The 288,358-nt window shown below is 41.6% G+C and overlaps 11 protein-coding genes and 1 non-coding gene across 24 annotated transcripts in view; 5 read left to right on the top strand and 7 right to left on the bottom strand.

The window, feature by feature from the left end:
* The window catches only part of mdfi (MyoD family inhibitor), a 30,451-nt gene extending 20,179 nt beyond the window's left edge, over positions 1–10,272 (top strand). The window contains exons 4-5 of the mRNA XM_034218265.1: positions 5,180–5,545; positions 6,515–10,272. Coding sequence (XP_034074156.1) covers positions 5,180–5,545; positions 6,515–6,768 — 620 coding nt within the window. The 3' untranslated portion in view covers positions 6,769–10,272. The remainder of the gene's footprint in view (positions 1–5,179; positions 5,546–6,514) is intronic.
* A 75,390-nt stretch (positions 10,273–85,662) lies between these two features.
* tfeb (transcription factor EB) lies at positions 85,663–119,764 on the bottom strand. Of its 4 annotated transcripts, none has more exons than XM_034218326.1 (12): positions 119,306–119,764; positions 104,977–105,070; positions 98,978–99,082; positions 98,407–98,607; positions 95,580–95,678; positions 95,098–95,286; positions 94,284–94,373; positions 90,197–90,323; positions 90,023–90,073; positions 89,310–89,385; positions 89,045–89,201; positions 85,663–88,956 (listed from the first exon to the last, which is right to left on the bottom strand). In XM_034218326.1, exons 3-12 carry the CDS (start codon positions 99,005–99,007, stop codon positions 88,357–88,359), a joined length of 1,620 nt encoding a protein of 539 aa, XP_034074217.1. In that variant the 5' UTR covers positions 99,008–99,082; positions 104,977–105,070; positions 119,306–119,764; the 3' UTR covers positions 85,663–88,356. The 4 variants fall into 4 exon arrangements, with proteins under 4 accessions (XP_034074217.1, XP_034074220.1, XP_034074219.1 ...); XM_034218329.1 differs by having other exon boundaries at positions 89,045–89,192; positions 90,206–90,323; positions 119,306–119,762; XM_034218328.1 differs by having other exon boundaries at positions 90,206–90,323; positions 119,306–119,757.
* Positions 119,765–120,400: 636 nt separating this feature from the next.
* On the bottom strand, positions 120,401–133,553 carry tmem183a (transmembrane protein 183A). Its single transcript, XM_034218364.1, has 8 exons — positions 133,342–133,553; positions 132,886–132,975; positions 124,212–124,382; positions 123,969–124,128; positions 123,553–123,733; positions 122,541–122,621; positions 122,262–122,417; positions 120,401–121,912 (listed from the first exon to the last, which is right to left on the bottom strand). The coding sequence occupies exons 1-8, from the start codon at positions 133,403–133,405 to the stop codon at positions 121,727–121,729; spliced, it is 1,089 nt and encodes a 362-aa protein (XP_034074255.1). The 5' UTR covers positions 133,406–133,553; the 3' UTR covers positions 120,401–121,726.
* A 6,447-nt stretch (positions 133,554–140,000) lies between these two features.
* ppfia4 (PTPRF interacting protein alpha 4) lies at positions 140,001–200,472 on the top strand. Of its 9 annotated transcripts, none has more exons than XM_034218358.1 (31): positions 140,001–140,373; positions 140,562–140,862; positions 179,407–179,508; positions 179,688–179,852; positions 180,568–180,642; positions 181,246–181,317; positions 182,710–182,931; positions 183,617–183,751; positions 184,319–184,453; positions 187,795–187,878; positions 188,626–188,757; positions 188,906–188,968; positions 189,717–189,808; positions 189,921–190,050; positions 190,479–190,654; positions 191,469–191,697; positions 191,784–191,819; positions 191,904–192,025; positions 192,182–192,300; positions 192,405–192,486; positions 192,574–192,655; positions 192,866–193,066; positions 193,668–193,730; positions 194,054–194,080; positions 195,270–195,445; positions 195,742–195,839; positions 196,532–196,707; positions 197,653–197,721; positions 197,806–197,992; positions 198,123–198,220; positions 198,913–200,472. In XM_034218358.1, exons 2-30 carry the CDS (start codon positions 140,605–140,607, stop codon positions 198,179–198,181), a joined length of 3,567 nt encoding a protein of 1,188 aa, XP_034074249.1. In that variant the 5' UTR covers positions 140,001–140,373; positions 140,562–140,604; the 3' UTR covers positions 198,182–198,220; positions 198,913–200,472. The 9 variants fall into 9 exon arrangements, with proteins under 9 accessions (XP_034074249.1, XP_034074242.1, XP_034074240.1 ...); XM_034218351.1 differs by having other exon boundaries at positions 194,054–194,092; XM_034218349.1 differs by having other exon boundaries at positions 190,458–190,654; positions 194,054–194,092.
* A 535-nt stretch (positions 200,473–201,007) lies between these two features.
* Positions 201,008–203,350, bottom strand: myog (myogenin). The gene is given in 4 exon segments (XM_034218267.1): positions 201,008–201,844; positions 201,937–202,033; positions 202,623–203,000; positions 203,003–203,350. Coding segments are annotated over 4 exon segments (750 nt in total). The 5' UTR covers positions 203,159–203,350; the 3' UTR covers positions 201,008–201,725.
* Positions 203,351–216,786: 13,436 nt separating this feature from the next.
* mdm4 (MDM4 regulator of p53) lies at positions 216,787–223,641 on the bottom strand. 2 transcript variants are annotated; one of them, XM_034218338.1, is made up of 12 exons: positions 223,446–223,641; positions 222,430–222,508; positions 222,246–222,320; positions 221,950–222,083; positions 221,797–221,846; positions 221,272–221,336; positions 220,101–220,197; positions 219,852–220,012; positions 219,525–219,722; positions 219,331–219,399; positions 218,101–219,240; positions 216,787–218,019 (listed from the first exon to the last, which is right to left on the bottom strand). In XM_034218338.1, the coding sequence occupies exons 2-11, from the start codon at positions 222,490–222,492 to the stop codon at positions 218,665–218,667; spliced, it is 1,488 nt and encodes a 495-aa protein (XP_034074229.1). In that variant the 5' UTR covers positions 222,493–222,508; positions 223,446–223,641; the 3' UTR covers positions 216,787–218,019; positions 218,101–218,664. The 2 variants fall into 2 exon arrangements, with proteins under 2 accessions (XP_034074229.1, XP_034074230.1); XM_034218339.1 differs by having other exon boundaries at positions 219,525–219,707.
* A 5,531-nt stretch (positions 223,642–229,172) lies between these two features.
* On the bottom strand, positions 229,173–245,210 carry LOC117547530 (sortilin-like). The gene is given in 22 exon segments (XM_034218359.1): positions 229,173–231,446; positions 231,534–231,660; positions 231,745–231,857; positions 232,166–232,274; positions 232,860–232,976; positions 233,079–233,268; positions 233,347–233,531; positions 234,018–234,186; positions 234,262–234,364; positions 234,580–234,692; positions 235,419–235,574; positions 236,015–236,159; positions 236,877–237,004; positions 237,082–237,131; positions 238,283–238,356; positions 238,510–238,671; positions 238,811–238,913; positions 239,006–239,079; positions 239,162–239,224; positions 244,860–245,119; positions 245,122–245,182; positions 245,184–245,210. Coding segments are annotated over 22 exon segments (2,529 nt in total). The 5' UTR covers positions 245,196–245,210; the 3' UTR covers positions 229,173–231,431.
* A 925-nt stretch (positions 245,211–246,135) lies between these two features.
* On the bottom strand, positions 246,136–250,574 carry psma5 (proteasome 20S subunit alpha 5). Its single transcript, XM_034218293.1, has 10 exons — positions 250,473–250,574; positions 250,123–250,173; positions 249,533–249,599; positions 249,281–249,407; positions 247,754–247,821; positions 247,564–247,671; positions 247,240–247,298; positions 247,013–247,115; positions 246,716–246,802; positions 246,136–246,486 (listed from the first exon to the last, which is right to left on the bottom strand). Exons 2-10 carry the CDS (start codon positions 250,149–250,151, stop codon positions 246,409–246,411), a joined length of 726 nt encoding a protein of 241 aa, XP_034074184.1. The 5' UTR covers positions 250,152–250,173; positions 250,473–250,574; the 3' UTR covers positions 246,136–246,408.
* Positions 250,575–250,626: 52 nt separating this feature from the next.
* Positions 250,627–262,313, top strand: LOC117547503 (matrix remodeling-associated protein 8-like). The gene is made up of 13 exons (XM_034218292.1): positions 250,627–251,040; positions 252,119–252,178; positions 252,815–252,841; positions 252,936–253,241; positions 254,486–254,587; positions 254,666–254,799; positions 254,917–255,096; positions 256,169–256,310; positions 260,402–260,560; positions 260,645–260,669; positions 260,757–260,851; positions 260,928–260,999; positions 261,089–262,313. Exons 2-13 carry the CDS (start codon positions 252,127–252,129, stop codon positions 261,109–261,111), a joined length of 1,317 nt encoding a protein of 438 aa, XP_034074183.1. The 5' UTR covers positions 250,627–251,040; positions 252,119–252,126; the 3' UTR covers positions 261,112–262,313.
* On the top strand, positions 250,956–251,027 carry trnae-uuc. The gene has a single exon. It is a non-coding gene; the product is annotated as a tRNA-Glu (tRNA).
* A 273-nt stretch (positions 262,314–262,586) lies between the features above and the next one.
* Positions 262,587–269,988, bottom strand: vamp3 (vesicle-associated membrane protein 3 (cellubrevin)). The gene is made up of 5 exons (XM_034218294.1): positions 269,871–269,988; positions 266,555–266,633; positions 265,408–265,566; positions 265,132–265,183; positions 262,587–264,860 (listed from the first exon to the last, which is right to left on the bottom strand). Coding segments are annotated over exons 1-5 (309 nt in total). The 5' UTR covers positions 269,873–269,988; the 3' UTR covers positions 262,587–264,843.
* A 5,267-nt stretch (positions 269,989–275,255) lies between these two features.
* Positions 275,256–284,229, top strand: ccdc3b (coiled-coil domain containing 3b). Its single transcript, XM_034218279.1, has 3 exons — positions 275,256–275,850; positions 279,350–279,524; positions 282,805–284,229. Exons 1-3 carry the CDS (start codon positions 275,495–275,497, stop codon positions 283,090–283,092), a joined length of 819 nt encoding a protein of 272 aa, XP_034074170.1. The 5' UTR covers positions 275,256–275,494; the 3' UTR covers positions 283,093–284,229.
* The last annotated feature ends 4,129 nt before the right edge of the window (positions 284,230–288,358 follow it).

Below are 288,358 nucleotides of genomic sequence, written 5' to 3'. Positions count from 1 at the left end.
GAGAGGAGCTGTTTGTTATTATCTTGTCATCAAAGGGGAGGGGTGTGCAGTGTGTTGTTGGTGGGAAATCTAACAGAGCTGTGTCATTGGCTTTAATTAGAGACCAGTCACTGTGCTCAAACAGTTTTCCATCACTGTTCCTCTGCTTTAATTCTCTCTTTTCTTTTTGTTCAATCTCTCTTGTCTTCTTCTGAATATATGATCTATATATATGTTTAGTCACAAATAAACCGATACACTATATTTGACATGTACTATCAGGTAGAGGTAATGGTGACACTGTCAGTCATGTGTGAAGGAGGTGGCTGGAGGAAGTCTCAGGTCAGGGATTAGTGTTGCAGTTTGTCATGTTGTTATTGCAAATCTGCTGCTTGGTCCTCTTTAAAGGCCTAAAGCCCTTCATGAAATATTTGCACTGTTTTTACATGACTTTGTCAGGTGAAAGTCACAAACAAAGTCAAACTTTGTAAAAACAAATATGTAATTGAGTGTTTTCAGACATTTGCAGGGATTACATTTTGTATCTGAATGTCAAAAAACCACAAGAAAATATCAATTATTTTGTTTTCCAGAACTTTTGTGTATTGGGCAAGTTGTTGTTTTGCATTGTGGGTCATATTTTATGTTTTCTTCCAGCAAAAAGAGAATGAAATGTTCTTGGCAAATTTCAAAACAATATACAAAAGACTAATTCCAAGTGCACAGCTTTGTTATTCCTGGTATAGAAAAGGCTTTTCCGCAAACTTGTGCAGGCACGAAGACATCTGTCAAATTGCAATCACTCGTCCCTTTTGAGCGTTGAGATCTTATTTAGGCTTATTATGTAGACCTTTTATAACAACAAGTAGTGGTGCTGAGTCTGCTGTTTAAATACCAATTCTGCCTTTTCTCTTTGCAATCATGAGGTTTGATTGGGTTCTAAATGTCATGACTTAACACTTAACTGAGACTTTGTCTCTCCACTTTGCTAGAAGTGCAGCTCCACCCTCAGGAGCCAAAACAAGCTCCAACATCTCTAACTAAAAAGAAATGTTAACATGTCATTTACACGATAACACTGAAATCAGAGCTGCCTATTGTACCTCTGTCTGTGTAAAGCTTGGCTATTGTGTCGCTGTATGCACATCATATTTTAATGTTCTGTAAGTATGATTTAGCTACTCGGAGAACATTTAAAATGAGGCTTTTGTAGGTGTGTGCTTTTTTGTATGCATTGGTATCTTTAACCTGTCAGCACAAATAAAACCAAGACACACAGACCATTGCCTTCAGTGATCAAGTTTTCACTTTGTTAAGTACTTTTATATCTGAAATGTTCTGTGGCTCAGATTCTAACATACATGTTAACCTCGTTAGCCTTTAATTGTATGATGGAATTTAATGTGTGTTAACATTGCTATGACCAAACCAAGTGATAATTTCTTTATTGAAAGTAACATGAAGTAGCTTTTTATTAATCTAGAGGTAATTCACAATTTCAAATGTAATTGATGCATCAGTCTATGTGCTACTTTTTCAATGCAGTAGAAGGCCGCAACTAAACAAACCACTATTTACCGCTATAATGTTGGTTTGGGGGCTTTATAGGAGCCAAACATGTGGCAAAAACTCATGGAAAACTTCACCAGCAACATATCATTTTCCCATTCTCACATTTTTAGTAGTTGACACTTTTGGCCCACAATTAAAAACAGCACAACTATGCAAGAAAAACTGCAAGGAGTTAGTGATTTCTTTATTGTCATCATAAATGGCACATGTCCTCCTTGATAAAAACAAGTTCACTGCAAACCGCAATAATGCGCATCATTGTTGAGCGTGAGTCAAACATATTTGATTGGATACTGAGCCTCTGTTGTGCTTAATAATGCAAAAAGCATTTATATTTGCTTGTGTTTTGTTAGTTTGTTAGTTGTTGTTGGGCACATTTCTGGGTACATGCACCATTCACAATTGCATTTGGGAGCGCAGATTTTGTCTGATGAAAAAATATATTTACATTTCATCACTTTGTCCTAAATAGACAGACAAACTGCACCAGAGTAGACGGGAGACAGAGACAGAGTTCATACTCATGCTGGTGACTCATTCTAGCAGAGCAGAGCAGAGAGAGAGAGAGAGAGATGAACAGCAGATCTTTGGTCTGGGAGAGAGGTGTGTAAGTACAGGGTGGCTGAGAGACGCCAGAAGAGAAGGAAGAGGTGGAGGGTGTGTGAATGGGGGTGTGTGTGCTGCTGCATTCAACTGATGGTGACTCACTGGTGCTCGCTCACTGGCCCAAGACATCTGCACGGACACATGCACACACACACATTGTAAGGGTTGCAGGACCCCCAGTGGCCAACGCTGCTGTGTTAGCACCATACACACACGCTCTGTGGTTTCCCAGTCTCATCATGTTAATCTCACAGTCATTTGGCTCTTTATTTGCTGTTATTTTTAACTAGCTCCCACTGCTGAATCATTGTATTTATGAGTCACACCCATGCTTCCTCCTGCTCCAAATAGGCAGCAACCCATTTCTCCAACTTTGTTTTCTCTCTTTCTCAGTCCATATTTCTCCCTTACGTTCTTGATCTCAGACAAAGGGACCTTGTGTTTTTTCTGTGTGTGTGCATGTGCATATGAGTGTGTGTCCGCACGTGTCCTTGCATGCATATATTTGTGTGAGAGTGGGCCTAACCTCAAGCTCTGTTTGGAGACAGGCCTGACTCCCCGTCTCTGTCTGTCTGTTTGCTTGCCAGATCCGCCTATGTACTGTGTTCATACCCTCACACACATGCACACCACAAACTCACAAAAAGGATGAATTTCTCTACAACTCACAATCCCCTGGACAATACACACCCAGTGGGAATGCTTCCCTCCCGTCTCTCTAATCCCTTCTTCTCTTACCGACCTACATCCTGGCCAGCTCAGAGTGAAAATACAGCATTGTGCAAAAGGTTAAAAGGGAGCAATAAGAAAGACAGATAGAAAGGGAGGAAATGAAGTGAAGTAAGAAAAGAGGGAGAGACATAACACAGGAGAGAAGCAAGTATTGACTTTTTACATACTTTAGATTAGTATGGCTCCTTTTCACTAGCCCTGCACATGCATACAGTACACGCCCACACACTAATGCACACACACACACACACATACACACACACACACACACACACACACACACACACACCACACACACACACACACACACACACACACACACACACACACACACACACACACACACACACACACACACACACACACACAACACACACACACACATACTGGCCCTGCAGCCTGCCAAACATCTGGAGCAAAGTTAGAAAAACGCTGAATGAAAGAATCTTTAATAACACTGGATTGGTTGTGTGACTACGGCCTTTAGCCAATCAAAACAGGCCTGGATGGGTTATCTGTCTCTGCGCGGTTATCGAACGGACGCTTTTATTGCCAGTCGTGTTTCATAGCCAGAGCTCAGGACCACACTGTGTGTGTGCATCTGAGAGGTACTGCTTTCCTGCTTTGATTTTTTCTCGCTCTGTTGTCTAACCTGCCCTGTTAATCTTCACCACGTCTCTCGACACCAGATGCTTTCAGGTCAAGAAAAATATTTAGGGTCTCAATAGGATGGTATTAAATACTACCATAATATATAAAAACCAGGGTTCCATTGTATTCTTCTTTTCAGGGTGTGTGTTTTGTTTGGCAGCGAAGGTGTGCTTTTCTGCCTCCATCACTCTGGCTAAGTAGTTGGAGGTAAAACATAACATACCAAGTGGAATATTGAGCCAAGATTAACAAAATGTGCACACTGTTTGTAGGTACTTTATTCTTCCAAAAGATGCATTGATAGGATGAGCTTATCCACAGAAAAACACTCTGGTCTTCTTCTCTTACACTCTTTTCATGTGTCTTTTTCCCCCCGTCATGTCTTTATTGTTGTATAAGAGTCTAGACTAGTAGGCTCAGGGGTCAGTTCAGCAAATACAGAGCTCCTCCCTTGAGCTTTTGCCTTTAGGGTAGGCTTTGTAATTGAACTCAGTTTCCCAGAGCCTCCCTCTGCACAACGCCTCATCAGCACAAGCCTGCACGCACGCCTAGAGGGTCCTCGGCCCTGCCCCAGAGCTGTACAGTGATCACCTGCATTAGCCACACATGTTGGCAAGCCTGCTCGCACACTATACATATTTTATCCCTAAATGCTTTAAGGGATGCTTCAATCTGAGAACATAAATAATTGTTGAAATTCTTTATCAAGCACACATGTCAAAATATACCCTGGTTCAAACTCCTCAAATGGAAGGATTTGCTGTATGTGTCTCTATTTTGTAATGCTAAAAGTATGGCCTTTAGATTGCTAGTCTGAAAAAAAGGGTTAGTCACATAAAATAATGTATAGATTAATTGACAATGTGAATTTTCAGTAAAAATCTCAATGTTAGTATACTTACGGTGTTAGGCTGCATCTACACGGAGACGAAAACCAAAACCAAATTCGATATCAAAAAGGTCTTCCATCCACACGGTATCGGCTCAAGAAACATGTCCGTCCACACGAGGCCGCTCGACCCGCTGGAGACGCTGTAGTAGATATGCCGGGCCTGTAAGTGGCGCTGTACTTCCGCCACAAAATACACCAAAAGCAGCGAAGAAGACCCCCTGAGCATGGTTGCCATGGTTGCCTGGTTGCCATGGTTGCCTGGTTGCCCTTCTGTTTATTCTCCGTAGCAGTAGCTACTGACCGCTACAGCAGTGAGCAGCAGAGATGGGGAGAGGCGGGGCTATGCTTCATCGTTATCAGGAAATTATTGTATAGGACGTACACACGGAGCCGTTTGGCCCCCCAGAGCGTTTCGTCCGCAGATCTACCCACCTTGGGACCCGTTACCGTTTGAGGGCTCCGTTTCCGCGGTTCTGTTACGGCCTCGCCGATACAACCCGTTTCGTGTCCGTGTGGATGGGGCCTTAGTCTATCATATACATGTGGGCCTTCATAATATATTCTCATCAGAAAGCAACAGCAGTGCTATATCACAATTCGACACAACTAAAAAGTACCTTAAAAGCGCAAGTGCAAGCTTGCAAAAGCAACACTGAGTTAACCTGAAGAGTTTTTAATTTGTATTCACTTTGAAATGCATACAACTCACAGCCTATTGTAAATTAATTCACCTGTGTCCTTTCGCAGCTCAACCAGCAGCCAGATCTACGCCCGCCCGCCACACCCAGCCATGTCGGACACAGCCTAGCGGCCAACAACGCAACGGAGCCAAGCACCACGCACACAGACACTCCCCTCACACGCACTGTCCGCATCACACGCCTCGCACACACACACTCCAGTCCAACGGGGTCAGGAACGGGGGCCTTCATCAGCATCCTAAGCTGGGCTCCCTCCCAAGAGGGGAATCCTCCACCTCCTCGTCCTCTTCGGCGGGACATAAACACACCAAGAAATTGCGGTCCAACCCTTCCATCACATCCCAGAGCAGCAAGAGGAGCAAGAGCAGCTCCAAGAGCAACAGCTCTCAGATTCCCGCAGAGTCACAGGGCGGTGAGATACAGACACTAACGGGGGGGGGGGGGGGGCAAGCAAGGTTCAACATCAAGTTGTTCATATGCCTGGTCAGAGTGAAGGATCATAATGCTATTTTCACATCTTCATTGACCCAGAAGTAGAAATCATTTACATTTCGTTTTGCAATTTGTAAGATTATTGCATGTATTACCATTGGTGGGTTGTATTAAAAGAGCAAGAGCAGCAACCCAGAGTTCAGCTAAGTTTAACAGTATATTTCATACCCACTCAATGTAAAATCGTACTTAATCTTTACCAACTTAAAAAGCCAAATTAAATATATTAATCAAAAACCAAAGGAGTAATTTAACAAACTTTAAAATATGAAAATATATTAACCTCTGCATTCCTGTAATAAATCCACTTTTGTGTCTTTGAAACGTGAGTGGGTTAGATCCATGGCAAAGTTTGAAAAGTATGGCATTTAACATTTTCAACTGGTAACTGTTATACTGTATGTGGAAAAGGCCACCTTCTCATGACATTCGCTAATTAAAAAGTAGCAACTGTCATGTCTTTTACATGAGTAATACTGATACTGGGAGCTCAAAAAAGAAGAGAGGAGTTATGTGGTTGAGCAGCGAGGGCGAGGTAACTTATTACCAAGAAAGATTTTGTAAGACCAGAAATTCGTTTTTTTGAACTCCTGAATGTGGTAAGTCAGTGTGCTAATGCCATCAGGACATTGGCCATCCTTAGCCTTTAGCCTGGCACTGAAGGAAAATGTGTTCTTGTGAAGTAATTACTCAATCATGTTTAATAATTTCTGACCTATCACAGTGAACGTACTGCCAAGCTACTTCTGACAACACTTTTTATATTTCTTTGCTTCATTAGCATGACATGTGACAGAAAAAATACTGACGGATTAGTATACAAACTATTGACATAAGAAAAGTAATTATGAGTGGGCAATGATAAAACTCTGTCTCTCTTTCTCTGCAGACTGCTGTGTTCACTGTATTCTGGCCTGCCTCTTTTGTGAATTCCTAACTCTGTGTAACATCGTGCTGGACTGTGCCACATGCGGCTCCTGTGCGGGGGACGACTCGTGTTTCTGCTGCTGCTGTGCGTCAGAGGAGTGTGGCGACTGTGAACTGCCATGTGACATGGACTGTGGCATCATCGACGCCTGCTGCGAGTCTGCAGACTGCCTGGAGATCTGCATGGAGTGCTGCAGCCTTTGCTTTTCCTCTTGAGGGCCCCAGCTGCCACCACAGGGGGCAAAGTAGATGTCTGCTACAAACTGCCACAGCCCAGGAGCAACTTCAACCAGTGTCTCACCAGAGCTGGGAAGCGCTAAACATCCTTGTTGACTGTGCTCTGTGGTTAACACTCTATTGAAGGGCCTAGTTGGCTCTTGAATTAGGTTTTGTACAAGGTTTGTCAAGCAATAACCTGCTGAGAGCAGTCAGTGGTGATTTCTCCATTCTTTTATTGATCAAACCATGGGACAGTAGCTTCCCGCCTTTGATGCGGCCCCTTGCTACACAACTGGATGTATGATGTAGAGGGAGTTCCAGCTCTGGTCTGGGACTGTCTGCCTGGCTGTGCAGACCGGGCCTCCGGACCCTCACAGAACAAGCTATTATCACAATGGAGCCCCTTGTGCCGTCTGAATCAGTGGAGTTCTCCAAGCATGAAAAATGACCTCCAAAGGCAAATGAGAAAATGGCTCCATTTAACCGGATTTTAGTGTTTCTGTAGATAAGAGCAGCAGCATAATGGGAAAATGGATGCTCAGATCTCAATAGAAACATAGTCTGTCCTCCTGTCCTTGGCAAGGTCAAAGTCTTCCACTTTGATTGCGTACAGTGGCCTTTGTGACACACACTCACAGACACACACACACACACACACACTTAGTGGTGGATCCACCGCTGTCTTTGTTCTTATTGCAATGTACAAAAATATAAAAACGTTAATGGTGGCTTGTGGCAATACTACAGACAAATTTCTTTTGTTAATATTCATCTCACTGTGTTATTCAGAGAAGAATCATGAGTGTCGTGCATCAGTTGGAAGATCGGTCCAATTAAATGAGTACTCTAAGTGACTTTTGAGTGAACGGCTGATTGCATTCGTTAATGGACACATTCTCTACTCTAACATGTGAAGGGAGAGAGTTCTTAATCAAAGGTCTCTCCTCATTTAATGTTTCACATCTTGTTTACTTTTACATTGTTTATTTTGAGGGGCTTCGGCTGGATTCAGTGGATTCCTCATCATCTAAAAAAAGTCAAGGCTGGAAGAGGATTGGATCGCATCATCTCTTTTTCAACATGTTTCATTTTTCTTTGTCATTGTGTTATGTGAACAAATGGCCTTGGCTTAGCTTAGCTTAAGGCCTGAATTTTCTAGTAGATTCCTCGCCTTTACCAAATATCTATTAATCCTTGTTTTGTAGATTTTAGTTAAGATATTTGCATTTCTCCTCTAATGTGAAAATCACATTTCTGTGTTATCGGGTTTTGCCGGGCTCTCTATAAAGCAGACATTGCTCAACATCAAATGTAATTCCTTGAGTGAAAATCTCACGACATTATGCTAAATTAGATCCATATGCTCACAGTGTGAATGGTACGCTTTTGATAACAGGCCTGCACTCTCGTATGCTGAGATGCATACCTTCTCCGACTCAATACCTCTTGAGATGTCGCCCATATCTGTTGTGCATTTTAAAATGACTTGATACAAATCTCTCCCCTCTCTTATCAAATACTGTTTGTGCAATCCTTTTTTCTTGGAAATACCAAAGAGTTTTCCTCTGACTGGACAAGTTTTTAGACACAAGGGCTGAAATATAACACTGTTGATTAAGAGTATACACTAAAGCTGCCAATCAACCTGATAACACAGAAGCAGAAAGTCAAGTTTTTGGAAATCAACAAATGCAACTTGAAAATATATTAAGCCCTTTAATTTTTGTTTATAAAGGAAAGGATGTGTTTTAAATGTTGACACGTTTCAAAATCCTGGAGTGCCCTGGAAAACAATGCAATTTAAATAACAGCACAAAGAGATTTATGAAGGGAGGACTGGATTATATAATGTTGTGTATAGAAGTTATTACAATTTTATTTGTTTGGATTAACAACATATTCCCAGTGCAGATTGTGAATATGTTGCTTCATCCAACGACCTGTTCTCTGTCACCAGTCCAACCATGTCACAAAAAGAAATATGGATGGACTTTAATAGAGATCTATGGGGATGCAAAGCTAATCCATGAGTTTAAAAGCTAAATAAAAACACTGGTTTGTTAATAGCAGAAGTCAATCATTAAAAATGATGCAGATAAATCTACAAATGTAAATCAGATTAAACTAGTTAATGATAGCATTACTGGCCTCCACTGAAGACAATGGCCTGGCTACCCTGCCTTTTAGCCGGCAGTGTTAAACTAAACTAAAAAGTATTGCTAACTGGAATATTAATAAATATTAACATATGTTTGCTACCCACTGATTCTACAGCACAAACAATAGGTCTGCTTTAGGCTTGATGATTTTTAGACAGATTATGAGTTCCTTTACAAATAATCATGATCATTATTACCAGAGATGTGACTAATCCATTGGGAGGGGGCAGCCTTGAAGCCAATCCAGTTGGCATGTTGTTTCCTATTGCCTGTTTATGACTGTGCATAAAAACAACCTCACGCACTCTAGCTCAAGTTTCAAGATTCTTACACAGCTCCAGCTGTAAAACCAAGGTAAATCTAGATTGCATAAATGGGAAGCTCCAAGACATGCTTTTCGGTAATCTGTTTCATTTTATTATGTTAAATTGATTTGATTTGCTTGAATTCCTGTTTGCAGCAGAGATGGAATTGGATAAAGGTCAACAGAAACCTACATGTGACAGAAAGAACCGCTTTGCAACTCTCATTTTGGCTGTAGATCTTATAAACAAGTCGAACCCTCCTGTGAAGTTCCTGCTTTCCAAAATTAGCTTAGCCTGGGTTTTTAAAGAGCTCCTCTTGGAGTATGTCAACTCTTTGTTGTGCAGTGCATCATAAATCGTGTGAAACAATATTTTACTAAACGTCTGGGTTGAAAAACAGTGAACACATCATTTAAGTTTTATTTAATGATGTTTGAATACGATTTTATGACTTGATCATTAAATACTTTTTAAGTCCATCCTGAAAAGTGCCTCAGTAATTGGTTGTGAATGGTGGCAGTCTGATGGATTGAAAACACTGGTTGGTCTGGAGATGGAGAATATGTCTGGATGTAGAGAGATGAACAAATGTCTTACATTTCGGTCACACTCTGGATTGTAAAAATTGCTTGGGGATATGGATTTAATTTTTTAACTATACTAGAGAGATTCAAATATTTCCCCGCTCAGTCATTACAGTAATACTTGAAGAAAACAAGTTGACTTTCAATGGTGTCCATAATCAGTATTATCAGTATTTGTGTTGGAATTACCTAATTACAAAAATGTTGAATTGTTGACTTTCCAAGATTCATTATCTTTTTATAAGATGTGATTTGGATATTGGTTTGAAAAGCCTGGCCTCCTCTGGCAGTCCTCTGAAAGTTATATTAGCCTAGATTAGTTGTTACTCGACCATAGTCCACTATAATGTCATTTTGTTTACACTACACCCATTTTATGTCAATTTGAATTGCTGTCCTGGAAGTCACGTTAAAATCTCTTAGTTGAAGACTGAATAAACAATGTGAACTCCAGGCTACGTGTCATTCTTTCTTCCTTTTCACATAGGCTCCAAGCTTATGGCCTTATTGCATTACGGTTACACAAATACTTGGGTTGTACTGTAGTCTGGTATTTTAAAAAGTGTTTTTGTAGCAGAAACTAATCTAATAGAAACAAAAAATTGCTTAGTCATCACCTGGAGAGTGTTGAATTACTGAAATTCCAGATGGAGCTTAAACTGTTTTTATACATTTGACCTTCTCTTCTGCACTGCTTGGCCCACTTACAAAAATATCAGGAAAGCAAAATATGTATACATTAAAAACAGTGAAAGAATACACTGTTGCTAAGAAATCTTTTGAATTCATCTCCAGGTTTTACATTCACTCAAGTAAAAGAACAAAGGTTTGAACTTAACTCAACGTATCAAAAGCAATGGTTATATCACACATGATAACATACCCTAAAGGTAGGATAGGTAGGATAGGTAATTTTGGAGAAAACAGCTCGAGTGCGCTAGAATTTGAAAGTATGCAGCCGAAACAAATCTGCCCCTTCCTTCAGACTTCCTTACAGAGCCCCAATGACATGACCAATGAGGGCACGAGATAAGTTTGTGCACAGATGGAAGGCTGACAGGCAGGTAGGCCATCCAGTTATTTTAGCCGGGACGGTGAAAATAATTGGTCATGCTTTTTACAGCGCCACGGCTTCCACAGATGACATTTTTGTATGTATTTATTTTCAAAGCATTTAATATATTCATTGCTATCTGGATGTTAAGAGCATTCCATGGAATATAACAAAAAGTGTTTCTGAAGTGAATTACCTACCCCACCTTTAAGTCTTGAGTAGAAATACTTAGTTGCATTGCAAAATTGATTAACACCACATGTTCAAAATTGAGTATGCTTTAGTATAGTTAGGAATCAAGCATTTAGCTAAAAGTAATGCATATCATGTAAAATATTTAGCTGAAATGTTCAATTGTATGATACAAATATTCAAACAATATACGTCAATAATACTATCGAAAGAACACATTCGGATTTGAAGGGTGGTGTTGATAACATTTTTTTGAACCCATCCTTTAGTGCTGTGGGGAGACGTCAAACAAATTGACTTGGGAACCACAGATAAAAACAAACCAAACAACATAAAATTCAATATAGAAGTAGGTTAAAAATCCGACCATGTGTTACATAAAGTGTCGACCACGTGTTACATAAAGTGATCATACGGTAAAAGCAGTATAGCTTTATTTCTCTCGTTTTAAACAGTGTTGTTGCTCATTTTCCTGCTGTGTTTTATTATTTCTCATAAAAATATTTTAGCCTCTGCAAATTTCCCAAAAACCCCACCAGATTAGCTGATCTCTGAGTTGAGCAGAGCGAGAGAAACAGGGGGAAAAGGGAGAAAACAGCAACAACTGTGCTCATGCAGAACAGAGCCCTTTAATGTGTTTTTTTAAAGGCTTGCCAAAGTCGTTCAGTAGGAATGTGTGTTCAGGCCAACACATCAGTGTGTGGAGAAATGCAGGGGACTCTTACTGTTTGAGATTTTCTTCTTCCCCTGCCTTTAATCTTTTCTCCCTTTTCATTCTCTTTCCGTCTTGAGAGTGGCCAGCAGTAAGATCTGATGAAAACAATTCCTATCTTCTGTGTTTGTGCGCATGCATACTTGTGTGCACACGTGTGTGATGACCACTGGGTGCGATGTTGGCCAGCCACTGCTTCTTGTAGACTGAGTGTAGTGTTCACTAATAGGAGGGTCAGAATCTGGCTCCCAGGCGAAGTCCAGTAAAGGATTCATCCACTGTGTGTTTGTGTGTGCCATCCTTCATGAAGATACAAATTGTGTATTGCGGAGGGGGTTCAAATGACTCAGGTTAGACAGAGAGGCAACTCAAGCCCTTAGAGACACTGAGGACATATCTGGACATCTGCAACTGTTTTGCAGGAAGCCATGCTGGAGTCGACCCTCGTTTCTTTTTCCATACGCACACATTTACAAAAACACAAACTCAAATCAAAAATGATGTACACCCCCTCCAGAAATTTCACATGCACAAAGCGGGCACAGGGGACAAGTGGCTATTGAATATTAACCATGAAATTACAAAGGCTGCATTCTAATGGAGGTGAAGAGGTCAGAAGCTGGGATGGAAATCATAAATTAATACCCCTGACATGACAAGTCGCTCGCCCTTGGCTCCCACCAAACACAGCTCTACCCTCCTCCACTGAAGTCACAAAGACACCTATGGAAATACTCCATTTAATATTAATGTTGGGTCAAAGGAATGCAGACACAAGAACTCATACAATATGCCTGTTACTTTTTGATGTGACCATTGTATGAGGCGACAAGTATGTAACCTTCATGTGTGGCTATATCTATAGGGATTATTTATTTAAGTGTCCTCAGGGATAATTTCAACTATTTTGCATCTTTTGCAATCCATTTAAATCAGTGCCTTTCATATCAACGCTTTGGCATTGTAATTTGTGATGATTATGAATAACAATTATGGTAATTATGGAGACACTAAATTACACTGCATACCTGTATCTATCAATTGTTTCAAAAACCTTGTTCTTTCACCCATCAGGTCTCAAACAATGAGTCTTCAAATAGAATAATTAGTGCTTAAGCACACTCGTAATTTATTTGATTAATTATTTTAGTGTCATGCGCATTAAAATGCCACTCCAAGATGCTAAGATGAAACAACATGTTTTACAGAAAATAAATATTTCACAAAACTCATGACTCACAAGTCTGACTTTGTGTACCAAACGCTTTATCTCCTTTCAAGCTCTACAAATGAATTCTGTCAAAAAAAGTTCTCTTTCTAAAATACAGTTTAAGTCTTTCACAATCAACCAACCAGAAATAATCTGCAGAGAGGGAGGACATTTTTCTGAAGTGTACAGTTCGTAAATCTTCATAAGGAGCAATGAAGCATAAAATGGACTGTTTCAATCTAACCTAAATCACGTAGCAACATCTTTTTTCTCTGAGGGAGACCATTATCTGTTTCTGCATGTGCTTGCACAAAGTCAGGCACGTAGAGTCCTTTAAAAGTTGGTTAACTATTGAATAATATAAAAGATTCAAAGTTAATTTTTGTCAAGTCTGAACCATACTGTATATAAACAGATCATCTTCAAGCACTAAACACAATATGGATTCAAATACACGGTCAGATACAATAGTTTCACATAGAGACGCAACATATTTCAGCTTTTATTCCGAAAAACGTGTGTTCATATAGACCTCGACACCTTCACATTCCCCATCAACATTTAGGCTCACTTGCTCATGAACAGTTATTTAAAGACGTTGGGCCATAACTTAATTGACCAATAAAAAATACAAATGTAGTCTGAGCTGTGTAGCAGAATTCCAAGTGGTATTGAATATCCACCCTTGAAGTTTTTTTTTTGTATTCAACATTGCAGTGAAACCAACTTAACACTGGGGTTTTTAAACTATTATTTTCTTTCAACCAGTGTTTGTTGAACAACGTTATCACCAACAGTTGATAATAGCTAAATATCTTGTCACATCAGGTTTTGTTTTACTAAATGTCAATGGTAGAACAGTACAAACATCTCTGCACAAACTGCAGAAACACAGACAGATGGATTGAAAGAGCCAGTAAATAACTTTGGAAAACAACTAGAAACCTATAATACCACCACTGGCTGTAAATCAGAGGGAGGAGAGCTCTATTGGTGCAGCTGTGTGAGTCAGTGGAACTAGTGCCAGTGGCTCCTTATTACAAAGAAACATCTTTTATTCCTACCTTAGAGGCAAAGAAATTGGTGGGGGGCAGAGACACAGAAAAAAGAAAGAAAGAAAGAACTATTATTGCAAGAGTTACATTGGCATCAAAATGTATTTACTGTAATTGTTGTAATAGTATAGTATCAATAATAGTTGAGAAGACAAGCTGGAGTTCAGATAATATTTTCAGTACTGCTTTTCTGAAACCCTGAGAACAAATATTGCATTGAAATATGACTTGGAGCCATACAAATGCTAAATCAAAGTCTGCAGCAACAAATCCACTTCATTAAAGTGCATATAACCATCTTTCATAACAGGGCACACTGTGTTCATTAGATGCTGATTACATGTTCTCCTATTTAACAGTGCACGGCAGTGTTTTACAACAAGTTCAACTGAACCAAAAATCGTGGCAAGCAGAGAAGCTTGGATCAGCAACAAAAATGTGTGTGTACTGTATTGAGTTACTGCCGCTGCAGGACTACTGAGGGAACCACAGCCCAGTGTGCTCCCATGGAATACACACTCACACGCGCACACACTAACACATACACAAGTACCACACAAGAGTTGGCAGGCCTGAGACATTTGTTTCTGCTTCGGTCTCACGGAAGCAGCAGAAGCGGCAGAGCGGTAGGCCTGAGTAGGGAGAGTGGGTGGAGGAGGATAGATGACCATTTACATGTGTGAGCCTCAAAAAGTATCCCAGACCAACTGATATGCGCTTTGACGTCAGTTAGTGTGAGAGAAACGAGACCAGGAAAATCATTCTGCAGCAGCTGGAGCTTTGCTATACTGTAGTAGGGGTGCTTTGAAAAGCGAGGAAGTTTGCAAAAATATCTCATTATAGAACAGAAAAAACAGCAGCCCCTAACTCCCAATATGATCCTGGAGTTATGTTCTTATAACAAATGTCCATGTCCAGTGCTAATACAAATCCGTTCCCTTACTTCATCCCTGCTCTGTTGAACAATGCCCATATATCTTCCTTATACCACGATGACAGATAGATTAATCTAGCAAACTAGATCCCTCTGCTGTGAGAGCATCCGTTGGATAATGAATCACTGATGAATCGCCTGAAAGATCTCACTCTAATGCAGTGTAAAATCATTTGATTTAATGGCTCTGCATAGCTGCAGTGCAGCAGGCATTACCTGATCAATCTGAGGTGCTGATCTCGGGTGAGTTTGGGTCACTTCCTGCAGAAGTTGACGCAAAGACCGCCTGAGGTTTAGTTGCTTCAGTTTCAGAGCCTCAAACAAACTGAGAAATGAACAAAAGGAGAGATTTCTGTACTTAGCAAGTGACAGTTATTGCCTTTATATTTTGGTTTACAAATGTTAAAAAGCAGGCCTTGACCATTGAATGAAAGACACACCAGAGGACCTGGAGGGCAGAGACAGTGCAGGTACATTCCAACCACACTTTATCCTTACCTCAACTTAAAGGCAGGCAAGTTGAAAAGCAAAAGCAAAAATCAGTTGCATTCAAATGCTTTATCTATCCCAGCTGCTTGTGAATTCAGAATAAAGTGAGAGAAAGGCAAACAATTAAAAAAGAAGGATGGAAAATGGGAATATATAACTCCTGACAATGCTAAATTAATCCCATGTTAGCAAACACACACCAATCAGCACCATCACAGTGTAAAGCTCCTGTGTCAGACAGGGGGGGTGCATATAGAGCAGACACTGCCACTTAAGAGTTGACTTTCATCTGTGTGGGTGGGACATGCCAGATCCCCAATGCTGGCAGTACGGCAATAAAGCACTGCCCAAACGTTGGCTCCAGCAGGGAGCATTGCTCCGGTTTGGCTGCCTCTTTATGCCTGTATTTTGGCCTGATGACTCAACTGAGGCCCTGTAAAAACAGTTAAACTCATAAAATTGACATTTTAATTCATTTTGATAATGGCTAATTAATCAGTACTAATTTGCTCAGCTTGTTTTCACATTGAACCAAGAACCTTGTTGATTACCACAGCCAAATTACGTGACTAAGGCCTACCAAAGCAATAGGAAGCCATTGAGGGCTATAAGCCATTACCCTTGAGGTTGTACATGTGGATACTAAAACCGGGGCGAAAAGAAAGAGTACTAAAATATTACATCGTGCAAAAATAACTGACTATAAAGAAAAACTTTGCTAAAAGAAATAATAAAATAATATTATATCTCTTTTTTTTATTGAATTAAAAGTCAATTTAATCAGGAAATCATATGTCCAAACCAACAATAAATGATTACATTTTCTACAGAGGGCACTTTGCAGCCTGTGAATACAAGCAATTATCAATGACAAATATGATACTGCCTTCCAGGGACTAACTCATATTTAACAAAAAAAGACAGATGATAACAAAAAACATCTAAAAGACACCAAAGTGCAATCACTATTATTATCATTATTATTATTATTATCACTATTATTATTAATCACTATTAATCACTAAATGAATCTGACATTTCTTATTGAATCAACAGCAGAATTATACTGGTACAAATCCCACTGTAGAAAAGGCCCCAACGTTATAGTTATTGATATATATATATATATATATTATTTTTATTAAACAGAGTTGATACCTGTTAAATTGGGACTTCATAGTGGGGAGGGGCTAACCCACGTGTTTTGGGTGACGTCACACATCAGAGAGGGTAATGTGCGTCAGTAGTTGCAGGAACGTTATGCCGTCTTAAGTTTCGTATTGTGTGCGTAAATGAACGTGAGTGTTTGTCCACAGTACTGCCTGTTATGTTGTTCTACACGTTATTATTATTGTGATAACTTCTGTGCCTATGTGGCTTAATGCAGAGTCTCCGTGCTCATGTGATCGGTTCATGCTGCGTGCATGTTTATTATTGCTGCTCATTAAGTCACTCGTCAAGTGAGTCGGCAGTGGCACTCCTGTCTCAAAGTTAGGTGTATACACCGTGTTGAGTGGCACAGATCTATTATTAATATAATAGGATGTAGTTTATGTGGATAAATGTTTATGTGGCGTTAAAGGTGACATATTATGTGTTTACAGTTCATTTATTGCTCCGCTACTCGGCTACCGGAAGTAGCATGTCTGTAGCATTTCACAATAAGGGCATCGGCTGCCGCTTTCCGCCAACCGGAAGTGTAACGTTATTCATTAGCGGTAGCTTAACTTTGAATCTCTGTGTGCCTGCAAGAGTGTTTGCCATATGTTAATGTGTTTATGATTATAAGAGAAGGGAGACATGTTGTATTATAGCTTTTCTAGATTATTATTTCTATAGGGTTTGGCATTATTATGTATATTATTTATGTATGCATAAGTTATCTTATATTGATTGTATTTTGTATATTTCCCTTGTAGGAAAAACCACACACAGACAAATATCTGTATGTCTGCCTAATTAAGTAAATAAGTCAAGCCTCATCTTAGCTCCTCATTTCCTCTTTTCTGGACCTTTGGCCTTAAGTGGTGTTCTAGCCGACACACCTGGCTGAACCTAGTGATAGACACAAAACTAGTGCCAACACTGAGTTATGTCTAATTCTCCACTACACCCACTATAAAAATGTAAACTCTCTGTACAGTGACTGAGTTACAATATAGGAGTCTGTTATTTTACTCACCTGTCTGAGCGTCAGTCTGAGAGTCTTGAGCACCGCGAAGTCCTCCACAATCTGATCCAGGACCAACACCTCTGCTTCTGCATTCAGACCATGATTCAGACCAGTCCCATCAACCTGAATACTCAACTTGTCACTGGGTTTGCACGCAAGAACAGCAGAGAGGCCTCACACAATCTAAATAAGTTCACCAGTGAAAACAGAAGGATCCACTGGCATTTTAGCATGTAGCATGTTCGCTAGACACCTAATCAGCTGATGTTTTGGGTGCGTTTGATTTGGGTTAACTGGCGTCCTGGACGGGTGGTGAGTTAAATCAGTTATATATCACACAGGCTCCGCCCTCTACTGGACTCTATGGGTACTACTCTCTATCATGCTATGCGTGAATTCACCTACTGAGTTGCATAAACGTAGCCGGCCAATCGGGGTGAGCCTACCTGAATGCACGCGCAGGCCCACAGTATATAAGGTGGCTACGCCTCCCGACTGTCATCCTTTTTCTCTTCCGCGAGCAGCAACAACTGAGGCTAAACGTAAGAAGATAGATAGAAGAAAGTGAAAGCATATGGACTCGCCACTCCTTGAACATCGGCCTTGCCCTACTTGCCCTGGCTTAATTGTGGGCGCTGATCCCCACTGTCTGTGCTTCGAGTGTTTGGGGCCTGACCATGCGGTGGAGGGCAGCAAACATTCTCCGTCCTGCAGTGCCTGTCGTGCGCTCCCGTGGCTCAGACGCCAACATCGCCTGGAACATTTCCAGGCGCATTATGTCTCGCCGGACGAAGCGCAGGACCAGGAGGAGCTCGAGGTGGTCGAAATGGAGGACCAGGAGGTGGCCGAGGAGTTGGCGTTCGTGTTAGCCATTCCGACGGGCCGGGCGGCCCCGTTTGTCAAGGAGGAAGAAGATGAGCGTCGGGAGTTGTCGGGCGCTTCTGGGTCCGGCGTCCACGAGGGTCCACCGCGCAGGTCTGCCCGTCAGGATTTCCCGCTGGTGATGGCCATGGCGGCGGAGCGTGTGGGTCTACCGCTTCCCCCTCCACTACCACTCAAACCGGTGAGCCGCCTCCGTCAGGGGTTTTATGGCCCGGATCAGCCAGCCCAGCCGACCTTTGTTTCGCCCTCGTTGCCAGATATCTGGCAGTGTGTGGAAGCGACGTGGCGGCACCCTCTGAAGACGAGGGCTCTGGTGGCTGGTATGGCAGGTTTGCTCAGGGTGCAGGGCCGCACGGACACAGCATGTCCCGGTGTGCCCCCCCTCGATGAGAGCCTGGCGGCCCATCTGCTCCCACAGGCAGCAGGTTGGGCGGAGGGGAGAAGACCCCTGCCCCCGCTGCCTTGTGACCGTGAAACACTGGAATTTCTGGATAAGATATTCCGGCTCGGGGCACAGCTGGCCGCAGCGGCCAATAATCTGGGCGTTTTAGGGATTTCGCTGATTACACCTCAGCAGGAAGCCCCCGCCTCCCCGTCTCAGGAAGACCGGAGCGATTATGTGGACCGCTGCATCGGACAGATGAATAATCTGGTCCATGGTGTAGCCGCCGCAGCTGGCCGTGTGATGTCTTTGGCCACAGTGGGATCACGCCACGTGTGGTTAGGACTCACGGCTCTCTCCAAGAAGATCTCCTTGGAGCCCCCGTATCCACGGAAGGGCTCTTCGGATCGATCACCTCGGTCACGCAGCGCTCCAGCTGCTTAGAGGAGGAAAGAGCGCAGCTCAGCCGTATGCCGCTGGCCAGAGATGGGGACTCGAGTCTGTGACTCGGACTCGAGTCGCACTTAAGTCGCACACACAGAGACTTCAGACTTGACTTGGACTCCTGCTCAAAAGACTTCGGACTCGACTTGGACTCGTGTTTTGGGACTCGTGAACAATCATTGTGTTTTCTATTTTTGGCGTATTAAAGGTGGGGTAGGTAAGTTTGAGAAACCGGCTCGAGATCGCTAGAATTTGAAAATACACAACCGGAGAAAATCTGCCACTTCCTCACAGAGCCCCTCCTCCAACACACACGAACGCGCACATGACCAATGAGGGCACGAGATCAGTTTGTGCCCCGATGGAAGGCTGACAGGCAGGTAGGCCATCCAGTTATTTTAGCCGGGCCGGCTATCGGGATGTTAAGAGCATTCCATGGAATATAACAAAAAGTGTATCTCGAGCCGGTTTCTCAAACTTACCTACCCCACCTTTAACATTAACATTAACATCATGGTAACACCATGGCGACCACCGGCACACCTGCAGCTGTACCGCTTGTAATTAGGTTCAACTATAAAAACTTCGAACAAAACGCCGGCGGCACCAACAAAAGGAGCGCACACTGCAAAGTCTGCAATATTAAAATCAAGGATGCTGGTGCAACAACGTCAAATTTCATCAGGCACTTAAACTCACCCGGAGAGGTCAGTCACATTAACGCATATGGACGGTTAGCAAACATGTTTAGCTCAGCATTAGCTATGTAATGTTAACTTAGCTTGCTACTGGCTTTGTAACTGAATATTTGAAAAGATGAGTGCTTGTCACACTTGTTTGCGTTGAGTGGCGTTGACATCCAACTCTTGACATGACATAAAAAAGGTCGGTAACGTTAATCATTACCTTCCGCTGCCACCATCTACTGGCTAACGTTAAACGTAGAAAAATACATAGTTACATACATAAATACATCTGTCGGTTTATAGGCAGGTTACAGGTTTATTGTTGACCACGTAACGTTAATGTTACAGGTTTATCAGGTTACCATTACACTGGGTTTGAGTGAGAGGATAGAGGAATATGTTTATTTATAGTAGACTTAAAATATGTAATTAGAGACCCAGTGTAATTAAACAATACGGTTGCAGAGGTGAAATTTTAACATTTTTGTCCACTGGCCAAATGGCTAGCCTAGTGAAAATTTTACCAGCCTCTCAATAGATTGCCATTGTTATTTTTGGCTGGTACGTGCAACATACAGTACCAGCCACTTGCATGATTTACCAGCATTTGGCTGGTAAATGGTGTTGGTGTATGGTAGATATCTCTTTTGGAACAGGTCATGTTTTAATATCACCAGTTTAGTATATTTCAGATAATATTGCAGCAATAGTTTTTTAGTTGCAAATGGCACAGAACAAATGTTTACTTTTAAGTACTTTTAACACAGTTTCCCTGCGGGGGATTAATAAAGTATTTGTGATACTGATTTTTGATTCTGAAGTGTTTTGCTTATAAGTTGTTTGCATTTAGCTAAAGTGTGATGTTTTTCCTCATATTGCATTGCAATAGCCTGTTTAAAGTGATCATATAACAAACAACTAATCAGTACTGATACTGTATGCTAATAGATATAGGAGTGATAATAATACAGTAAATGCTTTGAATTTCTTAGATATAGCTGTGCAGTATTCTTAACAGACTGGATAGCAGCAGACAATAGAAGGCTTATTACAACCAGAAGAGACATGAGACTTTTATTTTTTAGAGACTTGAGACTTGACTTGGACTCGTGACCAAAGACTTGAGACTTGATCAAGTCTCACCCCACAAAGACTTGAGACTTGACTTGGACTCGTGACCAAAGACTTGAGACTTGACTTGGACTTGCAAAAAAAGACTTGTGAACATCTCTGCCGCTGGCTCTCCCTCAGCGGGGTGAGCGTGAAGTCACGGTAAGGAGGAGAGAGGCGCAGGTACAGAGCGCCCACAGCTCCCGCTGCCTCTCCTGCTCCCTCGGCTGGTTCTACGGGGAAGGTTCAATTCCAGCACCCACGGGGCCAGACCGGGCGATCCCGACGGGCCTCTGTCCCGGCTCCGCGTCAGCAGAGGGCTTCGGGATAGGGTGCACCGCCCTCCCGGAGACGGGCGGTCGGAGGAAGTGTCCCGGCGGAGATGGCTTTCTCCACCCAGGACTTGAGGACGAATCCCGCCTCCTCCCTCTATGATGTGTCAATACTGAAGAAATGCTTTTAATAAAAATTATTGCATTTATCCCAGTCTAAGAGTCATTCCTCTCCATTACATTACATTGCATTTAGCTGACGCTTTTATCCAAAGCGACTTACAATAAGTACATTCGACCAGGAAGACACAACCTTGAAGAAAACAGAATCATATAAGTACATCAGGTTTCATAGAGCCAAACATTTCAAGTGCTACTCAACTGGCTTTAGGTAAGCCAGTCCTTTATTAGTATAAAAGTGCTTCGTTAACAGTTCTAACGCTCGAAGTGGAGTCGAAAGAGATGAGTTTTCAGTTTGCGCCGGAAGATGTGCAAGCTATCTGCCGTCCTGATGTCAATGGGGAGCTCATTCCACCATCTTGGAGCCAGGACAGCAAACCCACGTGTTTTCGCCGATGGGAACTTGGGTCCCCCTCGCAGCGAGGGCGCAACGAGTCGTTTGGCTGATGCAGAGCGTAGTGCACGCGCTGGGGTGTACGGTTGAACCATGTCCTGGATGTAGGAAGGGCCAGATCCATTCGCAGCATGGTAAGCAAGTACCAGTGTCTTGAAGTGGATTCTAGCAGTTACCGGAAGCCAGTGAAGGGATTACACACTTCACCATAATGTTGTCTGTACAGATTCCCCACTCGCCGCCCCAGTTGTAACTCCAGTAGAGAAGGGAACCAGCGGGCGCACGCATGTGAGTGTGATAAACCGCAGGAAGTGCTATCAAAGCGCTATGCGAGTGCAGGGGCATTATAAACCGATGTGTTGTTGTTAGGAGACACACCACACCTAGCATAAAAACTCAGATTCATGCTTTTTTCCCTCTGAATGGAAACTACATTATGGCGGAGCGCGCGCTCCCACAAGAGCGTGCTGCGGAGCGTTCAATGACCTCAGTGGAAAATCGGCCTTTTCTGTGTCAGCCCCCCATGGGCCAAACTTCCTTTTATGGAGGGTTTGGCGGCGGAGTGGGCCACCAGAGAGTACCACAGGGAGAGTGGAAGCTCAGCTGTGTACTGACAGAGTGGGTGGGCAGGACACTGAGACTGGGTTATTCACTCCAGTTTTGCAGCATCCCTCCTCCATTCAGAGGCATAACGGCCCGTCCACACAGCGGCGTGCGTTGAAGCTTCCAACGCTTCTGCCCATTCACTTTGAATGGGGTGACGTCACTTTTAGCCGAACTGCATTTTGGGAAGCGACGTGGAGCGTTGCTGGCGTCAAAAGTTGAGCAATGTTCAACTTTTGACGCCGGCGTCAGCCAATGAAATCCCGTTTATGCAAATCTGCCAGTACAATCGCTAGCCAATCAAACCGCGTGTATGCTGGGAGAGACTACGCAGGTCATTTCCTCATATTCCAAAAAATGGAGGGAAAATTCATTATAGCGGTAGTGAATCACCCGGTGCTGTATGATCAGTCTCTGTTGATCTACCGGGATACAAACCGGAGGAGCGAAGCATGGAGGGAGGTGGCAGAGACAGTGGGTGAAACTGGTAGGTTTTCGCCTGTTTGGGGATTTTATATCCAGTTTACTTCGTTTTAACATTGCTATTGCTTTGTATGTCGGGGGCGGGGAGATTCATGTGATTGGTTGTTGGTCGCGTTGCTCGCAAAAAATCCCCAAGCTTCAGATACGCCCACCTCCAGGCGTCAACGCACGCTGCTGTGTGGATGCTCCGTAAGAGAGGCAAATCTATCATCCCAAGAGGAAATAGGTTTCCTCTCGGCAGAGACTCCTGTCAGTCCTGATGCAAAAACAGGCGGTGTCTGTTGTGCACTCTCAGGACAGGGAGAAGGGGCACTATTCCATGTACTTCCTGGTTCCCAAGAAGGCAGGAGAATTTAGGCTCATTCTGGATCTTCGCAGCCTGAATCGGCACATTGCCTGCAAAAAATTCCATATGTTAACTATAAAACAGTTACTGGGGCTGGTGCAGCCAGGCGTTTGGTTCACAACCATCGACCTGAAGGACTGTGAAGCTGACCGTTGAGCGGCCCGACCAAGCAAGGAGGCAGAGGCAGAGAATTCAAATATAACCCGGTGTGGGCATTTATTCATCGCTGTGGTACAGGATACACAGCCTCAATATTGCTGCCCAGGTGAACATAGTCACCAGCCACAAGGATCTCACCCACACTACCAGCCTCCACAGACAGGGAAAACAGAGCCTAAATACCTACACACTAATCAGCACAACAAGACACAGGTGAGGGGGGGGGAGGAGACAACACAGGGCACCAGGTGAACACAATCAGGAGTAACAGACATGGGGAAAGGGAACACTTTTCAAAATAAAACATGTGCAATATACAAAGCCCGAAGCCGTCAGTCCACAGTGACGAAGCCATCTTCGTCACATTTCCTCCTTCCTCTCCCGAAAGAGAACAGTACCTTATTCCTGCGACACTTATTGATCTTGGCCATGTTGCTCTCCTCCATGTGTCTCCACTCCGCCCGGTATTTCTGCTTTCCCTTGTGCCACATGGTTTCCTCAGTGGGGGGCGTGAAGTCGGAAGGAAGCGTCCCTTTCATCCTCAACTCTTTCTCCCGCTCCTTCGCGATGGCCTCCGTCAGGTTCTCCACGTACGCCGCCTTCTCTGCCTGCAGCGTCTTCATCACCTGCTTCTCCACCTGAGTCTGAGCGGCTGACAGGGCCTCTGCATGAGCAAAAAATGCCATATGTTAACTATAAAACAGTTACTGGGGCTGGTGCAGCCAGGCGTTTGGTTCACAACCATCGACCTGAAGGACGCTTACTTTCATGTTGAAATTGCTCCAAAGCACAGAAAGTATTTGTGTTTCGCCTTCCAGGGGGTAGCCTACGAGTACAAGAGACTACCGTTCGGCTACTCCCTATCCCCACGCACGTTCGGCAAATGTGTGGCCTAAACGCGGCAGCCGCTGCGCGACCATGGCATCAGGGTGTTCTTTTTTCTAGACGACCTCCTAGTCATGGCCAGGTCCAGGGAACGGGCAATGTTTCACACAGCCCAATTGATCCTACACCTAACCAAGTTGGGTTTGCAGTCAATTGGAAGAAGAGCTGCCCCATACCTCACCAGCAGGTAGAATATCTGGGGGTTTTGCTCGATGCAGGCAGACTACGTGCCACCCTGACAGGGGTGTTGTTTGATGTTTGTCAATTTAAAAGATACATTTGCAAGTCACATTTTTTTAAATGTGTCGTAAAACTGTGAAGTAACACATTTTTTTGTGTGAAACGCTTAATGAACTACATCTCTGGTCTCGCAGACTTACACAACAACACACGTCACCAAGATGGCCGTCACTACTGTCTTGTCAAAAAAGTGATTGCCTACCCTCACCATCAACACAATGAAACACGTCCAGAAGAATATCATGCAAAGCTGCCTGCCTTCCTTTTGATTCTCTCTGAACTGCCTGATCTTTTTAATGTTTAATGTCAACCATTTGTGCAGATAGCATGAAGTAGAACAAATCGCCGATGCTAATGTAGCGTTAGCATTTCTCCCCCGGGCTTAAATGGTGTATTATAGAATGATCACACCGGTGTGACAGACAGTACTCTTCAAAGGGTTCACGAAATAGGACTACTACTCTTATTGTTTAACATTTTGGGTTACTTGATGTTACTTCATGTTAAGGCTAATAAAAATGACAAGGCTACGACTGTAATGCTAACTAACGTGCTTGCTAGCTAGGTAGCTAACTTGATCCAGCCAGGCACTCCTGGTCCTTTCATCAGACGGGAAGCGAAAGAACGAGCAAGACCCATTGCTGGTATGATAACAACCTGGTACTAAGCACACAGGCCTCTTGTTAAAGTTATCTTATCTTAGCTATCTCTTATATTTAGCGGAGGAAAACAATTGTGACATCAGTTATGACATCACTTACGCGACTCTGGGATTTGTAGTCTTTCTAGTTGCGTATTTTTCATAGTCTTATATTTCAACAGTTTTACGACAAACTGACTTTTTGACATGGAAATTATTTTTTAAGATTGACAAACATATGTGTAATTCGTGGCACAATTCAAACGGGATCGAAAGATACGTTTTCTCTCTCCATTGACTTCAATGCATAATTTTTCCGAAATAAGGTCCCATGGACCGGAAGTAGATGGGCGTGACTTCGCCACTCTATTGCAAACGCCCGGAGGGACGTTTATTCACAAATAACCCTCTCTGGAAAATCCTAAATTGTGGAATAGTTTGGCCATTAAAATGCTTTTTGATTCGATTTCTGGCGAGAAGTGTATATTGTATTCTTAGAATCGACGTCAAATCGATATGTAGGATCTATGCCGAAACCCGCAAAATAAAGCAAAAGTCGAGACAACTTGAAAGGATATGGCGTTCTACTAAACTTGAAGAATCTCGTTTAATTTGGCATATTACTCTCAATGAATATAAGAAAGCATTGCGTAAAGCGAGAGCAGCTTACTACTCTTCATTAATAGATGAGAATAAGAATAATGCAAGATTTCTTTTCAGCACTGTAGCCAGGCTGACAGAAAGCCACAGCTCGATTGAGCCTTCTATTCCCATAGCACTCAGTAGTAATGATTTTATGTGCTTTTTTAACGATAAAATTGTTACTCTTAGAAACAAAATTAATGACCTCTTGCCTTTGACCAGTATAGTGTTATCAACAGCTCCCGGAAACGTAAGTTCTAATATTACACTAGATAGTAAACTAGAATGCTTTTCAGCCATAAACCTTGAACAATTAAATTCAATGATTCTCTCTTCTAAACCATCAACGTGCATGTTAGACCCAATTCCAACTAAGCTGTTGAAGGAAGTTTTTCCATTAATTAGCACTTATTTATTAAATATTATGAATATGTCTTTATTATCAGGCTATGTTCCACAATCATTCAAAGTAGCAGTGATAAAACCGCTTCTTAAAAAGCACAACCTCGATCCAGAGGTTTTAGCCAACTATAGACCTATTTCTAATCTTCCGTTCCTCTCAAAAATTCTTGAGAAAGCGGTCGCAAAACAGTTGTGTGATTACTTAAAAAACAATGATTTATTTGAAGCTTTTCAGTCTGGCTTTAGAACACATCATAGCACAGAGACAGCTCTGGTTAAAGTCACAAATGACATTCTAATAGCCTCTGACAAGGGACGTGTCTCTATTCTTGTTTTGCTCGATCTCAGTGCTGCATTTGATACTATCGACCATGATATCTTATTGCAAAGACTAGAGCACTTAGTTGGCATACAGGGAACTGCTTTAGACTGGTTTAGGTCCTATCTATCTGAACGCTCTCAGTTTGTACGTGTCAATGATGAATCTTCCACGCAAACCAAAGTTAGCCATGGAGTGCCACAGGGCTCAGTGCTCGGACCTATTTTGTTCACATTATATATGCTTCCGTTAGGCAATATTATAAGGAATCATTCTGTAAACTTTCATTGTTATGCGGATGATACTCAACTATATTTATCAATCAAGCCTGATGAAATTAATCATCTAAATAAAATTCAAGACTGCCTTAAGGACTTAAAAACGTGGATGACCTTAAACTTTTTGATGTTAAACACGACAAAAACTGAAGTTATTGTACTTGGCCCGAAGAATCTACGAAACAAATTATCTAAGGATATACTAACTATGGATGGCATTAATTTGGCCTCCAGTGAGACTGTAAGGAATCTTGGTGGTATATTTGATCAGGATTTATCCTTTAACGCCCACATAAAATCAATTTCAAGGACCGCCTACTTCCATCTACGTAACATTGCAAAAATCAGGCATATCTTGCCTCAAAACGATGCAGAGAAACTAGTCCATGCATTTGTTACTTCAAGGCTGGATTATTGTAACTCTTTATTATCAGGGTGTACCAAGAAGTCAGTCAAGTCGCTTCAGCTGATTCAAAATGCTGCGGCTCGTGTACTAACCAGAGTTAGGAAAAGGGACCACATTACTCCTGTTCTGGCTGCCTTACACTGGCTCCCTATAGAACACAGGATAGAATTTAAAATTCTTCTTCTCGCCTACAAAGCCCTTAATGGGCAGGCGCCATCTTACCTTAAAGAACTCATTATACCCTACTGTCCTACTAGGGCATTGCGTTCCAAGAATGCAGGGTTGTTGGTTGTTCCTAGAGTCTCTAAAAGTACAATGGGAGCCAGAGCCTTTTCTTATCAAGCTCCACATTTGTGGAATCAGCTTCCAGTTTGTGTTCGGGCGGCAGACACCCTATCCGTTTTTAAGAGTGCGCTTAAGACCTTCCTTTTTGATAAAGCTTATAGTTAGGGCTGATTAGATCCAGCCCCTAGTTTTGCTGATATAGGCTTAGTTTGTCGGGGGACATCTTACTTCTTCCTTCTCTCTGTCTATACCTGTGTACTCTCATGTTCCGATTAACCCAGCTTCCCCAAATGTCTTTCTTTTTGGTGTCTATATACGCCGGGATCCGGAGTCATGGATGATCCTGCGCTCCTCTGTCCTGGATCGCGAGCCCTGGATCTTGAGTCGTGGCTGTGGTCCTGGATCATAGGTCCTGGATGGATATCCTCGTGGATTCATCTTCCTATTATACACACATGCATTTCCAAACATTTGGACTACCTATGTTGCAAATGTATTATCTTTTCAATTTACACACGGCATCTATTGCACGTCTGTCCGTCCTGGGAGAGGGATCCCTCCTCTGTTGCTCTCCCTGAGGTTTCTCCCATTTTTCCCTTTAAACTGTGGGTTTTCTCCGGAAGTTTTTCCTTGTACGATGTGAGGGTCTAAGGACAGAGGGTGTCGTATTGTCATACTGATATTTTGTACAAACTGTAAAGTCCACTGAGACAAATGTAACATTTGTGATATTGGGCTATATAAATAAACATTGATTGATTGATTGATTGATATAGTTTGATAGATATTACGAAGATGATTTGAGGTCTCGCCAGGATAACATGTATGCAGCTTCCATGTAAAGTTAGCATGGGTGAAAACAGTTGTTCCGGTCTAGAAGTTTTCATAATAAAACCGGATATATTCCCCTCACTGTCAAATGATTACACAGTGATATCTGCATTACTCATCCACTAAAAAACATCAGTGTATCCTTGTTAATTACACAATATTGATTTGTTTAAATTGTGTACAATGCTTTTGTGTTTTTAACCTTCGATTCAGAAAAACAAACTGTAGGAGTTTAGACCATAGACACTACAGTTTCCGAAGACACTACACTACCCAGAATCAGGGTGCGAACTGGAGGGGAGCAGGGGGAGCTATAGCTCCCCTAGTGGTGACATGAGCTCCCCTGGGTTCATGGTTTGTGAAATTTGGGGGGAGCTCTCTAAAATACTGATATGATGACCAAATAAATTCCATTTTGGGCATGGTTTTTTTTTCAAAGGTGTAAAATAAGTGAAATCAAATTATATTTAGAGTTTATGATTCATGAAAAAAGTGACGCTGCCCGCAGCTCCACCCACTACCACTCACTCACAAGCTCGTTTAGTTAGCACTGCATGTTTACCAGGCATTGTTGCTGCTGCTGACATGTCAAAAAGAAAAAAACAACTTACCTTGAGCAATTTCTTTAAAAAGAGTAAAAGACCTGATCAAGAAGACCAACCGAATGTAGCTGGTGGTAGCACATCGTACGTTGTGACTGCTGCTACAACAGAACCGAGAGAGGAGGGAGCTAACGTCAGTGCTAGTGCTAACTTGACAGCTAACGTTAATTTAGGTCTCCCTTGAAAAAGAGATCATTGATCTCAATGGGATTTTACCTGGATACATAAAGGTTTTGAATTGAATTGGGGGCTGAAGAGACACAAGAAGACGAGCCGTTGTGTTGTGTGTGTGTGTGTGTGTGTGTGTGTGTGTGTGTGTGTGTGTGTGTGTGTGTGTGTGTGTGTGTGTGTGTGTGTGTGTGTGTGTGTGTGTGTGTGTGTGTGTGTGTGTGTGTGTGTGTGTGTGTGTGTGTGTGTGTGTGTGTGTGTGTGGCGTCGCGTCTATCCAGGCAGTGAGAGGGTTGTGTTGTGCTATACAGGGCCGCCCCTCCCTACAGGCCAATCACGCAGGCTGCATGGGGCCCCGCCTTGCGCAGGGGGCCCCGCCCAGAGGGCCTCAGCTGCTGTGCGCAGTTCTCCGCTCAGTTCTCCGCGCACCCCCCGCGAGAGTGAGAGTGAGAGGTGACAAGAGGAGCACGTCTGTAACCCGACACCATTGCAATGAATCGACATCTGACCAATCACGGCTTTGATACGGCCACTAGTGCAGGTGAAGAGATGTCGGTGAAAAGACAGTTTCAGTCCGGCGCAAAAAACAAAACATGAAGAAACTAGCGCATCACTCGAAGGTGGGTTATTGTATGAGTCAAATGTACAACTTACGAATGTTGTATAAGTCAAATAGCCAATTGCCATCTTAAAACATCAGCTGCAATTCACGACATGAAGAAGGCAGTCTCTGCAGAGCATATAGGCTAATGGAGATGCAGTTATTTCCAGTATTCTTTATTTACCATTCATTCATTATGTTATGCCTTTTATCTGCTAATATACAGGAGGAAGAGTGATACTGTCTGTCTACTTGGCTTACATAACAGTTAAAGTTTACAGCCTAAAAAACATGGAGCATTTGTTCCCCTTTTATTCATTTTTATGTCAATTTGCACATTTCATGGTGATGCTCAGCCTCTCCCCTTAACTCCTAACAGTCATCATCATGTCAACCACAACACAGAGAAACACTGATAGAAATGTGTGTGTAGTTGTTGATACATTGCTGACAGAGGGAACTAGAATACAGATTTAAGAAATATCAGTTTTTGAGCATGTCATAAGCATGTTTTGTCTTGACTATATTACAACTATATTATAATAAAACAATATAGTATTTTTATTATTGAATTGATTATGATTATTATTATTAGTAGAAGTGGTTTATTTGCATTAATTATGTTTTTATCTTTTTGAGGCTAGTATTTGGCAGGAAATGCAAAATTCACCTGTAAACGCATACATTTACCATTTACCTCACTGTATAAAAAAGTAACCGTTGATAATAATAATAAACAGGAATTATATTTGCAAAGTAGCCTACTTTGTTTCCAAAAAAAAAAAGTTCACTCCTGTCGGTTGGGGGGGGGGGCCTCATCTCACAATGTCGCTTGGGGCCCCAAGTTGGCCAGGGGCGGCCCTGGTGCTATAGCTGTATTATTAATATTAATATTGTTCATGGTTGGTGCCGCTGGCTGCTCTTATCGTTATCGCGTGTGTTCGGCTCTGTGTAGGCTACAGCCATAATAGGCTATAGCCCATATGAAACAATGTAGCCTGTTTTTGAGTCATTTTAAGTTGATTTAATTAAACAGTCAAACGTTACATTGATGGTCCGTGGATTATTTATTATCAAGTTGATTGAAGTTTGCGTAGCCCATACATGCTCGGGAAATCTGTTGACATGAACATGATCCATCGGGACGTTTCATGTAAATGTACACCTGTGGCACCACCCCGTGTGTAACCGATGTTCTCTTTATAATAGGCCTTAAGGGAAATGTTTACATAATGTCCTCAGTTATTGTATGTATAAAGAGATTGTGTCTATTCTGTACTATAGGGATGTAATACTGTTATTGTACCAGTGTGAGGCACTGTAGTATTACGTGCTACCATAGACTGTATATATAAATGGATGTAGTGTCCGTGACGTCACCCATAGGATTCTGCAGAGTTGCCGTGAAGCCCTCAGTAGGCGGAGTCGGCCACTAACGGCTTGACAGCAACGTCAGAGTCTAATCCCGCCTGCTCCAAATAAGGGCAAAGAGGCGGAGCCGAGGCGGGACATGCTGCCTCCGAACTGGAAGTAAACAGAGCTAGCTCAGGCTAAGAAGCTAAGCTAACATGAAATACATGCATACCAAGTTACTGCTAACAGTGTAGTTCCCCTATATAAACGTTACATTCATAATCAAATGAGACAATCTGCAAGAGAATTAGCTATATTTTATTATTATTAATGCTTGTCATTAACACGTTGAGAAAAGACGGACTCCATCGCCCGGACCTAACGGAGCCGCAGTGGGCTAGCTCCGGGACGCCGGCTGGAGCTAGCCCCCTGCGGCTCCGTTAGCTCCGGCGGCCACCACTGGGATAATTGGGTCGCCTATTAACATTTGCTCCCGTTTAGCATTATGGGCGTCATAGCCATGCATAGACTATAAAAGTCTTACCCAAGGCTGAATCATAAACTAAAATGTATATGTATGCATAAAGGGTTACGTCCTTAGCTGGCTAATAAGTAACAAGCTAAGCTATACCAAGCACACAAACACCTGCGAACGGGGTTAACACAGGGTTGCCAACTCTCACGCATCTGGCGTGTGACACACGCTTTCACTCTCAATCTCACGCTCTCACGCTGCCCAAACTATTCTCACGCCAAAAAACAAGAATACCGAAGACTAGAAACGGTTTTGAAAACTGTTGTGACGTAGTGATCGTCTTCTTAATAGAACATCTTTGATAATGTCTTCTGGCCAATCAGAATCAAGATAACTGCGTGGTGTTGTTGCAGGAAGTCCCGACGGAGAATACTTTTGCTGTAGTACATCTCTATACGTCGATACAACATTACCTGTTGATAGAAATCAACACGTAATGAAATAAGATCCCACGGTTTGATGATTGATAGGTGTGTGGGCTGTCTTTCATTTTGACACACAGAACAATGGGGGCTATCCACCCTTATCCACAATGTAAAGTAATTCACAGCCTCTTCCCTCTTCTCTCTGTGAGGAGCAGCAGGTTCAGATTTCAGAACAAAGTAACAAAAAACTAAAATGGCATTCATTTTTTTAAATATGTCGTGTAGTAATAGATGTATTTATTTTTCTTCTCAAGAGAGTACCAGAATGTGTATTTTATGTTAGTATTTCAAAAAATCTCCTGGGGGAAAATCCCCCCAGACCCCCCTGCAGGGGTTGGGCTTTCAGCATCTCAACTCTTTCACCTGTGGATAAATTGCAGGATTGGCTCCAGGTCGCCCTTTTTATTTACTACAAGACAAATGTGCCTTTTTATTTCATACAGTTCAATTTGGATTGAGACAGGGAAATAATCTAAACCTCACGTGTGGCGTTTCACAAGGGGAGCGTGTATGTAATTACATTGCAAATACTGACTTGAGCCCCACCACTGTATGGGTTAGCCCTACCATAGATCACCCAACAAAAATACTCTCTCGCAACTGCCGACCCATATTGCGCAAGCGCAGATCTAAGATCCAGTAGAAATTATAATGTATAGGCCTCTCACGATAATTAATTTTGTTGGATACATTTTCCCGGAAATTATTGCGATAAACGATAATATTGTCGGCACCGTTGTATGACCATTTTAGACCACTGACAATGATAATATATAATAATAATTCAAGTACATCCTTTCCAACTGCTAGTCACATCCTCATGTAAATGGCAATTTATCGAGTTCATTTTTATTTATCGTACGATAAGTCAATTAATCGCTTATCAGGCACACAATAAAACAGTGGAAACAAACATGTGTTTGACTTTCATTAGTGAATGAAACTTTGTGCCCTTTATCTGTGTCCAATATTGTGTATTTGTATATATTGTATATCCTATATATATGCTAAGGTCCCGCTGCTGACACGATAGCAGTCATTTCGTGCGCATATGTGTAATTAAACCCATGATATCAAAATCTCACTCCAGCCAGGTACCCAAAGTTGGCAACCCTGGGTTAACATGTATAATATTATCATTTTAGACTTCTTGGAAGTTCTGTTAGTACATTCAAGCGCACAGCACGACATTTTAATTGTCTGGTATTTGTAACAATATTCTCTAAAAGGCACAATCACCACGAACACGGCTAAAGCTAAAGGGTCAAGTACAGTACTATGACTAACTAACGTTGTCGCCTCTATGGTTGTAGCCTAGCAGAGTGGACAAGTTGCTGTTAGCTGACAGTGAGGCATGTACGTGTCCATCAACGTGACCACGCCCTAATTTATGCAAAAACTTTAAGACCTAATATAAATAAAAGGGTTGTGTTAGAAAACAATTCACTCACAGATTCATAATCATGAAGGTGGAATCTAACTATATCGATAATAATATTTATTGCATCCATGGGTAGAAACATGTTTTTTTCTGCTGTAAAGTTGGGCATTTTAACATGGGGGTCTATGGAAATTGCTCCTTTCTGCAGCCAGTCCCTAGCGGCCCATGTATGAACTGCAGTGTGTGGCACTCCGTATTGGCTTCCCGGCTGTTCCCCAGAGTTTGCCGCTTGCGTGCTACGTAATGACCAGTCTTGCGTCATGTAAATGAGGGTGTGTTCACCTGATGCACGTGTACACTGTCTATAGAGGCTTCTCAATACTCAAATTGCCCATCCTCGACTGCTCGACTCCTCGGTCCTCCGGTAGTGACCCGGAAATGAATTTCAGCGCGCCATTTTGAAGGACGTCTCATTTCTCTAAATGCACACCGAGGACCGAGCGTCGAGGAGGCTCTCTGGAGGAGCTATAACCGAGGATACACTGATGGTTCCTCCACGGCTCCTCCACGGATGCATTTCCGGGAACGGTGGAGGCGTGACGCACGGCCGGACTTATCTCAGCCAATGACAGCTATGCATGCATCCCCTGGATATATTTTAGAAACTGCTTTCATCGCGTCGAGATGTTTCCAGAGAGATCAGCTGTAAGGTCCATGCAGAAAGCAGAGCAGTGTGTATAATATATATCACTCAGTATAACAGGCCTACTCTCTTTATTTGCTTTAGTTTAGTAGATATCTACAAACAAAGAGTCGATATTTTTCTAAGACCATTGCTTCACATAATAAAATACACAACGGCTTATGCTTTAGGAGCTGTAGGTGTGTGTGGTACAGTGTGTAGGTGTGTGTTGTACAGTGCGTAAATGCGGCGGACAGACGGGTCTCAGTTGGTTTGGTGTCCTCTGCTTACTGGTAGGTAAGGTAGGTAGGTAGGTACTGCTATTTAGCTAGTTGGTAGCAAAATGCCTCCGTTCTCTACAGATGACTTCCAGAAACTTATACAGAAGATGGCTGTGTTGGAAATGAAAATGCAACGGTTGGAAGTTAACGTGGAAGTGAATGGACTATGTCGTGGGAATGACACCACTTTACCAGTGTTGCAAAATAATGGAGAAGGGTATGCTAACTCACAGCTAGTTAGCAGCTACAAGGATTCCAAGGAACAGGAGGGCTGTGTACCGGGTAATAAATCTACAAGTGGTAGTCCTCCCTGGAACTCTCTGGGTGCAAAGCCTAAGAGTAAATCATTTCCATGGGATTTGGGAGGACGGATAACAGGCAGAGCCCAGAGCTCCGAAATCTGTGATGCGACCGGCTGGCCTGCATTGTTATCACCCAGGAAGAGCGCCTCTTCAACCCCTATTCATACTAGGAAACAGCAGTGGACAGCTGCTAAAGGGAGAATTACAAACAATCCTCCTAAACCACCAAGTGTGCCAATCCAGAACAGATACGCTCCGCTGACCGAGAACCGGAGATCTGATGACCTGGATAACCTGTCCTCTTCACACAGCAGGGTAAGGACCAATAGCTACTCTAAAAGTAAAAGGCTAGAGGGAAAGCTAACGACTGGGCCTGAAACTCTGATTGTGGGTGACTCTGCTGTAAGAGATGTAAAAGGTCTGTGTAATAAGAACAACACCAAAGTACTCTGTTTTCCCAAGGATGTGGTCTCTGACTTGGCTGAGAAGATCCTGCATATTGGGGCTGAACATCCGACTGTGAAGAATGTGGTACTACACATTGGAACAAATTATGTTGTGAAACAACAGTCAGAAGTGCTGAAAGAAGACTTTAAATGTTTGTTGGAAACTGCCAGCTCTCTAAATGCAGAGGTGTTCATCAGTGGCCCTCTACCGCCAGTCAGAAGAGGAGTGGAGAGATTCAGCAGATTGTTTGCACTGAACACCTGGCTTTCAACGGCCTGTACTGACCATTCTGTTCATTTTATTGACAATTTTAACTTTTTCTGGGATCGCAGACATCTTTTCAAGGCAAATGGAGTTTGCCTGAACAAGTCAGGAGTGAAATTGTTTATCTCTAACATATTCAACTGCCTGCGTCATCAATCTGTTCCCAAGGACAAGCGGCAAGAGGAATCAAAACACGAGAAAGACACAACACATCACGCAGAAAACCCTGAAGAATTATCACTGCACCCGCCTGAGGAATGTTCTGATTATGGGAGACCTATGAGAGAAATGGAGGAGTCTCCACTGCCCGTCACCCCTCCCCCCCCCTGTCAACGCCTTTGAGGATACTCCGTTCACCCTTTCACCCTCGCCCACCCTCCTGGAGATCGTTGAACACACAAAGGAGATACAGAGGGTTGGCACCGATTCCTTCCTGGAGTTCAAAGACCAAACGAAGGCGATACGCAGGGCTGGCACCATGTCCTTTACCCCCGCTCCTCAACGACGCCCACCAAAATCACCGAGGAGGCGCGCACCATCTCCCCCGTCCTCATTACCACGCCTACGTCAACCACCTGCCCCCCCTGGCAGCATGTCCTCTACCCCCGCACCATCTCGCCCGTCTCCATCACCGTGCCTACGTCGACCACCTCCCCTCCCTTCGAGGGGGCATCTGCAGTCTCCGAAGCCTGATAAGGATGTGTGTGTACAAAACACAACAAACTCTTACTGATATATGATGGGTCCAGGCTCAAGGGCGTATGGCACTCTCAACTCTTTCCAGGACATGTCGGGGCCCTGCCTGCCAGTAGCTTTGCCGATATCTGTGTTGATAGGTAATAGATTAAGAGCGGTGAATCATAGAAACAGGAAGCGCTCAAACGTTTGTGTGAGTGTATCTAATTTAGCAGTGATTCCATGTCAGCCACAGCTTGTTACAAAAAACATGACTGATAGTGTGTTTAACAAACTTAAACTAGCTTTATTAAATGTCAGGTCTTTGGCAGGAAAAACATTTTTAATCAATGATTTTATCACTGAGCACAATCTCGATTTTATGTTTTTAACAGAAACTTGGATTGAACAAAATAACAGTGCAGCTGTTCTTATCGAATCAACCCCTCCCAACTTTAGTTTTATGAGTCAGGAAAGAATGCATAAGAAAGGGGGTGGAGTTGCTATTCTGTTCAATGATTCCCTTCAATGCAGGAAGACATCTTATGGGAACTTTGCTTCTTTTGAATATGTGGCCCTTCAGCTGAAATGCTCCTCTCGAGCTCTGTTCCTAAATATCTATAGACCACCCAAATACTGTGCAAGCTTTTTTGATGACTTTACTGAACTGCTGTCTATAGTGTGTATTGACTTTGACCGTCTAGTCATTGTTGGTGATTTTAACATCCATGTTGACAACCCCCAGGACAGAGGGGCTAAAGAACTATTTTGTGTTCTTGATAGCTATGGACTGACTCAGCATGTGACGGAGCCCACGCACAATAAGGGGCACACTCTGGACTTAATTATCTCAAAGGGTCTGAATATCTCTAAGGTTGTGGTGACTGATATTGCACTCTCTGACCATTCCTGTGTTTTCTTTGAGAGCTCTATTTCTGTTCACAAAAATGTTCAAAAAGAGGTAACCACAAAGCGATATTTAACTGAAAATACTAGGGAAATGTTTACTCAGAATTTCTCTTCCACACTTGCCCCTGCCAACATCTCAGTAAATGAGCTAGTAGATCATTTTAATTCAAAAATTAAAAATGTTATAGATGCCATTGCTCCAACTAGGTTAAAGGAAGTGTCTGGCAAGAAAATATCTCCATGGAGAAAGGCCATGACCGTGAAAACAGAAAAAAGAGAATGTCGAAAAGCTGAACGCAGGTGGCGAAAAACAAATCTCCAGGTTCACTTTGAAATCTATAAAGAGAGACTTGGCCTTTATAATTTGGAATTGAAAAACGCACGACAATCGTTCTTCTCTGACATCATTACCAAAACCAACGCACGTGCCTTGTTTGCTACCGTCGACAGACTAACTAACCCCCCAGTGTCAGTAGCCTCTGAATTTCTATCCACCAGGGCGTGCAATGATTTTGCCTCCTTTTTCACTGACAAAATTCAGAAAATCAGACAAGCAGTCAGTGCCTCTGCATCAGGAACAGCAAATGTGTTGTCCCTATCTCCACTTAACATCAATTCAGACATCATGACACAATTCCATCAGATTAATGATAAAAACCTAGAGGACATTATTCAACTTCTGAAATCCTCCTCTTGCTGCCTTGATATTATTCCAACAGGATTTTTCAAAGATGTTTTGCCTTGCATGGCCTCAGATCTACTTCATATAGTAAACAAATCTCTTCACTCTGGTATTTTTCCACAGGCCCTGAAAACTGCAGTCATTAAACCGCTCTTAAAAAAAGAATAATCTAGATGCTTCAGTATTGAACAATTACAGGCCCATATCAAACCTGCAATTTCTAGGTAAAATCATTGAAAAAGTTGTTTTTCAACAGTTGAGTAATTTCTTGCATTTAAATAACTGTTTTGATGTGTTCCAGTCAGGCTTTCGTCCAAACCACAGCACTGAGACTGCTCTTGTAAAGGTCTTTAATGACATCCACTTAAACACAGACAGTGGCAGAACTTCAGTGTTAGTATTATTAGATCTCAGTGCTGCGTTTGACACTGTTGACCACAGCATATTACTAGACCGACTGGAAAACTGGGTGGGACTTTCGAAAACAGTTCTGAATTGGTTTGAATCCTACTTAAAGGACAGAAAAAACTTTGTTTCTATAGGTAAATACACATCTGAGTTGACAAATATGACATGTGGGGTTCCTCAAGGCTCCATCTTGGGGCCTCTTCTCTTTAACATCTACATGCTACCACTGGCTCAGATAATGAAGAACAACAAAATAAGTTACCATAGCTATGCAGATGACACACAAATTTACGTAACAATTTCACCAGGAGACTATGCTCCAATTCAAACACTGAGTAAGTGCATTGAACAAATCAATGACTGGATGTGTCAGAACTTTCTCCAATTAAACAAAGATAAAACTGAGGTAATGGTTTTTGGAGCCAAGTCAGAACGTATAAAAGTTAGCGCTGAGCTTCAGTGTGCAATGTTCAAAACAACAGATAAAGCCAGAAATCTAGGTATAGTCATGGACTCTGACCTGAGTTTCAACAGTCACATTAAAACTGTTACTAAATCAGCCTACTATCACCTAAAGAATATATCTAGGATTAAAAGACTAATGTCACAGCAGGATTTGGAAAAACTTGTCCATGCTTTTATCTTCAGTAGACTCGACTACTGCAATGGTGTCTTCACAGGTCTCACTAAAAAATCTATTAGGAAGCTGCAGCTGATTCAGAACGCCGCTGCTCGAGTCCTCACTAACACTAAGAAAGTGGATCACATCACTCCTGTTCTGAAGTCTTTACACTGGCTTCCTGTGTGTCAAAGAATAGATTTCAAAATACTGCTGCTGGTTTATAAAGCACTGAATGGTTTAGGCCCAAAATACATTTCTGACCTCCTGCTAAATTATGAACCATCCAGATCTCTCAGGTCTTCAGGGACTGGTCAGCTTCTGTCCCAGAGTCAGAACTAAACATGGTAAAGCAGCATTCAGTTATTATGCTCCAAATATCTGGAACAAACTCCCAGAAACCTGCAGGTCCGCTACAACTCTGACTACTTTTAATCCAGGCTGAAGACTTTTCTTTTGTCGCTGCTTTAAGTGAAACTATTCATATCTTAGACTGCACTGTAAGTAACTTTATCCATGTACTTTTTTCTTGTTAATGTTTAATTGACTGCCATGTATTTTTTTCCTTTTAATGTGTATTTTATTAGCTTTTCTTTTTAATGACTGATTGTAAATGCCATTTTCTTAATTCTCTGTTCATTGTTTTGTAAGCACTTTGAATTGCCCTTGTGTTGAAAAGTGCTATAATAAATAAACTTGCCTTGCCTTGCTTGCCTTGGCTTGCCTTGCCTTGCCTTGCCTTCCTTGCCTTGCCTTGCCTTGCCTTGCCTTGCCTTGCCTGCCTTGCCTTGCCTTGCCTTGCCTTGCCTTGCCTTGCCTTGCCTTGCCTTGCCTTGCCTTGGCCTTGCCTTGCCTTGCCTTGCCTTGCCTTGCCTTGCCTTGCCTTGCCTTGCCTTGCCTTGCCTTGCCTTGCCTTGCCTTGCCTTGCCTTGCCTTGCCTTGCCTTGCCTTGCCTTGCCTTGCCTTGCCTTGCCTTGCCTTGCCTTGCCTTGCCTTGCCTTGCCTTGCCTTGCCTTGCTTGCCTTGCCTTGCCTTGCCTTGCCTTGCCTTGCCTTGCCTTGCCTTGCCTTGCCTTGCCTTGCCTTGCCTTGCCTTGCCTTGCCTTGCCTTGCCTTGCCTTGCCTTGCCTTGCCTTGCCTTGCCTTGCCTTGCCTTGCCTTGCCTTGCCTTGCCTTGCCTTGCCTTGCCTTGCCTTGCCTTGCCTTGCCTTGCCTTGCCTTGCCTTGCCTTGCCTTGCCTTGCCTTGCCTTGCCTTGCCTTGCCTTGCCTTGCCTTGCCTTGCCTTGCCTTGCCTTGCCTTCCTTGCCTTGCCTTGCCTTGCCTTGCCTTCTTGCCTTGCCTTGCCTTGCCTTGGCCTTGCCTTGCCTTGCCTTGCCCTTGCCTTGCCTTGCCCTTGCCTGCCTTGCCTTGCCTTGCCTTGCCTTGCCTGCCTGCCTTGCCTTGCCTTGCCTTGCCTTGCTTGCCTTGCCTTGCCTTGCCTTGCCTTGCCTTGCCTTGCCTTGCCCTTGCCTTGCCTTGCCTTGCTTGCTTGCCTTGCCTTGCCTTGCCTTGCCCTTGCCTTGCTTGCCTTGCCTTGCCTTGCTTGCCTTGCCTTGCCTTGCCTTGCCTTGCCTTGCCTTGCCTTGCTTGCCTTGCCTTGCCTTGCCTTGCCTGCCTTGCCTTGCCTTGCCTGCCTTGCCTTGCCTTGCCTTGCCTTGCCTTGCCTTGCCTGCCTTGCCTTGCCTTGCCTTGCCTTGCCTTTGCCTTGCCTTGCCTGGCCTTGCCTTGCCTTGCCTTGCCTTGCCTTGCTTGCCTTGCCTTGCCTTGCCTTGCCTGCCTTGCCTTGCCTTGCCTTGCCTTGCCTTGCCTTGCCTGTGCCTTGCCTTGCCTTGCCTTGCCTTGCCTTGCCTTGCCTTGCCTTGCCTTGCCTTGCCTTGCCTTGCCTTGCCTTGCCTTGCCTTGCCTGCCTTGCCTTGCCTTGCTGCCTTTGCCTTGCCTTGCCTTGCCTTGCCTTGCCTTGCCTTGCCTTGCCTTGCCTTGCCTTGCCTTGCCTTGCCTTGCCTTGCCTTGCCTTGCCTTGCCTTGCCTTGCCTTGCCTTGCCTTGCCTTGCCTTGCCCTTGCCTTGCCTTGCCTTGCCTTGCCTTGCCTTGCCTTGCCTTGCCTTGCCGTTGCCTTGCCTTGCCTTGCCTTGCTTGCCTTGCCTTGCCTTGCCTTGCCTTGCTTGCCTTGACTTGCCTTGCCTTTGCCTTGCCTTGCCTTGCCTTGCTGCCTTGCCTTGCCTTGCCTTGCCTTGCCTTGCCTTGCCTTGCCTTGCCTTGCCTTGCCTTGCCTTGCTTGCCTGCCTTGCCTTGCCTTGCCTTGCCTTGCCTTGCCTTGCCTTGCCTTGCCTTGCCTTGCCTTGCCTTGCCTGCCTTGCCTTGCCTTGCCTTGCCTTGCCTGCCTTGCCTTGCCTTGCCTTGCCTTGCCTTGCCTTGCCTTGCCTTGCCTTGCCTTGCCTTGCCTTGCCTTGCCTGCCTTGCCTTGCCTTGCCTTGCCTTGCCTTGCCTTGCCTGCCTTGCCTTGCCTTGCCTTGCCTTGCCTTGCCTTGCCTTGCCTTGCCTTGCCTTGCCTTGCCTTGCCTTGCCTTGCCTTGCCTTGCCTTGCCTTGCCTTGCCTTGCCTTGCCTTGCCTTGCCTTGCCTTGCCTTGCCTTGCCTTGCCTTGCCTTGCCTTGCCTTGCCTTGCCTTGCCTTGCCTTGCCTTGCCTTGCCTTGCCTTGCCTTGCCTTGCCTTGCCTTGCCTTGCCTTGCCTTGCCTTGCCTTGCCTTGCCTTGCCTTGCCTTGCCTTGCCTTGCCTTGCCTTGCCTTGCCTTGCCTTGCCTTGCCTTGCCTTGCCTTGCCTTGCCTTGCCTTGCCTTGCCTTGCCTTGCCTTGCCTTGCCTTGCCTTGCCTTGCCTTGCCTTGCCTTGCCTTGCCTTGCCTTGCCTTGCCTTGCCTTGCCTTGCCTTGCCTTGCCTTGCTTGCCTTGCCTTGCCTTGCCTTGCCTTGCCTTGCCTTGCCTTGCCTTGCCTTGCCTTGCCTTGCCTGCTTGCCTTGCCTTGCCTTGCCTTGCCTGCTTGCCTTGCCTTGCCTTGCCTTGCCTTGCCTTGCCTTGCCTTGCCTTGCCTTGCTGCCTTGCCTTGCCTTGCCTTGCCTTGCCTTGCCTTGCCTTGCCTTCCTTGCCTTGCCTTGCTTGCCTTGCCTTGCCTTGCCTTTGCCTTTCCTTGCCTTGCCTTGCCTGCCTTGCCTTGCCTGCCTTGCCTTGCCTTGCCTTGCCTTGCCTTGCCTTGCTTGCCTTGCCTTGCCTGCTTGCCTTGCCTTGCCTTGCCTTGCCTTGCCTTGCCTTGCCTTGCCTTGCCTTGCATTGCCTTGCCTTGCCTTGCCTTGCCTTGCCTTGCCTTGCCTTGCCTTGCCTTGCCTTGCCTTGCCTTGCCTTGCCTTGCCTTGCCTTGCCTTGCCTTGCCTTGCCTTGCCTTGCCTTGCCTTGCCTTGCCTTGCCTTGCCTTGCCTTGCCTTGCCTGCCTTGCCTTGCTTGCCTTGCCTTGCCTTGCCTTGCCTTGCCTTGCCTTGCCTTGCCTTGCCTTGCCTTGCCTTGCCTTGCCTTGCCTTGCCTTGCCTTGCCTTGCCTTGCCTTGCCTTGGCCTTGCCTTGCTTGCCTTGCCTTGCCTTGCCTTGCCTTGCCTTGCCTTGCCTTGCCTTGCCTTGCCTTGCCTTGCCTTGCCTTGCCTTGCCTTGCCTTGCCTTGCCTTGCCTTGGCCTTGCCTTGCCTTGCCTTGGCCTTGCCTTGCCTTGCCTTGCCTTGCCTTGCCTTGCCTTGCCTTGCCTTGCCTTGCCTTGCCTTGCCTTGCCTTGCCTTGCCTTGCCTTGCCTTGCCTTGCCGCTTCCTTGCCTTGCCTTGCCTTGCCTGCCTTGCCTTGCCTTGCCTTGCCTTGCCTTGCCTTGCCTTCCTTGCCTTGCCTTGCCTTGCCTTGCCTTGCCTTGCCTTGCCTTGCCTTGCCTGCCTTGCCTTGCCTTGCCTGCCTTGCCTTGCCTTGCCTTGCATTGCTTGCCTTGCCTTGCCTTTGCCTTGCCTTGCCTTGCCTTGCCTTGCCTGCCTTGCCTGCTGCCTTGCCTTGCCTTGCCTTGCCTTGCTGCCTTGCCTTGCCTTGCCTTGCCTTGCCTTGCCTGCCTTGCCTTGCCTTGCCTTGCCTTGCCTTGCCTTGCCTTGCCTTGCCTTGCCTTGCCTTGCCTTGCTTGCCTTGCCTTGCCTTGCCTGCCCTTGCTTGCCTGCCTTGCCTTGCCTTGCCTTGCCTTGCCTTGCCTTGCCTTGCCTTGCCTTGCCTTGCCTTGCCTTGCCTTGCCTTGCCTTGCCTTGCCTTGCCTTGCTTGCCTTGCCTTGCCTTGCCTTGCCTTGCCTTGGCCTTGCCTTGCCTTGCCTTGCCTTGCCTTGCCTTGCCTTGCCTTGCCTTGCCTTGCCTTGCCTTGCCTTGCCTTGCCTTGCCTTGCCTGCCTTGCCTTGCCTTGCCTTGCCTTGCCTTGCCTTGCCTTGCCTTGCCTTGCCTTGCCTGCCTTGCTGCCTTGCCTTGCCTTGCCTTGCCTGCCTTGCCTTGCCATTGCCTTGCCTTGCCTTGCCTTGCCTTGCCTGCCTTGCCTTGCCTTGCCTTGCCTTGCCTTGCCTTGCCTTGCCTTGCCTTGCCTTGCCTTGCCTTGCCTTGCCTTGCCTTGCCTTGCCTTGCCTTGCCTTGCCTTGCCTTGCCTTGCCTTGCCTTGCCTTGCCTTGCCTTGCCTTTGCCTTGCCTTGCTTGCCTTGCCTTGCCTTGCCTTGCCTTGCCTTGCCTTGCCTTGCCTTGCCTTGCCTTGCCTTGCCTTGCCTTGCCTTTTGCCTTGCCTTGCCTTGCCTTGCCTTGCCTTTGCCTTGCCTTGCTTTGCTTTGCCTTGCCTTGCCTTGCCTTGCCTTGCCTTGGCCTTGCCTTGCCTTGCCTTGCCTTGCCTTGCCTTGCCTTGCCTTGCCTTGCCTTGCCTTGCCTTGCCTTGCCTTGCCTTGCCTTGCCTTGCCTTGCCTTGCCTTGCCTTGCCTTGCCTTGCCTTGCCTTGCCTGCCTTGCCTTGCCCTGCCTTGCCTTGCCTTGCCTTGCCTTGCCTTGCCTTGCTTGCCTGCCTTGCCTTGCCTTGCCTTGCCTTGCCTTGCCTTGCCTGCCTTGCCTTGCCTTGCCTTGCCTGCCTTGCCTTGCCTTGCCTTGCCTTGCCTTGCCTTGCCTTGCCTTGCCTTGCCTTGCCTTGCCTTGCCTTGCCTTGCCTTGCCTTGCCTTGCCTTGCCTTGCCTTGCCTTGCCTTGCCTTGCCTTGCCTTGCCTTGCCTTGCCTTGCCTTGCCTTGCCTTGCCTTGCCTTGCCTTGCCTTGCCTTGCCTTGCCTTGCCTTGCCTTGCCTTGCCTTGCCTTTGCCTGCCTTGCCTTGCCTTTGCCTTGCCTTGCCTTGCCTTGCCTTGCCTTGCCTTGCCTTGCCTTGCCTTGCCTTGCCTTGCCTTGCCTTGCCTTGCTTGCCTTGCCTTGCCTTGCTTGCCTTGCCTTGCCTTGCCTTGCCTTGCCTTGCCTTGCCTTGCCTTGCCTTGCCTTGCCTTGCCTTGCCTTGCCTGCCTTGCCTTGCCTTGCCTTGCCTTGCCTTGCCTGCCTTTGCCTTGCCTTGCCTTGCCTTGCCTTGCCTTGCCTTGCCTTGCCTTGCCTTGCCTTGCCTTGCCTGCCTTGCCTTGCCTTGCCTTGCCTTGCCTTGCCTTGCCTTGCCTTGCCTTGCCTTGCCTTGCCTTGCCTTGCCTTGCCTTGCCTTGCCTGCCTGCCTGCCTGCCTGCCTGCCTTGCCTTGCCTTGCCTTGCTTGCCTTGCCCTTGCTGCCTTGCCTTGCCTTGCCTTGCCTTGCCTGCCTGCCTTGCCTTGCCCTTGCCTTGCCTTGCCTTGCCTGCCTTGCCTTGGCCTTGCCTTGCCTGCCTTGCCTTGCCTTGCCTTGCCTTGCCTTGCCTTGCCTTGCCTTGCCTTTGCCTTGCCTTGCCTTGCCTTGCCTTGCCTTGCCTTGCCTTGCCTTGCCTTGCCTTGCCTTGCCTTGCCCTTGCCTTGCCTTGCTTGCCTTGCCTGCCTTGCCTTGCCTTGCCTTGCCTTGCCTTGCCTTGCCTTGCCTTGCCTTGCCTTGCCTTGCCTTGCGGCCTTGCCTTGCCTGCTTGCCTTGCCTTGCCTTGCCTTGCCTGCCTTGGCCTGCCTTGCCTTGCCTGCCTTGCCTTGCCTGCCTTGCCTTGCCTGCCCTTGCCTTGCCTTGCCTTGCCTTGCCTTGCCTTGCCTTGCCTTGCCTTGCCTTGCCTTGCCTTGCCTTGCCTTGCCTTGCCTGCCTTGCCTTGCCTTGCCTTGCCTTGCCTTGCCTTGCCTTGCCTTGCCTTGCCTTGCCTTGCCTTGCCTCTTGCCTTGCCTTGCCTTGCCTTGCCTTGCCTTGCCTTGCCTTGCCTTGCCTTGCCTTGCCTTGCCTTGCCTTGCCTTGCCTTGCCTTGCCTGCCTTGCCTTGCCTTGCCTTGCCTTGCCTTGCCTTGCCTTGCCTGCCTTGCCTTGCCTTGCCTTGCTTGCCTTGCCTTGCCTTGCCTTGCTGCCTTGCCTTGCCTTGCCTTGCCTTGCCTTGCCTTGCCTTGCCTTGCCTTGCCTTGCCTTGCCTTGCCTTGCCTTGCCTTGCCTTGCCTTGCTTGCCTTGCCTTGCCTTGCCTTGCCTTGCCTTGCCTTGCCTTGCCTTGCCTTGCCTTGCCTTGCCTTGCCTTGCCTTGCCTTGCCTTGCCTTGCCTTGCCTTGCCTTGCCTTGCCTTGCCTTGCCTTGCCTTGCCTTGCCTTGCCTTGCCTTGCCTTGCCTGCCCTTGCCTTGCCTTGCCTGCCTATGGGATAAACACAAAAGCATTGTACACAATTTAAACCAATACATGTCGTATAATTAACAAGGATAAACTGATGTTTTTTAGTTATTGAGTACTGCAGATATCACTGTTAAATCATTTGATCATTGGTTTTATTATGAAAACGTCGAGACCGGAAATACTGTTTTCAACTCGTAACTTTACATGGAGGCTGCCGCATACCTCAAATCATCTTCGTAATATCTATCAAACTATAGATCCTACATATCGACTGTACGTGGATTATAAAAGTACAATATACACTTCTCGCTAGAAATCTAATCACAAAGCGTTTTAATGGCCAAACTATCCTACAATTTAGGATTTTACAGAGAGGGTTATTTGTGAATAAACGACCATCTGTAACGTTAGCATTCAACGGGAGCACTAGAGGACGAAAACTTTAAAACGTAATTTTAGGACGTATTAAGCGCTTGAACAAACGACATATTTGGTCGTAACAAGGGCCTGAACAATCGACCCATTTGGTCGTATAAGTTGGAGGACTTGTTGGTTTTTTGTCATTTTTTGTCTCTTTGTTTTAGCTCTACTTGTAGTTTCTGTATGTTTGAGTATATATCTGTGAAATGTTGAAGGTTAAGGCCAGTGGGGGTCCTGAAATATTTGGCCTGTGGCAGGTAGGACTCAAAAATCCATTCATGGAGACTTTGGATACAATGATACTTTATCACAGCAGTTCCATTTACGTAAATTTGATTTGGGATTCAATTCCTTATTTAATTTGAAGCTTGACTGCTATGGTGATCTAGCCAGTTTAAAAGAGAGCCTCCTTTGTAATACTGAGAACTCTAGCTTCAGGCTCAACATACCTCGCTAACGCACTGATCTGACTTCATAGTAAAATGATTTTTTTATGAAGCTGTAAACCATTAGAATAATAACAGCACATTGATGCTCGCTCCACCTAATTTTGCCAATAGGGTGTGTTTAGGGTTATCATGGACAAAGCGAAAGGATAAATAGGAATGTCTTGTGTAAAAAATTACCCAACAGGAAGAGATTTAAGACTAAGATAAAAAAAAAACCTAAAGGGAAGAGAGAGACAGAAAGGGAAGGAGAGGCATGGCACCCCACTGGTTTAAGGGCACCGTTATGCAACTTCTGGCCTATTGCCAAACCCCTCTGGCTGCTCATAACAGCAGCAAACGTGGCTTGGAGGGGCACGGTGGAGGAGGAGACTATGAGACCCTCCCCCTAACACATCTTTATTCTCCTATCCCTGATCCCAGACCCCCGTATCAGCCTAAACCCTCAGCTCTTTCCCAGTCTGCATAAGAAACCAAATGTGCCTTCCAACCACCAAACAAGTTTAACCATCACAACTTTTCCCCCTTTCCCACCTTTATTGATATCCCAAACCTTTGGTAAGTCCCATCCTGACTCTTAACTTTAGTACTTGAAAATCCTGGTTTGAAGTGAAACATGTGAACCCAAACAAAATATATTTACTCGTTATTACTTTTGATGGAAACACGAGTTAAAAAAATAAGCATTGAGGCGATGGAGAGCCAAAGGGCAGTTTTGCCCTGCAGAGTGATGTTGACGTGTGTGTGTGTGTGTGTGTGTGTGTGTGTGTGTGTGTGTGTGTGTGTGTGTGTGTGTGTGTGTGTGTGTGTGTGTGTGTGTGTGTGTGTGTGTGTGTGTGTGTGTGTGTGTGTGAGAAATCTAGCTAAATGTCAGACAGGCAGTTGGCAGGTCACACAAAAACAGGCTCCTGTTTTTGAGTCAAGCTGACTCATGCCACCTTAAGCAAACAGGGAGCACAGACCAGAGCCTTGTCCTTACACACACACACACATACACACACACACACACACACAAAACACACACATACACACATACACAAAATGCAATGGTAACAAGTCAACATCTCACAGGTCTAAACAGCCTCTCCAGTTTTTGCTGCATCTCTGCCTGGCCTTGATACACACAGTTCTGTCTGCTTCACCAGTGAACTGCTGATGGCCTGTGCTGCCAGTTGAAAGCTCTAAAGCGAACACATTTATTGGGTCATCTGGAGTCAAAATGAATGTGAAAGTGCCAGTAAAGGTACAATTCCCCAACAAAACTCCATTGTTTTGCACAGCCAGTAAAAACAGAAAGACGAGGGGGGACAGTGAGGGATAATAGAGAGACAGATTGAAAAAATGAAGTGTGAGAGAAATAAGAAGTGAAGAGAAAGAGATTTTTCAGAAAGAATGATATCCTGGGTTAGTGTTTTTGAGGGAAGGTGAAATCCAGAGGCGCACATTGAGCCTGGATTTGGGGGGTGCCCTCTGGGAACACACAGGAAGGGGCGCCTTGTCCACATAAACACTTATTTCCTGTCCTGTGTCAGACAGAGCGCCTTGGACCATTGTCTGTGTGTGTCTGCATGTGTGCCTGACTTAAAAGAAAAAACACTTCATCATGGTGGGTGGGTGCTCTGGTAGAAAAAATAAAAGATCTGGTCCAGTTGACCTCAATGCAGGCACACACACCTCAGCGAGTGTGAAGGGAGGTGGAAGGGGGGTCAGGGGACGGGCAGCAGCAGCGTGGGTTGGGGTAATAGCCCGGAGACTGTTTGGGTCATAACGCTCTGATTACCATGACAACCTCAAAGTCCATTTCCTTTTAGCGCCTGTTGCTTTTGTGTAGTTGCCCACCTGCTGTCACATGTCCACCTCGGAGCAAAAGACAGCTTTCAAATACAGCCGAACTGCAGCACATCACAGCGCTCCATCAAAAGCCCCGCCATGACAATCTGTTTTCCCAGGCAAGATGGCAAACCTCTCTTATGTGTTTTCATTCGTTTGTGAGAAAACAAACTTGAAATCCAACACTTGCTGTATTTTACTGCTGCAGTTTCCTACATACTGTATATGGTTTATATAATGGCATCCGTGACTTACAGTTCACTAATGTTTACAGAGCACTGCCCCTTAAATAGTCAGTTCCCAAGATCATAATTGTATTAACATGTATCACATTGAGTGGTCTATAGCTTGAACGACTCTAGAAAAAGTGCGTCGACTGAAAGGATTGCCATGAAATTTGGGACAGATGTTGATCGTACCAAACTGACATACTGACATTTCCTGTAGCGCACCCAGCATGTCAACTTTTGTCTTACCCTGGGAATTTTCTCACCATGTACTACTTGCATATTCATTCATGGTTTATATTGAGTATTGCCATCAAATGTGGTACACATTCTTCTTTAGAATTAACTCGTACCATTAGCTTTCTCCGTCAATGTTGTGTTGTGTTGCAAATTACACCCAACTTATGACACTCTAATCAGCCTGACCTGTACTTTGCTTTCCGTGCTAATTAGCAAAAAATAGCAGACTCTTATGGGCTCTAAATATATGTTATATGTTAGGCTGAAACTATCTGCAAGGCTACACATTGCAAGGACTAAGGGAGAGAGTATGTTTTGGAAAATTGGTACATTTCGGAAAAATGTATCAATTGTAAATGCACTTTTACATTCAGGGGCTTCATACTGGTCTGATCCACCCAGGGCCGCCCCTCCCTACAGGCCAATCACGCAGGCTGCATGGGGCCCCGCCTTGCGCAGGGGGCCCCGCCCAGAGGGCCTCAGCTGCTGTGCGCAGTTCTCCGCGAGAGTGAGAGTGAGAGGTGACAAGAGGAGCACGTCTGTAACCCGACACCGTTGCAATGAATCGACATCTGACCAATCACGGCTTTGATACGGCCACTAGTGCAGGTGAAGAGATGTCGGTGAAAAGACAGTTTCAGTCCGGCGCAAAAAACAAAACATGAAGAAACTAGAGCATCACTCGAAGGTGGGTTATTGTATGAGTCAAATGTACAACTTGCGAATGTTGTATAAGTCAAATTGCCAATTGCCATCTTAAAACATCAGCTGCAATTCACGACATGAAGAATGTCTCTGCAGCATATAGGCTAATGGAGATGCAGTTATTTCCAGCATTCTTTATTTACCATTCATTCATTATGTTATGCCTTTTATCTGCTAAAGTACAGGAGGAAGAGTGATAAACTGTCTGTCTACTTGGTTTACATAACAGTTAAAGTTTACAGCCTAAAAAACATGGAGCATTTTTTCCCCTTTTATTCATTTTTATGTCAATTTGCACATTTCATGGTGATGCTCAGCCTCTCCCCTTAACTCCTAACAGTCATCATCATGTCAACCACAACACAGAGAAACACTGATAGAAATGTGTGTGTAGTTGTTGATACATTGCTGACAGAGGGAACTACATTTGAATACAGATTTAAGAAATATCAGTTTTTGAGCATGTAATAAGCATGTTTTGTCTTGACTATATTACAACTATATTATAATAAAACAATATAGTATTTTTATTATTGAATTGATTATGATTATTAGTAGAAGTAGTTTATTTGCATTAATTATATTTTTATCTTTTTGGGGCTAGTATTTGGCAGGAAATGCAAAATTCACCTGTAAACCCATACTGAACGACATACATGCACATTTACCATTTACCTCACTGTATAAAAAAGTAAACGTTGATAATAATAATAAACAGGAATTATATTTGCAAAGTAGCCTACTTTGTTTCCAAAAAAAAAGTTCACTCCTGTCGGTTGGGGGGGGGGCCTCATCTCACAATGTCGCTTGGGGCCCCAAGTTGGCCAGGGGCGGCCCTGGATCCACCTGACAAATATCAAAGTGGTTTTGCTCCAACACTGCTGTGATTAAATATATTTCAGTAAGTCTTGCAACTGAGATGGGGATTGAGCATCTGTGCTTTTGATGAGTCATGAGCCTCATTCCATTATCACCCCAACAGAGACTACAGAGCCACCAGCAGGCTGCAGCTATCTTGGTGTCCTATCTGTTTTTGTGGCAGGTGGGAATGAGGCTGTTCTCAGTTGCCGGCCCTGCTCTGGTTCTCCTCGGGCCGGCCGTTAGATAGGATGGTGTCAGCAGAGATAGGGGCAGGAGGCCGCTCTGCAGACAGCTGGTAATGATGTCCTCTCACACACTGCACCCTGTGGATAATGGCTGTGGCGAGGCCCGGCGCATAGAGCAAGATGAAGCGGAATAGTCGGCGTTACTGAGTTCAGGGTGCAATCGTGTGAACGGCCTTGTCTAGTCATCTTGCTCTGATTCTAGGCTACCACGGGCAAGTCAGCGTAGCATGCTGCTCATTTCACACTGTGATTCTCTTTCTCCTATCGAGATCTGCTAGCTTCCAGATTGAGTTTAGGGGAACACAATTAAGTATTTTTTCCAGATGTGATGAGAAGTTATGGAACTAGATTTTCAGTGGCAGGAGTTTAGCCTGCCATCTTATCCAGCTCTGAAACAATAGCATTCTAACAGAGCCTAATGCCTACATGAAATATATATATTTCAAAATTGGATACATTTCCAACTTTTGTAAAAGCTTTTTTTGAAAGGAAACTTGGCTTTGTACCTTTCACTGCTGATAAAAAAAATGGACTGTGCTATGCATGATAATGGCTCCACACCTGTCACAGTTCTCCTTATGAATTTCCTGTGTGCCCTGTCTGTGTGACTGTGAGGAGCAGAGCTGCGGTGTCAGCTGCTTCATGGATGAGGACATCATGGAGGCCCGAGAGCCAGATAGCTCAATTACACAGCGCTGCTACTCCTGTACTGCTAACGACAGATTGACTGGTCGGACAGAGATAAAGGTGCACGCACACGCACACAATGCATCAAGTCCTCAGTTCAGCCTGACTGCTTCTGTGTCGTTTTGTGTGTGCATATGTGTGTGTGTATGTGTGTGTGTGTGTGTGTGTGTGTGTGTGTGTGTGTGTGTGTGTGTGTGTGTGTGTGTGTGTGTGTGTGTGTGTGTGTGTGTGTGTGTGTGTGTTTCCTCTGTCGGGCCCTGCAGTGGACGATGCTGACCTGCTAGGGAAAAGAGAGGAGGAGAAGGGGAGTGAAAAAGCCAATTAAAGGAAAGATCACTTGTGTGTCTGCTCGAGTGTCTCTGAGAGCCTCTCGCAGCTAACCTTTCCAGCTGGAGAGTGAGGAAACGAGAGAAGAACGAGGGAGAGGCTGGAGAGGAAAAACCGGCCAGGGAGATCAGGCATTTCGACTTTAATGGTCCCTCAGTGTTGGAGTGAAGCTGGTTAATTTGCCTTTCCTTCTGTGGGTGCTGCAGGGTTTAGCTTCTGTCAGGCCAGCAATCTGCGAGGAACTTATGCAGGAATAATAGAGGCCACATGTGTGTGTGTGTGTTGTTAAGCAAGGGTAGATCTTTGGCTGTGTTGCTAGTTGATTTGATTATACATCTTACCTAGTGCCAACATCAAAAGTAAATGACATCTACTCTTTATAAGCCGCTGTTGCTTTAGTGAGTGTGTGTGAGAAAGCATTCAGTGTGTGCCTTGCTGCTATATGAATGTGTGATTGTGCGACCAAGAGTGTATGCCATGCATCACAGCAGCTGAAGACAACACAAATTGGGGGCTAAATTAATGGGTGTGTGTGAGTGGGTACAAGTGTGTGTGTATGATTGGGGGGCAGGGTTGCAACTGACAGTGTGTGGCAGCATAAATTGGGGTTAGATTAATGTGATGCAGATCTGCCTCTGTGCTTTGACCCTCATCAGGGCAGAGATGAGCTGTGTGTCTCAATTAACCTCGGCAGCACACGGAAAGCATGTATACAAACACACACACAAATCAAGATGCTGCTGCCAACAAAACGTTGATACACCACATACACAAATGTCTAGAGCCTAGTCCTGTCTGATAGAGTCCTATCAAACATTGTACATTTAAGAAACAGCCATACATATTGTTGATTTGGACATCTTAGAAGTCCATCTTTAGCTTTGTATGTGTTTAGGGTTGTGCATACACTCATGGTATGAATAAAAGAAAGTAAGATTGGTAGCATGCTGCCTCCTTTCCTCTCCTCCCCTCTTTAATTTTCCTTAGTCCTCTTTTCTTATCGTTTTTCCTCTTTTCTCCTCCTCTTTTCCTTCATCTCCTCCCTTCTCCTCTCCTCTTTTATCCTCTCCTCCACTATCCTTTCCTCCCCTGTCCTCTTCTCTCTCCTACCCTCTCCTAATTGTATGCATGGCATGTAGATCCCTGCAGTGCTGCCAGAATGATTGCAATTAAAGGGAATCCCTCCTTCTACCCTCCTCCACATCTACACATGCACACACACACACACACACACACACACACACACACACACACACACACACACACACACACACACACACACACACCACACACACACACACACACACACACACACACACACACACACCACACACACACACACACACACACACACACACACACTCCTCACCAGTCCTCCTTCTTCCACTGAAGGCCACTGCTGCTTGTGTGAAGTAGCACCACCCTGACTGGAGTGGTCTTAATCAGGCTAGAGTCACACATATCTTTTTCCTCCTCTATCTCTCCTTCACTGTCTGCAGTCTTTTTCTCTGGATCATGTATTTCTGTCTCCCTGCCTTTATCTTCCTACACACACCTTAAAAAATGTAAAAGAAGAGATACAGCAATATAGGAACATTTGTGACCTTTGGGTTTACTTTACATGTTAATTAATATGATGGAAATCCATCCAATGTCTAAATACATTATAATATGTGTCGGTTTGAAATTGTATTATTGCCCACAATCACAAAAAAGGATTTCACTTAGATGTTGCTGTTGTTATCTCAATATGCACACTACCTGTATGCAGTATCAGCAGTCATATTGTGGACAGCCGTGTGGCAACTCTGTTAAGAAGTGAAATCAAGGAGTGTGTCTTAGGAGGTTGAAAGAAAAGACATTGCTCCTCCCGATGGCGAGAGGCAGCATTGCATGAGGGTGAGGCAAGTGAAGGTGAGAAAAATGAATGTTGATAGGGAGCAGGTTAGCCAACATTTACTTTGGCATCTGAGACATTAATGTCAAATGGATTTAAGTTAAAACGTAATATTAGGACTTGTTTTTATAATAATGGCTGTTTTTCTCAAAATCCCAGACCAAAGGTCACATTTTTCTCAAGAAAAACATTGCTGACAGAAGCTACAGATGAAAGGATGTAGGATGTGACATCAAGACAGCATAAGAGACGGAGTAGGTGTTGCTATTCTGCTCTGTGTTTCTGTGTGGCTGGCCCGCTGACTGGCCCAGATGTTAGCTAATTAACATCAGTGTTAAAGACGTCCTTCATCTGGGTGATTAAATAATCAAATAATGAATGAATTAAGCAGGGGCTTGCACTGCCTCTTATGATCTCTGGCACACAGCCTGCCAGGGTGAGAAGAAGAGGTGTACTAGAGACAAGTAGGGGCCAGAATAACAAGAGGGGAACTCAGCATGTGTGCCAATAAGGTGTATTTTAGGCTGAAAATGGCATCCGCCATAGATACCGATGCATTTAGCAAATTTAAACAAAACAGTGTGTGGTGACTGAGAGAAGGGCTGCTAGTCCCCATTGTGCTATAGCTAAAAGCCTTCATCAAACAGATTAGACCGCAGTGACGGTGCCAGGGAGCTCTGGCACCATAAAATTGTCATAACTTCAAAACCCCAAACGCACACGTGGGCCTCTGTATTTATATGTTTCATTATCTTCCAAGGAAAATGAAATTAAACAGAAGCCAAATGCAGTGGAAGAAATACTTCTTCATCTGTGTGTACGTGTGGGAGTGTGTTAGAGACAGAAAGAGAAAGATCATCTCTCATTACTCGGAGAGAACATTGCCCCGCGTTAGCAGAGTCAGACCAGACAGATAGATGGAGCAGAGATATGAGCTGATGGGGGGCCGGCAGGGAGGAGAGACACAGAAGGATGAAGAGCGAGACAAAGATGTTTCATCATGCTTATTTCCACCGGTGTAAGGTGGTAGCATCAGCTGGGCAGGACAGGGGGAGGGTTGGTGGTGGTAGGGTGGAGGGGGTGGCATGCACCACCTTCAAACAAAGCCCTCATGCACACACGCACTCGCACACACACGTACAGGTTTCCGCAGCCCTCATTTTAAACACTCCTTTAGCCATAATCATTTTCATATAATTCACTTTCATACAATTCCTTCTCCTAATCATTATCAGGCCCACTAACGTCTTAATGACTTCATAAATTTAAGCTATAAAAAGTAATGGAGAAAGACAAATGAGATAATTAGGAATAAATCTTAGTGGAAAGCCATTTATCAAAACATGGAGAGGCCCTGAATATTCCCCACCATTAGGCTCTGCTGTAATTAACACGGGCTCTCAGTTATGAAGGAAACCTGGTAGCAGAGATATTAAGATCCAAAAGCCTCACTGTTATTAAATTGACCGATGAATCTGCGACGTATAATATGATGTGGATTATTAGGATCCTTTTTAATTAAAAAGAGCGTTAAGATTTTTTTTTTATATATTTAAATTTTTAACGCTTTAATGGTGGCTTGAACTCATCTCTCTGTGGTTATGGGGCAATGAGACGAAGAGAGAGAGAGAGAGAGTTAAAGAGAGAGAAGAATGAAACAGAGAGAGAATAGAAAGTGAGTAAAGTGTGTGTGTGTGTGTGTGCTTATGTGCATGTGTGTGGAAGAGAGAGAGCAGCAGCAGCGCAGAGAAGAGCAATCTCTCACACTCATACTTTTATACTCTCCTTTGGTGGGGACGATGTAAGAACATGAGAGAAAATGGTGTTCTAATTTAACAAACTCCTAACTAATGCATATATGGACTTAATGCATATACAGACAAGACACTCTTAATTCTTATTATCTTTTAAAGTGTAAAATGTAATGTAATGGTTTGCTCTGATTAGTGAGAGTAAGAATCACATTCAGCGTTTTTTTAATTAAAAACTATATTTCTACACTTTTTCTCTCTCTCTCTCTCTAAGACACACGCGAACACATGCACACACACACACGCACACACACACCATACACTATCTACTATCTTTTCCTTTGTCCTCTGAGAATATTCAGCCTCCACACTTTCCAAAGGATGTCATCGAAAAAGTCGGGGATTTCCTTTTTTTCCCTTGACCTTCAATTTAGTTCTGGTTCTTAAACAATGGGCCCCGTTTATAATTCATCACATCTCCATTGATTTTTAATTTATTCTTCCTGGGACCTTATTTAAAAATGAGAATATAAATGTATTGTATTAGACGGGATAGCCATGCATATTCAAAATCTTTTTGTCCATATCAACATGTAAGAAATTGTGAAGCCTCCTGAAATTGCAGGTGTTTTCATTTGGATGAAATCATTTTTAACAATGATCCGTTATATTGGATCGCTGGTATAAGGCCTTGAAGTATTGGATTCAGATGAAATGACTGGATTTACTACATAGACTGTAGATACAAAATGAATGCACATTCTTATACAATGCTCTGTCTTATGCATGGTGTTCACTCAGATAGTCTCACCGGGAGGAAAAGAAGAAGCCCCTTGTAAGAAAGAGTGGGCTTTAACATATAGGATCTGTGAAATGATTTGGATGGGAAGGTACTTTGCTGCCTTATGCAAATTATCTTCATAAAAATGACATGCCAACCTCCAATCACTGACCAATTAATGACCTTCGGGGGCATCTTGTGACACATCAACGGCACTAATTTATACTTGACAGGTCCCCTGGTGCGTGCCGGCAAAGTCTGCATGTCTGTGTGTGAGCTGCCATTCTGCACCAGTTGAGCTCATTACCATGGAAACCCAGTTTGCAGATATGTGCGTTTGTGTCACCAAAGAGACTATCCTCATCACAACATACAGCATGTGTGTTTTTAATTCCATTTATAACAATATCCCACTTGTGTCTGATGAGTGTGTGTTGGTCCACCTCAAGTCCAGTTTTGGTCAAGCTGATCTCTTACACTGTATCAACTCAATCAGCCCCTGTTATGTCCCATCAATCACTGTAGTGTGTGTGTGTGTGTGTGTGTGTGTGTGTGTGTGTGTGTGTGTGTGTGTGTGTGTGTGTGTGTGTGTGTGTGTGTGTGTGTGTGTGTGTCTCATTCACTCCCTAACTGCCTTATCAGACTTCTGCACCAGCAGCTCTCATTAGAACATTAATTGAAAAACTGTAATTAATCCTGAGAGGTGGTTAGACTGGACTTTGGCCAGAGAGAGAAAGAGGGAGGGGAGGGAAAGGGGGATAGAAAGGGGGAGAGAGGGAGGTGGACAGAGAGCTGGGTGTTTAGTGTGACCCAACACTGCCCCCTGTTGTTCTTGCACAGTGAATGTGTGTCTCCATGCAGCCAGGACGATGCCACTGCTGAAATGTCAGATTTAAATCATTTTTATTTTTTGAATAATTAGAAGGGAAGTACAATTTTATTGAAAGGATAGCAAACATTTTAAAAAAAAATCAGCTTTTAGCTGTTTTATTTATTCTTTTACAAGGAAACCACACATCATTTGCCATTTATGTGTATTTCTTAACTCTGTGTGGATATATCTTTATTGCTTCATGTATCTTTTTGGTACATGTTTATTTTATACCGTGTGAGCCACGTCCAATAATGTCCATTGCCTTGTGATGGAGAATAAAGTATTTGATTTTATTTGTATTTCTGATGATGGCGAGTGGAGCGAGAAAATCTAATCTGCATGGCCAGAGCTCATCTATGTTGTGTAATGGGCTATACTATTTAAATGGTATGGCAGATTGAAATTAATCCAACATTTAACAAAAGTTAACAAAAAATTATTTAGCTGCTAAAAAAATAATCTCATTTTTGGGGAATAAAGACAATTACTGATACCTTTTAAATTGTACCATGGTCATGTTTTATTCAAAAAGAATATATATACACTCGGGATAGATTATAAAACAAGATATTCTAATTATGACCTGCTGTGTTTCATAATCCTTCAATTCTTAGATATTATAATGAGTTACGCACAGACAGGTGCTCACTTTGACTATATAGAGAGATAAGGAAACAGAATAAACCTTAAATAAATGAAGAGAGGTGTCTTGTTCTTCCGTGCCCCCTGTGGAGAGTGAAAGGGTGGCGAAGGGAAGAAGAAGGAGGAGTGGGAGGCCTGCTCTATTATTCTAATCCTTGGTTGTGTCTGGCTGACCTTTGGAGGGATGATTGTTTCTCATTTAGAAGTGTGTGATCTTCCCACCTGTTTGATCCCACTCACCTGACCTTTGTAAATTGGCTGTTAAGCATATCGCAACTCGACCCTCATGCCTCCACATGGCCTGTCAATACACACACAAACCCCGCAGCCCACCCTCGTAAGTATTTAGGGACTCATATACAGTACACACATATACAGTAGTACACATACATATACACACAGGTTTCAGAATAGATGCCCATGGATCCTGTTTTGTTCATTGCTGCATTTGATTGTCATAAAACAAAATCAATGCCAAGCTAATTCAGAAAAATGTCACATGATATTGCGCATATGTGACATTTTTCTTGTCACACATACTGTGTGCATACATTTTTAGGTTACCGAATGACTTATTTGCATATGTATGCAATAAGAAGAAAAGAAAAAAGAGGTGAAAAAACATAATAAAATTGTCCATTGTGATCGGGCACCTTTTCGTGGCTTGGTTAATGAGTGGCAGCGCTGAATGGCAGTGAGGTGATTTTTTCATCAGACTGATGAGAGGAGAATTAAAGCCCACAGCTTGGGGTCTGCAGCACCATTACAGAAGGAAGAAGATCTGAATTCATTTGGCCTGGCCACGATTCTAATTAACAACTCAACCCTGCACAGCAGAGAGAGAGAGAAAGAGAGACAGACAGAAAGGCAGACAGGCAGAAGAGAGAGAGGTGGGAGAAGGGGGCTCATGCATTGTGTGGAAGCATCTCTCTGTTCTGGAGAAATGTCAAAAAGATTGGTTCATCTTTAATCACACACCGTAGCTACTCTATAATTTTGCAACCTCTACCCTTTTCACATAATCTGTTTGTCTCAGAATTTTTAAATTATCCAAACATCTTCTACTTTTAAAGAGCTCCGTGTCCCTCACTTCAATCCTCCGCCCGAACTCATCCAGCACGGTGTTGTCCGCTGCACCGAGCGTCCTGTGGTTCTCTAAAGCTGTGGGCTTATGGGGGACATTTCCCTGGATTAAAAGGATGATTTCATTAGCCTCCACGGGTGTCAGGTTTCAATCTAGGGATTAAATCCTACAGATTAGAGGCCAAGGCTATTCTCCAGCATCTCATTAATATCTAATGGCACAGGAAATGTAATTTAGGAAGCCTGTCTTTCTGATTACTAAGCAAATGTATGCTTTCCTCTTTAAGACCATAACTTGGGCTTTGAACACTGTCTCTGTCCAGGGTTTAGCCCTCATCCCCAGGCAGGGTCACACAGTCAGTCTCACCAATACCTCAGGAAGGTCAAACTATGTGCAGCAAACTGTTATCTCCCTGCAAGCAATGTTGATCAATATTCGCTAAATTACCAACTCAACTCTGTAATCACAAAGCATTACTGGAGCCGAGCTAGGTCTCTCATCTCAGTCTCTCCTGGTCTCGAGGGAGAACTTGACTAAGGAATGCCTTCTTCTTCTTCCCTCGCAGAACATTAGAGCGCTGTCCCGTCAGCATGTGCTGGCCCGTCCCCACAGAGGCCTGCTCCGAGGGCTGTGTGCCTCCTGTCAGTCAGAAAGCCCCTCAGCAGCCTCCCTCACTGATGAAGTATGGACAATGGAGAACAAGGTGGGCGCAAGGGGAGCCAGCCGACTTAATGAGCCAATTTCTCAGATAATAAGATTGGTGGATATGCTAATATTTCTACCTTAAGGAGATAATTATGATGTGGAAGATAGAATATTTTATCTTAAAGCGACAGTGCAGCAGTCCCAAACCTATCTGTGTTTTCTTTTCTCTTAAGGAGGGTATGGGGAGGAGAGGAGGGGTGTTGGTGGTAGTGGTGATGGGGAGGGGGGGGGGTGATGTGCAGTTTTCTGTGTGTGAGCTGTGGGACAGTAGAAAAACAATGCCAAACAGAGCCTTGATGCTTTTAGTGTGTCGTGTGTTTTTGGGCTGAGCCTTTGATCATGCTGAGCATTTGACACAAGGAGGAGAGGCAGGGGACTTTCAGCCTTCATAAATATTTATCTCATTACTGCGGGCTAAAAATCACAGAAGAAAGGATAAGGAGATATCAATTGATCTTTATTGTTAATTGACCCAAAAGTATACTCTCAAAAACTGAACAACAAAAACATTGTTCATCGCCTTGTTCTCTCGCGCTGTCCCCTCCCTCTTGTGTCTTAGTTTCTGATACAAACTTAGCCAACTTTTTTTCTGTCCTCGGGCTCTTGTAATAACTCGCTGGTAATTTTGTTTTTGTGTTTAACTTTCTTATCGACACAAATGTCCCCCCTCTCAATTCCCCAAATGGAACACGCTCTGCCACCTTGATGTGTATAACTAGAGGTTAAATGATAAAATGTGTTATTGAAATGTAGGCCCGCTGATTATGGCTGTAGATCGTGGCCCATTCCAAATAGCCGGGGGCAGACAAGGGGGTGAGGTAAGGGACCTTGTGGATTAACAGTTTAATAAAGGGGGGAGGGGGATGGAGAGAGAGGGATTGAGGTCTGCTAGTCTTACTCTCTCTCCCTCTCCCAGCTCTTTCACTCACTCCCTCTCTCTGCCCTGTGTTTTACCATTTTAATTAGGCCATAACAAGCTCAATCATGTAATTAAGAGCTCAGCTGGACCAGAAAACAAGTCAGCCATTAGCCCCCGACCAGCCCAGATTACCCACAGCAGCTGCTAAGATGAAGTAGATATAACACACAGATGCCCACATATGGAAGTGTCACAGATTGTGGAAATCACTCCTGTTCTACTTCTTCGGAAAACTTCCGCTGTTTGAATAATGAACACTCCACTGGCGCTGCACAAATATTTTGACAAAAAAGTTTTTCTATCAGCCAACCAGCCCTAGGTTAAACACACACACACACAGATGTTGTACTGAGAGGAGTCTCTGCAGTGACAGGTATCCCCCAGGTGTTTTGTTTCACAGAAACACTTTATTATCTTTGTTCCTAAAACAGTGCAAAGTGAGAGTGGCAGCATGATGGCCTTTTACCCCACAAAATACACACACACCAACACACACACATACTAGACTGACAAATACAAATCTCTTTATCAGACTGATGGATGTGAGCAGCTCCCTCACCTCCTCTCAGTGAGCGCCGCTGCCTTTTGTGCCTCCCTCCAGTGCCAGCGATGCCTAATAGAATTCATGTATATGTAAAGATTCTTGCATCCTATTATGTACAATAAACTGCTTTATCCGCCGCAGCACCTGGTGAGTGGCACAATCTGCCAAACACACCCTTTCCAATTCAAATTTATTTAGTTAGACCCCCATTCAAACCCACTCATGTAAGCTATCATGTTACACTCTGATCTGAATAACTACAGGCGGGAATGTAATTCATTTCATATTCACAGCACTGATGCACCTAGCCCTCTAACAGGCCTGTATCAGTAAATTGTCAATTGTAGATGCTCCGCCACGCAACATTACAATGCAAACAAGGTTCGTTTTCAAACACCTGATTTGAATAAGCTCAACAAGGAAACATATCAGCCGGCGCTGCTTCAATGGTCTTTGTGTTGCTTCCAGGAGAGGTGAGGGAGGGAGGAACGGTGGGAGCCGACAGAGGCGGTGCAGGGACACTTTTTTGCAGGCTGGGTGATGCCGGGCCGATAGCACCGCAGGAATGGCAGTTAATTTGAATATGGCACCTCAAGCCACAATGATCATTATCATCACCAATTCAAGGAAATAAATGAGAAGAGGGGCTCCAAAAATAGCGTTCAGAGACTTTTGTCATAGCAGGTAGGCCCAGTGGGGGGGAAGGGAGAGTGTTCGCTAGCTCATTATCCAGGGCTGGGCCGAGGGAACGGAGGGATCCAGAGAGAAATTGCATTAATGTGACCACGGACACTCTTTTCATAAGCACCCCCACCCCACCCCACACACACACACAGAAACTGTCTCTCTCTCTCTGTCCCTTCCTTTCTCACTGTCTCTCACTCTCACTATATGCCCTGTTTAATTTGAGTGCCAGCAGGAGGTAATTTAGCCATGCTGCTGTCACCTGCAATGAGGCCAGAGATAGCGGTGTGAACGGTGAGAACAGATTGAAACTAGTGATGCTTGAGACCTTTCCTTTCACTCTCCTCAACTCCCCCCTCTCCCTCCCTTCCTTGGCCATCATCTTGTCACCTCTATCTCTCCTTATTTCTTCATAAACGCTAATAGTGCTCTTTCCATACCTTTCTTCTCTGGACAGCACATATCCTGCACCCGTTTAATTCTCCACTTGTCTTGTACCACGGCAGGCCCTGTCCCCCGTCACCTGGGCCACAACCCCTCCTGCCCCCTCACCGTCTCTCCCTTCAGCCAACTGTCCACTGTCCACTCTCTCCGACCGTCCTCCGACTGTCCATCGCTACTCTCTGTCTGAGAGTGTTGGAGATGGTATTGGTGAGTCATCCTGGCAGTCGTTTGATTCATGCCGCTCCAGGCTCTCATCTCCCCGGAGAAATTACCAGTCATTTTAATCGGACCCACGTCTCTAATTCATTACACAACCCCATCCTGACACATGCACACACAGACACACACCGGACTGAAAAACCTCTCAGTTAGATAGCTACCTTCACATAGTCACCTCCGTCTTTGGTGTCAAACGGCACTTAACATCCCTGTCAGTCACACATATTCAGAGGAGAGCTGAAGGAGAGAACGAGAGAGGGGAAATGGGGCGGGGGGGTATTTAGCCTGCAACTCATTTCTCATCACTTTCCCACACCGTCTATTAGTTCTCCACTTAGTCCTCTCTTCTATACCATCTGTTCTTATCTGTCTACCTTCTTAAATGGGTTTCCTACTTCTCTCCTTAAAACCCATCATCCCATTCCCTTTTTTCCTCAGCTTTCAAGGTTCACCTGATGCACTTTAAAGTTGAAGGTGAAAGGTTTGAGGTTCAAAAATCAATAGCTCAATAATTTAGGGACAGAAGGTTGTGATTTTGCTCTTTATTCTCAATAACACTTGAACTTATACTACTTAACTAAACTGCTTTTAACATGATGGACACTTGGACAGTTAGTGGCCCCTGCTATTATGGAAGTTGACTCACTAGTTCACTTTGATGGAGCAGGGCTTAAAGTTATTAGTTTCGTCTTGAATATTGCTGCTGTGACAAGTCAGAGCGTCTGCAGTGGAAAGGTTCCTTCTTATCTCTTTTTATCTTGCGAGTTACAAAAGAAGGTAGATATTTGAATCCTAAAGCATTTTTTTGCTTTGAGTTTCTCTATCGACTTTTCCCTGGTATATTGAATAGAAAATGTTGTGGAAAAGTTACATTATAGTAGTATATGTTGAAGTTACATTATTGCTAAAACATCTTCAATTAAATACAATTGATCATTTAGAAAACAAAATGTCAGAAAATAGTCAAATATGATAAATATCCACACTATGAAATGGACCACCGTAATTTCACTCAATTTAAAGTTGCTTTCTATTGAGTTGTATGTAAGACAAAAAAAAGATGGAGAAAAGTAGCAAATTCAGAAATAGGAAACAACAAATATTTAGTATTTGTTTTTCATAAAGGACTTTCAAAACAAAAAAGCTTCAAAACAAAAAAGCTTCAAAATCGTAGTTTAGCTTAACACAAGGAATGCAATAGTTTTAAACAGCCAAACAAAATAAACTTTAAGAAAAACATTTACAAAAATAAGCTTTTTTACCTTTTCATAATAAGTGAGTCTTTACAGAAGTTGTGGAATGCGGATACTGTGATTTTATTATTTTATTTGCTGTTTTCTTTTTTAAAGGTGCATTTTGAGGCTGAAAACTTCAAAGTGTTTGTATTATGGTCGTTTCTGACAAATAGGTATATCTTCCCTTTTTGTTGTGTATAAGTTGGTTGCATCTTCATTTTGTCCGGCAAACAAAGTGTGCATGTTAAGTCGTCGAGTGACTAAAACTCAACATAAATATATGATATCAAATGGAAGGTAAATCCTTTATATAAAATCATACAGCCTAGTCAAATATCATCATAGCAGAATTAGTAATTCCCTTAGATTGCATTTATTGCTCTGTTTCTCAATACATTATAGGGAGCACTAAACCTTTTAAATGATTGCATGTATTTCAATAACATGTTATTGGCCTTAATTCCATGAAAATAATTCAACACATTGAGACATTACACTTTACTGTAATGAAAACAAGGAAATGCCCTTTAAATGGATATACAGTACAGTGAAACATTCACTTGTGTTATTCACTTACTTATAAAATATATCAAAAATAAATCAGACAAATGAATCACCGTGGAGAAAAAAGACAGCCTCAGTTTCATGAGCAAGGGAGGCCTAGGAGGGCAGAAAGATCCGCATGAAGAGACAATAACAAGATCACCCTGCAGATTAATTGACAACATAAACCACTTAAAAGACACACATGCACACACACGCACGTGCACACACACACACACACACACAACAGCAGGGTTAAATCCAGGGTGGAGACACTCAGTTCTGTGGTTGATGCTGTTTCTCTAATTACAGGGTGTTGTGAATAAAAAGTAAATGTTAGTGGCCACTTGCAGGTCATCATCATAACTAACACACACACACACATCCATTTTGTGAGTTATGTAATGCTTGTTTACTGGGGGCCAGAGGTAAGCAGCCGTGACAGCATAAAAGCCAGACGGGCCGTGTGCTGATGGGAGGCGAGTGAAGGGGGGGTTAGAGGAGCTGGAGGCCACCGTGTTGGAGCCGACAGGGACAACAGCAGAGGGTTCTCCTGGCTCTAATTGGCTCTTTACATGGAGGAGAGGTTCATGGGGTGTCAGTCGTCCTTCCCCATCACCTCCTTTACTCTCCTCTCCCTTCCTTTTCCTCTTTCTCTCTTTGTCAGGACGGAGCAGTGATGGGTCACTGATCAGGATTAATGGCTGTCGTTTTGATTATTTTTCTCGTCTTATTATAACATCTCCCTTCCGTCTCATTCTCACTACGGAAGATCATTAGTTACTGTGTGGCTTATTTGCCATTTTAATCATTTCATTTGAACACATACTTATAATGGGGGAAACAATGAAACAAATACCTTGTTTAAGTTCCCTCTAATCCAAAAATCCCCCCTCCGTTCCTCCTTCTGCACTGTTAACTCCTCTGCCCCCTTTCAAACTCCCTTTTTAAAGATTCCTGAAAGCAAGCCAAGGTGTACAGTTGACAGCAGGCTCTAGTGATTAAGTCTTTTCATTGGCTAATTAGCCCCTACAGCAGTCGCACACAGGCGCGGCAAACAAGGACCGACTCACCAAACGATCAAAGACACAGCCTGTCAGGAGGCTCAAACACTCGCTGCACCTGTGGGACAGTCACACAGAGACACACACACGCAGTTGTACCTGTGGGACGGTCTCCTTCACTCTGTCTCACGCACACATAGGCACATAGTAACACACACACACACTCACTCATCATGTATCGTACCTGTAGGAGATTCCCCTGTGTCTTACTGAGCTGAAATGATGCGCACACACACACACACACACACACAGGGACACATTTTAAGAAAACACTCTCTTACTCTGCATGTAGGTGCACATACACACTGACACACAAAGGCACTCTCTCTAAACACTTAATCAGCATTGAAAAGAGGGAAAGCGATACAGAACAAAAAGGAAAACCTATTTGTTATCCCACAGGAGAATATAGATTTTGTTTTATTATAACTGCTTGGAGTGATTTAACTCAGATGTCAGACATTATTTATATGAGTACATGAAATAGGTTAAAACTTATATTATAGTGATTTATTTAAATAAAATGTATGTACTGTCGAACCTCAGATTGAGGAGAAACAATGCGGATTCCGTCCTGGTCGTGGAATGACGGATCAGCTGTTTACTCTAGCAAGGATCCTGGAGGGGCCTGGGAGTACGCTTATCCGGTCTACATGTGTTTTGTAGACTTGGAGAAGGCGTATGACCGAGTTCCCAGGGAGTTACTGTGGGAGGTGCTGCAGGAGTATGGGGTGAGGGGGTCTCTACTCAGGGTCATCCAATCTCTGTACTCCCAAAGCGAGAGCTGTGTCCGGGTCCTCGGCAGTAAGTCGGACCCATTTCCGGTGAGGGTGGTTGGCCTCCGCGAGGGCTGCGCTTTGTCACCAATCCTGTTTGTAATATTCATGGTAGGATTTTTAGGCGTAGTCGTGGGGGAGGGGGTCTGCAGTTTGGTGGAATAAGGATTGCACCACTGCTTTTTGCAGATGATGTGGTTCTAATGGCTTCATCGGTCTGTGACCTTCAGCACTCACTGGATCGGTTCGCAACTGAGTGTGAAGCGGCTGGGATGAGGATCAGCACCTCCAAATATGAGGCCATGGTTCTCAGCAGGAAACCAATGGACTATCCACTCCAAGTAGGGAATGAGTCCTTACCCCAAGTGAAGGAGTTCAAGTATCTCGGGGTCTTGTTCTCGAGTGAGGGAACAATGGAGCGTGAGATGGGCCGGAGAATTGGAGCAGCGGGAGCGGTACTGCAGTCGCTTTACTGCACCGTTGTGACGAAAAGAGAGCTGAGCCAGAAGGCAAAGCTCTCTGTCTTCCGGGCCATTTTCGTTCCTACCCTCACCTATGGTCATGAAGGATGGGTCATGACCGAAAGAACGAGATCGCGGATACAAGCGGCCGAGATGGGTTTTCTCCGCAGGGTGGCGGGCGTCTCCCTTAGGGATAAGGTGAGAAGTTCAGTCATCCGGGAGGGACTCAGAGTTGAACCGCTTCTCCTTCGCGTCGAAAGGAGCCAGTTGAGGTGGTTCGGGCACCTAGTAAGGATGCCACCTGGGCGCCTCGAGGTGTTCCAGACTCGTCCAGCTGGGAAGAGACCGAAGGGTAGACCTAGGACCAGGTGGAGGGATTATATCTCTTCGCTGGCCTGGGAGCGCCTTGGAATCCCCCAGTAATACCTCATTCACACCAACGGTGTTTCAGGGCCGGTTCGGAGCTGGAGCTTGAAAAGCACGGGGTTTTCCTCTTCACACCGCAGCGGAGCAGCCTCTTAGCTCCGGAATCCGGTTCGTTTCAAGCACCAAAAAATTGTCCGGCCAGAGCAAAAGCACCACATACGTCACGCTTACGTCGAGGCGGGGGCAGAGACAGATCAACTCCTGAACAACAACAAAAAGCCCGCGTTTTATCCAGTTTGTACACAACGATGGAGAAACTTAAAGGTATGCTCCACTCATTAGATAATTAATCAAAACTTCAGTATTTAGTGAAACATTATGTTTAAACCATACCCTGAAGAAATCAGCGATATTCCCCGGTAAATAATGATTTTATAGCTCTTTTTTATCAAAACCTGTATATTCCGTCAGGCCGCTGCCATTTTGCCCATTTTCAGTAGTCACGTGATGGTCGTGACGTCATCCATGCGTTCACTTTGTAAACACACGAAAACATGGCGAAGTTTTGAGCAATATAAAGAGATTGGAAGGGGGAATTCAGCCATACAGGTTCGAGCCTACTTAGTACTACTTAGTAGATACAATGATTTTGATTACTAGATATGTATGCATGTAGTACCACCCTTGCTAGCGATTCCCTCTCTAGTTTAGCATATTCAGCCTCGTTGTCCCTGGCCCTAGAACCACGATTTTATGGGGCCGGAAAAACTGGGGGGAAATACCCACTAGCCGGTACTACGCTATATGGAAAGGCCACCAAAAACTGGCCTGGCCTGGACGATAAAGGACGTTTAAACGGGGCTACCCGCTGCAATGGAAATGCGCCATAACATACCTTATTCTTACTCCGAGCACTACTTCTGGTCCTCCGTCGCTTCACACTTGCAGAGGGCGATTTCTCAACTGGCCGAACTGGTGTCCTGGTCGGTGATGACACCAGAAAGACCGATGGTACTGCATCTCCATTAAGTAATGGTTGTTCAATAAATCCCATGTTATGTTTTATCATACTCATAGTAGTCGTCCGGAAACTTGAAATGTTCGCTGCATACATGCGCCTGTGGATCTTTCGGTTCGGGCCGGTGTTGCAGTATAACGTGAGTCATGACAACTGGCGACATTCTATTATTTTCGTCATAGGAATCCGGGGCGTGTACATTGAGGACCATTGTTGACTTACCATGTCGATCGCCTCGTTTGTCATTTACGTTCATCTTTTGCTATATCTGCCTTCCTACGATCACTTTGATGCACATTCAGTACTCGTATGTGAGGTTGTGGGTGAGAGGTGGATATCGTGACGCTTACAGGGAGGTATCGAACATTACAAAGTAGGTGACTGTGTGGATGCCTGTTCAAAATATTGCAAACTTGAATAAATCATTTAAATTATATATTTGTGTCCGACTTTCATTTGTACATCGTTATTAATGTGATCTATAGTAGCTTTGATAGCTGTCCATACCTTCAGACAGCTTTCTACTTTTGGGGAAATTAAGGGGAACGTCATTTAGACTAAATAGACCTAAATAGACCTAGAACACATTTCTGACAAGTAACCCCCCCTAGTGTCAAATATCTGAAATGTGACATATGTGTCACATTGGGCTTTAATGGTAAAGTAACTCTTATTTATAACTTCATGAATGAGGATGATTTTTTGGTTTCCATTTGTTTGAACATACTTTAAATTGAATAATAAAGAATATGTTAACTAAATATAATTGAATCAGCTAAATTAACTGAGCAGATCATAATCATATTTGTAATTGTGCATATATGTCACTCCGGGTTTACTGTGAATGTTTAGGGTTAATGTCCCGATGTGACATCAGTGTCACAGCAATATTTATGGCATTTGTTTCATATCAATTTCATCAATAAATGTTTCTACAACAGGTTATATGTAATCAGAATCAGAAAAGAGCCTAAGACAGCTTAATGTTTAACAAATTACATGTCATGTAAGCATTTTTATTCTTAAATGGCTTGAATGTTAACTTTAGCAACAAAAAACCTTTCCAAATGTAGCTAGTTCTGTCACATGTGTTAGCCTGGCACATGGACATCTTGGACATGTTGTTATGGGAACACAAAAGCAAATGACAAGGACCATAACCCACCAGACTGTTCAGTGTGTGTCACTTAGGGACTTCATGAGATAAAAAAAGGCTAAAGCTGTATAAGGAACTTTCCAGAACATTTAAAGTTCATGTGACACCTGTGTCTAAGCAATTCTGTCTGCCTTCCGTGTTGCACCATGAGGACCCACTGATATAAAATGTTTAACTGTCTAAGTTGCAACCATGCACTTTTTGGAGGGCTAAGTGCCACCTTGACATATTTTTCGCTTCATTTATAGAAGGAAAGACAACAGTGATAGTTATGTTTCACAATAACATTTATTGGAAATTGTTAGAACAATCTCACTGGTCACCGGCTTGAGCTTCAATCTCAGGATCCATGTATTTGTGATCAAAAGTAGGCTAATATAAAATTAGTGTAAGTCATTACATTTCAGAGACAGTAATATTGTAATGTAACGTAGCCTATTACTTAAAAAAGACAGTAATAAGTAATGTACTGTATTACATTTTGGAAGTAATTTGCCCAACACTGCAGATGATCTAGTCATCTCGATGCTGCTTTCGGGCTGTGAATAAACAACTTGTGTTTTACTTTTAGGCTGTCTGAAGGTATGGACAGCTATCAAAGCTACTATACATCACATTAAGAACGATGTACAAATGTTTTATATGTATTCAACTTGTGCCCCGCTGGACTTACTTTTCTGTAGTTTACCGTTACTGTGACATATCAGTATAGCCACGGAAGATAGTTTGTGTGATTCATTCCCATGCATCAAGGTTATTTTCATGTATGTAATTGTTTTTCCTGCACAGTGTAGAGTCTTGTTGTGATGAGAGGGATACAGGTATTTCATTAAAAAAAACGGGCTCCCTGGAGAATAGCTACAGCATTTATATCACAATTTAATCGGAGCTGATCACAACTTGTCATGAGTGATCGAGTCATGTCGATGAGGGTTCGGGCTGTGAATAAACGACTTGTGTTTTACTTTTAGGCTGTCTGAAGGTATGGGAAGCTATCAAAGCTACTATAGATCACATTAATAACGATGTACAAATGAAAGTCGGACACAAATATATAATTTAAATGATTTATTCAAGTTTGCAATATTTTGAACAGGCATCCACACAGTCACCTACTTTGTAATGTTCGATACCTCCCTGTAAGCGTCACGATATCCACCTCTCACCCACAACCTCACATACGAGTACTGAATGTGCATCAAAGTGATCTTAGGAAGGCAGATATAGCAAAAGATGAACGTAAACGACCAACGAGGCGATCGACATGGTAAGTCAACAATGGGTCCTCAATGTACACGCCCCGGATTCCTATGACGAAAATAATAGAATGTCGCCAGTTGTCATGACTCACGTTATACTGCAACACCAACCACATTTCGCTAGCCACTGCCTCCGAACGTACTTCCTACGCTTACCTTTTGGCAACAGATGGAACCGAGCATTCCGTGGATTGTTCCTATCAGAATTGTGGCAATGTTTCGCGATACAATGAGGCATATTTGAAGAGAGTAACTACAGTAAATAACATGAACATCAACGTGTCCTCGAAACCAAACGCATGGTTTACGTCACGTCCGGTAAAATGGCGCAGCCCACAGTGTTGATGTTATTTCGGTAATTAATCAGTTTAAAATCACTTATAATGTCATCGGATTAACACAAAAAAAAGAGAGACTGGCAGAGACTGGTCTGTTTTATCGGATGATAATTATTTAAAAATGAGTGTCATGAGCATACCATTCCTATAACAAGAGTTTCAGAGTTTTCAGTGTTTCTGCCATAGACTGTATAAAGGTTTCTGCTCATGGTGAAGCAACGTGTCTGCGTGTTAAGGTGGAACCTGAGCATTCACGTTGATCACCTCTCATTATAAAACTATAAATATTAAACTTTACTTCACGTGTTCATTTGAGAACATCTGTTACATACCTGGGTGAAGGTTACAGTTCATTTAAATGAAAGATACAACGTTACTCCACACTCATGGTTCAGTCCACCTTAAGAAATAAGACCGACCTCGGAAGCAGTTGTGTTTTAAAAAAACCTTTATTGACACGAGTACACTTTTTTATAAGAATATAACTAAACCACAGAAATGACTCGGGAAAAGCTGCAGATAGAGCCATAAGAAATGAATGCAACTGATTTCATCTGCGCGGTTTGGCTTTATGAAGCAGGCACGCAAACGGTTACGTCATGACGCGAACGATGACGCAACGACGCATTACCAGTCGGACTCTGGGCGGTGTGAAAAGAGCCAGAGCTAAACCGAAGAACTGGTTCTGAACCTGAAAAGCTCTAGCACGGAGCTTGAACCGGAGTTGCGTTGGTGTGAATGAGGTATCAGAGCTGGTTGATGTGGCCAGGGAAAGGAAAGTTTGGGGCTCTCTGCTGGAACTGCTACCCCCGCGACCCGACCACGGATAAGAGGGAGAAGATGGATGGATGGTGTGTACTTTTAACATTTAAATCTCTCACGACAATCAGCCATCCATTCTTGCCAAGTGGTCGAAATTGCCCTTTCAGACCATTCGACAAAGTATTTGCTGCTGCTCTGAAACCTATCATTTCCAATAGCTAACCCCACGCCATGGCCGGTGTTGCTGCATCAAGGGATTGTTATTACTTGTTCTAAAACCCAGCAACAAGCAGAGCTTAAACCATGTTGGGTTTCTCTACATCTGGGAAGCCTTCATACATTGTAAAATGTTTGGAAATGGACAGGCGCTTTAAAGACATATTCCCCAGTTGTGATTAAGCATCTTCGCGAACCTCCACCATTGTTATTTTGAGTGAACAGTTGCTTCTCTGTGACATGCCACACATACATTTACATGTTTCTCTCAACGTTGAAACTGGACGATGAATTGAGCAGTTTTATTAAAGGACAAAAAACAAAAAACATGAGTGATGCAGAAAGAACGAGTTGGCTACTTGTATACAAATAATTAACTAACAACTTAAAATGTATATACTAATACAATGCCCGACTGCTACTTAATGGATTGTTTGACATATTTGAATATCTATCTCCGATGCATGTGCATTGGGACATTTTACTTGAGACTTGCGAAAAAAATACACATTTCTCTTTCTCAGCATCACAATTTGAATGTATTAATCATACTAATGTTTCAGTCCCTCTGGACCTTTTTCAAAAGTTGTGTTACCTGTGGACAGAGCCAAGCTGGCTGTTTCCAGTCTTTGCGTGAAGGTAAGCTACTGCTGGCTTTAGCTTCATAATGAATAGTGTGGTGACCACCTATTTAACCACTGGGACATAATTCAAACTTGGAACTACAGTTGCGGTTATTGTTCCCACACGGACATGTTATGGGTTACCTATAAATAGTGTGTACCCTCTTGGCTCTCTCTTCTTGTCGACCCGGGCTGTGACCCGACAACATGTCCTTTGCAGCTTGTGAATAAATCACTATTCTTGCACCTTCCTTGCACCGCCTCTGACTCCATATCTCTCGGCACTACACTGGTGACCCTGATACGTCTTGAGAAGTTTCCGGGACGGAGCCGAACACGGCAAAAGGAACTCGAGTTCCTTTCTCGAAATGCCGGGGTTTGATTGGAGACGTCCGTGGCTGCCACCGGCACGCGGACTGAGGCTCGGTGCGCGCTCCGCAGAAGGCTGGAGACGTTGCTCGCCGTTCCCGCATTGGCTTTCTATCCAACGGGGGGGACGATGCACGACCTGCTGGGTCGACCAGCAACCCCATTGCTACCTCGTGGGTTTGTTCTTCGGGGCGTGCGGCTGCACGTCCCGGCTGCTAACCACGTGGGGCTAACGACGGCTGGCAGCTACCCATGGCTGGCAGCTAGCGGCTAACCACGTGGGGCTAACGACGGCTAGTGCTAACGGCTATCAGCCCTTTTGAGTTTGTTTTTTTCTGGTGCCGGAGAGGAGGTTCGACCAGCCGGTTGACCTCATGTGGACACTCTCACCTTTTTCACCACCTCCACGGCGGTTCCAGACGCCACTCACGTTTCCATCGACGCCTGGGTGGTGCACTCCTGGACCCCCTCTCGCCTCGATAGTTCCGGACGTCGCCCATGCTCCATCGGCCCATGGGTGGCGCGCTCTGGGACCCTGTCTGGCCTCTCCTGCTTCCCGGGGATGCCTCAGCGCCTGCTGAGGACTTCATGCCCGCCGCCGCGGCACGTCTGCCTGCGGCCGGGTTGCTCTCCTGCTTCCCGGGGATACCTCGACATCTGCTGAGGACTTCATGCCCGCCGCCGCGGCACGTCTGCCTGCGGCTGGGTTGCTCTCCTGCTTCCCGGGGATACCTCGACGCCTGCCGAGGACTTCGTGCCCGCCGCCGTTGCACGTCTGCCTGCGGCCGGGTTGCGCTCCTTCCTCCCGGGGGGACTGCTCCTCTCTTCCGGGGATACCTCTACGCCTGCCGAGGACTTCGTGCCCGCCGCCGTTGTGCGTCTGCCTGCGGCCGGGTTGCGCTCTTTCCTGCTGGGTACTCCGCGACACCTACTGCGGCCCCCTTACGACGGCCCGTTCCGGCCCGCCCCCGGTAGGGGTGCCCTCATCCTCGTTAGGGCCCCTGCCCTCTCCTGCGGCCCCCTTTCGTGGCCCGTTCCATGGCCCGGTCCTCACCTGCGGCCCCACCCTCCTCGGCCCTTGTGGTGCTTCCTCCACGGACGTGGGGATATTTTTTTTTTTGCCATGTTTGAATTCTGGGGGGCTTGTGTGGTGACCACCTATTTAACCACTGGGACATAATTCAAACTTGGAACTACAATTGCGGTTATTGTTCCCACACGGACATGTTATGGGTTACCTATAAATAGTGTGTACCCTCTTGGCTCTCTCTTCTTGTCGACCCGGGCTGCGACCCGACAACATGTCCTTTGCAGCTTGTGAATAAATCACTATTCTTGCACCTTCCTTGCACCGCCTCTGACTCCATATCTCTCGGCACTACAATAGTATCAATCTTTTCAATGCAACTCTTGGCAAGAAAGCAAATGAGCATATTTCCCAAAAATCTTTGAACTATTCTTTGACACTAGCCTGGTACTTGGAGAAAACCAAAGCTTTTGTCTGGGTAAAATAAGCTATTTTGCTATTTGGTTTACAACATGTATGACGTTTTGTACATGAACATTTAGCAATTGTAATGCCTGGTAAACAATGGTGTCTTGCATTCTTATTTGGGATGAGACACACAAAAAAAAAACCTTAGTATTGTTTAACAGATGGCATACGTTTGCCTCTCTTACAAATGGACTCATGTAAAAAAACATGTGCGTTTGTTCTGTTTTTTGCCAACAATGAAGAAACTGACAAATCACAAAATCACAAAACCCTCTTTTATAAGGCCCTCATTATATAATAGTGTTGAACCGTTGATAAGCAGTTGGCATTTCACAGTAGGCCACCATGGCATTAGTTCCTTAAGTGCATTCTGCCTTTGAAATAATTTAGGGCCTTTAACCCACTTTGTATAAGACTGCATAAGATGCCGGTCAATTGCCTAAACGACATTTGTGACAAACTAATGGTTTAACATTTTTTGATTTTGAATGCTGTTGATGGACACCACAAAGGAAGGAGCACATAAGCATAGCAGCCTCTGTGCTGGTAGCTGGTCCACACCACTAAAGAACAGTAATGGTTATAATTCCAATAAAGAGAAAATCCAAGGTCACACTGTGAACTTCCTCCCCATCAGAAGACTACAGAGACTGGCTGAGAGAGTGCATAATATCCTCACAGCTATTTTTACCCTCAAATTAAAATCTATGACATGTTGAAATGACTGCAGTGTGCAAGAGGGGTATTCAAAGCAGACACTAATGACGCTTATTAATGGCGTGAATGAAGTCTTGACAGGTCGTGTGTCATTCTGCAGGCAATGCTCCACTGGCATAATGGCTAATGTAAGTGGGGATAATTATATATATTATACCCTGTCTTATGGTATTTTGGCAGGAGTATGAGGAGCCAAGCAGTTAGAGAGGAGAGTGAAAGCGCTTGCTCTTTTTGAGACAGAGATGTGTATGTGTGTGTTGATGTGTGTGGCACACACATGTATGTGTTCACCCTCATCTTCAGCAATGGTCCAGGTGATGAACAATAGTAAGACAACAGCACCAAACAGTGGTTGAACAAGATGCCTGCATAAATAGACAGGCATCAGACAAGCAACATTCACAACATGTGTTTTCTGTGCTTCGTTCCAGGCAACTACGCAATGCTCAGACACAATGATCAAATAAATAAATAAAACAGAACAGTTGACAGTACCCATGTGGAAAGTGAATGCGTGTGATGTATTGTGGTTTGCTTGCTTTGTCTGAGGGAGAGACAAGCAATGACCATTAAATCCATGTTGGAGGCCCTGAGCTGTCAGGAAGAGCCTCGTAGATCAGAAGAGAGAAAAGGGGGAGAAGAGGAAAAAAGACAGCATTTGGTTAAAATGGAAAGTAAATCAAATAGAAAATAATAATAACAGTTATTATTGTCATTGTCCTAATTGGATAATCATGAGTATAATCCCTTACTTCAAAAAGAAGAGGTAGAAGGTTTTTATCTTGTATATAAAAAAATAATGTTAAAAAAAAGTCTATAGTAATTGCACTGTTATTTTCCCAATTCTAAAAGTTAAATATACGGATAAGGAGAGACTTTAAAATGAGAAGTTATTGGGTAATTTTGTGTAAACTAATACAAATCTTAAAATTAAAAGAATTCTTCGCACTCTAGCTTTTTATATAAATAAAATGATTGTCTTAGTGCTATTTACAACACGTTGTAACACCTTATGTATTCATTTTAGGATGAATATAACGATGATTATGGTTGTTTTTTCCAAGTATATCCATATGAATTCCACTACATTAGAGCACACACTATCACATTGTATTCTGCTTAATTCAGTTCAATTAAGTTAACTACAACTCTATTCATCCATAAGAGCCAATGTATACAGCAACTCGCCAACCAGGTCAACACATACAGCTGAGTGCAGGGAGAGCAGGCACAGCTGCGAGGGGCCAGTGGGAGGTGGTAGTGAGAGGTGGTAGTGGAAGGGGGGTGGGGGGCTGGCTGACTGGATCTTGGTGGATCTCTCCTCTCTGTGATGTTGGCGGGAGAGAGTTGGCTAATTGGAAGCCCGGCGGTAAAAGCTGTTCATTAATGCCTGTGCCTCTTGGACTCCCTGCTCAAACACCTTGCCCCCTTTATCTCTGTATTTACCCACCCCCCCCCCCCCAATCCCAACACAGGACCTCAGAACACATCGAGGGTTCAACATGGAACGAGAGGGGGAAAAGAAGGGAGAGAAAGAGAAGAGGGGAGGGAAGGGGGAGAGAAAGCAGGGAGAGAGGGAGAGAAAGGGTAACTTATGCTCAGTGGGAATTAACAAAGCACTTAGTAATTAAATCTAAATTGACATTCTGGTAATTAGCCTCTTGATTAGGAGCAATAACACAATTAGCCAACCAGTCTTTGCTAATTGTTAATTAGTATAAGCAAAGTTATTGTGTGTGTGGCAGTGTGTGTGGCAGAGGGAGGCATGTAAAAGAACAAATGTTAATCTGTCTCTCTTTCAACAGACGCGTCCCCTTTCTTTTTTCTTGCTGCCTCTCTATTGAGCTAGCAGGCAGGTTCATTGGCTTTCTCTCCACTGAAGCCGCATTCATAGGCAGCAGTCAGTAATTAGCTAAAAGTCTTATCGAGGATATCATCAGAGAGCAAGCTGAGCCGTGCTGGCACATCTCCATGTCTCTCTACCTTCGCCGAAACATTCCTCTTCCCCGCCTGCGCTCAGCGAGGTGTCATACAGGGGGTATTTGTTCTGAATAAAGATGTGATGTGGATTAAATACAATCATAAAAGGGGAAAAGAAGCCACGGTGCTGGAGATGAATCTTAAGAGATGTAATTCATCTAAAAGGTTTTAGTTTATGATGCAGACGAACAGAACACCTCATTAAAGCCGGGAGAGGAGAGAGGACACAGGGAAATAGATGAAGGGACAATAAAGATGTGCCAGGAAGTGGAATTTACATTGGCCACAGGTGAAACATGGGTTATTTTCAATTAAAATGGATTTAGCAGAACAATAAATTTCATTTGCACAAACTCCCAAAGTAAGAGAGGGCCAACTCATCCAGTTTTTCACAGATAGAAGGGAACTGTCAATCTCTTCTTTCCACTAAGTTCGTCCTTTCATCTCCTCACTCATCCGTTCATCTGCACACACAGCAGTTGCACTTCAGCAGTAAACACGGCTGTACCGTTAATCTCCTGTTACTTGGCCAAATGGTCGATACGCTGGTCAAGAAGGGTGGAAGACACACACTGGTATCAGCCGCTCGGCAAGCATTCACATACACAAATACACACACCAGCACACACAAGCCAACTTGAGCACCGATAACCCTGCTTGTTTCAGAGTGTGTGTGTGTGTGCACATGGGGATAGGAGCATGTAACCAGCTCCAGATTAGCTGGTCTCTCAACACAAATATTTGGCAGCAGGATGAGCTGTCTCAGGACGCACCAGAACATGAAATTAACCAGGAAAGGTGGAGGTGCCAGCATGAGCTACAGCAGCCCTGCTGAGAGGTGAGGTGTGCTGGGAGAAGGAGGCGGAGAGGTAAAACTCTGCTGCAGAGCAAGAAAAAAAGGAAGGCAAAAGGACAGAGATGCTACAAAAGTTAGCTCTGCTTGCAGTAAATTCAAGCAATTATACTCAATTTTCCTTTAATGAAATTTGGAGATGAAAAATGCAAAAAGTGAGTGTGTGTGTGTGTGTGTGTGTGTGAGAGTGTGTCTTGTGCCGAGGCTCCTGCTGTGTCCCACCCACTGTGGCTCTAATTGGATCCTTATTACCAGGCCAGCCTCCATCCTAGGAATGATGGATTCATACCACGCAGAATTCCATTAATCATTCCTTATTCACAGTCCACTCCGAGGAGAGGGCAAATTCATTTCTTGTCGCGCCGAGCGGCCACCATAATGAATATTCATGAAAGGAAATTTGGGGTCAGGCCTAATAAGGGAGGTAATTTGTAATTTGCGCTGTTCCCGCTCGAGTCTTGTTCGGCAGGTTAACCTATAGAACAGGCAGGAACAGACACCGGCACAGACACACTGATACCCACACTTAAACATACTGTATTTTTACTTCAAAACTTGCTGGGTGCCAGCAGGAGTCATGTACATATTCAGTCTCGGATTTTGAGCAGAAACCTAATATTATAGCAATATTATGAGGGATTTATGATGAATGTAACCCCAAAAAGGTGCGCCTCTTTTAAGCTTTAAAACCAGAACTATATTGGTTCTTCCAAAAACCTCAGATAATGAGCTAAAATTGCTGATGTATTTAAATTGTTTTATCATTTGTACCTGTGAGCCCCCAACAATGTAAGCCACACTATTCATTTAAGTCAATTGCAGAAAAAACTGAATCAGTGAATACTACTACTACTACTACTACTACTACTGGAGCCCTACAGCTGGAATAAAACAAAGAATGAAAAATGACCTTAATTTTTGCAAAATGGCAGATCCTCTTTGCCTGACCAAATAAGCCTGTTGACTGTTAAACACTTTGTAAGAAATCTCTTTTAAATAAAACAGCTGCTTTAAGAGAAAAATAACAAGCTCCTCCGCTCTGCTTTCACATCACAGCACTTCACCCCCAAAAGCATTTTACTATTCCTGAAATTATGCCCACCTGGCATCACTTAAAGTCACTTAATTAATAATTTATCAATACATTTGAAGTGATTAAAATTCATGACCAGAAAGTGTTTTTAAAATAGTGCCCCTTGTACCCTCAGGGTGTCCAATCAGTGCAATGCGTTCGTTAGATCAGGAAGGAATAATTAATTGTACCTGAATGTTTAGTGGGGTCAGGCAGTGGGGGCGGGAAGCCTACGGTCGTGTGTGTGTGTATTTGTGTGTGTGTGTGTGTGTGTGTACTAGGGAGGGAGGGTGTTAGTTACAAGCACTCGTTGGTTTTGCACTACAAAACCTTTGTGTGGAGGTGGATCCATTCAAACAGCTACAGTCACTCCATTCCACATCTATTTATAATTATACCACACACACACACAAACACACACACACATACCCACACATACACACGATTTTTTCACTCCGACCTGTCATCACCTTCTTGTCGTCCCTGCCCTTCCTCTTTGTCTCCACCATCAACCTCTGTTAGAAAGGAGAACAGCCATTAAGTATCCATGATTTAGATGTGATGTCAAAGACCTGTCACACACACACACACACATACATACACACACACACACACACATGCTTGACATGATTGACAGCTAAGAGGCTTCTCACTGGGTCAGTATAGGGGTTAGCACATGCTGCGGGAGACACACACCCTACATGAATACACGTGCACAGAGATGGATGGTAACTAAGTAGATTAACTCCAGTTTGATCTTTGTTAAAATCTTTACATTCTTGTTATATGTTTGATTTCAATGAGGAAGTATTGTGATGTTTTGTTCCAGTAAATTATCCATTCAACTACAGGAAAGTTCTTATTATTCAATAAGAAATATTATAATGCATTATAATAACATACATTTAAATTACTGTAATAATATGGCAGAATTAAAAACATGTCAACATTTATTTATTGTTGTCAAAGTGGAGTTAATAATAACAATTGTGTTGTACTGTTGGAATGAAAAAGGACAGAAGTGCATATGTATTACATGTTTTACTTTTTAGTTTAAAATCTTGACCTTCAAAGTAAACATAGCTGTGAAATATGCAGGTGTACTGTATAGTAATAGATGCAGTGCAGTAGAAACTTTTAACATCTTTAATAAAGTACAATTATATTAAAATTGTACACAAGGGCCTTTCTTCAGTAAGTGTAATATTCTGAATAAGATTATTAAGAGTTATAAAAAATGGACCACTGATGCACAATAAAAAATAGATCTATTAAAAACATATATATTCAGCACTATGTATTCAATCTTAGCAATAACTGCATGACCTGCAACATTAAAAGTGAATGCATTAAAAATGTATTTTATGCTGTTATTTCATTGTTTTCAATTATTATTAATAATGCGATATTTTTACATTGAGGTGTCCCTATGTTTTTCCAATTGTGGCACAGATGCAAAGGTGCAGACGAGGTACGGGCAGTACTAACCTGTTCCTTTGAAGACAGTTCAACTTGAGCTCCACTGAGCAGAACACTGCAGGGAGTGACCTGAGGAGGGCGGAGGGGCGAGAGCGAAGCGCCTCTGCAAAGAAAGACAAGTGCCATTGAAGATCTAAATATACGTAACACGGTGTCTCTTGCCATCGAGGTGAGCAGACCGGTCTGTGTTTCTCCGTCCTCTCATGTATAATACATCTCTCTCTGTTTCACCCCAAGGTTCAGAAGCCCAGGGCCCCAGAGACCAACACAGTCTTTTAAAGATATGTGCTCACTTAATCACTGAAGAAAAGGGCCCCTAGAGCTAGCCTAATATTATAATTAATTAATTCAACCAAAGAGGGGTATTAAATTTCCACCCTCTTAGGATATCAGCTGAATACATTGACCTATGTGGAAATCGCCCTCTAATTCGTATCAGGTTTTCGAGCCGTTTACAGACTAAACTTGTTTCTTTTTCTCTACCCCCGTCCCCCTTTTGGTTTGGGCAAAAGAGTCAGAAAGGGCCGTATGCGAGGTTGAAGCTTGTGTGTGAGGGTGCAAGTTTGTCGCCAATATTGTACCTCCATTTTGTACATTGTGTATAACGTGCTTTTCTGCATGCATTTCCAACATCATGCCTGTGAGTGTTTTCAAGCCTACACATATAGGTGTGTGTGCACAAAAGTGTGAGCGAGTGCGAGTGATCCCTGGTTTTATCTCCCTGCTGTAACACAGAAAAGAACAGAAACTTTTCTTATTACCGGAGAGAGTGGTAGAATAGCAGGCAGCTAAGTCTCTGTCTATCTCTCTCTCAGTGGTGTAGCTGACTCCCCAGTGTACTCCGGGTCTTCAGTAACTCTGACTGAAGTTCAGAGGGGTTAGGTAGTATACTCAGGAGGAAGGGGGAGACAAGAGGGGGAGAAGAAGGGAGGGTTAAGTAGGATTGGAACAGTGACAGTTTTAAAACAGAACTTTAAATCTCCACCTACGAGAGAGAGAGAGAGAGAGAGAGAGAGAGAGAGAGAAAGAGTGAGGACAATGGCGTCATGCGGCATGCCGTTATCTTCAGGTCTCTGAAAGGCGGGAGAAGAGAGGATGAGAATGAAAAGAAGCTTGAAGAAGTGTATAAATGTGATAACAGCTGTAGGCTGTATAATCTATGCTGCTTTTCAGGGAGGTATGGAAGAAGAAAAAGAAACTCAAATATTTGTGACCTTCATATTTTAAGTTCAGCGAAACAGCTTCTCACTCACAACAACTCCAAACAAAATGGAAGAGGATTTGCAAGATGGATGGATGAATGGATGAGCGGATGGCTGGGTGGATGGATTGGCTGATAGAGAAACAAACACAGCAAAAGAACAAATAGATATCAGGAGCTTAGGTTTGAATACATCCTGTGTGCCAGACCATTAGTTAGTCAGTAATCTTCATGGGTGTTTTGGTTGTCAAGGACGATGATATTGTCCATCATTTAATGTCCCTCTCAAGATAAATTCCTAGGCTGAATAAAAAAAACCCTGCTATGAAGATGCAGGATTCATCACTCTCATAGCCACTCCATCAGCTGCCACAGGAAAGGATGGAGTGGTTAACCTTCAAAATGTGACAAATGCTTTGTCAGACGCATTATTTATCTTACAAGTGATACGCTTAATTTAGCAGCACTCCAACCAACCCACAAAACTAAAAATGTTCCAGTATTTTTGTTCCGTCTTTGATCATTTAAACAGCCGACAACAGTTTGCCTATTATGTTCCCGGGCAGCCTGCCGGTGGAATTTAGAGATGACACCATGTCTTAATTTTACAGAGGTTGCACCAGATGCTCTTTCTGTCAGTGGATGACATTCATTGCAATTCTAAACAACATATTCATTTTCATTGCTGAGAAATGTCAGTCAGGCCTTGTTGGTTTTCAGCTTTGACTGTGTTGTGGACCACTAACTCCCCCTACTGGACATACTGTATAGAAGGAAAGACACATTTTAAAGCATAGTTAGAAATTACTGTAATAATGAACCCAAAATATATAGACTTCATTTTGGTGTAAAATTACATTTCATCAAAAAAGAAGCGACCCTGAAATTATTTCTTATAATTGTTCATGATGTTGGGGGGAAATCTAAATTATAGCTTTCATGAAAAATACTTTTTACACCTCGTACAAAAGAAGTCAAAGACAAAGCTGTTTTTATCATAGCTTCGTTTTTAGATTGAAAGCTGAACTCGTATATTATCCATCTTACTCTGTGCAGGATACATATAGCAAATCTACAGATATGTCACTCCATTCTTCTGGTTCTTTCTCAGTCCAATCAAAAGTCAGAAATAATGATAAAAGACCCACACCACAGCCCAGCACCGCCACACAGTCCTCACCTTTCCTGCAAGCCATCTCTTCACCTCCACACACATGAAAAGACTGATCCTTCCACGCCACTGTTAATGGCGGGGACATTATTCATCTCTCCAGCCAATTTGAGCTCCTTTTCTTTCAGGAATAGAGGCATGAAGGGTTGAAGGGAGTCAGCGAAGAGTATTAAATATGTAGAGGAAGACGGACAAAGGTGCGGCAGAATAAAGAGGGGCAGGAGAGGTGGGAATGAAGAAGGAATGGTTTGCTAAAAAAAAAGGTGGAGAAAAGAAGGAGAAGTCGACGAGTGTTTGGGAGCTCTAAGTTTCAACCTTTCAAAAGGACAAAGCCACAGTGTTTGACTGCCTTTATAACCCCTTTTAACACTCAACTGAGATCCAAAATAGATCGAATGGTTCTAAACTGGAAACATGTGTGAACACACTGGGTGTACAGTCAAATAATTGCAAGGAAAGAATAATAACTTTGGAAATATTTTTGATGAATAGACTTTCAGAGGTGCCCCTAAAACTTTAGAGCAAACTTGAATCTGCAGTGCTGTTGAGTTATGGAGCTAAAATCAATGTTGTGTCACCGTGCCATCTTCATTAGAGGCTTTTTGATGGGGGGCCATCAGGTCCTAGAGCAGTATGTATGCCTCCAAGAGCTATAAAGTGTCTCCAATCTCCATCCATGTGGTAAAAGTAAGTATTTTTGGTGTGACTTCCAGTCTGCCTGTCAGGGAGTGGCCTGAGCAGCAGAGATCATAAAGATGGCCGTGATTGACGGGATCTTAATGGAGGAGGACGGATCAATAAGTAATATCAGCAGGTTTTAATTCAAGGCAACACACATAAACCTTTACCAACTTCACAATGTCACTCAGTGTTCATAAAAGTTTTCTGCACATCCCCTCGGACAAAAATATATAAATCCATCAAAAAGTAGTCTCAGTTTTATAGTCCTCCCTCCCTCGTCTCTTCTTTCCTTCCTTACACCCCCCTCATCTCCATTTTGATGTCTGTCTATTAGCAGAGGGTGAGGCCTTTCCTGCTCTCACATCCAGGGGCTAAATTAGCTCAATCAGCCCCCTTTCACCTCTCTTCCGTGGGCTTCAAGCTGAGTGACACACTGCTCCCCTGGGAAGGAAGGAGGGAGGGAGGACACACACACACACACACACACACACACACACACACACACACACACACACACACACACACACACACCAAGCCCAGCGGCCAGCAGAGGACCATGGAGGGAGGAGAGATAGGGGGCAGGTAGGGAGATGTTGGGGTGAGCAAGGAGGAATGAGGAGGAGAGAATGAAGCGTCATTTCTCCCCGCTCTGACAGAGGATCCACCCTCAGCTCTGAATGGAGCTTCTTGTTGAAGATTAAAAAGAAACCTCAGTAATTATTTGACTTTTCCCTCTTATTCGCCCCTCTGTGGGGCACAGTGGTGCTCAAGGTACCGTGCCAACCCACATCAAGGTGGTCCAACCATCAGAAAAAGGGGTGATGAGTGTTTCTGTGTGTCTCCCCTAAACCAGCACACTATGACAGGGCCCAAACTCTCCGTCCGCGTGCCAACATCTCTTCAATTGCACCTTCATGTTTGATTTGTCTCAACCCTTCCCCTCTCTCGCTCTTACTAAACAGCCACCCAAGTATCTGTGGAAGTGCAAGGCAGGCACTTCTGCTGCGGTAATAGCAGTGCGTGTATGTGTGTTGGAGGGGGAGATGGGCGGAAAGGTGGCGATCGGAGTGAGCCATAAGATCTACTCTTTGCAGCTCTACAGGGATTTATTAGACTGGGGAGTACATTAGCATCATAAAGACCCGAGAGAATGGGCCTGTGGATGGGCTGCAGACACCAGCACTACACTTTAACATGCTCTGCGGCATCAGTGTGTGTGTGTGTGTGTGTGTGTGTGTGTGTGTGTGTGTGTGTGTGTGTGTGTGTGTGTGTGTGTGTGTGTGTGTGTGTGTGTGTGTGTGTGTGTGTGTGTGTGTGTGTGTGTGTGTGTGTGTGTGTGTGGATGAGGAATACGATTACCCCGATTTAATTTAAGAAAGGCTGTTAAATGGTTTTATGGATCATCCTGAAGCAGCCCTGGACTAATACATCAGAAGATATGATGGAAAAAAGCCGCAAAAGAGAATAAAATAAGACAAAATAAAGGCGGCAGGTGAAATGGGAGGGCCGCCATCTCTGAGAAAGTAGGTTTATTTGACCAAATTGGCGCCAATACATTTTATTTGTCAAAATCTTTATAGGCTACCTCCACTTGTTTAGGGTTTTTTCTGGGAATTGTTTCCTGCTATGCTGGGATTTTAGGAAAGTGGATTTAATTCACCAGGGAAAAACATTTGCATTAAAAATATGTCGAACAGTTGCTGCTGTTTTCTGCACAAACACATAGGCCTACAGTCCATCGCATATTGCTCGCCATTTATGAACATGCTAAAATTAGATTGTATTCTACTTGTTCCTAAGTAGTAGTAGTAGTAGTAGTAGTAGTAGTAGTAAGTAGCAGTCCTTTCTCTCCTCTGCTGTGACAATGATCTCACAAAAGAGACTTGAAGGAGACACTTCAATAATATAGATCTCTAGTGCTCTCTGGTGGAACTATAACGCAACAACCTTAATTAATCTGCATATGACAAAAATTAACAAAGACGAGGGGCACAAACACTAATCACTTATATTCACTTTCTGAAATTGGACTAATTGACAGCTCATAATTAATCTTTAACTACAAATGCTGAAGGGGCAGATGCAATTTATTTAAATGCATTTGCAATTCTTCACCAAATTTCGTTGGATAATCGCAGTCCTTCCCCCATTACTTTAGGAGGACATATTGGTTTGCATTCATTCAAAAGAGACTTTCACTTTCTTTAACAAGTTGTAAACCTAGAATTACAAAATGTTCAGGCTAAAATATTCTGAATGGAATAATTTGTTGTGCCTGAGATGGTTCACCCCCCAAAAAATAGAAAAACATCCATAAACTAAAATAAATGATTCTAAAAATAAAATCCAGATGTCTACGTTGAAAAATGTAGAAATTAATAAATATGAAGATATTCTTAATTTTAAAGATTAATGGCTGGAAATAGATGTCTTCATCCCAAAAGTCCCCTTCACCAGTGTTTGTGCACTGAAGCCTCTAAATTCCCACATCACACTTGTGTAACTCTCATACAATGATTGCAAAAAACTCGTTTCAAACTGTACGTTCATCGTCCTGCACAGTGAATGTCAAGCATCATATCCTAATAAGACCAAATGCACATGATTTTGATTGGAAGGAGATATTGTTTTGCACTCCCATTTAATATAAGGCCACACCCACACACCCACGCAAACAAACACATACGCACAATTCTCAAGTCACATCAATAAAAAAAACGCCAAAAGCCAGTGAATGGATTCTGGTAAAACATTTTATATTCTCAGTCAAATCAGAACCACTTTTCCCTGTGTATTTTGCTCTGCAGCGCCCTCTAGTGGAAGAGTAGAGGAGGCCTGAGCAGCTCTTTGGAGTGTTGTCTGGGTGACAGTACAACAACAGTCAAACTGTGGCTGATGGGGAAAAGGCACGACTCTGGCAGACAGGCAGAGACCAATGCAGGGTCGGTGATGCCACGCCATGGCAACCACGACTCATCGGCTCAGAGTTTATATGAAGTCAGTAGTCATCCAGTCTCCATGGAAACCAAAGCCAGGCAAGAAGAAGGCATGGCGAAACCGCCGACCTGCTTCGGTCTGACCAGAACCACTGGTGAATCTTACATTCAAAAAATGAGCAAATTTGAATTCAATCAAACCAAATAATCAAGTTGGCTCCAAAATTCAAAGTTAAAATAGAGAGAAAAATAAAAACCAAATTATATAAAAATGACATCGTAAATGTACATAATCTCTTAATCTCTCTAAAGTCAGTTGAAATATGGAAGTTTACAAACCACTCCTGTGTGTGCCTTTACAGTGAGCTTACTGAAAATGGCTCTGAGAAGAAAGGGTAGTTTGGAATAAAATTGAAATAAAACTAAAACAACAAATACAAGTAAATACATTTAAGTGGCTTAGTGGCATACATCTGAAATAAATCTTATTCCACAATTCTTCCATGTACAAAGTCAAAACAGTAATATAGTTTCCAGTGCTTTCGTAGATAAAATAAACAACAAACTATAATAAAGAAAACAAACACTATTAACTTTTTTTTCTTTCTCTACCGTTTCTACCTTATCAGTACTGATCATAAGCTATATCAAATCAAAGCCAAGCCCCAGGTCCACCAACACAGAGATACAACTCAGGTCCACCTCAGCCTCCCCACCATCACTGTGATAGCTAGCCAGTGGGATTATACTTCCCTTTAGGTGGCAGTTTGAGCAGCAGACCTGAGTTTGACCTCTGCAGCTGGCAGCGTAACTCCTCTCGTCGGGGAGAGACTGAAGCACAGGAGACTTGTTCACATGCTGATTTGAAACAGCCTCAAGGCTGCACTGTGTGTATTGTATGTGAGCATGATAACGCATGTTTGTGTACTAGGTGAGCACCTGCACGTTTGTGAACCGTGTGAGAACGTGGATGCATGCAAGTGTGTGCTGATGCTGTGTTTTAACAGTGAAGATAACACTACTTCTGCAGTCAGCCGAGACAAACTATCTCTTTCTCTTTTCAGTATTAAACCATGTCACTTTATATTTCATTCACCCGGGCTTCTCATGCAAGCTGGGCCCTTCAGAGTCAATTAGTGAGAAAAAAGAGGAAATGTTTATCTCCGGCACCGACCGAGGTATGGATGATACAGTAGCAAACTCTAAAGCATTTACAGGCAACATTAAAGTTAATATTAAATCTAAACCCTGGCCGTGATCCCCAACTTATAAAAACATCTCCTTGAAGAGCAGCAGCTGCAAAAATGAAAAGGCACATTGATAGGGGTTATGAGCTGGACACCGTTCAGGTTATCATCTGCTTAAATCTGATCCGGTTTGTGTATTGTGTTACAGTACCTGAGTACTTCGACACCTGACTGTTTTGGACGACATGCTGCATGAGCATCCACTTTTTTTTCCTACTCTCTGCACAGTAAAGGTCATGACAGTGTCAAGGCTAAAGGTGTATAACTGGGAGACAGCAGTGTGTGTTAGTGAGAAGACAACAACTACAGCTGGAGGCGGGGTAGGTGCAATAAATTAAAGGGGCTTTGCTAAAAAAAAAGCTGGATTATATACCTTCTTCTTTGAGTTTTATAATGCTTCCAAATGTGGTCATTGGAGGAATACAATTTAGCTTAGCAGGCTAACACAGATCTTTGTCAAACAGCTGGTGCTACAGGCTGAAGCCAACACTGGAATAACAGATTGAGGAAGGGAACATAATAACTTGACTACATCCCCTTCAGATAAATTATGCATGCAGGACCTTAAAGCTATTTCCATTGTATTCACTATCGCTCATTCAATCATTTATGGTTCCTAAAAGAGGTTGATGTAAGGAGAAAATAACTTGTCCTCAGTTGTCCTTGTATCTGATAACTTCAATCTAATTAACTTCTGGTTGTGTCCCCTGTTTAATTATGATTCAGAGCCATCTTTACAGAAACAAGGTCAAGTGTGCAATTTAACTCCTGACCTGGCAGTGTTGTAAACGCTCTGTTGGGCAACGATTCAAGCTCACAAGCACTGGTGTGTGTGCGCAAACGTTTACAGGATACAGATTTTTTTCTTCAAATGAGCGAGGGCTGTGTACCTTCTTTTGCTCGTGCCGTTAAGGGGAAATAATTGTACCACATCCATGTGTCATGGATCATGTTAAAATTGTGTGAAGTGTATAGTTTGTGCCGGGTGAATAATGTCTTGAATGGTGGCTGATTCCTTTCTGTCATACGTGCTGTAAATGTGTCACTTTTGATGCCGATTTACATTTTTCTAAAACTTTAGCATGTTTGTGTGAGTTTGTGTGTGTAAGTATGTGTCTACAGTATGTCTCCATCCTCTATGCTGAAGCTGGATCTGCGGCTGGAGTCGACCGACTCTTCCGGGGACATTGCGGAGAGCAGTGGGTCTCCTCCCATAGGGGACAAGGGCTCGTCCATCATCAGGAAGCCCAGCTCGCCTCTCCTGCCCTGGACGTCCAACCCGCCCAGGTCGCCCAGCCCCGACATGCCGTCTGAGAAGCCGGGTATCCCATCACACAAGTCCAGCGACTGGGTAAAGTCAAAGGGCTGGGAGCTGCCTACGGCCGGGTACTGGATGGGTGGCTGAGGCTGCTGCAGGTGATGGGGAAGCGGGGGCTGCTGCTGCTGCTGCTGCTGCTGCTGCTGCTGCTGCTGAAGCTGAACCTGGCCCTGGGGGTGAAGGTGGTTCTGTGGGAGGAAGTGGTGCTGCTGGGCCTGGGGGTGACCCTGGTTCTGGGGCATGTGCTGGGGCTGGTGGTGGGCTTGTGCCATTGTGTGAGCGAGGTTCTCCACGGGGCTGGTCTCTTGTTTTATATAAGAAGACATCAGGTCGGTGGGGTTCAGGGCTGATGGAGAGTTGTTGGGCAGGCCATGTAAACGAGCCTGCATCTCCAACTCCTGCAGACAGCGGGCGGAAGGCAATATCATCAGTATCAACGTAGGTGCTGTGATTGTGTTTCTTTGCATGTGTTTGTGGTTGTGTTACCTGAATGCGTAGCATCATTTGTTTGTTGGCCATCTCCATCCTTTTGAAGTTGTTCTCCACCTCTCTGGACCTGTGTGCGTCCTTCTGCATGCGTTTGATGTACTCGACAGACGCCCGCAGTATCGTGCCTTTATTCCAGCGCACGTCACTATGCACACAGTAGAGTATACACAGGCCATTTCCATAGATAAGTATCAGGCAGTAACAGATTTCATTCAAGACATTTTATCCATACTGAAAATACAGCATTATAAAAGCAACTCACAGGTCATTGGTTTTGGGGATCATTGTGCCCAGCTCTTTGATACGATCATTGATGTTGAATCTCCTCCTCCTTTCAACTATCAAGGAAAAAGAAAGAGAGAAATGTAAATACATGATGTAGATAATAGTACAGAGAAATCAAAAGCATGACAAAAGTAGAACTTGTTCAAAGCTCTTTTAACCTATGACACTACAAGATTTGATACTTAAGCGTGTCTCAAATCAACAAATACATGAATTAGGGTTGGTATTGTAGTGTTTATGAGAAAATAATAGATCAATGCATTATGGGTATATAAGATAAAAGGTCTAAAAAGGGACAATTGTTTAGGCACACAAACACGGTCACAGGTAATTACACTTAGGTGCCAGGACAGCAGAAATTATCAGGTTAACCATCCACCCGCTATGTCAGCTAAATCAGTGAGAGGCTTTATAAAACTGTTTTTGCAAGAGAGAAAATGATGGTGTGTGTGTGTGTGTGTGTGTGTGTGTGTGTGTGTGTGTGTGTGTGTGTGTGTGTGTGTGTGTGTGTGTGTGTGTGTGTGTGTGTGTGTGTGTGTGTGTGTGTGTGTGTGTGTGTGTGTGTGTGTGTGTGTGTGTGTGTGTGTGTGTGTGTGTGTGTGTCTTAGGGCATATGCAGTTTTGTCAATGAGAAAAAAGCAGGTATATCATTTTAGATTTGGGTAGAGAGCATGCTAGGGAAAGACTTACTCAGATTGTGGTTGTCTTTCTTCTGTCTCTCCTTGGCCATCGCACGGGATTCTGTCTTTGCAAAAACAAAAAGCAATTAACTAGGGGCTAATATTCAACAATTTATCAGTGATCAGTCTTCTATATAATCTTCTACTAACATTATTAGTTTAGAAAGTGTATGTATAACTTTGCCTTTCGCACCTGTCAGTTCTCGTTTGACGGCGAGGTTGGCAGGACAGGAGTTGCTGGTCATAGCAATGGCTGGACCCTTCATTCCCGGCCCTGTATACACATCCAGGTGGCTGCTAGACAGGGGGAGCTGGGGAGGACACACATAATACACAGTTACACATTAACAACAATTATACACATTGAGAAAACCAACAGTCTACATAGTATCTTTTTAAAATCCCTTCATTATGAGAGCTGTGCAGAATGAATTAGCCAGTAGAGTGGAAATAAATGCTTTGGTGTCCAAGAACAGAGTAGTTGTGAATGAAAATTCCTCAAAAGCACTCAGTTGATAAATTACTTATGTTTTAGTTCTGCTCGACTCAAAAGGAAAACCGTAAAAACACTTTAATCCATAAAAGGTTTTTATGATGATCACTTTAAGACATCTTTGCCTGTTCCAAAGTCCACAATTTAACACAATGTCAGATTCCATAAAACTAGAAGGGCACACGGAGGGCACTGGATGTTTTGCAGCGTTGACAAAAGTGAAAAATAATTGATGTATATGCTCCAAAGTTAAATGGCTTCCTCTATGGTCCATGCTTTACCGTTGACCAAGTTTCATGAAAATAGGGCAATAGGGTATCCTGGAAACAAACAAAGCAATAAACCAAACCGAAAAACCTCCATGGGGAATGAATGTTGAACCTAATCAAAGTCAAACAGTAATTGAAATAGAAAGTTCAGTACTAACTCAAAATGTGGCTCTAAAAGGACCACCTATTTACAGCTCCTCACACCTAGTAAGTATCCTTATAAAGTTAGTGTTAACGTTTAGGGCGATGTAAAGAACAGATAGCAGGAGATGATGCAATAATATCACACCTCAGAGCAGCCTGCCAAACACACAGCAATGATTGACCATCATCCCATCTACCGTATCTCTCTTTATGGCTTGATTCTCTCCTTTGCCTCAAGCGGCTCCTGAACTCACACTTGTCGTGGTCTCCTAACTCTTGAACTTTAGACATTGCATAAAAGCTGAGATTTTGTTTTGCATGGTCTCCTAAAAAGACGTGATTTCCTTTTAATTGTTCCATATAGTTTGAGTGCGAAGGACTTTTTATACCTCGTTACAAATCGTGTACTACTCCCTGAAGTGAGGGCAAATGTGAACACTGCTAATGAGGGCTGGGAGATAAAGAACTTGAAGGAGAAGATACGTTATCTGCTGGCTACCGTGTGAGATGTGAGATTAAACACATTTACGTATAAACACACACACCTCCACAGGCTCACTTCTGTATGTAAATTATATGCTTCATTAACAAAATCTAATCAAGTATAAATCAAGGAAATGGGTTTCTTACACATTTGCTAAGTGTAATTGTATGTTAAGCTGTTTAGATATGAAAACGACATCTTAATTTGTCTTGTTGATTTTCATCATTTTAAATGATATAATACAGTTGGGAAAACCCTGACATATTAACTGCTTCCTACTTAACCTAAACTGTGCATCAAGTCAATAGTCAGATTTGAACACCCCAATGTCTTGTGCTTTATAGAGAAAACATTCCCAGCATCCTCCATGCTTCTGCACTGACCTCCCATGTTCCTGGCAGCCTCACTCTCACAATAAGAGACCATCTAACTCAATTGAACAAGCAAGCGTGACTGAGACTCAGTATGGCTCAGTTTAACCACCCATACACACTCACACACACTTAGGAGTTGAACTGCTCACTTGTGCCTGGTATTCAGTGGTGTTCCCGGCTTTTACTAAACTTTGAGATTCCAAGAATTCCATGGATTTTGCCGCTTTAATCCCCATCAGGATTAGCAGGTGAGTTTTGCTCACTGGTCTGTCAATTGGGAACAAGGCTCTGAGCTTTGTCTACAGTATTTTAACACAAAAACACTTTACACAAGAGCAGTGATTATGCTGTGAAAAGGCAGCACTACCAACATATTGATCTGAGTTTCGAGTTGCTCTCTGACTCTGACTTTACACACTGATCCTCCTCAGGGTTGATCAATTGCCTAATCTAATCAATCAGTGTGATGTTACAAAAACAAAAACACATACATAAGCATGCAGACCCAATTAAAATAATTACTAATAATAACTCATCAAACACAGAGAACATATTATAAGATAAAACTACAGGAGGCTGTTCGGGTTTCCCTCTCTCTCACACATTCACACACACATAGTTGTGAAGCAGGGAGTTAGATAGACGACCACACAGTGAGCTGAGCCTGCATTAGTTGAACCTGCTAATATGTAGACCCTAATTACACGGTTAACCTCAACATGGCGCTTAATATTAAATTGAACGTGCAAGAGTTCTGATTTCAGTCTTGCAGAAACACCCATCACGAGCACCAAAAATAAATCGGAAACCTCACCCACCCTACTCCCTTGCTGTGTCTCATTTTATAATCAGGGACCCGAGGCTGAGAGTTAAAGCCCTCACTGCATCCTGTGGTTCTCTCAATGGGAAAGATAAACTCGAAACGCACCCAATTCATGTTAAACAGACTGACATACAACTGCGCTTCTGTGTCTTACCAGCTGAATCTGTTCTTCAAAAACTTCCACAATGGCATACGTTTTATTCATCTCCTTCATCCTCTACACCTTCCCTCACTAGGCGTTTCTTCTTCTTCTTCTTCTCTCTCAGGCAGCAGTAGCGCTCACAGCTCTCTCTGGCTCTGCCGCCCCTGTCCTGGCAGACTGACCTCAGCAGCACCGATCCTGTCTTTCTTCTAGCTCCGCTCCCCACCAAACAAGAGTGAACTTTCCCCTAACTGGACTTTCAGCCTGTTTTCCCCTTGCACAAATTGCCCTCATCCCCCTCTCCCTCCTCCCTTCTTTTCCTCCCCCTCTCCTTCTCCACCTCCCTCTCTCTCTCTCTCTTTCTCCAAATATCTTGTAAACAAGTTGAACTCTAACTGCTGGCAGTTTAATTGTTAATTTTCTGAGTTTGTTCCCTCAGACACAAAGCACTGTACATGTCCTCTCTTTGGTTTCTAACCATGTTCAGCAAAGTCTAAAGATGGAATGTTTAGTGCTTAAGTCAATTATACACTTCAAATGTGTATAATGTGTATGTATGTTTGTGTGGTGCATGAAGATATATGAGGAAATACAGAAACAACTGACAACTCAAAAAAGCAGGTTCAAAGCAGATTCATTAAGACTTGTTGAGATTTAACACAAGTTGCAACACCATCCCAATAACAGCAAAAAAGACAAATAACCACAAAAGGAAAGCAGTGACAGAGACAGAGAAAGATGGTACAGATGCAGGAACAGCAATACAGATGACTGCATTTCCAACCCCATAACTCTCTCAGAGCAGACTGGGCCCGAAGTATAGTGCGCCAGGGTTTCAGAGGACTTCCTACCCCGTGAATACTGTACAACCTTAGAGGATTCTAGTTCTGAATTTTTTAAGGGTGAAACATTAAAGGTGTATGACCCATTTGGCCAGCACAAATAGGCTTACAGTATGCTGCACTGCAAATGTATTCCTTATTCCTTCCTAAATGTCATTATCCTACAAAAAATTGCAAAAGGAAAAGGTCTAATTTAGATCATTTGTATGTAACTAAATCTTTTTTTTTTTTTTAATGTTAGGGTTGATTATATATATATATATATATTATATGTTGATTATACCTAAATATTTTTTATATTTAATTAATGACCCAGAATACGGTCAGGGGCTCCAATCCAGAGTTCAGTGAAAAAGCTTTTTTGTATATGGACAATAAAACTGCTATTGGAACACGATTCTAGAAATATTTGACTTAATAATAACAACAATAAATAATAATAACTTTATAAAGTTGCCATTAGGGTACCCATGTCAAGTCAAATCACTCATCTTTACGTAATATAACTCACAATTACCTTTGCCTTTAAAGATTTTTTTATCTGTACGGCAAATGATATCCTCTATTCTTAGATCTCCGGTTCAAATAAGTTAAAACTGCCAACAACATGGGGTCAGTTAGTTTGCGAAAACACACAAGTCGTATAAAAATAGAGGATTACTGTAAACACACACGTTGTTGGTTGGTTGGTTGTACTCACTGTGTTTGGCATCTGGATTGGGTCAATGTAGGCCTGAATATCATCGTAATTGGACTGCATGCTGATGATGTCATCAATGACCTCATCCATCTGGAAAAATCAAACTGGGTGTCACTGTTGTGATTTTGATAAGCTTAATGACCTGTCTTGCTTAACTTTAAGACAAACACTGCAACTATGTCTATATCTCATCTTCGTGTTTAGCAAATACCGTGCATGCTCGTTTGGTTATCAGAGCACCTGAAACCTGCTCGATGTAGACCTGCAGGAGAACTCACCAGCAGGTGCATGCCTCCCTCAAGAGAAGACTTTAAAGAGAACTTCTTTGTCATGAAGGCTAACTAGTAAGAGTCTATTTTTTCCCAGAGACACTCAAAGAAGCAAGAGGGTCAAGAGTTTGAGGAGGAGGAGGAGGGTGGGTCAAAGTCTGCCAGGTTCAAAGGGCCCTACATTCTGCTGTCACTTGTTAAGCTGTAATTACTGTTGCTGGGCCATAATGGAGCATTTAAATTCCAATGATAGCCAGTCTCAGTTATTGCCAGTTAACCAACTCATTCACCCACACACCAACTGTACGCATGACACATTAACACCAATGCATTTGCTAACGCTGCTCCTGCCTACCAAAGAGCAAAGAAATCATTACGATGCTTTCATAAAAGGTGGAGATAATGTCACTTTGGGGGCAATATTCAATCCTCATAAGGTATACAAGACTGTAATTAAGTCATATTTCAAGGATATTTCAATCTGGACTGCTGTAAACCCTACTTTAGAACTTGTTTAATGTTCATTGCCACTTGAGGACGCCTACCTCTGTCTCGTGGCTGGAGCCGATGTTGAGCATGGCCATGGGGCTGTTTGGGGCGCTGTTCCCTGACATGAGCTGCTCTGTGCGCATGTGTGGGGAGCATAGGGGTGGGGGGGCGGACGCTGAGCCACCTGTAGGACCCATGTTTGTGGGAGGAGAGGGCTGCACTGGCCCCACTACTGCGTGGACCATCTAGATAGAGAGAGAGAGAGAGAGAGAGAGAGAGAGAGAGAGAGAGAGAGAGAGAGAGAGAGAGAGAGATAGAGAGAGAGAGAGAGAGAGAGAGAGAGAGAGAGAGAGAGAGAGAGAAGAGAGAGAGAGAGAAAAGGAGAGGGTGAGAAGGAGAGGGTGATGCTGTTAATGACTCAGATTGGCTTATTGCAACACTGAGTGGATTGTTGGACAAACAAAACTCAGGAACAGGCGAAACATACAGTGGATCAAATGAGATAAACAGTGCACAGGAAAGGCATCCAGAAACGTACCTGTTTGGTGGCATAGGTGGTGGAGAGGTATTCTTTCACCTGTTGCCTCCGAGACTGACGGATGTGGTAATCCGTAGGGTTCTCCAGATGGGTCTGTACCTGTATTAAGAGTAGGCAGTTAAAGAATGTGATCAAATCTCAACCCATTATTCATTTTGCACATTGGTCCAATTCTTTGTTGATCCTGTTAAGGTTTCTTTTTTGACTAAATTATAGGCAAAAACATTGTCTATGCATGATATAAAGTCGTCATTTAGCAATGTTTAGAGGCATGATCTCTAAACCAAATATAAACACAAGGGTTGAAAACTACTGAAAACCCTTTATATACAAATATGAATCCTACAGAATAGCTAAATCTGCATATATTACAAAGTGCACTTAAATAAAAATACCTCCTATTTTGGACTATTTTGTAACATACCAGGGCCAAACAACAACAAAGCAGACATTGATGGCACTTGCGTAATACCCATCACCAGAATTAGATTTGAATTAAAACACAAAAGTTTTGTGAGTGATATAAGCTCAGCATGGTTTAACAATCACATTTAAAAAGGTAAAACATTGAGTATGTGCTTCAGATGTACACCTCATTATCCCTGTCCCATATAATGTGATGGCACATAGGAGCATTAAGTCAGTAGTAAAGCCTGCAGGAGTAAAGCCACTAAATCCTCTGGTGTGGCTACATAAAGCAAAGGGCTGGCCTCATTCCTTCACATCAAAGAGTAAAGCTCAGTAGAAAGCAGGCCTGCTCCCCATTACTACAGAAAAAGACTCAGCTCTCCAAACCCCCTCTGCTTTATAACCAACATCAGGATTATATCAAATGACCCAGAAACATTGCCGTAAATTCATGTTTTTTTCACATTCGAGCTAATTTGTGTATGTTTTTTTTTTTTACAGCAAATCTTGACATACTTGATGAACACACGTGATTGGTTGTCAACTTTAAGCGGCTCTTGGTCTCGTGAGACAGAGGAACAGCTATTCAGCCGTAGCTATTCAACCTTTTTTGGCTGAATGCTGTCAGCACAGAGGAAATCCAAACAAACACAGCAGCTCTGACGGCTCTGTGAGACTGATAGACAGACAGAAAGAACTCCTTATCAGCAACATGAAAGGAAAGTCACTGACAACTCTAAACACTGAGATTTCATAAACACCATTCGACACGCGCATGCACAGAGTAAACTGTCGATACAGCAAATTGCCCCATACAGTTACTGGTTTACAGCTCAAAATACCATAAAGTCACACAAACACACACGCACATAATGGAGTATTGTGCAATCCAATATACACACAAACACACGTCGTCAAAGATAAGGAACCACACAAGCATCTTTGGAATCGGGCAAAATGTCACTTCAGCTTTATCAGTCTCTGTCAGACTATCTACATCCTCCTGTCTGTCCTATCACTAAACATGTCAAACGTCTCTTATCGGCCCGTCCTTCTCCCCCCTCTGTCTCCCTACCTGCTTGCTGCTCCACCGCATTTTTCTTTCTCTGCCTTTTTTTTCAAATCTGTCCCTGTTTTCCCCTGCTGCTGCTGCTGCTGCTGCTGCTGCTGCTGCTGCTGCTGCTGCTGCTGCTGCTGCTGCTGCTGCTGCTGCTGCTGCTGCTGCTGCTGTGTGGAGGCCACAATGCCCAGTGAAGTCCTGAGCACCTTGGCTGCACACTGCTGCCCTGTCTGCTGCTCAGCAACATGTGAGTGGATTAATGGAAGTGCCACAGCCCCCTGGCCATTTGTAACCCCCCTTAACCAACATCTTTACTCTCTTCCGCCAATCCTCTCAATGAGATCTGTTTAGGGCTTTGTCTTTGTAGTTTGCTGGCATTTTGACCGGAGGTCTTACTACACTAATTATGTTATGATCACACGGTGGTCTAATACTAGTCGTAAAAGACGGTGGAGAGAAAGCATTCTGCGTTCAATAAACACTTTATCAAAAAGTGTTATTTAAGTTTATTTTCCTCTCAAATACTAAATTCCTTCTCATAAATAATTTTCAACTTTCAGATTATAATTGAGTCATGATCAAAAGCATAGACTTCATTCACAAACTAAAACAGTCATTCAATTAAGTGATTAGTATATGTAAAAATGAAAACCTATTTTTTTACCATCCATGTCTGTCGAAAATAACTTCATTTGATCCTATTCATTGTTGTGAATTGTCATAATAATGATATATAGACTTTTTGCACTACTTTTTATTTTGTATTTTATTATACATGTTGCATTGTTGGAGGAGCTCAGGTCAGAAGAATTCATTGCCATTTCTACACTGTAGCTTTGTGCATATGACAATAAAACCTTTGACTCTTTGAATTTGAATAACATATTAATTTTGGACCTGTGGACTAAAACTTGTTTTATGATGTCACAGTGACCCTGACGTTTAATCTCTGACCACTTGAATCTAATCAGTTCATCACTGACACCAAGTGGACGTTTGTGCCAAATTAAAATAAATCCTCCAGGCTAAGATATCAAGTTTACAAGAATGAAACGGACGCATACAATTCATAAAATAACCAACATTTACTTGTTCCATTTTCTCAAATAGTAAGGAATTGTTTTTGTATCTGTTTTCATATCAATGTAAATTAAATACCTTTTTCTTTTTGACAAACAAAGTTAAACAAGCAACTTAGAGTCTTCACCATGAACTCTGAGAACCAGAAATGGTGATGTGTCTGTTACAAATGTTTCCTACATGTTACTGGCTTATTAAGCAGTTGATTTGATAATAAATCAGTACAAGTAAAATCAATAAACACATTCATGTTGATGAATGTTTTTCAGCCCTACTGACCTTAAGAACCTCCACAGGGACCTGCATGCTTTGGTGATGCTGCGGGGCGTTGATGGCCGGTGTGGGTGCAGGAGGCACAGCCATGCACTGCTGCATGTATTGCATTGCTGCATTCTGCTGCTGCTGCTGATGCTGCTGCTGTATCTGCTGTATCTGCTGCCTCTCCCGCTGCTCCTCTTGCTGCAGCTGGTCTCGCATCAGCTGGACACACAAACAACACACACACATAAACACAGAAATAATCATTAAAGCATTGTGACACATGAGTGGACACAAAGAGCTGATAGGATGCAACAACTGGTGACTCCCATTCTATTCTATCTATTTAACTGGCCTTAATGGAAAGTATGTATGATACATGTGCTAATATATGCAACGGATGCGAAGCACAGCCAAGTGTATCAGTGGTTAGTGCGTGTAGATGTCCTTCAATTAAATGGCACGTCCACAAAGCTCTGACATTGACCAGAATACCTTTGTCTCCAGGGGCCACTCGATCATACAACACTCCAGAAAGACATTGATATCCATAGCTATTAAAAGGCTTGCATATCGGATGGTGGCGTTGTACCTGCATCCGCATGCCAATGCGTGAGGCCATGGCTGGGGGGCGAGGGGGCAGGGGAGGGCGAGCCGACGTCAAGGCACCGCAGTCCAGCCCGAGAGGTAGAGGAAGCTGTGGAGGACAAAGGAAGAGAGGACAGTGAGAGTTGGGCCCAGAGGAAAGGAAAAGTGAAAACTAAAAAGGTCTCAAATGTTTATTATTATTATTATTATAGACATCAGATTTTTATATGGATTCAAGTTTGAGGCAGCTTTTAAATAACCACACCATTGAGCTTTCTGCAAACAATCAAGTGTATGTGAATAAACATTTATAAAGCAAATGTTATTATTTATGTAAAGTGGTTGAACATTAATAGCAATGACTCCTCTATTCAAATTATGGTCAAAAACAATGTTGATATTACAGGGTATATGCAGGAATCCTGAAGTCACTTGCATTTCTCCATAACGATGTTGTTTAACAACCGGCGTAAACGGACCGCCGCGCGCTATCAAGCAGTGAGCGTGCGATGTCCAGTTCAGATGATGTCAAATCCAACGGGATTCCATAAATAAACTACACAGAATCACACTACACACCTACGCAATGATTACATTCAGGCACACTGTAGAATACAACCTCTTTGGACAATTTATATACTTATTGAAAACAAGCTACAAAATGTAATACCTTGGAAAATGCCGTTTAATACTTTTTAATAGCCTTAATTTTCACTAAATTGATTTATCAACTTTTAATACTTTTTAAGACCCCGCGGGCACCCTGTATTATTATCTTTGAAATCACAATCCAGATCATATTCTGAACAGTAACTACCCGTTGACATCCACTTCCTTAATTAAAAATAACGGCCAGTTAAATACTGTAGATAACCTTGGATTAAGCCAACTATAACAGAACTATGTCAACTCAAGCTATGCTAAATACATCCTGGTCCTTTCATTTTCGACAGAGAGGTGTCCGCTCAAAGACCTTGGCCTTTCCACTGGTGCCACTCTACCGACAGGTATGGCTGCAAACATTGTCTTGTTGCATGACCAGTTTTCCACTCACATGCACTCTATCTTACAACTGAATCAAAGGCACCCAGTCGTCTTTACAAGTTGTTCAGAGACATGTTGTCAGACCCCTAACCTTATGTAACTATATATACAGTGTTAATATCTTAGCATTTGCTACAGTGTCTCCTTCATGTCTGTCTGAGTCCTCAAATAAATGGCTCTAGAATACATCTTGCTCTTTAAAGGATGTAAGTACTCGTCTATCTTGTATACGATAAACAAACCATAAGACTTTTCATCTCAAGGCGTCACAATAGTTTGCAGCTTCTAATGTGTATTTTCTTCTTGAGAAATAAGAACCCTGCCAATATAAAATACAGTGTATCATTGTAAAGTCATATGAGATAATACCTAATAAAGAAAAAATAGCAAACTAATAATCCTCCCAACCATTCACATGGTCTCATTCACACATCACAGGAAGCTGTTTTCAAATTTCAATGGAGGGTTTTGTCTTGATATAAAATCTTTAAACATGCAAAGAAATCCACAAGTCAAGAATAAAGAAACATAGATACAGAATGTAATGTTCATCTTAATTAGCAAACCTATTTGTGTGATTTGACTTTGCTGAGTATTGCATTAGGCCCTGTAGAGCAAACTGAAACAAAACAAAGCACATCTCCAGGCCATCTAAGCTTGTTTATGTATTCTCATTTAGGTTGTAAGTGTATTCTCATGTTTAAAAGAGGGCACAGGGAAGGAGATAAGTGAGCACTAACACTTTCTGCCCAAACTCTTTCCCTCAAAAAAAGGGTGTATTGTAAGGTACTTCCTCGATTACCGTGGGGAAGTCATGTGAGAGTCATGTGGTCTTGTTGTTCTTGGGTGATCATGTGAGCAGAAGGACGATGGGGAACACCCATAAACCCCTTACAAAACCTCTGTCTTATTTCTCTCACGCACACACACACACTCACAAATATTTAAGCATGCACCATCAGCGGGGAGTCCCAGGACTGACAGTTCCCCTTCTGCAATGACTTGTGTTCATCCCCTGCATGACTAAGCCCGACTGATCTCGCAAAGTTGTAAAAAAACAGGTTTCAAATTAATTTTTAATCTCTGCTGATGGTAACGCAATGCGAGACAACTACATACAGACGAGTAGTGACAGAGACATCAGGGTCTAAACAACCAATCAAAATCCGATTCCTCCAGTCTCTCATCAGTAACACTGTCTGTATATGGTTATAAAGAGAGAAGGACACAGAAAGAAAGACAGAGGGAGAGAGAAAAGCTCATTGTGCATGAGGTACAATAAGAAGGGCAGCTCCTATTGAGGACTGAAGCCGCCTGTTGTCCGAAGTGTACATTTCAGCACCCGAGGGGGCACACACTGCCCGCTTTGTGCCCATTGGATGGCCCACAGGAAAAACACACTCCCATGCAGAGATACACATCGAAACACACACATTCCAACACAAACATGAACCAGAACTTAGATTCCAGGAGACCACACTGCAAAAATACTAAAATACTCTCCATGAACAAAAATGAAGGTAGAGGCACACTACTCACAGGACAGATAATCCTATAACGCCAACAACTATTGAAAGCGTTTCATACCTCCTGCTAACATCTGGAGCTGTAGACAGGCCCTCTAAAGATGTAGCATTAGTAGTTCTCTATTTTAAAGTTCTTAGTTACACACACACACACACACACACACACACACACACACACACACACACCACACACACCACACACACACACACACACACACACACACACACACACACACACACACACACACACACACACACACACACACACACACACACACGCACACACACACACACACACACACACACACACACACACACACACCACACACACACACACACACACACACACACACACACACACACACACACACACACACACACACACACACACACACACACACACACACAGAGGTGGAATGCTGCAAAGTGTATTTATAAAGTCTGACAAATGGGGTGATTACATCCAAACTCAATCGAGAAGGTAGGAATGCCAACCCCAGGAAGATGTGAGCTCTACTGTGTTTCTCGAGGGCCTAAGGATAGACCTTCAGGCTACTGTAAAGGCCCTTGAGACTAAATTGAAAATGCTCATTAGTCAGCAACCTCCAAAATGCCTCCGGACACAACTGGATAGACCAACCAATGACACAAAGCAATGACACATGTGACATAGCCCTGAATGATGGAACAATTTAAACAAACTACATGAGATAAAAAGGTATTTTCACTTTGCTTGACAGACAGATCTGCGAGTTCATGTGTCATATTCTTTGGAAGATGCAAATCAAGATGGTCAGGTGATATTAGAAAACGCGATAGACTTCAACAGAAAATTCCACATCAGCTTCAGCCATCTTCGAAAGTGCATAAATGTCGCTCCTCTTAAAAATCTTTTTTTCTAACCTGCAACATATCTCATAAACAGTTGTGATTGGTCCGTCAGATCTTAAGTTGAGGGGGAATGTGTTGTTGCAAGGCAGATAAAATGTTTACTGTACATGCTAAGATTCAGCACTACTTACACGTATCCATGTCTCCTGCTAACAACACAATAACAAATTAAAAAAACACAGCAAAAGTGTGTTTTGCTGTTTGTAGGACACATACTGTATGTGTCACTCACAGTTTGACAGGAGACATTGTGGCACATTAGCATAACATCATCTAACTTTCCAACACATCTGAAGCTATAAGTGGCTATATGTGTATCACACAGCCTCCAAGTGTCACTAAGCCATGATCCATAAATAAACACAATGACAGGATATCACTTCTACATATCATATGGTGACACACTGCTACCAGGCAGCATGATCTCCCACATGGGCCTTCCCATTGCCTGGCATCCACCGGGGTAAGCAGCAGGCATCTGTGACGCAGTAAGAGCACACAGCGGTCATTGTGTTTCCAACGCTGTGATGTCACAGCCCCTTCACTTCAAACACCGACAGCCAGTGGGAGGATGTAGAGCGGAGGATGCCCGGGTTACAGGTCACCTCTGGATTGTGCAACAGATTAGTCACATCATCATATGTGCCAACAATATGACCACAATGGAAACATGGAAAACATTAAACACGCTGTGCTTTGCAACGTTTCTATACATACATGTGCAAAGCGTGACATAGAGAAGATCAAAGACCCAAACACACAAGTACCCACACTTGGGGGCAGTGTGGGGCCATAACACCTGTGCTCAGAGACATGGTGTTAATTTGTGGAGTGTTTATTTTTAGAGTGGGCAGCGCCATGCCAAGAAAGGCCCTTTCAACGGGCAACTGTGAGCAGCTACATGTGGGATGTGAACATACACGCATTTACTGAGATGCTCACAACATGTATGTGGATATACACATGAATGTGGCCACAGCTGCTTTACAGATTTCAAAGATAATTTACAGTCTTCATTGAAAAAAAAGGTCTGCCTGCACTAAAGTTTGAACAAGTGTAAAGAAGACCCACAAGAGCATTTGCAGGGATTATTACCTACCTCTATCATCACAAGTATTGACTATGACTTTAGAATTTCACTTTGAAATAGCCATCTGCTTTTTTACTTGTTATGTATGTCCAACATAACTGCGTTACTTTATTTGAACAATTTACAGTCATATTGAAAAGGTGTGCGGGAAGTACAGAAACAAATATCATGCATACAGCATTTCGGCACGGCAAGTAAGCATTGAAATAAATCCCTCAAGGTCACACAGGTGCTTTTACATTTGGAATAAAGTGCGTTTAACCTGGCTTGGCCTGCTCTGAGACACAAACACATCAAAAAACTGTTCAAGAACTTAAACCTCAGGCATGGCTGGGTAAAGATGTGCAAGTAAAAAAGAAAGCCTTTGAATAAATCACTTTGGCTGCTTTACTACCTCTAAGATTCAGGTTATTAAATGATATGCCAAGCTTCCTGGTAATATCATAGCTTTCACAAGTGACACTGCTTTTGCACATTACAAGCCATTTCATCACTGCACATGCGCACTCACACAACACGCACCCTTCCCGCATTAAGCTGTCTGTCTGTCTCCTCTAATGACTAAAATAACCCCTTCGGCTCTCTGTTCTCCTTTTCAGGAACACCCTGTTCCCCTGAGCCACGGTGTGTTTTACTTGTTTTGTTTTTGTGCGTGTTTGTGTGTATGTGAGCAGTTAGTTGTGAGAGCAGGACATGAACAAAAAAAGTATGCATGTGGGTTACCGCTCTACAGCGTCTGTTGGCTTTTGAGTAGAGCATGTAAACAGACCTCAAGTATCAATATTCCTACACTTACTGGGGAAGGTTGGCGGGATTATGTGACATGGCTGGCATGGCAAGTATGGAGTCCTTTACCCCTTCCTCTTTAAACTCACACACATGCACACACACACACACACACACACACACACACACACACACACACACACACACACACACACACACACACACACACACACACACACACACACACACACACACACACACACACACACACACACACACACACACACACACACACACACACACACACACACACACACACACACACGCACAGCTGTATCCCTTGGCGACAGAACACACCAAACTATTCGGACATGCAGACTGGTAGACGGACAGAAAGTCAGATAATTTTCAACACTCAGGATTGGAATTCTGCTGGGTCAATTGCTGCTTTAAATATATAAACAGTCAAGTTGACCATCTAACATCTGTACTAATTGCAAAAAAACACACAAGATTTAGTTACATCACACAGGGGTTGTGTTTGCACACCAGAGTGTATAAGGTTACTAAAAATTAAATAGAAAAGATTCCCATTTCTATTCAAGTCACTTATAACAAGATAGCCTGCTGTGTGAATGCAGGGCTCCACAATCAGTATTTTAACATTATAATATAGCAGCACATTGGTGCACAGAGACAGACACACATAGACACATGTTGAATTACCTTTTTTAGAGGAAAAATAGTTCACAACGGGGTGAATACACTCTGCTTATGCTGCCGACTACATGTCTTGATGCTGGAGAAAGTGGATTGCAATCTGCAGGGGAGGTCAGGGACGGCGGAGAGTGATGAAGAAAGGCGATGGAGGTGGAATGAAGATGATACAAACAAAACAGACAAAAAGAAAGAAAGAAAGAAAGGGTGGTTGGTTATCAAATGTAACAGTGCAAAATGGATGAATGGAATTAATAGCTTGAACACAAAATATAACGATGTGTAGAGTGGGGAAGTACAACAGAGGAGGCAGTGAAGGGTTCAATGGGGGAAGCAGCAGGTGTGCAACACACACTTAAGAACTTTGAGAATAGGAGTTTCCACAGCGGAAACGAAGGGAGCAACAGACCATGGTTAGACCTTAGTACAAACTCACTAAATGGTCTAAATAGAAGATACTCTCAAAAAGGAAAAAAGCTTATTCTTTTGACGGAGACAGCTTTGACTGTTGCAATTCTTTAACATCATGGTGTCAATTTTGTGGGCAAGTGTTAAAGCACTCTATGTGGTTTCTATATGTTTTTACACCTTCATTTGTCGGACAACGAGTACCCTCAAGTAATACATTACAAAGAATGACTCTTCTTGTTAGTAGCATGGTTGAGGTAAAGAGTTGGATGTATAGCAGCTGCTGTGCAATGACTGGTGTCCTTAGATTTCTGGTAAACCCGAGGTGAATAGAAACTTGTGAGTAATTGACAGGCATAGAGAGTCCACAGAGTAACATTTCTACACAGTCACTAACTTTCTGAAGGTCATCAGGATACATCACCATAACTTATCAACAATGTGTGTGAATCACTATGCCTGTCACATTGTAAACACTATCTAAAAATAGCTGACCAAGATAGACCCTTGCCCAGTGTGAATGTGTCCACTCTGCTTTCCTCAAGTCACTTTGCTCCACAGATCAGAGAAGAGAGCGATGTGAAATTAGTGCGGAAAGCAAAACAAAACATTGTCAGCACTAAAACACTTTTAGCCATATCGAATCAAAGTACAACACAATGAGATTGCAGGAAAGACAATAGACCTGCATCATCAATAATGACCACAATGCATCACTTCCCCTTTGTGTCCATACGTTTTCACAACTCCTAGTTTTGTCAGTGATGAAGAAACTTCCTCTGCAGGAAACCCAAGGAAAGAACCTAGAGCTGTTTCCCTTACATCATTTTCTTTAAATGCAAATTCATTGCTTTTTCATTCATCGATCATACAATACGTGAATAATTCAAAGTAAATGTTAAAGTATGCAAGGTTAACAGATCATAAGATGTAATCACATTCGGTCATCCTGTTTTGCCAGGTGTAGTGCTAATTCTGTCCTAAGGTAGCGGCACTCCAAACATCTCTCAACAATCTAACCTCAGTTTACATGTTCTATTCCTTAAATAGATGCATTATGTCATACAACATTTGAACATTGGAGAACTGTTGTATTTCATGTATTCACTTTTATTGTCTCTCCTCCAGACAGGCACACAATCAGTACCATCACTCTGACATTAGGCCTCCACTTAGCTGCGCCTAATAAACAATTATCACATTGCTAAACAATGCAATGATGACTCGAGATCTCTGGATCCTAGGGGTGTAACGGTACACGTACCGAAATTATTCGGTACGGGCCCTTCGGTTCGGTACAGGTGTGTACCGAAGTGTACCGAACGAATATAACGTTAAACGTAAAAAATTGAGAACGTGAATAACTTTTTGGAAGTAATCTCAGGTGCTGCGTCGCAGCATTCAGAGTAATTTGCTCACATTGGGTTCAACGCGTCAACGCTCACATTGCTGGTCAGAGGGATGCGTTCAAATGTAGTCAGTAATTTGAGGAACTATCAAAAATTAATGGCGAACGCAGATAAAGTTGAGCTCGAAAATCCTCCAGCATCATTGAAGTCTCCGGTTTGGGAACATTTTGGTTTCGCAGTTACGTACAAGGATGACGGACAAAGACAGGTGGACCGAACCAAAGCTGTTTGTCGGCATTGTTCAACTAAAATTGGTTACGCGGCTGGCAATACATCAAACTTGCACACTCATTTGAAAAGGCATCACCCGAACGTGAATATCACCGGTACCAAAAGAAAAAAGACTGAAGTGCAAACCCAACTCCCACTAGCATTTAAGCCTCCACCACTCGCAAAAAGTTCAGACCGAGCCAAAGCTATTACAAACACCAAATATCCTTATGTTGCCATGTTAGCAAAGCGCTACCTGGCTGTATCTGCTACCTCTGTCCCTAGCGAGAGGGTTTTCTCCACATCAGGAGACATTGTTAGTGCCAGCAGATCTGCCCTTTCGGCAAGCAATGTGGACAAGTTCATTTTTCTTTAAAAAAAACATGAAAATACAATGACAAGCAAGTCATAATGTCAAACTGGCTGCTTAGGTGCTAGTACAGTACAGTTCAAATACAGATTATTTCAGTTCATCGAAATGCTGCACCTTAATGTTTATTTTATTATATTTTGTATTTATTTGAGTACATTATTCACAGTTTAATAATAATAATACAAATATATATATATATGTTTTGTTTTGTGAAAAAAAATGCTGCTGTACCGAACCGAACCATGACCAAAAAACCGAGGTACGTACCGAACCGAAATGTTTGTGAACCGTTACACCCCTACTGGATCCTATTTCTGTTTTTGAAAGGTCAAAACGCAACGTAACACTGTCAAAAGCATTTCAAACAATACTGCTTCTGTTGCTGCTACTGCATTAGTTTGTGATTAAAAGGTACTACATGTTACTAAAAACACATTATGCCCAGATATGTTTACTTTCATTTCTGATCTAACAAGTCGGTCTGAATTGAGCAGTGAGAAACACTGATACTTATACATAAAGTATAAAGAGACAGTATAAACAAAGATCCTTACCAGAAACTGTCCAACTATCCCAAAGACAACATAGTGTACCCAAGCGAGATCTGCTCCTCCACGTGTTAATACACACACTCTCTGACAAGGACACAGTTGTTTGCTGGCAGGGCTGAGTAACTAGAGCATTCAAATGCCGTTTCACTGGTTGAGGACACTCCTCCCTCCATGGGCAGAGCTGCAGTAAGCTGGGTGACAGACACTATTAGTCACCTCACCTTCCTTCCCATAACCACCAGCTCAGCTTCTTCTTCTTCTTCCTCCTCCTCCTCCTCCTCTTCCTCCTCCTCCTCCTCCTCCTCCTCCTCCTCCTCCTCCTCCTCCCCTAAATTAGCCTGAATGCCATGGTCTGGGGAAACAACAACAGGAGCCCTGTGTCCAGTGAACTCATCTCTCTCCTTTTTTTTTTACCCTCTTTCGTTTTAATGTGGAACTCCTCCTTCAGTCCAGTTCCCTTCTTAAAGCAGTGACCACAATTTAAATACAGGAACACACATGCATGCATAACCACCAATAGATAAGGGCAATACCTGAATTTTTTCGCTAGGTCATTTTGCACGTGTTATCCTAAACGTTACGGCAGTGAATCAACATATTTACTTCTTTAATTGCACACCCATTGTCTGTCACTTCCCACACGCAACGCAAATACAAACCTGCATGCTTAGATGGTTATGTTATGAGACTCAACAGATAACCAAGTCTTCATACAATCCTAAGAACAGGAAATGGCTATTTATTATCTTCCATATTCAATGTAAATATTGTTATATTTACTTCAATTTATTTTTGATCACCGTTTCATTTTGATGTATGTATGTTAATGTGAAAGGCAAATTCCTCGTATGTGTTGGCTTGACAATTCACCGGTTTCTGATTCTGATCTGTATCTGTTCAATATTAGTTGTAACACGGATAAGCGGGAGAAGATGGATGGATGGATGGTTTCGCACTAAGATATTTGTTATCGGATACTGAAAGCCATGGTCCCTGTATTGGAGATTATTCAGCGGGCGTTTAAAGTCACAGCATGAATAAAATGACTAACAGAAACAGATTTTAGTGAATTTCAAAAGTCACTGATTAGTTTCAACAAGGTGCAAGTGATTACATACGAGATTTAACTTTAGAACAATTTAGATGTTACAATGCAGTGTAGGTCACATTTAGAACTTAGTTTTACTTTAAGTATAATATTATATTAATAATAGAATATGTGTACAACTGTTATGAATCCAAGCTGTTCTAACATTCAAACAAAAAGTTACATCTTTATGCAGGTAACTACAGATTTCTAAGTGTGTTATATCCATCTGATGGTGTCTCTGAATCATTTTATAGTCACTGATGAAAAGTTTTTACTCCTATATAAATTGTCATTTGCATCTAAAGTGGAGCTACAGTAATGTGCGTTTACTTCTCAGAGATTGACAGAGATTTCCTTTTGACTGGGTACTTGTGAGTTGATTGAAGTAAATCTTTCTCTGTGCTCACATCATTCACATCATGAATCACTTCTCCCTATGATCTCCTCCATACTTGTGCATCTATTTCTTATATAAGCACATGCAAAAACTCATACAAACACAGGTCAACATTCAACATACAATAAAGGTTTCAGAAGAGAAAAAAAACCAGCAATTTGACAGGTTTCCTTATCATGTGTCATAATGCAACAGTACACTGACTTCTACTGTTGGGCCAAACACTATAAAACTGTAAAGCCATCGCCACTCATTATACGTCACAGTTGGCTAATTAAACCAGAACAAGGTGCCCAGCTAAAAAATGTACTTGCAAATCAATCTGCCTCGGGTTGTAACACACATGTCGGCACACATGAAGGGCAAATGCAGAGCGTATGGGCAGCTGCTTGTTAGATGGATCGTTCGTGTGCAATAACTTAATAAAACTCTTCCATCACTATATCTAACCCAAGTATAAGATCCCTTCTAATTAGTTCCCTACCATCTAAACTCCCCTACACCATCCTGTATCTCTGAATGCAGGAACACAAACACTGGTATCAGAGTGCCACTCAGCTTGTTGTGCCTATCACAACAGAGGAGAACACTGACCAGCATGGTTCAGCAGCACCCGGCTCACAAGCTTTCCTTGTTTATACACAAAGCATTCAGAAGCGGGCCAGCTCCAGTTCTCATAGTGGCCGCAGTGTATTTACTGTGTTATTTTGGTCCAGGGGCAGGACTCCCCCCGGGCCCTCATCTTATTGGTTGAAAAATATGCGTTCCTGTGGCGTCAGGCCAATTATAAGGCGTATGTGTAGGAGGGGAAATCATCGACCAAGACAGCCTTGTACTCTTTTGACAATGGCCTACCAAGACTCAAACACACAAATGCACACACACGTCCACACCCAACACCCTCTTCAACTTGTCTGTAGGACACGTTTTCCTCAATGTACTCCCTCTGTCACTATGGCGGCAAAGAGGTTGCACACAAACATAGACAGTTGTTGGACGACTGTGATGATATGACTTAGTGAGGTTTAATCCAGCTGTGCTAAGGACAAACAGCAGCGTCGATATACCAAACACCTAAGAGTTCCTAAGGTTGCAGGAAAATTGTTCTACAATTTATATTATATTATACAGTATGTTTACCAAAAATGTTGTCTGTATAATAATTATACATATTGCAAATCATTTTATACACATTATCCTCTATATATCAAACATATATATGTGTACCTTTTTAAAAGTTATTTAAGTTAAATCAACCCTTGGCCGTAAAATGACTATTAAACTTTCCTAAGTGCATCATGATATGACCTTAGGTGACCTCAAGTTGTGTGCTTGAGAATAAAGCCTGCTTCTGATTACATAAATCATAAACAAATACATTAACCTAAATACATAAACCCTTTTTACATAAATCAAAATAAATATGTTATTTTTTCAAATGAATTGGATCTTCTCATTGCATATGTTTTTATTAAACTTTGCAAATATGTGTAGTTGATTAAAAAAAACAAAAAACACATAAAAGTATCAAAAGTTGATATAAGGGCTGCTGTGGCCGGATGTTTCAATCATAATGCACTGAGCCATTCGGTGTTTATTTTTTAGATAACATTAGTTCTATGTCATTAATACTGAGTAAACAAATGTGAGAATATATGTGTGTTTGCGTGCAATAGAGAGAAAGTAGAGCAATAACCAGCCAACCAGAAGTACAGCATTTCTGTTTTTGCATGAGTGAGAGACACCATGTGTGAAACGGAATGAAAGGCATTCGGGAGATAAGGTACACATACACACAAAAATGTATTTCACTACGGCCGCCACACACCATAACCTGTTCCTCGTCCCTCTTTCCTTCTCTCTGTCTCTGTCCTGTTTTCATTCTCAACTGGTAGGCAAGTTGAAAACTAATTACCATCAGTATGAAGAATGCGAATGCCTTTTAGCCCTTCAGACCTTTGAGTAGAAGCAAGTGAGAAAGAACTGCGCAGAGAGCGAGAGAGAGAGAGAGGAGAGAGAGAGAGAGAGGAGAGAGAGAGAGGAGAGAGAGAGAGAGAGAGAGAGAGGAGAGAGAGAGAGAGGAGAGAGGAGAGAGAGAGAGAGAGAGAGGAGAGAGAGAGAGAGGAAATAAACAAGAAAACAAAACAAGAAAACATGGCTGCCAAAAGAGGAGCGATCATGCCAACAATGTGGAGGAACTGCTGTGGAGACAGAACAGCACTTCCTCAGACAATGCCCAACTTTTGAACCTGTACGGAAACAATTCTTCCCAAAACTCAAACATAAGCATCCTCAATTATTTAAAAATGAAAATGAAAAACTAAAAATACTTCTCGGGGAATATAAAGAGAGCTGCATTGTGGCAGGACAGTTTGTCTCTGCCTGCCACAGTCTGAGGGAACCGGAATGAGCAGATACACCAGGTCTCACATCTTATATATCTTAAGTATATATATCATATTCTATTTTATATTAATGTATTATATGAATGAAATGAATCTGTATTCCTTGTTAAAAAAACAAAAAAAACATGTTCTTTGCAGTTTGTTTATAACTGTTTATTTGTGTATAGATGTTACAACTATACAGAGCTTAGGCAATACTGTATGTAAATATGGTCATGCTAATAAAGCTATTGAATTTAATTGAGAGAGAGGGAAGCAAGAAGGTAAGAAACAATTGAAAACACGTGAAAACATGTGAAGCAAGAGTTCGAGGAGAGGTCAAGTGGACGAGTATCAATAAGATAAGTTTACAGGCGACCGTCCTCTGTGATGTGTGTGTCTTTTTGTGTGATTGTGTGTCAGATCAGCATCCATTACTTGTCCTCTGACCAAATATGGGGCAATATTTTGATTAAGCAGCGCAGACAAAGGAATGCTGTGTCTCTATACACAGACGCACACATACAACCTTATACAGTAGATCACTAAATTTCCTCCGGAGAGGATTCTTCCACGGACTACAGCTAACACTAACAGAGAGGAGGAAGAGATTATCCAATAAAGATGTCAATAGACTCGGGCAGGGTACAGTGCTGCTACTAAAGTTGCTTTGCATTTCAGCCCTTTCAAAATAAAGACAGCGCCAGCTATGGATTTTAGAAGGAGCATCCATTAAGTTCCTCAGCTATGCAGTTATATCACACCGGTTTATAAGAGATCTCCACTAAGACCGCTTGAATCCTGAACGTATAATGTTACGCTTGATCAATATATTAGTCACCTCTGGAAATAACTTATCTGAACAAGATCACCAAATGAGTCATGCCACTTAATTCAAGAAGTATTACAACAGCACTAGTTGATTTTGAAAGTGCAAAAGTTCCTCCGTCTTCCTCTTTTTATACACAAACACTTTATAGAAATTAATACCTGTTTAAATCACATGAATTCAAAGTAGAAAACAATATGGATTCTGGATTATTGACTAGTTCCTGGGACGCTGCAGAGGGACCCTCAAATATGTCTTATTTCATCTTAAAACAAAACAAGTGACAGAAATGTGATTCTTAAAAATAAGAATAATCTACAAGCTTTGAAGATATTGTGAAAGGTTGACAAATTGAAAATCCTGGCAGCTCAGTTAAGGCACAAAAATATGCATATTTCTAAATTCACCAGTGTGAACTAAAGGTAGAGGCATGTCTAGAGACTGGATTCAAGAGAGTAAATATTGTAGTCAGACTTAAAAAGGCCACAGCGAAGATCTTCATTTACCTTCAGCAAACAAACAGCTTCAGGATTAACTACATCCTGTAACATTAAGGGAACTTGGTGTTATAAGGCTTATGAGTCATAGGAAGGAGCCAACATTTTAAGAATCTTGTAAATGAATATTTAATTGCAAAATCAAAGACAAGTTTCCCTCAGCATAAATGGAAGAAAACACTGTCCTTTTGAATTATCATCAGGAAACACTTAAAGCAATGTGACCTTCAATATGCCCAAGGTAGCTACTAGCAATGTGAAGTAGAACAATTGTCCATCTTAAAGGTAGGGTAGGTAATTCACTTCAGATACACTTTGTATTATATTCCATGGAATGCTCTTAACATCCCGATAGCAATGAATACATGAAATGCTTTGACAATAAATACAACAAAAAAAACATACAAAAATGTCATCTGTGGAAGCCGTGGCGCTGTAAAAAGCACGGCCAATTATCTGAGCCGGCCTGGCTAAAATAACTGGATGGCCTACCTGCCTGTCAGCCTTCCATCTCGTGCACAAACTTATCTCGTGCCCCCATTGGTCATGTGCGCGTTCGTGTGTGTTGGAGGAGGGGCTCTGTAAGGAAGTCTGAAGGAAGGGGCAGATTTTTTTCGGCTGCATACTTTCAAATTCTAGCGCACTCAAGCTGGTTTCTCCATTCTTACCTACCCTTTAACTGAATAGCTTGATGTTATAACAGGTACAAAACAAGTCTGAATATGCAACCAAAGACATCACACAGTCATGTCATGAGTCATCAGTGGGTTTCTTTTAAATATCAACATATGAAACCAGACGAGATGTATCAATACTGAAATGTAATGTTGAAATAACCTTTTTATTCCCATTAGTCTACAACCATTGGAAAGAATACTAGGAATAAGCATAATGGAAAACCTGTTTGAGGAGCCCAGGGGGCATATTATTGAGGGAGCGCAGAGTTCATACAAGTGAGAGGCAGTGTTCAGTCGAACAACAGCAATGCCGACTGTTGAAAATACAAATCCTGTGGTTTGGGCGGTATTAAAAGCAGACAAAGAAATCAATCTTAAAATCTTCAACGCTGTATTGAGCCTTGAAAACACATTTTCCTGAAGCAAATCAGAATTATCTTAGGATATTCCACAAACCACAGGAACACTATCTTAAAAGATGTGAAACTGCAAGTGAAGAGTGAGATTATTATATATATTATATTTGGTTTGTATATGCTTATTTCGAAGAAAATCTTTTAAGGCAATTACAATACAATTTGAAAGCTTTGTTACAATATAGTCATACTTTCAACTTTAAGTGTGTTAATGTGGGAACAGTCAGGTCTTAAAAACATAGCTGAGATGATGAACATCTTTATACAGAGATAGCTATGAAATCACTGTGGGCCCCTGTTAGAGCTAAAGTTCCACAAAGCTACAACTGCCCACTGCGAGCTTCACCCCTGCAGTTCACACTAACAAGCAAATTGTCCAGCTGCACACAACAGGCCAGCTGCAGTTTGTGCACACAGATGCAGCAGAGACGCCATTCTTCAACAGAAAAGCGAGACTGCGTAAGACCCTCACTACTGTCTGTCCGTCAAAAGAGGATATGAAACAGTGGAGTGGAGATAAGATGAGGAAGTGGAGTCACACACTCAGCACATGCCCTCAAAATGCCCCACCCACGCTCACATCGGATAAATCATGGGTCATGTTGTCATAATAACACATGCTAATTGTCCATCCTGTGGTTCAAAAAGTCTGAGCTTAAAAACATATTCAGTAATTCCTTAGGTCTTTTTTATTTTTCAGAGAAAACCAAAACACCATAAAGACACTTCCCCTATGCTTCTTTTCCTGCTCCAGTCACGAAGTGGTGAAAACATTGTCCGGGTCACGGGAGATCTGTCCATATGGTGTATGGAGGAAGCTGTGTTTACACACACACCTGATGCTCTTTCACACTAGAGTATATACATTGCGCCTACTCAGTGCGCCTGTGTGTGTCCCACTGCCTTTGTTTACCTGAAGAGAATGAAACCCATCTCCAACACATTCAAGCGGGCTGAGTCCAATGAAGCTGAAAATATAACACACACACAAGCACACTTTTCCATACACACAGGATGTAAAGCTTGTGCTTACGTGTGCATTTGTGGGACAAGATTGTTCACCTTCAAACACAGAAAGGTTACACAAGCTATGGAAAAGTTATGCTCAAATCCAACCAGTAGTTTGGTTACGGCCCGTCCACACAGTGGCGTGCGTTGTCGCTTGCCGGCGGGCATGTCTGAAGCTAGACCAACAACCAATCACCTGAATCTCCCGCCCCGGACACACAAGCAGTAGTTTGATTGGCTAGAGCTTGTACTGGCATATGATTCGATTGGCTGACGCTTCCGTCGAAGCTTCAAAAGTTGAACATTGCTCAACTTTTGCAGCGAGCAACGCGGGCGAAGCTACGCTTCGCTCCCACAATGCAGTTCGGCGAAGCGTGACGTCACCCCATTCAAAGTGAATGGGCTGAAGCGTTGAAGCTTTAACGCACGCCGCTGTGTGGACGGGCCGTTATTCCAATATTTTAGATGGACAAAACGGTCCCCTCTGCGGACGGTTGTATTGCTTGAAACTGGACTATCTTTTCCTTGCTTGTAATCTGAGCAGGTTGCTACTGTTCTTTTGGAGAGAGTGTGATTAGTCTGCCAGGCATCACTGCTGCTCAACATAGTGGCTGGTCACCTCTGACCTTGCTAACAATGACCTCACCGCTCAGTGTGTTAACTAACCCCTGACCCTTCGTACTTTGTGTGCACTCTAACCCTAACGACTCCTCTATATGCATGTGTCCCATTTTTCCCCGTTTCTATTCTGTTCACATGCTTGTGTTGGCAAAGAGGGAGAGTGTGAGCAGATAAATGTCTCAACAGCTACACAGACACAATGCTTTATCATTTGTTCTCAACACAACTGGTTATGACGTCCAACGTTTGTTTTATAAAGATTTTCTGATACTGTGTTGCAGGCAGCTTTTATTGTAAGTTATCTTCTGTGATCTTTTTGACAGGATTTTAGTTCAGAGGCATTCTTAAGAATATTATATAATTACGCCAAGAGGCACATGATAGAATAACGAGGATATAGTTAACTTGTTAATTGTTTTATTGATATGAAGCAGCACTACATTAGTGTCACATTTCCAGACAGTTTTGTGCCAGATCACAATAGAGTAGATTTATCTTTTGTACACAACAGAAATGTTTTCATTCATTCATGGATTCGCTGAAATGAGGAGAGGCTGATAAAGGAGGTGAAAAGGAGAGACAGAGACAACCAAACAAAGATAGCTTGAGAAAGTTATTTTATCTGTCCAGGAGAACGGTAATTCCTGTTTAAACCATGTGACTACATAACTGCTGAACTAACTTGCGTGCTACTTCATTTTTATGTGGACCAAAATACACTCCAGTACTATGGCCTTAACTCACACCAACAACTCATTCACTCAGTGTCTGTGTGTTTATATTCATGAGTGTTAATACGCATTTACTGTGGTTGCCTGAGCCAAATAAACTACTCTCATGCATCAAAAAACACATTATTTCCTGACACCTGCAGCTGAACATGCCCCCATGCAGGGGCGCCGTATAAGAACGTATTAGAACATTAAGAAAAAAAAATGTAAGTAACCAATTTGATATCTTTTCATGGGGCCCAAAATACCTGGCGGCGCCCCTGCCCCCATGCATGTGGATACCCATCTGTGTCTCCGTTACAGTGAACAACAAAGTGCTGGAAGTTCTTGTTTCCTTCAGTGTCACTATCTGTTTTGCTTTTATATCAAAACACATTAAGGAAAACGCACATGCCACCAATAAACTATATTTGTGAGTGTGGTTGACCTCAGTGATCCAGCGCAACTTCCCTGAAACACTTATTTTCCTAGAATCAACTGAAAGCAGACCACCTTACTGTACCTAACAGGCATATTTCTACTAAGTCATTAAAAGGATTATTAATTGCTGATTGTTTGATTAGTGCCCTTTTTTAATGGTTATTGTGTGGTTTTCCATGGCTTCAGTTCCTTCAAAGACCTATTTCACAATCTATGTCATATATAATCATATACATAGTTTAATGGGATTGCTGTGCTCGAGATGTTCTATTTTGGTCATCTCACTTTATGAGCTGTCATCATAGCATCTCCTAACACAACATGGGCTCTAGATTAGCGCTCTCGCTAAAAGCTAAAGGGACATTTCTTAAGAAGTAAAAACAAAAGTAGTCAAGTCATGAATATAAGTAGAAACTTAACAGTTAGAAGCTATATTCAGACCTATTGAGGCTGTTCTGCTCTGACCATGATTTGGTTCCGTTAAGAGCTTAAGATGATCACAGAGGCCGATCGGAGAGGTCAGGGTGAAGTGTCAAACACTTGGTTGGTGTGATTTAGATGGTACACATATCTATAGCAGTGGTCCTTTTAAAGCCCAAGATCCCCGACCTTGGCCTTGGTGAAAGGCGAGATCTACCTATTGCAGAATTTAGTGAAAAAGACGACCCAGACAGTACTTCCAATTTGAGGGCTTTTATGCATCTGAATTACATCAAATCATTTGGTGCAACTTCCAATTTGATTAAACCAAGAACACAACATAACTAACATGTCAAAAAGGATAAATATATATATTTATATCATACCTATCATTTTAAGTTGAATTCATTCCTTCATTACAATCCTAAATATAAATGTATGTAGCTTATTTTCCATTTATTTGAGTGAATGTACATTATTTTGTTGACAGCAACAACAACAAAGAAAAAAAACACCATCTTGCAGTGAGCAGATAACATAAAGTGCCATTTTTAACTGTGAGGCTTATCCACTGAAGCTGCATGCAGGTGCAACATTTAACACCTGCTAACGGGGTGGTGGATGATAGGCTTACATCTAAAAACGTTATTAAAAGAAAAAACATTATTTTTTAACTTTTATTTTTTATCTACCCGCACCACACTGGTTGGTGACCACTGAGACAGGCAATCGGACCTACAGACTTCCGACAGACTATGGAGGGGTTAAAGTTAGACCTTAACCGTGGTAAATCTTCATATTTATCATGGGAGGTCATTATATATTGTAAAAGCGAGGGAAAAACACATAATATTGAGGTGGATTAATACATGTCACACTTTAAAGCAGCAACTTTTGCTGCAATGGTTTGTCCATATTCTACAATAAAACGAGTAAGGTTCCTTTAAAAATCACAGCTAAACTCCCAGTATATGTAAAACATTAAAACTGGAATAAAACGTTGACATTGCATTACTGGAAAGCATCAGGCTAAATACATCATTCACTCTGCATGCAGGCACACTACAAATAAACACACAGTATGTAAATTATGCTGCAGAGGGGATGAAGGGGGCATACATAGTCAGTGCTGCCTCCATTATTTGTATGTTTGCACCATGCAGGACTTTAAAGCAAAGCACTTGAATACGCAGCAGAGTATGTATGTAGGCCTACAGTTTACAGTCATAGCTTATACATAGAAGCATACCCCGGGGCTGAGGTGTTGTTACTGATACCGGCTGGCCACTGCTTATAAATGGCAAGAGCTTTCTACTGATGACAGTATAAAGGGGAAAGTGCTGCATTAGTGTCTAACCTAGTGGGTCCCAAAGTGGTAGCAGTGTCCTCTTCCAAAAAGGCTAACAGCTAAATGTGAATGTGTGCTATTCTCATACTATTATGTGAATTACTTTGTGCAATTCTTCATTTTTTTTCAATTTTAAATAAACTTTTGAATGTCCAACAATTATTCAATTTGGATTCATAATAACATAATCATGACCTGTACGCAAAGACTTAACGAATGATGCACTTTGATTTGTGATGGTATGTTAAGATTAAGGACAGTAGCTGTCAGCATGTTGCTAGCGTTACACGTCTAGTCTACAAAGCCTGAAGTGTTGTTTAACTATTTGTGTGATGATTAGCAGAAAGACAGTGATGCTTTCAATTGCCTAAGGACTTACATTAGATCATTTTCATTTTAAACTAAATTATTCTCTATAGGCTATCGCTCTATTTTGCATTTCAATCTGGAAATACGAAATTTGAATTAATGCTCGCCGGGGTTTCTAGAGTTAGTAGTAGTGTATTTGCAGAAGCTATTTTTCAGTGGTGGTGGTAAAATATCACTTACCAGCTCTGAAGGTCAGACAGACCGAAGTAAAGAAGTCAGGTTCACCAAAAGTGCGTGCCCACTTCTCTCATGCGCTCTGACAATACCGAACCCGGCCGCGACTATCGGGAGAGAAACACGTGTTAAAGAGGACAAGAAGCTCCTAAGAGTTTCAAGTTTCTATGTATTTCCACTGACTGCTACGGCGTGTACCACCACCACCACTGGCACGTCGGAGGCTAATTTGTTTTCGTTTTGTCCGTCGAGATGTTGTCAAACTCAAAGCGTCTGCGGTCACCTGTGCCACCACCAATGGCAAAGCGCAGACGGGATTGTGGGAAATGTAGTTTTTCCTCATATCTTCGACAGTGGTATTTCGAGGCGATGACGTTGTGCCTGTTGACTGCAGAGTTTTATGAGGTCCTCTAACTTTAGCTGGAGTTCCAAGAACTCGGACGGAGACAACTTTATTGTTTTAAACCGCCTGCAATTGAGACGCTTCTTTCAGTGATATTGTTTCATATTTATGACGCATTTTAGTTTAATTCCTGTTTCAGTGTGATGTGTCAGTGTTAGGATGCAGGGATGTGATGGAAACCATTTAAAATACAATAAAATACATTAGTATCTCTTCAAATTCTTATGTGTTCAACAATTTAGTGGAAACTGTCTTATTGACAGTATCTTTGTTTATTTGAGGATAATTTGTGTATTATGTTAAACCTCTTAATAGGTCCCATATACTGTTGATCCATGTCCAACTCCAAAACTCACATTTCTGTCTGTTTTATATATCCGGCATGTTGACAGGAGGCATGAGTTTATTTGTGGAGTTGTAAATACCATCTTGACGTCCCACAGCTGTATTTCAGGAAATGTGCAGTCCAGGTTTCTGTATAAAGTGCTGTTTTGTTTCTGAAGGAAATATAGCATGTTACAGTGCAAGTACACTAATATTCTTACATATAAAAGCAATGTGAAGGAGAGCCTTATTTTATTCAGTTAATGTTAGAGCACACCGGTAGTACCCAATAGGACAACAAGAGGGAAGCAAATTCTAAAAAGAAATTGAATGTTTAGTTAATCAACATTTCCTAAAACATATGACTGAATGCATTTTGAATGGGCAGTTTGAGTTTTTATTTCAGTGTAGTTTATTTATCAATGCAACTCATGATAAAACAAACAACTGCTGCTAATCAGAACATTCAGCTATCTTGATTTTTTTCCATCAGTGTGAAATCTTTGTGGTTAATTTAATATGTTTTCATGCACAAATAGATGCAAATCAATCCAGGTTAAATAGCTTCCACTATGTCTGATCCATGGATAGATTAATATAAATGATAGCTCTCCCAATACAATTCAAGAATGTGATTGGTATGATTCAACTCACATACAAGACTCATAAGACAGACCACTTCAAACTATTTGAGAACGTGATTCTACAAGAGAGACAGTACATGGCTCATAGTCAGCAAGATATTTTATAAGCCAAAAAACACAAGAAATCAAACATTGCCCAGATCAGGAGATAAGTAGATGACGACATCAGAGGTAAATCATCTTTGTCCCCTAATATTTACATAATACTAAGTGTGGCTGCCTTTAATTACATATATCAGCAAAACACACGATCTTAAAAGAATACAACTTTCTTGCTGCAACTTTGTCAAAACGCAAAATAAAGATGTTGTAAGCATAACAAAAGGGAGGGCAGAACAAATGTTTGAACCCATTCATTCACTTGTTAAAAATAAAACTTGTGTGACACATGTAGATTCAATATGCAACATGTTCTCGAATGTAAAATAACGCCAGATTTTGAGTCTTTGAATGCAACCGGGAGCTCAAATGTACATGTTCCTCTGGCATATCTGTAGGGCTGGGCAATAAATCAATATGTATCATCTATCAAATACCACTGGGATCATGTCACAGTTAATTTTGAGATAACAATGCAAAGCAATTTGACGAATGAGAAACTACTACTAATCTTTTGTAATTGTTCTTTATAAATTGTCGAGAGTACTGCCAATGTTCCTCTGTGGAGGTGACGGATTTGTTTTTTATGCATAACAAGCCCTAATATTATTAAGAGTAATGTTCACAGTGGACAATTCTGCAGGACATGATTTACATCTGGGATAAATGATGTTTAAATAACACTAAACGCTGGGTGTGGAGGTTGCCGTGGTGGATAGGCATGTAACAACGTTTGATTTTGAAAATGGGAGTGGGGTTTCCATCCCATCTATGGCCATCAAATGTTGACTTTCTTTAACAACAATTTTATCCAACACGATTAAACGATTAAAAAATGTTGATGGGGATAGTAAATTCCAAAAAGAGGTAAATAAACCTAATCCACGGTTCAGCAGTCAGGCTGAGATATCTGAAGACTTCTCATTGAATTGATGTCCTGCCAGAAGGGCATGGATCCTATATAAAGGCTGAGGAGGGGTACTGTGGGTGCCACCACTCCATGATCTTTACACTCTGTACGGGATCCAACACCACCTGGGTGCCGCCCTGATCCCCCCTCTTCTTCCCCCACCGGAGCGGAGAGTCCTGGAACAGCAGGCGGACACGGTGGTGGCGCATGTCTGTGCTAACGTTGATTGTGAACTACAAGAAGAGAAACAGACATGTTTGGATTTGAAGAGGAGACAAGGATACCCGGTACACCAGCCATTATCCAAAACGGTATTATATCCTTTGTGCGGAAGATAATATAGGCCAAAGCAGATTAATTTGGCAAAAATACAGTTGTAAGCATAACATGACAAATAGGGGAAGATATTCTGAATGTTTTGAAGGAGATTTACCCATGTCTGTCTGTCTTTATCCATTCTGATCTTTGATGTGGCCTCAATAAACTGATAAACTCTGATAGAGTCTCAGTCATAAACATGATGTCCTAATCCTTATGCCTAGTAAAAAAATTTTTTTAAAAAATCATATTTGAGTTACTCACGAGGGATAGCGACATGCCCATGACCACAGGGGTGAAGATGAAGTTGAGGGTGGTGACCTGAAGCATGTAGCAGTCAGAGTCTGGGTTCAGGTGGACATCTTCGTATTGTCTTGGCAGACACAAGGACTTGGCACAACCATTCTTACTGTGTCCCTGCTGCGAGGGAGATGACCACAGAAAGACACGAAAATAAACATGACAGCAGAAACAACGACTGACTATGTAAAAGGTTATCAAAACAAAAATAAGTTAATTTGGTTTTTTAAATGTTTTTCTTACATGCTTAAGAAACTTGAAGTTGAACTCCCATAATGCCTCAGGCCGGGTCCCTGAAACCTTTCTGACCCAGGACAGTAAACACTGCAACAGGGAACATTAAGCATATAACATCAACATTTGCACAGTGAGAGGAATACAAATGAAATATCGAGACATAATGTATACATTAGGGCTGTCAAACGTTTAACATTTTTAATCAGATTAATCACAGCTTAAAAATTAATTAATCATGATTAATCACCATTCGAACTATGTCCAAAATATGCCATTTATTTATGTATATTGTTGTGGGAATGGAAAGATAAATGAAAGAAGGCGGATATATCCATTTAACATACAGTATCTATGTTTATTATAACGTTTTTCTGCGTGTCAAAATGAAAGACAACCCACACACCTATCAATCATCAAACCGTGGGGTCTTAATTCATTACGTGTTGATTTCTATCAACGGGGGAGTACGTAGTACGTCGACAGAGGAGGGGGGGGGGGGGCGGCGGCGGCGGCTAGTGGAGTACTTCGTGACCATAGAGTGTGAACGTTGTGATCAGCTGTTTTAGCGCAGTGGACTACCGGAGAGAATTACAGCAGGAGCACACGCTTGCCTCGGGGAGGGAGAAAAAGAGCCAGAGCGCCCACAGCGGAGAATAAACAGAAGGGCAACCATGGCAACCATGCGCGGGAAGTCTTCTTCGCTGATTTTGTGGCAGGACTACATCGCCACTTACAGGCCTGGCATATGTACTACAGCGTCTCCAGCGCTTTCGAGCGGTCTCGTGTGAACGGACACGTTTCTGGTGCCTATTGCGTGTGGACGGAAGACTTTTTTGATATCGATTTCAGTGCATTTGCGTTATCGTCCGGCTCCAGCCTAACATGGGTGGTCGTGGAAAGCCTGTTTGGCCATGAGCAATTTCCATGAAAAAGTCGGATCTATTAATTACAAGGACTAACAATATATTAGCTCCATGTCTGTATAGTAAAGTGACTGATTGCAAATCAACTAATTTACCTTGGAGTTAAACAAGGTTGTGGGCGTGGATTCTGGCAGGGCAGGAATTTTTGAGACACGCAAGCTGAACGGCTCATAGAAATGGAAAAGGGAGCGAATCACACGTGCACGTAAAGAGCCCATCCTGTCAATACAGTCAGGCTGGAGACGTAACGGCAGGTCAGTATTAATCTTGTAGTGCCTGGAGATGGAAGGTGAAAGGGAGAGAAAACATGTTAATTAAACAAAGTGTCAGTTTACTCGATTTGTTCTGCCAACTTATTTTACCACAATCAAAAATGTATCTTGTCAACATGTCATTTAATACTAAAAAAATGTGTAAATGAAAGCCTGGAGGTTTTTTTGGTTCACTATAAAGTAACCTGTACACAAATATTGGCTGGTGTCCACTGACTTGATCAATAAAACCACCTCACCTTCTGTAAATCCTGGTCCAAAAAGCTCCAGTGCAAGTGACAGTCCAGGCATTCTTGCAGATCAGAGCGAATCTGCACACATCCTCAGGCCGAATGTAGGAGGCAAGCATTAACCAAATATCCACTGGATACTGCCCGCCATCACCGCTCTCACTGCTTTCTGTGAAAAAAATAAGCATGTAAACATTTGGTCCTGCATTTTCATCTCATACATTTTCTCAGTAAACTTTAAACAAATAATACCCTTTCTCCTCTTGTTTTTCTTCTTGCTGGCATCTTTAGTTTCGTTTTCTCCATCTTCTTCGGGATCGAGGTCATCACTGCTGTCCAAAGCGTTGGCTGCCACACTCACTGAAGACGAGAGGACCTCCTCTACAGCACCATGAGATGCTTCCAGGCCGCACAGTAATTTTACTGAAACACGGAAAAACGCACTTAAATGATCTGTCCAGGCATTTATTTAGCTAAAAATGTGATATTTAGACAACAAGCAAACATTTCCAGCATCACAAATGTAAGTTATATAGGGCGCTTGAAAACATTTTCAGGTGCTAGCTGAAACATGAGGTGCTGTGTTGCCAGATCTTGCAAGTGTGTGTTGCTGAGATCAGAAAATGTTGTCTCAAGCAAAGTACATTTTTCTCCAGATGTGTCGTCTGAAGAATGTCATTTGGGGGAAAGTCCGGAAGATATGTGGCTTGCGGAAATAGGTGAACTATTTAATCTGGTGACTATGTGGCGAAAGGATCGGTCCTAATCATACAGTCTATAATAATGGTTATAATCTGTTTTCACGTTCACTTCTCCCAAAATATTTAATGGATTGTAACCTGTCCCTAGTCATTTAAAAAAAAAAAATCCCAACGAGGAGGGGCGAAACCCACGTGACACAGATACAGGATATTAGGCTTGTTTGAGATGAGCGAGACCGACGCAGACCTGTGCGATCGCCGTCTTGCTAGTGCGTTGCATGATGGTTAGTCATTTTGTCCGACTTGGGCTGCATCTCAGGTCGGTTAAATGGAATCCTTGCGTCCTTCACTTGCGTCCTTTCCCTACGTTTAGTCCCTCCCACCAGGGAAGCATGGAGAGACGCAAGGAAACCACGAGAAGCAGGGAAATGAGTTTAAGAGCAATGGGACGTCCTTTCCTCCGGAGCGTCACGTGAAGCGGCGTCCGTTTGTGATGACGCTGCACAGCTGTTCGTCTGACAGCAGCTCTGTCCCCGTTGTTTTCACAAACACCCCTGCCTCTGTTAGTACACATTTACTGACATAAACATTTGTATCATCTGTTGTAGACCCAAATACATTAAATTAAATAAGAACTCATTCTCAAAAAAGATAAACGCCATTCTTAAAATGTATAAACGAGCAATAGTTAGATTAATATTGATTAGAGTGCACAATAGAAATAAAATAATTCAGAGAAGAAAAAGAGATATGTTATCTATCAAAACCCAGTTAGATTAACATTAACTGCACACTTTGTTTGTGTGGATATGTAGCAAATTAACATTTTAAATAGTACTTAATAGTACTTTTGAGAACTCCCCCGGCTGCAATCGGCTATTCTCGTCTACTTTCGAGGCGAGCCGCAACTCATCTCCAGGGCCGTCCCTCCCTACAGGCCGATCATGCAGGCTGCATGGGGCATCACATTGCGCAGGGGGCCTCGGCTTATGAGCTTATGAGTCAATTATATGTTTTCATGTTTTTATTGAACACACCATGTAAACATTCACAGTGCAGGGTGGAAAAAGTATGTGAACCCCTAGGCTAAAGACTTCTTCAAGAGCTAATTGGTGTCAGGAGTCAGCCAACCTGGAGTCCAATCAATGAGACGAGATTGGAGGTGTTGGTTAAAGCTGCCCTGCCCTATAACAAATACACACCAGTTTTGAATTTGCTATTCTTAAGAAGCATTGCCAGATGTGAACCATGCTTCGCACAAAAGAGCTCTCATGCGGCTTTCACACCAGCGCTTTTCCCTTTCTAGCTCTGAGCGGGAGCTTTTCTGGTTCAGCTCCGGTTTCCCTTTTCTGCTCCCACTCTGTTCACACCGCCCAGAGCTGCCGCTGCTGCGTCATGACGTCACCGTTTACGTGCCTGCTTCATGTATCTCTAAAAGCCTTGATGTTCATCAGTCCACGGTAAGACAAATTGTCTATAAATGGAGAAAGTTCAGCACTGTTGCTACTCTCCCTAGGAGTGGCCGTCCTGTAAAGATGACTGCAAGAGCACAGCGCAGAATGCTCAATGAGGTGAAGAAGAATCCTAGAGTGTCAGCTAGAGACTTAAAGAAATCTCTGGCACATGCCAACATCTCTGTTGACGAATCTACGATACGTAAAACACTGAACAAGAATGGAGTTCATGGGAGGACACCACGGAGGAAGCCACTGCTGTCCAGAAAAAACATTGCTGCACGTTTGAAGTTTGCAAAAGAGCACCTGGATGTTCCACAGCACTACTGGCAAAATATTCTGTGGACAGATGAAACCAAAGTTGAGTTGTTTGGAAGGAACACACAACGCTATGTGTGGAGAATTCAAAGGGTTCACATAATTTTTCTTGCAACTGTAAGTTAAATGTCAAACTTTTGCCAATTGCCATTCACGACATGAAGAACGCATAGCATATAGGCTAATGGAGATGCAGTTATTTCCAGCATTCTTTATTTACCATTCATTCAAGTATTTTATGCCTTTTATCTACTAATGTACAGGAGGAAGAGTGATAAACTGTCTGTCAAGTTGACTTACATAACAGTTCAAGTTTACAGCCTAAAAAACATGGAGCATTTTTTTCCCTTTTATTAATTTGTATGTCAATTTGCACATTTCATGGTGACGCTCAGCCTCTCCCCTTAACAGTCATCATCATGTCAACCACAACACAGAGAAATACTGATAGACATGTGTGTGTAGTTGTTGATACATCGCTGACAGAGGGAACTAGAATACAGATTTAAGAAATATCAGTTTTTGAGCATGTAATAAGCATGTTTTGTCTTGACTATACAACTATATTATAATAAAATAATATAGTATTTATATTATTGAATTGATTATTATTATTAGTAGAAATAGTTTATTTGCATTAATTATATTTTAATCTTTTTGAGGCTAGTATTTGGCAGGAAATGCAGACGTATTCACCTGTAGACGCATACTGAACGACATGCACATTTACCATTTTCCTCACTGTATAAAAAAGTAACTGTGTTGATAATAATAATAAACAGGAATTATATTTGCAAAGTAGCCTACTTTGTTTCCAAAAAAAAAGAAGTTCACTCCTGTCGGTGGGGGGCGGGGCCTCATCTATTGTCGCTTGGGGCCCCAAGTTGGCCAGGGACGGCCCTGCTCATCTCAAACAAGCCTATAGACAGGGGTGCACATAACTTTTTTAGTGAGTTACTCAGATGAGTACCATGGGACAGCGTTTGGTACTCACCCCACACAAAGCGTGGTCCTCCTCAGTGTCTCCTTCACTGTCCTCCATTTACACTTCTTGCATGCTAGATGATGAAGATGATGGAGATGATGAAGATGCACCACCCTGTCTCTTTTTAAGCCTCTGATTTGCTTTCTCCAAAACTTGTTGCCAAAACTGTGAAGTCCTTGCATTTCATGAGGCCAAGTTGGAGGATCAAATACTAAGAAATTATCACATGACTTGAAGTCTTATCTGATTTCAGATGTGGGAAGTTACTAAGTACACTTCTTCAAGTACTCTACTTAAGTACAATTTTGAGATATTTGTACTTTACTTGACTTTGATCTAATTTGTAAAATTAGCTGCACCTTTACCAGCTTTGAGAACACTTTAATGATCAATCATTACAAAACATATCATATATATTATTCTGAAATGGACCAATCTGCACAATGACTACTTTTACTTTTGGTACTTTAACTATATTTTGATGATAATACTTTTCTAATTTTACTTGAGTAACATTTTGAATGCAGGACTTTTATTGTAACAGAGTAACACTCTGGTACTTCTACTTTTACTCAAGTACAATATCTGAGTACTTCTTCCACCTCTGTCTGATTTCAAACTCTTCCACCCTGAGGAAGTTTGCAACTGTGTGTTTTACTCCACTTTGTTGTAAATCAAACTGCAGCAGCTTGACCACAGAGCGTGAACGTTGTGATCAGCTGATTTTGTGCAGTCTCCAGTGTGCGCAGGGCACAGAATGTGCACAGGGGAGTCTCCCACTGCAGCCAGTTGGCGGAGTTTTGGCACAATTATGTTGTTCATACCGACGTTAACCCTGTCTGTGCACACGGCGACCAACTCTGTTGTCCGGTGATCTAAGCCTCTGCCTCCTGTAAGCTTCACAGGTCCGTCGGTTATGTCCTGCGCGGCTCGGCCGGCACCCAGTTTAGTCAGTCACAGAAAGTCCTAAGAGTTTTTGCAGGAAGCGAAACGGCAACGTAGCTGCTTAATGTCTTTGTTTTTTTTCTACATGTCTCGTAGTTTACTCCATTGACTGTTGACAAGAAATATGTGTAGACGAAATATGTGTTTTGTTTAGATATTTTAAGGTACGCAAAGGCGTGTAGTGACACAAGTGACGTTACGCAATTCAGATTTTTGACGCGCATGCGTACCAGTTATGTGCACCCCTGCCTATAGACTCTCAGTGCGTCGTCGTCTCTGGCTGCAGTCACTGAAGCTGTGTTCAAATCTATGGCTCAAATAAGACTTTTTGGCCAAGACGCAGGCAACGTGAGACGGCACAACAGTAGACTCCTTTATGGTTGTTGAGCTATACCACAGCCTTAAAGGTCCCATGTCGTGCTTTTCTGGTTATTACCCGTCCCCTTGTGTGTTATGAAGGTTTTTATGCATGTAAACGGTCTGCAGAGTCAAAAACCCTCAAAGTACACCCTGTAGCGAGTAAAACTCTAACACAAAAAATACCTCCCCAAAACGCTACGTTGGAGATTTCTCATTTTCTTCCTGGGTATCGCTACTAGGGATACCCAATAGCCACGCCCAGAGCTATGGCCGCACCCTCTGCCAGCCTTTCACAAAGCAAAGCTTCACAAACCTTTCAGCGATTCATGCCGGATATGTACAGCGTAGGGCACTGAAGAACGATGCTGTTCCTACTTTGTTTGGACCAGCGGGAGATTCGGGTACACAACCTGCAAGTATTCATTGTTGTTTGTGTATTTATGATGTTTAAAACAAACAAGGTATCTACCACGACTGTTTAAATGGGTAAACGTTTTTCGGACTAATACGTGGGATTGCGGAGAAATGCTCTCCGCAGACCCATGCTCACAGTGTTGTAAACCTTTTTCTTACTCAATATCAAGCCACACTTATTTTTGTACTTCGGCTGTGAGTGTTTGTGTGTGCTCAGGATGAGTTTTGCTTGTTCTAGCTGTATCGCCAAGCCTGTCTGCTCCTTAAAGCACCCAGATATTGTTCTAAACTGTATTAAAGTAAACAGGTATTATCTTGAACTGTATTGAAGTGAACATGTATTATTTGGGACTGTTTAAAGTAATCCTATATATCTAAACCTTCTTACTTACACTCCATGACCCAGAGACCCTGACACACACACATACACCTCCTCCTGTCTTCATGCAGCACACACACATAAACTCCTTAACCCAGATATCAGCAACACACACACATATGCCTCTGCTTATCAGCATGCACACACACACATACACTTTCCCTCACTAACACACACACGTTCTTTTTTCAAGGTTCCTTGCTGGGAATAATCCGAAGCACCAATATATCTGTGTACAATGTTTGATTGTTTTAAAAGAATAGCTTGTGTGAAACCTTCCCTGGGAAATTAAAGGAGTTGGGTCCGGTGGAAGATAAGAAGTGGCTGTCCACCTCAAAATATATCCATATATACTGTTGTGTAGTCATGCAAAATGGCCCCTGTTTCTGACTGGCTGGTCCCGATATCTGTATCGCACGGCAGTAGAGCGGGGAGCCCGGAGTGCTCTGTTTCAGGGCACTCTGTATTTCGTATTGTGTTTTTTACTGTATTAAAATCAGATTATTGTTATAACTTTTATGCCGGTGTGTTGAACTCCCTCTTTTATCAATCTGACCAGGCTCATCTAACGGACGGCGCGGAGCACAGGTGGGCTTTAAGCCACAGATATTGTGTTTGCTCCTACAATTTGGTGACCTTCCGACGTGATGAGTGCTGGTCTCTAGAAGGACAACCGACAGCCAGCGGACGAATTTCAGTCCAGGGAAGGATACCTGCACACCATTGACAACTAAACAGCTGGGGACAGCTGGAGCCAGTGTGCGGCGGGGAAACCACCTGCTAGGACCAGGGGACGACATCAGGACGGATCTGGCTCTCGTCAAGGAGGTCGACTCGGAAGCTGTCATCAGCAGACTGGAGGAGAAGGACCTCGAGGCGTCGTCAGCGGGCCGGAGTACCGGGAGGCATCATCAGCGGGCCAGAGAAGGAGGATCGGGAGGACATCTCTCCAGCAGTCGACTCGGGAGGCGTCATTAGCAGGCCAGAGAAGGAGGATCGGGAAGACATCTCTCCAGCATCGACCCGGAAGCCGCCGTCAGCGGATCGGGGGGACAAAGACACGGCAAGCCAAGACGGCACCGGGGACTCCACTCCAGGGTGGGAATTTCACGACGGCCACGACGGCCATGGCCGTCGTTGCCCCGCACTTTGGCCGTGATGCCCTGTGAAAAAAAATGCAATTCACGGCCAAAGTGGCCTTGGTGCCCCTGTCAAAAGTTCCAGTGTAAACAACGCTAGTGAAGTCATATTAGTGCGCGCAGTAGGATAGTCCCGTGCCTGTGGATCAGAGCGATTGCTCTGCTGTGATTGTTCCGTCAGAAATGCCTGTAGGGGCCCGACAGCCTCCTCCTCAGCCGCGGGAGCAAGACAAGCACAGGTAAGCAAGCGGACCAAGCTGTTTTGATATGATTTAACTGAAGTATGTGGTAGTATTTGAAAGGACTTAACATTTACGTGTTTATAGAAAGTACTATTGATAGGTAATTACCATTGTATTAGCCTATTTAAAGTCGACTCGTTACATTTTGTCATGAAAACTAGCGATAGCTAGCTAGTTTGGATAGCGCTAACGTCTTCCCTTCAAGGGGTCTACATCTAGTGTTGCTTCTACAAGCTAGCAGATAGCTGTCACCTTTGAATCTAGTATTTTTCTTGCTAAGCGGTTTTGATATAATACATGACTGACTTATGTGGTTTATGGCTGAACTTAACGTATACGTTTAAGAAACACTATTGCTATTCAGCCATTTGTAAAACGACGGGTGTTGACGTTAGTGCTACAATTTTCAGTCATGTTGATTGACCAGCGTCATTTAACCAAACGGCCTTTGTGCCCTGTCATGTGGCCTTTGTGCCCTTAAAAAAAATGTGAACGGGAAGGCCAAATGGCCTTGCCCCTAAAATGACGAAATTCCAAGCCTGCTCCACTCTCCGCTGAAACAGGTTGATATAGCCGTGGACTCTGTTCCAATATCCCATTTTTGAGGAACTTTGTTTCAATATCCCATTTTTTGAAGAACTTTGTTTTAATAACCCATTTTTGGAGGGAGAAGCTGCCCCTTCCCCTTCGTACCAAATGCCCTGGCTGGCTTACGCGTCGGAAGAGGACGAGCACGATGACTCAGCCGACAAGGACAATTTTTAACATATTTTGGTCTCCCTCCATATTTTGGACTGTTCCTAAAGGTTTAAAGTGCTCTAAATCCCAGCTTCTGATGGATTTATATAAATGTTGGGGAACAGACAGTAGAAAGGAATGACAGTAGGTTATGTTTCAAATGCTGTGTATAAATTGATCTCTGAAGGAGAGATCAAAAGAGGGGTTAAAGCACCCAGATATTGTTCTAAACTGTATTAAAGTAAACAGGTATTATCTTGAACTGTATTGAAGTGAACATGTATTATTTGGGACTGTTTAAAGTAATCCTATATATCTAAACCTTCTTACTTACACTCCATGACCCAAAGACCCTGACACACACACACACATACACCTCCTCCTGTCTTCATGCAGCACACACACATAAACTCCTTAACCCAGATATCAGCAACACACACACATATGCCTCTGCTTATCAGCATGCACACACACACATACACTTTCCCTCACTAACACACACACGTTCTTTTTTCAAGGTTCCTTGCTGGGAATAATCCGAAGCACCAATATATCTGTGTACAATGTTTGATTGTTTTAAAAGAATAGCTTGTGTGAAACCTTCCCTGGGAAATTAAAGGAGTTGGGTCCGGTGGAAGATAAGAAGTGGCTGTCCACCTCAAAATATATCCATATATACTGTTGTGTAGTCATGCAAAATGCCCCCTGTTTCTGACTGGCTGGTCCCGATATCTGTATCGCACGACAGTAGAGCGGGGAGCCCGGAGTGTTCTGTTTCAGGGCACTCTGTATTTCGTATTGTGTTTTTTACTGTATTAAAATCAGATTATTGTTATAACTTTTATGCTGGTGTGTTGAACTCCCTCTTTTATCAATCTGACCAGGCTCATCTAACAGACGGCGCGGAGCACAGGTGGGCTTTAAGCCACAGATATTGTGTTTGCTCCTACATCCTGCAGCAGCCCGCAGCAGTGTGTGTGTCTGTGTGTGTGTGAGCAGCAACGAGCCTGTCAGCTTCTCGACCAATCAGAGCACACTGGGCTCACAGGGAGGGGGGGCAGGAGCTCGAACAAGCCGTTTAGGACAGAGTGAATACCAGTAAATACGCATACTTTACAGAGATAATGTATGAGAAACCAATGTGAGTTTGGAAAATTGCACAGTATAAATCTATTTTAGTATACCTCAACAATGGCATTATGATCAGTAGAAATGGCCATGACATGGGACCTTTAATGCACATCAGCTTACCTTCTTTTTCAACTGCATTTGCAACAGCCTTTTTCAGCCTCCCTGACTTCACAACGGCTGGGTCGGCATCAGCATAATCAGCAACGGTCACTAGCAAGAACACAATTATTTTCTTATGATTATATTGTTAAAAGTGATATGTATTGATAAAATGACATGACCACAGCAGACCGTAGCATGACCACTAGTAGCGGTAAGTTAGGTAACAGCCGTAACAGCCCACCTGTCATATGAGTTACATGTACAGTTATATTCCTTTTGGCCCTTGCTATTAACCTTACTGGAAAAGAAACACTGAAGTTGATCTTGGCAAGTCCTCGTGTTTGACTATAATGCATTTAACACTGAACACATAATTACAACTCGATTATGTAAACAGAAGAAGGAAGCCGGCCGGGGAGTGCTAACAGTGGGCGGGCTAAAGTTAGCTTGCTTGCTAATGAAAAAGTAACCTACCTGATTCCGAACAAACGTCCCCTGCCTTAAATTTCAGCCGTTTTCTGTTCCCTTTCTTGGGCATATCGACACAAATGATCTGTGGACGCTTAACGGGCCTGCTGGTTCTGCCATGTCGCTATGGCAAGCCGGGGTAGAAAGAAAGAAAGAAAAATGAGAGAGAAATTGAAAAATGTTCCGCCAGGATCTTCAGCCATCATGGAATGACGTGCTGCTACAAGTAACGCGAGATTATCGTTGACGTTTTCTCGATCTCCTGATTTACTGCCACCTGCTGGTCATTGCAAGCATTACACGGACTTCTTGTGACCAACAGTTTAGAAAAGAGGGGTAAATCCATGGATTTCACTGTGTTAAAAAAAACTGGTGGGGGCATTTCTCCAGATTTAACGTCAGCATAGCAGAAGACAAAATATGTCCCACTCCTGTGGGTGTTGAACCAAGAGCACCTGCATGAAAAACCAATTCATAGACCTCTGGACCACCAATGTGTTTTTAGAGCAATGAACGCCCAACTATAGATCTTGCTGTGATGTGATTTTGAGTGAATTAGTACCTTTATGCACACAACGAGCACACAGGTTTGGAGGACAGAACATGACATGAGTAAAAAAAACAATTCATAAATACAGCAATAAATACATGTGGAAATAAATACAGGAATAAATAAATAAGTATGGAAAAAATACAGGAATAAATAAAACAAGACACAATAGATAAATATGGATGGAAATAAATGTATAAATAAAAGGATATAAGTTGAGAATAAAACAGAACACACATTATATATATTGAATGTATTTCTACATTTATTTTCTTATATATTTATTAATGTAAGTTTGTGCGTGTTTCACACAATGTTGTTTTGCTATAGCCTTGTATTATGTGGATACGACAACCTTTATAACAATTGTACTTTCAATTGCTCTGAAAGTTTCAACAAGTGCACGTGTCTTTAACCATATCTTTGAGTTGCTGTTATATTTTATTTCACTTCCTCTGACCAGCACCATTTTAATTTGGAAGCTTCGTGTCAAGTTGTACACAGTGCAAGGAGAAACACAGTGACTCTTCCCTCTTCAACAAATATTTTTTAAAGCCTCTTTAGTTTCTCACCTGCTTAGCCAGAGTAAAACACTTTTGTGTGCACAAACTAGAGGGGGACAGCAAACACCAGTGTGATTTTGGTGGGAGCACGACTACCCTGGACAAAGTTACGGGGGTGCCAAATCCGGCAGCACCAACACCTGGTCTGCCACATGTGGAAGTCCCTCTTTAGTTTCTCACCTGCTGAGCCCAGAGTAAAATGATTGTGTGTGCATAAACTAGAGGGGGACAGCAAACACCAATGTGATTTTGGTGGTGTGACTACCCTGGACAAAGTTACAATGCGGGTGCCAAATCCGGCAGCACCAACACCTGATCTGGTGGGAGGGGCGGCCCTGATACTACTGCAGTAGTACTACAGTATACTACTGTGTATACAAATGAGATAACATGGGAAGAAATCTTCAATAAGAAAAAAAATAACTACTGCATTCTATTTAGTAGGCCTACTGCAGTTACAGTGTTCTCCACGGAGACAAATGAACACTCACATGTTCTGAGAATGATGTTTGCAAACTGAACCCCTGCAAGGGGATCTGGGGGGAAACCCATCCCCTTGTGTTATGAAGGTTTTTATGCATGTAAACGGTCTGCAAAGTCACAAACCCTCAAAGTACACCCTGTAGCGAGTAAAACTCTAACACAGAAAACCTGTCTATGCATGCCCCAGAACGCCTCGTTGGAGATTTCTCTTTTTCTTCCTGGGTACAGTGATGTGCCCATACCCAAATGGAACCATTGGTCCAAATGGACCGATCCGTGGAGCCGTTACGTTACGTCCACGGAGCCGTTACGTTAAGTCTGTGGATTGGTCCAAATGGACCAATCCGCGGACTTCCTCACACACACACACTCAATCTTTTCTCAGCTGCAGCTCCGCCGATTTCTCCTTCCTGAGACGGTGGGACGCGGCGAGGCTGTGAGTCGGTGTGTGAGCACACACACAAACTCCCAGCCAAGCTGCGGGTGTGTGTGAGTGTTCGGGCTGGGTTATGCTGTGTCTCGCTGTCTCGCAGACGGCCACTGGGCTCTAGGGAGGGGGGGCATGAGCTCCAACGAGCCGTTTAGGACAGAGTGAATACACATACAGACATGGGCGTAATTTCTACTGGGGACAGACATGTCCCCCCCACTTTTCAAAATCCCATTTTTGTCCCCCCCACTTTTTAAATGTGTTTATTATTATTTTTTTATGGTGTAGTCCAAACGATAGCTGGGGATTCTGGGTAGTGTAGTGTCTTCTGCCATCCTTTACTCAGAAAAAATATTTGTTTCTCCGAATCGAAGGGGAAAAATACAAAAGCATTGCACACAATTTAAACCAATCAATGTTGTGTAATTAACAAGGATAATCTGGTGTTTTTTAGTCGATGAGTAGTGCAGATATCACTGTAAAATCAATGGACAGTAAGAGGAATACTTACTTCCGGGTGTACAATTCTCCGTTATCCAATGGGAATGGACGCTCACATTGCCTTTAAGGGCAGCCGACACAAACGAATGCCGTGCTTCCATGAGCGTCAAATCCCGCCGCAGATGGGAATACATTGCAATCAGTTGAAAGCTATTTGCGTCCCTTTATGAAGCTGAAGGAGCCTAGGAGCGTCACAACTGGACGCCACGGACACTGACCAAACGTCGCTCCTGGACGATTATGGAGTGAGAGTGTGTTGGTTTCAACAATAAGGAGAGGGAGAATCCTCTCCTGTCGGACTGAGAGAGATAACGTCAGCTCAGGGAGGTAAAGGACTCTGAGTGATTAGATTGTAAACTTTAGTCTAAGTTATCTCAGTGGATATCAAACGGTTTGGTCATCTATGTAAACAAATATTTCCATCTCTGTAATATTAGTTGTATATAAAATAAGTTAAGAAATCCTTCCAATGTGTACTATAGGTTAGTACAAAAATAAAAAACACAGTTTGAAAGGGGAGTGATTAGTCAAATATGCATAAATAAAAAGAAAGAATGCAGACTAGGTAAGATACAGATAGGAGAGAGGAGTTTATCAATGATTTGTTATTGGTTGTGAGCATATTCTAATGGTTTTTGGAGTATTGAAATATATACAGTTCTGTTTCATATGAGTGTTGAGAACTGTATCCATAAATCTCTTAATGTTGCCCTCAAAGTGCACCAGATTGATGCATTCAACTTCAATTTAAAGAAAAAAAATCTTCCCGGGGTGCATGCCCCCGAATCCCGGGAGCATAGAGGATGTGAGGTCATCACAAATAAAACAGGTTCACATGGATAGGATACTAGATAAGTGTGCACACTCATTATATACACTACACATTTTTCTTGGATTTGTTAACACTATAGTCCCTAATACATTTGTAGAAAGGCAGGAAATGGAATTAAATTGAGAAAATGTTTCATTGCGGAGGACCCCCTGTTTTGTGTGTCCCCCACTTCTCAAACCAAAGTTACACCCTTGCATACAGAGATGCTGTATGAGAAATCAATGCGATTTTAGAAAATTGCACAATTTAAATCTATTTTAGTATACCTCATGGTTATGATCAGTAGAAATGGCCATGACATGGGAACTTTAACATTTAAACTACGCATTCTAGTACTCTCTGAAAAGAAAAGAAACCAAACAGACCACTTTTACTTCAGGGAAACAGGCCAAACAACATTGCCGCAAGCATGTTTTTGGGTCATTTTAGAGTCAGTAGAGTAAGGAGGAATTATTTTTTGTTTACTTTTTTAAGTGCAGTGCCTGCGCCCTGCTGCTGCAAAGCGGGAGCAAAGTAGGCCTACGTTCTTACATTTTCTATTAAAAGTGTACTAACATATCCAAATTGCACATCTTGACACTAAACCAGTGTTATTGTTTATTACATTTCTTTGTGCACTCTTTTTTTCAGAACACGTATAAGTTATACTTATAGTGGTGGTGACAAAAATGGCCATTCCAAAAAGTGGTGGGGACATGTCCCCAGTGTCCCCAGCGCAAATGACGCGTATGGGTAAGTCCTATTATTTTATCAGCCAGTTACAACATGTGCAAGTTAAATTATGTTATAATTCCATTTTTTAATCATGCCAAATTCAAGCATCGTTGAAAGTTCTGCCTGTTTGATGTGAAAGTATAACTCGGAAAGGAGTTTCTTGTCGTATTCTGGCTTTACTGAAGACCAGACCAATGAGATTTCGTGAGGTTCGTTTGATATTTGTTTGCATACACTTTTCACTCAACAGCAATGTCAAAAAGGAACTGCAAGTACACGTTTCTAACAAGTTTACATTATGCACTTAATGCATACCATTAAAGCTGCCCCAACATCACTGAGCCAGGTAGACTTACAACAACCATTTGCCAGAGAAATTACACATTGGCAGATATCACTTAAATGTTTATCAGACCAAAGAGTCAAAATGCTGAAAGATCCACAGTGCTATGTTCAGTAACCTATGTTAGTCTTGTGTGATAGTGCTGCAGGCCATGGCATCCTATAAAGACTTTTACAACATTGTTGTCAAGGCCTTTAAAACCAAACTTCAGAGAGCCACACGTCCTAGAGCAACTCAAATTAAATTAATTGGTTCGAGGAAGCACTGTTGAAATTCAAAGAAGACTCAGGTTATTATCCTCTATAGCTAGAGCTGTTATCAAGACCTTTAACTGTCTGCATCTCAGGTATGTTGCTCTATTACTGTCTTATATCTTAATACTATTCATTTGAGACATACTGATTTCACCTTTAAGGAAATCAAACCAATATAGTTTGGTAAAACAGTTATTTCCTCTTATCAACATCTCTTGTTTCAATAACAAGATCTATTCTCAAGTTAGTTACCAAACCTTCAACTGCACCTATCAGCCAATAAAAAAGTGTACTGCACAAGTGTACTTGCTTTTCAACAATTTGACCCAAAACTGTAAAAAGAAAACCTCTGTCACATAAACCTTTCTCTATCCATCTCAACCCGGTATCACGGCAAGACGTGAAAATGTGACGATTTACCACGCTGGGAGATGTGAAGATGTTACGATTTTGTCCCTTCAAACGTGACAGTTACACGGTATTTCCCGTGTTAATACTGTGTTCACGCCGAGAGATGACGATAACTTCACATGGACACTGGCCAATCTAAAACCTCTTTAGTCACATATATATACATTTCCTTGACAAGAACTGAGAAAATCTTCGTATTCTCCACAAAAATGTGTGTTATAGTGAACCAAAAGTCATGATAGAGGCTTGCTTGTCAACATCCAGGTATTTCTGCACTGGTGGGCCATGTTAACAAGTTTGAAGGGACGAAATCGTAACATCTTCACGTATCCCAGCATGGTAAATCATCACATTTTCACAGTATTGCCATGTATTTTATCTATGGCACATTACACTCTGCACTCTGCAGCATCTAACCCAGACTAATGACTGAACTGTTGTCAGTCATAAGTCTGCTCATCAATTTCCCATGAAGGTTATTCATTACTTTGTCTTTGCACTAAGATTGTCATTTAATCTAAATGTTACGAACTTTTGTTTTTAACAATTCAAAACAGTAACTTTGAGCTAAGAAGAAAGGTGGGGGGAAACATTTCTTATTCCATACTGCCACAGCAGCATGCTTATAAAAAAATGTAATATGTTATTCCACAGCTACAAATCCTTTGAAGCTTTTATATTGTTCACACCTTCACACTTATACATTTTTGAACTGGCAAACAACACTGTTGTTTGAGGATTTGTTTTCTATGTGGTAGCCTACTTGTATTGTCAAACAACGTCTCAAAAAAGAAATTGTCATGACCCACACCATCTTTTTGACATTTCACTGAAAAGAAAGCTACATGTCCGTTCTGCAATTTATGTTAGTTAGTTATCATTACTGTAGCACAACATTGCAAACTGTGAAACAACAAAAAGGTGCTATGCGTCACTGGCACATGTGTATGGTTATATTTCAGGGCCTTTGTGTTGTGGAATGGATGGCAATCAAACAATTTATTGCACAGCCACAAATAGTGTAAGAGGTGTCTGTTAATATTTATAATCTTCAACTTCTTCTCAGTTCCTGCAGGGTGCGCTGCTCACTTTTAGCACACAGTCTGCCTGTGTGGCTTGGTAAAACGATGCCTCAGAACGTGCATCATGTCTCAGGAGCATGAACGCGTTTAGTGGTGCTGATGTGAAAAGTTAATTACCTGATTTTACCAGCTAAGGGTCAAGTGTGTGCTAACTGCAGAAGCATGATACTAGTGCAGCGCAGGGTTTAGAGATTATGCTGTGACATTAGTGAGTTTATTCCAGTTCTCTCTTTTATATACGCGCATGTGGTGCAAAACGCTTATAGGCTGAACCGCTGGGAGTTGGTCCCATATTTCCAGGGCTGTAGCCTGGTAGTGACAACTGCAGATGCACGTGTGTGTGTGTGTGTGTGTGTGTGTGTGTGTGTGTGTGTGTGTGTGTGTGTGTGTGTGTGTGTGTGTGTGTGTGTGTGTGTGTGTGTGTGTGTGTGTGTGTGTGTGTGTGTGTGTGTGTGTGTGTGTGTGTGTGTGTGTGTGTGTGTGTGTGTGTGTGTCTGGGCAACTGTGTGTGGGAGGGGGAGTGAGCGTCGGTTCGGTGGCTGTGTGTGGAGAGATGGAAGCAGAGAAGGCGGATGCAGATAAGACTCACTCTCACTGTCCCCAAGACTAAGGACGCAGATAAAAACGTTTTCTCTTGGATGTTTTCCCTGATTTCTTTATTTACATGACAATATGCTATGATCGTCGTGTTGCGGGCACCACCCCTTCAAACGTACCCGTCTATCTCTGAGCTGTCAATCATATCACGCCGGGATTTCTACATGTGAGTGCATGGCGCGCCGGGCAGGGCGGATCTGCTCACGGGGTGGAAACAACGCCGGTTAATATGGATGAAAGGTCAACCATCATCTCATCATTTCAATCACTCTGATTAGGTAAGGCGATGTAAAGCTTAAGGATGCACGTTTGCTGCACGAGAGATGTAATGCACTGAGAGTAAGGCGCGTTTACGGTTGCATTGGCTGACGGTTGCTACGGGGCGTTAATAGGCCCTCTTATCAGTTATTGTAAGTCTGTTTATCAGGCTTGTAACCCGCGTTTATCCCCTTCTTAATCCCGACAGTGACAGTGTCCTATAGCGTTGCCCAGACCACAGTGCTGGGAAGATGATGTGCGAGGTGATGCCGACCATCAGCGAGGGAGACTCGGCCGGTCCTCCCAGAGGCACCGGCGGCGTCCCGAACGGCTCGGACCAGGAGGCCAACTTCGAGCAGCTGATGGTCAACATGCTGGACGAGAGGGACAAGCTGCTGGAGTCCCTCAGGGAGACTCAGGAGACCCTCATCCAGTCTCAGACCAAGCTGCAGGGGGCGCTGCACGAGAGGGACGTGCTCCAGCGGCAGATCAACGCCGCGCTGCCTCAGGTGAGGAGCTCTCGGCCTCTGGAGGGGGAGGAAGGGTCGGGCTGTGGGTGAGACGAATACGACTGTGTCCAAGGGTAGCCTATACATAGTATTAACGATATATGCTGTAGGCCGTCAGGAGAGGAAAGATCAGTGGTGATCTTGAAACATCTGGTGATGCTGCTGACTGTCAGACCCCCTGAACCCCATGACCCAAAAAGCTTGTGCTGATGTCATTGCAACTGATTTGGGATAGTTACAAAATGCCCTAAAAAGAGCACCAAGGGTCTCTGTGTTGAAATCTAATTGTAAGTCTTTCATTATTTCAGTTTTGTGCTTATTTATTGCATTATAACGTTTACCAGTTCAGTTTCCAACGTAAATTTAGAGCCAGATAATGTTCTAGTAAGGCAAGGAAAAAGGCAAGGCACATTTATTTGTACTGCACATCTCATACCCAGAGGCAACTCTAATTGCTTTACAGATTACACAAGACACAATACTAACCCTAACCCTAACCCAGAGGCACAAGATATAATGATTAAAGAAAACAATAAAACAACCTTAAGCACACATAGTAAAACCTTTTTTAATTAATTAAAAGGAACTTTAGTTAAAAGCAATGTTGAATCTGATATGAACTATGTTATACTAGTCTGCATTGTTTTAAGTCTTAGCAATTTGTTCCACATTTGAGGTGCAAAGAAGCTAAAGGCAGCTTCACCATAAAATAAACTTAGATTGCACATAAAGTGGGCGGTTAATACTATGTGAGCACCTTGCCTCAGGGCTGTCTAGCAGGTTAATGTGGCGGCCATGGCGATATTGATGCTGACTGATTTGGAGCAAATTAAATTACACTACTGCTTGATAATAGTGCTGTTGGGTTGATACATGGTAACACATCAAATGCACCTCTGTGAGAGCTAGACATGAAAAGGTTGAAAATGACAATTTAATTTAAAAGGCAGACGTCAAAGCAGCTTTTTATTTAGTAAGCTTGGATTTACTCTTCTTCTGGGGAATCTCGCTAAAACTCCTGCATGGGATATCACCACAAGAATAAGTGTAAAGATGAAAAGGGTTTTACTGGCTACTTACATACGACTTCAAAAGCTCATGAGTGGCAGTGAACCGAAAGGAGGATCTAAATGTCCAGTAGAGAGGTAATGCAGTAGCTAGAAAGCTGAATAGGAGGTTGATGGAGTTTTTTACTAACTGGAATAATGATGCCGCTGACTGTAGAGGTCTGGGTCAGTTGTTGAGAGCTCTGCTGGTCAGAGAGGAGGGCAGGGCCCCGCTATCATTATCTGGATTGCAACAGCCTCACCTCTGTATGCGGTGACCTGCCTGTCAGTGGTAATGTGAGTGAAAGAAGCTGAAGATATCTTGGTCATGTGTAGCCTATGTTTGTGTGTGTTTGAGAGTAAGGGCTGCCGCAGTCACCGAGCGTGACGACAATGAAGCCTCAGCACATAAAGCTGTGTTACCCTCTGACCCTAGTCTAAATGCATTGCATGATGTCACCGAACGGTGTGTCTGAGTGTGTGTGAGAGAGCGAGGGAGAGAACCATGCTGATGATGACAGCCTCACTGCAGCCTCTTGTGAAAGAAACATGGCCGCTTGCTAGTGTACATGGCCCTGGGCTGCTTGCTTGCACACATGCCTACATGTTTGTGTGTGTCAGAGAGAGAGAGAGAGAGAGAGAGAGAGAAAGTGGGAAGAGTCTGTCATGCTTGTTCTATAATCCTGCTTGGTTCAACGTAATGTTTTATTCTACCAATAATACAAGTATTAGTTATACAGTCAGAGACATCAGGGACATTATGCAGACATTATGACTGGCGCGCACATGCATAAGCTGTCTCTCTTTCTCTCTCTCAGAATGACTACTTACACTCATCCACAAAAAACAGCAGTGGTCATATCCACAGTAGCCACAGAGCAGAGAGATGATGCAATGGACAGTGGGTGACATACTAAGAAATTAGAGAATCTTACTCTCAATTGATTTCAGTTTTGTCTGCTGAAATGATGACGAATAAGGATAGTCTGATGCATTTTTGGAAAGTGCAGAATGCATCTTGTCATGATGAGGATACATTGTGGAAAAATTAACATACTGTATCTATTATCTCAAGTTTGGGTGTGAGGAAAGAGCAATGTTGTAGCATTTGGCGATGCTTCTTTTTAATTTTTTGTATTGAGTCGGGCACAATGGGTTTGCATTTATACAGTCAATATGTATTTGTTTCCCTTTCCCCCCTCCCGGTCATAGCTAGTAAATTAAATAACTAAATAAATAGATACATGTATAGATAAAAGTAAAGTAATGTAGAAGATAATATTAAAAGAAAATTAATGGATAAGGAAATAAAGAATAGTAACAATAATACATGTACCCATATACTCACATATGTACACCCACACATACACATACATGTGTGTACATACCTACACACATGTACACATGCACATACATACACGTACATACATTTATACAAAGACAGAAAAAAAAAAAAAAAGATAAAAAGAGACATGAAAAAAAAAAAAACATACACATACATTCGTAGTTCCCCCCCTTTCTTCTTAATTTAGTGTCTTAAGTTCAGCTATGTAGGCTATCATAGAGCCCCAGACAGATTCAAATAGTTTTGAGGAGCCCCTCAGGTTATATTTAATCTTCTCCAAGTTCAGGTACATCATTAAATCTTTAAGCCAAAGAGATGCTTTAGGTGGTATCGAAGATTTCCATTCTAGGAGTATTCTTCTATGTGCTAAGATAGATGCAAAGGCTATACTGTCTTTAGTTTTCCTCCGCATTTGGCGATGCTTCTGCTGACCCCACCATGCTATATGTGTCAGTGGTAATTAGGCTGACTTGCGGCTGTGCTCCACGTGACCAGGGTTAGTGTTTTCATGCCCTGGACTACAATACAATATCACAGCTTTCTGTTTGCTCCTGCCGCCTTTCCTGTGTAGCCCTCCAGTCAGCAGTGTCTGTGTGTTTCTGGCTATGTGAGATGTATTTTTCTGTGTGTGTGTTCAGTTCTCTCTGCTCCCAAGGTGTAGGCTGATGTATGACTGTTGGCATGGCAAGGCAGCCTTTTTTGCCCAAATCCAACCACTGTTCTATTGGCGCTTGCCTATAACATTTGTCATCTTCACATACGTAAATAGCATACACATGTGTGTGTGTGTGTGTGTGTGTGTGTGTGTGTGTGTGTGTGTGTGTGTGTGTGTGTGTGTGTGTGTGTGTGTGTGTGTGTGTGTGTGTGTGTGTGTGTGTGTTTGTGTATTTTAGTTTAGTTTGGGTTATGTCTTCAGGATCCCTGACTCCATGGGACTGGTCTGACCCAGAACTGTCAGATCTATGTCTCTCCTCCACACACACACACACACACACACACACACACACACACACACACACACACACACACACACACACACACACACACACACACACACACACACACACACACACACACACACACACACCATGTATACATCACTTCAGGGGACATTACATTGACTTACATGCATTTCCTGGAGACTTATCCTAACCTTAACCATAACCAACACATGCCTAACCCTTACCCTTAACCTTATCCTAACCCTAATCCTAAACCTAACCAAGTCTTCACCCTAAAATTAATGATTCCCCTCATGGGGACCTCCAATTTGTCCCCATAAGGGAAGCCAGTCCCCACACGTGACTATGTAAACAGATTTAGGTCCCCACAAGTATAGTAATGCTAGACCACACACACACACGCACACACAAGCATGCACGCACACAAACAAACTGTGTGAGGGATTCAAAATTAAATTCTCTCCAATGTCGTCATTGTTAAAAATGCATATCCAAAATCACCCTGCATCACTGCTCTAAATGTATGTTTGCCTCAGTGGCATCGTAAAAAATGGGACGCTGTTGCCATTTTACCACACATACACACACAGACACAAATACAGAGACTAGGATTGATATGTTAATTAGTAACAGAGAATAGAGTTTCAGATTAACATGTCAGCCCATTACAGTGCAAAATGCTTCTAATACAGCCCTCAGAGATGGGTTTGCCCATAGACAAATTAGGTCTTTAATGCACACAAAGACTCAGGCACACACACACGCATGCTTATACAGTATACGCACACACATTCACACACACACACACACACACACACACACACACACACACACACACACACACACACACACACACACACACACACACACACACACACACACACATAATGCCTGTTACTTTTCTGTGTGAGAATTTTTTTTCCAACACGGTCAAGTAGAATGTGTGCGGTTAGACTGTGTGTATGTCTGCCTCTGTATGCATGGCGTGCATGCGTGTGTTTAATGCAGACAGAACACTGTGTGTCAAACAAAGCAGGTCACCGTTCCTCTTCCATTTCTGTATTTTTGTGCAATATATTTGTGTATTATTACTATTTTCTATTATTCATTTTGTATTATTATGACTCATAAAGGTACCATATTCAAATGGAAGCTCCAATGATAGAGTATAATTAATTCCTGTTGGTTGACTCTCAAGAGACAGACTGGGAAATTAACTTATTTTTAGTAAAGAGCCCCAAGGTTGTTAGCTTAGCTAAGCATAACAACTGGAAGCTAATGTAAAACTAGCTAGCATAGCACCAGGTGTGTTGGGTTTAACTTGCACACAAACACATACAAACACAACAAAACAAGTCACACAATAACACAAACATACTAACTAACCGAGGCAGGGGTAAATCAGCAACAACAATGTTCTGAGAGGTCAAATAACAGCTTTTTTTCACCTCCAAACGGGCAGTCTGAAGGCAAGGTCTGTAGTGAAAATACAGCATGCAATTAAAATGATTTCGATTTTGAAGGGTGGACTTTCTCTTACAGTAGGTTGCCAAAATCATCAACAGCAGTGCTGATTATTACTTTGATTCTGTGCAATAACTTCTGTCTGGTTCTTCAAACTGGGGCGTGCCTGAATGTCAGCCACCATAATGCACTGACTATGGCTAAGTAACAAATACAACCCCTCTTCAAAAGATCCAAACTTTCCCTTCAAAGGGAACTCCACCAATTCCGCTGTATAATAACTTGTGTTGCATTGAAGCAAGCTTTCCAAAGTCTGAGAAATTCTCCCTGCGAGATAACAGCATAGCCTCTAATCAAAGAGGTGCGTGCCTTCATAGTGTGATGATGTGAGTTTCATGTTGTGTTTGATTAGTGGATGTGTGACTAAGTCTTGTGATGTTTGGACACCTGTGTGTGAGTCAGAGAAAACACTGGCTATTTTTGCCAGCATACAGATACTGAGAGACAGAAAAACACACTACAAACACACAGCACGTCCAAAACAACTCCTGACTCCAGTTCTAAATTCTAACCCGTCCGTCAACACTGAAACAATTCTACACATGCATAACCTGCTTGTTGGTCTATTTTCTTCCTTCCGCCCCAAATCATTCTTCCTTTCTTGTTCTCTCTTTCTATATCCGTCTGATTCTTTCCCACTCTGTTTATCCAACTCATCAATAACCCAGTAGTCCATTATCTGGTCCCTCAGACAGTTCTTGTCCCTTCCTGCAGCTGACCTTAGCCCACAGCCAACACAGTCTAATGTGGGAAGGAACGTTATACACATTTCTCACAGTTTTAAGCTCTGCAAAGCACCCTGTCTCTGTGTGACAACATAACAGTCTGGCAGCAGTTAACTTGTTATTTGGTTTAAATGGAGGTTGGAGTTACACATATACCGAAATGAGACGTACTGTAGTGTGATATGTCGATGTGGTGAAGTAATCATGAATACAAAGTTTGCAACCTTATTCAATTAAACCTAGCCAATATTAAGTTAAAATATTGCACACTACTCATTGGATGACAGCGTGCAACACAAAAACCATTTATGAATCCATATGTTTTCTCTGTTTATTTGCCCAATAAAAGGATTCATGAAGTGTGCCATTTAAATGTATGTCACAGCAGTTTCAAGCAGCGTCGCTCCAGCAATCAGCTGTTCCCCCGACATACACCGAGGGGGTACGGTCTGCCGTGAAAAATATAATAGAAAAAAGCAACTACTAAGGAAAGTAAGTGGGGCAGAGCAGAATCTTACCATGCAGTGGAAACACAGCAGAACATTGGAGAACTATGAGGAATACAGTTTATTTACTATATAACGATATAACCCTAAAGAGGTGTAATCTGGGGTAAATGTACTAATGTAGGCCTAACAACAGACACAGAAACAGTTCATACACCTTAATCAACCCACAGTTTAAAAAAAAAGAAGAGATATATGGGCCAACTTTAATATCCCCATTGCTATCCCATGGTAACAGTTTTCTCATCTAATGGAGAGCAGAATATTTCATGCTATTTGAATGAGGGCCAGCAGAAGTGAGCCTTGCAGGCTTGGTACTCAGCCATCATAGTAACTGTACTGGAGGTGTGTTTTGCTTACAGGTATAGTGTGTGTTCACTGTTCACAGAGATAATGTACCACACTGCAGAGGAAGGAAGTAGAGCTCCATGCCCCCCCTGCGTTGTTGAGGTGACCTGATCTTATCCTGACACAAACACAGTCCTTCAGTATGGTACAAACAAAACTCTTCCTCACGTCTTTATCCATCCACAACAAATAATTACTCACTCACACATACACTTCCCGTGTTTTCTTAAATGTCAACATGCTGTGTCTACTTGTCGTCCTGAGTCTGTGTGTTTTTATGTGTGCTAGCTAGCATGCCCATGGTGCGTGTTGCTTATGCATGGATGCCTGAGGCAGATTTTTGCTTGATAGGAGAATATTGAGGAGGGTGGGCAAAGTCAGTTTAAAATTACCTCATCTCATTGCTCCGCTGCTGAAGTCCAAATCTTATTCTGCATGTTAGGTAAGCAAAACATACTGGAATTTGGGTTGATTTGGCAGAAAGTGGAGCATGAAGTTAGCAGCTGAATGTCACCAAGTAACCCCAGAACACAAATGGGAGAGAGTATGAGACTGAAAGAAAAGGAGAAGGACTCAACCAAGGGGGTTGTCCTGTCCATGTTCTTAGTCATTACTGCAACAAACCGCTGCTTAGCCCCAACCATCTTTCCTTTACAGGATGTTTTAGGCCAAGTGGAAATGTAAAGACAGGATATAACCAAAGCCCTCGGTTATTGCTTCAACTTATCAGTCTGATTTTTCATTGATTACCTTATTGCTTGTTGCTACATTTTCTGTTGATGTTGATCATGGAATTTTGCAACATTGCTCAAAAGAGAAAAAAACGGAGAAAGAAACACAAGCCGTTGGACAGAACAGGGCCGGATGTAAACAAGCCAAACTTTTTAATACATTTTCTCAATCACTTTATATTTAGGTAAACACAATTTTACAAGTTGGAAAACACAAATGACATGATTTATCAGAAAGTTTGGTTTCACCCTTTCATCCTCTCAGTTAGCTAACCTTGGGGTTTGTTTAAATCCAGTATGACGGTGTATCTGCTTGTGCTACACCTTTTTTTGCTATTTTGCTACATTCTCAGATTTTGGAAATGTACGTTATACTCGTCATGACTAACTAATGCATAACCCCTCGTTTTGTTAGATCACTCAAAGATCTTCTGCACCTAACTTTGAGCAGACAGATCCCATAATCGTCCAAGAGAGAAAGAGGGAAACTCAAATGACCTCAGAAAGAAGTGAGATCTAAATCCAATTAACAAGATATCTTCCTGCCAGCAGCTGACTGACATCACACCTCTCTGTTTCTTCCTTTCCCCCTCTTCGGCTCCTGCTGCATCCAGACAGCTTTACCTCACTTTTCCTCTACTCTGAAGTTCACTCATCTATGTTTTCCTGTCTTGATTCAAGCACAAGCTCCTGGCAATGGCTTGTGCACAGCTTTCGGGCCCCTGAGCACTAATGGATTATTAGTGTGCAAAGCTAGCTCCCCCACACTGCCCTGCCACACCATGGCTTCTGCGCTACATCTCTTAGAGCATCCATCCTTCGCTCCCTCCATCACTCTGCCAGTACCATCTGGCTCTCAGCACCAGGCACATTTAGCTCAGCCGGGCGCCAATTTGTCCCCCTGGCTACCCGGGAAAGAGGAGGAGAGTGAGGGGAGGAAGAGGCAGAGTAAAAGAGAGAGACACATATAGAGTTAGATTTAGCAAAAACAGACAGAAGGAGTCAGGAAAAAAAGCAGAATCAAGCATACCTGACTGTACCCAGCAGCGCACACATGCTCTGGTGATGGGGAGTATGAACAGTCAGAGAGTGTGTGTGTGTGTGTGTGTGTGTGTGTGTGTGTGTGTGTGTGTGTGTGTGTGTGTGTGTGTGTGTGTGTGTGTGTGTGTGTGTGTGTGTGTGTGTGTGTGTGTGTGTGTGTGTGTGTGTGTGTGTGTGTGTGTGTGTGTTCCCTCTCCCTGGTAATAAGAGCAGAGTGATTGGAGTTCCAGGACCACCAGAGGGGATAGCGAGAGTAATGAAGGAGGGGGGTTGGAAAGGACCGAATGAGAGAAAGGAGGAAGAGGAGTAGGAGCAAGGGGATGTGAGAAGAAGTTTTCCAGCCTGCAGATATGCCCACAGCAGCCCTGCCATGTCTAACAACTACACTATTGGAACTCTGTCAGTTCACTTTCCGTGCTGCGACTCCCCCAGAATGGAAGATAAGGCATCTGAGGAAATGATTATTGGACTTTGGGTGAGGAAGGCCCAATGTGTGTCTTAGTAGGACAGGGTCTCAAAGCTCAAGGTTATGAACATCAAGGGCATACACTCTAATGTGACCATCATATGCATATACACAGAAGGAAAAAACTATTAAACATGAAAACAGCCGGATCCTCAAAAACACTAAATCGCACACAAATTCAAACACACACACACACTAACTGGAGGGACTTAAGCAGCAGCAGCACAGGCGGCAGCATCAGAAGCTAAGTCCCCTGCTGGACCCTTAAAGGGATTTAAAGAAAATCTAAATGCTTCATCTGCTCCATGAAATACAGCTTGTCAGTGTCTCACAACATCGCACATACCACCTGCTGCTGACTGTCAATAACACCCACAAACACACTCTTAAAAGAGAGAGATTTGTGAGAGTTGTGTAAATGAATTGCAGTATTTGATAAAAGAACACACTGGTAGGACAATTATGTCAGTACTGTATTTACCTAATGGCTCGAGTGAAGCATATATGTCTCTATGCGCATAGGCATTTTATGTGCATAGAGCACAATTATACTTTTATTTATTTTTTGTTTATTTGGTTTACAGGGTAGGCCTATGGATCATACATTTGTGTTTGACATTTAACCGTTCTAGAATAATGTTGATATTATATAATATGTTATATACTGTATAGAGAGTGTGTGCCATGTTTTACTGTCCCCAGGTAGGATTTAAGTCATGAGGACCCATGTTTCGAGAAGGAGATAGAAAATGACAGATTAGGATCTGAGTCACATCACTCTTAGACACATTTTTTAAATGTTCTGGCATGAATACTGTATGTTATTTTGCTAGTAAAGCTATACGATTTATAACATACATTTTTAAAAAGGCATTCAATTATCTAAACAACAACAAAGATCAATTCTAAATAGATTTTCTAATTCTATGTATTACATTATTCCACAAAGTCTTAGTAAAGGTACAGTGAAACAACAGAAACACACTCATCAACATGAGCACAAGTCTCTCCACTCTACTTGGCGCTGTTTTGCACTTCACTGACTCCTGTGGGTGTTGTTATTTAGCTGTTAAACGCTATATGTTTACCAGTTATTTGCTAGCTTCATCTTTTGTTTGGTTATTAAGGAAGTGTACTGTGAGCTTGTCAGGGTGTTTTACTGAACATACTGTCGGGGTGAGCTGAAACAAAGATTGAAGAGGGGCCTGAGATTTTCAACCTAAAAAGTAAAGTTGTGGTCCGTTAAACTAAAACTAGCTTAAAAATTCTTAAATGCTCTGTACCTACACAGTCTCATAATAATTATCTCTGTTTAGCTTTCATCTTCATATCCAAACCACCCATTTGGAAGTGAAAACATGAGTCAATAAAACAAAGTGCTATGAACCCTATAGCAAAGCAATAGATTTAGGGCAAAATTCATATTAACTTCTGATTTCACTTTGGTCTATGTGCTGCTGGTTGAACTGGATTGTCATTCCTGTGTTCAAATACAGGTATACAGAAAGGACATTTGCATAAAGTTCTGTGTAATGATAAATAACGCTGCACAACATTTTAAAAAGGGAACCAGGCTGTAAAACATAGAATATTATCATTGCCACAAACTCAATTAGTTACTCCTGGTAAACAGACGATAGAGCTATTGATTTCTTGCATACGAAAATTGTCCAAGTGATGAATTGCCCACACAGTCAGCACTTAACGGTTTTCTAAGTATCCAACTGTGCTGATAAGACACACACAAACACACACACACACACACACACACACACACACACACACACACACACACACACACACACACACACACACACACACACACACACACACAGGACATCAGATTTGGAGGTGTCTCGCAGAGAAAGATGTATGTTGTGAATAAGATGTTAGCCAGCTCAGAGTGCTATCATGGCTAGCCAGACACCAGAATACGTTCTGTTCTGATGATAGGCTTTGATTAATTCATGTTGACATACACCGACTTCCCACTAATGAGTAGAGCCTATCTGAGGCAGTCTAAGTACATACTGGAGAAACTAATAAGTATTTTTTTGGTACATCTACAAGCTCTCAGATCTTCTTGTCTCTGTATTAAATCACGACCCGTTTATAACACTTCTCAGCCGCAGTCTGTTATTCATTTACTCCCAGCTCCATTCACTGATGTGTGGGTTGGTGCAGATACTCAAACTTTTTCACAGACACACAAGCTCTATCCCTGTGTCTTTGAGTTCTGGGACGAAGTTGCTCTGCCGCTTCTCTTTATCATCTTTGGATTGATTAGTTTTCCTGTTTACTTGTTTGCCTGCTGAGGACAAGAACCTGTTGTTTTAAATCACTTCAAGACTACCCTCGAGTTGACTCAGTGAAGCCATATTAACATTACCAACACAGCGATCTGTTCCCTCTCTTCAAAGTCCCGCTCCCCGCCCTTTCTTCCTTTCCTCAGTCTCACTTACTCTCTATCTCTTGCGCTCACTCGCTGTCTGTCTTATCAGTGCTGATGGCTTTAAGCGTGTGTGCTGAGAGGTCTATTAGTTAGCTATCGTTCCGTCAGATAATGCTTCATATCTCCCAGCCAGTTCACTGTACTTGCCGCATTGCTCTGACTACATGAGGGGCGATCACAGGCGCCAGGATATGGGACTTTACCACAAACCTTGACATTCTGTAAAACATGTTATATTTATGTTTGAATGGAATATGTGATTTCAGTCTCTTGTTGTTAGGTTTGATGAAAAAGAGCTGGAGGAGTCTCAAAATGTTGGGCAGGGTGATTAGCATATCAAGTGGAAGTTTATGTGTCTATATGTCCTATAGCAATTGCGTGTGTGCATTGAATCTAAATCAGCTCATTGAACTAGCTCCATATATAGTAGCCTGAGAACATGTTGTCATGTTTACATGATAATATGTTTATATGTGCATGTATGTGAGTAAACAGGTCTCAGTATTGCACTTTCATTGGTTCCAAGCAGACATTTTGCGTTGTAAAATCCATATAGTTCATCTAATTACAACGCTAATAGCCTGGACCGCTCCCACATCGTGTAATTGTATGAATAACTGAGCAGCAAACACTCACTGTCATCTGCCTGGCTAGCTCTGTCTGTCCATGATGAAGGTCAGTAAGCATTGTGGTGACCCATTAGAATAACGGGGGCTGTGACGTGGCCTGACCCAGCGCAATAAGAACATCATTCACACTTAGCTGCTTTCTTTTCTCTCTCTCTCTCTGTTGCCTTATGCCCTGCACCGTCTCTTCTTGCCCTCAATTCCACACTCCAATAGCCCTTTCATTTACTCATGCTAACACTCACCCACTCCTCCAAGTAAGCACTCCAAGTAGACCTAAAATATACAAAAACAGGCTCAGGTGTCAGTGACATCATTTTTATCTTAGATGTTTTCAAACTCTTCAAACTTGGTTTAAACCTCAGTCAGTGCACTCATTGTATACATACATCGACAGTAGGCCATATAAACAAAGAATATTAGTGCACTGAGAAATGCTCATGACTATTTAATTGGAAGAGGCCGCCGGTATATGCAATTGGAAATGGCCTAGATCTGGATAATTGGACACCTGTTGTCAACAGCATTATGTTTGTCTTTAGAATGATGGTAGCTCTGTCTATTTGCTATTAATATCTATAACATAGGGTATGCTTATAGCCCTTCTTTTTCTAGATGAATTTAATATTGGAGTGTATAGCACAGCTCTTTTGGCTGTTTCTGTAAGACACACAGTGCCAGGAAGCATAGCCAATCCTTACAAGTAGAGAAACGTTTAATTTGCTCACAGAGAAGCTTTACGTTTTGAGTTTATTTATTTTGTTAGTGATGTATAGTGTTCATCTACTACTAGAACAATTATGTTTGCTCAATAAGCAATGTAGTTAGTTTGGTCTATGAATATTTATTGTATGTTTGTATGCATTTGGCAAGTATAGGTCCTACAAATTCAGATAGAATAATAAGAATGTTTTGTTCATGCTTATATTTAATAACACGGGATCTGTGTGTTTTTTTAAATTTTATTTGGAAACTTGTTATTCATGTTGCTCTGTCTATTTGCTATTAATATCTATAACATAGGGTATGCTTATAGCCCTTCTTTTTCTAGATGAATTTAATATTGGAGTGTATAGCACAGCTCTTTTGGCTGTTTATGTAAGACACACAGTGCCAGGAAGCATAGCCAATCCTTACAAGTTTAAGTTGTTATTCATGTTGCCATTAGTAGACTCTGAACATGTCGAGAAAGGTCTTTTGAGATTTTTAGAAACCTCTCAGATCCTAATGTGGCTCTCAGTTTATGCTTTGTTACAGGTGCAAAGGAAAGGGCAAACACTAAAGTATATGCAGAGTATGGGTAAAGTACTCAACCAAAATTCTGCTAGGAAGTCCTGGTGGTCCTCGAATAATTTTATGCACACAGGTATTTGAATTTTCAACGTTACAAAAAGGAGTTGTTTACTAACATTGCTGCTCATCCTTTCCAGCTGATAGAGTTTAAACTGCCTAACTCCACTCAGTTAGAATTTATAATCCCACAAACATTTTCCAGTTCTATGATTCCTTTTTTGGTTCAACTAATATTTTATGAAACAGGGAAGATTGTTGTTGTTGTGCAGTTAATGTGGGTCTGATGCAATTTACTCAATGTGGTCTTTCGCCAAGTAGATAATTATTAGTCTAACAATGCCAAACAACAATGTATACATAATCTTGGCAAAATAATGAAACACTTGCCAATCACTCCTGCTTTACTAGTGAGGAAGCTGTGAGCTAGCACACCAGATATATATTGAAGAAATTATAAATATTGAATCAAAATGGAATTGGGACTACTGTTTACAATAGTAACCATTACTGGCGCAACTTCCCTTTTGCTCAAGTTTAGTGAACACTGCTAAAAGCCCCTGTGGTAAGCTGTTTTAATTTAGACACCATTAAGCAAGTATCCTCTTGCAAATATGAGAGAGGGAATGAGGCAAGACAATGTGAATGAGAGATAGACGGAGACAGAGAGGAAGTGCCTGTAGTTGAGTTACATAAAGGTCATATGAAGCTCTGCAGCTCGCATCAGACAGTGCCATCTCTCCTGCTATCCCCCTTCTTCACTTCCGCCACCATCCTCCCTTACTCCTCTCCATCCTTTGCCTCTCCAGTTTCAGTCACATCCTTTTGTCATTGCGATCTGTTCATTTTTGCCTTCTCCTATCTGATCCTCAGCTTCCTCTCTTCACGTCTTGTTCTCTCAGCTCTGGCATGTCAGCATCTTCTGTCAGCATCATCTTCTCTTCTTTTCTAATCTCTCCTCTTCTTCCTCTCTTCTTTTGGTTCTTTTTTCCACTCTCTGCCATCTTGCGTGAGCCGAGTAATGGGGGGGGGGGTACCCTGGAGGGAACACACACATACAGATCTGAGCTTTAATTGGTCCAGATTGGCTGTGGACTTATTGCTAGGGCGGTGGGTTCACTGTGGAACGTGGCACACACACACACACACACACACACACACACACACACACACACACACACACACACACACACACACACACACACACACACACACACACACACACACACACAGACTCCACTAACTTTCTTTTACAGTTTTTCTCGATTGCTAACACACTTTTTTTTTTTAATTGCTCAGTTTCGCACAACACTAAACACAATTCACAAAACCACACACCCAAAGTGCAAAACACCTAATTTCTCCTGCTAAATGAAGAACTGCACTCAAAACTATATAAACACTTACCAAATGCAAACTTTTGCACCAGATATAACACACTTCATTCATAATACTAGATTGTTTGACCACCCAACTGCTGAGCATCATCTAAAGCACTTCATCTGTTATGGGCTATGCTCTGTACAGAGAGGTTTCTGCAGAGAAAGATTGCTTGAGTTTACAGACATACAGTAAATGAAGAAATACAAATTAGTTGTTGAAAAAAAATCATATTTTATTCAAAAATAACATTGTGCAACATGCATCTCAGCACATAGCTACTATGCTTCGGATCTCTCTAAGTGTGATGGCATTGTTTGCCAAAACCCAGTTTGTAGCTGCTGCTTCCTGTGCCTCATTGAACATCCTTAGCCTTCCACCTCTTTGTTTCTCAGTCCTTCAGATAAACAACAAAGACATAGTGGTCGGTCAGTGTCTGTGTTGCATAAAAGTAAGTTTACCACAGTCCATTGTGCAGGATGTTTGTACAGTTATAGTCTGCAACATGCCAACAATTCAATTACAGTAATGAAGTAAATACGTTTCACACAACAGATATAAGCACTGAGATATCATGAATTATGCAGAGCTAAAAACTGGTAACTAACCTGTTTTAAAGTCTAAGTGTCCGGATTACAGAGGCGACAGTAAATCGGCTTAGATTAGGCTGAACCCTCTGTCCAGCCTCTCTCATCGTCAAACCATGGTTGATAACATTTCATTAGAGTACTCTTCCTCCTCCTCTCACTCTCAGCCCAGCTCTTGCTCTTGTGCTCTTGCTCTGCTCTTGCTCTGTCTTGCTCTTGCTCTTGCTCTTGCTCTTGCTCTGCTCTTGCTCTTGCTCTTGCTCTTGCTCTTGCTCTTGCTCTTGCTCTTGCTCTGCTCTTGCTCTTGCTCTTGCTCTTGCTCTTGCTCTTGCTCTTGCTCTTGCTCTTGCTCTGCTCTTGCTCTTGCTCTTGCTCTTGCTCTTGCTCTTGCTCTTGCTCTTGCTCTTGCTCTTGCTCTTGCTCTTGCTCTTGCTCTTGCTCTTGCTCTTGCTCTTGCTCTTGCTCTTGCTCTTGCTCTTGCTCTTGCTCTTGCTCTTGCTCTTGCTCTTGCTCTTGCTCTTGCTCTTGCTCTTGCTCTTGCTCTTGCTCTTGCTCTTGCTCTTGCTCTTGCTCTTGCTCTTGCTCTTGCTCTTGCTCTTGCTCTTGCTCTTGCTCTGGCTCATGCTTCCATGTTGGCTTCCATTGTTGCTGTAAGAAAGTACTCACCTGTGGTCTTTTTATAGTGCTAACATCCTGATTGATGAGCCAACAATTATGCTATCAGGTGTTTGGTCAGGTGGAACGTGTTTCTTGATCATTGGTCTATGTGTGAGGCATTTTGAATATCAGTGTTCTAAACCTGCTCACAGGTGACTTTATGTCAGATTCCTGTATCTTACGTGGAGAAACGTGTGCAGTAGTTTGTAAAAAGTGCCATGTTGATTTGCAAATTGTGTGAAAAGCTGAAAACGTGTTTAGAGTTTTGGAGATTTGAGCCGATGTTTTGCTCTTTGAGTGTCAGTTAAAATAATTGTGCTTTTTGTATAATTTTAGTTAGCAATCGAGAAAAACTGTAAAACATTTATTTCCTGTTCCCACTCTTTGTCAAAACATATCATCCTCAGTTGGCTTGTTCTGTAACTCTCTACTGTTTCCATGGTTGCTAAATTACAGTAATAGCCCTCCCTGCTCGTAAACAACTCAACATATTGAAGAGCAAGGTTAAGTGATAATAAGAGAATGCAGAAAGAAGGATATACATGGACCGTGATGAATTAACAATTAAATGGAGCCCCTGATTATGCTGCAATATCCGTATCATCATGTGATCAACTATTTATTTAATGGACGCATTGTATTTTTTTTTATTCATCAGTAGGGTTTAATATTCCTATTGTTTAACAAGCCATCCATCTTTACAGCCAGTTACAGATTAACAGTTAATGCAGCTCAACTACACTTGCTCTTGACTGGCAAACCTCCATTAACAGCTGCTTAAATCCTTCCACTCTGGCTGATTTAGAGCATTTTAACTGACTCACCCTGAGGAATGCCTCCGCAGTTCTACAAGAGGGAATTCACTATCTATTTTCATTCTTGAAAATAAGCAATTTATTTGAAAAATTCTTGAGAATTATAAAAGCTGAAGTCCTTGCTTCCAATGTCAAATAACGGGCATTTGGTATTACTGCAAGATCATCACAATCGGTTGTCACGTTATTTTTATTCCTGTCATTTGTGAAAACCCTTCCCTCCCTGTTATAAATGACATTTCATACCTGCATTGTATCGTCATCACACACGTTCACACTTACACACACAAACATGAAGACTACACACAACACCCCGGGGGGAATACACCACAGTTCCAGTTGGCGCTTGTTTATTGCTGACCCAACGGAATATATGTCCGTCCCTCCGGTGTTCCCCCTCACCCTGAGGGCACGCTGCCAACAAGTCCCACAATTACCCACATACATCTACACACAACATATATATACACTGAACAAAAATATAAATGCAACACTTTTGTTTTTGCTCCCATTTTTCATGAGATGAACTCAAAGATCTAAAACATTTTCTATATACACACAATAACCATTTCTCTCAAATATTGTTCAAAAATCTGAAAAAATCTGTGATAGTGAGCACTTCTCCTTTGCCGAGATAATCCATCCCACCTCACAGGTGTGGCATATCAAGATGCTGATTAGACAGCATGATTATTGCACAGGTGTGCCTTAGGCTGGCCACAATAAAAGGCCACTCTAAAATGTTCAGTTTTATCACACAGCACAATGCCACAGATGTCGCAAGTTTTGAGGGAGCGTGCAATTGGCATGCTGACAGCAGGAATGTCCACCAGAGCTGTTGCCCGTGAATTGAATGTTCATTTCTCTACCATAAGCCGTCTCCAAAGGCGTTTCAGAGAATTTGGCAGTACATCCAACCGGCCTCACAACCGCAGACCACGTGTAACCACACCAGCCCAGGACCTCCACATCCAGCCACTCGGACAGCTGCTGCAACAATCGGTTTGCATAACCAAATAATTTCTGCACAAACTGTCAGAAACCGTCTCAGGGAAGCTCATCTGCATGCTCGTCGTCCTCATCGGGGTCTCGACCTGACTCCGGTTCGTCGTCGTAACCGACTTGAGTGGGCAAATGCTCACATTCGATGGCATCTGGCACGTTGGAGAGGTGTTCTCTTCACGGATGAATCCCGGTTTTCACTGTTCAGGGCAGATGGCAGACGTGTGTGGCGTCGTGTGGGTGAGCGGTTTTCTGATGTCAATGTTGTGAATCGAGTGGCCCATGGTGGTGGTGGGGTTATGGTATGGGCAGGCATATGTTATGGACGACGAACACAGTTGCATTTTATTGATGGCATTGTGAATGCACAGAGATACCGTGACGAGATCCTGAGGCCCATTGTTGTGCCATTCATCCACGACCATCACCTCATGTTGCAGCATGATAATGCACGGCCCCATGTTGCAAGGATCTGTACACAATTCCTGGAGGCTGAAAACATCCCAGTTCTTGCATGGCCAGCATACTCACCGGACATGTCACCCATTGAGCATGTTTGGGATGCTCTGGATCGGCGTATACGACAGCGTGTTCCAGTTCCTGCCAATATCTAGCAACTTGGCACAGCCATTGAAGAGGAGTGGACCAACATTCCACAGGCCACAATCAACAACCTGATCAACTCTATGCGAAGGAGATGTGTTGCACTGCGTGAGGCAAATGGTGGTCACACCAGATACTGACTGGTTTTCGGACCCCCCCCAGACCCCCCCAATAAAGCAAAACTGCACGTTTCAGAGTGGCCTTTTATTGTGGCCAGCCTAAGGCACACCTGTGCAATAATCATGCTGTCTAATCAGCATCTTGATATGCCACACCTGTGAGGTGGGATGGATTATCTCAGCAAAGGAGAAGTGCTCACTATCACTGATTTTTTCAGATTTGTGAACAATATTTGAGAGAAATGGTTATTTTGTGTATATAGAAAATGTTTTAGATCTTTGAGTTCATCTCATGAAAAATGTGAGCAAAAACAAAAGTGTTGCATTTATATTTTTGTTCAGTGTATATATATACATTCATCATTGTCCTGCAGAACATCTGTCTGTCCTTTAACCTACTTAACATTTCTGCTTGTTTTCTGTCGGACACCATTTACAGTATGATTTATGTATGTGTGTGTGTGTGTGTGTGTGTGTGTGTGTGTGTGTGTGTGTGTGTGTGTGTGTGTGTGTGTGTGTGTGTGTTTTTGTCCGTTAGTGTTCACGTGCAGACTCAAGGTTTTCTCTCTCCTCACCTCTCAAAGCCCTGCAAATTTGGTCTCCATGGAAACGGGGAGAGGGAGGGAGGGGATGATGTTGACTTCCTGACACCTTCTGTCCCATGGGACACCAACTGTCAGCAACTCTCCGTATGCGTGTGTGTGGCTGTGTGTCTGTGTGTATGAGTGTGTGAGTGGCTGTGTGCAGTGTAAACATATTTTCTAACATGTAATTAACATGATGTATAAACTTGACCTGCCTGCTCTGCAAGGACCTTAAAATCGTAATACTGCTAGTTGGTACATTTGTAAGAGGCAATTTGCCCCTTTAAGGCTAAGGCCTTTCGATGTGTGTGTCTGTGTGTTTTCATTTGGCTGTGAAGCTCCAACCTTGATAGCTGCTTCTGATCATCTGCCAAAGCTGAACAGCTCAGTGTGTTAGTGGGTCTGGCGGAAGGACTAAGTGGAGGAATCCCCTTTTGACTGGGACAGGATGGTACAAGCAGATGGACCAGTAGAGAACCAATCCCAGCACCAATCGACTTCCTGATGACGATTTAGCCTTTGGGAGCAATGGATTATATAAGACTACTACGCAAAGTAGCCATACTTAAAACTAACACTTCCGATACAAAAATGATTGTCCCGTTGCCTACATTCATATGAAGATATCTGTTTATAGGGATTAGTAGGGGGCGGTGGTGGCGAAGTCGATAGGGACTTGGCTTGGCAACTGGAAGGTCACCAGTTCAAGTCCGGCAAGACCAAGTGCTACCGAGGTGTCCCTGAGCAAGGCACCGTTCCCCACACTGCTCCCCGTGCGGCGTTCAAAATGGCAGCACACTGCTCCTAACACTAGGATGGGTCAAATGCAGAGAAACAATTTCCCCACGAGGGATTAATAAAAGTCCATCTTAAACAGGAAGTAGCAGGTAGACCTTGTAATGGATGTAATGCATGTCTCATCCTCTGCTCACTTTGTCCCATCACCTTGGGCTGGGACAAAGTTATAATTATATATGTATAGCAGTCCTGCGAAGCAAGGCACAACACGAATCACAACTAATCATAAGTATAAACACCAGAAAGTGACAGGCAGCTGCACTTTGTTGTACATTCACTATAATGTATTGTATAATTTGATGCCAAAAATGTCACAGAGAGATGGTTAACAGGAGAAATAAGGGATATTTCAGATAGGGAAGAAATATGATGTAAAGAAGGTATGACAGGAAGAATGGGAAGAGGAAACAATGGGAAATAAATGTTGAGGGAAAAGAGGAAATATAGAAATTTGAAGATGTTGGTTTTTGAGCTGCTGCATTCATTAAACAGCCGTGGGCTCTGCATCCCTACCTACCACACCCCAACGTTGCCATGGATATAAGGCTTTGGCAGCACAGCTGTGTGTGTGTGTGTGTGTGTGTGTGTGTGTGTGTGTGTGTGTGTGTGTGTGTGTGTGTGTCAGTTAGAGGTGTGCCAGGATGACATCATACAGTAGCTTGCTGAGAAGGTCCACTGCAGGCACATGGCATCTACAATATTTATAGACCCCCAGAACAGATGAGCTCACTCAGTCACTCAGTGTGACTTGCTGCACTTCTCTCTCACACACACACACACACACACACACACACACACACACACACACACACACACACACACACACACACACACACACACACACACACACACAAAGAGCAAAGAAGTGGCAGAGAAGTTACTCACGCAATCCGTGCCACACCCAATCACATAAATATTTCCTCCTCTTTCCATTTTTCCCCACCAGTTGACCATACAGATATTAAAAACCATGCAGCTATTATTGAACTACATTCAGAACGTCCCTGACACAGTTCAGGATTATTGTTATTATTAAAATGTGATAAAAACACACACGCACACTGTGACATAAAAAGCCTCCATATACTCAGTGAAAATGAGATGCCACTGTATGAGTCATAAGGAGGGGGAATGGTACTTTGTGAGGGATTATACTGGTGGAAAAAATAAGGGGACTGGATGGATACACACACAGTCACACAAACACAATATACTGTAGGCACAAACACACACACTAAATGACCCGAGCCCCGGAACATGTACATACACACACAGGATTAAAATCCTCATATCCCAAAATAAACAAAATCATTTCTTGGTAGAGCAAATACTGTACATCAGGCTAACAGCAAAGTATGATTGAGAGTGACCGCTGTGTGTGCGTGCGTGTGGGTGTGTGTGTGCGTGTGTGTGTGTGTGTTTGAGTGACTGAGCAATGAGCGTGTGAGCTTGAGTTACAAGGCAGGAGAGCTCCAGAAAGAAAAATCACATTTCATAAATAAATCATCCAGGGCCTTGCGACAGATGAACACACACACACACACACACACACACACTGCAATACTTCATACCATGGCCATCATAGTATGGGCCAGATTAGAGTCAAATCACTTTGTGTGTGTGTGCTTGTGTGCGTGTTCATGCTCCTACGCCTACTCCTGCGGCAGAGCCTTAATATATCCTGTTGTACCGTGCTCTATAGAACCCCCCATCCTAAAACACATAATAGAGTTATAGCAGAAGATCCACACTATTAAAATCCATGTCAAACAATATTGCAATTGCCTCTACATTTATGTGTGTGTCACTTTTCATCAGCTCATAGCTTAGATTTAATTTTAAACCTGATATATTGGTTTATATGTTTTGCTATATGAATAAACATCAGGCAGGGTGCCATTATGTGTGTGTGTGTGTTTGTGTGTGTGTTTGTGTGTGTGTGTGTGTGTGTGTGTGTGTGTGTGTGTGTGTGTGTGTGTGTGTGTGTGTGTGTGTGTGTGTGTGTGTGTGTGTGTGTGTTTGTTTGTGTGTGTTTGTGTGTGTTCTGAGCTAGGAAAAGAGGAGTATTTTAGGAACCTGCGTAAGAGTAAGTAATTCATGCTACATTCTCCGTGCTCCTCTCTCTGTGTCCTCGTCCATCTCTACTCATGTAACCATCACAAATACTGTGTAGACACTCCCGAAGGCTGGTGTTCACTGAGCAGTTCTATCAATTGATATTGCTGGTAGACTTGATTTGAGATTTGGAGGTACCCGGTTCAATCAATGAGTGAGGACCTCGTATTAAACAATAAAATCAATTTTTTTCTACCTTGCCACTGCTCACAAAAACCGGTCACACCCGGGTGAGCAGATGTGGAGTGAACAGGAAATAGCATCACTAAATAATTTGATTCAAGAAATGAGATCATTTTGTGGGAAGTAGTTATAGCCTTTTTCCCCGTGGTGGTTGCAGCTTTAAAGACATTATCTATGTACACATAGGTCTTTCTTCATATGGTTGGTAATATTTATTTGTCTTTGTTCCGACCATTTTGTCGAATAGATTAATCTTAATTTTGTAACGAGAACTCAAAAAGTCTACTAGAAGAAGCTGAGAAATACATGGACACATTCATTTAATTTTAGATTGAACCTGGTTTAATCCATACTGTAGCTATACACCGCTGTGTTTTGGTTTTCATCTGCTCTACTTATTATACGTTTTATTGTCCTATCCCAGTCAGTGTGGGTTTAATAATATGTGTAATTATTCCATAAAATGATTATGCAGATTTGACTGCATGCTAGGCATAAATGGCCCTAAAATGTCTGTCATGACTAGGGTTGCAAAATTCCGGGAATTTTCAAAGATGGAAACTTTTCATGGGAATAAATGGGAATTTATGGGAATAAACTGGGAATTTTCCAAATTGAAGGTTGACTCTTCATAGGGAACTTAAATGTAGTTGGGGAAAATATATTTTAGCATAAACAAAACAGAATATCCATGCCATAGCACACTGCTTACTGCATGGCTATTGAGACCACACCCCCTCCATTCCTCCATCCATCACATGCACAGATGAGTAATATTTAACTCAACATTCCTGTTTTCGTTCTTCAATGAAACAAATAATTGTTCAATAAAATAATAAAAAGTTGTTCTGTTCTACTTTAAAAAAAAAAAAAAAAAAAAGATCTGTTGATATGTCATGTTTTTTGTTTAATTTTGCATCGAATATTTCCAAATTTCCCCAGTTTAACTTCCCATGGAAACTTTCCGGAAGCTTTCCGGAAATGTACCGGAAACTTTCCGCCCCTTTGCAACCCAGTCATGACAGTAAGTAGTACTATACTAAAGGTATATTCTTGGCACTGGTGTCTTTCTTTACAGTCATTTAAAGACAACAGGTATCTTTCAAACCTCAACCTTTAACTAGAGTGCTGATGTCACTGTAAAGCCACAATACCACACCACAGATCCCCTGCTCCTCGTTGTATTAATAGTACAGGTAGATGTGGCTGCAACATAATGTGATTGTTGTCTGGTTCAAAACTAAACAGAATCATTTTCAGAAAACAAAACTCAGCTGAACTCTTAGGATTCCCACATTTTCAATGCCTCATGATGGGGAAAGTACTGTGAATTAAAGCAGTGAATATGATTAGCCATCGTTGTCACAGCCTGTTATTAACCCACATGTAATATGTGTAGCTGCTGATAACAAATCTCACAAAGAAGGAATTGTACCATGTATAGGGCTCGCCTTGCCTTGCTAAGTCCAACTATCATTCTGTGAAACACCTTCTTTTGTATCACTTGCCATTGTCTAAACAGTAAACACTGTATTCTTACAATTACACGTTTACTATTGTGATTATACATGGACATAGTTGCTTTGTGTTCAGTCCCACGGATCCTCAATGTTTCCATCCATGTGTTTCTCAGTCTAAAAAGGACAGAGGCTGGTGTAGAGTTACATCCTGCCGCTGCATTTTGCACTCTGAAGGGCAAGAGCAGCGTTCCTGACCTCCACACACAAATAACACCTAGGCTACTCATTACTCAGAGCCATTTTTAGCTACATGAAGGATTGGGAAGAGATTATTTAAAATTATGCAGGAGGTACCCTTGGAGCAGTTTATTTACTCTGAAAATGAAGATTAATATTAATAGAGCTGTGTTTAGTGCATCTCCTGCTTTCCTCTAGACACTTTCATCTGCAAAACAGAGCAGCTAGCTGGGATGGACTCAGTGTGTGTGTGTGTGTGTGTGTGTGTGTGTGTGTGTGTGTGTGGTGTGTGTGTGTGTGTGTGTGTGTGTGTGTGTGTGTGTGTGTGTGTGTGTGTGTGTGTGTGTGTGTGTGTGTGTGTGTGTGTGTGTGTGTGTGTGTGTGTGTGTGTGTGTGTGGTTAAGTGAATGACTGAGCTAGTAGTAGCAGTGTGTTTGTTATCAGCCAGAACATACATTGTTTTTTTAATTTATTATTATTTATTTAATTTTAAATAGGTACAATATGACGTGTTTTTCTATGAATATGTGAAAATAAAATATCCTCAAATGGATGGAAAATGAACAGTAGGTGCTGCATGTAGAGTTGAGATGTCAATTGGGATACAAACAGTGCCTGTTATTTGCAATGATTGTGTGCACTGTGGTAGTAATAGGTTTCCCTCTGGGCTGACTGGGAGCTTGAGGAGGACACAGTGAAGGAGACAGGGAGAGAGGTAAGCCGTGCTCTCCGACTGAGTGATGAGGACAGCAGGGGAGAGAGGCAGAGCTGACACAGGTGCTTTACACAGGGCTAGAAGAGGGGAGGCGACACAAGAGACTGGGGGAAAATGAGGAGAGGAGGAGGAGGAGGAGCAAGAGAATGAGGAAGGTGGAAAGGACAGATACATTTTCCCAGAGTGATGACTGAGTCTGATATCTGGGAAACAGCAATATGATTTTATACAAAGGTGTAACTTCAGTCAGTTTTACAGTTGGAATTTGAGTTGAAATGTGCTCTGTTCACCCCTTATAATGAAGAGGATAGAAATGCAGATATGTTCATCTAAGTCGCTTAATTTTAGCAGTGCTTTAACAAGAAGTTTGGACTTTTTGCCCGGTTTGACTCTCAGCCTCCCCATCTTTATGGTGGAGCTGCTGGGAAATGCCTGAGAGGAGGCTCTAGACATTATTAAGGGCTTACAAAAAAACAAACATCCTCCTCTTCATGTTCTGACATGTTTAGCCACTTTTCTATGGCATTGCCATCTGTCTCAGTTTTACGCTATCATTGTTTTAATGCTAATTAAGTATTCTGAACCAAGGCAACAATGAACATGTTATAATTGCAAAAAATCAGCATATGAGAATTGTTGTTTGAGCATGTTAGCATTTTGATGGTAACATTTAGCTTAAAGTTCTGCTGGGCTTTGTATAGCCTCAAAGACCTACTGGCCTATCAGGTAAACACGCCAAACCTTTGCTGGTTCCAGCTCCTAAAAGTAGAATATTTGGTGGTGTTCTTTATCTTTTATGATTATTAACTATACCTTTAGATGTTGTATTGTAACACGTACTTTCAAACAAACCAAGCAAATTGAAGGAGTCACGGAAGGTTTTTTAGGGACACTGATGGACATTTTACTGAGAGACAAGAATTACATTTTTCAGTCAAATGTTTGCATGAGGCATTTCATTTATTTGTTGTGGTTAAAGATACAGTCTTATCTTTGTTGTAGTTTGACATGAATCAGGAAACACAGTTTGCAGTTAGGTAAGTGGTAGACCATCATTATTTGTGTTGTTTGTTTGTGGTTCCTAAAACCAAACCTAAGCCTTTTGGTATTTATGTGTTTGCATTTGTGGATGTGTATTGGTTGTGATAGTTGGAGCTGGTGGGATGGGGGGGGGGGTTGCCCTTGCCCTCTGCTCCATGTTATGTTATGATGTAAAATGGCTGCTCTCTGTTGAGGGAAGGTTCAGCTGAGATTAGCAACGCTTGACAAAAATAGGGAAGAGAGAGGAAGGGGGGAAAGAGGATGAGAGAGAAAGCATGGCGGTGCTCGAGTGGATAGCGTGTTAAAGAAGTAATCAAGTAGTTAGGCAGCAAGAAAAGAGAGAATGAAACTGTGAGAGGCTGTCAGATAAAACAAATTGTCACAGGTCTCCCAGACTTCTGTGAATCCTGTTATGGAAAATGCTGCTTCAATTGTGTCCAGGTTTTGACTTTTTCTCAGTAGTGCTGATGAGCATGTGTGTTTTAAGGTCTGTTTCTGCATCTGTGTGTTCAGTTTGTGTTTGAATGTGTTATTTGTTTGAACTCTGACAATCAGGATCTGCCAAGTTTGGCTCCCACTGATGTCAGGGATGAGGCGTTATCTCCAGACATGAATACAAAAGTCCTACTGGCTCCTCTTGTTTCCCTGCTGTTCCTTCTACTTAATCCTGGAACATGTACAATCTGTCAAACTCATTTCAAAGCTTCCTCTCTCTTTGGAAACCACTAGATACCTCCTCACTGGCATATTTCTGCCTGTTTCTGTATGGAGAAAATGTACATATGACAAGTTGGTTTGTTACTTCTTTGTGTGAGCACCATGAGCTGCCAGAAGGGGTCTCTGTCCTACCACTTAATCAGCTGGTGTAGTGACCGCTGTGTTCGGCTACTCAGTTGAAGTATCGCTCAGATTAATGCTGGAAGTCACCACACACTCACTGAAAGATGTTTTGATGTGTAGGGACTTGTCTGTCTCACTGTATATCTTCTGCTCTCTCCCTCTCCTGTGAACCCAGTTTCCTTGACAACCAGGTGCATGAAAGTAGACCTGTGGGCAGGAATCATTTTCACTCTCTTTTTCTACATTGATGCACTGCCACTCCCAATAGTTGTGATGTTGAAGAAGCATTCTAATATGTTTTTTTACCGACTGCAGAGCACAGAGCTGGCGTGTGGGTGAGCGCTGCGAGTGATGAAGCACAGGAGAATAGAGGGATGAGAATGAATGAATGAATAAAGAGGGGAAATGAATGAACAGTCAAATCAGCTGTAACTAATTAGCCACAGGCTCATATCTTAATCATAGAGATACACTATTGCACCCCATGCTAAACCACTTTAGCTGAGTCGTATTTTGAGTCAACTTTATCCGTGGGCTAATACAGGGTCAGGTACTGTATCAATAATAAGTTAAAGTGGGCAAATGTGCATATTTGCATAGTGTATTGTCTGTTAAGTATGCCTACAAAGAGTCAAAGATGTACCAAAGATAAAGCTTGCAAGTTTCCCTTATTTGTTTTAAATGTTGTTGTTTCTTACCGAATAAAAATATGTCGTCAATCAAACTATTTATATAGTACAAGTTATACATAATTTCTGGTGTATTATAGCTTCATAATAATGTATCTACATCTTAAGTAGCACATCAGAACCAGAAACAGTGCATGGTGCCATTGTGAGAAGCACTGTCAGAGAACAAAATAAAATGCATTGATAATACTCAAATCAGAATGAAAGGGAAACGCAGTCATTAGGTCTTTTGTTTTGAGGTTCAGGGACCCCCATGAGACACATTTAAAAAGAATGGTCAAAACCAAACTAACAGTGGTCGAGACAATAAGTGACTCATATGGGTCAAGCTTAAAAACTATTCCCATGATGCAATTCGAAAAACCTCTTTTGTAGGACCGTCCCTTTGAGTTAGATGCCCATGTCTTTGAAAATCAAAACAATAAATGTAATGCAGGTTTTCTGTTGCAAAGCATTAGTTTTAAACTTTCAATCCTAGATCACTGAAGTGACATCATTAGAATGTATTTTATTACAACCAATCATGTGTAGTGGAGTCCCCTTGTTGAGTTAGAGTGAACTATATGTGTGTTTTGAAACAGGTTAAGAATGAGGAGTTAAATGACATCCATTGCAGTGCTCTGGTCAAGTGCATGCCCTGTGAAATCCTACTGAGAGAGGAGGGACGAAACAGACTGCCATTTATAAATAGAAAGAATCAGCGTGCACAATGTCATGCTCGAGGAAAAATGGGTCTCTTGAATTTGTGTTGAGTAAGCAGTGACTGGGTTTTTTTTATTTGGAGGAAATAGAGCGTTCAATTTCATGCTAATTCTTGGCATTAGTTCCAAATGGTACTTTAAAACTCCCTCTGAGTGCCTGAACGTTCATGTGTGTGTGTGTGTGTGTGTGTGTGTGTGTGTGTGTGTGTGTGTGTGTGTGTGTGTGTGTGTGTGTGTGTGTGTGTGTGTGTGTGTGTGTGTGTGTGGCTTTAGCCCCCAGCAGGTCCTCATTTAAACCCAGCCTCTTCCTTCCTCCATCAGCTGATCACTACGAGCCGCTCCTCCTCCTCCTCCTCCTCCCCGCTTCTTCATAATTTCTGTCTCATCCTGTCCTCCTCTCTGATCAAAATCATCCTTTTACCTCAACCCCCGCTGTCTCCCTTTTATTCTGCCTTTCCCTGTTTATCCACCTCCCTACCCTCTCTTTACTCTCTCTCTCTCCTTACCCTTGTCCCTGCTGTCTCTCGTCCCGGCTGCAGTTAGAGCAGACTGCGTAGGCAGCAGCAGAGGATTCATCCAGCCCTGCTACACTCTCTGTGAGGACCAGGACTCAGAGGAGCTAGCCCTCCTTTTCTATCGTCATCACCCTCTCGTCCTCTCTACCTGTTTCTGTCTCTCTTTTCATGGGGGGTCTGTTTGAGGGATCTGGTATGTTTAACCTTCAACATGAACCCAACAGTGAAGATCCACCTTCAGAATGGGACCCACTTTAACACCTACATGTACCAGGTAGGGACTCAGCAGCAGCAGCCGTTTGAAGATGTTACCGGTGAAGGATTGTCTCAGCTCTGACAGTCTCTCTGTGGTCTCCATGTGTTCTTGCCTGAGTATTGATTTTAGTGCTGATGACTCTTTTCTAGGACTGAGATATGGCCTTCTCTCCACCTCTTCCTCCTCCTGTCTCCTCATTCAACTTGTGAGTGATTGATGCTTTGTAGTGATGCAAATTGCATATCGGTTTAGAATATGGTCCAAGAGAACACAAGATATGCACGTTGTTTATGCACTGATGGGAATGTTCTGTATTTCTGTATCTGGTGTGCGTGCTTGGTTAACTGTATGTTTATTGCAGCATGCTTGCAGACATACTCTGCTGATGCACAACAAACACTCTTTATGCATCTCCTTTGATCCGAGCAGAGGATGTATCCCCCTATCTTCTTTCCTCTCTTTCTTAGTCTCTCTTCCTGGTGCAGGTTTTGTTTTTCTTTAATGAAGAATACAGCGAAGAATGAATGAATGGATACTATTCTGGGCCTTCAATGGGCAGAGGAGGCGAGAAAGTTGAAAGACTTGCAAGGAGGATTTGACAATTATTTTTGCTGAACCATAAGAAAATGATATCAGAAAGAGAGAGAGTGAGACAGTTGACATGTCAGCTGTGCAGTATAAAATCATTTTGCTGCGTCAATCAACTTTATGGCCAAAAGACAGGGTATTAAATAACTTTTGATATGCATGTTTTTACATTGTTATTGGGTTTTTGACCAGGTTTCATTTGAATTCCTTCCAAAGTGGTAAGAACTATTTGACTCTCACTTATGAAGAAGTTTTCACGTAGAAATCCTCTCTTTTCCAGGTGTTCAGAGTGGGATTTACCAAATTGTATTCACGCCAATCACATTTGCTGTTGTGTTATCATCGATAACAGGTGAGTCCACCTGGGCAGAGGCGGAGCCAGGGGCAGACAGGTGCACCTGCGCAGCAGGGAGACAGAAAAGAAAACAAGGAGGGGAACACTTAACACATGTCTACACAGACATCCACTCAAAGTCAACAAGTTTTCTGAAGAATGTGCTGACATGGGGGTTTAAATGGCCATGCCTCTTTCTGGCTTTCGAGCCCGTCTCAGGGTTAATGTCCAGGAAGCACCTGAAGCCAAAGACAATAATTTCAATTTTACATAGATTTATATGTTGCATCGTTTATTTTAAGGCACATGCAGCGGTGCCCCTTTCAATTTAAATAAAACCTGCACCAAAGAAAGAAATTAGTATTTAAAGCCAAGCAAGAGCGATAAAAGCAAGAAAATCACTTAATGTGTTGTGTTATCACAGAGGATGGTCTGAATACAGTATTTTACTATGAAATAATACAGTAACATGTAAAATCCTGGTAATCATTGATTCTGTACATTCACAGTAATTAACTGTGCCTGTATTGATTTCACTGTGAAATTCAAAATTACAGTATTATATTGTGAACATCACAGGTAAAGACTGTAAAGTGGTAAAACAGTAATTTATTGTAAAATATAACTAAATATTGTGAAATCATGGTAATATTTTACAGTGTAGGTATGGCCCTACAATATATTATTCAAATATAGCATGATAGGTCCACTTTAAATAGGAGTTTAGTTACACCTGGATTAAATTCCCAAGCTACACTGCAGTAAAGTAAGTAATCAAAATTAGTTCCACCTTTACCAGCGTTGATAAACACAACAATAATTATAATCAAAACATAAAATATATTGTGAAATGGGCAAATCTGCATAATGAGTACTTTGACTTTCGCTACTTTGAGTATATTTTGATGCAAATACTTTAATACTTTTACTTGAGTACCATTTTGAATACAGGATATTTACCTGTAACAGAGTATTCCTACACTTTGATATTTCTACTTTTACTTAAGTACAACAGTACTTCCCTTTACAATGATTATGCAGATGTCTACTTTTACAACACCTATCTCAACCATAAAGATGTTTTTTTATTATTTACTTTCTATGTTTTGCATTCTAAAAGGAGATGCTCTAAGAAAAGTTTGCATGGAGAGTAGTTCCTGCAGTCAGGGCGGAGATCTGTCGAGCGCTGCAGTCAGTGCCCCCCCCCGCCGGCCTCGAGAGCTGTCACACCCTCACACAGACGGAACATCCCTCAGCAGCTTTGTGCATGCGTGTGTTTCAGCGTGTGGATGTGCATCTGTGTTCACCTGATGAGAAGTTTGCATGCTGCTCAAACACTTCACTTCCCTAATGAGCAGTTCCCATGGCTACAACCGCAGTGTGCGGGGTGGTGTCATGGCAACAGATTACTGCCTACTTGGGGCCAACACCCAGGCAAGGTGTTGTAGTGGTGGTGGTGTGTGTGTGTGTGTGTGTGTGTGTGTGTGTGTGTGTGTGTGTGTGTGTGTGTGTGTGTGTGTGTGTGTGTGTGTGTGTGTGTGTGTGTGTGTGTGTTGTGTGTGTGTGTGTAAGATTGTGTGTGTGTGTGTGTGTGTAAGATTTGTCAGAGGAAGGTCGAGTCCACCTCTCTGCTGTTCTCCACCTTCGCTCTCTCTGCAGTGGTGAAGAGCTACAGAGCTGTGATATCTGACTCTCCCCGGGGACCCACTCATTCTCCGCTCCCCGGCCCTGCATTCATCTTCACTTTGGCACTCCTGAGTGAATTACAGAGATTTGCATCAGAGTTCATTTACTGTCTTTTGGTGGGCTCAAGTGAAAAGAAGTTCAGTCATTGTATGAGATCTCTGATGAGGTTACTCCTCCTTCTCTGCCTCTCCACAGTAACGGATCATTTCTGTGGGTTCATTGGTGAAGTCTTTTTTATTTTTTAAAGAATTCCCTGTTTGAATCTACATTGTCAAAACTGCACCACACTCCTGCACTTGTTTTCTGGGTCACAATACAATATGGAGTTAAATCTGTCAAACTCTGCTGAGGTACCCGAGTGAAAGTCTCAACTTAGTACTTCCTATAACTGACTTGTTTTTTGGTATTATTTCTGGATGACAGAAGGAAAGACAGGAAGCAGTACTTCTAGTAAGCCAGTACTGCTAATTAACGCCTACTTCTGTGCTCAAGGAACATGCTGAATTCACTTTAGCAGAGAGACTGCTGACCTTTCCAAAATGCAAAATATTGTCTCACTGCTGGTGCATTTGGGCCGTAAGCATCCTCAGATTACCATAAATGATATCAAGTACCACAACCCTGTCCTGTGAATCATACAATGTGTGAATTAGTTAAAAGCCATGTTTACAGTTTCCTTTTCTTTGCTCTCTTGCTTAGTCACATATTGTCCTCTCCTCACACCAACTGATGCTTGCAGAAACGCTGTCACTGTCACTTTTCCCGGGCTTTAGCAGACATCGATTGATATTTGTTATGGCTTTAGTATCCTGTCTTGTTGATCTACACAGACATTGAAGAAGTTGCCATGAAGTTAGGGCTGTTTGTTGCTCAGTGGGTTCTTTTAAATGTAGGATCTGTTATCTTCAATGTATCCGTTTGGTTGTTGGTGAGTAAGGGTAGTAAATCTGTAACATACATCACCCTGTATTGTGTGGATCTATTTTTGTGAGTGCGTTCCTGTTTTTTCCCAAATGACCTTCAGCATGCTGTAGTGTAGAGAACAAAATGTAAGCTCCTGCTAAGAGTTATATGGCGTGTGAAAGCAAACAGAAAGTTGATGAAAGAACGTGTGACAAAAAGTGTTTATAACACAACAGATTGTGTGGTAACATGTACAGTACACCTAATGGTTCTCTTTGGAGTACACTTTAAAGGTAATTGTGCAGTAACGCTGTCATGTCGCCCATTTTATCTGAGATACCTGTCTTATAAAAGAGACAATGATCACAGTTTGTTTACAACACTTTAAGTTTTAAAGAGGGATTATTTGATTGATGTTTTAAATGATTATTGACACAATGCAACACTGCCTTCACAGCAATAATTTAGTAACTCAGTGTATTCATTTCTGTGCAGTTTTCTAATTAAGTTTTGTAGTTTTGTCATTCAGATCATTTGAAAGAAATTCCTGAGAACATTTAAAAAGAGATAAGACCAACAACAAAACACAGCCACTACCTCAGAAACACAAACAAACTGTATCAAATTGAATACCAGATATAACTCAAAAGATCCAAAAATGTTACTATTTAAATTCATTCATATTCAGTGTTTATGTATTTCTAGTTCTGAGCTTTGGTCTCTTGACCAGCAGTTTTACCGTCGAGGAGAGACGTGATATACTGCGGCAGCTTCAGCAGGATACATTAGGAAAGAATTCTGCATGGCATGCTCTTTCCACTGCTGCATGTTGCGCTGGAGCTTTTAGAGGAACTGTAAGCGGATAAATTAAGGAACAAGGTCCTCAAAGTACTCACAATTAGTTTCTTCACCAACAGCTTTACTGCTGAAAGACAAACAGGAAATAACTGGCAAACTCAAAAAGGATGACGTGCTTTGTGATGACTGCTCAAGCACCTGCCTTCGGCGTACCCACACATTCACATAGAAATTCACACTTAGTGTTTATTTGCATCAAACTGTACAGCAGTATTGTTGGAATAAAAGGTGGGGTTATGCAATGTACAATGTATATTTTCTACCTTTTGCATAAATGTATTTCCCATCATGTATCTTAGTGTTCGTATTAAATATACGCTACACTTTCATACGTAATTAAGTTGTGGGATAGGTACCATGAATCTTATGCAGAATGATAAGCGCACACACACAATGAACTTTTTTGGACTGTGTTTTGGACTTTTTTGTATTCGACTGCACTCCAATCTTTATGCCTCACTCTCTCTACTCACAGACACACACACACACACACACATACATACACCCATACACACACTCACACTCACACACTCTCACAGCATTTTTTCCATCCCTTAATCCCAAACTGCTTAAAGAAGCGAAGGGGAGAAATCCCTTTACAATGTCTGGGCTCAGCACTGTTTGGTAACCACTTGCTATCTCGCATTATGGTTGGAGGCAGAGGTGCAGCAATACTCCAGACGCTCCAGAACCTTCTCTCCGCTCTATGTGATACACTCTCTGACAGATGTTGACGTTGTGCTGTCAGAGCTGCTCTCTGTATCTGACTGTTGTATGAGGTTCAATAAGTATCCTGGGATGTCTTATGGCTCATACGAATTTGGTGGGGGTTACAATTGCAGGATTGAATTGTACATAGTACAGTGATTTGCGTGTGTGTGTGTGTGTGTGTGTGTGTGTGTGTGTGTGTGTGTGTGTGTGTGTGTGTGTGTGTGTGTGTGTGTGTGTGTGTGTGTGTGTGTGTGTGGAGAAGACAATAAAAGCAGAAGACACTGCCAGGAGGAAGGGGTTAGACCTCATGAGAAATTAAAGAGACATTTATTTTGTCTAGACAGTGATATGTTAAACTTTCTATATATCACTTGTCTGTCCTGTTATAAAAGACTCTAAAGCTGCTTTCACATGATACGTGTTAAAACGCCTCTGCGCTGGCATTGCCGTTCCCAAGAAAGCGCTGCCACCCGACTAGATCGGAGCACTACCATCAGCCACTGCTCCAAAAAGTTGCAGATTAAGTTCAAATGATTTCCACTTTGACTTAGTTACCGTTTATCTTCTGGGCAACAAATCAGATCACAGCTGTATTTAGCTACGCTATCTGGCAGAGGAAGTAACAGTAGAAAAAGTAATGTGAATGCAGCTTAAAAAAGGTTATGTATTCATACCTCTTAGCTATTCTGACTTAGTTGGCATGTATTTCCATTTTGTTTCTAGCAGTGAAGTAGTTATAGGGGAGATGCAGAGAGATCCTGAAAAGCAGCGGGATGAAGGGATGAAAGGATGAACTAGAGAGCGTGAGAGGTGGCCTGTTGAGGCTCTTTGCCCTGATTGAAAGAGACAGTGAGCTCTAACATCTGTTGGTGGATTTGGGCTGAGCTCCTGTCTATCGGAGCGCCCCTGTGGAATAAGGGAAAGTAAAATGAACACGCTGACCCATTTTCCCCCTTCCCTCCCGATGCTCCTTCCCTCTCTCTTCCCTCTTCAGCCGCCCCCTCCCACTCCACTGACTTTTCTTTCCGTGTGATGGGCAGAGTCAACAGAGACCCAGTTTGTTTTGTGTGTGTGTACAGAAAGTAAGTCTGTAAGAGTGTGTGTTTGTCTGCTTTCTAGTGTGCTGTTTATGTGTTTGGCCTGTCCCACTTGATGCAATGTTGGTTTATACCTATAAAGTAAAACACCTGCAAACAGGAGAGTTTACAGGACAAATATCAAAAGCACATGGCAAATTAAGAGGGACACTGAGCATTTTCAAAATGCTGTCCATATAACATGATTAGTTCCTGATCCTGAATATTCTTAGAAAAACATTAGACATTCATCGTTTTGACTAACCGTTCGTCATGGTTTACAAAGCTGTGTGTGTGTGTGTGTGTGTGTGTGTGTGTGTGTGTGTGTGTGTGTGTGTGTGTATGTGTGTGTGTGTGTGTGTGTGTGTATGTGTGTGTGTGTGTGTGTGTGTGTGTGTGTGTGTGTGTGTGTGTGTGTGTGTGTGTGTGTGTGTGTGTGTGTGTGTGTGTGTGTGTGTATTTATGTGTGTGCCTGTGTGCGTTTGAGACTAGCATAGAGAGCATGCCACTGGGTATTAGTTTGGTCTAAAGCCAAGCCTACAGGAAATGCTAACAAAGCACAAAGAGATGTTCAAACAATATGCACACACACACCACCATCAAACTCTCACACACACAGGCACAAATTCCGATATACACCAATCTCTGCTACAGTATGATCACACCACAGATCATATTTAAAGAATGCAGCAGCACTGTGGGTCTCTCACCCTGAATCTGATCAATGGTAGAAAGAACCGAATTAAATGGGAAAATGGATTAAGAAAGGGGCGGGGACAGCGGGAAACATTCTCCAACAGAAGATATGACTGCTCAGAGAGCTGCAAGATTTTTAAATATTAGTTTTACAAGAAGGACAGAAGCAGGGAGTGACATTTCACCTCCTTTCTTCCACTGATATGAAGAGACTTCTGTCAGGACATGTGTACGCTGCTGTGATTTCTCTGAGTGAGACAGAATGTGGAGACGCTTTAATCCCAGACCAGGGCTGAAGCTTATCATTTTCAGCAGAAGACATCTGACATTGTCAGGATTTCACAAAATCTTTACAAATGCATTGCACGTTATCTTGCAGTAATGGTGTATGTATGGTGTATGTATTGCATTAGGTTAATAGATATCAGATATCCAGTCAATACATTGTCAAATACAGAAAAGCTACTGCAACATTTTTAATTCAATTTTAGGATAACTTGCTTTTTGTAAGAACTATACACCTTAAAATATGTTTTTTTTTAACCTGGGGGTCCCAACCCAAGATTATTTATGGAGCTAGCAACATGGTTCTGGAGAAGAAATGATATAACATAATACATATGAAATAATATATTGTACTCTGGGGAAGGCTTTTTACATTACTCTGCCTATAATTTGCCTTAGAATTAGTTTTATTGATCGAGAGTCAAATTGTGCATGCAGTTTATAACAAGGTATTTTAGGGTGGGTCATGTTGAGAGAAAACAAACACATCAGCCTGATTATTCTGCGGGGTCTCAACTTTGAAAATGTTGAGAACCACTGCCTTAAGGCCTCGTTCACTCCAAAATGACAAACTGCCAGGCAAAAGCTATTAAAGTTTATTTACTGTAAAAACCAAACACGCAGCAGGTTAGTGCTGCAGTTCCATCACAGCCTTCTCCCAAATCTATTAAAGTTAATGGAGCCTCCTCTTTACAGCTCCATAAGAGCATAACATGTCTATCAATTTGCAATCCCTGGTTGTTTGTGGAGCTGTGAAAAGGTGCTGCTGCTATCTTGAAAAGTGTGGGACACAGCTGAGATGAAAATAGACGTCAAACACTGCACATTCAACAGACTTGGGCATGTAGATAATGACTTGAAATGTGAAAAGCCTGTCCTTGAGCCATAAGGCCTTAAAGCTTATTGTATATATTCACTGTGCTGTAAAACTGCTTGATGTTTTCTTTGTTTCAACCTCAACATGGCACTGTTACAGATGATATTGCGTAACATGGAAGTCAAAGGTATCTCACAATTACGTCTGCACTCAATACCTTGCCACCGGTTGGTACAAAATGACTAGATGCTAGACTGAAGATTGCTTTAAACATGTTATTGATGACAAGAGTGGTTCTCAACCAACCAGAAACCATTCATCGATCATGTTTTTCAAATATAAAGGCTTTAAAGTCTGGAGTGCTTAAAAGCTTCAGTTAAGTGCATAGTCATCTGTCAAAATTAAGGAGCGTGCAGAATGAATATCAATAAATCAAATGTCTCTCAAGTGAAATACACGTTTTCTTACACAGCTATTGTATTATTATTACTGTATTATCTTTTCAATTTACACACGGCATCTATTGCACGTCTGTCCGTCCTGGGAGAGGGATCCCTCCTCTGTTGCTCTCCCTGAGGTTTCTCCCATTTTTCCCTTTAAACTGTGGGTTTTCCTTGTACGATGTGAGGGTCTAAGGACAGAGGGTGTCGTATGTCGACAAATGTAACATTTGTGATATTGGGCTATATAAATAAACATTGATTGATTGATTGATTGAGCTATTCATTTTGAATGATCTATTATAAGTATAATTGTTATGAACTGAGACACAGGACCCAAAAGCAGGACTCGGAGACAGTTGTCCAAAAATAGAATGTTCTTTAATAACAAAAACTAAATCGTACTTTCAAAAAATAGAAAGTAGTTAAACAGCCAAAACTAAGTTGTACAGCAACACAAAAACTCACTTGGCAAAAGGTCTAAATCTCAAGGTAGGTATCAGGAGTCAAAAGGCCTAGGTGCTCACGACATGAAACATAACGAACTGACAAAGGAACAAAGGAACACCAGGGCTATATATAGGTGAGGGGGATGGGCACAGGTGAAAACAATCAGGGCAGGGCCAAGCAATCTCACGGGCGGGAAACACACAAAGGCAGGAAATGTGGGATCTGGAATGACAGGAAAGATTACATTTAAAATAAAAACAGGAAGTGACAAGATCAAAACACAAAACTAGAGTAAAAACATAACTAAACCTAACATATCTGTCGAGTCACAACAATAATAATGAAAAGTCCCTCCTCTATCATCACCAGAGACAGGATTTTAGGATGTGTTTGATAATCAGAGAGAGTAAGATGACATTGTGTTCTTGTCATTTTAATTTCTGTTTGGAGAATATGATGAAATGGGTCATAGCTTTTTGAACAGCTCATAATGTTATTTGTTACCATCAAAAGATATATTTATTTAAACATTCATAATCAGTGCTGCATGTTTGGTATAGGAATAGAAGTCACAGGCTGTTGATTTTTCTTCTACAATTACATCATGTCCAATATAATTTGCATAGTTTTGTCACATTAAGGCTGTATTGTTGTCCTTTAATCACAGTTAACACACTGTGGATATGTCTTAGAACCAGCGAAGTCAAAACCCTGACCCTTTTTCTGTTATACTTTGCACAAGTGTAAATTAGATCTTGACCATTTGCCTACTTAGACACACCGCCACTTCTTTTTGCACTTGCTACTGTAATGTTATGGCTCCCAAAAAGACTATAGGCGGACACTGAGGTGGGCAGAGCCGAGGTTGTATTTATGCAGATCCGATAGCACAGTCAGTGCCTTTTCGGTCCTCTCCTCTTATCGCAGGTGGACAGAGAGCTTTTCCCCAGACAGCTTCCCTTGGACAACAAATGTTCTTTTAGGAGAAGCCAGCCTGAACTGTCCATTATTTAAGCCTGTCCTCACCTCACCTGCTGATAAAGTATTCCTCCTGCAGGTCCTAGCATCCTGTGCATCTCTGTGTCAAAGAGTGTGCTTGTGCCACCCTGACAACAAATCCCTGTCAGCCACACCCAGATGTGTATGCACCCTCAGATTAGAGATGCATAAGTGCTCAGTTTCACAAAACTAGAGCCCGTTATGTTGATCACTGATAGTTTTAACCTGTGTGTGTGTGTGTGTGTGTGTGTGTGTGTGTGTGTGTGTGTGTGTGTGTGTGTGTGTGTGTGTGTGTGTGTGTGTGTGTGTGTGTGTGTGTGTGTGTGTGTGTGTGTGTTGTAGGAGTTTGCCACCCTGACGAAGGAGCTGAACATATGCCGGGAGCAGCTGCTTGAGAAGGAGGAAGAAATATCTGAGCTCAAAGCTGAAAGGAACAACACCAGGGTATGTGTGTGTTGTGATGCTAATTAAAACCAACAATGTTTCTTATCTCGATATTAAAATAATCTTTGCTGGTTGCATGCATTTGTGTGTGTGTGTGTGTGTGTGTGTGTGTGTGTGTGTGTGTGTGTGTGTGTGTGTGTGTGTGTGTGTGTGTGTGTGTGTGTGTGTGTGTGCGGTAGCTGCTGTTGGAGCACCTGGAGTGTCTGGTGTCTCGTCACGAACGCAGTCTGAGGATGACAGTGGTGAAGAGACAGGCACCCCCACCATCTGGAGTCTCCAGTGAGGTGGAGGTCCTCAAAGCTCTGAAGTCGCTGTTTGAACACCACAAGGCTCTGGATGAAAAGGTGGATATATACACAAACATACACACATTGCATTATTTGGTGTTTTGATGACATGTGACTCCTACTCTATCAATAGACTTGCTGTCCTCCTTCAGAAATCTGATCAGTTTGGTTTAGTAGAGCTGTTCATGAAACTCAGCACATCATGAGTTTTTTTTAATGTGAAACACATGGAGGAAGTCTTGAGTTAGCATTGACAGCACACAGCAAATTAAGTCACAAATGGAGTAGATGGACAACTGAGAGATATTATGTTACTTATAAAAAAGAAATACAAATTAAATAATTTAAAAAATAATAAATCCTCTTTTTGTTCAATTTTGGTCATAATATTATCTGAATAATGTTTGCATTCTTTTTGTACTCTTACATATAGGTCTGGTTTCAGACTCTTTTCACCTCCCTACATTTGAATTTTGAGGGTGGATAGTAGGGTCCATAACATGAACAAAGATGATTTGGAAAAGAGCAATATTATAATTAATTCATGTTTTTCAAATGTTCTAGTGACATTGTCAACACATTGTTATTGTACAGCCCTAATGGTATACTAGCCAATTAAATAAGGACATTCATTGTACAACACTCTCTTTTTCAAGATGACATTCCTGTGTTTCTAAATCATGCTCAGGATTGTGCTTCTACATAAGTCTGTGTGTGTATCCTCAAGGGTTTGGACTTTGTCTCGATGTGTGTGTTCTTGGTGTGTTTGCAGGTACGTGAAAGGCTTCGGGTGGCTCTGGAGAGGGTGTCCTCTCTGGAGGGACAGCTAACAGCTAGCACACAAGAGGTAAGGTGTGTGGATGTGTGTGAACAATCGTGTGTGTGTGTGTGTGTGTGTGTGTGTGTGTGTGTGTGTGTGTGTGTGTGTTGTGTGTGTGTGTGTGTGTGTGTGTGTGTGTGTGACTGTGTGTGTACGTGACTGTGTGTGGTTATTGGTGAGTGAAACATCTGTTCGGTCCCTCGTAGACATCTGTTGAGGCCTCCAGTCTGATTTGATCTATGCTTCAAGTGTTGCACTGGGTGACACAAAGCACCCACATCTTTCTGTAGTATTTTATTAAAACATGTCATGAAAGACATCATTATAAAGATAACAAATACGTTTAATATTCACAGCAGGCTCAGTTAAAGCAGACTCCCAGTGGGTTATGTAAGATTTAAAGTCAAAGCTGCCACTGATCTCACAGTGTTATAAGAGGAGCAGACCCCCACAGAAGCCCCCCTCCCTCCTCTATTCTGAGCATCATTCATATTTATAGTTATGTGAAATATGTCATGCTGGCAGCCAGAAAGCCAGGCTTCCAGTTAATGAACTACGTTTTGTTCTTGGATTCATAGACAGTAAATGTGTGAGTTTGTTCATTGTGTGTTTTTCTAATTCACATTGCAGTTAAACACGGTGAGACAAAGGAAGGATGGTGACTCATTGGAGCGAACAGATGGATCCAAACCTACATGGAAGGTCTTCCTTGCTGTGTGATTGTTTTTCTGCTCTGTGCTTTATCTTATAGCAGCCTAAACTATTCTCCCTGGCTGTCAGTAGTTGCCTTTTCATCATATTTCAGTCTTTCCGCCACACATGAACACAACTATTAACACACACACATTAACACGTTAGGCTAGTGAAGCTAAATGTTTTATGAATCTTCCATCAACTTTCTTGTATTTCTAATAGCATTTAGACTCTTCGTGCGCTTTATTCAAGCCCATTCCTCCATGTTTTGAGGCCAGCCCTGAAAGGAGCACCCATTATGTAACTGTGTCTGAGTCCATCCTCAGGGAGTAACCAACCTCCCTGTGATTAAACAGCAGGGCCTGTTTGTATCTTGATGGAAATCGCCCTCCTCTGAAAAGGCCAGCAGCCGATGAAGAGCAGAACAAGACCCTCTTACTGTAGCTCCTTTTCTCTGGTCTGAGGATATAGAAAGCTAAAAAAGCAGTGTCAATATACAGTAGTCCTATTAATTAAAAGAATAATCAATATCTTACCATTAAGACAGTATGAGAGAAGATGAGTGAGGGATGAAGAAAGAATTGACTAAAGTGCAATATTTTGCAGGAAGAGTGTAGTTTAGATGTCCTAGAGTGTGAGCTGTGTGAACACACACTCTGTCAGGACATTTATCTGCAGAGCCTGCTGCCCTGCTGACAGTCACTGCCCCGGGATGTTGCAATTAGAGGGTATTTTAATTCAGAATGCCATAAAATCATGACAACATGTCTTTTTCAGCAGGAATCGTAACTAAAACCACCTTAGGCACATGTTGTACCTGATGTCAGCTACACATTGTCCGTCACATGGGGCTGTACCATGCTATTTCCACAGTCCCTAGGAGTAAATCTAATGAGCTTTTCTATAGCCACACTGGAATTATGCACAATTGCACAAACCACCAGGTGTTTTTATTACACAGCCTCAGTCCATTCAGCGCTATTCCCCCGCAGTGTTTCTGTGTATGTTTATGTTTCTATAAGGTATTCATGAGCAGGCAAAAGTGGAACATGAGGGAGCGTGGGGGGGAGGGGGGGTCCCACTAACTTTGGCTGCCCACTGTTTTGCCTGTCTGAATATTCGTCCCCGAAGGTTTGTTTAATTAAGGCCCTGGAATTAACTGCACTTTGAGATGTGAAGAGAAACAACTTCAAAACAACAACATGGCAGCCTAACCTCACACAACCCACTCTTGTATGCATAACATTCATCACTTTCAAATCTAGGTCATCCAACTCTATCGAACAACTTTCAATAATCTCCGCTCATAGTGGGCACACTTTTATGTGGCTCTTATTCATTATATAATGTTTTGAGAGAAGGTGCATATTTTGCGATTCATTCAGTGTGTCCACCTTACAGAGACTGCCCAATGGCTCCATAGACGCCCACGATGAAGGCAGCCGGGTGTCCGAACTTCAGGAGCTGCTGGATCGGACCAACAAGGAGCTGGTCCAGAGCCGCGAGCACTCTGCCACTCTCAGCGGTCGCATGGCCGATCTCGAGGCAGAGCTCACAAATGCACGCAGAGAACTGTGCCGCAGTGAGGAACTGTCAATCAAACAACATAGGGAACAGAGAGAGGTGAGAGCAAAGGAAGCGTGCGTTTGTTCTGGGAGCAAGAACCGAGAACAGCAGGTTACAGACACACAAATGTTACACCCTACTGTTTCGTTTGGAAAAACATGGTTCTAAAATTAGACTATATATTAAATATCGTCATTATTTAAACCATATAATATTCACTGGCATTTCTTACGTTTGCAGAGAAATTGCATTATTGTGTTATTGCGTTTTACACTAGTAACTATTGACATGCTAGATTATTTAAAAAAGCAAAACATGTTATAAGAGTTTTCGAAAAGGATTTTAATGCTTGATGGTAAAGCAAAATAACTATAAGTATTATCTGTTAGTGCAGATGCTTTCAGGCTATAATACAGGTGTAAAGTGACAGCTGTCAATAGTCACTTTTTCCACAGAATACAAAAATGAAAATGAAGACATTTCTCAAGGGAAAGGAATTTGTGCTGCTCTCTTCATTAAGTGACATACATGTTACTAATTTAAACATGTCTTGTATACTAACTTCAAAATTCCATCATACTATGAAAGCTTATGTGTGTATCATAAATTGTAAAAGAGGGAAATCAAGTCATACATCTGGAGATAAAGTTCACTTGGTATGTCTTTTGGCCATACTTGTTGTTGTAGGCTTGTCTCTTATGGTTTCCCAATTTGTTTTGTTATTGTGTCTCTGCACTCACAGAGGGAGGATATGGAGGAGAGGATAACAACGCTAGAGAAACGCTACCTGGCTGCTCAGCGGGAGACCACACACATCCACGACCTCAACGACAAACTGGAGAATGAACTGGCCACCAAGGACTCGCTGCACCGCCAGGTAACACACACACACACACACACACACACACCATCCACCAGCCACACTACACAGGGAACCAGTGTCAAAACAACAACACAGTGAGCGGCTTTTTCACAAATCAGTTAACGAAGCCTGACATTAAGGACTAAATCATATTTAGAAAATGTGCCATGTCATTATTCTGCTAGGGTCAGGCTTCCTAGGATGTGTTGTAGTCCAAATGTGTTGTTAAGTGACACAAAAATGGAGTTGTGTGAGATATGAATTCAGGCATATGTGCTCCCTCTTTCTGTATCTCAACAATTTAATATTTCAGTTCTTGAAAAGGACTTCAATGTATATAAGGAATTGAAGAATATTATAGTCCTTATGTGAGGCAGCATTAGAAACATCCTGCTGAAAGGTTCATGTGTAGTTCAGGGTCACTCTGAGTTTAGCTCCACATGGGGAATTCAAGAAAAACATCATCCACTTGTGCCCCATGCCTTGTGCCCTTTCTACTCACTGGCTGCACTGCACTGATTAAACCTCTCTCGTGATTGCACTAATGTCCCTCTTGTTTCTTTGCGTGTGTGTGTGTGTCAGAGCGAGGAGAAGGTCCGTCAGTTGCAGGAGATGCTGGAGATGGCGGAGCAGAGGCTGGCTCAGACCATGAGGAAGGCTGAGACGCTGCCAGAGGTGGAAGCTGAACTGGCACAAAGAGTGGCTGCACTTTCCAAGGCAATACACACACACACACACACACACACACACACACACACACACACACACACACACACACACATACCATGTATACATCAATTCAGGGGACATTACATTAACTTACATGCATTTCCTGGAGACTTATCCTAACCTTAACCATAACCAACACATGCCTAACCCTAACCCTTACCCTTAACCTTACCCTTACCCTAACCCTAATCCTAAACCTAACCAAGTCTTCACCCTAAAATTAATGATTCCCCTCATGGGGACCTCCAATTTGTCCCCATAAGGGAGGCGAGTCCCCACACGTGACTGTGTAAACAGATTTAGGTCCCCACAAGTATAGTAATGCTAGGCCACACACACACACACACACACACACACACACACCCACACACACCCACGCACACACACACACAGCTGTATAAAGATGTAGAAACCATAGTCAAAGGATGCAGATGCAATAAGATGAGCATCAGTTATTTATAGTGATGTAACGATATACTGAATATCGCGGTATTGCGGTAAATAAACGTCCCAATACCGTCGTGAGACTGACAAAATCTACCGCGATTTTCTTTTTTTATTTAAATATTTAAAACACTTTTTTTTGTTTTAAACCTTTATTTAAGCAGGTGGTCCCATTGAGATCATCGATCTCTTTTTCAAGAGAGACCTGTCCAACATGGCAGCAAGTAGGTTACAACATGAACATAAAACAACAGAACACAAAAGGACATCGTTACAGTGCTACATTTACACACCTAGAGACATTGACAAGTACCAACAGTATATTTATATCTCGCCCTGTCAATAAGCCTCACCTTCTTGGCAAAAACGGTATTGTTTTTTAGTGGTGGAGAGACAATGCACAGTTTGACCCACAGCTGTCACCCATGGCCAAAGCATATCTCTCCATCCCACTGAGGTGGCGTTAGACTTTTTCGCTGTCCGTCATTTTGACAGACAGGATCGTAAAATGTCCGTCATAATCCCTTATTGCTAGTGGTGTAGTGGGCGTTGGACGCGGGGGTACGCCGTACCCCCACTTATTTGGAGCATGATCTTTTTTTTAATAGTCTAATAAATATAAAATCATTGCCAGTCTTATCAGTTGCAAGTTTGTTGTAATAATGACAAAAACATAATACAAAATAAAAACGATTTCCTTAAAGAATTATGATTCATCATCACGATCGTGACCCCGCCGGTTTTGCGGCAGCTCTTTCCCTCAAGAACGCTAACGAAAAAGCTCTATAATGGCAGGCAAAAAATTTTTACTTGACTTCTTTTCTAAAAAGAATATAATTCACAAGAAGAAAGAGGCTAGCAGCACCGAAGCTACAAGTGAAGCTGCTACTAGTACTACAGTACATCATCAGAAGAGCCGCCGAAAGACGTGGGTCAAGCTCACCTTTCCCAGAGGTGTGTACGGAGGAGATGTGGCGGAGGAAACAAGAGACATACCCGTGGATAGACTGCAAAGCTGGGAAACTGGGCTGCAAAGTTTGTTCATCCATTTCGGATTTATCAGTCTTCAAAACGCTGTGTGTGTGTGTGTGTGTGTGTGTGTGTGTGTGTGTGTGTGTGTGTGTGTGTGTGTGTGTGTGTGTGTGTGTGTGTGTGTGTGTGTGTGTGTGTGTGTGTGTGTGTGTGTGTGTGTGTGTGTGTGTGAAAAGCAGCGCTGTCATGCTTATTTGCAATGTAGGCTAGGCCTAATCAGAATAATTTCAAGTCCAGATTCAATGTTTGCATTAGTAGGCTATATATATTTTTCGTTTTGTTTATTTAATAAGTTAATTTCAGGACAACTTTGGGAATTTTGTTTGTTTGTTATGAGTTTTAAATAGATTTTGAAAGTGGAGATAGAGAGAGAGAAGCAGCGCTGTCTGCTTAGTTGCATCTTATGCAATTTAGGCCTATACATTGTTTATGTAACGTATGTGCCAGTGTGTCCATGGTTTTGAGTCCGTGTGGGTGTTGAGCACAGCGCCGTCTGCTTTTTGCAGTAGCCTACAGTAACTTTTTTTTAATTTTTTTTTAAAATTTATTCTACTAAAATCATACAAAAACGTATAATTCATACACACAAATGAACAAAATTAGTAGAAGCGGGAGGGCTGAAGTATAGCTTATGGGGAGAGTAGCCCTCCCGTGCATCATCATTAGCATCAATATAATAATGGCATTTATTTCGTCAAAAACGTATAGAAATTAAGGAGTACAAAAAAAAATACAAGTAACTAAAGTAGGACTAAGCATACCGGTAGTTTCTGTGGACCTGTCTGCCCGTTTTGTGAGTGCACTGCGCTTGTGCGCACTTGTGTGGCATTGTTTGGGATGACCTAATTAAAATAGCGTCCCCCCAGTAAAAATAATGCTTATTACCCGTCGGGTCTGAACTGTTCACAAGAGAGCACGCTCGTGAACTGTCAACGTGTGTGCATGCACCTCGCGGGAGCGTGCACAGCGTAAAGCAAAACCTCCCAGACATGTATTGATCTGTACGGCAAAGTACGGTTTGGAAACTATATCATTTCCTTTTGGAGGGCATGCATAACACGGCATAACACCAGAGCCTCGCTGGGGGGAAACGTTGGCGCTGTTCCGAGTTTGTTCTAATCTGTCAAAATGACGGACTGCTTTCAGATTTTTCCGTCATTGTTAAATAAAATATTCGGTTAACGCGACCACTGCTGTCCCAGCAACATCAGTACCAAGCGAGAGAGTTTTTTCCAGAGCAGGGGATATTGTAAATGCCCAAACATCCCAGCTTATAAATACCTGGAAATGTGGACATTCTCATATTCCTAAAAACCTGTCTGATGATGCCGAGTGAGTGACTAGTGAGTTTGAGTTGAGTTACTTGAAAAACTAAAGTGAAACTTGATTTATTTTATTGCAGGATCTGATTATTAAATGTCCTTGTTTATTTGTGAGATGCAGTGGCACAAAGAAAATGCCTACTTTGTTTGGTAGTAGGCCTACTATAGGTACAAAAACACTGGTTTTCTTGTTCCAGTCTGTTACTGTCACTTTGTTTTTGACACTTTAAAATACTGCTATCCTACTAAAAGGCTGGACAAATCAGATTTATTATGTAATAAAGAAACATTTTCCGAGTAAAAACATTTTTTATTGAAAAAAAAAAATTGATTTTTTATTTGTATTATTCAATATCGCGATAAATACCGTACCGTGGACTTGTTATCGCGATATTATCGTACCGTGAGTTTTTGGTATCGTTACATCCCTAGTTATTTACATACACAAAGCATTGATGCAGGTGGACATTGAGCACAGTTACAGAGCTTCTAGTGGCAGTTGTACTTACATGTAAGTGTCTCCCCCTGCAGGCTGAGGAGCGCCATGGCAACGTGGAGGAGCGGCTCAGACAGCTGGAGTCACAACTGGAGGAGAAGAACCAAGAACTGGGAAGGGTGTGTGTGTGTGTGTGTGTGTGTGTGTGTGTGTGTGTGTGTGTGTGCATGTGTGTGTGTGTGTGTGCGTGCACCAGCCCTGCAGGGATTCTCTGACCTCTCTGTGTGTGTGAGCTGATGCTTCACATTAGTTGGACGCCTTGAGTCATGGCTCTGTGCTCCTTCATGCATATACGTAACGTCACACACACACACACACACACACACACACAGGATGGACACACATGTGAAGAGCTCTCAATTTTCCCGGTGCATTGTTGCATGAATTTGAACTGAGTACACATTTCTTGCTGCAACTGACCACCCCACAACACTGATTGGCTGCTATCTTTAGACTGAATAATTCACGCAAGGCACATTTCTTTCACTTCCTGTGTGATATCATTTATTATCATTTGCTATATTTAGTCAGAAGGGCTTTTTGAGGATACATATGTGTGTAAGTGTGTGTTAATTTGATTAGAATTACTGTGGAATGCATATTTAAGCCCAGCACTTCTCATGTAAGGGAAGGCATTTAACCCTTTTTCATCGTCACGTAAATTACTGTAATTAAATCATTCTGGCTGTGAGTTCCTTTGTTGGCCAAGAGGACCTATACCTGGCAGCTGGTGATCTAGGGCTAAATACATCCTTTATCCTTTAATCCATGCTTGATTAGCTGCATAAATACATCCAAATGGAGTCTGTGTCAAAAGAGAGCATTTGTTGAAGTCATTCCGCCCCCTCGTCTGGTTCTCTCACCAGGCTCGTCAGAGAGAGAAGATGAATGAGGAGCACAACAAGCGCCTGTCTGACACCGTGGATCGTCTGCTCACCGAGTCCAACGAGAGACTGCAGCTCCATTTGAAAGAACGCATGGCTGCCCTGGAGGACAAGGCAAGGCCTGTGAACATACATTCATCTGAGCAGCAGCTCATATTGCAGATCTTATTGCCACTCAGAATAAATGAATATACAGTGCAGCATATGTTGTACTTGGTAACACAGATTGTTTTGACGCTCTTTCATGGTTTCCTTTGTCTAGAACTCCCTCATTCAGGATCTTGAAAACTGCCAGAAACAGCTTGAAGAATTCCACCACACCCGGGTCAGTACGACTCAAATGAATGAACTAATCATTGAAAAGTAGAAGTATCTCCAGTGACTCCAAACCAATGCAGCATTGTAATACTGCCCTGGACGAGTGGGACACTCCTCGTTTTATTTTCTTATATTTTAATGAAAAAGTAGCATTTATTTAAGTTAAACGGCTCATTTTCTTTCAATAGCTTTCTTATCCCTTGATCCAATTATTTGAAATCAATTAAGCAATGTATTAATACACTAATACACTTTACCAGATATTATTACTGCACTGGATAAATAGGACACACAACTTCATTAATTGGATTTTGGGCCATTTTCTTTTTTATGTGTATATTGTTTTAAGATTCTTCAGCTTCTTCTTTAAATGCTTATTTCCTTTCAATAGCTGTCATATCACGGACACAATGAATCAAAATCCACACCAGATAGTATAACTACAATGAATAAAAAGGGCACACTTTTATATAATTTCAGTCCACCTCCTATTTTATAAAAATAAATGAAACCTGAATCTTGCAAGACCAATTCTAAAATACATTTGACTGGTTGGTACTTGAAATGTATATCAGAAATGTATTTTAAGACCCTCTGATCAGAGGCCAGGACATGTACTATAATTGAGCAACTCCTGGTTCAGCCCCCCCCTCCCCCCTTTCATACAAATAATGCAGTGAAGTGGAGTTTTGCTTAAGTTACACTTTAAGAAGGACATTTGAATAAATGGCCCACAATGTCCATCTCTCCCTCAGGAGCGGCTGATTGGAGAGATTGAGAAGTTGAGAAATGAAATCGACCACTTGAAACGCCGCAGTGGAGCATTTGGAGATGTGTCTCACTCTCGGTACACACACACACACACACAGTACACCTCTTAGCATGCTCTCTCATATACACACTCTGAAAAATGCCGCTGTGTACATTATTGATGGAAAGCTGTTGTGTGATTATCTCAGGTCTCACCTTGGAAGCGCCAGCGACCTTCGCTTCTCTGTGGTGGAGGGCCAAGATGGCCACTACAGCACAACTGTGATCAGGAGGGCTCAGAAGGGCAGAATGTCAGCGCTGAGAGACGACCCAAACAAGGTGTTACTGATGTCTTTATCAGGCCAAAACAACCCTGCACTTCCTCACATACACATACACTAAGCAGATGACTTACATAAGATCATGTGTAAACTATTCTTCTTCTAACCACATGCTTTATCTAAGTGCATGTCCGCTTTGCTAATAAGTGCTTGGCTACCTAACTTGCCATTCTCTACTAACCTCTCTGTCTCTCTGTCTCTCTTTCACCTGCTGCCATGGACATGCTGTCTGATGTAAGTTTCCTATTCATCCATGTCTTCTCACATCTGGCCACATATTTCCTACCTTATGTCTATTTTTAAATGTATGCATTATTAAATGTATTCATGATCAATGCAGTGTAGGTGTATCTAAGATGGGGACTTCATCTACAGATGTTAAAGCGCATGTGTTTGTTTTTCCAGGTGTGCGCTGTGTTTGAACAGGACTACCCGTCTCTCCGCGGCAGCGTCAGCCACCTCCTCGGCAGCGACATCGAAGCAGAGTCTGACATGGATGATGACGTCAGCTCCACCCTGCTTTCCCCCAGCGGGCAATCTGACGCTCAGACTCTGGCTCTCATGCTGCAGGAGCAGCTCGATGCTATCAATGAAGAGATAAGGTGACAAAGCACAGGCACATTATATTACAGCACATGACAGTTTCATGATCCCCATGGGGAAAGTGGGTCAGTGCAGCAGCGAGAAACAGGATACAGATAAAGGGAGAACAAAGTATTCAAGATAGTACAACTAATAATTACAAGAAAAGGGAAATGTTGATACTGCAGCAATATAAAGACGGCCAACAGCTGATAGTGGCATTAGATCAGGATGATAGCACATCGATACGACTCTTCATTCTTCAGTTTGATTCCTGCTGGAAGAGGATGCTGTTTATTGCAGTTTACAGTAATAAAGGTCCTTGTGTGACACCTCAGAATATGCTTCTGGTGAGGAGATGCAAATACATGCTGATTATGCTGCAGAGGAGCCAGACTCCCTGGGAGAAAGAAATACTGCTATAAATAGATATTTTTAAAAATGCAGTATTTCTCAAGATCTTTTTTTTTTTAAGAATAGTTTAACATAAAAAATACAATTTCTACAAGTGACAATTAAAAATCCAAACCAATCATTATTAATAAAAACACTTAAAAAAAGAATAATAATCATCATTATTGGAAACATTAACAATTATAGGATGAATCCAGACATACAAAGTAACATGTATTATCAAAATACAATATCAAAATAATTATTGCTCCAAAGAAATATGCGTTCAAAAATTTAACAATTGGAGATAAAAAAACACAAACATAGAAAATACATTTGATTCCACATAAGTAGTGTTATACTTATTCATTCATTATCACAGAAATCCAAGGGGTGTGTTGTTAAAGAGATGGGATGTCTGTTAACTGTGAATGTGTGCAGGATGATCCAGGTGGAGAGGGAGTCAGCAGACCTGCGCTCTGACGAGATTGAGTCTCGTGTGAACAGTGGCAGCATGGACGGCCTCAACGTGACGCTGCGACCCCGGGCGCTGCCCAACTCCGCCACCGCCCAGTCCCTGGCATCCTCCTCCTCCCCCCCCACCAGTGGCCACTCCACACCTAAACACCACTCGCGCAACGCCAGCCACCATCTAGGCATCATGACTCTGGTCAGAGCTCTGCATGTCATACAGCAGTGTGTTCATTGTAATAAAAAAGATGTATCAGTAACTGGATGTTGTTTTGTTTTTTACAGCCAAGCGACTTGAGGAAACACCGCAGGAAAGTAGCGGTGAGTTTGCAAATACAGCTGAAGTTTTTTTAGTCCAACTGTGGCTCTTTTGACTGAGCTGAGTTTCTTGTCTGACTCTTCTAGTCTCCGGTTGAAGTGGACAAAGCTACTATCAAGTGTGAGACATCGCCCCCCTCGTCCCCCCGAAGTTTACGGCTAGAAACCAATTTCGCCCAGTTCACCGGCAGTCTAGAGGACGGCAGAGGGTACACACACACACACACACACACACACACACACACACAGACTTGGTACAGACTTGGTACAGACTTGCTGTCAGGTTATTTTATGGGTCCACTTTTTAACAACACATTTGGAAGATTTTAGCGTTATACAACTTTATCTGTTTTAACTGCTTGCAGCAAGCAGAAGAAAGGCATCAAGTCATCTATTGGCCGACTGTTTGGGAAGAAGGAGAAGGGTCGAATGGAGCAGACTGCTGCTGTGTGCAGGGAGGTTCAGCCTCTACCGGCCTTAACAGGTACATTTCATAATACTAACGGTATCCCATAGTCAAGCCGACATTCAGACAATGTGTGTTTTGTATGTAGAGATACAATTGAACACTGTTGCGCTGTTTTCCAGACTTTGACATGGGCATCGGTGACACTATGACTCTGGGAAAACTGGGCACGCAGGCTGAGAGGGATCGCAGGATGAAGAAAAAGTAAAAGCTTCCTTTCTTTCTGTGTTTTTGTTAATTTAGTTATGTTCACCAAACGTTTTCTCTCTTATGTCTCACTTCTCTTGGTAGACACGAGCTTCTGGAAGACGCCAGGAAAAGAGGCCTGCCATTTGCTCATTGGGACGGCCCTACTGTCGTCTCCTGGCTAGAGGTACTCCTCCAATCTGCTTATATCTACTAACCATACATTTTTACAAAACCTGCCTCTGTCTTGCTTTCTTTATGTCAGGTATTATGCTACTACATCTAATAAGTAAGATAAATACAGTCATCACAGCCTGATCTGCAGCCCCTTCCCCTTTCTATCTGACCTTTTATGGCGACAATATTGGTGACGTTGAATATCTTGATGACTCACCAGCTGTGGGTGGGAATGCCAGCGTGGTATGTGGCAGCATGTCGTGCCAACGTGAAGAGCGGAGCCGTGATGTCAGCTCTGTCTGACACAGAGATTCAGAGGGAGATTGGCATCAGCAACCCTCTGCACCGACTCAAACTGCGCTTGGCCATCCAGGAAATGGTTTCCCTCACCAGCCCCTCTGCACCCCTTACCTCCAGAACGGTAAAATAATATGAACAAATACACATCTGCATACACAAACAGCCGGAAAATAAATGAGCACATGGAGTTACACACAAATGTAATCCAAGGATTGTGAATATGATCACATTACCCTACACAAAACACTCAAAACATCCTCCACTGTCAGCTTCACTCTGCACCCTGGGGTGAGGACTCTTCACTCTGTGTTGCTTTTTTTTGTTCAGACCACAGACTCTTCCGCTGCCATAAATTGCATGTGGATCTGTGGGAAACAGACACACACACAAAGTGCCACATATAGCTACAAGCTACCTGCCTGAAATACACTCCCTCCCTTGGCATCACTCAACACAATGTTTGTCTGTGTGTGTGTGTGTGTGTGTGTGTGTGTGTGTGTGTGTGTGTGTGTGTGGTGTGTGTGTGTGTGTGTGTGTGTGTGTGTGTGTGTGTGTGTGTGTGTGTGTGTGTGTGTGTGTGTGTGTGTGCATGCGTGTGCATGTGTGTGTGTGTGTGTGTCTTTGCGGGTGTGTGTGCACATGGGGGACGGTTTGTGTGAAAATACACACTTGCTTTTGTACGCATGTGTGTGTTCGGGTGTGTGTTTTCGTCCTCTGAGCAGTCCTCCGGAAATGTGTGGGTGACTCATGAAGAGATGGAGAACCTGGCTTCCTCCACTAAAGCGGTCAGTACCATCTGGGTGCTCCCCTCCCATACCCCCCATCCAACACTCTCTCACCCTCACACTGTCCCCACCGTGACACACATGTCATCTCCCAGAAGACCCCTTTATATACACACAATATCACACACTAACGCATTATTGTGCTCGTACTGGTATCTGTATGTGGTCGTCGGATTTAACTGTTATAACCGATTACTTATTGATATGAGTTTTGGAGATTTTTTGTGTGGGTGTATTTCCTGAATGTGCAATATGTGTATCTTTAGTTATCCCCTCTCTCTCTCTCTGAACTTGTTATTGTCTCTAACCATGCTGCCACTCAGGACAATGAGGAGGGCAGCTGGGCACAGGTGAGGTCGCTGGTATGCTAACATCTATCTCCACACACTCTACACACACACACACACACACACACACACACACACACACACACACACACACACACACACACACACAGAGATACACTCAAATGTGTTATTTAAATAAGAGAGGGCCGCCAACTCAGTCAATATTAGGCTCTGCACACAGCAAAGTGGAAACAGAGGCAGCAGAGGAGACAAAATATTGGTCGGAAACCAAAACAGTTTTAATGTTGGCCAAATTCTATTTATCTTAGTCATTATGTATTTTTTTCTCCAGTGAACTGAGCCTTTAATCAAGACAAACGCTGATCACGTTGTTTGGTAGAGACATATTGCAATCCTTCTACATTTTGGCAGTTGTGTGTTTTATCCGTGTTAAAAAACCCTACGTAGTCACTTCACCTCACACAGACATTTTCTACCTGATAAGAGCTATTTTCAGGGCAGCAAATGTGTACAAACTGTGCTTAATAAACTTTAAATGTAATATGTGTACAAACATTTGATCAAACTGTGCTTGATCAACTTTAAAACGAATCTGTGCAGTGAGAAAGGTCATTGGCTTATATTAAATGCTTTTGTATTTTAAGGGGGACATTTTCACAGCGCACATGTTGACCTTGACAATGAAACAGAAGCAACTAAATGGCATTAAGCCGTCATTCATTTAATTGATTTAAGCCGTGTCTTCCTATTCTGACACGGCTAAATGTCGTCCTATTGGTGCATAGAGTTATGTGACTTCCAACATAAATCTGAACAGAGGTCCAATGAGAGGGAATGACTGAAAGCATTAGCGGCTGTGCAAGGCCTTTAAAATGATGAGGTGCTCATGTTTTAATGTCCTATCCAGTAGTGATAATGTTCTGTTAAAAACAAAGAAAACCCCAAGGAAATGTATGTCAATAGTGCTGAAAAAAAAGTGTATACCTTGACCTGCAACACCAACATAGAAAGTGTTTCCAATGTTATAATTCACACCTGTGCTTTTCCTGTCAAAGCTTTTCTAAAGCAATGGCTGTGTTACCACTTCAGTAGCTTTTAGCATCAAAGCATATTGTTTTTTATGTACAACAGTCCCACATCCATATACGTATTTACAATACATATTGAAAGAGAGTAGTCTCTCTTCTCCTGTTTCACAAACGAGTAACATTATGTCCTCCTCTCCCTGTAGACTCTGGCATATGGCGACATGAATCATGAGTGGATAGGGAATGAATGGCTGCCCAGCCTCGGCCTGCCTCAGTACCGCTCCTACTTCATGGAGTGTCTGGTTGACGCACGCATGCTGGACCACCTGACCAAGAAGGACCTTAGGAGCCACCTCAAGATGGTGGACAGCTTCCATAGGTCTGTAGCTGAGCAGCCGTTTGATCAGCTTCCCTTTCATCTGTTAACTGGACACATTAGCAATGGAGATGAGAAGGCTAATGATGTGCTTGTGCTTTTTCTATGTTTGTGTGTGAACTTGTTTGCTCCTTCATGTTTGTGTGTATTTCTATGTTTGTGTGTTGTGTGTGTGTGTGTGTGTGTGTGTGTGTGTGTGTGTGTGTGTGTGTGTGTTGTGTGTGTTGTGTGTGTGTGTGTGTGTGTGTGTGTGTGTGTGTGTGTGTGTGTGTGTGTGTGTGTGTGTGTGTGTGTACCAGGGCTAGTCTGCAGTATGGGATTATGTGCTTGAAGAGACTCAATTATGACAGGAAAGAACTGGATCGCCGGAGAGAGGACAGCCAACATGAGATGAAAGGTACACTTTACAAACACACTGTTACAAACAGTGACACAAATGCAAGCAGACACACTTATACAAATTCAAACACAGTGCAAAGGATTGCAAACATCCACAGTCTCATCGGGCCAGAGTACCACCTAGTGGTTTGGCCTGATATTGTCCATTTGGCCTAAGCATTGAAACAGCTGCACCTCATACTGTCAAAACGCCAGCTGAAGCAAGCCTACAATCTTATGATCCAAAGCTCCACATACCAAGAGTGGTCCACGCACACGCACACACGCACACGCACACGCACACACACACACACACACACCACACACAAACACTTAGATCTATCTAGCGCTCTTGCCCTTTTGACCTTGAGTTCTGTTCATGAACTTGACTCAGCTGTCATTTAAAATCAGAGTCCTGCCCTGTTTACGCACACACACACATAGACACACACACAACGACACAGACATGCACAAACACCGCCTGTTCCAACTTGGAAAGCTGGATGACAGCTGTGCTTTATGAACAAAGGGAGTGTGCCAGTGAGTTGACACTATGTGGACATGAACATTATCTCTTTATGTGTCTCTCTCTCTTTCTCTTTCTAGCTCCTTTACTCTAATAGAATTTGCTCTGATTTGCTGATAATAATTTGTGCTGACATTGTATAAACATTATTATACCTTGAGTATTAGCCCCTCTCTTTTCTTTAGATGTGTTGGTGTGGACCAATGAGCAGGTGATCCATTGGGTCCTGTCCATTGGTTTGAGGGAGTATAACGGCAACCTTTTGGAGAGCGGCATCCACGGAGCTCTCCTCTCTCTGGACGAGACCTTTGACTACAGCAGCCTCGCACTCATCCTGCAGATCCCTATGCAGAACACACAGGTGGTTATACAGGAACACTGTTGACACTCAACATGCAGTTAGAAAGTGATTCAAAAATAATTTAAAATGTTTAAGAAATATACCAATATGATAAATAGTTACATTTAAATGACAATTACATTTTTGATAATAGTAGAACATAATCTCTGTGGGGGACAAGAGTTTATGAATCACATTTTTTTTAACAGGATAATCTTCACTTTAAGCGTAATTGCACCAGAATTGTCAACTAACCACCACTAAGCTAAAAGAAGACTTGTTTTAAGCGCAATGAAGTTTAGTAGTCTCATTAAACACTTATCAACACCCACTTTTAAATCTAAAAATGTAAAGATGGGGTTGTTTTTAGACATATTTTATTTCATAGAACAAAATGTTTGTGTTAACCTCTGACATTATTTCAGGCCTCTAACCAAAAAGCCTCTTGACTTAGAGATGGAAATGCAAAACTGCTTACTCAATCCTGGTCTTTGATTTAGCACTCTTTACCCTGCTTCCCATTCAACACTTTTAATTCCCAGGACTGTAACCTTATGGCTGGCCTTTTGGGCTTTCTGCAACCAGTCCATCTTCCAACAGTCACAGTTGTTTTTATGAGATTGGTTGATTTATTTTTTGGTGACTCTGCAGTTTGTGTGCAGTCAGCATTTCTTCTCAGTGCTGGCCTCATGCTGCCAACTCTTACTTCGGCCTCAGATTCTGTATCAGTCGTTCTCTGATAAAGAGGCCTCAGTTGTTTTCAATCGCTGTCAAAGGCTTCAGATGACTTGCCCAGAGGTTTCATAAATACTGATCAACTAAAAACATGAAGGTACTTCTATTAAATCGAGGTATTTCAAGAGCTTTCATTGACATTTTGCCATTAGCTCGTGCTCATTACTGACCCTCTTTGATACGCTTACAGTGTCTCTGTGTCTCACAGAGATTGTGTGTGCTGTTTTTCAGGCACGGCAGGTACTGGAGAGGGAGTTCAACAACCTGTTAGCCTTGGGGACCGACCGTCGACTAGAGGAGGTGACCTCTCAAGCTGCTGCTTTGATCAAATATTGTTGAAAAAGGTTGGAATGCTTGACCTTGCCTTTCTCCCTTTCCCTGTAGAGTGGAGATGACAAGTCTTTTCGACGCTCTCCATCGTGGCGCAAGAGGTTTCGGGCGCGTGAGGGAGGGGTGGGGCTGGGCATGATGGCGGGCTCTATGGAAACGCTGCCTGCTGGCTTCCACATGCCGTCGATGTCCATGCCGCCCTCTGTGAACTTGATGCCCAAGAAACAGCTCCAGTCTGAAGGTGTGTTACAATACTAACAGCTCTTCTACCTAATTTATTTTGCTATGTTGTGCTTCTTTGCGCCTGTCCTGACTGACTAACTGCATGCTGGTTCCTCTCTGTCCAACTCTCTGTGCCACATCTGCTCAAGCTCCACCACCGGCCTCACCGAGACTCGACCCCTCGGCCGTGCGGACCTACTCATGCTAACTTCTGTCTGCTTACTAACAGGAGCGCTAGTGCTAACAGGTAAGCTAACAAAACACTTCCTCAAACTGCTAAACGTACAGGTTAGTGTGCTTTTAACCAGCATTGCCCAGCGGTGTGGCATGACGCAGGAACACTAACTTTACTGACGCAGGCTTATGTACTGATTTTTGATGATGAAATATGTGAGTTTTTACACACAATCATGATTTTACAGGATATAGGTTTGTTCAAAGTCTATAAACGGTAATTCTGAATTACTGCTCAGCCCTGGTGTTCATCTCAGTAATTCCACTATACATTAGCATGTGCAGTGTTTTTATTGCTACATGATATTAAAGCTGCAATGATTAGTTTATCTATCTATTCCTAATAACTATTAATCATTAATAATGTATCTTTCAAGTAAAAATCAAGGGGAATAAGTTAGGATTGGTCTCAAAAAGCTCTGTTGCTTCTCAAACCAAATTAATCAAGAAAATATTTGGCATATTAATCAAATTGATAAAAGGATTTTTATTATATCTTTAATAACTGCGCAAAACCTTATATTGATTGTTGCTATACGATTTATTGAATTATATTTATAAGATATAGATTGTTGGCATTAATCGGCTTCCAGCAATGTAATTCATATTTCCAATCTTACTATAAACGGTCAAAGCAAACATTAAATCTTTCTCTCACGTTCTTTCATTCCTTCTTACTGTCCTTGTCTTTTTTTCTCTATCCAGTGCATTCTCATTACCTATATGGACACATGCTTGCGGCCTTTTGAGAGTGATATGCCAAATCTGGAGAGGGAGTCCCGGGTGCCACTGGGGAAGGGTCTTCACCCCTCTTGTCGCCCGGCCTCGCCTCCCATCTTTCACCTCTCACCTCTCCTTCGGACACGTGCAATACAGAGGCCAACTCTGACCTTTGAACTCTTGAGAGTGCTCATTGGCTGCGCTCGCTGCTGTAAAGGAGACTCGTCCCTGTCTCTCCCAGTTTACCCCAGTGCTCCCAGTAGCCTTGTTGTTGTGGTGTTGTGCTCCTGCTCCCCTGGTGTCAGCTGTGGGTTCTTGTCCTGGTTCTAATCTCTCAACATGGCCAAGTCCAAACCAATCTTCCAGTGTCATCGCCTCAAAGGCAAAGCAAAAGTTGGTTAGTGTAAAAAGAAAATATTTAAAAGAAAGCTGATAAGTTATTGATTTGGACTCGGGAATGATGAATACTTGTATAAATGGCAGATCCCACTGCACATTGCCCCTCTACCGGTTATGCAAGGTATTACTCATTTATCGTCTATGTACATAAAATGGATGACTTATGTTTTTTATAGAAATATTATATATATATATATTGGAAATATATATGAAAAATAATATATAATTGCTGTATGAAACCCAATGCCCTGTATTCGATAGTGACTGTTCTCTTTCTCTTCCTCTTTCTTTCTCTCCGTGTCGGACCTTTGTGTGTCTTTTGCTGTAAGTGTGTGAATCGTTAGTGGGAGGGTCTCACTAAAGAGGCGGTGTGTTTCTACAAGGACTCTTCACAGGTTCATGGGTCCAATTCCAGACTTTTCTCTCTTTGCCTCTTCTTCTCCTGTTCTTTCCTTTTCCCTCCTCCTCCTCCTCCTCTTTTGACACTATGTAGCTGTTACCTCTCCTCTTTTCGCCTCTCTCGCCTTCAGTATGACACTATGTAGCCTAGAATAGAGAGAATCCTTTAATATGAAGAGTGTGTGTGTATGTGTGACTGGGCAAATAAGTCTCTCTGTCGGAGACTTGAAGAGAAATTGTGTGTGAAAGGCCGACCCCAGCCATGTGACCATGACTTTTCTCTGTGGATGGGTAGTGTGAACACTGTAGCTCCTCTCTGTTGATTCCTTACTTTCTCTCAAATCAAACTGTAAACTGCTGCTCAACATCAGCCAATGACAAACACGTAAAACTGCTCAACGTGACGGACTCCTCTAATCCCGTCCCGTCACCTCCCCATTTAGTTGCCATGGAGACGTGCCAGTGAGCAGTCAGTACTCTCGGCTGACCAACTCCTCATCCAATGAGAACACAGCATATGAACCAGTGAACTGTTGGATGGGTGTACAATCTTTTATTTATTTTTATTTTAGAGTTTTTTCAAGGTGTCTAAAAGGTGTAATGTGCTATGTGGCAGCTATGAGTACTGTGTCTTTATTCCAGGTGTGAAACAATGCTGACAAATCAAGATTTTATTATTTGGCTATTTAAAAAAGTGAACTGTATTTATGACACTATATAGACATAAGTAAAGCTGTTTTTTAAATATTTTGGTTGTTGTTTTCTTTCTATTTCTTTGGTGACTAAAGTTACAATCTCCAAGATCTCCTTTTTTTCTACTTGGTGGCACCTAAAGCAATAAGCACCATTTTCTTAGCACCTGTCACGCAGCCTGTTTAAGACGAATGTACGGACACATACCTTTTTTACCCCACTGAATCGGGGGGACACTTTTAATAGTTTTTGAAGCCTCGTCATTTTTTGTGATCACCCTTTTTTTGTTTGGCCTTAGTAACCTTCAAAACCAGTACGGCTTCAAACACGAGGGAGATAAAGAGCGAGTCTGTTGCTATGGCTCCGCCTACCAAAACCTGGCAGACCGACCACAGCCAGGTGATTGAAAACGGTCACTAACCGCTTGTAATTTCTGGGAATGTCGCCACAATCATCCAAGGGCTTTCATGAGTGAGCCATGGGCTTGAACACCATTGTGCTACTACCTCTTTTGGCGATAGAGGTGACTCAACAGACCTTTTTTGTAATTAAAACCTCTGATATTATGACCTTAGGAAAGTGACAAATATTGTATTCAAAACAGTCTTTATTGCAAGAATTGGACAGGAAAATATCCCCTTTCAGAACATCTACAAATACACAACAATCTTAGTTATAAAAGTCAAAAATAAGTTAGCAAAAAATAAAATGGCAAAACCACTCTGTAGAAAAAGGGAACGTATTTACATCACTAGCATTCATAACCAGTTTAAATTAAGCAGATCTTGGTCAAAACTGCCATGGTACATATTGGCCCCACAAATAAACTCATGGTTTTTTTAAGCATAACACACACAAAAAGAATGAAAGATCAGGGAAAGATTTTGAAAAGAGGAAAGACTTAAATTAAGTAAGGAGAAAACCAGGCTTTATCACTCCTCTGCGACTGAAGGTAAGCCTGACAGAGGTCCACTCTAGTAACTAGTTGTTGGATTCATGCAGTAAAGTCCTTGAATCTCTAGTTAGACTAATCTCCCTCTGGTAGACAGGTCTGGACCGCCGGATAAGTCAGGGAATAAAGGGAATAAGGCCTCATTGAGAAAAGAAGGAATTCAGTTTGGCTTGCAGACCCATTGATCAGCAGAGTAACAATTAGAAAATATATATTTTAAAGTTTTAGCATAAGACACTTAGATCAATAGAGCTGGAAAATAAATTAAATTGAACCAGTTATCAGTTTGATTAGCCAATTATCTTTTTTTGTCAGTAGCTCTATGTGCACCTATGAGTCTGCAGTGTTGGAGGGTCTACTTGGAAAGTTCCACAGAAAAGGCCACCGATGAGCCTGCTGCAGTGATGCTGTCCACAATGGAGGTCAGGGCGCGCATGTTCCCCTGCTCCGGAGAGTCAGCGGCACTCAGGAGATCTGAAAAAAACAACCCAGTCACACTTTTAGTATCTGAGACAAGATGGATCTGTTTGTTCTGTGTAATGAGAGTGTGTGTGAACAGGACTCACCCTCGCTGCAGTAGCTCTGCGTGCACTGCTCTGGAGTGCTGCTCCACTCGGGGCTGCTGCAGCAGGTGCTGCCTGAACTGGGCTCACTCGACGACACCTGTTACCATGGAGATGCACACACAGAAGTCGCTGTCAGTCACTGTGTGTTATGACACGACACACCCCGCCCCAGACAAACACTACGATGCAATACCACACACACCCCTCAGAGGTAAATGTAAATAATGACTTTTCTGGGCTGGTATATACAGCAGAGGTTAAAAGAGATCCAACCATTAGCATTTCTCTTTTCAGTTTGGTATTATTATCTCCTTTAACCTTCAAAAAATGAACATATACTACAGTGTGACACATATCGACTGGATGATAATCTTAAAAATGTTAAATTAATGCAACATGATGACAGGAAGTGTATCTGTTTGTACTATGGCTGAACACATAAATGGAAATATCCCACAAAGTCTCAAAACATCCACAGTGATCGATTCTGATAGAGGCAGTCTCACAACAGCCAACTTGTTTTCCAATATATATCTATGTGCTGTATCTCTTCATCTAAATGTAATCCTAACACCTTGTGCCTCTTCGTGTATTTTGCCAATTTGTTCTTTCTGTTTTCATTTTGGCTCCCATCTCATTCATGAACATGACTTTCTGCTTCATCCTCCTTCCTCTGGTGTACTCACTCTGGGCAGGGTGGTGCTGGGTCGGTAGTGCAGTCCCTGCTGTCCTGTCTCAGTGTCCTGCTGGTTGAGTGAAGACACCAGCGCCTGCAGCCTCTCGATGTACTGGATGGCGCTCCGCAGGATCTCCACCTTGGGCAGCCTCTGGTTTGGGTTCATCAGGGTGCTCCTCTTCAGAGCCTCAAAGGCCTCGTTCACCTTCTTCAGGCGCCTCTTCTCCCTCATTGTGGCCGCTCTCCGACGGTCCCATGGTAACCGTCTCCTTTTGCACAGCTTACAGGCCCAAGGCAGGCACTGACCCGGGCAGTGGGGCTCGGAGTGAGGGGACATGCTGTCTGGAGAGGCTTTGTCCTCTGTTCCTGTCACCCCCAACTCCAACACCCCCCAGACAGACTCCCACACATGCCCATCATGGAGTTCCTATCCTGGTAGGAAGATTGGTCGTACCCCCCAGGCAGGCGAGAGGGGAAGTAGCTGTCCCCTCCCTCGTAGAAGCGCTGGTCGGGGTAGAAGTACGGGTTGGTCTCAAAAAGCTCCATGCTGGACAACGCTGTGGTCTGAAAGGGGACAAAGATTCCTGCTTCCCCTTGGACTGCTCTACGCTACGTGGTGTTTGGTTCTGCGCCTGGAGAGTGTGTGTCGGGTGTACGTGTGTGCGCCTGTCTTCTTCCTGGCCTGAGTTTGTGATGAGTGGAAGACGTGTGGAGAACAACTGGTGTGGAGCAACTGTAGGCTGGCATTTAAACCCCTCTGCCTGCTGCAGGATCACAGGGTTAAATTTAGCACGAGCCCCCAGAAACCTGACACGACGTTTAGCTGTTGCTGCACATCTACACTTCACATCTTTGTTGGGCCCTGCTCTCTAGGGCTTTAGGGCCCGGGTGTGCGTGTATGCGCCCTTGTGTAGGTTTGTGCACTCGTGTGTGTCTTAAGAGGCCAGGATATGATCAAGTTGCCGTGGAAATGGGAGAGATAACCTGGGATCAAAGACGACCGTCTTAATGAGCTAATCCCAGACTCGCGTCTCCCTCCATGACACCATGCATAAAGTCCCCTGGCATGTGGGTAGAGGAGGGGGAAGTGGGGACAGTCTGGAGACAGCTGTCACTTCGACTAGGAGCCAATGATAAGCAATGACAACAAGTTGGTGGGCTCCTAGTTGTAGATGTAAAGGAAGTGATGCCAAAGTTGTTCTAAGCTCGGTCGCAGATAAACATTTATTGTGGTTGAAGGTTCAGAGATATGTCCTAAATCGATACTAAACATGTAAACGCTTATTTGCCATGAACACTCTCGCCATAATTGGGCATTTGTTTTTATGGAACCACATTCATATCTTCTGACTTTCCTCCTAAGATGATTGCACAGGGTGATGCAAGTGACCTTCGCGTTCAGACAGGCCTGTGCAGGAATGGACGGAGTATAGTCAGCCACAGTAATTTGAGAATCGAGTTGACACTGGGTACCATTACTCTCAGAAAGCAAGGGACAATAATCAGATGACCACGCAGAGGTATGGCCTTCGTTGTCCTGACCTCTTTCAGTTAGTGGCGGTGTTAGCCTAGCCACCGGGTGTTAATCCTTCCAGGACGTGTCTCACCTCATAGCTCAGCAGCTAATTCACACTTGCTTCCGCTAGTATAGACAAACATCCAAAATACACACTTCTGTCAGCAGAGAAGTGGCCTGGAATGACAGGCATCGTGTGAGATGTGTTGCATCCCTGTGAATCCCATATTACTACCATATGTTTATTTTCAAAATGTGTTTTATGCCTCCGTGCCAGTGACAGCTGGGACCGGAGGCTTTATGTTTACTGTTTGTCTTTCCGTCCGTCCCATTGAATGCAATATCTCAGAAAGGCCTGGAGGGACTTTCTTTAAATATGACACAAACACCCTCTTAGACTCAAGGATGGACTGATTAGATATATGTGGTTATAAGCCAAAATTCAAAGGTCAAAGGTCAAGGTCACTTAAAAAAAATAAAAGTGTGGCCAGAATTCATACTTTAATTATGACCCTTTCACACAAATGTCTGACAGATAAAATGATGAAGTGATGACATGCTGTGCAGACATGGAAGTAAACTTCATCTTGACTGGTATGTGGAGGCACACAACTGCTAAGAGGTTCTGTAGGCAGTAATAAATGTGGAGCCAGAAAACTGACAAAAGGCACTGATATATTTTAAGTAACATTTTGTAATGTCATGTTTAATTCTTAAAATTGAATGGAAAGTAATATATGAAGCTAACCTCCAGTTGATCATTTAAAGTCTGAATTATTAACGAACTATTAGAATAATTTTCCCGAGCTAAACTCCAATACTTCCTGTCTTCCTCACCAGATTTTAAACTTTCCTTTATTCTTACACATAGATTAACATAATTAACCAGGCCTAGAGAGGAAGTAGATCCCCTGAAAACTCAAATACACACTAAGCACCAGCCTATACACTTAGCCTATCTAGCTACAACTTTGTTTTATAAATCTCCCAGTGTCAGTGTAGATAGTAAATAGTGTGGGTAATGCTATTCATCCATATACTGTACACTGTCGTATAATCACTACAGTCTCTTGGCAGTTGCTAAAGACAAAGTTATCACGAGAACGGTAACAATGTTGTTGGTTTATGCAATTTTTTATTTCGCAGTGGAATTAGAAAATGAACTTTAAGTACGTAATTATAAGTATAATGATATATTTGTGACTAAGTTTATTTTCTTTTTTGGGCGGGCATGAATATGCACCTGTGGCAAAACATTTACAATATTACTATTTCCCAATTACGAGCTGCACCTTTGAATACAGCACAGTGCCCTGTTTCTTCAGATGTTTCCTCTTTTCTTTGTATGACAAAATGCAGTTCCTCAGACTTAAAGTAATGGTATCTTGGGCTATTTTATCCAACAATCACAGCACCATATGATTATTAGTGTGTCATGGCAAGCATTTTGACATTAGAAATAGAGCAGGCGTAATTGATAACACTAATTATGGGTACATTGTGTTTAATACTTCAGTTCCTGGGTCATGGCGTGGTCTGGCTCAAGGGGAATAGCTTACTGGCACACCTACAGTACATGGAGCAGAGCTGTAATCATTCTAATTAATTACACCTGTGCTCTTCCTGCTATCACAAGTGAACATGTCTGCTGGGAGAAAGGCCTTTTAGGAACCTGACTTGTAATTAGTGCTTTATTAAAGGCAGATGCTCAAGAGACTTACATATATGTTAAAGAAACACATACAAAGTTATAACAAGCAGGACAAGCCCACAGCATGTTGTACTGGAGCCTGGTTTGAGGGATCAAGCTGTAATTCACCACTTCCTTCTTTTATTGTACCTATTCCAGTACATTACTTATTATTAGTTGTATACGTTTAGGGCAGGGGTGGGGAACCTCCGGCCTCCGGGCCGTATACGGCCCGCGAGACCATTTGGTACGGCCCTCGAGGTAATTTATAAACACACGCAAAAAATAAAATAAATCTAGACCGCAGAATAATTAAACAAGCGAGTGCCTGTTTTTCCTGGCCAAGGTCAGGGTCCTTGAACACAACACGAGCCTAACGTGTCATCACGTGGTATATGTCTCGTCTGACAGGGGTGTAGTGCTGACGGGGAGCACCAGAACGCGGCTCCGGGCCGGGACTTCACAAATTGCAGTACCCATAAGGAGCTGTACACATGCCGCAGTTTTTGCATGGCTGTGTCTTTAGTTGAAAGCCCAGTGGCGATCTGTTCATCTGTCATACTGATCATACAGTCAATAACTTTGTTGTTATTAGCATCTGGTTAGCTAGCTATGCTAACGAATATAAGAAGCTTTTCTCCAACCAGTGAGGTAAAGGCACATCTTTATATGATCATTATAGTTATAAAACAATAAGAGAATAAAGTAAACAGGTATAAAATACTATATTACAGTAAAAAAGTTATTATTAAACAAGAATACAGTTTGAAAGGGGAGTGATTTGTAAAATATCCATAAAAAAAAAATCTGTTTACAGTTCTGTTTCATCTGGGTGTTGAGAGATGTATCCATAGATCTATTAATTTTACTCTCAAAGTGCACCAGATTGATGCTTTTAACTTCAACATTAAAAACATTTTTTCCTGGTGGTGCATGCCCCCAAACCCCCCTAGATGAGGTTAGATCCCCCCCCACTTAAATCATGTCCACATGGATATGAAACTAAATACATTTGCACACATCTTGTGTCCATATATTTCTGTTTTGGTGGTCATGCCACAGTGCATGCATGCGCGGGTCATGGTCAAATATCTGGATTAAGAGGTTGCTTTTTCTTTGCACAGCATGAAAGAAAGGCGAAATCAATGTGCTGTGATTTTAGTTTTTTTAAGCAGACGTTGAGTTCAATAATTGGTACGGCCCTCGAAGGATGTTGTAAAAATTGAAATGGCCCTTGAGAGAAAAAAGGTTCCCCACCCCTGGTTTAGGGTGTTAATTAGATAGATAGATAGATAGATAGATAGATAGATAGATAGATAGATAGATAGATAGATAGATAGATAGATAGATAGATAGATAGATAGATAGATAGATAGATAGATAGATGGATAGATAGATAGATGGATGGATGGATAGATAGAATAAGGTACAAATATTATAAACAAATACAAATCAATATTAGCGTCAAGTAAGGGGAGTAAGAATATACATTTAAATAAAAAATGAACATTAGCAGCAAATGTATACACATTTACAATAGAAAAGATCAATATACAGTCTCACTAGGCTACAAAATATAAAGCAATATACAACAGACACATAATGGCATTGTATTAAGAATACATTAAATTGTGCAAAGTAGCTGTTGTGTAAATTGTTCTGGGTTGAAAATGTAACATTTTCAAACCAAACTTATGTATATTACTTTGCCTCTCAGCTATGAGTGAAAGTATCCCTCTGAATGTAAGATAAGATGATTTGTTGTACAGACAGGAGCCCTCTGGGACCCCCTCGGTCTGGCAGGACTGGCCCGCGGTCTCGTCCTCGGCTCCGGGTCGGGTTGGGGTTGAGGCAGAGTGCAGAGTGGAGGCTTGGCGCAGGACTGCGGTGGGCTGTCAGGTTAGTCTGTGATGGATAGTCACTGATGGTGGAGCGAGCACAAAGACGCCTGTGTTGCTCTCGGGGGGACAGCAGGGAGGGGGTCTGCAGTGTGTCAGAGTCACTCATAACCCTCTGTCATCGTAAACCCATTGTCAGCAGAACTAGAGAACTTGCGCGTGTGAGTGTTTTGTAGTAGTTTTTGGCACACACTTGTGTCTTGTTTGAGGAACAAGTCCCCTCTCAGCATTTTCAAGTGAGCACTTGAGATGGAGTAAACCAAAGGTCAGTGTTTATTTACTGTTTGCAGAAACTGTACCTGTCTTCAATCCTATATTCAGGGAGGAAGTCAAACTAACAAAAATAAATATCAGACACAATTTAAGTGACAATTAAAGATTCCAGAAAAAAATAAAATGCAAAAATAAAAAATGCTTTTAGGCCAGTTTGAGTGTGATTTAGTGTGAACAGTAAAGACCAAATTATTTAAACACACAAAAAAATGTTTACTCAAAATCCCCATAGCAAGCGTGCATGGGTCGTCCCTGTGTGTGTGTGTGTGTGTGTGTGTGTGTGTGTGTGTGTGTGTGTATGTGTGTGTGAGCATTTGTGTGCGTGCGTTTGTGTGTGTTTGTGTGTGTGCTTGCATGTGTGTGTGTAACAGGGATTGCCCTGTCACTGGCAACACTGTTCCACTTCTCCTCGGTGACAAGCAGCAGCACATTGTGGGACAGCTGAGCAGGGGGGGAAGGGGGGAGGGATCAGTCCTCCTAACCCCAGGTTAGCTTCAAGATCATCACTGACCTGGAGAACTGTCATCTGAGCGCAGTCGGGAAATCTCAGATATGTAAGAGGAGAATAACATAACAACAGTGAAGTAGTGTTGATTAAAGGGGATGAACAAGGACCTCTACCCTGAGATCCAATATGATACACAGTACCCACAAAACATATACTACAGGAGTATGAGTGTTTGGTGATAAATTGAACAGGTTTTCTATTTTCTTAATTATAACCTTGAAGTTTCAATGAAACATCTATATGATAGTAACACTTGTCTCTATTTGCTTTTTCTTTAAATATATGCTGAGACTTTTATTTGTTTGATTTTGAAGGTATAAGCTGTTGGTCTTCTCCAGAGAAAATACCTTAAGCTAATATTTGTAATGATAGAGGGAAAAGAACAAGCAGGGTTTGGGTTCAACTCTACTTGAACCAAAATAAATATTAATTATCATCTGAAAAAACATATTTATGTTACAATGGTTGAATAGATGTCTTGCCTATAGACACATATTTACATTTTCCTGTACGCAGTGTTGCCTGCAGTTTACTAACAAGAGAGCTCTTTGGATTAGTTGACAATTATTTTTGAATTAATTAATTGGAAGGGTACCAATGAATAACTTCCCATTTTCCCTGAAATTACCATGAAAATACATTATATAATTTACAATGCATTGTAATATATATAAAGTTCCTTTCAAGCTAACTTATAAACAAGACTAACAAGACTTTTTGTATTTTGAATAAAATCTATTTTGCGCATTAACATAATGCAATTCATTGAAATCAATAACTTTTCTGTCAACATTAAAACCTGATCAACCATTATTCTATTATTAAATATCTAAGTACAGATGATGGTTGCTGTAGGAGCAACATGTACATGGAATACAGATTAGTGTATTAGTTTTTGTATTCATGTATAATGGATGCATTGCTAGGTTTAAAGTCTGGACTCGTGCAACAATATTGTGGACTGGGTAAGTGCCTTTCAGAGGGGACATTGTCACCATAGTGACAACAAGAGATGCCCCACCACGTCGTCCCGGGGGCTGTTACCACACGGTCGCCATGATAACTGCACATCCATTACTGGACCCTTTGATAACAGTCTTTCATACATAGCTCTCTTCTTTTAGATTCTGTTGATCTATACTGACGAATAATACAATTAAAATACACTAGACAACATCAATGGTGAAGTGGGTTGGGCAGTATACCCCGCCCATCAATACACAATGAAAGCAAATCAATCACTCTGAGGTAAATGAGTGGAAGCCTTTAGATACCTGCTTTACTATGCCCCACTGATGCTGCTGAGTAATAAACCTTACATAAGCCGCAGTGCTGTGCCATATGACTGAACCCTGAAGGTGATGTGACACTATACGGCCTGGATAATCAGCGGGAGAATACTCCCATTCATTGCAGTTCAGAATGAAGTGCCCACACCTGTGTTTTCACAGGGCTCTGGAGGCCTGCAGAAAGCTTTCTAAGTCAGGGGGAAAACAGTAGTTCTGTAGCCCAGCCATGCTGCTGCTCACTTGGGCTTTTATCGCAGGGTAATCCCCTACAACAAACAGAATGGCCGGCATGTGCATATGCAGCTGTCGCAGTCTTAGTGCAAGTGGTGTCATGTTAAATCACAGGAATGGACTGAGCCCCTGAGCCATCCGCTGCCCTTCCCTGCACTGGCATCCCACTCACTGCGAGGCTCCAGCACACAAACACATACAGTATACATACTCATGCCTACGTACATAACCCACTTCCCACTGACATACTTTGCAGCACATACCCTTGGAGTTATTCACTGTAAATAACCTGTGCTCCACACAAACCAGATTATGTACATGACATATATTCCAGTACTGCCACGGGTTCTATGATAACTCAAAGTACTCAGGTTCTACTGGAGGTAAATCAGAAAGGTGTCTGACAGGGTAAATCCAGGCTCTCATAACATCTATCTAGTTTAATTAGAAGACAATTCACACCCTGATGTTGCACAAGTGTAAACCACAATCTGCATAGCTCCTTTAGGAGGCCCGCTGAAACCTGTCTAAGGCGAGTGATGTGTATATGAGCGCAATGTTGTGAGATCTGAGTAGCTATGCAGAAACTATGACCCAGATCAATTCAGCATAGCTCCCATATATCATTTTCTGTGTCAGACCTCCTGCTGTAGGTAAGATGAGACAACAGCTTGAATATGTTTCTACTCAAATGGACTTTTATTGTGTCACATCTCTATCATTAACCCGTTATGTGTTCTCTTATTTGTTTGTATCTCTGTCTATATTGTTTTTTTTTTATCTCTGGCTCCACTGACCTTCTCCCATGTCAGCAGCAAGATTAATTTAGCATCCTGGTTTCTGGAGCGACAAAATATGTGTGTGTGTGTGTGTGTGTGTGTGTGTGTGTGTGTGTGTGTGTGTGTGTGTGTGTGTGTGTGTGTGTGTGTGTGTGTGAGAGGATGAAGGTCCTGTCCACACATTCAGTTACAGATACCCAGACACACAATTAGAAGATTGCAAAGGAGGGTAAACAGGCTAGAGGTATGCAGACGAAGGACACCGGAAGAGGGTGACGTAGAAATACTTGTGTATATATAAAGCTGCTTTAAAAGTACATAAGAAAGCCAGAAAGAGCAATAAGATGATAAAAACCGGCAGAAGTATGAGAGCGATGTTTTACAGAGAGCTTCTATCCCAACTATTTTCCTCTAGGAAGTATTGCATACGCCATAGGGGATAAAGTGAGAATGTGTTAAGTTATTCTGGGGTGGAGATACTGTCACCATGGAAACATGCAGATCCCTTACCACTCCCTGGGCCGTGCCATTTTGAAGCTGCCATGTCACCATGCAGGGGTGTGATGCCATGCTTCGTGTCTACGCTCTGTGACGTTCGGACAAAGCAGTATGCTCTTCTTGATTTAGATGCAGGGTGAGAGGAAGCAAGTATGGCTGTCACAAGCATTTATTACTCAGGGGGAAATCACAGGGAGGACGGCAGCATGTAATGTCTGCCAGCGGTGGAATTTAATTAAGCATTTAAAGTACCACTGCATATTGAAGGACATTGTTTTATTCTAGTATTTCCATTTTATTATTCTTAATATTTCTACTCCACTACAACAGTTTCAACTTTATACTCAGAAACTAAACTAGGATGTTATGTCATAACTTATAATAAGGTATTGCTGTAGATGTAACTACCAGACAGTGTATTTAAGCAGAGCTGGATCAGTTGATGAGTCTATATAAAGTCTAGGATCAATAGAAATACTACATTATCATTTGTCAGTTCCAGCCTCTCAAATGTATAGATTCATGCTAAATGACTTATGTTAAAAAAATCTGCAGACTAATCCATAATAGAAACAGTCATATTTACAAATATTTAAAAATGAGTTCAATGATGGCTCCACGCAGTAAAATGCTGCTCACACATAAAACATGAAGAATAATTATCAAATTATATATTATATCATAGTAACAGTCAAAAGCCCTACTGATAATATTCAAATTAATCTAATTTGCATATTTACAGGTATTGATACTTTTGGCCCGGTTCCAGAACAAAATGACTCAGGGTGCATCTGAGATTAGAGAGGGTGCAGTGGTAAAGTGCTATTTTTATAAGTGGGGAGTAGACCTAACACCCTATAGGGGGGTCTTCACCTCCTCTAGGGGGGTCCGGGGTTAAAAGCATCAATCTGGTGCACTTTGAGAGCAAAATGAAGAGATCTATGGATACATCTCAACACCCATATGAAACAGAACTGTAAACAGATTTACTTTTGGTGCTAAAAATCTTAGCAAGTTCTTTTGAAGGGTGTAGTCCATCATTGCTAGAAAAAATACAACAACTCCCCTCGCCTCTTGCATCCAACGCATCAACAGAGCCACGGAAAGGCAACTGGTTTACAGCTATAAATTGAATTATGTCCACAATAGTTGCTACATATGCGGTTTCTCTCCAGTTGTGCTGCATTTACAAGAGTGGAAACCTCTGCAGTCTCACTTCTTGCACGCCTCTCCTTCCACAAAGCCACTGACTTAATGTGCTCTTTCCTTGATTCATGCCTTCCTAGTCCCTTATCACGTTGTTGTAGCCCAACCCAGTCTCACGGCATTTCGTGTTCACCAACACGATTTTTAATCTATTGATTCGTGTTCACCAACACGATTTGCCCCTTTTTTCGTGTTGCACAGCACGATTTTAAAAGCAATCGATTTCTACTGCCTGCAGCACGTCTTTTTCTCCGGTCGGGTCGTGGGAGACCGGAAGCTGTGTGGTTCATAAAAACATGTTCTTACTCAATATCAAGCCACAGTTATTGCTTTTATTTGAAATCGTATAATTTCGGACTTTTGTTGCCGTCTGTGAGGAAAATAAATGGGGCTCAGAGCCTCAGGATACTGAAATCTGTATTTTTTAAATCTTTGTTTCCTTCTAATTTGTTATTCTTTTCAAAATAACACACTGTTATTTACTCACCAATAACACACAATTATCCTTGCTTTTATTTATTGGTTTAATTCCATAATCTCTGGCTTTTTTGGCGTCCGTCAGGAACTGAATTTCAAAATAAAAATAACCGGAAACAGACGTAGGGATTTCGAGCGATTACCCAAGATCCTCAGCTATGGTTTTAAGCTCGTTTATTGGATGTTTTAGCCGCAATGCATGCTGGGATTTGGTGTTTATATGATATGAAATCCGGAAAACATTTTTAAAAGAATAAAATAATACTTAATTCCGAGCGCTCTTGCTTTTCTCTTTGAAAGTCATCACATAACGGCATTGTAATACATGGTTCGGCTGCATTGTATATTACAGATCTGCCGTAGTTCTTTATTTATAGAGCCCTGATGAGAAGACCTTTGGAAAAACTGAGAAAATGCCGCCGAAACTGAATACTTGACGTGGATCATAAATATATTCAACAATTAAACAACATCTTCAATTTATCTTCACACAATACGTCTCCTTGCAGTATCAACACTAATTCGGCTGACTTTTACATTTGATCTAATTCACAGATAGGTTATATTTACACCATAACGGTGCACAGATGATATAAAAGGACTGTAGTTTTTAAAGATATTACTGATTTTCTTTGAATGTAAGAATGTAAATACTGAGTCTGAAATAGTATAGCAATATGCTGTAAAATTATGTGAAAGCACGAATAAAACTACACATCTTCAGATGTTGTACGAAAACATAAGTGTCCTACATTTATAATACAAAGTTATTATGGCTGTGTGTACCTTGTGTGCACCTCCTAGTGGTTAAAGCACGTTATTGAATTATTGTTATATTTGATTAAAAAAATATTAAGAGTACATACTTTCATAGGGGGAAAGTATAAATATAGAATGTAAAAAATCAAGAAGATACTCTAAGTGATCTCTACAATAAAACAGTTTAGTGCAGAATGTACAAAGATATTAATAGGAGGAGGTGCAAAACAGAAAAACGAATTAACCTTTATTTAAACATTAAATAACAGATTAAGGTCTTCTTTTAAATAAGAAAAAAACTTTGGGGGTATCTATCTACAGATAAATATTAAGCCTGACAAAGTACTTAACGTCTAATATATTGCTTTCCTGCAATGTTAACTATGTTGAAGCACTTATTTTTAACTGATATTATACATATGAATTATACTCTTATGTCTGTAGATAGAATAAGAAATGTGCAGAATATGACAGTTTGATGGTGGAGGTACACACATATTGATAGATGTCTTGTTGAGGAACCTGTGACCCAAGTGTTTCATTCATTGCATAACTACACCGTAGTTGTGTATATGATATGTCAATAAACCTTTGAAAATCTTGAAAGGGATGTGCAAAATAGCCATAATATACAGTCTTTAATTAACTATTAGTAGAGAATAACGAGTAATGAATACACTTTATTACTCGTTTCCATTCATGTCAATTGCAAATACATGTGTAGTCTTCTCAAGCACCAACTATCAAATATCTCTCCTGATTGTTGGCACTTGACAATCACCTTACCTGAATTTTACTCAGGTGTAACTAAAGTCTGATTTAAGGGTTGTTTATATTTCACATAATTAATCAGAATCTGCAAAGTAACTCAAATAAATGCAGTGGAGTAAAAATACCAGGTTAACCTCTGAATTGTAGTGGAGTAGAATTACAAAGTAACAATGAGCTGTCATGTGGGTATTAATGCTGCGCATTATGGACACAAGCGATTTTCATCCATTTATTAATTATATGTTTTACATTTGATAACACCAATGTGTTTAATACTGACAACTTCTAATTGTGGGAAAAACGAAAACGTTCAGTAGAGACGTCCCATAGAACATTTTTGCGAAACACAATAGCCAGCATGTGTAGTTCTGGGGGGCGTTCGATTCCAGTTTTGGATAGTCTGGCGTGGTTTCGTTCCATTTCACACAGCTGTTTGACGCTCTGCGTAACATTACGGGACTGTAGTCCTAAACGATAGCTGGGGATTATGGGTAGTGTAGTGTCTTCGGCCATCCTAAACTCAGAAATGTTGACAATCGCAATGATGCTCGAAATGTCCCTTATAGGCCTACGTCTGTTTCCGGTTATTTTAATTTTGGAATTCAGTTCCTGACGGACGCCAAAAAAGCCCGAGATTATGGAATTAAACCAATAAATAAAAGCAAGGATAATTGTGTGTTATTGGTGAGTAAATAACAGTGTGTTATTTTGAAAAGATTAACGAATTAGAAGGAACATGATTTCCGTATTCTGAGGCTCTGAGCCCCATTTATTTTCCTCACAGACGGCAACAAAAGTCCGAAATTATACGATTTAAAATAAAAGCAATAATTGTGGCTTGATATTGAGTAAGAACATGTTTTTATGAACCACACAGCTTCCGGTCTCCCACGACCCGACCGGAGAAAAAGACGTGCTGCAGGCAGTAGAAATACATTGCTTTTAAAATCGTGCTGTGCAACACGAAAAAAAGGGGCAAATCGTGTTGGTGAACACGAATCAATAGATTAAAAATCGTGTTGGTGAACACGAAATGCCGTGAGACTGGGTTGTGTAGCCAGTTGTGGTGAAGGCACCTGACGTAGGCCTACTTGAACCGAAATATCTACATGCAGAAGATGGCATCTTTTCTACATGAAAATTCCAGCCAATCTCTGTTTTGAAACCATGAGCTGCAAAATGAGCGTCTTACCCCACTGTACAGGCAAGTTGGGTACTTTTTTAAATATACCTGGGCAGGCTCTGTTTTGCCGAGGTCCTCTGGCACCTGCGGGCAACGAAGATGGCTGCGGCTGCTCTACCTCCGTGGGCGAGTCGGGCGGGAGGATGTTAGTGTCCACAACAGTGGTCGCGGGTAACGTATGTCCCCATGATCTGAACTGTTATTACCTGCAGTAGATGCAGTGTTATTGCTGGCGATAAGGGCTGGTTGTTTTAACCATTTGCTGATGTCCATCATTGACTGCTGTGTATACACCTTGCAGATGACGAACTCGCAGCGGCACAGGTCACGCGCACCTGACATAATAACGTTAAATTGACCAAATAAATGCAGCAGACAATGTTATTTAACCACAATTACAATTTATTTTATTTGAACTATATTCTTATTCTTATTATTATTACTACTATTATTATTATATATTTTTCACTTTTAATTTTTCAAATGACGACTCAACTGAGGGTGCAATGCACTCTTATGCACCCCCGTAGAACCGGCCCGACTTTTACCCAAGTACAAGGTCTGAAAGAGCTCTCCCCAATGTTGATGTTGGCAAGTCTCATTCAAAGAGTCATGTCCACTTTAAAGCACTTAAAGTCAAATAACAGTTTAAGAGTTTAATGTAATTATATATGTTTACTGAAACATCTCGTCAACCTTTTTGTGGTTTCAGAAAGTGGAGAGATTCAGAGAACGCCCCTTTCTTCACACTCAGGGTATATTCCCTAATGGGTTATATTATTATCCAACTCCCAGGGCAGGGGTAATATAGTTGAAGTATTTGTGCACGTTACAAAGCAAACAGCTACAGCAACACATAGTGGACTGGAGGATATGGTGTCTATCCCAAAAAGAAGGAAGCAGGACAGTGAGTAAGCAGAGGAGAGTTGCAGGTGCTGGAGAGCAGTCAAGAAGGAGAGGACACATGACAGCTGGCCTGTCATACAATGACTTATTCTTCAACCAAAACACACACACCCAGCTGCAGTGGGTACTGTAAATCAACGGTCTCTGGTCTGCAAGATAACTAAATAAATAAATCACTTTCAACTCGTTATTGCTTTATGAAACTTAATTTTATTCCATGACAGGTAGAAAAAAACAACTATATGAGCTGTACCATGTTAACCCTCATTACTCTTAGAACTGCAACAAGTCAGTAATTTAGAACCAGTATCAACTCTATAATACCGGCATTTTTATACAGTCTTTATATAGACAGAGCTTTATTTCCCTCGGTGCATAATTATGTAGATAAATACAACAGGTTACATTATTCTTTTATAGCTCTTATACAGCTAATATAGCTCTCAGAGCAGCTCAGTGCTGGCTCTAGTCACAACGGGAGGCATGCTCTATGAATGCATTACATGTTATTACCGTTACTGTACAGTGGCAGTGGGCACGAGTTAAATTATGAGACTTCCCCACCTGCTGGCTGAAAGATTAAGCGCAAGTAAAGAGCAGATCAAGAGCTGCGACATTCCCTCTGCGCTGAGCAAAGTCAAGAATTAAATGCTTTCGGTCACTGGATATCCAACTGTTAGCGTTTTAGAGCATACTGTATTTGGAGGAAGCTCACACACTGATACAATCTTCAAATAATACAGATCCATACAAATAAAAGATATACTATACAAATTAAAGTTCAGAGTCATTACGTGGCAGTGTAACGCTGAAATAAAACCTCCAAGAACAAATGCCATCGAGGGTACATTTAGTAACTAATCCTGTGTCCTTAAACTTTTCAAATATCTTCCAGAATTTTTTTTTTGCTGTACAACACAATAGAGCTTCGTAACACATGCAGCCTTTCTGCTTCATTAGAGGTGATAGTCATCTGAATTAAAACTGAATCATAAATAGATTAAATACTGAATATACAGGAACTGTTAATTTATCAAACGTTCAGCAAGAGATGTTAAGTACCCTTTCTGAAAGATAAGTTAAACTTAACCAACATATGACATGACTTACTGCAGGCATAACTGTCATCAGAGACTTGGCAACTGTAAATATGGTATTGAATACATATTAAACATCAAATTACTAGCCCGAGAGGAAATTACAGTAAATACTTCAGCTGTGCATTCTCAAGCAGGTTAAATTCAATTTTACATTTTAAAACAATATGTTGAGAAACTTGACTAAAACCAGCACATTTGTATTGTACATTCAAGTATGCTGAGAAGATAGAGAAGCGTAAGAGGATACGTTCATGGAGCTGCAAATGGTTTCAGGACTCTCTCCTTCAATCTTGTCTTCATAACTCAAATAAGAGCCACAATACCTAAAAGGACATAAAGAGGTTTTTTAATGTCTTCAAAATGGCCTATTAGATGCCTTGTGAAATGTTCTTGTAGTTTAGTACCTGCACTGATCTTTCCATGTTGTCCAGATGAAGGCTCACGTGGATCTATGGGGAAAGAAATCAGACAAAACTAACAGAACTAAGGGAAGCAATAATAACCAGCATCATTCAATGCAAAAAACAAGAACATTCACAACCTGGAGAACAAGGCTTCATGAATTCAAATAAAAGCTCACACAAACTGTACACACCTAGCTGATCTTCACATAAATAAATACTTTTGCATGTCCCTTATTGAAGATGTGGCTCCAAAACAAACATTTGGTAGGACAAACTGTCATGTCCAAGATGTCTTCTAACAATACTTCAGAGGCACTGTGATGTAAAGTAAAGCATGCAACCAAGAGCAAGCTTCACCAAGTGCTATACTTATATACTAAATCTGTGTTGGTTTTAACGGTAAGGTGCATGTTTTGTGTGTGTGTGTGTGTGTGTGTGTGTGTGTGTGTGTGTGTGTGTGTGTGTGTGTGTGTATGAGCAGAGTGTGTGCATCTGAACTGTCAAATGTGTGTTGTATTTTTATGTTGTCGTGTCCCTAGAAGCTAGCAGATGTGTGTGCACTGTTTAGATGAAGAATATCTTGATAACTTTTTGAATGATTTCCCCACACCCAGGACAAGGAGCATGGCACTTGTGAAGCTTCCTTGCACATGGGAAGCAGGTGAGCAGGTGAGCCGTACGTCCGTGTATTATGTTCCCGTTGCGTGGTCGCACTCGACACAGCTTGCAAGGCTCCAACAGGGCCTCGGGCCTAACTTCTTCAATCTCCATGCCCAGATTCTCCTGACTGTCCCCCCCTGAAAGCTGCCCATCACTGAGAAATCTGGAGGGCCAGGGCCCCTTGCCTTTCCTTGAAATCATAGTGGGCAGTGGGCGGTCGGCTGTGGAGTGGGAGGGCAGGATGACGGGGTCCGACACCGTCCTGCTGCAGTCTGGGACGTCAATGCCCGCGTCACTGTCATCCTCCTCATCATCATCATGGGTGGTGAGAGAGCTGCATGCTGGGATGTCAGGAACGGAGAGGGAATGGGCGAGTCGGGGGACATCTTTGTACCAGTTCTTACGCAGAGCCCAGCAGCGCACACAGTACTTCTGGAAAGGAGTGTTGTACTTCCTGCATTCTGAGCACTGCCACGCATCCTGAAGGGGAAGGGACATCCAAAGTCACGCATGTAAACATTTTAAGTTTAAAACCTACAACATAGAGTGAGAAAAGAAAACCATAGAAACCTGTGTGGAGATCTCTGTGTCAGTGTCATCGCTCAGACACTGAGAGTCCTCCTCTGGCTCTTCCTGCATCTTCAAAAATATATAAACAAGACTTTTAGTCAAACGTCTCATAGGATTTCTGGCGCATTTATTTCTATTATCAAAATATTTTAGGTTATATGAGCCTGACAATTAAAGATAAAACAAACGGCTACCTCTTTATCTGCTTTCTCCTCCTTCCCTCCTCCATCGTCATCCTCAGGTAGCACCTCCCCTTCTCCTGCACTCCCTTCCTCCAGTGCAGCCTCTTTCATCTCCACGCTCACCTGTTCACTCCCACCCTCCGTCAGGAACCAGAGGTCGTCGGTGGTGTCCGACACGATGGCCGTGTCTTCCTCCTGTGCAGGGGACAGCTGACACATCAGTCAGACCACCACTGTTACACTCCAATTTGTGCAATTTGCCAACATGTGTCTCTTAAGGGCTGAACCAAAAGATACCAATACGAGTTGAACTTTCTAACAACACATGAGGTTTCTTACTTGGTTGGTGTGGATGTCAGTGGAGCCGTTGCTCCTGCGGCTGTAGTTACTACGGAGATTACCCAGAAACCACCAGGGGAGGCCAGATAGGTCCCACTCGTCTAAAGTAACATCCAGTTTTGGACGTTTGCAGGCTGACCGTGGAAGGCCTTCAAGGGAGTCTGGAGAGGTTTAGAATCGTTACATTCAGCATTTTGAGCGGGTCTTCTCCAGGGAGAATTGCATTTTATAAACCGACTGTTTGTTTACCATCGTCGGGCTCCCGAGGTCTTCGCTGGGAGGGGGTCGGCAGGAGAGGCGCAGCACTGACAGCCTCCAGCCCTGCTTTGACCACACCTCCACATATCTGGGAGGGGACATGTGAAGGACAAAAGTTAGAAACAGAGCCGTAACTGGGTACTTGGAGGACTCGCAGCTCCTTTTCAAGGTGGCCTCTGGGTAAAGGGAACAAGCGGCAGGGCAATTAGGGTACGGGACAGTGGGGAGGGAGGTAAAAACACATTTTTAAGATAAAAAGGGAGAAAAACCATGTGGAGAATGAAAGAAAAAGGGAACGAGAAAGATGAGGTAGGAAAGCCAGTGTACTAATAAACACAGTGAAGAAACTAGTGAGTCAAGATTAAAAAAACAACATTAAAAGTTCCATTCAAGTAGTGACTAATATATACTGAACCAAATATCCATGGGAAAAATGATCAATCAGAAATTAAGATATGGAAATATATATGGACTTTTGAAAAAAATATTTAGGTCATCATCAGAATCAAACTTGGCAACAACCTCAGAGTATAATTTATTACATGTGTTTGGATTTGAAATGGAGTAAATTATTTCATTCATTAAGCCAGTGAGGAAAAACCAAGAACTGGCTTCAGCTCATCAGGGGTTAGACAGAGTCTTAGCCAGAAGTAGCTGCTTTAAGGTGGATTTTGAAAAGGGGTGGGAAAAGGGTGTTGGAACACGGGGGTTAGGGTAGGGCCTGTGGCTGGATCAGGAGCTGCGATCCTCCAGTTTCGGAGCAGAGAAGAGAACTCTGAGACAGACAGAGAGGGTGACTCTGCCCCCCCATCCACTGGGTGGTGCTGGTGGATCGCAAAAGAGTGCAGATATTACCACCAGACCAAAGCAAGGATGGGGTTGTACAGAGACGGTGCCACTCTGTACAAATTCACAGCAACGAAGACAGCAGCCCTTACCCCCCCCCCTCCTCCTCATTACACACAAGCAGTCTGCAGCTCGCTTTAGCTACACTTGCTACACTAAGGCCAACTGGTCTTAATCAAACATTGGCATCAGTGTGTGGCTGTGAATGATACAAATATCATTTATTATTTATTTATTTTTTAACAAATGCTGTGTGTAGCGAGGTGAGAAAGGTTTGGGGTCTCTGTTTCTCCCGAGCACCATGTTTCGGTTTTACCTGACCACGATCCTCCACTCCGCCCTCTACACACTCACGGCCCACAGAAAGATTCTCTGCAGCGTCTGCATTTCAGATAAGACACAGTAACAGAAAAAAAAAAGACAACCCCACCCTTTAATGATAGCATAACACACTCTCTCACTAAGGCCTTCTTTTGCTGCTTTTTAGGACAAGCTTGAATGCTGTTGCTCTGGTCCCTGCATGTCCAAGAGATGCATAAACTATCACAATCATTCATAATGTGTGCAAGAAGAAGGCTGAAACATGTTTAGATATTCTCCATATACCTCGGGATGTTTCCTTTTAAATAAAGCTAAAGAAGATGTTAAAGAAATGAAATACTGTGTTTGTCAAACCCAAAGGGAAGAGGGAAAATAAATATTTGCGTTTCAAATCAACAGAAATGTTCAATGTTCTATAGGAAATATATTCATACATTCCGTGTCCTTTCATGAAGCCCCCTGACAGAAAATTCATTTCATATAACAACTGTATAAAGCCAAAAATGAATATGCGACTTACCAGAACCACCAAGCACAACTAAATATTTCTTGAGCATTTCATACACCGGGCTGAAAAAGGAGAATATGAGAGATTAGAATGACCCTCCTTTTCTAAGATGTATAATCAATTATTAGTGTTGGCCAAGAGCTAAATTACGGTGTGGATAATTACCTCGGGTTCTTGACGGAGAAGCTCTCCACCTCCAGCAGCTCTCCCAAAGGGTCATCCTGGCAGTGGACTATGTGCTGCCTCTGTTTGTCATACAGTTGCTTTCCCATGATGTACTGACCCAAATAGTGCATCACCTACACAAAATACTGAATATCAGATATCACAAGGCACCTACAGGGTAGATATTTACCTATAGGAACACAGTACTGAACATAGTCTGAATAACACTTGGTTTTTAGCCAGTCGGACAGGCCGCACACTAACAAACATGCTTAAAATGTCTCCTGACAGCTCACCTCTTTGAGCGTAAAGACTTCTTCCTGAGCTCCGGCAACACGCAGAATCTGCAGGAGAGGGGCTTTTGGTTGTACCTGGGCGGGAAGAGCAGTACCACCATTTAGCTTTCTATATGAAGTATACATGTGATGTTGGATAATTATACAGGCAAATAAACCAGTCATAGTTTCTGTTTAACTGTACCTGATTTCCCTCTCCAGCCAGCGTTCTGCATGATGCCAGAGGCTCGGCCGACAGGGCGTTCATAGTAAACAAACAAAGTCTGGAACACAAAATGTTAACATGTAAGATAAACCAGCCTTTAAATTCACATGCATTTTCCATACAATCACATAATGCTGATGTCAAAGTATTTCTATGTTGTGCTATTTTGTACTTTCACTCCACAACAATTCAGAGGCTACATTGATGTAATAGAACTTACCATTAGTTACTTTGCAGATTTGCATTAATAATGTGAAATAGAACCAATCCTTAAAAATAGGACTTTATTTACACGTGGATTAAAATACACAAGCTACCCTGCAGCATACAAAGTAATAATTAAAATAGCTGGTAATAGCTGCACCATTACCATCTTTGATAACACTTTAATGCATCAATAATTATAAACAAAACACATTATATATATTATTCTGTAATCTGCATAATGAGTACTTTAAGTATATTTGGATGCTATACTTTTCTTAAATAACATTGTGATAGCATGACTTTGACTTGTAACAGAGTATTCCCACTTTTACTTAAATACAAGATCTGAGTATTTTTTCCACCTCTGGCTTCAATGTATTATTATGAAATGGTAACGCCACCAAGGTTTACATATTTTACCAAATGTTGTGGTTGTACTTGTATGTGATCGAAGCTAAATAGACAGCAGTAAAAACAATCTAGCGTAGCTGAGCGCGGCCTGGGTGGATCCTTACCCAAATGATAACGTGTTATATTTTTGCAAGAATTACGGTCTTTCAATAACAAGGCCAACATGATCGATTAGCCTAGCCAGCAAACGTCGGATAAATGGGTGCAATTTTTATTTAACACACAGAACAATGGCATCCCTGGCTAGCTACTGGCATGTGAACTGTAACTATGTGAAGCAGTTACTAGTGAACGTGCCAGTTAGCTAACTAACGACAGGGCTAACATTAGCTAGCTTAGCTAGCAAGCTATATCCTGAACGTTGAAAATGATCTCACCGTGATGAGTTGACATTACTTCCCAGCTGCTAGTTACATTGTTCCTCACGCCTTAACAACTCGCCGATACTCTGTAAATATGTATATAAGAAAGCTGGCGGTTTTAACTCTAGCGCACTCTAACTAACAACACACAGTTAGCATAGTTAACTACAGATTCAAAACGATGAATGCGGCTACAAGTTCCGGGTGTTCAGAAAGATAGACCAGGAGTATGGCGCCCCCTATTGTTTGATAAAAGCCTCATAGTTACACAATCGTCTGATATAACAACCAGTCTATGGAGAAAACACTAGAATAGAGCATTAACGCAAGTTATCCAAGAGCTTTAACAATAATGGGAACTAAGTACCTGGGGGGAAATGGCAGGTAGGTAATGCTTAGGAGTCATAGATATGTTTGATAAAGTGGTACATTTATATTTCCATTATTTCAGTTGTTGAATAATGCTCAAGTACTGTACTTAAGAACACATTTGTGGTACTTGTACTATCAGGGCTAATTTATAAATGTCTGTCTGAGGGATTGTGTCGGGAATTTGTTTATATATATAGATAAATATGATATAGATATTATTAGATTGTTTATTATTATTTGTTTATTATCTTCAATATCTCCAATCACAAACAAGCTAGAGTGATGAAACTTACTCTGCACATGCGCAGTTAGATGGTAAGATCGCTGAGAAAAAAAGGAGCCATGTTTGAATTTCTCGCGTAAGATATCAGCAAAAGTGTGTTTCTGAGGTAAAATATTAACTACAATTATATGATGTATTTTTTGGATACTGTCTTGAGTTCAAATGTCTAGGAATCCAAACTAGTATGATTAGAATAACTGTTTTGTAAGCTACAAATATAACTAGCTAAATATGGGTCAAGCTAGCAACCAGCAGGTTCACAGGGGGTGGAAGCAAGACTGGTGGTCCTGGGACGGTTGTAACATGGGACATTTACAATGATGGCTCATTTGCTTGAATGATCAATTGTTCATTCAAACATACAGTTGTATTGTTGGTAGGTGTGCATTGTCCCTGTAAAAATAAACAGAATATAATACTGTACAGTAGGCCTAAAGTGTGTGCGTGTGTTTACAGTATGCCAAATGTCAGAAAGAGGAAGACAGACAGGGGAGTGCCACTTGCTCTGCTGCAGAAGGCCTCAAATTAAGTTGAGAAGGGCAAATCATTCAGGGAAGTGGCAAAGTCCCTGGATATATGCCATGTCACCCTGTACCGGTTCCATAAAAAGAGGCTGAGGTTGGAGAGTCAGGGATCACAAACACCCCCAAGAGTAGGCTACTAGACACCAAAGAAGGTGTTCTCAACAGAGCAGGAGATGCTTTTGAGAGACTACCTGATGGAGGCAGCTGATTTATATTATGGTCTCAGCTCAAAGGAGGTAGGTCTACATAATTAAGGTAGAAGCACTCAGAGAACAGTTTAATCCTTCACAGAGGATGATGCTGTGTGTGTTATCTGTTATCCTGTTCATTGCTCATTGTTTGTTGGGGGCCAGGGGCGGACTGGGACTACAAATCAGCCCGGAACTCTCGACCGGCCCACCGCGGTACCGCCGGCCCACCACGGTACCGCTAGTAAATACCGCTAGTAAATTGTCGACGGAGGGGGGGTGCTAGTGACTTACCGCAGAGGTAGACATTAAGGGTAAAATGCCACTGGCCCTCCGGGCCGGTGGAATTGTATTATCACTGGCCCCACCATTGTAACCACTGGCCCGGAGCATTCGTCCAAAGAAAAAAACGACTAATAATGAAGAAAATCAACACATTTGTTGCAATAGTAATTCATGCACTAACTACATTACTACTTGTAGGCCTACTACAACATTTTAATCATCAGTTCTTCCTCATTTTCCTCAATTGTTCATATTTGGTTTATTATAATAATAATATTGTGGTCATTGTTAAAAAATGTCTGCTATTATTATGAGTATTATTATTTGTATAATGCGCGTTCTGCCTTCCTGTCATTAGGAGTTAGACATGTAATGGATATGTAATTGATTTGATTAGAACCTTCATTATCCTAAACTGCTGGGACATTTCACCAATACCTTTATATTGTCTACTCTTCACTTACTGTCAGCATAGGTCGGCATTGATGTACAGAGCCGACAGAAGACCTTGTTTATATTGGCATCATATGGTGCAGCCAGTGATGCGTCCTAAAACCAGGAAGTAAGCTGCTGGTTCCCTCCACAAAAAGCAATGGGATTTCTCCACAGGGTTTTGGAAAATAGCTGGAAATAAGGTCTGTGGAAAACAAACCTGTTTGATAAATGCACGTTTTGTTCAGCCGGATAATCTCCACATGTCTACCCTACTTTTATAATTTTCGAATTATAAATCTAATCGATAGATTATAAAAGGGTTTTAGGATGCGTCACTGCACCACTAGAAGCCAACTCCATCGATCAAGCTGGCTGAAACTTTCTCTCCCTCTTCTTCTCATGCTCCTCCTTTAACTCCTCCGGTGACTTTCTTTTATTTGAAGATTGTTTTTTGCCCGGCTACCACTGGTATTAAAAACATTTTGGCGAATGGTTAGGTGGCGCGATAGTCTGTAGTGAAGGAGCGCGCTCCCGCTCACGGGATCCTGCTCGCGCTGCGCTCCGCAGCAAACAGCTGTTTGCTTTTCACCCAACAACGACAACCGACTCACGGAACGCTATGTTGTAGCGTTGATAAACGAAACAATGTAACTAAATTGCTAGTCAAAATACCAATACCACAGGACATTTTTTTTAAAGCAATATTTTTAGTGGCCCGAGCGGGCAAGTGGAAAGTACGTTATGCTGGCCCGGGGTGCCTTAATAGTGCTTCCGGGCCATTTAATGTCGAGCCCTGCCGGTTACCGGCCGGCCCACATCGTCTGACCGGCCCACTTCAATACCGGTCCCATCGGGATTCGTCCCGAACGTCCCGATGGCCAGTCCGCCCCCATTCAAATCTTGTTGCTTTAGAATTTGACAGCTTTCCCTATGTGTTGTCATGTAGTGTGAAAAAGGTAACCGTTATTAACATGTTACAACCGTGCCTGGCATGTGTTACAACTTACAACTGTCCCTGTACACAAGGACAGTTGTAACAGTTGAGTTTAAAAAAAAAAAATACATTTTCCAACCTGTACTTATTTCATAAAAACATCTTAAATACATTGTTTCAGTAGCTGACATATTGATAATGTATAATATAGCAAAATGGCTATCCTATTGTAAATGTTTTTTTATTTATTGGGGAAAAACCCAAAAAGTGTTGCAACTGTCCCTGGTCTCCCCTACTTTCCACTTGCCCGCTCGGGCCACTAAAAATATTGCTTTAAAAAAAATGTCCTGTGGTATTGGTATTTTGACTAGCAATTTAGTTAAATTGTTTCGTTTATCAACGCTACAACATAGCGTTCCGTGAGTCGGTTGTCGTTGTTGGGGGGAAAGCAAACAGCTGTTTGCTGCGGAGCACAGCGCGAGCAGGCTCCCGTGAGCGGGAGCGCGCTCCTTCAGACTATCGCGTCACCTAACCATTCACCAAAATGTTTTTAATACCAGCGGTAGCCGGGCAAAAAACAATCTTCAAATAAAAGAAAGTCACCGGAGGAGTTAAAGGAGAGTGACAGGGAGCATGAGAAGAAGAGGGAGAGAAAGTTTCAGCCAGCTTGATCGATGGAGTTGGCTTCTAGCTTACTTCCTGGTTTTAGGACGCGTCACTGGCTGCACCTCTCAATATCATGCCAATATAAACAAGGTCTTCTGTCGGCTCTGTACATCAATGCCGACCTATGCTGACAAGTAAGTGAAGAGTAGACAATATAAAGGTATTGGCGAAATGTCCCAGCAGTTTAGGATAATGAAGGTTCTAATCTAATCTATTACATAGCCATTACATGTCTAACTCCTAATGACAGGAAGGCAGAAAGTGCATTATACAAATAATAATACTCATAATAATAGCAGACATTTTTTTTAAATGACCACAATATCATTATTTTAATAAATCAAATATGAACAATTGAGGGAAATGAGGAAGAACTGATGATTCAAATGTTGTAGTACAAGCAGTAATGTAGTTAGTGCATAAATTAGGCTACTATTGCAACAAATGTGTTACTTTAATTCATTATTAGTCAATTTTGTTTGGTGGACGAATGCTCCGGGCCAGTGGTTACAATGGTGGGGCCAGTGATAATACAATTCCACCGGCCCGGAGGGCCAGTGGCATTTTACCCTTAATGTCTACCCCTGGTTGAGCTTGGTGATAATGAAAGGAGCATTCTGGAAGTTAGGGAGGCCATATCAGGATGTTCTCAGTTCAACTGAGTTGAAGGTCATACTGAGGACAACAAAGCATACATCTTTTGGCTGGAACAATGCCAGTGGTTTGCCAAACAATATTTAAAATGGACTAAGGTTGAGAGCTTGATTAATTAGTTATTATATTTTAAAATGTATTTTTTCAATGTGTAATTTTGTAGTTTTCTGGGCGATAAGTTAGTATTCATTATGAAGAAATAATGTCTCTGTTCAGTGCATTAAATGTGTAGAACTTCGATCCAATTAGAAAACCTATGGCTAAGACAATTATTTGTTTACCTTTGCTAGGCATTAGTTCAATGAAATCCATTTGCAGGTGATCCATTTATTTTTATCTTGGCCTAAAATATTAGTTTTACAACCCGTATGGGGGTTTAAGTCCCCTACGTGTATTGGGGTTTAAGCCCCCCCCCCCCGTAGGTGGTTACATATTATACTCACTTACTTTAATAATATCATTGTGTGATTCTTATTTGCTAATGTTTATCTATATTTACTACTTCTCACACATCTTAGCTAAGCTTGGGAACATTCCTTATTAAGATTTGTTGCAGTGTAGTTAGTTACAGTCTATGTGCACCAACAGTATGACCTTCAACTCAGGTGAACTCACAACTTCCTGATATGGCCTCCCTAACTTCCAGAATGCTCCTTTCATTATCACCAAGCTCAACCCCTCCCTTTCGATATATTATACTTTTTATTTCACTTGATTTTACTGACGGTCAAGCTACACTATAGAAATTAAGATCTCTGCATACTAAATATACTGTCTATGCACATCAAGTGTTTTATTATCACCCGACAGCCAATACATGTACAGCTTAAACTCTCTTAATAATTTAAGTCATCTTTCACATCTTTCCTTCTTATAATTTCCATTTATTTCTAACGATTGGGAATTTTACACTATTGCCTGGACACAATATTTGAAGGGTGACACATTGAGCTATGAGAACCTCTGGTTGTCTGATTATCTAACCAAACATTCTATTTATAGAGAAAATATTAAGCCTTAATCATGGAAATACCTAATAGGTCTGTCTTTAAATTCATAGGGGTTGTTCAATCATCTTTATTACCTTTTTGTAGCTAAAGTTTTGTTGTATTGCATGAAGACATTATGTTAGCCATTCCATGTTACAATTACATCAGTAGTATTTTGAATAGAATGGCTAATTGTAATACTTCTCACCTATCATGCAATAATAATAATAAACACACACTGCTAGAGATTACATTTAAGTGAGATGTACTTTGATATAAACATACTATATATTTTTTTGGAACTTGCCTAAGTATTGTTGCAATAATAGACATTTTGCATTAACCACAGCCAAGCATATCTGAACAGATGTAAGAGAGATTGTGTCATTTCATTCAATAAATGCAGACATTGTTATAAAACATTTGTGCTACAGAATAGTTTTATTCAGAGATACTTTTCTCTGATATTCTAGAAAACAGTCAAGAAAACAAGATGGAATGAAGATCACAACTCATTGCCCAAATACCAAACAAAAGTTAGATGTACAAGTAGCCACAAATGCAACCCTTTCACAGATCTGTAGATACAGTGCAAATATAAATCATTGAATCCAGTAAATAGCTGGGTTTGTTCTTACTGACAGTTCTGTAAATAAAGAAGCATCAAGCATATGAATTTGCTTTCATATCTAACAAAGTCCACCCAACAGTCCTTGAGAAAATGCCAGCTTATTACAATAGCTTATTCACTGGGATAATATTGACTCTGCTAGAGAAAACAAGCATTAGCCAAAAGCCCTGCACACGGCAAAAGTTAGTTTTGCAGAAAACAGAAATGATTGCAATCCAACATATCATTTGAACAATGTATGTAACACAGTGAAATGTCATCTTGGAAAATGATACAACTCAATAAACTTCATAAAGTATATGCTCGTTATGGCAACCAGACATTAATCTGATAAATTAAGTTCTGTTATTGTGGATATTTAGCAGAATCTATTATATTATTAAGTTGGGATGCACCAATATATCATAAGACTGGCAAATAAAAGCTTTAAAAAGCTTGTTTTTCTGCTGTCAAAATAATAAAAGAAAACAAGCCAACATGGTCTCTAGAAGACACTTGATTATCTTGATGATTCTTCACCTGCATTAAGATAGAGACACATGGACATTGGAATTGGCTAATATATTAAAAAAATCAGCCAAATAAGACGAAAACAAAATATTTAAAACACAACAACATATTGGTGCACCCTGTTAAGCAAAAGAAAAATTTAAAAAATCTGAAAGTTCAAGTAAAGAGTTTGAGTTAGCATTACCTTAATACTTTATATAATGCTGGGCTAAAGTTAGGTTTTACCTCTACAACCTTACCTCTACAACCTCACCTCTACAACCTCACCTCTACAACCTCACCTCTACAATTCACTCCTCTACAAACTACTCAATAAAAGTGCTTTGGCAAATATTCAAGTCTTTTCACAACACATACAGGGGAATAATACAATTGCTTGTATGAAGCTGCACTGTATAAAACAAATGAGTTTGTATTTGATGTCTTCACAACAATGGCAGTCCATTTTAACATTTATTCCGAAAGTTTCACAAGGCACTTTAGCATTCCTTTCTTAGCAATCTAATAAAGTATTGTTTTATTGGGCATCATTTATCTGTCAGCTGATAAAAGTTATAATTTAGTCTAAAATAGGCACTTATTTGTCTTTTATTTTCAAAAAAAAATGGAACTCGTTTGTTCTGGTTAATTTTACATTAAAATCTGATTTTTCTATCAATTTAAAAATGTTTTAATAATTACAATTATAAAACAATAAAAGTGGTATGAAATATGTTTATCTATAGTGCATCACCTGAATAAAATGGAAGTATATTTCCTTCAGAAAAAAACAAGATGTCACTAGTCAGAGACGATGACCAGTAACATTAAAGGAGGCACTACACTCTTAGTAGCTGTTACAACAATACATTGAAAAGTGCTCATTTCTTAGGAACTTGTGATTAGCAGGAACTCATAGTGAGTAGCGTAGTCTTATCTTAGTGACAAGTGAAGCTGACAAAACTAATATTAAAATGGTCGCCATTTACAATAGGACTGTATGTTGCAATTATTAAGTGTACAGAGTACAAAAACTACCTAAGTGTCAGCAGACAATCTCTGAGCTAAAGTATGATAACTACTTTCTGTGTTCTGTTGATTAGCAGTTCCCTAACTCTTATTGTGTGAAATGTTCTGTAAGCCTTTATATCTAGCCTCTGTATTATGCTTCTGCAGTGCATCACGATTTGAAAGGCCATCTTTTCTCAGGTCAGCATGCAAGGGAACATACAGAGCATGTATTCAGACTCAGTGGTCTTTGCAGAACTCTTTGTGACAAAAACTACAAAAGCTCTCCAGGGACCCCAGAACCTTCTGTTCTGCACTGGGTTTGTCCCCCTCCCCAAAAAAACGGTTCAATCTTTTTTATGGGAGCCTTGACTGGTAAAAGGAAGCCATGTGAGATTCTGCAGAGTCCTCCAGCCACCAGGGGATAGCGAGAAGTGAAAAAGAAGATGTTAATCGGCATGTGGGAGCACCACGGGTGCCCAGGCATCACGAAGACTGTGTTAAATGTAGTCTTGAAGAGCCTTTAAGGGAGAAATATCCGCCTTATTCTAACAGGTCCTGTGGAGAAACACAAACAAGGCTTATAAGGGAGGAAGATAATCACAAAGAAGAACTGAAAAAGTAATTTGACACAGAACCAGATACCTGATCTGAGTCTTCATTGTACTGTGCTTTTCCTGTCTCCATGTAGTGTGTGTCAATATCATCGACTCCTTCTATTTTATCAGCCTCAACATTCTCTCTCATGACAGAGTATCGATGCACGAGGAACCTGGTGAGGACATGAGTAACAAACAGAGATGAAATACAGTGTTCATTTATTTTTGTGCAGAAATATGTAACATATTTAACTGACCGTCCCCCGCAGACATATTTCTTAACCAGCCAAACGCCTGCAACAGCACTCGACAGAAGCATCGCTATGACAACCATCACTATGACAGCAGTGTTCGGTGAACTGTCTTCAGTCTGTAACGAGTTGCACAAACGTGAAGAAAGGCGTGAAGAAATGACATGCGAAAAACTTGAAAATCATTTTCACTTCATGTCTCTCAGCTTAGAGAAGAGACTGTAATATTCCTCAAATAAATACATCAAACATGATCGGGTCGTGCCACACCCCTACTAGGTAACTAACACATGCCTTCAGTGTTCACCATGACAAAGATCAGAGGTTCCCCTTTTGATTCTCAGGCCCTAACCCATCCCAATGTTAACTAGGTAGATACGGTTTTTCTAGCCTACCTAGTATTTTTCTCAGAAGAAGCTAAACTGACCAGAGAGTTTGGAGAAAGGACGTTGCTGGTGCACATCCTCCCCAGGTCTGTCTCCTTCCTGTCGGGCTGAAAACCTCCCTCACACTGGTCTCCTGGAACCTTCCGGTAGCTTCAATTTAAGAAGAGACAGAGAGACACGTCAGGCAAGACAAAGTGCAAAGAAAATTACACAGGGCAGGACAAGACAGCAGGTAGACTAAACATAAGATTCTTAACACTAATGAAGAAAAATAGAAGCATACTAAGATGTTTTGGGAAGTTTGTTATAGTTTCTTTAAAACCCTATACTTAATTGTGTCCACTATAGAGTGCTGCAGGGACAGTATCATTTTCTTATTCCATTGGATTATTTAATCAAATAAGCTCTTTGGTAAATGATACTTACACTTTAGCAAGATTAACACCACTTGTTTGATTTTTGCAGTGGAATTGGAATTGGCTTGGGCATTTCAAATGCTAACTGTGTTAAGGACTTGTTTCTGCATTAGTGACTTAACTAAGGAACCCTTTATTATGTTGCTTCATGAACCTTGTATTTATTGTATGTACGATGTAGTTATTCTTGAACTACATTGTCATAGAACAACACTAATAATCTGTAGCAGGCTCCTGGAAGTGAAGTGGAGAGGTCAACATACAAGGTTATATTTACGGCTGAGGAAAGAGAGAGTAAGATAAAAACAGGCCTCCTCACCCGCTGGTCTGAAGCTGTTCGGTGGTCCCATTTAAACAAAACTCCAGAGGGTGACCCTTCAGCTCCTCCTGCTCCACACACTCTGAGCTGTTCTGTGGCCGGTAATATCCAAAGTCACTGTGAGACAAGAAATTGACAGACACGATAAATATGTTTCCATTATTCTTACGGTTACACTAAGATGGCATTATAAATGTGTGCTATTTTACAAAAACATACCAGTGATAATCCTCTATTGTACACGGACAGGGAGACAGCTTCTTAGTGACGGCATAGTCCCTCCCGTTCCAGCAGACAGAGTCTTTCCTCAGGCGTAGGAAGGTTTCCTTATAGCCCAGCACACAGCCATCATGTGATCCACTGGGGTCTGCAGAGTGAGCCAGCCACTGCACATAGTCCCTCTCAGTGCCTGCACATGTACACAAGCACTGAGTTAGTCAAGAGGTAAAACCCTTTCTGTTAAACCCTCATTGTCCCACATACTCACAGTCTCTGGTGAGGATCTTCCTGTAGTCTATGGTGATCACCACCCATTTGCTGAAGTCGTTCCTGTAGCCCCACAGGCTGACGTTCATGGAGCGGGAGCCGGGCTCGCTGTCCATGCCGCTGAAGTGGAGCGGGTCGCTGGTGAAGTTATACGTATGCCAACACTGCCCCTCATCTGTGGAAAACCTGAGGGTGTGAGAGGCAAAATTGTCATTCTGTCATGACCCGTTAAATAAATACATTACTGTTACAATGCTTTGTGAGTTGTTCTTGCATTCATTTATTGATGTTTATTTCACTTTAATTAAAGCAAACAATGACTATATACTTGTTAAGCATTATATCTGCCTATACCTCAGAATAGTTATTAGATAATGATTGTAAAAATAATTATATATATAGTATACGTTATATTAATATTGCTATGAGAAATATAATAAACTATGACCCTTAAAAGTATTATGACTTTATCTTGTAATACATTACAAATGCTTGAGAAGGTGTTATGATGGATAAGTATTTGAATATTTAGGAATGATATCACTTTTATTATACATGTGCTAAAAGAAGATTATAATGCTTTACGTATATATTTAATGCAGTATATACATGGCATTCATAAAAAGTGCTACCAACGATACTAAAATAAACTAATTGTGTAGGTATATTCACTTTATCTGGTTGACAGGAGCGTTGGTTTGTTCCACAGCCACCAGCAGCCCCCCAGAGTCCATTATAGCGTAATGGTGGGGGCCTCTGAGAGCCAACATCCAGGAGTAGCCCCCGTCATCAGACACGTACACATCAGGTGAGAGAGAGGACACTTCATCCCCAACACTGCCTGAGGAAACGCAGGACAATGGTGTAAGTAAACATCTCACCATGCAGTAAAAAGTATTTATTTGTATTTATTTACCATGGGCAAGAATGATGCCCACAGCACTGGATTGTGAGAGAGGCAGCATGGGGACGTTCATCATCATGGTGATGCTGTAGGCTGCGTGGATGAGGAGTCTGCACTGTAAACACATGATTATGTGTTGGTACCAAGTCCACATGAAGACACTCATATTTTCTTATGCTAAAATTCCATAGAAACAAGAAACAGAACTGATCTCATACAATAACAAGACTCAAACAGGTAAGTGAACAAATGAAACACTCCAGAAGTAATGAGAAATACTCAATGATAAAAACTGAATATATTTAAATGATGCATGAATGTTTGTCTCACTCTGTTAGGCCTGTTGGTCGAGGTCTCGTTGTCACAGTGGCTGTTCTGTGGTCTGCGCAGCGTCTGCCATTTTGCTCCCTGGTCAAAGGTGATCACTGTCTCCATTGCACCATCTGCAGTCAATAACATTCAGTTCAGTTCAGGATCCACATGGGTACACAACTATCTAACCACATTTTCAAAAACATTTTCTCAATCCGTGGACTCATACCTTGCCTTCTATGTAGCAACTGTTCTTAGTTTATCCTACTATGGTGAGAGAATGAAAAATCTACTAAATCAACCAATCGAAAATCTGTTTGGCATCAATGGCAGTGAACATTTAGTCGACTTTATCTTAAATGATAAGGTTTAGTAAGGACTCATTACATAATGAGTTCAAGGAAGGATTCTAAATTTAGGATGCCAAAAAAACAAAACGGTATTCACAATCAACGCTATAAAAACACCCAATAAAATAGCCACAATGGAAAGCAGTTTGTGTTGGGTTGAAATGTTTTGTTGTTGTTTTTTTGGCATGTATACCGGATTTGCCACCCAATAGCATGGATCAAAGGTGGAATAAAGTTACATTGTTGTATAGTATAATAAGTCACTGTCTAAAAAGTATGAAATATATTTGTGGATAAGAAACATCAGATGGTTTACTAACTTTAACAAACATACTATTACATCATCACTGTGATGTTCCAGTGTGGCGAGGAGACATTAAGAGCCAAATTGGAAGAGCAATTCTTAAAATGAAAATAAATGATATCATATTTCAAAATGTTGACAAAAAGGTACCCGAAGACTCGTCTTAAATGTGTAAGTACATATAACTCGGTGTGCTGACTCACCCTCTGAGAGAACGCTGGTCATGTAGACGCCCCTGAGTGAAGAGATGGCGGTGAAGTCGGTTTCGCTTCCTGTGGTTGTGTAAAGATGGCGCTCCAGAGACTTGGAGAAAACAGCTCCTCTGTCATCTGACACATAGATGGTTCCAACACCTGAGTCTGATCGAGCACACACACACACACACACACACACACACACACACACACACACACACACACACACACACACACACACACACACACACACACACACACACACACACACACACACACACACACACACACACACACACACACACACACCACACACACACACACACACACACACACACACACACACACACACACACACACACACACACACACACACACACACACACACACACACACACACACACACACACATTTTGTATGACAGCCCCTAGGCTCCTGCTTGAGGACGCCTGCAGAGAAACGTTCTGCAGCTTGGAGGTATTTTTCAAGGACATCTAATGAGAGTTTAAATGGAGGTTATTTTGCATTATCAACGCTCTAGTTAACCATTAGCATCATCATCCACATCAATCATCACTATCAGCAGCATCCTCACTGGTTCTGACCTCCAGGGTCGTCCACATGCATGAATATCATGTCCTGATTGGATGCCAGGATGGAGTAGAACTGCTCGTGGTTGACTGTAGGAAGCTGAGCCATGTTCCACACTTTACCTCCGTCCACCGACACGTGGATCTTACGCTGTGTCCCCTAACACACACACACACACACACACACACACACACACACACACACACACACACACACACACACACACACACACACACACACACACACACACACACACACACACACACACACACACACACACACACACACACACACACACACACACACACACACACACACACACACACACACACACACACACACACACACACACACAACACACACACACACACACACACACACACACACACACACACACACACACACACACACACACACACACACATTAGAGCCAAAGATAGCAATGCCATAGACAGGGTTCATTCTGATTTAATCACATTTTTTTAGCCAGGGAAAAATTGATAGCTACAGTAACAACATTGAGCTTTAGCGCTGTACCTTTAGCTCGTAAAAAGAGACAACGGTATGTTCGGGTAAATATCCTTATTCGTTAGTATGTGATCACGCGGTATGGATTTAATTCATAATTAGCTGTGAACTGATCACAATATGAGTTAAACTACCTCCAGTTGAGGCCTGGCTGAATCAATCATATTCTGAACAAACACTGCCATAAGACATGTTTTGCTTATCTAAATACAAATAGCATGTTAACACCATTTGTGATTAGAGTCCACAAAGGCTAGATTCTGCATGTTTTTATGATTGTTATATGGGTTAACTGGCCCTTTGAGTCATTATTTCGAAACATTTACTTGCAGAGAGACACACACATACCTTGCCAGTCATGATAGAGGCAAAAACAAAGCGCCCCCCCAGTACGAAGGAGAAAACTCTGGTTGCAATGGTTTGGAAACTTCGACCATAATCTGCTGTCTTCTTTAACTCCAGCATTCCTTTACCTTCTAACAGGAAGAAAGAGGAATTACTACATGTAACGCAGGATTTTAAATAGACATGTGAATAAACTGTGTTCACTTACTGCATGATCCATTGTAGTTTGTTGTAAAGTAGATGCTGTTTTTTGGACCCCTATATTTGAGAAAAATTAAGAAACAGTAAAGGAGTGAATCTGTAGAAAGATCTAATTGTGCTTTTTTTTTTACTTCAAGAGTTCTCGGAGTTCAAATGTAAATGACTTTGAGAAATGATAGAGATCATAGATTATGGTTGTGGTTTTTTCGAAGTGCTTTGCTAGCGGTGCAAACATCAAACCCTCCCGGGCTGAGCTCCAACCAATCTGTCTTTGTTCGCTGCCAAAGGGGACGAAGGTTTTCACACTGCAGAGATTCTGCCGGTTAGAGGACTGTGGGCTGAATAAGAATGCCTTCGCTGACTCATGATTCACTCTGACTGCAGCCTCAGCTCCCTCTCTCTGCTGTCAATTTAGGTCGGGGTTTAAATAACAGCTGTGGTCACGCAGAGACATGATGTTCCCACAATGCAGCGCTCACAACCACAGGCTGACACCACCACTACCCCATGTGAACTTGAGGTGTCCAAAAGCAATGAAAGCAGGAGAGTGATCCAAACTGTGGTGAGAAAAACAGCTGGAATAACAGAAATGGACAAATAAAAACACACACAAACACGGAGGCTGTGTGGAGACAAATATGCAGTTTCACACCATGTCAGAGTTTCAGGACCCACTTATAACACAGTTTATATTTCACTCTGTACTAATCACACATCAATTACTGACTTAAAGAAGTCTCTGGTTTGGGACAAAGTAAACGTGTATTCAAGTATTACATTATATAGGATTAAGAGGAGGAGTGGGATCAGAAAACAAGATGTTATGTACTCTTGTCTTTTACTTAAGGAGGGCAGCCTGACCCATGTTCTTAAATTGTTCTATCTGGATTTACAGTTTATGGATTTACTGCTGTGTGTGCGCCATGGAACATAAATATATGATTTTCCATATAGTACACCAATAAAGTCTCTGCTTCAGGGCTTTATTTAGTAGTAGCTATGATGACGTAAATCATCAGGTTGTCAAGGGAGAGGGAAAAAATGAATACCAATAACTAACTGCCAATGACTAATAAGTAATAGTATTTAAAACACATGGTCCAAGCCCCCAACCCAATAATTCGTATCCCTATTGTTTAGTCTGGGTTCTTCAGTATGCCATCTGTAACATATTTAGACTGACAGATTATGTAAAGGAGAATTCTCACCATCTGACCAAACAAACACCGTCATGGATTTTTCTCCAGGTGGCGCCAAAGTCCTCCGACAGCCACAGGTCCGACTGCAGGGAAAAGGCTCAGTTAGTAAAGACTTTTGTGTTAGGACTTTTTGATAATATTGTTGATTAAGAAGAAGTCCACCATGTAATTATGAAACGTGATTAAGTTATAAACTCAAATCGATTTGGTTTGGTCTAAAGATTGAAAGCTGCTACCATGACACTGAGCGTCACAAGTGTGTTGCAGTCTCCGGGGTTGTACAGCATCTGAATGAGGGGCTCAAACGGCAGGTCGGTTGGAACAAAGGTCAAGCCAAAGTCCTGAGAGCGAAACAGTTTAAACCCGCCGATGTCTGACACATCTCCAGTGAGAATCACCTGAAACCAAACACAGAGATGAAATGTCCATCATACACTAATAACATAACATTAGACTTATAATTTCCTGTGTTATTACAAGACCAACACACAAACCACCATGTAAGTTAAGCTCCATAATGTGAACATTTCGGCTCACCTTGCCAGAGTGGTCAGGACTGATGGCGAAGCCGAACTCGCTCTGGATGAAGGTGTGGTTGATCAGGTGCGTCACATCTTTGAACGTCTTCCCATAGTCTTCACTGACACAGGGACAACGTTGCAGTTAGACCCTCTGACCGACCACAGCTATGACTAATAATTAACTGCTACATTTCCACTGGGTATTTCTCACCTCTTGTAGAGATTGGACTGGCCAAAACGCATCATGAACAACGGCACCTGGAATGTGGTCAACACCAGCAGGACCTGGGAGAAGAAGCAGGATAACACAACAGTCTCTGCAACATATTCGTATATTTAATTCAAACATTCATGTAAACAAACTCACCCCGGAACCGTCTCCCACCCAGGCCAGTGACAGTGAACCCATGGTGCTCACTTTGAAGGTGAACTGTAATGAAAGGAAAAAAGCGAGTTTTTAGGAAACAATCAATCTGAGTAATTCTTGCGTAATGGTCCTTGACTATGATTATTTCAAATATTTCAGGCACATGGTATTTGTTTAATATTCACTCAGGAAATCGACTGAAGGAAATTCACACTCAAGAGTACACAGTTTAGTCTTAAACAAAACATAAGAGAGTTTGTGTGTGTGTGTGTGTTTCTGTCCCGCGCTGAACAAGAGGACAGAATGCATTGTTTTTATTGTCCAAAGTAACTCGGCCAGTTGGATGCACTCTGCATGTGTGACCTACATTCCCGCCTAATGACAAAGCCGAGGCCAGAGAACAAAACAATCACCCGTGGCCCGAGCACAGCGAGAACACACACACAGACACACACACACATTTAAACACTTGCTCAAACGCATACAGTGACTGAAAGTATTTGTATTCTGTGTGAAAAAAATACATGTATGACTCTACGGACTGGTGTCCTACGGTTTAAGTTTAAGTTTTTACTTAAAATGTTTATTTATGTCAATCAAGGGAAAGTTCAATTTACACGCAATATTCCGCTATTAGGATCTGAGTGGTGCTAATAAGAAAGGCATTTGTTTTTAAGTGGTGTTTCCAAGTATCTAAAGATTATACAATACATAAACAAACACCATAAAGAATTCACTTGAGACAATACAAACTAAGGCCTCATTTTTAGACAAATTAATGCAATGCCTTCAAGACTTTTTAAGCCTCAGCTGGATCCTTGTGCAGAAGATTTGTTATTCAATAACACATTTTAAAAACAAAACCTCAGTGTTACGTATTAGTAGATGTCATTTGAGGAAAGAGTTCTGTCCTGAACTTTTATTTCACAACAAGTGCACTGACTGCCAGATTCCAGTCTGTTCACCCAGAGTGACATTCAAGGGTTTGGTCATTTCAGCAACATATTTAGCCACCAAAGGTTTCTCCCCTCCTGTCTTTCTCTGGCAGGGCAGAGATGTTTACAAGGTGAGCCGAGCCCCGGAGTGTCTGCACACCGCTCTATAAAGCCACAGGAGACGGCCAGGTCTGGCTGCTGGAAACTCCTTGTAAACAGGTCCAGTGGAAACTGTCCAGCCGCGAATATCCGAATGTGTGAACACAACTTTCCATCTATTCTCTACATAAATCACTTCATCACCACCTCGCCTGCATCACACTATTCTTTAATCTCCATCAGTTTATTGCTTGACAACTTAACCTCCTCTTTTTGCAGTAATTTAGTCAATCTGGTCTTCAGTTAGAAAATGTTAAGCATGACGAGTCCTGTCCTCCAAACAGTCAATAAGCCAATAAATCAGTGTTTTGGCTTCAAATCTTTCAGGGAATATTGTTTCTTGTCAGTTTGATCCATTTCCCTGTATTCCTGCTTTTCTCTGTTTCCATGTAATAAAAGTGATTATAGTGAAATAAAAGTCATTTTAAAGTAAAGGGCTATTATGGGTTTTAGAGATGGGTGAAACATCGAAGTTATGGTCATACTTGAGGTTTAAGCGGGACTTAACGGATTCACAAAAGTCCACTTTTTCTCATAATATGTAATGACGTTAAGAAGAGATCAATAAATACTTCTCTGTCCTCCCATCTTAACATGCAAACCGGCTTTGATTCATAATTATAATCATTAACAACCATATCAATACTACTATTGCAATAATCACAACATTAGTGTGACAGAACCATAAAAACTAGTTTCATATAATAAAGTAAGCCATTTCATGGTCTTAGCCTGATTATCTGTGCTTTATAATGACAACTAATATATATATACGACTGGGTGGTTAAACCCATTTTGTTTGTTGTAAGTACAGTGAAAGCAAGGATTTCAAAACTCACTGATTTGAATTATTCTCAACACAATTAAAATACATTTACTAAGAGTCAGCTTTTGTTTCAGGGAACAAATATCTGTCAGCAAGACCAAAACAAATACTGTATAAGTTCTTATTATAACTTTACGAAGAAGTGTCATACCATTCAAATTATATTCTATTTTAATTAGGGAGCACAAACATGAAACAATTATTGGTCAAAAATAAGAGCCTACAGCCACGTTTGCAGAACTATGATCCTGTAGTTTGTGTACACTTTGTGCTACACGCAAACGTCAGCATGCTATCATTCTTACAATGCTACATGTTTAGTCGATGTATCATCAACCCCATGTACCTTTGCATTTGAGCTGTTTAGCATGGTAAAGTGTGCTAGCTAGACAACACAAAGAACATCTAATAATGATGGAGGTGTATTTATGTCAAAAAAGTGACTACTGGCTGATGTATCGGAAAGGTCAAAAACGAGTATCAAAAACATGCTCTACAAATATTGTATAACCCCTACTCTGCAACATAGAACATTCATTTATTCTGGATGTTATCACAACGCAAATAACTCCCATGGAAAAGAAGGAAAAGCAATAAAAAAAGTTATCTTTACAAAAGTAAGAAGTGTGGTCACGTTGAGCAGAGGTCACTGCAGGTCAACAGGATGCAGGTTGTGTAATGTGGATTGTTTTAGGATCACATATTTGCAAAGGTTTCTGCCAATAGCTTGCACATCTGTATTGAATCCAATACAATCAATCCAATTGATGTTTTCCACATCTGCTCCCCTGAAACCCCTGACTAGACAAATGCTAAATGCTTCACTGAGACTGAAACCAAAACAACCAACATCATAAAAAAAAGGTCAGATGAAAAAAGGCTGTGAAAGCTGTGACTGAGTGAAAACCGCTGGAGAAGGGTTAAGCAGAACGGGAAAAGGTTATTAACCACTCGGTCCTGTTCTGTAATGGGGATAGCAGAAGCACAGAGGGAGACAGTGAAGAGAAGAAAAGACGCTTGAGTTATTAGTCAGCGAAAAGAGTGAAGAGATTAATGCCTGACCCGGCTGGCTGTGGCCTCACAAACCAGACATGACCTCATGCTGCATCACATGTTTCATTTAAGGGCTTGCTCCTTTGAGCTTCATCTGCTCAAAAGCTCATGACACTCCAGGTGTGTGTCAGTGGATCAACTTTCGAAGATGAACAGTGAAGCACGAGTGAATGTTACCCACTCTGCTGTACATGAACGCACACACACGTCCATGCAGACGCAGTCATAGCCTGTTGGTGGGTGGGAGCACAGCGAGTTCCTCTCAGAAGTCGGACGCCAGCACAATGAGCTCCTTATTCCCTCTGCTCTGGGTTTTAACCTTTCTGCTTCAGCCGTGTTTACACACACAGAACTTCAGAAGAGGAGGTCAAACTCTCTTGGCTCTGATCTAAACACATGAAGCTGTGTATACCAACCCTCTGATGCTGGGCTCAGCTGGGTAAGCTGGGCTGTATTATATACATTGTTCAAGAAATCCAGCCATGTGTTGCTCATATTAGCATTTAGTGATATATCTTTATATGCATGTTATCAAGACAAAGCACCATTGTGCCTGTGTAGAGTTTCAAGCATGACTGTAGACTCAAAGTCCTAGTTTTGTTATATTTTATACAACAAACAATTCAGTGATTAATAAAGAAAATAATTGCCTGCAGTCCTGATTACATCTACATGGATGCAGGACAGAGACAAATCTGCAAATGGTTACATCTGAGAAGCTAGAACCAGCAAAGTAATGGCATTTTTGATGATAGAAACATTTGACTTTACAAACATGTATTAGTTGTATGTATGATAATCAACTTTTAGCACTGGTGTGGATACAATTAAATGCAAACTCAGATTAAAACATACTTTATAAACTTCTACAGCTTCTAAAATTCAAGCACAATTCTACCTCACAGTGCTTCTCTATTTTCACCAGTTTGTTGCTCTCATTGGATATCTCTCCCTGTATATCAACAAACCCATACTTTCCTTAACTCTCTCTCTCTCTCTCTCTCCCCCCCTATCCCTCTCTCCCCCTATCTCTCTCTCCCCCTATCTCTCACCCACCATGTGGAACATCAACTCTGCTGCTTTTCTTGGTGCTCCCACAGCTGGCTGCCACCCATTATGCTTCACCCTGAAAACAGAACATGTTTTTTCTCTACGATCTTTCGGCCAGAGGGGATAGAGGACGGGATGGAGTGAGGAGGACAAAATAATCGTAAAGGAACAGCAAGCTAGTTTTGGAACCAGACTGCGTCAGCTAAATGAACCTTACACAAACATACAGCAAAAGAAGCTCAGGCTGGTAAACAAAACACATGCTGTGTAGACTAAGTTGATCTGGCATATATTACACCATGTATAAATAAAACAAGGAGTTACAACGACTGATGTAAACGCCTTGTCTGATCCAGCCCTGCAGCTCTGATAACAGAACATTTAAGTCCACACTGGCGCTCAGGTCGAGGCAAGCTGTAAAATCGTGGGGAATGTTTGTGAGGGAAAAAAGACCCCGAGGAGACAGGAGGGGTCTGCTCTCACGCCGGATCGTTTTCATGCTCAAAGCTAGCCCAGGTGTCTGAGGCCACAGAAATTATATAACGTACACTTCTCTCTCTCCACACACACACACACACACACACACACACACACACACACACACACACACACACACACACACACACACACACACACCACACACACAACACACACACACACCACACACACACACACACACACACACACACACACACACACACACACACACACACACACACACACACCACACACACACACACACACACACACACACACACACACACACACACACACACACACACACACACACATTCCTCTGGACATCTGGGTTGTTGTTGTTGTGCTTCCTATTACAACATGTTCTGTACTAAAATAACAGAAGGTACAATTTGGTCTATTATAATGTGGGATCATGGTTAAGATTATAAAAGAGTTCAAGTCTATAAAAAAAGGTTAAAAAACCTGAAGATGCTGGGTTTTGTACTGAGAAAACAAGGTATTTAAAGACATCTACTCAGGTTTGAGCAACTGGGAAAAACATTGTTCATTATGTTGTAAAATGTTATAGACCATACAATTAACACTAACTGTATTACACCCTATACCATTCGTCAGATGTCAGAATGGACTAATGGAAAGGACAGAGACTGACAACCTGCATTATTCAGATCAACAAAAAGCAGTGTAGTTCTTCCATCAAAACATTTGCAATATATGCTAATGTTCACTTCTTTCAGTCATTCCTAGAAGTCCATCTGTCCACAACACAAATATATTAAATTGGATTCCAGTGTACTAAAAGGAGAAGCAAAAAATCCTTACGGTGGAGGCAAATATTGACTTTATGATAGATCAACTATTAACACGGTTAGGAGGAACTACTACAAAAGTCATACAGATCGTTTACGTGTGTCTTTTAACATTACAGATGGCTTTCAAACAGAAGCATTCCCTCTGTTGCAGTATAAATGTTCATGTTATATCATCTAAAGTTATCAGGGTCTATCTGTTTGGTGGTGTAATTAATTTGAAAATGTGTGGACACTATTTGCAGCTCCATGTGACCAAAGACACATTGGAAGTAGCCTGTGAGTTTACCCCAAAAGCAGCAAGCATTAAGACGAGGCTACTTCCCCTCTTCTGAAAGTGTTATGTTGTTATGGTGGTTAAAAATAAACCTAAACAAGTCACTTACAGAGTGGGTGCTGTTCTGCAGGGTTGACTCTACTCCATGCAGGGCTGTACATGTCTGTTCATTCAGTCCAGCGCTGCGTTTCGAGAGCTCCGACTTCTCTAAACTATATCGCTCTTCGTCACTGCCAAACTCCCTCTGTAGCCTCCTCAAACCTGATAAGTTGTCTCCCTCTGTGCCCAGAGCAGACCAAAACAGTCCGAGCGCCAAAACGCCAGACACGGAGATCATGTTTACAAGAAGACTGCCCAACTTTGGACTCGCGAGAAGCTTTTCTGTCCCAACAGTTGGCTCCACATGCCCCCCTCATCACCAAATGCATCTTCAATAACGGCCCATGCACGGGGGCAGGTGATTGGTCAGTGGCAGAATAAGATGCACGCTGATTGGACGGCGGGAATCTTCCTCAACTGAGATGTCAGGGGTCTGATGGTGTGACGCTGCCCCCTGGTGGAAAGACTGCGCGGTGACCGGGAAAAGTTGTAATCTTTTTAATTGGAGAATGTATTCCTTGAATTTGAATTCCAAGAAACATAAGAAAAGCAGAACAACAAGGCTGGATTATAAGGGTTCCCAAAATGTGATTAGTTTCCCTTAGGAATATCTAAAGTATTTATGACTATGATCATCTTAGCGATTACTTTAATAGTTCCTAAACATGAAGTACTGTAATTGAGGCACAAATATAACTATTACAATTGTCCACAATAGGATCCTAAATAGTTAAGTAATTCATTACTTCAACTTCAAACTAGTTTTTATTGTATCCGTTAGTGAGTTTCCTTTATTTTAAATATTTAAACATTAATAAATTAATGTAAACGTTTTCAGAGGATAAATACACGATCGTCCAAAAAGGAAAATTAAGGAGCTAGTGAAATATACTAAAATTAAAGAAAAAAATTGCTTCATCAACTCATATATATATATATATACACATATATTTTCTTTTTAACTTTTAATGGAGGCCGTTTTTCACTTTCTTAACATCGTGATGGGTAACCACGGGATATGGGTAATTTACACTTACGTGAGCTTCTTAAACCCCTACAATATTTTTTTACTGAAAATAACTGATTCAAAAAGCTTTTTTGTTAGTAAACAAACATCCAGAACTCACTGTTGCAACCAAATACCTGTTTATGTTAACTGTAATGTGATGTTTTACAAAGAACAATACTTAGTCGAGAGGAACCATGACATAAAAACAAGAACACGAGCAAAACACAAAAAGAGTCGGACAACTTTCCGAATACAACAGTTTTATTGTACTGATTTGTAACAAAAAAATACCCCCCCCCCCCGCCCTAACTGTTTCCCTGCCGCTCAGTTGTAAGCGCTGGTCAGACTGCTGTACAGAGTTGTTCAGATACTGAGAGACAAGTTAATTAGCACGTTACAAAGAGAAACTTCTTATGCAATCCAAAAATAACCTGAATGCAGTAAGGAGAATGTGCTGATGGAAAGTTGTGGTTGTGTTGTGACATTCAGCCCAGGTGTTCCTCTCCTCTCCTGCCCAGATCTCCAACCAGGACTTTCAAGTGTTTCTGCTCTAGATATCCTTGATAACATCTTCCAGCTCCTCTTTGGAAAACATGTGGAAGGTCTTCCCGGGCTCTACTATTGCGAGCTACAGGAGAGACACAGAAAAAAAAAGCCTGCATTTAAACTTCAGGATTGACACACTCACTGTCCTCTACAAACTTAGCACTGCTCAGCATTTCATTTTTCAAACAAAACAATTATTGAAAAGGGCATTGGTAATGCGGTTTCAACTACACATTTTTAAACCCAACTTTTAAGCACCATGTCAAATTAAAATCGATTGTTAAGAACTTAGAGAGAAATTAAGAACTGACCTCAATGTTGGTGGCGTTGAGCTTCTCCTCCATCACCTGCTTCAGAATAGTGAGGGATGACTTGATGGCGTCTTTCAATGTCATGGACTGTCAGTTGGCCAGGGACAAAAAGAAAAGATACAACCCATTAATAATTTAATTAATTTCCTTTTAAACAACTTGTGCCTGTATGAAATTCAGAAAAGTTCTATATTTCAATAAAAAAATGTTTAGGCAAGTTTCCAAGTCACCCAGAAGAAAGAAGTATATCAAAATAATATTTATGCCGTCTCAACATAAACAAGCATTGGTCAGTACCTTGTGGTAGATCTCTTGCAGAGAGCTCTGTGCTCCTTCAGACGCTGAGCCGATGGCCCGAGCATCGCACTGCACAAAGGTTCCTGATGGGTCCATGTGGTACCTTCATTCATAAACAAACAACACTTAAGAATCTGTGAAGTAACTAATCTGTGAAGTAACAACTAAAAGTGACCATGTTTCTGCTGAGTCTAAAGCAAAATGCACAAATAGTAATGTATACGTACAGCTGGGGTCCTTTCTCATCAAATCCTCCGAACAGAAGTGCTACGCCGAATGGTCGACTCTGTAGATGATGGCATAGAGATACAGAGCAGAGAGAGAAGAACACGTTACGCTAGTTTACTAGAATACCACCAAACATTAAGCCGTAGAAAAACAAAACATGATTAGATTAAAGTTTGAGTAGATGAGAATTTTCACACACAAAAATAGCGCAATAGGTTAACTCTTGTTACTTTAAGTTTATCTATTTATTATGCCTGCAAAGTTTTAAATACAACATATTGTTTAAATAGTTTGCCTCCATGATTTGTAAATGTGTGACTGACCATGGCACCGGGATCAGCGTCCTCCTCTCCGAACTGCAGCGCCAGGTTGGACACGGCCTGAGTCACACTCTCCACTGTCATCGTCTCATTGTAAGTGAACCAGTGGTTCTGTGGAAGAAGATATACACAGATTATTTCATAGTTCAAACACAAAGTCAGTAAACTGCTTATAATTCAGTGTTCGTCATACCTGTGTTTCCACTCTTGCTTTGTCAATAAGAGTCTTGGCATCAGCTATCAAGCCACTCATGGCACAACCTTTTAGGAAGAAAGAAAGTAAATGAATGAACTGCCAGTCCTGTTTATCTTTAAGCCTAAAGCAACATGATCAAACACGGAGAAAAGTAACGTTATTCCCTGTTTTCTAAGGGAATAACATTATGCAAAATAAAAGATGCGTTACCCAGAGTTCCCGTTAGAATATTTTTTCGCCGGTCAACATGTCCGTTAGAGTTTAAATCTTCCGGACAAAATTTGAAAAGTGCCGGTCAAAGGTCTTCTTTGTTATTTATTGAGCTTTAAAACAAATTAATATGATTCGATTTTAAACAAACTAATAATAGTAGATTAACTACATTATTCAAAAGTGAACAGTAATTTACAATAACACGGGAATAATAAACGGAGCGCTCTCTCTCTCCTGACAGCCCGTCAGTATCATGCAGCTCGCGGATCAGTAATAGTAGTGACCCGACAGTAAAAACTAAACATATCTATAACTAGTTTAGGTAGTTTGAGAGGTCATTAAAATAGCTACGTGTGATATTCTAACCTGAAGTGTGTTTTGTCCGCTCACCGCTGCATGTGATCATGCAGAGCTGCGTGTCGACTCGTCAGCAGCAGCTGATCTCTCTCTCCCGTCAGATTAGACTTTACTCGCGTTTATGTCCATATCGATCAGATATAGCTAGTTCTAGCTAATGATAGGACTACCTGCTTATTAAAAGACACCTAAACAATAAGTGTCGCTATGCAACCGGGTGAGGCCACAAAGTATAGCACAGCATTATGCATTTGTTTACATGTCGACCGGAACCCTGAGGCATTACCAACAGATCAACGCACAATCAACCCATACAGAACATCTCTTTCTCCACATTACGTGTTAGACATTAGAATGGACTATTCTTGTCTGTCACATACTCTTTTGTCTGTCACATAAGTGGCGCATCAGTATGCGGTATTGCGCTAAGGGGAAATTATTTTGACCGGACACTTTGACCGGAGAGATTTAGATTTGCCGGTCTTCAGCATATTTTACCGGTCGTAGTCCGGTAATTACCGGCTAACGGGAACTCTGGCGTTACCTAAACATAAGGCAATAATCAAACAAAAGATGCACATTGTATTTAAAGTATCAATATTTTTGAAATGTTTGCATTGTTTGGATCTCACAAACATATTCGTAAAAAAATTATGTTTTAATACAAAGTGCAAATCTGTGGTTTGACTTAGTTTGATTTTAGTCCATTTAAAATGTGCCCCAACCTTTCAGAGCTCATTCCACTTTATGTAACATGCATTTCAAATGTATTAAACACACTATAAAAATGCAGTATAATTGAAAGTAGAGATTGTTAGCCCAACATGGCTGCTTGTCTACTTCATGATTATAGGGAAGAGCAAATGACAGTCTGACGTTAACATGCAGTACACTCAGGCAGTTCACTCAGCATTCAGGTCTGAGGTTTAGTAAATCTGTGTCTGACTGTCTTACCGATGTGAGTATCAATCTCCACAATCTTTTCAATGCTGTTCGGCTCCATCAGCGGAGAGGTGATCCTCTTCTCCACAGCCAGACACACCCCCTCTGATGTCTGGATACCAATGGCTGTAGAGCCCAACTGGGAAAGCAAGGCAGACCAGACACTTAGGATTGTTGGATGTGACATTTGTTTTCAAGTTAAGCACCAAAAGCACACAGAAAAGTATATAAGCCACCTAAAGTGATTCAGCATGCAATACTCACCTTTATGGCTTCTATGGCATATTCAACCTGGAACAATCTTCCTTCAGGAGAGAATGTGTTCACACCTCTGTAAGACAGATATAAATTAACATTTGTAATATTTTTATAATTAGTATTATTAGTAATAATGGTTATCAGTTCGACATTGGTAGAAACCAACTTGTGCTGCCAACAAAGACATATACCGTTATTTAGCATTATGTTGTGGTTAGTGTTTAGAGGCTCCATTGCTGAAGATTAAGCGTTAAAGTTGCCCATCTTGACTATAATACTGTTTAACACAGCCTTTGAATCTTAATTGGGATTTACTGGTTGAATACAATGATTTTTTTAAAGAAATGGTATACCGAAAGTGAAAGAGAACTTGTTGCGAAGTGACTAGCTAGCTGCTAAGGTTAGCTCACTACCTGCAACAAACAGCTACCTCGTTAAAACAAGTGGATGAAAAATAAGCATGTCCAGATTTCCTGGTGCACTACACATCAACAATTGCCTGTCAAAACATCTCTTAGCAGAATTATGCACTCATAAGTTTCCTTGTTCACACATAAGCGCTCAATTAATGACAAAGCAATTTGTGTTGCACCTACCTGTCATACTCCGATCTTGTCAAAAACATGGTTCAATGTTTAGCACAGGACCTGCAAAAAGAGAAGAGGGTACTATGTGAGAGTCCAGCAATATAAAAAGTAGTGATAAAAGGTCAGGACAATTCCTTGCTCCGAGTTTGCCGTGACACTGTGTGATAGCTAGCCTAAAGTTAGCTGCGATACCGAGCAAGCATGCTAGCTAACTGACGCAGCTAATCACTCAAACTGCGCAGAAACTGCTTATTTAAGTCTAACCTCGATTTGCGGAGATTATAATAACATTTAAAAGAACATATATTGACAATTTAGCGACATCCTTTTAAATAAGTGCACTTGTTAGACTAATTTACCTCCAGTAACAAACCCTTGAATGAGTTCGCTTGTTTCAGGGGAAGCGTCTGAGGTGTAACATCCAAACGCGCCGGATGTCAACAAATCTGAAACGAAAGTTCCGCGTGTGCAGCGCTGTCTCTGAATATCCTTGGTAATCACAACATGAGGTTAAATATCTGCTTTTCAGCAAGAAGTCGAGGGTATATTGTCTGATATACAATAAATTGATACCGATATTAACTAAAACATGTGATCAATTTACATTTTGCAAAATAGGGCACGTTATAAAAACCTCACCACTGCCCTTAATATAAACTCAGATTTAAAAAGTATGGTCTTGTTTTTTCTCTTGAAATGAATCTAGAGCAGAATTAAATAATCAACAGAAAATCTGAATAAACGCTTACCTCCATTGATACAAGCCATATCATGATATTATTGGTTGTTGTCGTTATAGTGGGTAATTTTTTTAAGTACACGGCCTTCTCATCAAGCACCAGTCCCATATGGTCTAGCGGTTAGGATTCCTGGTTTTCACCCAGGCGGCCCGGGTTCGACTCCCGGTATGGGAACTACCATTTTAAGGTAAGAACAACTCGAACATTGAACAAAGTCAACTCTTCATCACAAGACGGTCAATTCTAATGTAGATTCAGTAAGTACAGTTCAGTAAGTTCCACTGCCCACATTCCTTATCTAATTGATTCAGAAATATATGGAGGACAGAACATGACAGAAGCATAAATAAATAATAAACAAATGTAAAAATAAACACGGAAATAAATGAATAAATGAATACATTAATATACTAATACATAAATGTAGAAATACATGTGGAAATAAATACAGTTCTGTCCTCAATAGTAATACACCTTGCAATATTGTTACAAGGATACCCTTCGATGATATACAGTACCTGTGTAGTTATAGCATACCATCAGCCACTAAGGGTCGTCTTTGAGCTGAACAAGGCAGTGAAAACTCTACAGTCTATTGTGGATTAAGTGGGACATTGAGCTACTTAACTAGAGAAACAGGTTTACTATTGCGATATACACTGAATGTGATATGAAGGACTACAAAAGGGCCTATATTAGTTTATTTGTGGTGAGGATTGATTTACTGATGACGATTTGTCCAGCACTATTATTGTTACTAAAGAGATCAAGCATTGGTGAAATACTTATTTTTGTTTAAATACTTTAATAGCCCAGTATATACTAATAATAACAAATTATTATCATTATTATAATAACAAATAATAATAAATATAATATGTATAATTATACTTCGAAAATACAGAGAACTGACATTTACAATAACTAAGTATTTTCTGGCATTATTTGAAGTTCTTGCTCATAAATCTAGACTATATGTTTGAGTTACTTTTGTAAATGAAATTCTGTGAGGCGAGGGGATGTACATGCAGGCCGGTGTCGGGTTTCATTTCCCGGGTGGGATCAGTTGAGTTTGGTCTTGTTTTGGTTCTGTGTGGAAGTCTAAACGCGGTGCTGTCTGGTTCTTGTTCAAACACTGAAATCTGCTCAAGCCTCAAGCCCTGCTGCTGCTGCTGCTGCTGCGGATGGATACAGGTTGCATGTTTGCTTACCCTCAGGCTCGCCTGCCAGGTGCACATCCATAACATTTCTCTACACCATTACAGCAGTCAACATGAAGCCCGAGAGGGAGGACATCATTTTTCAGGCTCTCCTCTTGATCCACAGTAAGTAAACTAGAGTTTGGAGAGTATAGCATTGTTTTACGTCCCAGTTGTGTGCATCCAAGAGTATGCATTCTAAACTTGTCATTATTGTTTTTAAATGGTTGCCAGTACTTGAATGGATTACATTTAGAGTGTTTTGTTTTTTCCCCATATTTTCTTCCATGCTGCATATTTAAAGACTTTGAAATCACCAAGAAAAACCAAGAAAACACATCATTGGTTGACCTTTAGAAACAGAATATTTTGAGTAGTTTGAGATGAATAGGAAAGCCAGCCCTGACCTGATGATTTCCTTCTGTCCACCTCCTGCTTCAAGCACATTCCTGTCAGATGAGTTTTACTGACTCGGGGTCCAAAAACACTTTTAGTCTACTGCACATTATAATCATAAGCTTCAAGAGTGCTTTGAACTATTGTTTTCATTAAGGTATATTTCGGTTTTTTTAAGCCTCAGTTGATTGGCACTTGATCTCATGTGCAGACCCTGAATGATTTCATTAATTGAACCACCATGAGTTGAGTCTGCATTAAGAAAGCCTTTCAACATGCAAGAGTTTAACATTTTAACACAATATGCAGTGGCAGTCTGGCATCGTCTGTTCATTTGTACGTTCACTACCTCTGTTTCTATTTCAGTCCCTGTTGCCTGCCTCTTCACTGCAGGTATGTGTTTCTGTGTGTGCAGTTGAGATTCATATAATGCATTTGTATTCAGGGACTTAGTGTGTAAACACCCCCCCCCTCTCTCTCTCTCTAGTGTCAGGTCAGTCTGGCAGCAGCAGCAGTGTGGTGGTGGCAGGGTACAATGTGAGCGCCCCCGCTGGGTCCAAAGTGCTGCTACAGTGTGTGAGCGGCCGCATGGTGTGGACCAGAGACCAGCTGAAGGACAGGCAGAGGGTGGTGCACTGGGACATGTACCGGGCCCGGCCAGACTACGCCATGGAGAGGGTGCTGGACATGTACTCTGCGGGGGAACAGAGGATCTACAACTCCTACAACCAGGGCCGGGTGGGCCTCAGCCACAGAGCCTTCAGGGATGGGAACTTCTCCCTGGTCATCAAAGGTCACTCTCTTTCACTCTCATGTCTGTAGCTGCTGGAGAATTGGTCTCACCATGTGACGGTCATTATTACTTTGTCGGTCTGATTCATTTCAGCTCAACTTTAATGTCACAAGTCATAAACACAACTGCTCTCTTAACCCTTAGATGCATAAGTGGGTATTTTTTGACCCGGTGAGGTGGTTTTCTTGAAGTATCTTTGTAATTACATTTTTTTATCATTTCATATTCCAGCTATTCCTCAAAAAACATGTTTTGGATATCATGCCATTCTAATTTTAAATTTAAATTTTAAGAAATTGTAGTTTTTGTATTACCCCAAGCTTCCATAAGTGGGTAAAAAATGACCCGTATGCATTTTCTATGGAATCCTATGGGGAAACGTTTTTTTTCAAAATGTAATTTTTTTTTCTAAAATTATAAATAGTGAAAAATTAAATATAAAATATTTCTAGTGTGAACCAAAATATAATACTAAATATTATACAAGGGATCTTTCTTAACCAAAATGGCATCAAAACACATTATTCTAATACGGGTCCTTTTTGACCCACTTATGGAAGAGTGTAGGGTCCAGTCACTCGTGCATCAAAGGGTTAAGTGGACTAAATACACCCAGATTTAGGGTCAATGTACACTTACCCTCAAGTCTGCCATCAATTTTGGTTCAAACCAGTAGGGAAAAAGGTGAAATACTAGAAAATAATTATTTAGACATGTTATTCATATTCGACCATAAAATTGTCTTAATTTATGTATTTGTTTGTTAAAGTTACATTTCCCAATAGAGAAATAAGTCAGTTAAGTTTTCAGCAGAAGTTGTTAATCAGATCCTGATGCATCCCATCTCAGGAGATTTTTAGTTGGAAATCTTAGTTTGAAATCTTGTCTTAACACTCATTTTACAAAAACAATTGTTTATTTCTGTGTGGTTAGCAGAGGTGGTCTTTGTGTCATAAAACATGTGGCAGAAACCTGCTGTTTTTGAAAATTGCACTCAAATGCTTGAGGGAACATTGCAACGTCCACATACAGCAAAACTGAGTTGCTTGTTTAGTGATTATTTTCTTAACATCTGTGCTTGCTTCTTGTACTTCTGCCATTTATTTTCAAGCAGCTGAAAGAGAAATTGGATGCAATGCAAAGCATACAAGATTCATGAACTCATGAACTACAGAATGGCGTTTTCTAGTATTTTACAGTAAGTAAATACATAACAAATATATTCTGTGTTTTTGCATCCATAGACGTGACGATGAATGACAGAGGTCTGTACTCCTGCAACCTCCACCATCTCTACTGCCACCTGTACGAGACAATCATGGTGCAGCTTAACGTCACCAAATCACGTGAGTATCACGCAGCACTTCAATCTTCAATGCTGCAGACTCAAAGCTGACTCAGTTTGTCTTTTGTTGCACATAAAGGTCGTAAAGAGCAGCGTTTCTGGGATGGACACAAGGCGGTGTATGTGGTGCTGCTCGGCAATACCGCGGTGCTGCCGTGCATCAACCGCCGCAATGTGTGGACAGACTGGAGTGATGAGGAGGAGGACCAGCAGGTGAGTGAAGTGCATGAGTTTGTTTGTATCAGTCTCATTCTAGATTTACTTTTAATATAAAGGGATCATGTGGTATTTCGTAAAATACGCAACCTCTCTTACCTCTGTGGCCTCCAGGTTGTCCACTGGGACCGTCAGTCCCCAGGGGTCCGCCACGACCGGGCCGACCGCCTGGTGGATCTGTACGCCTCTGGAGAGCAGCGCAATTACGGACCGCTATTCCTCCAGAGGAAGATGAACATCAGCAGTCAGGCATTCTCAGAGGGAGACTTTTCCCTTTCCATAACTAATCTGCGGGTGTGTAAAAGGAGAGTTTTTAACAGTAAACACAGGAGCCCTTTAGTTTCAGTACATACAGTAAAGAAATATCATATGGCAAGAGGTACACTTCCCACTGGAGTAGTGTTACTGTGTGTGTGTGTGTGTGTGTGTGTGTGTGTGTGTGTGTGTGTGTGTGTGTGTGTGTGTGTGTGTGTGTGTGTGTGTGTGTGTGTGTGTGTGTGTGTGTGTGTGTGTGTGTGTGTGTGTGTGTAAACAGTGTTTCACAACACATGGAACCTCCATTAGTAATTCAGCTCTTAACAACTCTGTTGGGAAAATGAGGCAGTAACAGTACGTTGAGCAACTACATTCATGCTTTAAGACAATAACAATAGTAACATACCGAACAATTTAAGATATGCCAAAAAGTACTTCCCAACAGTCCACTTTGTGTCGTTTGTAATTATAGCAAAGAAAAGTTGACAGTCACGTCTTTGGATTGTCAGGGTCCTGGTGTTTTCTGATATTGCTCATAGATCAGAACATGGGCTCGGTGTGGCTCACACTGTGGACGAGACCAGCTTTCCAGTCAGCTTCAGGCAACACTCAGCTGAGTGTCACACCATGTCTGTTGTTGTTTCATGTTTGAAGACATAAAGTATGTATAATTAGCTCTTATGTAACACACACACTTTTACCCTGGCAAGACAGCAATAGATAATTTCTTAGTTTTTATGGATACCATTAAATAGTGATTGCTTAACTCAATGATGAGCAGATTTGTAAAGCATGTTTGTCACAACACAAGCTTGTTTTACTCCATTGCCCTTTAGATGCTGGCAATGTGAAGAACTTTTCCAGGATGCTGTGTGTGAAGAGCTGCATGAAAACGTTCACGTACATGAATTATTTTTCAGATTTAAATATTATTACATACAATTATTATTATATATAATCAGATTTGATAGAATAATTCTGATTGTGTGCACATCCAAAACAATCTATTCTGGTGTTGTTGTTGATAACATTTGGATCACATATTATTTTATATGAAGGCACATTCAGTATAATATGTGTGCATGTGTTTTTGTCTATGTGTATTCAACAGCCCACAGACCAGGGCATGTATTCCTGCCATCTCCACCACCATTACTGTGGTCTGCACGAGAGAAGAGAGTTTCAGGTCACAGTGGAAGCACCAGTGATTCAGGCCACCCTGCCAGCCAAAGCACTACCCAGTGAAGACAAAGGTAACACACACACACACACACACACACACACACCACACACACACACACACACACACACACACACACACACACACACACACACACACACACACACACACTCACACACACACACACACACATAGAAGTGCCTAAATCGAGGGGATGTTTTATGACTTAGTGGATGTGAACTATCATGTGTACAATTAGGATAAAGAAACACATCTGTTCTTTCCCTCACTTCCCCCTCTGTGCTTTCTCGTTTTGTCTGCATTTATCCTTGCTATGTATGTGCAGCCTCAGAGTAAAGAAACATTAGAGGAGAAGGGGGAGAAAAGCCCTCTCTTCTGAACTCTTCTGTTTGTTTCATGAGAGATTTCCATCTTGCAATGTCAGCTTGTCTGACGCCAGGCCCCTGAAACCACTCACACTCCCTCATCGCCTCGCACCTTCTTCTCACCCCTGCTCTCCACTTTTTCAATATTATACTGCAACTCAACAGACATCTTTTATTGCTTTTCTCTCGCTGCTCAGAGTGGTTTGTTTTTTCCATTATCCATTTTCCTTCCGGCTTGTTCCTTTCCGAATTGTTAAGTTCCCATTTCTCTGTGCTTGGACCTGCCGTTCTCTGAGTGCGTTTCAGAAAGAAGAAAGGAAAGCGAGAAGAAGAGAGGATTGGCACGTTGGCATGCCAGCTTCTTACCTCAAATTCTTGCAGAATGAGAGAGTTTTTTGTGTGTCTGTGTTTCCAGTTGGTTACTGAAGCAAAGCCCATAACGGCAGATGCATCAATGTGGGAAAATCATTGAGAGGGGTTTAGAAATGAAATGAGAAATGCCTGTGGTGAAGTGTGTGTGTGTGTGTGTGTGTGTGTGTGTATGTGTGGTGTGTGTGTGTGTGTGTGTGTGTGTGTGTGTGTGTGTGTGTGTGTGTGTGTGGTGTGTGTGTGTGTGGTGTGTGTGTGTGTGTGTGTGTGTGTGTGTGTGTGTGTGTGTGTGTGTGTGTGTGTGTGTGTGTGTGTGTGTGTGTGTGATAGCGTGCCATCTCTGATCTCATTTCGGTGGAATCTCTCGGATACAGTGTAAAGACTGTATCTGAAGGTCCCACACAATTAATCCTTCACTTACTCCCGAGCTGTAGTGATGCAGTCATTCTATTGGTTAAAAACAAGATGCATACATGATGTATCTCCAGTGTAAGAGTGTGTTTGCAGTTTATTTACTTAAGTCTACTTCAGTATTCTATCTTCTTATCTGCTCCTGGTTGCCCTCTCTGACTGTCTGCTGCCTTGTTGGCTTTGGCTCAGTTTCAATCTTCCCTCTGTCCAGCTTTCTGTCCGCTTTTAGCTTCCAGGATCCCACATGCTCAGCTTGTTTATTTTCATCCCGCTTCTTTTTTTCATCTCTTTTCTCACTATCTTTTCACCTTTCTTTATTAATAAAAAATAACTGTTTTCTGTAGTTTTTGGACCAGAACAAGAAGTTTGATTCATCTGGGCGGCAGCTGGCAACCCAAACAGACTGAGCCAGAGAGGGATGAGGTTTTGTAGATAGAAGGAGCTACACAAAGAGAGACTGAAGGACACTTTGTTGATGAAATAGTGGAGAGCAGATGTAGGTCACCCCTCCCTCCCTCCCATCAGAGTTATTTGTCTGTGGAGATTGAGCAAGGAGTAGACAGGGCAACAAGTCCAAACAAAAACAGACATGTTCACATCCGAGCACGAGTCAGCGTCTAATGGCTTTAAACCAAACAAAAGGATCAGGGGATTTGTAGTAAGCCTCGAAAATGACATTCCCAGAACAAATGACCATATCTTCCCTTCTAAAAGGGTTACATTAATAATCTTTTTTCTCAAAGTAAGGTTACATCTGTGAGTTGGATGTAGAAGTGTCAGAATAAATATAGATGTTTTTATTTTAAAATAAATTCAGATTGAACACAGTAAAAAAATGTAAATTATTGTGTCCGTCCAAAAAACAAGAAATACTTATAGTGAAAACCACCCTTGAATGATGGGATGGTAGACTAAAAGCTTTAGGAATCCAAACTACAACATATAATAAGTACCCTGTATCAAGATTGATGCAAACCTTTTTAGAGAGATTTAGCACCAAAAAAACACTTCTGGAGTCATTTGGGTGGATTTTCCATATCTCTCGATTTTGCTGATTGACATCTCTTTCTAACCGTCAGAGCCAATGGAATCGAGGGGAACTCCCACATACTCCTTATTTGGTAATGTGTGTGTATGAGACTTCCACATACTAGCCAAGACCGGAAGCTGCGATAACTCTGGTGGCTACCATTAGCAGCTAACTTTTACTCTCCGATTTTTACATAAAAATTGAATTATGGATTATAAATAAAAAAAATGATTACCCAGAAACATTATCAACCTATGGATTAACCGATTCAGCCGTGGTTTTTTTCCGTTTTAATGCCATTGAACCAGTCTTTTGATCAGATTGACAGCTACGTGAGACGATCTCCCGTAAAAGCTCCGTAAAGGTACGTGTTGTGATGTCTGTGTTTGCTTCCCCTGTCAAGAGTTCGGATCGCTCAGTGATGATACTATACCTAAATAATCTGTGGAACCTCAGCTTTAATCGGATATCTTGTATGTGCAGCTACGATAAGTAATAAGGGTATCTTTCATCTTGAGTTCTGTGCCAAAGCGCGTTAGCATTTTTCGCTCAGGGGATCATTTAGATGCTTCTTATGAGACTTGTGTTTTGTTTTGGTAAAAATGGTTTGTATCGTCAGTTAGCTGAGATTATTCCCGTTAATCTGGTATAACACATTAATAGGTTCTTAAATATTAAGATCCCCTGAGACACAGTGTCGTGAAAAAAAAAGAAAAAAGTACCCGCCGGCGGGGACCTTGGGGCTTAACAGTTTGAACATTTTGTTTTCATGTACTTTGCAGAACAGCCGTGTATAAAGCGTGTTAAATTTGTGTTTTTGGGATCAAGGTCTTTTCTAGCTTAATTTTTCAAAGCAAACCTCTGGAGAAACATCTTGCTGTCCGTTTCCGCCCCCTTGGCTCTCCTCTGTTCCACTCTGCTCTGTCCTTCCTTCACTCCTCTTCCTCTCCTCTATTTTCTGTGTTTTACTGCCAGGAAAAGTAAATCACAGCATGACTTTCTGTCTGGATCTCATTTTGGCTTAAATGTGTCGAGTCTGAGGTCCACAGCTGCTTTTTGCCATGCAGTTTTTTCAATAAAGCAAAACTGAAAGCAGCCCCCTAAACCCCCAACCCCATCATGCATCTCAACACTCAGAAGTAACGCACATATCACCTATCACAAAGGTTACGTGGCATCACACACATGCAGCCACAGCACACAGTGACATTTTTCTTTGTTGGGCTTGAAATCTCCTAGCATTACATGTAGTGTGCCACTGCAAACACACATTAAACTTAAACCGAATATTCCCTTGGGAAAAAAGTCAAGATGAATTTAAATTCAACAGTCCAGTCTTTTGGTGTGCAAAAAAGAGGTTATGATATAGCCTACTAAGTGACAGTTGTTCTGTCATGATTACCAAACAGCTATTTATTTCATACATACAAAATAATCACAATTTCTTCCTTAAATTATTTCCTTGAATATATAATACTTATTTAGCCCTGTAGTAATCCACTATATCACAAAAACGTACTTATTCACATCATTGCTAGCTTCTATGTGCGGCTATACTTCTTAACACTGGAGCTAAACATGAGCATGCATCTGATTAGCTCTCAATAAACAAATATCTTACACCTGATGCTAGATCAAGGGATGACCAAAGTCGTTTCAGTTCATCCAAAGGAGGATATGAATGTGTGCCAAATTGTATGACAACCCATCGAAAGGATGTTGAGACATTTTAACTCCAACGCTAAAGCATTATGGTTGTTCTTGAGGAAAATGAGAGTAATTAGAAATGTATCAATAGGGCCATCTTGACCATCTTGACATAAGATGGTAACTGTTGTGACTGTAAAAGATAATTGAAAGGTAAATGGAAGTTCTGTGTTACTCATTTATGTTCTATGTAAAGTCTGGTGTTGTTTATACCATTTGTAAACCCTAAATGGTGACTGTTGTGATCTCTGCACTACTCAGACACCACTAAGGCTGAATCACCGCGAGTCATCAATGTTATCCTGCCCGACCAGAGACACCACTTTCTGATGCCGCTGGGCTACGTCCTCACCTCCTTCCTGCTCCTGGCCTTCATTATACTCATCATCATCCTCATCACACGCAGACGTAAAACCAAAGGTATGACCTGCTGTATCTTAGTGAGACTGTAGATTTACATTGAAATAACATTTCTAAATCTCATTTTATCTTCTTTGGTTTCAGAGTTTCACCCTCAACCATCTATGAGGTGAGAACTCAGAAAACACACTCACATAATGACTGTCTAACCATTTTTGATTTAACACACTCAATTGTCTATATCATACTGTGATAGGTCCAGCAGAAGTGAGAGCAGCTCAGAAGAGTTTGAGATGGACATTGCTGATGGCAATGTGAGCAGTCTGGAGCCTGAAGGAGAGAAACGACTTGGTAAGGATTAAGGAAAGATGAAGAAAGCGGCTTTTGTCTGGAGTGTGTGTGTTTTGACTCTCATGTGTGATTTTAGACTTCAAGAACAACCTGCTGAAAGAGAAGGTCCACACTAGCACTCAGCCTAAAGTAATTGATCTTGACAAAGGTAACACAAAATCAAAGTCAGATTAATGAAAAACAAATGTCTCATTTTCAATCTTCCTTAACTTTGAATTTTTCTACACTTCTTTGCAGAGATGCAGAAATTCTCTAAGTGAGGAAGAGACAAATAGATGGCGAAACTTGAGTCACTGGCTGGTCCAGGAAGCTGCACTCCAAATTAAACACATCCACGTGCCTTATGTCCAGGCAAAGACAGCAGGAGACACAATGTTGTGAAATGTAGAAAAATATGTTTGTTAAAAACACCACATTGAGGCCGTTTGTTGTTTTAATTGTAAGTATTAGAGACCAAGGAAAATGTGTTACGTTTCTTTCATTGTACTTGATCAAGTCTGGACTTGGACCGTTGGCGCTACCTAGAGGGGACTTGTTAACAGTGCCGTGTTAAAGTAGCAATGTGTGCACAGCGCACGTTAACCCTTAGATGCATAAGTGGGTCTTTTTTGACCCGGTGAGGTGGTTTTCTTGAAGTGTCTTTGTAATTACATTTTTTTTATCATTTCATATTCCAGCTATTCCTCAAAAAACATGTTTTGGATATCATGCCATTCAAATGTTTTATTTACATTTTAAGAAATTGTAGTTTATATGCATTTCCTATGGGGAAACGTTTTTTTTTCAAAATGTAATTTTTTTTTCTAAAATTATAAATAGTAAAATAATTAAATGTGAACCAAAATATAATTCTAAATATGATACAAGTGATTTTTCTTAACCAAAATGACAAAAATGGCATAAAAACACATTATTGTAATACGGGTCCTTTTTGACCCACTTATGGAAGAGTGTGGTCAAGTCACTCGTGCATCTAAGGGTTGAATAAAGTTTTAATTGAGTACATTTTCATTTGATACCGCTTCCATGATTATACCTAAAGCGTAAGTAAATACCGTTTTTCTTCTATTTTTACTCACATATCCATCTTTGCTTAACTGACTGGACTGATACGTCACCGAAGCTCTACTTTATGTGTAGCTCCTGCTTCCTGCTTTATGCTCACTGACCAATGAGCAGTGTATGTAGAAAATGTTTTGTTCTGATGCTCAGATTGTATTTTTTACGTAATGTTACTTTTTACATGTATTTACAATTCAATGTGTGATGCTGATTTTAAATGATGTGGGTATTCATGATTGGTTTAAGGAGTTAACTTGGCTCTTTGAGTTCAATGGACGTTTGGTAATGGGTTAGGAAAAGCAGTGTTAATAATATTAACAAAAGCTCTGCTCTATTCAAGTATTTCATAACAGTGAGCCAGCATGCACAATAAATGGAGTCATCATTCTTTTACTATTTACATCTGTGCTTGTTTTACTGTGTCAAATGAAGGGCAATGTAATACTTAGTGGTTCCACAACTGAATTTCAGCCCCTTCTTTAGAATTGGAGAAAAATATATTTTGGAACATGCCTTTGTCTGAGTGTTCCAACAAAGGAATGAAGTGCATCTTTATATAATATAGTCATCTATAAATATGGAACAACACTAGCAGTCAGAAAGCAAGTCCATGGGCTGCTTTTGGAAAGAGTAAAAATACCAGAAACAAAAACAACAAACAGATGAGGCTTTGTTATTTTAGTTGAATGTTTTATTCAAGCAAAAGGCATTTAGGGAGAGTATGGCACAAATGTACTCAAATGACTGGTGTAGACAGGAGAGGATGGTGACCACACATCTGTGATAAAAACCAGGACTGTTTCAGCTTGTCAAAATACTTCACAATTTCCTTAATAGTTTTATCACTCCAAAAAATGAGCCCATCTTTATTAATTTGAGTGACCATAGTATCAACAATGCACCGTGAAAGCAAAATAACCACTATGTCTTAAAAACTACAGGAAATGCAACTTCAACAGTCCTTGCAGTAATGCAATTCATGAGTGAATATTAAAATGCATGTATTTGAATATGAAGAAGACAGCAGCAGGGAAGGCAATCATCCAGTGTGCCAAGTCTATCTCTACACTCAAACACGCACGATGCTCAGCAGCCGTGAACCCAGAGACAACAAACACCTACAGCCTCCCTAAGATTAGTTTTAAAAAAAAGCTATTGTTAGAGGCATAATAAAACTAAAATATCACACGTGAGAAGAACTCTGCCTTGATCAGGTGGAATAAAGGCCAGTGTGACTAAACAGAAGACTTAATTACAACGTTAATTAGCTCAGCTAGAAAAGCAAGCAGCACGTTTGTACAGTTGGAGCATTGAGAAGGCACTACTAGTTTACTCACTGCGCTATGATCAGTGAGGCAAGGCTGTATTTTGGCTGTTCTCCATTGGAGAAACCTATTAAGGCATCTGTCTAACACTAAATGTTCCTAAGTGTTGTGCTTGAATATATAACAAAGGCAACTTCATGGCATCTGATTGATACCATTTGCAACTCTTAAACCAGTGTAGTACTTTTTAACTTCATGGCATGGTCTCTTTCCAAGCCGTGAGTCTTAACATATAGGCACTTATCTTAACGCAAGCTCATACTAGTTCATTGTTACCGAGTCCTTTGTGAAAGGAAGATGGACAGCTATGATCAGGTGGTTCAACAGTGTTACTGGTTAGCTTATCTGTTGTCGGGTGACCAATGAAATTCCTCTTTATTCAATCCAGAATCAAACGTCTTACACATAGAAATGTTTTAACAGTTAACCATGTGCATAAATAAAATAAGGCAAACTCATCCCATCATTCCCAGGTTGCCTGAGACATCTAACTATAATGGAAGGAGTTTCTGTCTGAATGTCTGTCCTTCAACTTTCTCAACAACCGTTCATACAATTGACTTCACACTTGGAAGGTATATTGCTGGGGACACAAGGGAATGATTATATTAGTGGTGTAATGTACACACTGTGTAGTGTTTGAAACAGCATGCTATCTATTTTCATCCATATTTGTGTGAACATTTGCAGCTAAATGAAGTGTTTACTCGAGCATTGCTAGGGGATGAAAGGGTATCACGGAGGGTGTGTTGCCCAGGAGCGTACGCCACACAGAGATGAGTGTGAAGTTTTTTGAATGAGCGTTTCTTGAGAATGATGAAAGCAGCAATACCAGAGACCAAGCTATCGGCACGTTTAGAAGAGGCACAGCACTAATTCAAAAGTGACAGTATAGTACAATTCTTTGTCTAAAAATTAGGAGAAGATTGGAAATGTTGGCATCTGAAAAGTACAAATGTGTATGTGTTTGAGAGGGATCATATATTCAATGATACGCAGGGTTACAATACAAACCGACACACAGAACAGTATATCCTCAAAGGCACTTCTCTTAGTCTGGCACACACACAAATCAATGGCTATTAATCAAACATAAAAAAGTAAATATAACTTGAGGAGAGTTTACAATCGCAATTTTCAATTCTAGTCCTGAGTTTGAAGTATGTGTGTGTGCTTTTGTATACGTTTGAAGATTGTTTATCTTTATTTTTTTTCATAGGTTCATGCAGTTCAAGTTGAATGATTGACCTTTTTCTATATATATATGTTTCTGTTTTCTTTGGCAAGTGGCAAAGAATTCCATTAGAAGTGTAAAGATGTCTGGTATGTCGTAGTAATGCAGGGTTAAACTCTGGTATGGTGACATTCACTTACTCAGGCACATTTGCAAACACACACACCCCTACCCACTCACTCACTCACACACACACACTGAGGGCAAACCAGGACAAGGAACGAAGACCTCCTGCCAGGAGAAAACTGTGGAGCTCAGTTGCCAGTAATGGCATGTTGTCTTCCTCTGAGAGATTAAATATGAACGTTGCTCCTCTCCTCTTCTTCATTGTATTCTCCACTCCTCCTCCTGTTGTCGTTTTTGTTGTGATTTTAGGAGTAATTCCAAACTGTGAATGAAGGAGGTAAAGGATTTCAGATGAAAGACTTGGAAGAGGATATGTTTATTAACCAAGGAATGTAATGGCAGAAACAACAAAAGGATGTAGTATATGTATATATCTACACACTTTTAATAGATTTCAATATCAACAACCCAGATCCAACTAAATTCTTAGTAGAGTAATTACAACTCTGGCAACTCATTGGAAATCACAGCGATTAAATGATAAAAACTGTAACAACCCTGGCGAAGAACATTACCACAGGTTTGATACTCACTAATAATGATGATGATGATGATCACTATGACAGCTATCAGGATGGCCCACATCTGCAAGAGGTAAGGGTTCAGCCTAGTCAGTGCCACACACATGAACTGGGATTAAGATGTCTATTCATTTGCAGATTAAATAACAATCGAACTTTCCTTTAACAATATTATTTTAATTTAATTATTTTGTGTGTGAAATTGAGCATGAATACTTTTGTATCTGGCAAAACAGAAAACATTGTAATTCCATTTGTTTGTTTTATCACTAAACTGTGTCTAGGCACCTTGCAGTTCTTCCACCAGTACTTCCTCTTCAGCTTGGCAGCACTGGTTTCAAACTGGGAGGCTCCGGCCTGCAGGGCGTCGGCTCTGTCGTCCAGTTCAGACAGCTTCTGGTCCCGCTCCAACACTTTGTCCACATTGACACGCATAATATCCACCACCTACACACACGGAGAGAAACAAGAACAAAACAATTGATATCAGTACTTTTTATAATGTCTCTTGGTGTAATTGATGTGGATGTAGGGTGATCCTGACTAGACACCATTAAAGATTGACCAAACACTGATTCACCTTGTTATTTTACAATTATAAGAATATATTCCAAGTGCATCCTAAGCAGAATGGCGACATTATTGCTGTAAGTGATGAGTAACCTCTGAATCCACAAATCAAGATAAACAACACATTACCGTAAAAGGTTAAAAAAAAAATTAAAAACCTTCTGCTAAATAAAATAATATGCCTAATAAAAATAAATAAACAAAGCCAGGCAGATGTGAATGTACACACACAAACAGTCTTGCTGACTACACATAACCCAAATGTTCCACTGATCCACAAACCTCACAACTGCCCCTCCTTTCAGACAGAGAGGCGGGGCGGAGAGAAGTGTGTTTGGCCATGCGGGTGTTGCGTAACCGTGGCATGTGAAGGCGGAGTGGCAGAGAGCACTGATTACAAATTGTGATGATTCATAACGCCGTTGCCAAGGGTTATGCAAGTATCCAGACAGACATTATGGAAGATGGCAGTTACATAGCGGCTGAAGATGGAGAGGGGGGGGGGGGGGGGGCAGTTGTTCAATAATAACAGTTGGCTAGGTGAGAAGAATGACGCACACTGGGAAAGGCAGACTGTGTAGAACTGCCTCTGATGTGTCCCAAGGCTCTATAGGTAACATTTGGTTCTATCTGACATCGTGAATCTGAAATTGAAAATCTCTAATTTGGAAGAGTAACATGGTCTCTGATGTTTGAGCTTTCCTTCAAAAATAATAAACTGTAATCAAGAATTTGCGCATAACTAATAATACAACATACTTAAATTGAAACTATTTGGCATTATCATCCTTAACAACCAGTGTTCAAATGTAATAGTGGAGCTTTAACTGGATCTGGTATACCAGCAATCAGAGATGTCTCATACCTCGTCCACCTGGGCCTGGGTCTGATGTAGGCGCCTGTTGCCTGGCGCGGCGCCAGCACCATCCGGACCGGCTGCTGACCTGATGAGATGAGGACAAATTAAGAGTAGATATTAGCCTTATGGATTTTACAGAATTAAAAATGCATTAAACTGTTCAGGCACATACGGATAACAGCAGGTGATAAGTGAAGCAAACAGCCCAACCATAATTGCAAAAAATCATTCTTATCCAAAGTCTCTAGGCTATATCTAGACAACATGTGACTTATATCATTTCTGAATCAGTCAAATTCATTTAAAATATTGTACAATTGTAGGTAAATGAACTGATATCACTTTTGTTGTTAATTTATAATTCAATGTATTTACAGGCCGTTTCTCAATGTCGAGTAAACCTGCTGCAGAGCCACTATTTCAAGTATACTACGTCATCGAGTGGCGCCGAAGGACAGTTTAAATGCATGTTAAATGCCCAGCATTCGGCGCCACTCGATGACGTAGTATACTTGAAATAGTGGCTCTGCAGCATGTGTACTCGACATTGAGAAACGGCCACAGTCTAATGTTCAAAGCACCATGATGGAGTCTGCCACACTGTAAAGGCCTTTTTTTAAGGTTGGTGGTTTAATACTGCCCCCCTCTGACATGAGTCAGCACTGCTCTGCAATAATGACACTTCTCTTGAAAACAATAGGAAACTTGAAGCGGAAAGATCGTTTCGAGGTGATCACACCAAACTGTAGAGCGTACACAGGATGTATCTGGACTCTGGGAAAGAGGCCAGTGTGGCAGTTTGCACCAAATGCTCAGACTCAATCCACATTAAAAGACTGCTGTAGATGAATCACTGCTCTTCCACTCCTTTACATGCAAAACTGTTATTGCACACCCATGAATACTGAAATACACACACAAACCATGAATTATGCTTTTATATATATATAGAATTACCAAATTAAATATGCATACTTTATAAAAAAGGTATGAAACAAAAGTGAGATTCCAAAGAAAGAGACCAAAGAACTTAAATCGTCAGCCGCTCAAGTCACTTCCTTCTTACAGTCTAGGTTTAAAACATCACAGTCAACTGGAAACTGTTCTGAACACCCTACTTAATTACTTAAGGAAAATAAATCATGACATGACTCCTTCCAAAAGAAAGACAAAAAACTAACAAAACAATGGTGTAAAGGTGAACTTAACCGTTGTCATAATGCTTTTTCTCTTAAAAAAAATAGTTCAAACTAAAATTCTAAGATCCAGAGTTACATTTTTGTTTACAATCAATGTAAATTTAAAACAACCACATTTAAGATCTGAAAGCTGTAAATAACCTTTAAATCTATTCTCAAAATCCACATTTTCTCGTGATGGACAGCCTGTCTGTTAACACATCAGGTTCATCATTCTTGTTGTAATGCCACCGGATATACCCCTGCAACTTGTATTTATAAAATCTCTCAGACCTTTCTGAACAATTTCTCAATGAATAACCATATCTTCTTTGGTCCTTTACACATCATACATCCATACTTGTCATACCACAAAAAGCAAAGGTGTGTTTAACATGGATGATGACTTCATTCTGTTTAAGTGCCATGTCCGCCATGTGAAGGCCTATTGACGGCCCCTTTGGTTCCAGTGACGGTTGTAAGCTGATTATTGTGACTGTCTCGCATCACTCATGACCCTAAAGGTGACATGTGTTCATAGATGTAAAACCAACAGACCGAAGATACAGAAATAGTCTGAGTAGTGCTGTATTGTAATGATTGTATTGCATTGTCATATTGCCATTAAAGTAGATTATTGTTAACGGTTACTTTGTAGATATGGATTCCTTCCTGTATTATAACCAGCTGGATAGGGACGCGCGGAGATTTGAAAAGCGGCCCAGTTATCCCTCCAAATCTCCAACAGTAGTTAGCTAGGACATTATTGCTTACAAAAGTTATTAAACCTGTTGAAAAGAGCCTGAGAGCAAACGTTTATATTCTTCAAACTATACATGAGAGGTTGCAGGTAATAAGTTACATCCAGGGATAACATTATTTTAGTAAACACAGTTTGAAAACTTGACTCAAGAGTTTGACCCAAAATGTATAAGAGATATGAATTTAGCTATGCTTACAGTTTCCATAGTGCATTGTAGAACTGAAAAATAGGCGTGCACATTAGACGGTTAAGGTCATGGTTGTGTGTTGTGAATGTAATGTGCATCACACTGAACCGTTAGCTGACTGCGTTAACCTAGATAGATAAACTTCGCAAACATGTCAGCAAAGTCAAACACAAAAATCTGACTTATCTTGATTAAATGGTCCCTGCAAGGCCGACATCATAAAAGCACTTTTCCCAACATAACACTGTCCAACTTTGATTTGATATTTTAAAAATAAATTAAAAAAACTCCCATTGACTTAGCAAACCACTAATACACTTGGTACAATTTTTTGAAACATTTGAAAGCAGGAACTATCTTCAGAAAGGAATAACATTATCCAAACAAGTACTATTCAATTATGGATGGATTTAATTAGGGCTGTAAAATAACAGTTTTTTGGTTTACACTTTCTGAAATAACGTTTTATTCTCATTGTTTTAGATATCCTTCCTATGTTTAGGGTGGTAGTAAAAATAATGGAAAGCGATTATGATTTCGCTTGCTCTGTTTTTCTATTGTAACATGACAAACAGATCACTAAGTCCTAGCCACACCACTTTATACCTCTTCTCCATATAACGTCAGTTAATAAACGTTACTAACAAAGTATAAGGTAAGCCACTGAGACATGTTCTGCTTAAAACTGACTTCACCACTACTTTTACCTACTTTAACTTCTAGTGATTCCCAATTACAGTTGCCATATTTAAAATGTACCTCGGAAATGTTTTAAAAACTGAAAGTAACCACGTAGCTAGCTCTACCAAACAAACAGCCTGAACACGGAGAAAAGGCTAGGCTAGCATAAAGCTAACATTCATATTTAACGATACGCAGCTGTTTACGGTATACAAGCCTGCACTATATTTCTTACTTTAAATGTCTAACGTTGTTTAACTAGCTAAAGGGAGAGGACATAGTTTGTGTTGGGAACATAAACACATCCCTGCGATAGTTAGCTTAGCTTAAGTCTCAAAACTACGATTCTAGCACTTGTTGCTGCTAGTCACAAAGTTTTGGGCGTTTCTTTTTTTTTTTCTGTGATCCTGTTTTCACCAAACTACCCGGAAGGTCGATAGGCCTACATGACCCAGGTTTGACCGTGTTCGATTGCAATGTAAAAAAAAAAGTGTAGAAACATTAAAGACTTACATTGTGAAATGAAATTTCTTTGAACGACCGAAGCTGTTTCTTGTGTGCAGGCTAAAAGCTAAAGTGTCAAGCCGTAACAGTTACTGTCGTCGGTTGTTATGCTGCCTTTCCGTGCGCTTGGAAAATGGGGATATTGACACGTATGAAAATTACAGATACTTTATTTACTAAAGAAACATAATAAAGTGAGAACTTCATTTTTTACTTGGTGTAGCAGGATGTGATGATAGTTGATTTTGGGATATTATATTATATATGGAATAACTTTTAACACAATCATATATACGATATAAATTGTAAAGATAATGACTCTATGTGAATTATTATATATCCACTGTATCATCATGCACAACATACATATTTGGTGCTTGGTTCCCCAAATAAAATATAATTCAAAAAGAGCTCAATTGATCGGTTATGTTGTTACAAGTAAGGAAAGTACTAATAATTACTACTTGAAGTGGAAAAGGTTGATTTTACGATGAGAACTTGAAGGCAGCATTAAAGAGGCAGTAGCCCGTTGCCTCTTGTGCATAGCTACAATTATTAACGCATAACATTAACTTAAAACAGAAGGTAGATTGTACTTGAAAACATTGCAAATATCCAAATTAGTAATTAAAATAGAAAATGTTGGTCCTTATATTTGTCTCATTACAACCTCCATTAATTGGTTTGATCAACTGTCCAGTTATGCGAGGAAACAGTGACCGCCCAAGCCCGTGATCAGCATGTGACATAGGAACGTCAGCTGTATGTCGTGTAGATTTTAAGTAAGAGTAGGCCTACTTCAAATGTGAAACACTTGGAATCAGAAAACAAACAAACAGATGGATCATCTTTGCGATTTGTGCATTCCTCTGATTTATAAATAGAAACTACACAGAGGGCAAAGATATGCCTATTTGCTTCAGATAACAACTAAAGTGTACACATCTTCATGAAATGCAACAGGATACAGGCCATGACTGTAGTGTGTGAATAGTTAAAGTTATTAATCAGAAGGTTAGTGCCATTTCCCTGTATTGTTTTAACTTGATGGATTAATAATGATACCAATACAACAACACTGCATACCAGACACACAGGTTCAAATTGCAAAGTGAGACCTATACACAAAGGTTTAAAACCTCCTAAAAAAAAGAATCCTAAACTCCCAGGAGATAAATGTCTTACAGACCACTAATTCTTAAAGACCCTTTAATTAACAAACAGAAAACATGCATAACATATACATCTTATTTATTGAAACGTGTATAAGCTGAATAGTTGCTCACATATTTTAGAAGTTATAATATACTGGACAACGTATTTAATATGGATACATTGATAAAGATATTTTATGTTTATTTAAACATAATTTCTAACAAGGATAACTACTTTTTATTTTCAAACTCAGTATCAAGTCACATGCTGAACTGTAATAACCAAAGACAGCAAGTGCTAAACATAAAACAATAACAATTGGAGTTAACAAATTAAAACAACAAGTAAATAGAGCATGCAAATTCATCCTTAAAACAAATCATGTTAATTGTATAAACCCTTTGTTCAAAGGCTTATTTAAGTGGTCAAACTTTGTATTTGACTTTTATAGTGTATTACTAGTTGCTATGCTTTTCACCGATATACAATCAATCAAAGTTGCCCTTGGTATCAGGAGGCATTTAGGAAAGCTGAGCTTCCCTCCATACCAACAACATCGTCGTGTTGCTCTTTCCCTCTTGGCTACATCCCAGATCCTTCATTCGCCATAGACTCCCCTCCAGGGATCGCCTACAAGGCAAAAGTGATTTTAGGCTTTATACGTTTATCCATAAACTTCTTGTGTAAAATAACTAATATGTATCTATAAATAACAACATAATGTAGGTAAGATATAAAACCAAACTTACATTGTGTATTCCTTCCTGAGTAGCAGCCCCATCATACAGCAGGCTGGAATTCTCCTCCTATAAATAAGTTTGTTAGATTTTATTCCAAATGTAATACATACATTACAACAAAACCAGGCTGTAGTTGCTTATAGTATCCATACAAACTGAAAATGGTTTATGGAACAACATTGTTTGCAACAAAGAAACAACATGTACCTAAACGTCTTACAAAATGACAGAAATCCTAGTTGATCACATTCCACCTCTCTGCTGGCTTTCATGCTGTCACCCGATATTAGCAGCAGGTGCACTTAGTAACAGAGTCAATGTTAATGGCCTGCCTTCACTCTCTCTCCTCATTGCAAGCAAGTACGAACACGGTAATGGTGGACGCCTCAGTGACTTGCTTGATTATGTTACACATTATCCCTGTCGAACAGAGGAACGCTTCTCATCCCTGGAGTCCAGGTTTTGGACACACATGGTCTTATTCATAGTTTCATGCGCATAATCCCTTACCATGCAAAGACCCAGATACCCACACAGATTGATGGCACTTTTTCACTTTTGTTTACATGATCTGTACACTGAATCACATTAGTAGGACATCATTGAACAACATGATTGTGATCCACCAAAACATGAAAAAAACAAGACTAATTCAATGTCAAATTAATACATTAAAAACATTCTAATAATGCTACATTCTATTGCTACAACATTGACCACCCAACTGTCTCAACATAATAGTATTTGTTATCAGTGTGGAAATTGCAGGTTTTGAATATGTAAAAAACAATGATAACCTTGGTTTAACAGCCTATTCATCCACACAACAGCAGATTATTAAATGATTTAAGATTATATAAAAAGGCAATTGGGAAAGAAAGTACAAATGACAGTAAAACTTACATATCCAATATGTTCTGTTTCCATCAGTTCTCCAGACTCACTGGCCTCTGAGCTGCAGCCTCTGGGATAACACTCAGAATCACGCTTCTCTCTTGTTTTTTGAAGGAAGTCCATCGCTGTGGATTTCCTCAGCAGTGCTTAAACATAAACAGGTACCGGAGACATAATGATTGTTCAGATAATAGCAGCAAGGTTGCATTTTCTCAGTCATTCTGTGTCATAAAAAAACTCACCTCCCTCGCATATGTAGGGTATCATGAGCATTAGAGTCAGTAGTGTTGCAGCCATGTCCTCATGCAGGTTCTTCATCTCTCACACTGTTGACTGTTGAGCCCCCCTAAAAAACTCTGGGAACTTTGTGTTTGTCACCTGAGAAATCCCCACGCCCACCCCGCTCTGAGGATCATTCCAACGGGGACAATGGGTTTGTACTTTGCAGTGGGGAGTGTGAGGGGTTCATACCCTGACTATCAGTATTCAGTGTTTTAAAGGTCTTACGAGAGTGATGAGAGCCTGTTGTGCCTGTATTACATTGAAGAGTGCAGAGTTATTAGTATTATTATTATTAAAGGTCAATTTCAAAAGTAGAAACTTTGTTGAACAATATACATTTTCTTGACGTTTGATTCCCTATGACTAAAACAAAACTGCTTAACTTAAAGGTCACCTATTGTGCAATATCCACTTTTTCATGTATTTTATACATAAACATGTGTCCCCTCTGCGTTAAGAGACTCTGAAGGTTTCAGGAAAGAAGATTTGCTCACTTTTTGTCCTGATCCATTTATATAAAAACCTGTCTGAAAATGAGCTGATCAGATGTTGGCCACTTTATGATGTCATAACGTTTTTTTGGCTTGTGTAACCATTAGCCAATCACCAACCAAGGTAACCCCCCACCCCCCCTTATCACCTGAAACTCCTCCTTGAGCACCATTGTGTTATTTTTAACCAAATATCTCTCAGAAGGGCGTGGGGAGTGGCTCCTTATTTTCATCTAAAGTAACAGACAGAGAATCAGCACTTTTGAAACACTTTTAAAAGGATTATTTAAAACGCAGAGATAGAGACCAACTGTACTTTCATGCTCAAGACATTAAAAACTTGATTCTTGATAATGCTGCCACCTTGTTACTGCATAGACAATATTTAAACATACATAATAAAAGTCAAATTCCTGTTGATAAAGTTATATAGATCAAGTTTGGATAAATAAACTTAAGACAAGATATTAATGAGATAAATATGTCCTGATATACACATCTGCATTTTCTGTAGCTTTAAGACGGTGTTCAAAAACTATGTTTGAATAATCTTCTATTTGAATGTAATGACATGCCAAAATATTAAAGACTACAAGTTGAAACTGGCGAGCCAGTTGAACCTAGAAACTTCCGATCCGTAATCGGGCTAATCCAGAGTCTTACTTCTTATAGGGAATAAGAAGTTTGATAATTGTATTATTCTATCTGAGACATTACATTACATTACATTACATTACATTACATTACATTACATTACGTTTTCCAGCTTTCAATCAGATAAACCCCAGAATGACATAATGTCAAACTATCTGTCCATACTGAGCTGCAACCTCTCTGTCACAGTGTAGCCTGCACACACTTCTAATAGTTGAATATATTTTTTTAAAAGGACGCAAGCGTAACAATATCACTCACAAATGACAAATGACAAATGTGTCCAAGGGCGTCACTTTGTTAGAAAGTGGTGGGGACAATTTTCCAGATTTAACATACGCATTCTGGTACTCTCTGAAAATAAAATAAACCAAAAAGTCAACATTTACTTCAGGCAAACAGGTCGAACAACATTGCTGCAAGCATGTTTTTGGGTCATTTTAGAGTCAAAATAGTAAGGAGGAATTATATTTGTTGACTTTTTTTTTTAAGTGCAGGTCAAAGTGGGAGAAATGTTAGTTTTTTACATTTTCTGTTAAAAGTCTAATTACATGTCCAAATTGAACATCTTGACACTAAACCAGTGTTCTTGTTTATTACATTTCTTTGTGCATGTTATTTTTCAGAACATTTATAAATTATACTTTTAAAAAGTGGTGGGATTGGGAACATGTCCCCATCATCCCCAGTCCAAATGACGCCTATGATTATGTGTCATACACACAATCCTAATTGTACTCCCATCAGATGAGATGAGTTTAAGGGTATAGATTTTCCCGGTCCATCATCAACATTGGAGTCACTGACGCCTGAATGCCTGAAGTACCATACCGAAAATGGTTGCAGTATTAACATAATTAAAAGAGCATTAGCCAGAAAAATAGACCATGTGCTATTGTCCATAGAGGGCGCCACTGCCGCATACTAAAGTTAGTCTTTGTTAGTCATTGTTTTCATTGGGATTTAAATACTGTTCTTTGTTGCAGTAAATCCATAAACTCACAACATTGGATTTTGAGGATTTCTTTTACATTTTCAGAAAAGTTTAATCTGGAAACTTCACACGCAGGTATGAATGCACACTCTTTATTAGCTCCTGCTGGTGTCATTTAAAAGGTCAGAGGCACATTTTCTACAGTGGATGCTGAATGGGCTGTTCCTCTGATCGCAGGTATTGTGGCTGGAGGAGGGAGAGGGGCCGCAGAGAGCAGAGAAGTTACCAACTGCCTGGGACTATTTTCTTGTGTAAAACCTTTGTTTGTATTGATTCACTGTAAATATTAGTTCAGTCAGCTTTGGTGGAGGTATCTGCATGGAGTAAAAGCACTGCAGGTTTTTTTTCTTGATTACATTCATCTGCAGCATCGTTATCATCGTGTGCCTGATTGACCCACAGTCGTTTTATTCCTGTGGGATCATGTGGATTATTTTGGCGATTATGGTGGCAGCAGCGGCTGCTGATGGGAGATTGGGATGTCAACTGCCCCGTGAATGGAGACCTCAGACAGAAGCGTGCCGTGCGGAGATGGCACAGATCATAGTGTTTGCCAAGGTGTTGGAACTGCACAAGGAGTTTTACAATGTGTATGATAACTACCTGCCGTCCGAAAACGAGCATCTTTTCTCCGCGGAGATTGAGCTGCTGTGCGACCAGGCGTGGGGCAGCATGCTGGAGGTCCCTGCTGGATCCAGGTTCAATGTTACTGGCCTGGGCTACTTCACCTGCTTCTCCTACAGTGTCACCAAAAACAACAACTACTACTTCTTTCTAAGGTGAGCACTCTAGATATTCCCACTTAATCTAATCAGTCATGAAAATGTTTTATTGTCAAAGATACCCAGAGCAAAATGAGTTGGAAGCCTTAGTAATTTGAGTTATATAAACTCTAAACTTGTTTTCCCCATTCATTTCCAAATGATACACTCTACCAGTTAAGTGTAATTCCATGTATTTAGGCCCTACTATAAATAAACTTAACCCTACCAGGGTTTGCACTCTCTTTTCCTACTGTAGGTGTCTTCACTCTACTACCCATATTTCCTGTTCAGAGTAAAGACAATGCTTAAAAAAGGTTGCAGAAATGTCGAGAATCAGCAGTAGCTTTGTCAATTTGGTTAAGACCAAAATTCGTTTTTTCACTCTGGGGTATAAAATCACTGCCTCCATTTATTGGAATGCATCCATGAATTGGACAAAGTTAATGCTTTGATAATAACCAACTGGGAAAGGAAACTGCATAGCAATTTGGTACGTAATCTTCTGCATTAGATGTTGAGTTGTCCCTGGCAAAACTAAATAATGATTTCACATACAAATAATCCACCATCAATCCCTCTGTACACTTGAGAATACAGTATGTGGAGCCAAATAATGTATCCAATATACATCATCCATACATTTGACCTCACCTCCTCCTGGCCCATCCTCCTGTCAAAAGAAAAGCAGAAATTCTTCATACATGTGTGAGATCTCACAGAAGGAAGTGAAAGGACCCTAGGAGGATTCAATCAATCATTGGCTATATTGAGACATTCTGCAGTCAAAAGCACTTTTAAAGTTATTAATATATCTAATAGCCTGCCAAATGCTCCACTCATATTTCAAAGATGTGTGTGGCAGGTTAATACTTAAATGTCTGTGTTGGACAGAAACAACCCTGTTACTCAGGAAACGTCTATTGCATTCCAGCCAGTGTAATTACAGAGCCAGACATTTCCCAAAAAGCTTGATGGTATAGGACCACCTTTTGTCCTGCTCAAACACACTGGTTTGCCGCTAGATGAAGGAAAAAACGTGTGCTGACAGGCCTTCACTGATATTTCTGCTTTTTCTCTCAAACAGATGAAGAGTTAGATATTCAGAGGGGGGCACTGAAAAACATTCCTGAAGTTTAATGTTCAGCTGTGCCGAATGAGGGTCTGCAGCAGCAGGGCCAACCACAATAGTATTCGTTATAGCATATGTTGCACATTATATTCACAGAATCACACACTCACATTGTGTGATTGTGTATTGTTGTGTCTAATGACGACTAAAATATTATTTAGATGATTTCACTGGTTCTGGTTAATAACCCCTCCAGGGATGACTTTGCTGTCCCCTGTTGTGTTGCTGAAAACATCCGGACATTATCCCCTTAATCAGCCCGGCGACCAACATCGGAAACTTCCTGAAGCACTTGTGTTTAAGTATGGACCTGATGATGATTAAGACGCAATGATTGCTCCAGTAAACATAAGCAGATATTTTGCCAGTGTTTACCAGGGAATGGAGAGAGCAACTCCTGAAAGTCGCTCCCGCATATTTTTCTGTGCAGCAGATTTTTAGCCCACCAGTCATGTAGACCTATGGGAAAAGAAACCAAAGCCCAGATGGTGTCCAACTTTTCTTTTTGATTCTTTAGGATAAAAAGAACATGAGATGTAACAAGCTAATCAGCTAACTTTAGAGGTGGTAGGCAGTTTTGTTAAAACTGGGAGGAGACAGGCTAGCTGTTTCCCTCTGTTCCCGGTCTTTATGCTAAGTTAAGCTAACTATCTCTTTGTTTTTAGCTTTATATTTACACATTTGAGGTAGTGGTAGGCCTAATGTTCTCATCTCAATCTCATGAACGAACAGAATAATAGTATTTCCCAAAATGTCAGAACTATTCCTTCAAATGTTCATTTAGCTAGTGGAATTACACATTGATGTATCACCATGTTTGTTTTGTTTATTTATTTTTATGTATACTAAATGTCAACTTTCTTTGAAACTGGAAGAAATTAGATATGGCCTGACGAATTGTTTTCATGTCCATGGCTCATGTGAGACTCCACCTCAAAATGCAAACCTAAAACAGATCAGTGTTGAATTTCAAAGGGGTGTTGTTGTGGCAGAAACACTGAGTCCCAGACTCGGTATGTGCAAGCCAAAACTGAAAAGTTCACATCACAGTCTCCAGTGGATATCTATTTCCTGTTACAAAAGCCCCAACAACACTTATCTCAGACCAAAAATAGTATTTTCAATCAATCATGAGTATAAGCTCCAAGGACAGGACAAATCTGAGCCTAGCAGGAAGAAAAATGCAACTCAGGATCTCTCTCAGGACCTTTAAATGAAACAGGCTGACTGTTCTGCTTGAGCGATACATTTCCTTTAAAAAAGACCTAGGCCTATATCTCCCTTTAAAAAAAGGCACACTCACAATCAAGTTTTTGTAATGCGTTGAGTTGTGCATGTGCTGCGTATGTACTACAAATGTATAAAGAGTGTTATGTGACTGTTTAGTTAGGTTTCCATCATCGTAGAGTCAACACAAGTTGCTCTGGATTCACTATTCCTTCTGACCTCCTGGTCACTGTGTTTACACCTGACTTCTGACCTTTTCTGTTGAAGCAAAATATCAGCTTTCTTTGAGCTCCATCAACACACAGATGCACACACACTCACACACGCACACACGGTCTCTGATGGGGACAACCATCTTTTGAGGTCCCTCGAGGGATGCAAGATGGAATCCAGATGTTTGAATACATGCTGCTCCAAGGCTTCCTCCCTCACACACTTCACATCCGAGGAGAAGATATGAATCATGCTCAGTAAATCCATTTGGCTTGTAGTTAGCTGGCTTGACTCATCTACATTGAATATGCATATAAAATAGATCAGGGTCTGCTACCAATTTCCAATATATGTTAATATGCAACCTTATATGGATGAATAGGTAAACTAAAAATCTATCTGTTGGAAACATTTTTTACATATTATTAGACATACTTTACATATTCTATCATAATGTTTTTTTAATTGAGTGATCAATTTATCACAGGACAGGTGAAGACAGGTACAGGTTTACACTAAACAGACAAAAGAAAAATATACTAGAAACAAACTTACTGCCTTATGTTTAGAGCTCAGCCAATGGTCAACCAATTGATTTATCAAGTGACAGGAAGATAATTGCCTTCCTACTACTTTGATAAGCAGTTTTTTAAATTGAAGGAGATTTTCTGCTGTTCCCATTTTTATATCATAATAAACTTAATTTGTAGGTTTTGGACTGACAATGCAAGACATTTAAAGACATCACCTTTGACTATGAGAAACTAGGACAGACATTTTCCGTAGGATTAATTGATTAATCAAGAAAATAATCAGCATATTTATCAATAATCAAAATAATAGCAAATGCAGCTTTACTGTTTTACACATGCACTTTTTTTTTACTTAAGTACATTTTTGCATTTGTTCACAACCAATACAATCTCTTCCTTTTCTGCCTTGCAGGATGGATGAAAACTACAACATCATTCCTCATGGAGTAAACTTCCAGGACCCCATATTCCCCGACACAGCAGAGAACCACCGCATGTTTGCCAGCCTCTTCCAGTTCGCCAACTGCACGTCCGGTACTCAGGTCCACAGCTTCACCCCGGAGTATGAGGCCCAGGAGGACAGCCGGGTATGTAGCCCATCAGAACACAAACAGCTTCCCGGTGTTGTTTGTCTGTTTTGAAGGGTCTGTCTCACACTCATTTAGTAATAAGGTCATACATTTGAAATTCGTCTTTGATACAAAAATGATTTGGGAACAGAGTTAGCCAGAATAGCCCGAAGTACTGTGGTAAACAAATAAAAGGGTTCAACATAATTTTGTTCTCAAAGGAATACTGTGAAGGAGCTGGCAAGCAAGACATGTTCTTAATGCATGAGAAACTAAACACACATTTCCTGAGGTTTTGGCGCAACAAAGAACTTACTTTGTTGAAAGGAAAAATCTACTTTAAACAACATTGTTTTTGCCAGCTTGTTGGCTTTTTGTTGTTTAATGGAGAATTTTCTCATGCATATTGATGGCATCGCTAACGTATAAACACCTGAATGTTCAGACATGTCCAGTGCAACAACAGCTCTTTGATGACTTTAAAACTATTAAGTTTAAATGTCAGAATCAAAAAACAAGTGGTGTTTTACATGGATGTTCAACAATCAAGTTAGGTGGAATAATGGAAAATGTTAAGGTTCATTGGACAGAACACAAGTGTAGCCAAAATACATGATAAATATTAAATTAAGAGGATTCCTTGGATCACTTTCTTTGGACTGGAAAAATCTGCTCTCTATCTTTTTATGTAAACAGTATTTTTGTATGTCCATCCTCTGAGGGATACTGAGAAGAATTTATGGAAAGTTAGAAAATTACTAACTTGAGAAAAAACCAGGGAAAGTGGATACATCGTAAAAGTAAATCCTTAACAAAACGCTTTCTGGAGGATTACGCAGGACAATGCAGATTGATTGCATCTAAAGACCACTTATCTTTTTAATGCTGATGGAAACATTTCCTGAATCAATAAGCTTCAGCTCCGATGTTTAATTGATTAAAGCTAATTTTACCTAAACACTATTGCCAACATTAACACCTGGTGCTCCTTGACTCTGTACATTTCCTGCATCTCATCCCAGAATTCATGTGCCAGTATATAAATGGCTTCCAGTCAATTGTCACTGCTTTATCCCCTTTAATGAATCTAAATCCTTTTGCCTAATCCCCTTGATTTAGGTCAGTCTTCTTCTGTCTGTTTCCAATCATTTGCTGACTATGTTCATAAAAGCAACAATCCTTCATGGGTAAAGAGAATGAAACCATGGTTTTTATTTCCATTCACAGCAAACTTTTGGGTTAGGCCTGTGAATATAATTACAGAGCAACTTTTAGATATCAATGATGCTGTCTTACATAATTCTCATGATTAGATGTCCTCCTAGCAAGATAAAAACAGACTTTGTTTTTAATGGTACTGCGCAACCATTGTTTAGGCAACGGACCTAAAATCACATTAGAACAGATCATGTCATACGCATCCCATAATCCAGTCCACCAAAGTAAAACAACGCATTTATTCAATTTCTAATCGAAGAGTATCAGCGACCAACATATTATTTTAAGCATTTTCCCACAGTTTTGTGGTCCAAACACCAAGGCAGAAATATAAGCTTTAGCAGGCTGTCTGACTCCACTGTCCTTGATAGCTGGAAACAAAGACACAACAGATTGCTGCTCATAAAGAGTCAGCTTCAGTTGACATGGACCAAGACACATTTAGTTTCTTCTCAGATGTCAATCATGTTCAATATTAACCCTATATTGAACAGGTAGTAATACACCTCTGCCTTTCTTTTCTCTTGCTGTGAATGTCATGTTGAAAACACTAAAGCTTATCACAAGGTAATAAGTCTTCCACCCAGAGTCAGGTTTAAATGGTATATCTATGTCTCGGCTCCAGACTTTTTCAAGGGCAATTACCTAAGTATTTGTCTACTCTGCAACTTAGCCTGAAATAACCCTATAAACGTAGACGTATAAACCAAATAAATACGTTTTGTGTTTGAGTGTTAATCGTATACCTCGGGTGCCATTTTACATCTCCTGCTTTACATAACTTGGTTGTTCTGCTCGTGAACTTCATAATTCACATTAGAAAGTGTAATCCCTCTTTATATCACTCATGGGAAATAAGTAAGAGCACAGGGGAAAACTCCGTAGCTAATATTAAAACAAGTAATGTTCTAACCAGTGATGTGGGCCGGCAGCCAGCCACACATTTTTAACATTTCCTCAAAACCCTCGGTGGTTGTTATCTGATAGAGGGGGAATATACATCAGTGTTTCACGCTGGCCCCATGTGGAAGTAGTAGGATCTGTGGAGGAAATCCACACTCAGGCAGAGAAGCATGCAGAAAGAGACAGCTTGAGCTCGTTTTTCCACCTATAAGAAAAGGTCCAGGCCTTTGGATCGGATGTCGAGACTGCAGACATGTTGGGTTTAATCTCGCAGTGGTGTCTCTCTGAAACAGACTGAGCAACCTTTTAGTTATCTTGGTCCCTTCCTAAAGCAACAATGTGCTGTCAAAGGCTTTTATAAATGTAATGGTACAAACAGAGCATACAGTATATGAAAACTCTTGAATGTATTTCCATAAAATATCCCACAGCAAGAAGGGTATATCTTAAACATACTGAATGAACTTCTCGACTTCCCCCACCCCTTTCTTTCATTTTAGGCGACAAGCACTCAAAAAAGTGTCACTTTCTTTGACTGTCTCACACACAAATGGTGGAAATTGCTGAAAGCTCTGGACACGGGTTGTCAGTCCAGAAGAATGCCAGATGTGTTTTCTCACTTATGACTGAACCAAAATTAAATCCAGCATCAAAAACAGCAGGTCTGACAGGTGCTACGTCATAAACCTTACAAAAACATACAAAATCTGGTACTAGTAAAGAAATCTTGTAAAATATAAAACCCAAATCCTTTCAAAAATGCACATGTCCGAAGACATCTACAGCCAACTTTAAGTCATAGTCATAGCACACTGGCATTATAAAGTTTGAACAGAAAGTTTGAAAAGAGAAGCCATATTGATGCCAGCATTTCTGTTTTAAATAGAAACCTAAATGTACTGTCTTCATGTCCAACATAAAATCCTGCCTGGACACAGTAAAATACTGCAAATACAAACTCTAAGGTTAGTCCCAGCAGCATTAGCCCACTGGGACTAACCTGTTGAAAGTGCATGGCACTGTCATAGACTGTTTGTATAAAGCACGGTACTACACCATGAACTTTTAAACACATGTTTGCCTGCAGTGCACTTCATCAAATGCTCTGCATGCCTTTCATTCACATGTATTTCCTTGAAAAGTTGTATCAAACAATCTTTTTCACTTCCCTTCACAGCTGTTGTGCTCTGCCGTGCAGAAGGCTCTGTTTGAGGAGGAGGAGAAGGCCTGGGTTCTCTCCCAGAAGGTGCGCTCCTTGGAGAAAGCGAACGACCACCTGAGGGAAAAGGTGAAGACCATGAAACGTCTGCTACGCCAGGCCCAGCGGGCAACAACCAAGGAGCAGCAGACCCTCAGCCTCAAACAGCTCTACGGGTCAAAGACGTCCCAAACTCACCCCGACCAGGACACTGCTAGGGACCAGCCACTAAAAAAGGTCATCTCCACCAAAAAACAGTACAATTGACATTGACAAAGACAGAGCACTTCATTACATTCTTTATATCTTTAACATTATTAATGTGCTCATTCAAAAGGAACAATCCAGATTAAGGTCCTGTTATATGTTCAGTTGTATTTCCCGTCTGTCACCTACAAACAGAGGAGAATATCCATGTCTAAATGTGTGTGTGTGTGTGTGTGTGTGCTTTCACTTGACCTGTTTTATGGAATTAAATAAGGGATTAAGGATTTAAATGGCTTCATAGGAGTAAGAGTTCTTCATGTAATTCTCCTCAACTCTTAATTCTTATTCTACCTGTCTGTCCAATATCATTATGTTGTCTGAATTATTTACTTTCTATGTTAACCCCGCAACTTTTGCCTTTTTGGGCCTTTTTATTAGTTCCATTCAGTGGCAGCACAATATCTTTCCAATCATTGGACAGAGCGCTCAGCTAGCAGCTGCACTTTAAGTGGACAATGTCAAAGCATTGATACATTTAATATCTTGTTTGATTCTGTGCTGGACACACTATGCATTGTACACATGTTAGAATTAGTATCATAATTCAGAAATAGTATCATCAAAATGCTCCAACTCAAGCTCTTTATACAGTATATCACCTTGTTCTCATCAAACTCTTTTGACCAGAACAAGGTGATATAAACATCCATTTGTTCATTATGCTACGATGATTTCATATCACGAACACGAGTGTTTATATGAGTTACAGAGTAGCAGATGTGCCAAAGTTTAAAAAGCTGCAAGACCAAACATTACGTCACATCATTATTTTCGACCTGCTTTTAATTTCTTTGTATCTATTCATACGCAGGAAACTATCCCAAAGTGTATGCTTCTCAACATTCAGTTAATTATTTCTAAGAGTGCCTTTTCCACAAGTTATTCAATCACATCCCACTTAAGGAAAGTGTATATGTATTTGAAAACAGGGTGCTGAGCACTCATTTAGATCAGCCAGTGAGCCTGGTACAGGGTTGGCTTTGAAAGTTTTGCTTATCTTATTATACTTTGTGTAGTTACTTTATTATAACTTCTGCTCTCTCTAAGCAGCAGACATATGGTTTGCTTTGCCAATAGCATCCTTATTTCTGTAACAGTGTTTGCAGTTTTTAAATAAATAAATGAACTTTTATTAAATGTCCTTTGTGGTTATTTTGAATTGTCACAGTTGAGGTCGTCTTCATAACATCCATATGTATGTTACTTTTTGGGTAGAATTTGAAAGAAATGCACTATATGTGAAGTGTAATACATCCACAAATGAGAGCCTCTAAATATACAAACCTTTCATCATAAATTAATCTTCTGTCTTTATATTTCTTTGTTTTGCTTCATGACTTTTCCAGCTACAGTTTCATGCAACACTTTGAAACAGTTGTTATGGTCAAGGTGCAAACAACAGTGTAACATTATTTGATTCTTTCATCTGACATATTGAAAAATAAATGCGTTGAGCAAAACAGCAGAACAAAGTAGTAAAAGGTTCTAACCCCGATTGTAAATCTTCCTGCTTTCCAGGTATTCCCCGCTGATGCTTTTTGGCATGTTCAGTATGTTTTGTGTGATTCAGTGCTAATAAATCAATCATTTTCGAAGAACTCGTGCAAGTTTGAAAGGAAATATAAATCGTAAAGATGAATTGGCCCTATTTCGACCTTCTTTTCTCAAACTTTTGTCCAGTTTTACTTCCGGTGCACTTTCAGAGGGAAAACAGAAACATTTGAGACGCAAAATTGTCTTGACAGATGAAAATGTCAACACAATTTCCAGGAGAACCAAATGTCTTCCATATGGTGGCATAAAAGTGAGGGAATTGAGAGGCAGGGTTGCATGGCTGCTAAAACATGTTTTACATCAGGAACTCTCACAGGATTATTCTGCAGTTAAGCTGGACACCAGACGGACATTTACAAGCTTTCCTCTCGCGCATCGTTTGACCTGTGGAGCGAGGCGGGAAAGTGTTGCAGGGAACAGCTTCTCGTCTTGTCTCCTAGTTAGCTCTTTATTCTCCCCGTGAAATCTTTGCATCAGACAACCTAGCCTGCAGCCAACTGTCAAAATCCCATGGACCGGAGCCAAAGATGATATACACACACAGCCTTCTCAACAAACCACTGTGCACACACAGCCAAGCTGCAAAGCAGATGTCAGGCACTACCTCGGCATAGTGGTGGTCCCTCCACAGGACCGGCTATCTGTGGACTCAGTTTATTTATCTTGCCTTATTTTATTTTTTTAAATGCCGTTACTTTCTCTGCCTACTTCGGTTTCATTTTTATTTTTGTATTGACAATTCCAGAGCATCTGATTGGTCAATACATTATATATGTTTTCTTTTTTTTCTTTAACCTCCCTTTCTGTTCATGTTTTCTCCAGCAGCTACACCTAAGTCTTTCACTCCGCTGTCATTCATCGCTCCGCATGAAGAAATCCACCGGAGACATTTCTTACTTTGAGATCTTTAACCTGCCATTGGCTCCAATGTTTCTGTAGGTAACGGGCCTACTAGGGTCTGCTGGTGTTTCCTTTAGGAAAAGAAAACCAGCACTTCATGTTTTCAATTAGTCACCTTGTTAAATAAAAGAAATTCTCCACAACCTTCCAAGTTGCTACGTGAGGCTGCACATTTGTGATTCAAGCTACGAGCTAAAAACGTATGCTCACATAGCGTAATTTCCACGTCAATAACTTATTTCTTCTGATTGTCAATATTTAAAAAAACATGAGCTCACTTCTCTGTTTTACTGCCATGAAGTTGACTTGTTTATTTGTATCCATCTTATTTATAATGTTAATTCTTCCTACTAGGACTTGTCTGTTGTGTGTTGTGGGGCTTAAACTCTGACCACTCTGCTGTGTCCTGTCCTCGCATGCTATGGTCATGTTTCAGTTACTTTGTTTTTGTACATACAAATGTGTACCATGAATATTATAGGATAAAGAGGGCTTCCAGTTGCAACATTTGTTAACAGTATTAGTATACAGTAAGCGGCTGGTCTGTGCCAAAAAGTGTTGAGTTATGCCTCCTTTATCACACAAGGGAGTACTGCTACACTCCAGGCTCACTACGAAAAAGCTAATGTTTACGTTTTAAAAGCCGGTTTAAGATTAACAACAATCAAAGATTAGTGTTTTATCATGCTGAGATTGGCTAATTAAACTCAAAGTACAGCTAAGGCTCATTGACATTGATGTTTACTAAATGGAAAATGAACATTGACTTGATGGTATTTGGATCACCAAAGTCATTAAGATCCATCCGGAGGAGCATGTGAATGTGTGCAGACACAAATTTCAAAATATTTTACTAAAATTCTTGTGATGGCATTCGATTCCGATATTAAGGAACTCTGTGTAAATTCAGTCTAGTCAAAGTGATGCACAAAAAAGACGAGACATTATGAACCTGGCTTCTATTGCAGTTGAAACGCTTCCTCACCATTTTTTCATACTTGACCAACCGTACTCTGGCGAGGAGGAGGTGATTTTTCATTGTTGCCTGTCCACGTCTGTTTCAATAAGGATGACTGATGTGTGTGTTTGCCCCGAGAGACCTTGGCTGTTCCACTCAAACTAAAATCACAAGCCTCAGCCCCATACTGTAAACTACATCTTGGGAGCCCATATGGGGAGAAATGCAGTAATTTATGGAGCTAATAAAAGTGAACTTAGTATTTTTATTTTTGCACAGCCAAGTTATGGATCACAATTTGTCATTGCCACAGTTCTTGACTAAAAACGTGACAAAAGAAACTTTATTTAGGGCTTGAAATCACCTCAGGATTACATTTTTGTGATAAAGGTAAACGTTTTTTAGCTTCACAAGCAAAATACTTTTTTCCTTCCCTCCCCCCTTTCTTTCGTCCTCCATCCTTCACATGTAATTATTCCTTTCTTTGTCTGGGTTGCTGACAAAGTCCACAAGACAAGCAGGAGGAATTTGACTTCATGTGTTTGTAGTTAGCGCTGCCTGGCTGTTTTTATGTCTAATGGTTTCACTCGGGGTATGTTGCGTTTATGATGCTGTATTTTCCATCCTGAATGTTGACACCGTTTTGAGTGATTGTGAAGGATTTATTTTAGATTCATTAGGCACTGCATGTGATCAGGCTGTAGGTTGTCTTACAGCAACTTAAAATCTAAAAATAATTAGCTGTCCAGACGCAACAAAACGCAAACACATTATTCTCAATCAATCCTCTTAGAGATATTTAATGAGTGAACACATGGCGCGCCTCATAATAAGTCAGTCTCTACACTGAGTTACATACAGCCTCACAAAGTACAAAGAACACCATTAAACCATCTCTGTGCCATAAAACACATCCCAGTGCCAGGTGCTGCCCATGCAAGCAGGAAATCGCATCACCCTCCACAGCAGGGATTCTAACAAACGTGTGACCCGATAACCTGAGGTCATATGTTTTTCTTAGACAACCAGATGATAAAACAAAGATGTTTTACCTAAAAGAAAACTTTCCTTTCCATTAAATTGACTGAGGTTTTTAACACCCTTCAATTATTTGCATATAAAAACCTTAATGTTTCAATCAAGATTGCTCAAGAGCATAACCCGGCAGATATTTTGTTAAAGGCAGGGGACACTGGACAAGCTTGACACATTAGACAGACACATATTCAAACCTATGAACAATAAAGACTTGTCAAATCAACTCAACAGCACTTATTTGGACTTACTGCGCAGAGGAAATTAAATAATTAATTAAAGGAAATGTTAAAGCAGATTTAATTCGCAGCACTGTCTGCACCTTGGTTCAAACCCTTTCATTGAGATAAGGTTGAGCATTTTATTTAAACATACATTTCTTCCTGAAAAAGCAAAGTCCTGCGGTGTGGGTACGTGTGTTTTTGTATTTAATGGATTGGTAGATGGGGGTTCTGTACATTTATTTTCTCAAGGCTGGTTTTGTTGAAAGTTGGAAGCATACACTTGGAGCAGAATTTGTTCAAATGTAAAGCTGAAAGAACTGCTCTTATTTCCTAGTTTTTATAAAGAGTAAAGTAATATAAATGTAATTTATAAAAAAATGTAAATCAGTGAAATGTGAACAGAAACAGAATTACTCCAGAAAGTAGCAGCTGTTTTGTACTTGTGACCTGATCCAGGCAAATGACCGATCGAATGAATGAAACTGTGTTATCAGGAAGTTGTTCACATTGCACACATTTCACATGTTTCTACCCCAATGTGACCTCAGACGACCCAGAATTCCCCTCGTCATCCTGTCTCATGTGTGCTTTGATC

The sequence above is a fragment of the Gymnodraco acuticeps genome, unplaced genomic scaffold, assembly GCF_902827175.1.
Source record: "Gymnodraco acuticeps unplaced genomic scaffold, fGymAcu1.1, whole genome shotgun sequence".
NCBI classification, from domain to species: Eukaryota; Metazoa; Chordata; class Actinopteri; order Perciformes; family Bathydraconidae; genus Gymnodraco; species Gymnodraco acuticeps.
The sequence above is the reverse complement of the archived record's forward strand: the minus strand, read 5'-3'. Positions and strand labels throughout refer to the sequence as shown.

Coding starts and splice junctions, on each gene's coding strand:
- tfeb (XM_034218326.1), bottom strand. CDS start 99,007: ATGGCCTCACGCATTGGCATGCGGATGCAG. Junction 90,074..90,196: donor AGAACTGACAGGTGCGAAAG/GCAAAGTTATAC, acceptor TTGCAAAGACAG/AATCCCGTGCGATGGCCAAG. Junction 88,957..89,044: donor AAATGATGCTACGCATTCAG/GTAACACAACCA, acceptor CGCTGTCTGCAG/GAGTTGGAGATGCAGGCTCG.
- tmem183a (XM_034218364.1), bottom strand. CDS start 133,405: ATGCCCAAGAAAGGGAACAGAAAACGGCTGAAATTTAAGGCAGGGGAC. Junction 124,129..124,211: donor GAAAAACAAGAGGAGAAAGG/GTATTATTTGTT, acceptor TTTTTTTCACAG/AAAGCAGTGAGAGCGGTGAT. Junction 121,913..122,261: donor TGGGCATGTCGCTATCCCTC/GTGAGTAACTCA, acceptor CTCTTCTTGTAG/TTCACAATCAACGTTAGCAC.
- ppfia4 (XM_034218349.1), top strand. CDS start 140,605: ATGATGTGCGAGGTGATGCCGACCATCAGCGAGGGAGACTCGGCCGGT. Junction 183,752..184,318: donor AGGACTCGCTGCACCGCCAG/GTAACACACACA, acceptor TGTGTGTGTCAG/AGCGAGGAGAAGGTCCGTCA. Junction 187,879..188,625: donor AGAACCAAGAACTGGGAAGG/GTGTGTGTGTGT, acceptor TTCTCTCACCAG/GCTCGTCAGAGAGAGAAGAT.
- mdm4 (XM_034218338.1), bottom strand. CDS start 222,492: ATGAACGCCCTGTCGGCCGAGCCTCTGGCATCATGCAGAACGCTGGCT. Junction 222,321..222,429: donor TGGCTGGAGAGGGAAATCAG/GTACAGTTAAAC, acceptor CTTCCCGCCCAG/GTACAACCAAAAGCCCCTCT. Junction 220,198..221,271: donor GAGTGGAGGATCGTGGTCAG/GTAAAACCGAAA, acceptor GTCCCCTCCCAG/ATATGTGGAGGTGTGGTCAA.
- psma5 (XM_034218293.1), bottom strand. CDS start 250,151: ATGTTTTTGACAAGATCGGAGTATGACAG. Junction 247,299..247,563: donor ACGCTGATCCCGGTGCCATG/GTCAGTCACACA, acceptor CATCATCTACAG/AGTCGACCATTCGGCGTAGC. Junction 247,116..247,239: donor GATGAGAAAGGACCCCAGCT/GTACGTATACAT, acceptor TTATGAATGAAG/GTACCACATGGACCCATCAG.
- LOC117547503 (XM_034218292.1), top strand. CDS start 252,127: ATGAAGCCCGAGAGGGAGGACATCATTTTTCAGGCTCTCCTCTTGATC. Junction 252,842..252,935: donor TGCCTGCCTCTTCACTGCAG/GTATGTGTTTCT, acceptor CTCTCTCTCTAG/TGTCAGGTCAGTCTGGCAGC. Junction 254,588..254,665: donor GCTTAACGTCACCAAATCAC/GTGAGTATCACG, acceptor TTGCACATAAAG/GTCGTAAAGAGCAGCGTTTC.
- vamp3 (XM_034218294.1), bottom strand. Junction 265,567..266,554: donor CCCAGGCCCAGGTGGACGAG/GTATGAGACATC, acceptor CCGTGTGTGTAG/GTGGTGGATATTATGCGTGT. Junction 265,184..265,407: donor ACTGGTGGAAGAACTGCAAG/GTGCCTAGACAC, acceptor TACCTCTTGCAG/ATGTGGGCCATCCTGATAGC.
- ccdc3b (XM_034218279.1), top strand. CDS start 275,495: ATGTGGATTATTTTGGCGATTATGGTGGCAGCAGCGGCTGCTGATGGG. Junction 275,851..279,349: donor AACTACTACTTCTTTCTAAG/GTGAGCACTCTA, acceptor TCTGCCTTGCAG/GATGGATGAAAACTACAACA. Junction 279,525..282,804: donor AGGCCCAGGAGGACAGCCGG/GTATGTAGCCCA, acceptor TTCCCTTCACAG/CTGTTGTGCTCTGCCGTGCA.